We start from the raw sequence: 288,358 nt of genomic DNA, 5'->3' as shown, positions 1-288,358 counted from the left end.
CCAACCACTCTATGCAATGATTACAAAGGCCTCAAAAAAACCTATTACAAGTACTCTTAGAGGAGAAAATTTGAAGGATTATCTGTTCAATTCAGTCACAAGCATCAAGAAAGAGTTGATGGATGTGATTACAAAACAGTTGCAGACGCTGAAGGTGAGTACCACCATTATATCTACTCATGCAAGAGGTGGAAAAAGTGTGATGAAATCTAATACATAGTGTGGAAAGTGCCATCAAGTGGGACATTTAGCCACTAAATGTACTCAAAAACTAACCATTCCTGGAGCCTTCTGTTCGTAATGTTTAAGGAAGAACCATACAAAAGATATCTACTCTCTAAAGGAGATGTACGAAAGAAGGAAGAAAGATGAATAGGCAAGATTCAACTTATTGGAATTCAAGATGACAACTCAGGATATTGGATCAAAGCCTAGAGAGTTCAGTCCTAATTTTGGCCCAAGGAGGTTTCTCTCTCAGAGTTACAGAGAAGGATAGTCTAGCGTGTTGAGATGGCAAGCTCAAAATGTGCAAACATTGATGATGGACCGCCTGGCTAGATGGGTCCGCACATCTATAATTAGCACATTGGTGGTCATTATGATACTCACATGGCCACTGACTTATTAATTATTATATTTAGTTTGTTACACCTACCTCAACTGGCAAAGATATAGTGCCAGTCAATTAGTGTAGTCTGTTATGCATTGTTTGACTTAGTAAGCCACTTTCCTTTATGTTGTATCTTATCTATACTTTGTGTACATTGTATAATGTATGGAAGAAGAAGAAGAAATCAACAAGAAAACGTTTTTTACCTCCATATCTCTTTTGGTGTTCTTGAGTGAGTTTCCTCTTGTGTATACAGTGTGTGTTTGGCGTAGCAGCTCAAGCCAACCCCCCACCATGCGATTCTTGATATGGTATTAGAACCGCATCACTAAGAGAGGCTAATTTTGAAGGCTGAAGTGAAGGAAAAGAAGTAAGGTTTGAGCAAGCAAGCAATGGGTAAGAAGCTCTCCCATTCTTCCACTCTTTCTCTCGGATAGTGCCTATGGAGGCACCAGAAGCAGGGTAGAGTGAAAATCTCATATTGCTCTGAGATTTGGTGTGCAAGAAAAGCATTGTATACCCATAGCTTTTTTGGGCATTTGAGGCCATTTCAGGCCCCATTTTAGAGCCGCAAGATTACAGACAGCAATTTCATGGTACACTATGATTTCAATTGTATTGACTGAACGTGGGTGCATAGGTTACAGATTTTGAATCTATAATTTTTGAGGTGTTTGCCAAGAAGCAAACATAAGGTTTATATGCAAACAGGTTGCAGATTACATGTATTATTGAGCAATCAGTGAAAAAGGTTGCTTGGTGTATTGCTGTGTACTTATTATGAAAGGCTGTAGAAGACTAGCTTGCTGTGTTGTATCTTTTTTTTTAATAATGGAAGAGAACACTGGAAATCCCATTATTGAGAAGCTTAACAAGAACAACTACACTTCATCGAAGTTCCGTGTAACAAACTTCCTCATTGAAAAGAGCCTTTATGAGTTTGTTTCAGGTGAAGAAAATGAGCCAGAGCTGGGTATCGACTGCAGATGAATTAAAGGCATGGAAAGAATGGAATGCAAAAGACAAAAAGGTGATGTACTGGCTATCTGCACTCATTGATAATACTATGCTAGGACATATTAGGAATGCAAAAACTTCACATACATCTTGGACAAATTTTGAGAATATTTTTTTAGTAAATACAAAGGCACGAAAGATTCAACTCAAGCATGAGTTGAATACCTTGAAGAATGGAAAAATGTCTGTCAATGAGTATGTTTTGAAGGTGAGGAGCATTACATATGCTTTACCAGCGATTGATGCAATGCCTAATGAGATTGATTTGGTTTCATCCACTTTGAGTGGCCTTAATAATGAGAAGGCATGAAAATCATTTGTTACTTTAGTATACATACGAAAGCCATTTTCAAAATTTGATGAGCTGGTCTCTCTTATGATTACAGAAGAGATCAATATGCAGGGTGACTCATCTAAAAGAAATGGTGAATAGGTCCAAGCATTTTACTCAAGTTTAGGAAGGGGACGTGGTAGATCCTCTTCGAGAGGTCGTGGTATGGGACGTGTTAGTGATAACCAACAAAATAGGTTCAATCAACAATTTGGTGAAATGTAGGTTTCAAGAGGTTGAGGAAACTTTAGAGGCAGGGGAAGCTCTAAAGGAAGAGGTGGATCGCAGAACATAGATTCTAGAAATTCTGCTATTATTTGCCATTATTGTGGCAAAACAGGTCATATTGTAGCCCATTGTTACGCTAAGAAGGATGATATTCACAGCAGTAAATTGCAGCAAGGAAACTATACATCATCTTCACGACAAAATGAAGACAAAAATGAGTGTTTGTTTGTTATGTAGCATATGATGAATGTAGTTACAAGAAAGAGGACACATGATGATGTATGGTATGTCGATTCAGATGCATCTAATCATATGACCAATCATGTTTAATGGTTTAGAGAGATACAAAACTTACAAAATCTATGTTATGTGCAGACGGGTGATGATTTATGCCACCCAATTCACATTGGAAAGGTTCCCTTCTCCTTGCATGATGGCCAGACAAAGAGCCTGACAGGTGTATTACATGTGTCTTTAATCACAAAGAATCTAGTGTCTATTAGCCAAATGGTAGAGCAAGGGTTGCAGGCCCGATTCAATGCAAAAGGTTGTTTTGTAGAAGACTTTAATGATAAGTGTAGGTTGGTCGCAAAAGGATGTAAAGTTGGCCGCATGTTCACTTTAGATGTTGGAATTCCTATAATGGATCCTACTATGTATGCTAAAGGAAAAGGAGTGGTCGTTGCAGACATTGAAATATGGCATAAACGTATTGGACATGAAAATGTGCAAAGGTTGAAATTAATGTAGTCTAGAGGATTGGTTATAGGGTTTCCTTCCTTTAGAGTTGCAAAATTTCATAAAGTTTGTGAAGCATGCCAGTTTGGTAAGCATGCAAGACAACCCTTCTCACATGATAGAGAAGTAAGCATAAATATACTTGATGTAGTGCATATAGATGTTTGGGGGCTGATCCGGGTTTTTTACAACCTGGATTATTACCACAAAATTTGGCCAAAGCCCCTATCAAGAGCTTACCATATCACTTTGGGTTTACTCTTCAAGCACTAGGTATGCTACATTGCTTCTCGATTATGATAACTCTAGCAAATGGGGGGTACAAGTTCTTAGAAGGCATGTCAATGTAAAGGGTAAAAGGGATGGTTATCTTAGTGAAGATGAAAATGGATTACACCTAGGAGTTGAGTGAATGCATAGATTTTTCAAAGGACTAGCCTCCAACTACACATGGGCTCCGTCTGCATCACTAAGATTTAGAATCTATCACCATCATTAGAGGACACCTCACCATAGTACACAAGTCAATATCCACATCATGGTGTCATTTGGATCTTGCACAAAAGCTTACAAGCATGGACCCCTTTTGTCACATGCTTATATGTATTTATATACATATGGGGGACTAAAGTCAAAGAAACTTTTAGAAGCCATTTTTTATAATCTCAATAACTCCCAAGAAAAAGCGAATTTCAAGAAAATTCTCGCGAAAGCCCAATCGGTTTTGACCTGGTCTACAAAGTTGCAGAATAAACTTTTTTCAAATTCCTCACGGATTTGAAGTTACGAAGGCGCAGACTGCTGGCTACATTCAATTTTCTTCTCTCTTTCACCACACCAACTTTCCACTCTATCCTTCTTGTAAATATATTATAATAATGTGCTTTGGGCATCCACCTCTTGTAATCTAGCTCCATTTCTCTATGTTGTCTACCACCACCCTTGGCTTCTTGCATGATGACCAAGGTGCGGACTTGTCCCATTCACTATGCTCCGTATTTTCAAAGATGCCATACATAATCTAGGATTATGTTAATCAAGAAGATTAGCTTAATCTAATCCCTCATGGAGACTATATAAAGAGCCCATGGAGAATGAATAAGGGGGAGGAAGGACACTGACAAGTCCATGAGAGCACTCTAGAATATCCTCTTCTCTTTGAGGTAAGCTATGAGTGAGTTCTTTTATTATGTAGCATAATGGCAAGCTTCCTCTACCTCTTCTCCTATTATCTCCCTCACTTCTCATCTTCTCATTCCATGTAGCATAATGGCAAGCTTCTTCTACCTCTTCTCCTCTTGTCTCCCTCTCCTCTCATCTCTCTCTTATATTCCAATATGGTGTCTAGCACATATATTCTCTCTTGTAAATTTGTGTCTTGGTTCTCTTGATTCTCTTTGAGAAAAGGGATGTCCTAGCCCATCCTCCCTTTGGCTAGGTGGTGCCCCTCTTTAGTTCTCTTAGTGAGGATTGGAGGTTGGATGGCAACCCGTTCATCATTTCAGCCCTCATTTTTGGTGCCCCCGCTGAGGACATTCTCAACCACAATTCTCTACCTCCTTATGTGGAATGATACAACACATGGTGGTGCATCCTCTACAACAAATTCCCCAAGTGGCTCTTCCTCAACGCCTTCACCAACTATTTTTGAAGCTAGTCAAAGTCCACCACTCCCAGAATTGTCTCCTAAAGAAGCTCAAGAAAGAAAGTATGCCTATCGGATGACGGCACGCATGCGGGTAAAAGGTGTTCACTTTAGAAATTCCATTATCTCACAAGGGAAAAAATATGTTGCCATCAATTGCTAGGTTTTTATAATTGTGGTGAGTGTTTTGCAAACAAAGTGAAAGCCCTTCCGAGAGGTCCTCATCTCCAAATCATCAAATCCCTCTCTCTCTCTAGCCTAATCCACATCAAAGGAGGACAACTATGCATGAACGGTGTGGAGTTTTGTAGAAGTGCAAAGTATGGAGACTACCTTCAACTGTTGTTAGCTCGAAGGTTGGGTGTGGTTGAAAAGGTGGCCATCACACCTTATGAAATATATGTCGCCGAGGATGGACACATCAAGGCAAGAACAATCACTGGTGAGCAAATTCTCCATATAGCAAAGTTGGTGGGTTCCAAAAAGAAACACTCTGGAAAAATCCTTCATAATTCAAAAAAGTGCATTCCCTCTACTCCCTTAAGTAGTCTCCACTCATCATGAATAATAATAATGGCCCGAATTTCTACACCTTTCACTCTGTACAAAACATCCGAGTTAATGTGTGCATCAGTAGGAAGATTTTCTTCCAGCAGCGTCTTGTCATGTACTTTGGGGCTGAAAGATTAAGGGAGATTCTTGTATCACCAGAACCTATAATCTTCCCAATACTAGACTACAATGCATCCTTCAATGTACATGTATTTATTCTATTATAATAGTTTCTCATGAATCAGAACGAGTTGTATGGACCTATCCGTCCACTTGTTATGCAAACTATGCATATTGTAGCTAGCACAAAACTTAGATTCCAAGGCATTATTAGAAGCATACTGGGGCCTAGATGTCTTGCTGAAATCAATGCATCTGTGAACCCATTCATCCTTCCCCTTATAAAATACAACTTAAGTCTAGACGTTTTCATCTTCATACTCTACTAAGGCAACATGGCATTTCCAAGTTTTTTTGGGCACAAAGGGGAGAAAGCTCTAGACTTTTTGGATGACTTGGAAATGGCCTTCCTAGTCACAGGCTGGGATGATGAAGCAACCAAAGTACGGGCCTTCTCTTTAGTTCTAAAGGGTGATGCTTGAGTGTGGTATCAAGCTCTCCCGGAGGCTACAAGGGGTAATTGGGAGAATCTCAAGACCGCATTCATGCACAAGTACCAAGATACAGAGCCACTTGAAGATATTTGGAGATGACTCTTAGATCTTCGCCACACCGTAGCAGGGGAATACCAAACCTATGAAGGCATGTTTATAAAATTGTGGGATAAATGGACAGCCTCTTTAGCCAAGGGAGAAAGAGTACCTGATTGCCTTAAAAAAGATTGTTTTCTAGCCGGACTCCATCCTCTACTAAGGGAGAAGGTCAAAGGAAAGTTTCCCACATCCTATGAAGAATCAGTCACTTATGCCAGGGAGAAAGATAGAAAATTGAAGTATCAAGCCCAGTTGAAGGGGGGAGTTGAGCCCATGCAGGTTTTACCAACCATGCCAAGGCCTAGAGGAATAGCAGAGGCCCCACCTGAACCGGAGCTACCACAGCAAGAGCTCCTACAACACATTACTAATCAACTTGAAAGCCTTTCGTTAAATTTGGTGCAAGGAGTACGACCCCCTCCCCTCATAAATGAAGGCAATCGAGGTCCAAGAAAACAAGAAAGAGAGTATGTTTGCTATAATTGTGGGGAGACTGGCCATGGTATGTACTTTTTCCCTCATCCCAGGCATTTTCCAGGAAATGGGTTCCAACCAAGGAGGGGACAACAAGTGACACCACCTAGGGAAAGGTTTGTTCCACCGAATCCAAGGCCTCCACCACCAGTTCAAGTTCTCCAACATCCTTGACCACTTGCAGAGGTGCCACCCTTGCCTATCCAACCGCCAGAGAATCATGATGTTAGGATAATTAGTTTAGATGAGAGTGATGTCAAAGGCAAGGCCAAAGTAGTAGAGGTTGAAGCAATGCCGGTGAAGAAAGCCCGGAGAATTGAGAGAATGGAACCTACACCACCAAAGGAGGTTGAAAATATGGAAGAGGAGGCAGAGTCATCAATGACTGCAAAGACACGCAACAGTAAAAAGAGGAGGGCTCGCTCACGCCGACACATTGAGCCAGATGATTTTTCCATGGGTAAAGGTACTAAAGCTTATGATTTGCTTGCTGATGTGAAGAATCAAGGGCCAAAAATTTCATGGCCACAATTACTACATCTATCTCCAATAGTGCGACAACAATGGTCCAAGATGGTAAGCATTAGATCCATGAAGAATAGACATGTGAATGCAATCTAGGCTAGAAAGATGAAAGATATTGTGCCTCTAGTGGAAGCCAAAATCAACGGACAGAGAGAGTCAAAGATATATGTGGATGGAGGCGCAGAGATTTGTGTCAAGACGGAAAAGTTGATGCATCGTTTGGGATTAGAGGTAAATGAAACTACTAAATTTGGGGCCAAAATGGCTAACAATGTAGTAGTAAATTTTTTGGGAGTTATAAACAAAGTCAAGGTAAAGGTGTGTGGAGTGCAATTGGAGCTTGATATGTATGTGATGCCAGTGAAGGGGGACGGCTATCCGCTCATACTTGGGCAACCATGGCTAATGGGAATGAAAGCCAGGCAAGATTGGGAGACAGGGGCTTTAGAGCTAAGGCCACAAAAGGGGCTGCATAAAAAATGGAAGAGCACTATCTACAACATGGAGGGCCGACAGGAGGATCTTGTGTTAGAAACCACCGTTGATGAATGGAGTTCCAGCGAGGGTTGGTCATCTATGACAGAGGGAGAGTCTTCTAATGAGGAGGAAGAAAACTCTCTAGAAGTGATGGGGATTACATTAAAAGAGCCGTCTAGTAGTGAAATTCCGCAGCAGCTTCCAAAGGTTGAGAAGGAGGGGTTAGAAAAAATGTTGGCTAAGGATCTATCAGTTGAGGAGAAGGCAGCCTACATGGAAGTGGTGATAAAACACTCTGCACTTTTTATTTCTGATTATGAACACATCACAGGTGTGACAGCAGTACAACATCACATTAATCTAAAAGAGGGAGCACGGCCAGTAGTGCAGCGACTATGACGATTGGGAGTAGTTCAACAAAACGCTCTACTCACTGAGGTGCAACGACTTTTAAAGACAAGCTTCATCTATCCAATAGGGGACTCAGAGTGGGTTTCACCTGTGGTGGTGATACCCAAGAAGAATGCCCATGCCCTCTACTTCGATGGGGCCTACAAGCGTATTAAAGACAGAGCGGCAGCAGGAATAGTGGTATTCAGTCCCGAAGGTGACAAACTTTATGGAGAAGGTATCAGCTTGGAGGATGTCCATTCTAATAATGAGGCAGAATATCAAGCCTTGCTTTTAGGTTTGAGGTGGTGTCTTTCACATGGTGTCACTCGACTTAATGTTTTTGGTGATTCTATGCTAATTGTTAAGTAAATGAAAGGAATCTGGGCTTGTAAAAATGATAACTTGGTAGTGAAAATGAGGGAAGCTAAAACTCTCATGAGAAAGCTACAGAAAGCCCAAATCTATTTTGTGCCAAGGCGCACAAATGGCGACGCAGATGCTCTAGCAGCTGAAAAATTGAAAGAGGTAATGGTGGGCATCGTTACAGTAAAGCTTCCCTTGTTTCAAGGTAAGTTTCAACTACAAGATGTGCTTTATTTTCTCGAGCAAGGTGAGGCACCTACACATATGAGTAAAAGTGAGAAAAGGTGGCTAGCTACTAAGGCCACTAAATACCGCTTGATAAATGATGTGTTGTATTGCAAAGGAAAGGATGCAGTGCTTAGAAGGGTGCCAACAGCAAAGGAGATTATAGATGTGATTAAGAGCTGCTATGAAGGGGTTTGTGGCGGACATTTTGCTCAAGAAATAACCAGCAGGAAGATTCTCCAAGCCGGTTTTGTGTGGCCTAGTCTACATCGAGATGTGCAACATTGGTGCCGCACTTGTGACGATTGCCAAAAGGCCAGACCAAGGAAGCTAGTGTATGAGGAACAAAATCCCATAACTACATATGGCCCATTTGAGAAATGGGGGATTGATGCAATAGGGCCACTCCCACGAACTCAATCTGGCAAGGAATACATCATAATGGGTGTAGACTACACGACGAGGTGGGCAGAGGCTTCAACAACTAGTAGGATCACAGCCCAAGAAGTGGAAAAATTTGTGTTTGAACATATTTATTGCAGGTTTGGCACACCTTTGGAAATTATATCTGATCGGGGTCCTGGTTTTAGGGCGAACCTAGTAGGGGAGCTAATGGAAAGGCTAAAAATCAAGCACATGCATTCTACTCCCTACTATCCACAGTGTAATGGTTTGGTCGAAAAAGTGAATGGGCTGATTTGTAAGATAATTACCAAGCAAGTACACATGCACCCCAAGCACTGGGATAAAAAATTGAATGCAGCTCTTTGGGCCTACAAGACTTCATTCAGAACCTCACTTGGCTATACTCCATTTCACCTCGTCTATGGCCAAGAAGCTTTGCTTCCTATAGAGGTGGAACTGGCCAGTTTGCGTGTTTTAGTAGCGAGTCAAGAGAAGAATCAAGATAAGAAGTTAGAGGAAAGGATCTTGGATCTAGAGAGGCTGGAGTTAGATAGAGAAGCAGCAGTCCAACACTATTCCATGCAGGCTGAAGAGAGAAGGAAGATCTTTAATAAGAAGTTGGCTAGCAAACACATAAGGGAAGGATCACTTGTGCTACGTTATTATAATCGCTTTGATAACAGAAAGGATGCTAAACTTGTGTTCAAGTGGGAAGGGCCATTCATGGTCATAAGAAGATATTCAAATGGCAGCTATAAGCTAGGTGACATGGATGGGAAGGTTCACAAGACAAGGGTAAATGGATGGCGATTGAAGCCTTATTTTCAAAGAAATATGAACACTTTGGAGCAGTCATTCAATGAAGAGCCACCAATGAGGGGGTGCAGTACTCCTTGCTCTATTGGACCATCATTATCAAGCTAGAGGCATGAATACCTCTAGCCTAAGGGGAGGGCTAATGATCCAGGTTTTTTACAACCCGGATTATTACCACAAAATTTGGCCAAAGCCCCTATCAAGAGCTTACCATATCACTTTGGGTTTACTCTTCAAGCACTAGGTATGCTACATTGCTTCTCGATTATGATAACTCTAGCAAATGGGGGGAACAAGTTCTTAGAAGGCATGTCAATGTAAAGGGTAAAAGGGATGGTTATCTTAGTGAAGATGAAAATGGATTACACCTAGGAGTTGAGTGAATGCATAGATTTTTCAAAGGACTAGCCTCCAACTACACATGGGCTCCATCTGCATCACTAAGATTTGGAATCTATCACCATCATTAGAGGACACCTCACCATAGTACACAAGTCAATATCCACATCATGGTGTCATTTGGATCTTGCACAAAAGCTTACAAGCATGGACCCTTTTGTCACATGCTTATATGTATTTATATACATATGGGGGACTAAAGTCAAAGCAACTTTTAGAAGCCGTTTTTTATAATCTCAATAACTCCCAAGAAAAAGCGAATTTCAGGAAAATTCCCGCGAAAGCCCGATCGGTTTCGACCTGGTCTACAAAGTTGCAGAATAAACTTTTTTCAAATTCCTCACGGATTTGAAGTTACGAAGGCGCAGACTGCTGGCTACATTCAATTTTCTTCTCTCTTTCACCACACCAACTTTCCACTCTATCCTTCTTGTAAATATATTATAATAATGTGCTTTGGGCACCCACCTCTTGTAATCTAGCTCCATTTCTCTATGTTGTCTACCACCACCCTTGGCTTCTTGCATGATGACCAAGGTGGGGACTTGTCCCATTCACTATGCTCCATATTTTCAAAGATGCCATACATCATCTATGATTATGTTAATCAAGAAGATTAGCTTAATCTAATCCCTCATGGAGGCTATATAAAGAGCCCATGGAGAATGAAGAAGGGGGAGGAAGGACAATGACAAGTCCATGAGAGCACTCTAGAATATCCTCATCTCTTTGAGGTAAGCTATGAGTGAGTTCTTTTATTATGTAGCATAATGGCAAGCTTCCTCTACCTCTTCTCCTATTATCTCCCTCTCTTCTCATCTTCTCATTCCATGTAGCATAATGGCAAGCTTCTTCTACCTCTTCTCCTCTTTTCTCCCTCTCCTCTCATCTCTCTCTTATATTCCAATATGGTGTCTAGCACATATATTCTCTCTCGTAAATTTGTGTCTTGGTTCTCTTGATTCTCTTTGAGAAAAGGGATGTCCTAGCCCATCCTCCCTTTGGCTAGGTGGTGCCCCTCTTTAGTTCTCTTAGTGAGGATTGAAGGTTGGATGGGTAAGAGGCAACCCGTTTATCATTTCAGCCCTCAGGGCCTACACAGAATGTATCTCTCTTGGTGGCAACAAATACTTTGTCACATTTATTGATGGATATTCAAGGAAGCTATGGATATATTTCATGAAGAAAAAGAGTGATGCACTTGAGCACTTAAAATCGTTCAAGGCAGCTGTTGAAACATAAACATGCTTGAAAGTAAAGTGTTTGAGATCAAATGGAGGGGGAGAGTACCCCTCTAATGAGTTTAGTGGCTTCTTGAGAACTCATGGGATAAAGAGGCAATTTACTTGTAGGTATACCCCACAAAAAAATAGAGTTACAGAAAGAAAAAATAGGCATATTGCAGAAGTTGCACAGGCATTAATGGCTGAAAAGAATATGCTAAAACATTTTTGGTCTGAAGTTGACCATACTGATGTCTATATTATCAACAAAACTCCCATAGCTACAGTTCATGGGATGACTCCCAAAGAATTCCTTACTAGCAAGAAGCCCGATGTATCACACTTGAAGATATTTGGTTGTGTTGCATATATTCATGTGCCAGATGAACTAGGGAAGAAGCTTGAACCAAAGGATGAAAAATGTATTTTTATTGGATACTCCTTAGAGCAGAAAGGGTATCATTGTTATAACACTGTCACAGGTGATTTCAGAGTGAGCAGGGATGTTATTTTTTATAAAATAAACAGCTGGTATGCATCTACTGGTGATATATTAGATGATGATAACAATCATGATAGCTATGTGCAGAAAGAAAAGTAAGAATCACGGAGTCTTAGTGGACCAAAAAAATCATTTGGTACTACATCTATAGAGAATCCTTGGTCTGGGACACTAAGGAGTAGCCCCACATCTTTAGGTGGATCTATAAGTGTTGCAAGCAAAGACAAAGGAAAGAAGAAAGTGCTAGATGGTAATGATGCATCTACTAGTCATTTGGGATTTGATGGAGATTCCAGTGGTTTAGAGATTTTGGATGATGAGCTTAGTATTCCTTCAGTTAGGACACTAGGTGTACATAGAGCTCATAGTAATGTAAAGGCTCCATTGAGTGATTCAGTGATACGCAGGTTTAGCAGGGTTAGATACCCTGTAAAAGATTTGGTTTTGAAGGTTATGTAGCTCACCATTATGCTTATATGGTGAAACTAGTTGAGGATGTTGAGCCCACTTGTTTTGAGAATGATGTTGGTCATGCTCATTGGGATGCAGTAATGGATGAGGAGATGGCTGCATTAGAAGCCAATAAGACTTGGGATTTGGTACCTTGCCTAATGGTAAGAAAGCTATTGGATGTAAGTGGGTTTATAAAGTTAAGAATAATGTAGATGGTTCTGTTATCAGGTATAAGGCTAGGTTGGTTGCAAAAGACTATGCTCAAACATATGGCATAGATTATGAAGAGACATTCAATCCAATTGCTAGGATGGCAACTGTTAGATGCATGATTGCCTTGGCAGCATCAAAGGTTGCAATTTGCAACAAATGGATGTTAAGAATGCCTTCTTGCATGGTGAATTGCAAGAAGAAGTGTATATGGATCAGCCAATAGGTTATGAGGATTTAGAGTATCCCACATATGTGTGCAGGTTAAAGAAGGCACTCTATGGGCTGAAGCAAGCACCTAGAGCATGGTCTGGCAAGATTGAAGAGTATCTTTGCTGATCACTCACTTTATGTGAGAAAGGGAGATGCAGATTTGGTCATCATAGTCATCTATGTAGATGACTTGATTATTACAGGTGACAGTGACAATGGGATTGCTAAAGTTAAGGACTTCTCGAAGAAGAAGTTTGAGATGAAGGATTTGAGTGAGTTGAGATACTTTCTTGGTATTGAGGTGATTAGATGTGATGATGGTATATGGCTATCACAAAGGAAGTATGGCTTGGATATGTTATTCAAGTATGGTATGATAGCATGTAAGCCTTTTTCAATACCATTGGAGAAAAATGTGAAGTTGAATGCTGACATTGGGGATGAGATAGAAGACCCTACTATGTTCAAGAGGATAGTAGGGAGTTTGATTTACATGACTATCACAAGTCCAGGCTTGAGCTATGTTGTTTGGCCTTGTTAGTCACTTCATGCAGATGCCTAGAAAGCCTCATTTGAATGCAGTTAGATGTATATTGAGATATGTAAAGTCCACTTTACATTATGGAATTTTTTATGAGGCAGGTAAGGATGTACAGGTCTTTGAATACACAGATGTAGATTGGATTGATAGCATGTTAGATAGAATATCTACTAGTGGATTCATGTTTTCCCTTGGTAGTGCAACAGTTACATCGAGCAGCAAAAAGCAACCTACAGTTGCTTTATCGAGTACATAGGCTTAGTATAGAGGTGCTGCTATGGCATCATGTGAGGTGGTGTTACGCGAGCGGTGATCGAGAGCAAGCCTCACTCACAACTCAATAATGAGACATTAAGGAGTGTCGGTTGGGGTAATTGACTTTGTTGAATGCACAACACAACTTAAAAAATTCAATTATTCGATCATATACCACAAGCCACACAAAAACAAACCAAAACACAATGCCTCTTATAGCTTAAAAATTTTTAAAACCCATATGAGGATAGAGCATCACACAACCACACAATGAAAAACACCAATAATTCAAAAAAAAAACCAAGAGAAATATATTCTCGTACCTTAACAACCTTGAGCCGATGCTCAATGCTTTGACACCCAAAAGCTCCAACTTCCAAATTTGCATGACAAGAGCTCACTCTAGCATGCGACCCTCCACTCTCCTCTCTCAGAAAATGCAATTATAATCAAGGGGGAAGGACCTTAACCCATTTTCATTCCTTATATAGTTTTCTGTCCACACTCACACACATTAGGCTTTTTGCTTTCAGCTTTTGGCTTTTGCTTTTCACTTTTTTTTTTTTACTCTATGCTTGTTTGCAACTTGTTTGGATCGTAATTTTGTCATTTAAACTCCAAATATAGTCTTTTGGGTATTCAAAACGATTGGAATGCATTTGGTCGACAAGTTAGCGCGAGCAGAATTACGAAAATCCATTAAAAATGGGCAAAAATACTAATATTTGTAAATTGCATCATTTTTCTCCATCTTTTATCTTGGACGACTTATTCCCTTCCTTGGCCTATTGTTCTTGTAATTGCACACACTTTCAGCACACATGTCCTCTTTTTCTTCAAGAAACACTCGTTGATGATGTAAAATGTACAACCTTTTTCCTTTGATCCTTGAGTCTTCAAAATGAATATTCTCTGGATATGAACCTGTTTTTTTTAATGTAGTGTGTTCTAGCAAGAATATGGTTTTTTGAAATGAAATCCATGTCCAATCATTCATGATTTGAAAAAATATGCAATGTTGGATCCATGATATGCAACCAATCAATCGATGCTACACACAAAAATAATGTATGCATTGAAAAAATTGTGCCTAGTCTATCTACATGTGATCATGTGTCATGAAAAATACAAAGAAAATTCCTTGTTAATTTAAAATTCCTTATCCTCACCTCTCAACTCTCTTAAAAAAGATATAATATACTCCGCTCCACCCATCCATAATCTCATAATCTCTCAAGAAAATGATGGTCCTCAAGATGTTGACCAGATAAGAACAACCCATCTCTCAATTGATGGCGTCCTTCATGACCCTTGAACTCTCCCAACCACCTTATACTCTCAACCAGAGGTTCCTAGCTTTGTGATGAATATCCCAAATGTTGTGCGTACAAGAAATGTGCGTGCTCAATGACAGGTGCTCTCTCATGTGTGTGTGTATCTAAAATTTACTGCATATAGCTGTAGCGGACCTCATGCCGTGCTAGTGCTCAATGATGGTGCAAAACGTGCATAATCCCAACCCATGGCATGGAAATATTTGATAGAAACAGGAGACGACCCCCGAGTGCAGTGCATCAACAAGTGCAACTTAAAGTACTCATGAATCCATTATCCCTGTGATGTGCAAGAGTCTTGACAAAAAAACATACCTAGCTCCTCAATGTTCAGTAGCTATTAACAAACACAAGCTTCATCCTGTCCCAAAAAATACCAAGCTCGACCAAGGCTATCAAATTTCACACTCAACAAATCAAACAAAATGACTGGAACATATCCTAAGCTAGACAAACACAAGAAATCCAACTATGAAATACAAAACAAACTGTCGTGCAAATAATTAAGCTAGCAAAAATCAAACCTAACTACAATTTGACTAGGGCTTTTCAATTTTCAAAAAAACACTTGACAGTGGTATGGCTGCAAAAGTTATTAGGTGATTTGGATGTGCAGGGAGATGGTCAAGTTGCCATTCATGGTGATAACATGAGTAGCATACAGCTAGCTAGGAATCCAGTGTTCTATGCTAGAACAAAACACATTGAGGTGCACTACCACTTTGTGAGAGAGAAGGTACTTGCAAGAGAGATTGACTTGGTATATGTCAACACATAGGATCAGATAGCTGACATTTTCACAAAGGCATTGGGTGCAGAGAAGCTTTGAAAGTTCTGAAGCTTACTTGGAGTTGCAGAGATAGAGTTGAGCTTAAAGGGGAGTGTTGAGATGGCAAGCTCAACATGTGTGGACATTGATGATGGACCACCCGGCTAGATGGGTCTGCATATCTATACTTAGCATGTTGGTGGTTATTATGATACTCACATGGCCACTAACTTATCACTTATTATGTTTAGTTTGTTACACCTACCTACAGCTGGAAAAGATATAGTGCTAGTCAATTAGTGTAGTTTGTTATGCATATTTAACATTAGTAGGCCACTTTCCTTTATGTTGTATCTTATCTATACTTAATGTACATTGTATAGTGTGTGTAAGAAGAGGAAGAAATCAATAAGAAAAAGTTTTTCACCTCCATCTCTCTTCTTGTGTACTTGAGTGAGCTTTCTTTTGTGTATACAATGTGTGTTTGGCACAGCAACTCAAGCCAGCCCCCCACCACGTGATGCATGACATGGCGTTGGCCAGAGATCAAAGAGATAGAGTGTTCTAGATGTGGAGAAAAGGGACATATCTCACCAAAATTTCCAAACCCTATAAGGTCCATAGACTACAAGCCCTTATATAGTCAATGCAAAGGAGAAGGCCACACTGCAAAAGACTGTCCTAGTCTAGCTCCTAGAGAAGCTACCACTGACACCCAACATAAGCACCAAGAACCTACTTCCAATTTGGTGAAATTGAAAGTTGCCGCAGTAATGCATGCCAAAAAAAAGAGAGTCCATTGTTCCAAAAGAGAATATTCCATCTGCCCCATCAAAACGGTTAAGTTCAATCTTCCAAGGAGAAATAGAATAGTGCAGAGTAGAATAATGTAGTACGGAGCACTGCAGTGCCACAAAGAGCTATAGAGACAAGACCAGAGGTCCAAGAGATGGAGGAGGCAGAAGTACCTCCTATAGTAGAAAAAGTGCATATGTTGCCACCTCTAGGGGAAAAAGGAAAGATAAAAGTGGGTGTTTTCCCATTTCCTAGCCCATTGGAAAAGCCCCTAGATCCTATTAAAGAATATGACTTGGTCAAAGACCTAGACAACTTTAAACCAAACCTAACATTTCGAAAATTGTTGATGTTGTCTCCTAGCTCTTGAAAGAAATTCAAAAGTATACTGACCAAAAGAAGAGGCCTAAGAATTGCTCCCTCAACAGCAACTAAGTCCAACAAAGCCCTAGAGCTTGTGAAAGAAGTGGATGTGGTTAACACTTTCTTGGATCCTGGTACCCCAGAAATCGGCATGTGGATTGAAGGATTCTTTATAGTAGATGCATTGATTGATGGAAGTTCATCAGTGAATATAATGACAGATGTGATAATGAAGGATTTAGGCTAGCAAGATATGCAGCCTATGTAGTAGTGGCTTATCAAACTAGCATACCAAAGTAGAATTAAGCCTTTGGGCATTCTACATTATGTGAAGACAACCCTTGTAGGAAGAGATTATTGGTTGACCTATCTGGTGGTAAAACCAAATTCCTATGAGACCTCATACCCTCTACTATTGGGAAGACCATGGCTTTTTGAAGCAAGGGCATGGATGGGTTGGTTCAAAGGAACCCTAACCCTAGGCAGAGGACCCAACAAGGTGGTACTAAAGTTGTATGGATCGCAAAAAGGTAATGGATCCACTCCATTGAAGTCGTCACATAGATATTTCAATGAGATAACAGATGGCACATCAGGAGATGAAGAAGCTGTCAACAAATAGATCTTTCCTAAGAAAATAGAGGCACAGTCCGTGATAGTGGGCACTATAAGGCAACTCCCGAAAGAAGCAAAGTCTTTGTCAATGAGTGAATACCTACTGCTTGAACTTGAATTGACTTCTAAAATCACCTCTCAGAGTGAGATAGAAGCATGGATGTATTGTTCTCCCTATTACATGATTGTAGCAGAGACAGAGTGAGAGCCAGAGACATAGACAAAGACAGAGACAGACATAAACGTAGAGGTAGAGGACATAATAGAGAGTCTGTTCTTCTATTACTTACAGAGCCCCCATAGAGGTAGAAATAGAGTCTAAAGAGGATAAATAGGACATTGCAAAAGAAAACTATGAAAGTGATTTGGAAGAATCTATCCTAACCGGCAGAAGGCATAGATGAGAAAGAAGTTCCAGAGGCTACAGAAGCAGAAGCCCCCATTTTATTAGATAGAATGACTATGTACCCTTTTGACTAACTAATGAGTCACATCATATATGCAAAATTTCCATAAGAAATGGAATAAGCAGAATAAGCCTTCCTTCAGTAGTGGCTCTTGTCACCCAAAGTTACCCTTCTCAAGAGAGGATGATGATGATGCACCTTGCCAATAACCACTAGCCTTGCAACTCAACCTGAACTCTGAAGGTTCCTACTATGTGATATTCTTGGATGCATCCTCGAAAGATAAATCCTCGAGTCAAGAGATAAATAATCCTCTAACCAGAGCTAAAATAGCCCTGATACCCTTTCAGTATACCAAGGAGCAAATTTAGTCCCAATGAAAGAGGAAGTCAGTTCCAGTGGAGCATCATGTCAAGATTGTGGGAGAGAAGGAAGGAGTCTCACTTGTAGCTTTCTTGCTTGCACAATGGGGGAATACACACAAAGGTGGAGGCTGAAAACAGTTTCCCTCTTCTTAGTTGTGTAAGCCAAAAAGAACTCACATACAAAGGAATAGAAGAACCCTATATACGGGTCTCAAACCAAACTCAACTAACTAAGGTGGCATACTAACTAAGCCACGAACTAGAGTAGATAAGGATAGCTATCATGTAGCTATTATTCATGGGCGGTGTACCAACTGCATCACTGACAAGTCGGTGACATAAATGCACAACGATCACCCTGGCATATCACGAGTGGAGCTCGATATCTCAACACTCCCCCTCGAGCTCAATCCCAACTCCTGCACACCAAGCAGGTCTCTGAACTTGTGCAGCTTCTCTGTGCCCAATGCCTTCGTGAATATGTCAGCTACCTGATCCTCTGTGCTGACATAAACTAGATCAATAAGACCTAGTAAAACCCTCTCTCGCACATAGTGATAATGCACCTCAATGTGCTTTGTTCTAGCATGATAGACTAGGTTATTTGCCAAGTGTATACTACTCATGTTGTCACAATAAATGACAACTGGCCCATCTGTAGACTGATGCATATCATAAAGTAGCTTATGCAACCAAGCTACCTCACATGCAGCCATTGCTGCACCCCTGTACTCAGCCTCTGTGCTAGACAAGGCAACTGTAGGCTGTTTCTTGCTGCTCCAAGTGACTACAGCACTCCCAAAAGAGAACACATATCCATTGGTAGATCGTCTATCAGAAATACTACTAGCCCAATCAGCATCAGTGTATCCATGCAACTGTATCTGAACCCCAGTCTCATAAAATAGTCCATACTGCAATGTGGACTTCACATACCTGAGTATGCGTCTAGCCGCATCCAAATGTGGTTTCCTTGGAGCCTGCATAAACTGACTTACCAATCCAACAGCATAGCTCAAATCTGGCCTAGTAATAGTCATATAAATCAAACTTCCTACTATGCGTCTGTACATACTAGGGTCTTTTAGAAGCCCACCTGCATCTGTGCTCAGCTTCACATTCTGCTCCAAAGGAACTGAAATAGGCTTACAGCCTGTCATCCCATATTTGGACAGCATGTCCAATCCATAATGCCTCTGCAAGAGTTGTATCCCACTTGGTGATCTAATCACCTTAATGCCCAAGAAATAACGCAGCTCTCCCAAATCCTTCATCTCAAACTTCTGCTTCAATAGCATTTTCACATGAAGGATATCTTCATCACTGTCACCTGTCATAATTGAATCATCAACATAAATGACAAGTAGCATAATATCTTTCTCTGTTTTTCTCACATAAAGTGAGAAATTGCCTTGGAAATCTGAAAGCCAATAGTGACAAGATACTACCCTATCTTGTCAGACCATGCTCTAGGTGCTTGCTTCAAGCCATACAAGGCTTTCTTCAACTTGCAAACAAACTCAGGATGAACATCATGCACATAACCTGGTGGCTGCTCCATATAGACCTCTTCTTGCAAATCACCATGCAAGAATGCATTCTTTACATCCATCTGATGTAAAGACCGTCCCTTTGATGCACCCATAGCAATGACTGCTCTTACGGTTGCCATCCTTGTAACCGGACTGAATGTTTCTTCATAGTCAATGCCATATGTTTGTGCATACCCCTTAACTACTAATCTTGCCTTGTATCTGTTCACAGAACCATCTGCATTGTGCTTCACCTTATAAACCCACTTACATCCAATTGCATTTTTACCTTTAGGCAAAGGTACCAATTCCCATGTAGCATTTGCTTCCAAGGCATCCATTTCTTCATCCATGGCTTTCTCCCATTTTTATTTTCCCATGGCTTGCTCAAAAGAAGTGGGTTTTGGTTCTTGTATCACTTTGACCATATATGCATAGTGAATGGCTGTAAATCCATCATATTTCAGCCTATCCACAGGATACTTAGCTCTCGTAGACCTGCGCAAAGTAGGTTCACTCCCAGGTGCTCTCAAAACATCCCTGGTCTTCCTTACTCCAGGTGTAACAATAGAAGGAATACCCAACTCATTATCAATGCTCTGTTCTGAGCCACTGGATTCACCATCCACATAAGAGTGACGTGCATTCACATCAAACATGGGCTGATCAACCTTCTCTTTTCCTTTTCGTGATACCTGCAAACCACTATCTGCATTACTTTGAGAAGATTCTCCTGATCTCAATCTGCCTGTCCATGGCGAAGAATGTGAACCACTGCTAGAGGACGCTCCAGGTCCACTAATATTTTGTGACTGCTGCTGTGAATTCTGTGCAGCATTACCATTTTGTGCATCTACATCATCAATCACATTTACTGGTTTATACTAGCTATTCATCTCATCAAAAACAACATCTCTGCTCATTGTAAACTTACGAGTAGAAGGATTATAGCATCTATACCCTTTTTGCTGCAGAGAGTAACCAATAAAGATACACTTCTCAGCTTTTGGATCCAACTTGGATCTCAACTCATCTGGCACATGTACATAGGTAATACAACCAAAAATTTTCAAATGAGAAATATCTGGTTTCCTACCAGTATACCTCTCCTCTGGAGTCATTCCATGTATTGCTGCAGTGGGAGTCCTGTTCATTATGTAGACTGCTGTAGCAACTGCTTCAGCCCAATAAAAATCTGGCAAGTCTTTTTCATTGAGCATGGCACGAGATACCTCTCCAATATGCCTGTTTTTCCTTTCTGCAATTCCATTTTGTTGTGGGGTATGACTGCATGAATATTGTTGCTTTATGCCATGCTCCTACAAGAACTTTGCAAACTCATTTGAGAGGTACTCTCCCCCTCCATCTGACCTTAGGCATTTTATTTGCAGGCCTGTTTCTTTTTCAACCATAGCTTTAAGGGTTTTGAAATGCCCAAAAACTTCACTTTTTTTTCATAAAATACACCCAAACTTTTATGCTATAGTCATCAATAAAAGTGACAAAATAATGACAGCCTCTAAGAGATGCAGCTTTAGTAGTCCACACATAAGAGTGGATTAATTCCAATGGCTTCTTACTCTCTTGAACATGTCTAGGAAATGGTTTCCTTGCATGTTTTCCAAACTAACAGGCTTCACATACCTTATGCATTTCTGCAACCTTGAATTTTGGCAATCCTGCAACAATATTTTGGGCTTGCATTGATTTAAGTCGCTGTACATTAACATGACCAATGCGTTCATGCCAGATATCAATATCTGCAAATACATCGGTCCCATGTGCAAACATTGTTGCACTCAATTCAGGCATGTCTACATCCAACGTAAACATTCTGCCCTTCTTCTTTCCTTTTGCTATCAAGCGACCTTTATTTTTCATATCCTCAACAAAGCATCCATGAGGATTAAATTTGACCTGCAAGCCCTGCTCAACCATTTGACCAATAGAAACCAGATTCTTGGTGATATTCGGGACATGAAATACATCTGACAGGTATTTCTTTTTCCCATCCTACATAGACAAAGGGATTTTTCCAATCTGCACAATAGGATGTGCAGTATCATCACCAGTCTCCACAAATCCTGATTTTTCCATTTTCCTTGCATCTTCCATCCATTCTGCATGTCATGTGGTTTGATGCACCTGAGTCAACATACCACACTTCGTTGCTTTCTTCTCCACTTGTCACAGAATTGTTCATGTGTTGCACCATAAACAAATGTTCATTTCTGTCATCACCGTGTCTACTAGAAGATGCATAATTCCCTTGTTGCACTTTTCCATTCATGATGTCATTCTGCTTTTTATAGCAGTCTTTAGCCATATGACCCATTTTACCACAGTAGTAGCATTCAACATTACTGTTTGCATTTTGGCCTCTTTGCCATCCACCACGACCTCTTTGGCTCCCCCTGCCTCTAGAGTTACCACGTCCTCCTCCATAGGACTGGTTTTCTTGAGTTTGCTGCATATTCTGATTTCTACCACGGCCTCCAAATCGGCCTCCTCTACCTCTGCCTCAACCTCTTCCAGCATTTGAGTAGAAGAAAGCTTCTTTTGAAGTTCCTCCTGAAGAAGATGCACCACCATTTCTCTGCTCCTCAGAAATTAGAAGAGCAATCAAATCCTCAAAATCAAGAAATCTTTCACGGACGGAAATGGATGTTCGGAATTGTGCATAATCCTTTCCTAGACCATTCAAGGTAACTGAGACTAAATCATCATCTTCCACTGGCGACCCAATGGAAGCAAGTGCATCTGCAATCTTCTTCACCTTCATGTGGTAGTCATTGATGCTCATACTTTCTATTTGCACATTGTGCAACTCTTGCTTGAGCTGCATTTTCCTGGCTTGCGTATTTGTGCTATACATTTTTGACAAAGTATCCCATGCCTCCTTTGGCGTACTTGCGTCCTGAATATGCACAATCATAGAGTCTGAAATACTGATAGACAGCCAGTACATAACTTTCCTGGCTCTTTCATGCCATGCTTTAAATGCCTGCATTTGTTGTTGATTGGGAACATCAGGAAGAACTAGTTCTTCTTCATTTCCTGCAACAAATTCCCAATATCCTTTTCCCAAAAGGAAATTTGTCATTCTGAACTTCCATGCTTGGAAGTTGTTCTTGTCAAGATTTTCAGTGACAATCTGTGAAAGAGAATCAGATGCCATTACAGAACACTGCAAAAAATTCTGTCATTGCAAAAAACTCAGCTTCACCCTCACAAGGGCAAATCTGCAAAACTAGCGAAAGTCGTATTTGACCACACAATCACTTCCTAGTGACGATTTTGCATCAACAGGCAACAAGGATGATTCTATAACTCCCAATGTCTCTGCGCACAAGCATACGATGCAATTTCTACAGTAACTTTTCACCGACCTGTAGAACAGTGGCTGCACAGCATAAAACTGGGCCTTTTCCTGAGTGCGTGCAGAAAAATTTCGCCTCCAAAACAGGCCCCGAAATGGCCTCAAATCAAAAAAACAGGGTCGCCGATGGCTAAAGCTCATTCCCGCAGCATATACTGCCCTCTTGCTTCACCGCGAAGGGCGTCTCAACTTGAGACAATGCACTCTTGCAATTTCTGGTTGTGCTACCTGCAGAGATCTGCTCCCAAAACAGAAAATGAAAGCAACACTGCTCCTCTTACCAGAACACCACGAGCTTGGCTTGCTTTCTTGAGCTTCTTACCACGAACAAGGCTCTGATACCATGTCAAGATTGTGGGAGAGAAGGAAGGAGTCTCACTTGTAGCTTTCTTGCTTGCACAATGGGGGAATACACACAAAGGTGGAGACTGAAAACAGTTTTCCTCTTCTTAGTTGTGTAAGCCAAAAAGAACTCACATACAAAGAAATAGAAGAACCCTATATATGGGTCTCAAACCAAACTCAACTAACTAAGGTGGCATACTAACTGAGCCACGAACTAGAGTAGATAAGGATAGCTATCATGTAGCTATTATTCATGGGCGGTGTACCAACCGCATCTGCAACTAACAAGTCGATGACATAAATGCACAACGGTCACCCTGGCATATCACGAGTGGAGCTCGATATCTCAACACATCATACGAGGAAACCACTCCCTTGAAGTAGTCGGCAGATCTGTACCCAAGAGAAGCATTCCATGAGACCTTCATCCGTGAAGTGGAAGGTGAAAAACAATTAGCATTTATGGATGCTTATGGTACTGAATGTCACTTGAAGGTGGGGTGTCAGTCTTCCATAAGAAGAGATGTTGCTCCTACATGACCTTTTGAAAGAGAACTTGGATGTGTTTGCATGGTCCAACAAAGATCTAAAGTGGATTGATCCTACCGTATGTCAACACCACATTGACCTAGAGTCTGATGCTAAGCCTGTGAGGCAAAGGTAGAGGCACATGAATTCAAATTACTCCGCCTTAGTGAAAGTTAAATTATTGAAGCTCCTTGAAGCTTAGTTTATCTATCCAGTTGCCAATAGTGAGTGGGTTTCACCCATTGTGGTAGTATCCGAGACGAATGGAAAGCTGCAAATATGTGTGGACTTTTAAAAGTTGAACTCCAAGACAAAAAATAACACAATATTAGTGAGTTTGGAAATCTCCCAATTCCCATTTTTTAAATACTAAAAAGGTGGCACCCTGATAACATTCCCATAAGTTTCTCAAACCCATATGATGTGACCTATAATTGGAAAGCACTTGAAAAATGGAATCTATTGAGCTATAGAGCACTCAATTTGGACTTATAGTGTTCAAGTTATGACAAATCCAAATATTTGACCATGTGTCCCAAACTTATGGGAAATTTCCATATTCCCCAATATGGTGTTAAAGGATCATTTTCCTATCCCTTTCACAGACCAATTGTTAGATATAGTGGCAGGCCACAAGCTTTATTCCCTCTTGGATGGATTCAGTGTGATGTCAATCCAAAACAACCTTCACAACAAAATGGGGAACTTATACTTACAGAGTGATGCCATTCAGGCTCTATAATGCTTTTACTACCTTTCAACAAGTGATGATGGCCACATCCCAAAACCATCTATATGATTTCATTGAGGTGTACCTATATGACTTTTGTGTCTATATAGCCTAATCCGTGAGCATTGGGGACACCTAGAGTAGTGCTTTGACAGATGTTGAGAGTATGGGATATCTCTCAACCAAGACAAATGTGTCTTCGAAGTCTCGTTTAGGAGTTCTTTTAGGCCACATTGTCTCTACATAGGGGATAGTAGTAGATCTTTCCAAGATAGAGAAGATTGCAGCTTTAACAGCGCCAACTAACCTCAAACAGTTGAGGGGATTCCTTGGCCATGTGGGCTATTACAAAAGGTTCATTGCAAACTTTGTGACAAAAAAGGTATCCCCCTTGCACAAGCTCCTGAGGAAAGATGTAGAGTTTACATAAACCCCTGATTGTGATGAAGCGTTCAACACCCTGAAAAGTAGTGTCTGATTCAATCACCCATCCTACAACCTCCTGATTGGATGAAGAAATTCCATATGTATACACTGATGCATTAGTTTTGAAGGCCTAGGAGTATGCCAAAAGGGCTCCTCGAAGCTGGATCAACCTATCTATTATACAAGCCAAAAAGTAACTGATCAAGAAAGGAACTACATAGTGACAAAGCTTGAGTGCTTGGCAATTGTGTTTGCCTTGGAGAAATTACAATATTATTTATTGTTGATGCACTTCAAATTCTATGTGGACCATGAGGCCCTATCCTTCTTGATGAAAAAAGCAGATGTGAAGGGAAGAATGTTGAGATGGCTCCTTCTATTCCAAGAGTTTGACTTTGAAGTGGTTACCAAACCACGTTACTCCCATGTCCTAGCTAATCATTTGTCGTGGATCCCTCAGAGCGACGAAAGGGAGTAGGATGATCCCTAGGCCTCCTTGATGCTTCCTGTTTTCTAGTTGAAACTGTTACCCCATAGTACACAGACATAACCAATCTCTTGGCAACACAACAATATTCCCCTAGTATCTCTATCTGCGTGAGAAGAAGAAGCTTATGTTAGAATAAGTCACCTACACCTTGTTAGGTGGCGCTTTGTACAAGAAATGCAAAGATGAAGTACTGAGAAGATGTGTTTCAGGAGACCAAATTGGAATAGTGCTGAAAGCATGTTAGGATGAGCCTTGTGGAGGACATTTCGCAAGAGAAGTGATAGCTAGAAAGGTCTTACTCGTAGGTTATTGGTGGCCAATCCTCCACAAGGATACCTATGACTATTGCAAACATTATGATGCTTGTTAACAAATGGGAAAGCCTACCAAATCTAGTGCTATGCCACTATAACTCATCCTTCCCCTAAAGCAAAATCGGCGAGTCTCCTTTCTATTGTTCCATATAGTTTTATGAGTTTTCATCATCAGTCTTGTACTTATTTGAATATTGAATCAATAATACTTTTTTTCTAGCATCTCATGATGCACCTGTCTCTCAATGATAATTATGTATTCAATATATAATTGCTTTATGGAACATTAGTTAGCACATGAATATAGAAGGTTAGCAATCAGAAAGCAATGAAGACATTGAAGCAACTCTTAAAATTTTCTCCTACATTGAGAAAGACTGACTATTCACATGGAAAGCCCATCATTATTACTATTGATATAAGGCCAATCGGGATTGGCTGGGCAATTGGGCAAGATGATGAGGAAGGACAAAGATATGCAATTCGCTTTGGTGCTAAAGTATTGTGATTGAATGACAGAGAAGATATCCACAGGTTAAAAGAGAATTATGGGAATTGTGACAGCCCTTAAATGTTAAGATAGTTTCTCCCTCTCCCTTTCAGGGGCATGACACTCTCACATTGAGATGTCTCTGCGATTAAGCTTGAGAATGTGCTCAAGCTTATATCAACCCTATATTTCACCAGGGTGTGAAGAGCTTTGCAAGAAAGTGAGACAATAGAGCTGGCACATACTCAAGCTAGTATTAGCCAAACATCCTCAAGTAATCATAGGAGGGTCTCATGCCACTCCATGCCTCGTGTGGTGCAACACCATCAATCCCTCCCATTCAGCTCTTTGGGCCGGATTTAGAGTTTGGAACCACATTTTAGCTTCTTCCTTGAGCACCAAAGGAAAAGCCCTCAACTTTAATGCTTCATCATCCCTTCCAGAGACAAGGAATGCCATCTCAAGGTTGTCCAAAAAATCAATTGCATTTTTTCCATTGCACCCAAAGAAGCTTGGAAATGCCATGTTGCCTTAGTAAAGTAGACAACTCAACAACATCAATGGCCACTCGCCCTCTATTCCTTCCATCTTTCACCCTTTTTGTAGTAACACTCTACCATTAAGCCATCACCTACACCCTCCAAGATGACCAAGAGAGCTCCAACTCCTATGTGTACCACCCCTCCAATAGGACTTCACATCAATACCATCCCTAACATTATACATCCCATCACAACACAAAGTGTTAAGGGACTGGCATCGTCTAGGAGGGGGGATAATGTTAACCCTACCCTTAGTGGCTACAAGGAAGAATAATAAAGAGGAAGCCCCATGCTGCAAAATCAAAGGATGAAATTTTTAGGATCTCCACACTCTCTAAGAACTAATAATTAGTTGGTCATGTTGTAATCTATTTTTGTTTCTTGAACTTGGTTTAAGGTTTTCTATTATAATATTTATTCATTTGTCTTGTAGATGTCTATCCCTCTAATCTTGAGGAATGGCAACCGGTCGAGTCTATTGTTGATGTGATTAATGTGATGCATGGCTTGATTGGAGAAGAGATGTACAAAGGTAGAAAGAAGACAAAGCTTGCAGAGAATGGAATATTCTTCTATGACCATTCTTATATTGTCCCCATGCAGCGTAGCCAATGGGGATCAATATCCCCCCCTTTCTTTGCCAAAATTTTCAAGCTTTGAGTGGCCTTTGCTAAGTCCAGCTACTAGTGAGGGCTATAGATGTAAAATATTTTCTGAGATACTATTTCCATAGATGCTTGGATAGGTTCAAAGAGCCCTAATACACTTTGTATGAAGAGTACTATTCATAAAAAGGATATGTTTATCCTAATAGATAGTGGCAGTACATAGTTTTGTGAATAAGTCAGTTGTGGGCAGGTTACATTGTTTTCCCACTAATTTATGGCAACCCATAGCTAATGGTGGATCCTCCTTCACAGCTAGTCAACAAGCCACCCTACAAATTGTCCAAATGTGAGTGTGAAAAAGTAGCCAAGAAAATCAAAGAGCTTTTACATATGGGACTCATTGAGCCTAGTTCTTCACCTTATGCATCTTTGATCTTGTTAGTGAATAAGAAAGTTGGATCCTTCAAGATCTATATTGACTACCATGATCTAAACAAGATCACAGTGAAGAATATATATGCGATTTCCAAAGTTGATGATTTGCTTGATGACCTCAAGGGGCTAGATTTTTTACTCTTACATTTTTGTGGAAATATCGTTCTTTGTTGCTTGCCATCATGTAAGCTTCACATGGTTTCTTTATTTCAGTTACTGCAGGTAGGTGAGCAACCATACGTTACTTATGCATCTCCTTTAACACTATAAAACCAGTGTGACTAAATCTTCCATACTAAAGTATACTTGTGCCCAAACCACTAGTGGTCGTAAGAGCACTTAGCTCATACAACTTATTCCTTCTTTCTCCTTTGCCAACAACTTTGCCAATACTAGCGATAATTTCTACACTTGTCTTAATGAATCTCACCTCATGGTCAAGATCAATTATAGAGGCAACTAATAGTAGATTTCTCTTAATCTATCGAACATACAACACATTTGAAATATTTTTTAGCTCACCATTTGTAGCAACAAAGAAAATAGTACATGTGCCCTCAGCAAGGCATCTTGTATCATTTCCAACCATCACTATGATGGATTCTTGTAAAGAAATCATAGAACTATATACACCTTTCTTTTTGGTCATGTGACATGAGATGTCACTATCCAATACCCATAAGTCAGTACTAGATATTTCTTGCACCATTGAGAAACACACTTCCTCAATGGTTGCCATGAATAGCTTGGTCAAATTAGTTGTCTCCTTTCCTTTAATCTTTAAGATACCATTTTTTTCATCTACCTTCTTAATATGACAATATGCAATTGCATGCCCTTTCTTTCTGCAGTAGAAGCACTCTCCTTGAAACTTTTTCTTACCACCCTTCTTCTTTTTGTCACCATTGGTAGAGGGACCACACCTTTTCCTTTTGCATTAGTAGAGAATGTAGCATCTCCACTGCTATTACCTTCTTGGATTTTAAGCCACAACCTTGGGAGATACACCAATAGAAAATCATCTATATAGCATGCATTCAAAGGTATTAAGAAATACCCTATCTTTACATGCTAGAAGGCCATAAGATGACTCCTTTTACTTTACTAAACTTATAGATTTTTTTCAAATTATAATTAAAATATATCTTTTGTAAACATAATCCTATAAAATTTACTAAATAAAATACCATTTTCTCTGAACTCACATGGTATCTTACATGTTCTATATGGTGGACTCCCTAGGACCACAACTCCTCCATTAGTAGTGCATAAAATTCCTCAAACATCAAAACTTCAGGTCTCATATGAGTGTTTAGGGAAGTTACCAATCCATCAAACTTTGGTAGACAAATCCAAAGAAACCTTCAAGTTAACTTGTCACTAGTCTTTTATATCCTAGCACCAACCATTTGGTCACATAAATTCTTGATCTGAGTGATGAATGCTTCAATTGTCACCCCTTTAACAAACTTCTATATTGCTAGTTGATTCTCCAAGTTCTAAATCCTTATTTGATTTTGCATTTTGTAACATACTAACTCCTCAATATATTCCAAGCCTTTAACACCTTGGTTGGATGTTGAATCAAGGTCCAAAATAGCTTGTAACTAAGGCACGTAATCCATCTATGTTCCTTCATTTCCAAGCTTACAAAAGATTTGAATTTGGAGGAATTATAACACTTAAATTTGATGCGTCAAGGGTGGATTGTGGTTTTTGTTCAGTCTCGAGCACTATCTCCAAAAGCTTATAAGAATCAAGGATAGTTGTAATTTAGACTTTCACAAAGTATAACTTGTACTATCTAACTTGCCTTTGCTCAAAAGATTGGTAAATGAATCCTTGTTTGGAGCCCCAAGAGGAACGCCAAGACAATGGGGAATCTACTACAGGAAAATCTATTTGTATCATCAACAAACATTTTATTCATACTTTATATGACCACAACTAGGAAAAGAACACCATGAACAAGAAATCTTCATGCAGCTTCATAGAAATAATTCTCCCACGGCTTCAACTTTCACAAAATTGATTATGCTCTTTATATTCTTCATAGAATTCATCAAGAGACCACAAAGACACAAGAGAATACACTACTTTGAATGGAAATCATCACATAATATTCTTCTTGAAACGTTCCATATCTTTCTCTCACAATCTCTCACTCATAGATACATTGTTTTGCATAGATTTGGCTCTCACACACACACTCTCTCTCTCTCTCCCCCCCTCTCTCTCTCTCTCTCTCTCTCTCTCTCTCTCTCTCTCTCTCTCTCTCTCTCTCTCTCTCTCTCTCTCTCTCTCTCTCTCTCTCTCTCTCTCTCTCTCTCTCTCAAACATGATCTCTCTCAATAGTACAATGTAATAATCAATAATAATCATTTATCACTCCTCTTTGGTCGTGGATACCCGTTCCAAGAGGTATGTCTGATATGAAAGGTCATCAAAGCCACTATAGTTCCCCTTCATAGCTCAATAGTATCACTTTCACTTCAATCTTTACTTGAGTCTTCATCAGCTACTTCTTCCACTTATTTGAGCTATTTTGAACTCATATTCATCTCTTCTCAAGGTTTGAAAACTTCCCCAAGATACACATTCATCCATCATCACACTTACAGAGCCATACATAACAGAAACAAAGTCTCTACAAAAGCTCAATAGAGGGTCTACATTACCATACAGAAGGTTATTGGAAAGCCTTTAGCTCAACTTAAATTATTCAAAACCATCAATAATCAATCAATAAGCTTCTAGACACTCAAACTTCATCAATCATTATTTCAACCCCTCATACAAAAGAAAACATAGCAAAACAAAAACTCCATAGACTCAATCAAACACTATCAGAATATCAACAAAACATGTCATAACATCATATCTCCACTATAAAATATCATGAGATTCTCAAACCTAATCAATCTCATCCAAATCACTCTAATCATCATACAAAATCTATAAAAAATAAACCATTCACTCCTAAAAAATAACAAATATTAACAAAAAAATCAAATCATTTCACCCCTCAACATATCCCCACACTTAATTAGGGAGCATCCTTGCAACCTTGGAAAAAGAGAATAGAAGTTTAAAATAATAGGCCATCTTGATCTTCCACAATATCTTCAATAAATATCATCCAAACACGACCCCAACTTATAACTTGGATCTAAGAAAGAACTGCGATGAAAGGAAAACACCTTTATCCATTATCAAAGGTTAGAAATAGAAAAGAATGACAAAATTTTCAAGGATATAAGAGGTTTTTCATCTTTTTCTTCTTGAGCTATCCATTCATCATCTTCACCACCATGAATCTTCAAAAAGATATGTTCTTGAACAATGTTAAATCTCCAACCACCATGAACCCATCATAGAACAAAATAACCATCACACACACTCTTAACACAAAACAACCATCAAAATGGTACCTCAAAAAGAGAGATATCATTATGAATCATAAAAAATTACACTCACGGGTATCAATGAAAATGATCCCTCTTAAAGGCTTGGTAGTTATGGAAGCAATCCATAGATAAAGATTCATCTACAAAATTCTTGGGAGGATTTTGGAAAAAATACAAGCAACACATCCCCTCCACCAATACAAGATATCTACTAGGAAAACAAAGACATAAAAGTACAAGATATCCAGTTGTTGGGGATCAATATTCCCATTCACATTCATGTAGAGCTTTGGGATGGACTTCTGATCATTATGCAAATGCTAGTGCATATATGCCAAATACCAAGCAAAGTGAGTAGTCAATCTCACTAAAGGATATGAAGATTGTGAATACTATTGAGCAAAATACAAATAGTTCTGAAAAGCTTGGCTAGCAATCGTCCATTCTCCTGGAATGAGCGGCCAATTGATTTTACGTCCTATAAGTGAATCTCTTAAACTCCATCTCCATTGTCTATGAATCTTCTGATCAAAGCTTGTATAACCACTAACCAACTAAGGGGGATGTGGGATAGAAGTGGTAGGAGAGGGAAGAGGAACAAGTGAAAGAGGACGAAGGGATGGATAAGAAAAATCATAAAATGAAGAATGACCTAAAGAGGGATTAGCTGAGAATTTAGGGGAATGAGTTAAAAAGGATGTTAATAAACATGCTAGAAAAGTGGAAGAAATAGTTATGGATGGGAAAGGACAAGAAGGAGGAGGGGAAAATACATGATCCTCAATAAAAGAACACTGAGTGAAACTTGTGAGTTAGATTTATAAAGGGAAATATGAGATTCATATTGATAGGCCATCTGTTGATACTAAGATAAACAAGGTATTGATGGACCTAAGCCTGATCGGTAATTATAGGCATCAAAGAAAGATGAATCAAAAGGGGGTTATTTTGAAAGATGGGCTAAGAGATCCTTGGTTAGTATTCTGCACATGAATAGAAGCAAGGCAATCAACCACTTTGGAGGAACATGTATGGAACATTTGATCTATCTATAACTCCAAATATTTGACATACAAAACATCTTGTAATACCACATCCCCCACATACCAAGCCAAGTATTCATCATCTGGGATCAACAAATCACCTTGCAAGTACATATAAGTCATAAGCATGGTATCTATAGTCACAAAATCTTCAAAAACCATTCTAGCCACTTCAATCAACAAATCAATAGACCAAGCTCCACTCCAACCATCCTCTGGAAGAGGCAAATCCATTGTTGAAAGCTTGATATAAAATGCCAGCTTGTGTTACTGATAATGAGCAAAGAAAGAGTGGTCTGGAAGAACAAACTCCTAAAACTACTTAAATGAAGACCACAATCAATTCATTTTAGACTGAAGTCTTTCCACCTTGGCTTAGAATAAAGAGCATAATGTGGCATTCCTTTGAAGGACCACTAAATCCACACAAGATAAGGAAGGAATTGGCTGCATAGAATGACTGTGCGAAGTAGAATGGGAATGAGCCAATTGTTCCTTGAGCTGTTGAATCTAAGTAGTGCTATGTTCTAGGATAGTATAAGCTAACATAAGCTCTTTTGATTGGACAACTATCAAAGATTTTAGCTCTTGAGACTTCTGCAGCAACCTATCCCTCTTCTCAATCATAGTAACCACTTGGGATTTAGTTTCTACCAAGTGAGTTTGCAAATTAGAAATCTCCTCTTTTTGGGCATCAACGATCTTAGTTTGCTACTCCATCTATGTGCAAAGGTAAGAAAATCTCTCTTGAGCAAAGGATAGCTCATTATTCGCTTTATTCAACTCCTCCTTGGATTGCTAAACTTCTTCATAATAAGAAGAATAAACCTACTGGATATAGATAGTAACTAAGAGTTCAATAGAGCTCTGGATATATTTACATAAGAAAGGACTTGTGTCTCCTATCACCAGGCGTTGCACATAGGGAATGGAAATCTCCAGAGAGCAAGTAGCTAACGACTAGATTGAACAGGAATGAAAACTAGAGGAGGAGGAACTAGGATTGATTCAACCACTCATTTAAGTCACTTTCTTTGAAGAACCACAGGAGGGAGGGGATCAACATCCTCAATGATAACATCAGTATCTTCAATGGGAGGATGACGGAGGATCAACTAGTAATGTAGGAACTTCCTTTGCAGGGGCAGCATATGCCAAGAAAATGAAAAGATAAGAACCAAATGTGACATTAGTCACATTACTCCTTGTGGCTCTAATAAAATGTTGATCCATCTTTGCCAGGAGATAGGAACTCCAATCAATGGTAATTCCTTTCAGCACCATTCAGGAAGCTGTGAATAATTCCTTCAAAAGTGCTTAGAAGGGGTTTTGGTAGGCATAAACTTGTCCTACAGGAATTGGTACAATTGCTTCTAGACATGATTGGAGATCATGGATACACTAATGCTAGAAGTAGTAATAACCATCTTAGGATCCAAGACATCCTGGGTCTGCTTCTGCAACAACTTCAACATATCTTCACTTGGAGAACAATTGACGAGTAGTAGGAAAAGGTTCTCCACAATATGGTAAGGATAACCAAGGCTCTTGGGCATCATATGGATAACTGTTCCACTAATAGGACTAGACCTCTTATTGTAAGAGGCTAAAAACTGATCACACACATCAGAATCCTCTGGAATGAGAGACAATGAAAGTGTCACAAATTTGGATAATCCCGCCTTAACAATAAGATCTGAATCTAGCAACATTGAGTAATCATGAGATACCAAGGGAACATATTGGATCGGGGGAGGAGTACGAGGTGCCATTCAGATGGTTTACACATACCACACTCACATACAGACAATCACAAAGAATGTCTGAAAAATAACCAAAATAACATGAGATAAGATATCGACCACAAAAACTCACATAGACTTGACCAACAATTGACTAACCACCCCAAGAAATCCACATCCTAGAAAAAAATTTGCATGACCTCTGCACTTATGTGACCAAAAGCTTCATGCGATGCATATAAACAAGCACCCAAAAACCCTCTATCAAGTGAAAAAGAAAAAAAAATACACACCGTATCCCTAACTTCAATCAAATGACCAATAAAAATACTAGACTAAACCAAACCAAAACCAAAATCGATTGTTGAACAAATATCAACTAACTAAGACGACCAATAGGGACTTCAACTGGTTGCAACTACATCACCCACCCCATGTAACACTTCATTGAAAAATGGGAATGTGCAATGTGAGGGAAAAATGGGAAATTTAGTTGTATGTTCATTTTACAAATTAATTATCAAAGGATGAACTTTTATTAGGTGATAAACCTGAATAAGAAAATGATAATTTATTTTATCCATTAAAAACTTATTAAGTTTTACAGTGCTTATTAACGTTCTATGTCCCAACTCAGGGTCTTTGAATGCAAGTTCTTCTTTACAAATTAATGTGTGTATAACACTTTTTTTATTTATTGCATGCACTTGTGATGGTGGGTTTATTTTATTATAAATTAAGCTGGTGTGTTTGGCGCATGAAGCGCATGCTAGGTGAATGGCAGGTTCTTTTTAATTAGTTAAAATGTGTGTTTGCACGAATGTGCATGCAAAATGTAATCAACTGGTTCTTTATTAAAAATATATTTAATTGTGATATTTAGTGCAAAAAAGGAAAATAAGGAAAGGAACGAAATACCTAGAGGAGGATCTGTATGCAAATGAATACTGAAGGTATAATCAATAATTGATGTGATGGGAAAATTGCAATCATAATAAATCCAATGAGCAATCCAGTTAGCTAGAAAATGTATATTATTTTATTAAAAATAAAACACCATGTTTAAATTTTTTAATATATTTAATTATTTTTATTGTAGGGTGTTAGTTGTTAGTCATTAGAAGGTTTGTATTCTTGTTTTAATATAATGTTATTTAGAATTATTTATTTATTTACTTTTTTAATTTCGTTTTATTTAGTAAAATATTGGTTGAGAATTAAACAAGGGGATCCACTTTATTTTTTGGCATTTTCCAGAATTTGTTCAGCTATTTTATGAATTTTGAAAAGAATATTTCAAGAATTTATTCATTTTAGATCTTAATTTTTTTCAAATAAATATTTTTCAATTGGTATTGGAAATTTTGGCTCATTTCAATGATCCATAATTATGAAATTAATTTTTTGTATGGTGGTAAAGGAGCACAAAGTGGCTTAGACATAGAAAATGATCAAGTACTTTGCTAATGTACTAAATTTTTTCTAAATATTTTTATGATTTTATAAGAACTTTATGGAATTTTAATGAAAATTTGAATTTTTTTGTTGAACTTATTGTATATTTTTCTATTTTTTATGGGATGTTTTCAATCAATAAAACATTCTCAAAATTTTCAAAAAAAGTTGTTATCTTTTTGCAATGTTTTTCAGTTTATTAGGATTTTTAATTATTTGTAGACATTTTTTATTTTTGAATGGTTTTTTAGAATTAAAAAATATGTGGGAAATATGATATTCAGTCACAGGAGTGTGTGGACTACGTGTGAACAACTATAAGCTCTCCATTGCATGAAAAAAACCACACACGCATCCTTGCATGTGAACGATGGCTAGCACAAACACGCTCACGAGGTCCAAAACCCCACACACGAACAAGACCTTATGGAAGCAACACGCCAATGGCACGGTGGAAAAGGGTGGTCATACGCGAAAGGAAAGTAGACGGGGAAGGGTTAAAAGAAAACTAAGGGAAGTAAGGTGTGTGTTTTTTAAAAAATAAAGGTTTTTTAAAAGGTTTTTTGTTTGGTATTTTTTCTTTTTTTATAAGGGGGGTTACATTAAGCGAAGGTAGGAAGGGGTGGTGGGGCAAGGGGAGGAGGGGTGTGGGCAAGGGTCACTTTTCTTTTTTTTTGGGGGGGGGGGGGGGGGGGGGGGGGGGTTGGGGGGGGGGGAGGGGGCCAAGTACTATGGTGGGTAGGGTTTTGGGGACTGGGGTGGGCGGGCCACATGTGAGAGGGGAGGCCACATGGAGGAGGAGGCCGTGTGGAGGAGGGGAGGCGCGTGGAGGATAGTGGAGGTGGACATGGTGTTTGGTGGCGGCAAACCAACAACCAAAGCATGGGAGCGGCATCCAGGGTAGGTGAAGGCGAGGTAACTGGCAATGTCGGTGGCAGCTTGGGGTGCGGGCGGGGTGGGACCGCACCATGGTCGTGGCCTAGGGCGCGGGCAGGGCCAGAGGTGTTTCGGCGGCAGCTTGGGGTGCGGGGCAAGGCCATGAAAAGGGAGGGAGGTGAAGAGAGAGTAGGGAGGGAGGAGAGGGAGAAGAGGGCAACAAGGGCAGGGGGCGGGGGAGGAGAGGGGAGGAAGTAGAGAGGAAAGGAGGGAAGCCGGAGGAGATGGAGGAGATGGAGGAGGAAAGGAGGGACGCAGGGATGGTGGGAGAGAGAAAGAGGGGAGAGGGAAAGAAAGAGAGAGAGAAAAGAAGAAGAAAGAGGAGAGATAAGAGGGAAGAGAGGGTGTTCGTTGGGGTGGAAAAGGGTTTTTTTTTTGTTTTTTTGTTATTATTATTTTGTTTTGTTAAAAAAAAGGAGGATCCTGCCTCGTCTCGCGTACAAATGTGGGCGAGGAATAAAAAAATTTGCGATGATGGGGTCGACACAATGAGCGAGGCATACGTGTGGGGGAAGAACGACGCCATGAAAGCGTCGACGCGCAGGAAATCACAAAAACGCAAATGTTCACGGCAAAACATGCGAAATGTCAAAACATAAATTAACTGAAAAATTACTAACAAATAAATCGAGCACTAGATGAACAGTATAGAAAAAGGAAAAATAATTTGAAGGAGGGAACTGGAAGAGTGAAACGAGATGTCCAAGGACAAGTAAGGATGTTCACATGGAAAAAAGGAGAAAACTGGGCCTGCAAACACACACGGGAAATAATACTGGAAAATTCGTCAGCCAAAACAAAGGGTAGCCAAAAGAAAAAATATGCAGGATGATATGGCAGAGAGGGTTGTCACATCAAAACATAGTTTCGATAAGAATATGACCCGTTCGCATGGGACAAACAGTAAATACAAACCCAAAATGGAAATAAAAATTAATACAAAAAAATGCAACAATCAAAACAAAGAAGAATGAAAACAAAAAATGTTCACAGGGAAGTGCAGACATTATACGTAAAGTAGAACGCGATTTTGGGTTCGGGAGAGCACGTTCGTATAGGAAAAATAGCAAAAATACAAACGAAAACAGAATCAAAAATTAATACCAGAAAATCCACGCATAAGAACAAAGTGCAATGAAAGGAAAAAATGTTAGGAGAAACCTTTGGGATAGGGCGGTCAGGTCAGAAAGCATTTTGGGTGTTGCTAAGGGGCATTCACATGGGAAAAATAGGAAAAACGAACACGAAAACACGTGAAAATTTTAATAATATAAAATTGGTGGACCGAAACATGATGAAGAAAAAAGAAAATTATGTGGGGAAGCAAGCCAAACAAGACTATCTAATCAAAATTGAATTTTGAGGCAAATATGGCAGGTTCACATGGAAAAGGAGCCCAAATCACACATGAGGATACCTGAAAATACGGAAAATTTAATAACAGAAAAACCATACATTGAAATGATGAGCAATAAAAAGAAAAAATGTCAAGAGGAAGGTGTAGGTGAGGGATGTCACATCAAATCGATGTTTTGAAGTGAAAAATGCATATTCGCATGGAAACACATCAAATTAGTTAAAAATTCTTTAAAATTAAATAACTCATGAACCATGACTTGGAATAGTGGGTTATAAAAATAAAAACTAGCAAGTTCAAAGGGATAAATAGGGCTATTAGATTAGATTTGAATTTCGATAAACATATGATGCATTCTCATGACAAAACAACAAAACAAATGATAAAGCCAAATGGACAAGGAATGGCCATGGGGACGCAGTGAAAATAGGATGGGTGGGTGGGGAAGGGACCCCATCAAGGAAAATCATGACATGCTATGTATGAATGATAAGATAGAGTTGTTTCCATGAATATATGCAGAACAAACCTGTAGAGACGTGTCCCCGCACTTAAGACCTTAATAGATCGGGTTGACAAATCAACAGAGACCTAACACTTGACCACAACGCATACATGTATGTCTCCACACTTAAAACATGAACGAAAATTGTAAACAAAAAGGGGTTAGGATTAGAAAAACTTGCGTCGATTTTGCTTCAGGGAAAGGATGAGTTATAGTGGCATAGCACTAGATTTGGTAGGCTTCCCCATTTGTTAACAAGCATCACAATGTTTGCAGTAGTCATAGGCATCCTTGTGGAGGGTCGGCCACCAACAATAACCTACAAGTAAGACCTTTCTGGCTATCGCTTCTCTTGTGAAATGTCCTTCACAGGGCTCATCCTAACATGCTTTCAGCACTATTCCAATTTGGTCTCCTGAAACACATCTTCTCAGCACTTCATCTTTGCATTTCTTGTACAAAGCGCCACCTAACAAGGTGTAGGTGACTTATTCTAACATAAGCTTATTCTTCTCACACGGCTAGAGATACTAGGGGAATATTGTTGTGTTGCCAAGAGATTGGCTATGTCTGTGTACCATGGGGTAACAGTTTCAACTAGAAAACGGGAAGCATCAACGAGGCCTAGGGATCATCCTACTCCCCTTCGTCCCTCTGAGGGATCCACGACAAATGATTAGCTAGGACATGGGAGTGACATGGTTTGGTAACCACTTCAAAGTCAAACTCTTGGAATAGAAGGAGCCATCTCAACATTCTTCCCGTCACATCTGCTTTGTTCATCAAGAAGGACAGGGCCTCATGGTCTACATAGAATTTGAAGTGCATCGACAATACATAATATTGGAATTTCTCCAAGGCAAACACCATTGCCAAGCACTCAAGCTTTGTCACTGTGTAGTTCCTTTCTCGATCAGTTCCTTTTTGGCTTGTATAATAGATAGGTTGATCCAGCTTCGAGGAGCCCTTTTGGCATAGGACTACTCCTAGGCCTTCAAAACTAATGCATCAGTGTATGCATATGGAATTTCTTCATCCAATCAGGAGGTTGTAGGATGGGTGCTTCAATCAGACACTACTTTTCAGGGTGTTGAATGGTTCATCACAATTAGGGGTTTATGTAAACTCTACATCTTTCCTCAGGAGCTTATGCAAGGGGGATACCTTTTGTTGTCACAAAGTTTGCAATGAACCTTTTGTAATAGCCCACATGGCCAAGGAATCCCTCGATTGTTTGAGGTTAGTTGGCGTTGTTAAAGCTGCAATCTTCTCTATCTTGGCAAGATCTACTACTATCCCCTATGTAGAGACAATGTGGCCTAAAAGAACTCCTAAACGAGACTCCGAAGACACATTTGTCTTGGTTGAGAGATATCCCATACTCTCGATATCTATCAAAGCACTACTCTAGGTGTCCCCAATGCTCACGAATTAGGCTATATAGACACAAAAGTCATATAGGTACACCTCAATGAAATCATATAGATGGTTTTGGAATGTGGCCATCATCACTTGTTGGAAGGTAGTAAAAGCATTATAGAGCCTGAATGGCATCACTCTATAAGTATAAGTTCCCCATTCTATTGTGAAGGTTGTTTTGGATTGATATTCTTCTACGATCTGGACTTTGTTGTATCCCACTGAATCTATCCAAGAGGGAATAAAGCTTGTGGCCTACCACTATATCCAACAGTTGGTCTGTGAAAGGGATAGGAAAATTATCCTTTAACACCATATTGGGGAATATGGGAATTTCCCATAAGTTTGGGACACGTGGTCAAATATTTTGATTTGTCATAACTTAAACACTATAACTCTAAATTGAGCGCTCTATAGCTCAATAGATTCCATTTTTCAAGCACTTTCCAATTATAGGTCACATCATATGGTTTTGAGAAACTTATGGGAATATTATCAGGGTGCCACCTTTTTAGTATTAAAAAAATGGAAATTGGGGGATTCCCAAACTCACTAATATTGTGTTCTTTTGTCTTGGAGTTCAACTTTTAAAAGTCCACACATATTTGTAGCTTTCCATTTGTCTTGGATACTACCACAATGGGTGAAACCCACTCACTATTGGCCACTGGATAGATAAACTTAGCTTCAAGGAGCTTCAATAATTTGACTTTTACTAAGGTGGAGTAATTTGAATTCATGTGCCTCTATCTTTGCCTCACAGGCTTGGCATCAGACTCTAGGTCAATGTGGTGTTGACATATGGTAGGATCAATCCACTTTAGATCTTTGTTGGACCATGCAAACACATCTAAGTTCTCTTTCAAAAGGTCATGCAAGAGTGACAGCTCTTCTTCTGGAAGACTGACACCCTACCTTCAAGTGACATTCAGTACCATAAGCATCCATAAATGTTAATTGTTTTTCACCTTCCACTTCGCGGATGAAGGTCTCATGGACTACTTCTCTTGGGTACAGATCCGCCGACTCCTTCAAGGGAGTGGTTTCCTCGTCTGATGCTCCACTGGAACTGACTTCCTCTTTAATTGGGACTGAATTTGCTCCTTGGTATACTGAAAGGATATCAGGGCTATTTTAGGTTTGGTTAGAGGATTATTTATCTCTTGACTCGAGGATTTATCTTTCGAGGATGCATCCAAGAATATCACATAGTAGGAACCTTCAAAGTTCTGGTTGAGCTGCAAGGCTAGTGGTTGTTGGCAAGGTGCGCCATCATCATCCTCTCTTGAGAAGGGTAACTTTGGGCGACAAGAGCCACTGTTGAAGGAAGGCTTATTCTGCTTATTCCATTTCTTATGGAAATTTTGCATATATGATGCGACTCATTAGTCAGTCAAAAGGGTACATAGTCATTCTATCTAATAAAATGGAGGCTTCTGCTTCTGTAGCCTCTAGAACTTCTTTCTCATCTATGCCTTTTGCCGGTTAGGATAGATTCTTCCAGATCACTTTCATAGTTTTCTTTTGCAATGTCCTCTTTATCCTCTTTAGACTCTATTTCTACCTCTGTGGGGGCTCTGTAAGTAACAGAAGAACAGACTCTTTATTATGTCCTCTACCTCTACGTTTGTGTCTATCTCTGTCTTTGTCTCTTTCTCTGTTTCTATCTCTAGCTCTTGCTCTGTCTCTTCTACAATCATGTAATAGGGAGAAAAATACATCCATGCTTCTATCTCACTCTCAGAGGTGATTTTAGAAGCCAATTCAGGTTCAAGTAGTAGATATTCACCCATTGACAAAGACTTTGCTTCTTTCGGGAGTTGCCTTACATTGCCCACTATCAGGGATTGTGCCTCTATTTTCTTGGGAAATATCTATTTGATGGCTTCTTCATCTCCTGATGTGCCATCTGTTATCTCATTGAAATATCTATGTGACGACTTCAATGGAGTGGATCCATTACCTTTTTGAGATCCATACAACTTTAGTACCACCTTATTGGGTCCTCTACCTAGGGTTAGGGTTCCTTTGAACCAATCCATCTGTGCCCTTGCTTCAAAAAGCCATGGTATTCCCAATAGTACAGGGTATGAGGTCTCATAGGAATTTGGTTTTACCACCAGATAGGTCAACCAATAATCTCTTCCTACAAGGGTTGTCTTGACATATTATAGAATGCCCAAAGGCTTAATTCTACTTTGGTATGCTAATTTGATAAGCTACTACTACATAGGCAGCATATCTTGCAAGCCTAAATCCTTCATTGTCACATCTGTCATTATATTCACTGATGAACTTCCATCAATCAATGCATCTGTTATAAAGCATCCTTCAATCCACATGCCAATTTTTGGGGTACCAAGATCCAAGAAAGTGTTAACCACATCCACTTCTTTCACAGGCTCTAGGGCTTTGTTGGACTTAGTTGCTGTTGAGAGAGAAATTATTAGGCCTCTTCTTTTGGTCAATATACTTTTGAATTTCTTTTCAAGAGCTAGGAGGCAACATCAACAATTGTCAGAATGTTAGGTTTGGTTTGAAGTTGTCTAGGTCTTTGACCAAGTCATATTCTTTAATAAGATCCATGGACTTTTCCAATGGGCTAGGAAATGGGAAAACATCCACTTTTATCTTTCCTTTTCTCCTAGAGATGGCAACATATGCGCTTTTTCTACTATAGGAGGCACTTCTGCCTCCTCCATCTCTTGGACCTCTGGTCTTGTCTCTGTAGCTCTTTGTGACACTGTAGTGCTCCGTACTACATTATTCTACTCTATACTGTTCTATTTCTCCTTGGAAGATTGAACTTCACCATTTTGATGGCATAGGGAATATTCTCTTTTGGAACAGTGGACTCTCTTTTCTTGGCACGCATTATTGCGGCAACTTCCAATTTCACCAAATTGGAAGTAGGTTCTTGGTGCTTATGTTGGGTATCAATGGTAGCTTCTCTAGGAGCTAAACTAGGACAGTCTTTTGCAGTGTGGCCTTCTTCTTTGCATTGACTACATAAGGGCTTATAGTCCATGGACCTTATAGGGTTTGGAAAGTTTGGTGAGATATGTCCCTTTTCTCCACATCTATAACACTCTACCTCTCTGATCTCTGGCCAATGCCATGTCAAGAATCGCGTGGTGGGGGGCTGGCTTGAGTTGTTGCGCCAAACACACATTATATACACAAGAGAAAGCTCACTCAAGAACACAAGAAGAGAGATGGAGGTGAAAATTTTTTTCTTGTTGATTTCTTCCTCTTCTTGCACACACTATACAATGTACATTAAGTATAGATAAGATACAACATAAAGGAAAGTGGCCTACTAATGTTAAATAATGCATAACGGACTGCACTAATTGACTGGCGCTATATCTTTTCCAGCTGTAGGTAGGTGTAACAAACTAAATATAATAAGTGATAAGTCAGTGGCCATGTGAGTATCATAATGACCGCCAACATGCTAAGTATAGATATGCAGACCCATCTAGTTGGGTGGTCCATCATCAATGTCCACACATGTTGAGCTTGCCATCCTAACACTCCCCTTTAAGCTCAACTCTATCTTTGCAACTCCAAGTAAGCTTCAGAACTTTCAAAGCTTCTCTACACCCAATGCCTTTGTGAAAATGTCAGCTATCTGATCCTATGTGCTGACATATACCAAGTCAATATCTCCTGAAAGTACCTTCTCTCTTACAAAGTGGTAGTGCATCTCAATGTGTTTTGTTCTAGCATAGAACACTGGATTCCTAGCTAGCTGTATGCTGCTCATGTTGTTACCATGAATGGCAACTGGACCATCTCCCTGCACATCCAAATCACCTAATAACTTTTGTAGCCATACCACCTCACATGATGCCATAGCAGCACCTCTATACTAAGCATATGTACTCGATAAAGCAACTGTAGGTTGCTTTTTGCTGCTCGATGTAACTATTGCACTACCAAGGGAAAACATGAATCCACTAGTAGATCTTCTGTCTAACATGCTATTAGCCTAATCATCTGTGTATCCAAAGACCTGTACATCCTTACCTGCCTCATAAAAATTTCCATAATGTAAAGTGGACTTCACATATCTCAATATACCTCTAACATCTAACTGCATCCAAATGAGGCTTTCTAGGCATCTACATGAACTGGCTAACAAGGCCAAAAAACATAGCTCAAGCCTAGCCTTGTGATAGTCATGTAAATCAAACTCCCTACTATCCTCTTGAACATAGTAGGTTCTTCTATCTCATCCCCAATGTCAGCACTCAACTTCACATTTTTCTCCAATGGTATTGAAAGAGGCTTACATGCTATCATACCATACTTGGATAACATATCCAAGCCATACTTCCTTTGTGATAGCCATGTACCATCATCACATCTAATCACCTCAATACCAAGAAAGTATCTCAGCTCACCCAAATCCTTCATCTCAAACTTCTTCATCGAGAAGTCCTTAACTTTAGCAATCCCATTGTCACTGTCACCTGTAATAATCAAGTCATCCACATAGATGACTATAATGACCAAATCTGCATCTCCCTTTCTCACATAAAGTGAGTGATTAGCATTGGAAATACAAAATCCAATATTGACAAGATACTCTCCAATCTTGTCAGACCATGCTCTAGGTGCTTGCTTTAGCCCATAGAGTGCCTTCTTTAACCTGCACACATATGTGGGATGCTCTAAATCCTCATAACCTATTGGTTGATCCATATACACTTCTTCTTGCAATTCACCATGCAAGATGGCATTCTTAACATCCATTTGTTGCAAACTGCAACCTTTGGATGCCACCAAGGCAATCATGCATCTAACAGTTGCCATCCTAGCAATTGGATTGAATGTCTCTTCATAATCTATGCCATATGTTTGAGCATAGCCTTTTGCAACCAGCCTAGCCTTATACCTGATAACGGAACCATCTGCATTATGCTTAACTTTGTAAGCCCACTTGCATCCAATAGCTTTCTTACCATTAGGCAAGGATACCAAATCCCAAGTCTTATTGGCTTCTAATGCAGCCATCTCCTCATCCATTACTGCATCCCAATGAGCATGACCAACAACATCCTCAAAACACGGGCTCGACATCCTCAACTAGTTTCACCATATAAGCATAATGGTGAGCTACATAACCTTCAAAACCAAATCTTTTACAGGGTATCTAACTCTGCTAGACCTGCATACCACTGGATCACTCAATGGAGCCTTTACATTACTATGAGCTCTATGTACACCTAGTGTCCTAACTGAAGGAATACTAAGCTCATCATCCACAATCTCTGAACCACTACAATCTCCATCAAGTCCCAAATGACTAGTAGATGCATCATTACCATCCAGCACTTTCTTCTTTCCTTTGTCTTTGGCTGCAACACTTATAGATCCACCTAAAGATGTGGGGCTACTCCTTAGTCTGGGAGACTAAGGGTTCACTATAGATGTAGTACCAAATGATGTTTTTGGTCCACTAAGACTCCGTGATTCTTGCTTTTCTTTCTGCACATAGCTATCATGATCGTTATCATCATCTAATACATCACCAGTAGGTGCATACCATCTGCTTATTTTATAAAAAATAACATCCCTGCTCACTCTGGAATCACCTGTGACAGTGTTATAACAATGATACCCTTTTTGCTTTAAAGAGTATTCAATAAAAGTACATTTTTCATCCTTTGGTTCAAGCTTCTTCCGTAGCTCATCTGGCACATGAATATATGCAACACAACCAAATACCTTCAAGTGTGATACATCGGGCTTCTTGCTAGTAAGGAATTCTTCGGGAGTCATCCCATGAACTGCAGCTGTGGGAGTTTTGTTGATAATATAGACATCAATATGGTCAGCTTCAAACAAAAAATATTCTAGCATATTTTTTTCAACCATTAATGCCCGTGCAACTTCTGCAATATGCCTATTTTTTCTTTCTGCAACTCCATTTTTTTGTGGGATATACCTGCAAGTAAATTGCCTCTTTATCCCATGAGTTCTCAAGAAGCCACTAAACTCATTAGAGATGTACTCTCCCCCTCCATTTGATCTCAAGCACTTTACTTTCAAGCATGTTTCTGTTTCAACAGCTGCCTTGAAATATTTTAAGTGCTCAAGTGCATCACTCTTTTTCTTCATGAAATATATCCATAGCTTCCTTGAATATTCATCAATAAATGTGACAACGTATTTGCTGCCACCAAGAGATACATTCTGTGTAGGCCCCCAAATATCTATATGCACTACATCAAGTATATTTATGCTCACTTCTCTATCATGTGAGAAGGGTTGTCTTGCATGCTTACCAAATTGGCATGCTTTACAAAATTTATGAAATTCTGCAACTCTAAAGGAAGGAAACCCTATAAACAATCCTCTAGACTGCATTAATTTCAACCTTTGCACATTTGCATGTCCAATACGTTTATGCCATATTTCAATGTCTGCAAAATCACTCCTTTTTCTTTAGCATATATAGTAGGATCCATTGTAGGAATTCCAAAATCTAAAGTGAACATGCGGCCAACTTTACTTCCTTTTGCGACCAACCTACACTTATCATTAAAGTCTTCTACAAAACAACCTTTTGTATTGAATCGGGCCTGCAACCCTTGCTCTACCATTTGGCCAGTAGACACTAGATTCTTTGTGATTGAAGGCACATGTAATACACCTGTCAACAGACTCTTTGTCTGGCCATCATGTAAGGACAAGGGAACCTTTCCAATGTGAATTGGGTGGCATGAATCATCACCCATCTGCACATAACCTAGATTTTGTAAGTTTTGTATCTCTCCAAACCATTCAACATGACTGATCATATGATAAGATGCATCTGAATCGACATACCATACATGATGCATGTGTCCTCTTTCCTGTAACTGCATTCATCATATGCTGCATAACAAACAAACACTCATTTTTGTCTTCATTTTGTCGTGAAAACACCATATTGGGGAATATGGAAATTTCCCATAAGTTTGGGACACATGGTCAAATCTTTAGAAATGTCATAACTTGAACACTATAACTCCAAATCGAGCACTTTATAACTCAATAGATTCCATTTTTAAAGTGCTTTCTAATGATAGGTCATATCATATGGTTTTGAGAAACTTATTGGCATGTTATCCGGGTGCCACCTTTTTAGTATTCAAAAAATGAGAATTGGGAGATTCCCAAACTCACTAATATTTTGTTTGAAGATTATGCATAGTTTCCTTGCTGCAATTTACTACTGTGAATATCATCCTTCTTAGTGTAACAATGGGATGCAATATGACTTGTTTTGCCACAATAATGGAAAATAATAGCAGAATTTCTAGAACCTATGTTTCACCATCCACCTCTTCCTCTAGAGCTTCCCCAGCCTCTAAGGTTTCCTCGACCTCCTGAAAACTGAATTTTACCAAATTGTTGATTGAACCTATTTTGCTGGTTATCACCAACACGTCCCATACCACGACCTCTCAAAGAGGATCTACCACGTCCCCTTCCTGAACTTGAGTAAAATGCTTGGACCTATTCACCATTTCTTTTAGATGAGTCACCCTGCATATTGATCTCTTCGGTAATCATAAGAGAGACCAACTCATCAAATTTTGGAAATGGTTTCCATATGTATACTAAAGTAACAAATGATTTTCATGCCTTCTCATTGTTAAGGCCACTCAAAGTGGATGAAACCAAATCATCATCATCAGGCATTGCATCAATCGCCGTTGGTAAAGCATATGCAATGCTCCTCACCTTCAAAACGTACTCATTGATAGACATTTTTCCATTCTTCAAGGTATTCAACTCATGCTTAAGTTGAATCTTTCGTGCCTTTGTATTTACTAAAAAAATATTCTCAAAATTTGTCCAAGATGTATGTGAAGTTTCTGTATTCCTAATATGTCCTAGCATAGTATTATCAATGAGTGTAGATAACCAATACATCACCTTTTTGTCTTTTGCATTCCATTCTTTCCATGCCTTTAATTCATCTGCAGTTGATACCCAGCTCTAGCTCATTTTCTTCACCTAATACAAACTCATAAAGGCTCTTTCCAATGAGGAAGTTTGTCACATGGAACTTCCATGAAGGGTAGTTGTTCTTGTCAAGCTTCTCAATAATGGGATTTCAAGTGTTCTCTACCATTATTAAAAAAAAGATACAGCACAACAAGCTAGTCTTCTGCAGCCTTTCATAACAAGTACAGAACAATACACCAAGCAACCTTTTTCATTGATTGCTCAATAATACATGTAATCTACAACCTATTTGCATATAAACCTTATGTTTGCTTCTTGCCAAACACCTCAAAAATTATAGACTCAAAATCTGTAACCTATGCACCCACATTCAGTCAATACAATTGAAATCATAGTGTACCATGAAATTCCTGTCCGCAACCTTGAGGCTCTAAAACGGGGCCTGAAATAGCCTCAAATGCCCAAAAAAGCTATGGGTATACAGTGCTTTGCTATGGGTATACAGTGCTTCTTACCCATTGCTTGCTTGCTCGAACCTTACTTCTTTTCCTTCACTTCAGCCTCCAAAATTAGCCTCTCTTAGTGACGCGGTTCTAATACCATATCAAGAATCACATGGTGGGGGGTTGGCTTGAGCTGTTGTGCCAAACATACACCATATACACAAGAGGAAGCTCACTCAAGAACACCAGAAGAGAGATGGAGGTAAAAAATGTTTTCTTGTTGATTTCTTCTTCTTCTTCCATACATTATACAATGTACACAAAGTATAGATAAGATACAACATAAAGGAAAGTGGCCTACTAAGTCAAACAATGCATAACAGACTACACTAATTGACTGGCACTATATCTTTGCCAGTTGAGGTAGGTGTAACAAACTAAATATAATAATTAATAAGTCAGTGGCCATGTGAGTATCATAATGACCACCAACGTGCTAAGTATAGATGTGCAGACCCATCTAGCCAAGCGGTCCATCATCAATGTTTGCACGTATTGAGCTTGTCATCTCAACACGCCAGACTATCGTTCTCTATAACTCTAAGAGAGAAAAATATCCTTGGGCCAAAATTAGGATTGAACTCTCTAGGCTTTGATCCAATATCCTGAGTTATCATCTTGGATTCCAATAAGTTGAATCTTGCCTCTTCATCTTTCTTCCTTCTTTCGTGCATCTCCTTTAGAGAGTAGATATCTTTTGTATGGTTCTTCCTTAAACATTGTGAACAAAAGGCTTCAGGAATGGTTAGTTTTTTAGTACATTTAGTGGCTAAATGTCCCACTTGATGGCACTTTCCACACCATGTATTAGATCACATCACACCTTTTCCACCTCTTGCATGAGTAGATATATTGGCGGTACTCACCTTCAGCGTTTGCAACTGTTTTGTAATCACATCCATCAACTCTTTCTTGATTCTTGTGACTAAATTGAACAGATAATCCTTCAAATTTTCTCCTCCAAGATTACTTGTAATAGGGTTTTGGAAGGCCTCTATAATCATTGCATAGAGTGGTTGGGTTGATCCAGAGGTCCTCTATTCTGAATCTGATTCAAAGCTCCTATTGAGAAGACTGGGGGTTGTTGGTTTCATGTGGTAGGGTTCCACTGTTGTTGTTAAGTCACCATTGGGGAAACTTTTTGAGGCCACTATTATTGTGGTTGAGCCATCATTTGAGGTATTGCTATCTGCCACCACTGTGGATTTGGTACACTGTACTGCAACACTATTTACATCTGAGGATAGGGGTAGAGAACTGTCCCTAGGACTGCATTTGGTGGGTGTGCCATTCTTGGCATGGGAGGAGGTAGGACTCCTCTTCTAGAGATCATCAATATCCTTGCTTCAAATTTATCATACAATCTTGCACCTTCCACTGTAGATTGCAGGAGATTAACTGATCTTCTCAATTCCACAAACTTATGAACTTCTGGTTGTAGGCCCTGCCATTGTGGGATGAATTTCTTAAAGAAAGTGGCTTTGGAAATGAGAATTTTCAATTCTTTAGTGGTAGAAGGAACTTTGCAAGCATCCATCGAATTCTTCTCCTCTCAGCAATGCCATTTCCTTCATTTTGAGCCCCTCTTGATGTTTGTTTGATGGCAGTCTTCCACGGGGCTACGCACCAAAAACATGGAGCCCCAAGAGGAACACTGGGAAAAAGGAAAATCTATCTTGTATCATAAAAAAACATTTTTTTCATATTTTATATGACCATAATAAGGAAAAGAACACCATAAACATGAAATCTTCACGCAGCTTCATAGAAACAATTCTCCCCACGGCTTTAACTTTTAGAAAATTGATTATGCTCTTCATATTCTTCATAGAATTTATCAAGAGACCACAAAGACACAAGCAAGGACACCATTTTGAATGGAAATCATCACATAATATTCTTCTTCAAAGGTTCCATAGCTTTCTCTTACAATCTCTCACTCATACGGGTTGACTTTGATATCCCTTTACAAGGGCCACTTCACCAGTTTGTGACCACTACTAATATATCGAAGCTAGGGGCTCTCATCACCTGCATGTTACGCTTTCGAAAGAACCACACTACATAGATCATTCTTTCACCATAGCTACCCTTTCCTACCACGGGGGAGGAGAATCATTGTATATGTGAAAAGGTCCCATGGGTCATAATTTGGCCTTCCGTGGATGATAATAAACTACTCTACTCTACTCTACTCATAGATACATTGTTTTGCATAGATTTAGCTATCACACACACACACACACACACACTCTCTCTCTCTCTCTCTCTCTCTCTCTCTCTCTCTCTCTCTCTCTCTCTCTCTCTCTCTCTCTCTCTCTCTCTCTCTCTCTCTCTCTCTCTCTCTCTCTCTCTCACTCAAACATGTTCTCTCTCAATAGTAAAATGTAATAATCAATAATAATCATTAATAACCCCTCTTTGGTTGTGGATACCCCTCCTAAGAGGTATGTCTGATATGAAAGGCCAGTAGAGCCACTACAGTGTCCCTTTGCAGCTCAACAATGTCACTTTCACTTCAGTCTTTACTTGAGTCTTCATTAGCTACTTCTTCCACTTTTTTGAGGTATTTTGAACTTGTATTCATCTCTTCCCAAGGTTGGAAAACTTCCCCAAGCTACACATTCATCCATAATCACACTTACAAAGGCATACATAACATAACAAAATAGAAACAAAGGCTCTACAAAAGCTCAACAGAGGGTCTACAGTATCATACATAAGGTTATTAGAAATCTTTTAGCTCAACTTAAATTATTCAAAACCATCAAGAATAAATTGGTAAGCTTCTAGACACTCTCAAACTTCATCAGCCTTTATTCTAATCCCTAATACAGAAGAAAATAGAGCAAAATAGAAACTCCACAAACTCAATCAAGCACTATTAGAACATCAAGAAAACATATCAAAACATCATATCTCCACTGTAAAACATCATGAGCTTCTCAAATATAATCAAACTAATCCAAAACACTCTCAAAAACTTCCAAAACAACTAATAATCATACCAAATCAATAAAAAATCAACCATGCAGTCCTCAAAAACAACAAAAATCTACCAAAAAATCAAGTCATTTCAATCCTCAACATCGGTGTTTGAATTATTGGTACAACAATAGTACCATTTGATGTGCTAGCACCACTACCTGATGCAACATGTGATATTTTTTCTCTTCTTCACTATTGAATTCCTTACCTCTTGTGTACTCTTCACTCCTCAGAGCCTCCTAGGCTTTGATACCATGTAGAAATTACATGGCATAGTGGACAGAATCTAAGCAAGGAGTAAAGAACAGATATCAAATATAAAAAGAATAAAAACTTCCTTAATATCAAGAAAACTAATACAAAGATGGCTCTATCCATCTGTGTGATTCCACTATGAATCTTAGATGCCAATCCAGACAAGGCAAAGAGCTTAAGGGTAGCTAGAAAAACTTTAAATGGGTGAAAGATAGATTGACAATGGCTTTGAAGAGGTCTTCCTTTTATAGCTTGAAAATTTGGTTGAGTCAGTCTATCCACTGACCATATTATGAAGCTTCCCTAGTTATCTAGGAAATATTCCATTTACCATCAGCGGGGCCAAGGATGTTGCCCCCAGGCACCCAACATCACGAGGGTTTTTGGTCCCCTTGAGATCCCCCAGCTGGGGGACATGGCCCCGGAACTTGAAAATAGTGGTCGTTGATAACTTCCACACCCCACAACTCAATGCATTGTGCCTTGAGTTGCTACTAGCATAAATACTCTATCCAACCAAAAGGCCAGATCCACAAAGGTTACCTTTTTGCCATTTGATCACATAGACCTCATTTGACATACAAGTGGGGATCCAACCAATGTCTATTCTCGCACATGGCTTCTCCTCATAATGGGGGCCTTGCAACTTAGAGCACCATGGATCATTGGTGGAACCTTACGAGGGTGGGACATTGATCATATCTAAGAATGTGGGGTTCAATGTTGAATGGGTTTTTACTCCAACATGAAAATAATTATATCTTCAACATTCCCTCCTTATGGGTACCATCAATCCACATCATGCCATCTAGACATGATCAAATGATATCATTTAAGGCCTTTTTGTTGTACAAATCTTGAAAGAAAACTTGAAAATTTTAGAAATTTTGGTCTCAACTTTACCTCTTATCACATTACCTTGCACTATATTTCCCATGATGTTCCTTAGTAAGATTCTTATTATATACCCTATATTTGTGGTTGCTAGATTATTTTTTGTAAATGAGTTGAAGCATTTTTTCATATAAAAAATGGGATAATCCAAGGTCTTAGTGAGATGTACTTGCCCCTACCTAGGCTAGAGAAGTTAAGGTTTGGTAATCACTTTAACACCTTTATATGAGCACTAAATTCCAAACACTATAGGATGCATGTATTGAGCTTGTTGAGTGGTCTTCAAGTCTAGTGCATTTGAGGATTCCTATACTTCTATGGTCTTCCTCATAGTAATGTAATTCCCATCTAAGAAAGGCTACTTTGCAACCAGTCAAAGATGAGAGTTACTAGCATTCCACTTGCTACAAAGAGAGTATGAAATTAGGAGGAGAAAAGCATTGACTATCTATTATAGCGTAGTCACATATCTTCCCCCCAAAATAGTGTTAGAACATGTGCAATTCTTTTAACTAGGTGACTATAATCATTTGGCTCTAATCTAGTAATACTATAGAAAGTCATGCACCAATTAATAGGATCCATCCAATCCTAGAAAAATGTTAGAGTTGACTTTATTATGCCTTTCGCCCATGCAACCTAGGCATTATTTAGCTATCTAAGTAAGATCATGCCACATTGTGTAAAACTCGTTCCCTAATTTATTGATTTAACTAATTCCTTCATGTAATGCTAGGCACTCGCATAAAGATTACAATGGTAATCAGTTCTTTTAAAAAACATTTTATGATAGCAAATTTTCATAGATTTTGTAAATTTGTCCCCTCTCTGCAAATATACTCAACCACCAAATACCCATGGGCTTGAAATCTAGTCCTCTTTAGACTCATATCCTTATATAGAATTGGGTCTTCCAATGTCCTTGAATGTTGGGCCCATGGAGATTTCTTCTCCATCATAGAACAAGGGTAAGAATATCAAAAACCTCTTCACTTCTCAAGATACCAAGGAGAAAACCTTACTCCATAGTGGCCTCTCCTCATTAGCCATTTCATCAAGTAGTTGTCACAAATTGCATGGTAGGGGGGGACTTGCTTGAGCTATTGTGTGAAACACACACCATATACATAAGAGAAAAATCACTCAAGAACACAAGAAGAGAGATGGAGACCAAAATGTTTTCTTTCTAGTTTGTTCATCTTCTTTCACCCATAATATAATGTACACAAAATACACCCAATATAAAATATAAAGGAAAGTGGCCTACTAAGTCAAACAGTGTATAACTAGCTATACTAATTGATTGTTGCTATAACTATACCAGCTATAGTAGGTGTAACAACCAAATACAATACATGATAAGTCAATGGTGGCCATGTGAGAATCATAATGACCACTAGCATGCTAAGTGTAGATGTGCAAATCCACCTAACTAGGCAATCCATCATCAATGTCCACACATGTTGAGCTTGCCATCTCAACACTCCCTCTCAAGCTCCATTGTTTCTCTACAACTCCAAGTAAGCTTCAAAATTTTTGAACATTCTCTACACCCAATGCCTTTGTGAAAATGTCAGCTATCTGATCCGGTATGCTGACATATACCGAGTCAATCTCTCTTATAATACATTCTCTCTCACAAAGTGGTAATACACATTAATATGCTTATTCCTAGCATATAATATTGGGTTATTAGCTAAATTTCTGTATTTCTAATGTTGTTGCAACAATGAATGACAACTAGACCATCTCCTTGCACATCCAAATCACCCAATAACTTTTGTAGGCATACCACCTCACATGCTACCATAATAGCACCTTCGTATTACCCCCAACAACCTCCCACTTAAAGGCAAATCAGCCCTAGTGAGGAGTGAAAAGAAAAAGAAAAAGGACAGTACAACATGTACACATATACAATAGGATGAGGAAAGACATCATCTTATCCCACACCCATCAACCTCTTGAGGAAGGAAAAGCACTCTATAGAGAGGCTTTTCGTGAGCAAATCTGCAAGATTCTGGTGAGATCTTGACAAGATCAACAGATTTGTCCTCAACGACCCCATGTATGAAGTGATACCTCACCTCAACGTGTTTTGTCTTTGCATGGAAGACCGGACTCTTGGCTAATTGAATAGCACTCATAGAATCCGAATGCAGTGTAGGGATAGCATCAATACCAAGGTCAGCAACCAAACGACCCAATTAAATGGCCTCCTTGCAAGCCTCAGTGGGGTTGCAACATACTCGGCCTCTGTAATAGAAAGGGCCATGCATTTCTACACCTTGGACCTCCAAGAAACAACACCTCCAGCATAGGTGAATACATAGCCGGAAGTGGACTTCCTACTATCTGCATTTCCTACATAATCAGAGTCAGTGTACCCCATGACTCCTATATCCTAGCTGGCATAGCATATGCACAGATCTGCAGTGCCCTTCAGGTACCTCATGATACCCTTCATGGCATCCCAATGCTTCTTGCCAGGTGTAGCCATATAGCGTGCCACAACACCAACTGCAAAGGCAATATCTGGACGAGTGGCTATCATGGCATACATAAGATTTCCCACTGTGGATGCATAGGGGATCTTGGCCATCTTGGCCTTGTGCTCATCTGTCTGCAAACAATCAACCTGTGATACCTTCACATATAAAGGCAATGGACAGCCAATAGGCTTTACGTCATGCATGCGGAAGCGCTCAAGGACTCTATGGATGTACTCCCTCTGACAAGTAGAGAAGTCCTGCAGCATCTAATGCGCATACCAAGTATGTGAGAGGCCTGTCCCAGATCTTTCATCTCAAAGCTCTTCTTGAGCTGAGCCTTAAGAGCATTTAGCTCATCATGAGCTTTCCCTGCTATCAGCATATCATCCACATAGAGTATCAAAATCAATAAAGAATCATCACGGGCTTTCTTCGTTTAAAGAAATGGATCAATAGCACCCTACTGTAGCCCTCTGACTACATAAAGGCATCAAACTTATGATACCACTCCCTAGGTACCTGCTTCAAGCCATAAAGACTTTTCTTCAATTTTCACACTAGGTGCTCCCTGCCAGGTTCTGCAAAGCCCTTAGGTTGCTCCATATAAATCTCATCATGCAAGTCCCCATGTAAGAAAGCCGTCTTGACATCCATCTGGTATAAATCCAAGTCAAGCTGAGAAATCAAAGCCAAGACTAAGCACAGGGTGGTCATATTAACCATAGGAGAAAACACCTCATCAAAGTCCACACCATGCTCCTGCTTAAAACCCTTTGCTACCAATCTAGTCTTGTATGCCAGCTTGGGGTATCCAAGGGGACATTTTAGCTTGTATACCCACTTGCATGGCAAAGCCTTCTTGCCCTCAGGCAAGGAAACTAAATCCCAAGTCTCATTCTTATGCAAGGAGTCTATCTCAAACTCCATAGCCCTCTCCCAGGAGTGACTGTCACCCCTGCACATAGCCTCATCATAGGTGAAAGGTTCTCATGCATTTGTAACCAAGACATAATGCATCGAGGGCTGAAATCTATCACGTGGACGTCTGTCTCTAATAGACCGGTAGGCTCTGTTGCCTGCCCAGCTGCCTGTCCAACACCTTGACCATGAGCATGTGTTGTAGCTGTAGGCTAACCAACTGGCTGTGCGGGAGCTCTCGGCTCCTCTTGAAATATGACCCTGCGGATCTCAACAACTCTCTCAGGCTGCCGATGCATCTTGTCTTCATGGAAGACTACATCATGACTGCAGATGACTTTTTGCGCCTGTGGATCCCAAAGACGGTAACCCATCTCGCCTGCATCCCCATAACCAAGGAAAATGCATTTGACACTCTTAGGATTCAACTTACTTCTCTTGTCCCTGGGCACATGGAAAAATGCCTCACATCCAAAGACACGAAGATGCACATAAGAGGGAGGTTTTCCAGTCCATACCTCCTATGCAACCTGCAAATCCAAACCACTAGAAGGTGATTTGTTTATGACATGCACAGTTGTACTAACTGCCTCAGCCCAAAAGCTCTGTGGTAGGCATGCATGGCTAAGCATACTGCGTACACACTCCTGTATGGTTCTATTGCCACTCAGCCAAACCATTCTGGGGGTTGTAGGGGGTGGTCAATTGACGCTTAATACCCCTCTCATCACATAACTGCTCAAAATCACGTGAGACATACTCACCCCCATTATCTCTTCTTAGGCATTTTAGCCAAGACATCACAATTGGCTATTGGGGAAGGGACCAAAGAGCATGTTGACTCTAATTAAAAATATGGACATAAGGGCAACTTGATCTATTTGCGATTAGAACCCTAGTTGAGTCGAATTAAGTCTTAGCTTCACTTATCATGTAAGGTTTCATTTACTAGACTGGCCCTTGCAGTTACGTTTAGCACTTGACATGTGCATCTTAAACCTACCTTTTTAGGTGCATTCCCTATTATGTGGTGCAATTGAGGCTATTTATGATGTCATGAAAATCTAGAATGTAGGCCTTTCCCGAGTTGTCGATGTGATGCGAGATCCCCATTCATAAAAATCTCTTCTAGTGCATTTATGCAACTCAAAAGGCATGACTTAATTATTCAAATGCGAGTATACATGCATTCACTGTAAATGCGAGTTAATTTACTATGATGGTCTTCGGGATGCAATTGACCTATATGGAATATTTATGTACCCCAACAATCTATGATGCATTTGCGAAATATCAAACCTAATACTTGACTTAATTTCTGCAATAACCTGTACATGCTTAATCTATTCTCGACAACTCATGGTTATTAAACCCTTCTCAGCTACTAATCCAAGAAAATCACAAAAAAATATTAGTCTAACGCTTTGTTGATTTTTTGTACATTTGGAAGTTTGAAATAAAGAAGAGGGTAGGAACAACCTCTTGGGAAATCCAAGAAATCACTGGATGGAAATATTTCATGAACCAGTTTACCAAGGGGAGGTGAAGAGTATAGATCAATGGAGGAAGGTGAAGGGAAAATGTGTAATGTGAAAAGAAAAGACATGAAATGGATTTGGAGCCATCCAAAGGGCATGTGAGGCTCATAATGTCATGGCTTTGGAGTCTTATGATAATTCAAACAAATGGGACCCTTCTTCGAAGCATTAATGGAAGAAAAAACAAGCACATGATTTTGTAAGATTTTTTTAAAATACTTCCACTCCAATCCAAAAAAACTTTTCAACATGAAAGTTGTAGCGCGTGAGCTGAAGTTTGGGCTGGTATTTTTTTAATAAGTTTTTGAAGCTACAAGTCGGGAGATATGGCCAAAATGGTGGACGCCAACTTTTTCCAACTATGGTGGAGACCACCTCCCAATTTTATACACACCCACACTTTCTTCCCTGCACTTAACACTTCCATAAAACATCGTTCATTAGATTCCCAACCCTTTCCCCTCTCTTCTCCTCTCTCTCAAGCTAAATTCCTTGGAATGAGATTTGAAGATTCTTGCGCAAGTTTATCTTGCAAGAGGATGAGTAGTCATCCTATTATATCACCTTTCTTGGAAAAAATTGCCAAGTTAAGATAAGGAAATTAGGTATTTGCTTGGAAGCAAAGGACCAATCAATAATTTGGAGCGACACAGTCACCATGATTTACTTTTAATAAAACCTAAGGTATTAGTTGAATTGGGATAATAGGGTATGGCCCTAACCCAAGGACAAAAGGGAGAACAAACAAACCCTTGGGGGTCTTGCCAAGTCGCAATTGATCCCGGATCGAATGCTGGATGCATTCGGAGAGAAGGATTCGCTCCTTAGCAGTTGGCCAAATAAATGACCACTGGATTGATTGTGCTTGTAACAGTTTAGAAAGCACTGTTTGTATTGTTTGCTTAAGGAACTAAAGGATGGAAAGATATTTAATGCTTGAGGTTGAAGGCCTAAAGGGAAAGGCAGCTTCAGTTACCCCGGACTGTCTGCCTGACCCTAACCAAGGGGGTTGTTAGCCGTACCGGGAATGTGGACCGAACCCGCCGCGTGAGGTCTCTCCGTTGAGCGCTACTTGGAGCAAGAGGACGCTTGGGTGCCAGGGGGCTCTGGCCGTAAATCCCTCGCCTTTCGGACCCTGCACAAGAGGCCAACGTGACTCGGGATTGGATCTCAAGGCCCGCATACTAGTCTACGAGCGGAATCTTGGATTAGTAATCCCTGTGGATTGCTGGATAGCCTTCGGGCGGATTATGGATAAGCCTGCAGGCTGAATTTTATGAATGTATTCCAAAGATAAATATGATAACCTGTTGAAAATGAACTTATTTGACACTGCTTTTCTATGTCAAGTGCTAAGATTACGTGAAGGAACCGGGCTAATTAAGGAAGATGCTTGATGCATGTCCAACTAAATGTGGTAGGTAATTAGACAACTAAAGCAACCTTGGGAAAAGTGCGGTGGATGTGACCATGGGTCCGTCCTACGGATGGGTGGTCCCGGTTGGCTAGGAACTTTTCTCAATCGAAATGGACAGCAAGGAAATCTTCTCAAAGAAAATGAATAGCAAGGACGCTGACCTAGACTCTAGGTTATAAAAATCCTAGTTTATGTTGTTTTAGGGGAATGGAATGGGACTATGCCTTATGGCAGAGAGGTCGAGCCTTACATCTCTCTCGTTTTCCATTCTCCTTGAACCAAGTGCAGCATGAATCCGCTTCGGCCCTGGCATTTCTGCGTAAAGTAGTTCGCTTGGGGTTCGACGCTAGTTGCCGTTTAGGAAGTGACCATTAGGGGAAACCTTGATTCAGGTCGGTCCTAAGTGGGAACGGCCAGAATACTTCCACTATGTGGCAAACACGGAAAGTCCTAGATCACAAACCCCGTAACATTCCATGGGAGTGCCGGGCGAAGCTTTCTAGACTTCCTTTCTGATGGACTACTAAGACGTGTCCTGAAGGGAACATGTGGACACGTTACAGTTGGTATCAGAGCGAACCAACGAAGGATTTTTTTTTATAAGAAATATTAATAATAAGAAGTAAAGCAAATGTTGATGTTAAGAACATTTCCATACTTTCGATCCTGTCTTGCAGAATTATGAAGCATGGAACAGGTTCTTAGTGTTCCGAGTCATGTTTATGACTGCGATACACTCCTCAGATTATCAACAAAGGATCAATATGATGAACATCCTAGACCATATTTATAATCCATTGCCTTTGTACGTGGAACGGAGGTGGACGGGTGACTCAAGAATCTACTACATAGCTACCCACCGGTTTGCGTACCTTCGAACCAACCTAAACAGGATCAAGTGGTTGGAGGACCTGAAGATTGTGAAGCCATTCATTTTTGTTGAAGCTCACGTAAACACAACTTTACATGTCAAAGGTCGGAGGGTCAAGCTGAACTCATACATATACGAGGAAGTGACCCGCATAATCCCCGCCGACAGGATCAAGGTGTTGGGACGCTACGAGAAGAATGGGTACCAAAGGAAAGGATACCCTAATCTTCCGATGACTTATCAATTTGTGAAGATCCATGACCCGAAACCATACTATTATCCAGTTCCCATGGCTAAATGTAACACAACATTATTCTCCCCGAACTGATGTAACAATTGCTCTATCATCCCACGAAATATTGTACTCCGAAAGGGCTATGCCCATATAAATGAAATAAGACTTCTTTTTATCAATATCTGTCTTTATTCACAAGAGAGTCAGAATATATAAACCAGAGATTGACATCATTGATGACTCCATGAAACTGGAATCCATATCCTATAATCACTCCTCTAATTTCTCCATGATTCTCTCCACACCACACATGGTATTCTCCTAGATTCTAGCCTACACACATATGGGCATATTGCCTTACATCATAGATTAGGTCACTCACATTAGCACACTCTTAAGCACACATCTAGTACTATGTTCACCATGTGAACGGATGCTATCCCCCTTTACATTTAGTCCTCTTGAGTTTGATTTGCCAACACGATCGAATGAAGAAATCGAGGCCATATGGTGGCTACAATGGCACACTGAAGAAATTGTGGCACGCTAGGAATATCTGCAAGCTGAAATGGAGAAAAACACTAAAGCCACAGAAGAACTGAAGGAGTTGAGGGAGGAAAGAGCTCACAGATATGAAAGAGAGGTGGAGAAACTAACCCAAGTGGCTATCTCAAGCACAAGAAGAGCGACAAAAGGTAAGGACAGAAATGGAAGATCAAGAACAAAAGCTAACAATGCTAGCTCAAAGAGGCGGGGGGAAAGCCTCGAAGTTATGAACAAGAGGGAAGAGGAATGGGCTAACCACAACGAAAAAAGAGTCAAAGCCTTCGCAGGCCATCTTGCTCAAGTCGAAAAAGGAAAAATACTTGCTGAAAGTAGAGCAAAAGCCACCCAAGTGAGATTCCAAACCCAACAATGTGCCTTCCTGGATACCCTATTGGACATCACCCAGGTAGAGGAGGGAGAGTCCATACAGGCAATGAAAAAGAAACTGGGAATAGCTCGTAAAACACTAAAAGTAAGATTGCATATGCTACCACAATTGAGTGGAGTTGGCCCAAGCTTGGAAGAGAAACGCATTATCTCCTATTGGTAGGCCTACCCTCACAGGAAATGGACGCACTTGGGTTTATCGAAGAAGAGAAATAGGAGCCAAGCCAAGAAAGGGAGGTGGATGTGAACTTTGGAATGGGATCACACGAAGAAGAGCTTGTCCCACTGCCTCCTTCCCTGCAGCTTGAAGAGCAACAACACGCAAACACCTCCACAAAAAGGAAGGCGGCACTAAAGAAAAGAAGAAAACAAATGGTGGAGGACACAAGGAGAAAATGGAATGCCAAAGGAGTAAGGGCGGTCCATGCACCTATCCCACCATGCGAGGATGATGCCCCAGTGAGCTTCCACATTGACCTTGTAATCTGGGAGAGGCAAGAAATGTCCAAGAGCCCCTTTGACTTTAACTTCCGATTTCCCACCACCTTGCATAGGGTTTTTCCCATCAAGGTGGTGGAGGAGATAATTAACATCAGAAGCAAGATGGACAAAAATGGGAGGAGATAGAGCACAATCCCACCTTATGGGCCATCAAAGATGCTAAATTTTGGCAGAATAAGGTTTTTGAAGTACCAAGGTCAATGTCTGGCTATGAATGTCAACCTAAATGGAGAAAATGGGTCTGCGACTCCAACCTAGACACTTGGATGGCCTTTTGCAATGCTCAACCCTTCGAGTGGAATGACCCAACCTTTATGGCTTACCCTCGAAGGGTGGGAGTGGATTTTGAGTCCAGTGTCCACGGCCACTAGGACTTCCCTATAATCTATAATCCTCATTGTACTTCATATGAAGAGGCTCTCATCTTCACATCAGAGAACTTGTATGATACCCTAATACAATTCACTAATGAACTCTCTTCATGCCCTGACCCCACCTTTATTACTACTTGTAATTACCCTAGAGTGCTTAGGATACTCCTTAGGCAAGACCCCGCCCCACAAGAATGCAACCTTCCAGTACTCCATTTTGATCCTAACACTATAGATAGTTGCATGATGGCTTGACTAATGATACGGGTTGCTCTATTACCTTTGTTTTACATAGTCCTTCTAGAGGACATGAATGATAGCCGCTTCACCTACTGCAATCATCTATTCCTCTCCATCACCACCCTTCAGGTCTGCCTAAACCTCAAGGGGTATCTCCAAAGCCACCTGTTTCTTAATAAATCTATATTAAGCCCCCTTCTCCACCTCACTTTGATGACAAAGACTAACTTTTGTCATGACTATGTAACTTGGACAAAAAAAAAGATATCACACATAGACACCACAAGCTGCACATCAATCATAATCACTGCACCTAGGGGTCCTCAAGTTGGGTGTGTCCGATGGCTTCGGTCGGCCGGCTTCGTGCTTAACCCCCTAACCTTTGGATTCCCCACGACACTTGCTTAGGGCACATCAAGGGCAGGACATACCTAGGAAGGTAATTCTTGCCTAGGGTTAGACCTGTCATCCTAAGCCCCCTGCACCGCACCTCCCTTATGCACAAATTGGGTCCTCAAGTGTGGAACACCACTAAGGGATTGACCCATCTCCCAGTTCCACAAGCGTAGGCACCACGCACTCCATGGTAAGGTAGAAACACCCCTAGGTAGTGCACCTTTCTTTTCTTTCCAGGTACAAACAAAGGCCCCAACCACCAGCTCTAGAGGCCCCATCATCCATGCAATACACTCCCCATCTTATACGGCATGTCACCATGTAGGCACAACGAAACATGGGGCAGACGCAACAACCCCAATCAAAAAGTGAATGAAGCAACTCATTTGGAACAACACATGAGAAGGCAGCCAGCCAGAGAGGGCCAAACGACAGATCTGTCCAACTATATCTTCAATTTCAAATATGGATCCGCAAATCCATCTCTCTCCACATAGGGATTTGCCCAACTTTATCTTCAATTTCAAAGGCATAAATCCCTCCAACACACATTCCACCAGGGCTTGTATAAGGGTCTTTCAGAACCATAAATCCCTCCAACACCAAGGATCATGTCCAACTCAAGGGCCTTTTAGAACCATAAATCCCTCCAACACCAAGGCTGCTCATATCCAACTCAAGGGCCTTCCAAAACTATAAATCCCTCCAACACACCTTCCAACAGGTCTTATATACAAACTCAAAAAGCCACCTGGCTAACCCAGCGGTGCCATGGGACTGGCACTCAACTAGGAGGGGGGTAATGTTTAGTGAAGGAAGCAAAAAACGAGGCATCAAGAGGAAAAGTACAAGGCAGAAAAAAGAAAAAGGTGCCCTATAAGATAGTGGGCCCAGAAGAAATCTAAAAGCATGGGAACAACCACCAAGAGTACAAGACGCAACCATGGAAGCCACAAGAAGCCAAAAGCAAGAAGCTGCACCTTTAAATATAAAGGCGAAGCCAAAACCTCTATAAAAGAGCGCCATACTTCCTCTTATGCAATTTGTAACCATGAACATGCGGTAAAATTAAGCTAGTAAGAGAGGAGAACAATGGGAAAAAGGGCCTAGGCCAAAGTCTGCCATGTAAGAAAAGGGGGATAAGGGGATGACCGCCCAAAAGGACAATGGAAAAAAGGGCCTAGGCCAAGGCCATGTAAGAAAAGGGGGATAAGGGGATGCTTATCCCGAAGCTACCAAGCACTATGTGCTTCCTCAACCGCATTGTAATGCACCTGTTTAGTGACAAGATGAGGGTGGACTTGCATAACTCATCAAGCTCTATCCATTCGTCATTAGTCATAGTTTCAATTTGTTGCCCACTCAACCTTAGTGGCTTTATCTGCGATTTTTGCACCAATACCTTCCAAAATTGGCTCTTCCAATAGGCATAATTCATACTATCAAGCTTAGTGATGTTGAAGATAGCACTGTCAATGGAAGAAGATGCCATACTGCAAGCTGAAACAGTGCAGAGACAGTTCAAAACTGCTTGTTGTAAACTGTAGAAAATGACCAAAAAATCACCAAAACCAAGGCAAAATGGTGAGAAATGAGTATTTAATGATGCTTTCCACCAAGTACCATCAAAAGTACATCAAACCAGGATGATTCAGCATGAAAAATACATGACAGTTTAGAGTTATATATGACAGAAGTGTACAATGAGAGCTGACAGGAGGTAGAACCCAATATTCAAAGTCAATCACTGATTGTCAATGCAAAACCAGCATCAAGTGGACATAAACAAGCATGTAATAGTCAAACTAACATGAGCCAACACCTAAGCACGTCAGACAAGGTCTGTTAATAAAGTCGATACACCCCCTAATCAACAGGGCAAAATGTTCATACCACTACCAAGACCTGACACAAGTTGGTTTCTGCTTAGTGAATACAAAGCCAAGTTAACCCAAGTACATCTACACAGACCAAGGTATCTCAACCATACATCATATAACATGAGGAGATCCCAGTGTCAAAGATCCAAAAGCTCAATATGCATAACCTGCACTGCTCAATGTCTGATAAGCGTACAAAGACACACCCATTGGCACAAAAGCCATAAGTGCCAAGAAAATAAGCTCAAAAAAATCATGTAAGAGCACCAGCGATGGATTATTCAAGATCATACATCAATAAGACATCCATAGCATATGAGTGGTCAAGTATCCAATGATAGCATCCAATCTCATGAAGACAATCCCAATCAATCTCTGACAAGCCAAAGCAAGACCAAAATAAGCTCCATAATATCCAAAGTCAAGCCCAAATGAATTTCAAGTAGCATTCAAGTCCAAACAATGTAACTAGCATGTGTAGGTAACATAAGCATCAAACATGTACCAAACGGGTCATACATAGACCATAGGTACAACCTCTGTACAAAGCATGCCAGTGTAGATCAATGTCAAGTAAATGCCAACAATAAGGAGCTCAAACAAGGCTCAAAAAGCATTCTAGAACCATCCAAAGCATTTCCCAACCTTCATTTGCATCGCAATAGTCATATGAAACACCCGAGAAGCACCCGTGATGACCAATGGGCAAAGCATAAAGTGACTAAATAAGCTTGAGTTCCTGGAGTGTATAGCAGTGATTTACTGTGTAAAACTTAGTATTTCAGGCCACTAAATCAGCTCCAAATGATGACCAATTAATAGGCATACATTCCCCTAACATTCGGGGACTATTTAGGTCCCTTCCTTGTTTCAAGGTTATGAGGACGCTCCTTGATTAAGTGTGGAGATATGTTGAGGGCTAAATTGACTTTTTCTAAAGCTAATTTTTGTTATTTTTGCGAGCTTAACGGTTGATTTTGAGAGTTTATTGATTGATTTTGGATGTGTTGGAGTGTTTCGGGATGGGTTGAGCTTTTTTTGGAAGCTCATGATAGTTTTTAGTTGAGATATGATATTTTGATAGGTTTTGTAATGTGTTTGTTTGGTTCTAATAGCGTCTCTTTTGCCTTTGTTTTGGTTACATTCCTTTCTGTTTGTGAGGTTAGGATTGTGAATGAGCCTTTTAAGGAATGATTGAGAGTGTGTTGGATGGTTTCTAATGGTTTGAAGTGGTTCTGCTTTGTAGTGTTTTGTAGAGCTTTTGTATATGTTCTATAAGCCTTTGTTTGCTTCTGTATGTGTTTTAATGTGTTAACCCCATTGCAAGACCAGAGAAATAGGAAGAAGCAAAAGAAAATTCAAGAAAATTCAAAAATACGAAAAAGGTGGCATGACAAAAGGAATAATAGGAGAAAAGGCCAAAAGCACAAGGGCAATCTTAAAATTTCAAGGCAAATGTAAAAGGAAAAAGGCACATTTTAAAATGCAAGGCAAGGTTGGGGGGTAGCCAAGGACCCCCAAGAGCTCCGTCTTAAAGGGCAAAGTCACTAGTAGAGTGTAGGCGTCACAAGAAGTAAGTGGACATGGCTGCCCTACTTCACAAAACCTATTTGGTCACGGAATCATGATTAGACAAGAAGCAGGGTTTAGGGTATCTTCTTATCCAACTCATTCCCAATTGCACTAGGCCGACAATGTTCGGTCCTAGGGGTTCCATCTCAATCCGAGTTTCAACATTTGATTGAGTGATCCTTAGGGTAGAAACCCTAGATCGTTTCTTGCAAGCGCATCCACACGGGCGGCTAGGCGGAGGTGCCTTTACCCCCAACAATCACCTTGCTCTCAGCTTCAATGGCTTCTTTCTCTTTCTTGTCTTTCTCTCTCTTATTTTAGTCTTTGTCTCTCCTTGTCACTTTCTTTCTCTCACTTTTGCACTTCTTCTTCTCTCTCTTTTGCAGTATTCTCTCTCCTCTTTCTCTCTCTCTAGTTCACTTCTTGACAAGTGGTATCCGAGCATTGGTCTTTGATCCATTTTCCTTCCATTTCGGTCCAATTTTTTACCATAAAAAACAATTTCAAACAAGTACTATAGGTAGCACTTGGTATATAGACAGTGACTAGCAGAGGTTTGTAGGTCATCTACAATTAGAAGCAGACTATATCTGGAGGTCTTCAAGGGCAAAAATGATGGTGGAAGGCTAAAATAGCATGTCTTCATCAAATTTTCATGCAATTTTGAGATAACTTAGTCAAATGGGAGTGGTTACTTTTCAAGCGGAGCTTCTCTTTCTCTCTCTTCCAAGCTTTTGGCTAAAGCTTCAATGGTGGCTTTTGCCAAGAAATTCTTCAAGCTTATTCTCTCGTGACCATTTCTTTTAGCCAAACCATGAGGCAAAGATTCCTCATCTCTTGCACATCAGATTGAGCACCATTGTCAAGTAGTTGATGTAGTGAATGGCCTAGCATTTAGCTCAAATTTTGCACCTAATTTTTCCTTGATTTCCCTACTCATTTCTCATCCTTCTTTTGATGCACATCTCTTTCAGATTGGTTGCACATCATTGGCACACTCACTAGGGAATACCTTTAGCAAGATTGGAGTCCTAATCTTCATTCCCTTTACTGGAAACCCTAAAACACAGGGCAACCATAGCCACAGACCTAGAGGCTCAAATTTCTTCAATCTTTGGGTCTTCCCGACCTCCAAGGCTTCTCTACCATCATTTTAAAGCTCAATGGACCCTAAGATTGAAGACATTGCAAGTATTTCAACTTATTGAGGATCTTGGAGCTCATATTGAAGGTCTATTTTGGGGCTTTTCTTCAAGAGGCTTGAATCTTTAACATTCAAGTGTTCAAGTAAGCCCAAGGGATTGATTCTTCATAGATTTGATCATATTGGAGCCTATATGGGATGATCTTATGGATCTTTCAAGCTTTATGATGGATTCATGATGGATTCATGATGGATTCATGGTGGATTATGGAGGATTTTTCCATTATTTGGATTGGAGCTGACATTAATCATCTTCTTCAAGCTTGATCAAGGTATTCTACTGCTTAATCTCTGAAATCTCTCAATAAACCACTTAAGCTTTTACACTTGTTGATGAGAGATTATTGGTCATTTAATCCTGTGAATTGATCAATAGATTACATATTAGTGCTCTTTCTACTAATCAGAGCTTATTACATTGAATTTTAGCATTCATTCAATCTTATTCCATCATAGATATCATTTACAAAGTTTTGATGCATAACCTTGACTTGATTGGTTGATTTCTTTTACCCAAGCTTGAAATATTGTAAAGGGTAAGTATTAGCAATCAATGAGTCACTAAATTGCATTGGTAAGACCCTCTTCCCATCCAATTTTCCAAAATTTCCATCCTATTGCATTCCATGAAAAGGGCTAAATGGATATTTTTCAAAATGCATCTCATGCTAATTGATTAGAGTAGTATGCTACTGCCATGTTGATATTCCCACTAAGGAACAAGGTGGATGCCAAGGGAGATAGTGGAACAAAAGAGAGGTGACCCTCCCTCACTATTGAAGATCGCGAAGGGGTGCAACCAACCGACCCAAGGGGAAACTTTGCCCATCTCCCAGTGATTCGAAGCCCATGTAGGGAGTCTATCTTGTCATTTTATCCCTCACACAGGTACAGTGAGTAGAGAATTGAAGATTAAAGCTCTTTCAAAGACTCAAGTATCTTCAAGAGAAAAACAGGGTAAAACAGGGACTTTACAAGACACTGCAGGGTATTTACAAATCCTTACAGGTACCAACTTCATTACTGAAATATAAATGTAGGTACTACAGGGTGCCCATAGGTCCTATTCAATATCCTATAGGTTTTGGTAGCCATTTGGAACCACTATTTTATCCTTATAGATGGAAATAGCATATTTACAGGTTGAAACAGGGTGCAAGCCTAGACAGTTCAGACTCAGAGATTGAATTGCACAATTTTATGTCTAAAACTTGTTATGATTTGCTATAGCTCATATTAAAGAGGGAATTTTTGGCTTCAATTTGAATCAAAAATTTGGGAATTTGAGCTTCCTAGCTCAAGTTATAGCCAATTTTTTGACATGGAGTACTGTAGGACTGCACTACTATGGCAGGGCATAAAGGTAAAAATAAGGCCCGGGATGAGTATGCACAGCAAATCAAAGATTCTATGCTAGATACTATATCCCAAGAGAACCTCAAAGAGCATCAAGTGCATGGAAAAATCAGTGCACTTAACAATACCATGTGTGAACATGAGAATAAGCATGCCCAACGTCATATGGAGCTATTATCAAGGGTGGAGTAGATGGTATTGTCTACTAGTCAAACAAAGTCTTCCATTGAGAAGTTAGTGTATTTAACTACCCAAGCAAAGGCTTCCATTGACAAGTTATTAGAACCTAAAACTCAAATAATGGCTTAATTCACCCAATGGATACAAATGTAAATAGGATCCAAAGAAGCAAAGGAGAAAGCTTATTCAAACAGTGAACCCTCAATCCCACTTCAACCACCTAACCAAAATGGTCAAGGTCATGGAATCATTGGATGAAGGGGTATCCCAAATAGCCAATATGAAGTAGCTAAGACTTCACAAGGACATGATGACTATTTAAGCAATTTGAATGGTGCCAATTCTCAAGATTTTGGGCTAAATATCCAACTTCCTAGAGGTCCTCTACCAATGGGAAGGTTTCATACTGGTTCTCAGCCACCTATTGAAAGAGCGCCATCTTATTTTAGGGGTTCAATTCCTAATACTCATTATCAATCTATTTTGGAATAACAACCTTTCCATGAAAGAGAGTTAAAAGATAATATCATATTGGCCAAGTTCAATGGTCTATCAACTTCACCATCCAATCTAAAGGAATGGATTTCCAAATTGGAATCTTACTTTGATATATTCTATAGAACTGATTATATGAAGATTCATTTTTCTTCATTGCATTTGGAGAGATTTGTGCATACTTGGTAGGGGTACATTTAGAATGAGAACATACTTGTAGAGGATTGGGAAGCATTCAAGACACTTATGGCTAAGGTATTTGTCTCTCCTCTTGAAAAAGAGAAATTAGCATGGAAATGGTATGGTTTAGAGCAAAGAGGCCTAAGTGTAAGGGAGCATACCAACTAATTTCTCAATCTTACCATGTACGTAGAGAGCATTCGTGATGAAGCTAAACTCCACAAGTACATGTATGGTTTTCAGCTATCCTTATCAGCTGATATCATGGTGCAAAACCATATCGCTCTTTTCAAAGCTATTGAGCTTGTGGAGCACTATGCACCAAGTAGGAGCTTAAGAGTATCGACTTATCCACCATTCAATGCTTCAAGATCTCAAAGCAATTTCAGGACAATAAACAATCATAGAGTTGATTTCAAACAAGGAGATAGCAAGCCTAAATCTATTTCAGCCAATATGAACCCCAAGTTTATTCCTATGGACCTCTACAAAGAAAGAAAGGAAAAAGGCTTATGCTTCAAATGTGGGGAAAATTATACACGTGATCATGCCACAAAGTGTGTATAAAAAAATGCAAAAGCCAAGGTTCATAGTATGTTAGTCTTTGAGGATTCGACCTACTGTTGAAAATGATGATCTTGAGAAAGAAGTTGGGCAAGAGTACTTTTATGATCCGTCCGAAGGCTTTTCCTTTTGATCCAGGTGGGAGTGTTCCTTTCGACCCAGGTGGGACTTATGATGAGCCACTTGATGCCACTAGTTGTTCCATTTCCATGGATGCTTGGACAAGTTCTAAGAGCCCTAATACACTTCATATGAAGGGTAACATTCATGGAAAGGTTGTATTCATTTTGATATATAGTGGCACTATACACAGTTTTGTGAATAAGTCCATTATGGACAAGTTGAATTGTCTTCCATTGACTTACAACAGTCCATAAGAGTTTAGGTGGCCAATGGTAAAGAAGAAATCAGCACCCAAATATGCCCATAGGTTTCTATACAGTTGGCTGAAAATTATGAAGCAAAAGTAAACTTGATTACCTTGGAAATGGGGCCTATAGATATTGTACTCAAGTTGCGATTGGTTGATGAAACTAGGCAAAATCACTATGGATTTCTCACAGCTGTATATATAGTTTATCTATGATGGATAGTTCATCCATTTACAGGGAACTCCTAGTAGACCAAATTTTCAGTTTATCACCATTCAACGACTCAAAAAGGAGTACAAGAGAGGCGCTCACAGATTTTTTTTTTGCACTTGAATAAAGAGATTGAAAATCGGTCCACAAATTCAACAAGTTACCCAGCCTTAAAAGCTCTTCTTGAGGAGTATAGGGATTTGTTTGAGGTGCCTACTTCATTGCCTCCCAAGAGAGAAGTAGATCACCCCATTGATTTGGAGTTTGACTCAAAGCAATCCATAAGCCATCCTATAGATTGTCCAAGTGTGAGTGGGAAGAAGTAGACAAGCAAACCAAGGAGCTTCTTGAAATGGGATTCATTGAACCTAGTTCTTCAGCCTATGCATCCCTGGTCTTATCAGTTAAAAAGAAAGATGGATCTTTCAGGATGTGTATTGATTACATGGATCTTAACATGATCACAGTGAAGAACATGTACCCAATATCTAGGATTGATGATTTGTTTGATGACCTCAAGGGGGCTAGATTCTTTACAAAGATTGACTTGAGGTCAATGTATGCGAGAGGGTGATGAAATCAAGATTGCTTTTAGGACTAATTGAGGGCTATATCATTTCCTAGTGATGCCATTTAGGCTTGCAAATGCTCCAGCTACCTTTTAGAGTCTGATGAACAAGATTTTGTAGCCTTTCCTCTTTCAGTTTGTCTTGGTCTTCTTTGATGACATTATGATTTACTGTAAGACCCTTCAGGACCATCTATCACACACATGAGAAAGGTTTTTGATGTATTGAGACATCACAGACTCTTTACTAAGGAGAAGAAATGCTCTTTCATACAAACTGAAGTGGAATACTTGGGACATATTGTCAGTGAAAAAGGGATCCAAGCTGACCTCAAGAAGGTATAGTGTATTAAAGATTGGCCAACACCTACTACCACTACTTCACCTACAGGATTTATTGGTCTATCTTCATTTTATCGCCGATTCGAGGCATTGGGGCTATTTTGTTACAGGAGCATGGAGTGATTGCCTTTAAAAGCTATATGCTTACAGATAAGGAAATGGCTATAAATGTTTATGACCAAGAGATGTTGGCTATCTTACATGCAATAAAAAAATGGCACCATTATTTGTATGGAAGCCACTTCTGAGTTCAAAGTGATCACAGTGTCCTTAAGTATTTTCTCACTCAATCTAATCTTACTCCTAAGTAGCATAGATGGATAGCTACACTGCAAAATTATAATTTTGACATCACTCATACGAGGGGCAAAGACAATGTAGTGGCTAATTCTCTTTCTCGTATGTGGGCTTGCAAAGTTTCAGCAATGAGCTAGATAGTGACTGGATTGAAGAACTACATGAGGCTTATCTTTTGGATGAAGAGCTCAGTCATATTTTTTAGAAATTATAGCAAGGTCTCATGGAAGATAACTCGCATTATCAACTTCAAAATGGCCTCATCTGGTTAAATGGCAAGATTGTCATTTTGTCTACTTCTTTTACATGAAAAATTATGGAGGAGTTGCATTGTTTGCCTTTAGTTGGACACCTTGGCATTTTCAAAACTTATGACATGATCAACAAAAGCTTCTATTGGAAAGGGCTATGGAAATATGTGAAAGACTTCATGATGAAGTGCATGCCTTATCATTAGAATAAGAATAGCACCCATAAGCCAAGTGGTTTGTTGCAGCCATTACCCATTTCTACAGGCAAATGGATGCACATTACCATGGACTTCATTACTGGCTTGCCTACCAGTTTACTACTTCTCAAGTGGCCAATCAGTTCATGGAGCAAATTTTTAGACTACATGGATTACTGCACGTGATTGTTCATGACAGAGATGCATGGGCTCTAAATTGGCTCCCTCTATAGCCTATTATCCACATACTGATGGATAGATAGAAAGAGTAAATAAGTGGTTGGAGACTTATCTTCGCCATTTTTGTTATGATGTCCAAAATTCATGGGACTCTTAGTTACACTTGGCTAAGTTTGCCTACAATAACTCCACTCATGCTAGCATTGGAGTTTCTCCCTTTGAGGCTATGTATGGCTATAAGGTACCCTTACCCACCACACTCATCTTTAACAAAAGAGTCCATCCTCATGGGAAAGAAGAATTGGAAAGAATGCAGACCCTTCTTCTTCAGCAATGTAAGATGAATCTTAGAAAAGCTCAAGACCAAATAAAGATGTATGCAGATAAGAAGAGGCAACCTTTAGAGTTCCAAGAAGGAGAATTGGTTTTGTTGAAGGTGCACAAGTCTTGGTATTCTACTTTGAAAGATGGATCTAGTAACAAGCTTGCTCATAGATTTTATGGCCCCTACCAGATCCTGAAGCGCATTGGAGACTTAGCATATAAATTGGAGCTACTCTCTTCTACTAAGATTCATAATGTATTCCATATTAGTTAGCTCAAGCCTTTCTATGGTGATCATATTGATACAGTTGATGAGCTGCCACCTATTGATGAAGAATGTCTTATTTAGTACATCCTAGAGGTTATCATAGGTTAGTGTGAGAAGAAGCTTTGATATCATTCAATCATTGAATATTTGATCAAATGGCCTGAGAAAGCTTCTTGGAGCCCTGATTCCATATTAGATGAGTTTCCTTTGCTAAGGGACACATTAGTGGCCTGAAGTCTATTGACTATGGAGCCAGTTATGGTGTAGATAGACAAGCATGCTGTTTTAGAATAAATTTTCTTCTGTCTAATTTTCAGAATTATGGCATCTATATAAGGTCAAAGTACTCTTCTAGAGCTACATTTTGACATGTGGCATGCCTCATTCGGACACTTCTGCCAGAAGTTATGGCAAATTTAGTTCAGCAGGGTATATTTATACAACAAGCTATCTACTTCATTTTGAGCTCATTCGTTGAAGACTTTAAGGCCAAGTACCTTTGAAGCATTCTTGATCATGTATATGATTGAGGCCTACTTCCATTCCTCCTTTTTAGTCTATATGTCTCTTATCTTTCATTCATTCTCCCATTTGTAAAGTGGAAAACAGAATAGTACTTTGTTCTATCCATCCTTCTTCCAAATCTTTGAAAGTTTGTTTTTTAGGGAAAAAACCATTGGGATGATATGGATTGTAATAAGCTAGAAAGAACAAGGATTTAATAGAGACGACATGTCACACAAACATAGGTATAAAAGGAGGGGACATGTAATTTTTCTCATCTTTTGACACAATAATACATTATTGTCCTTCTTCTCATTACCTTGCTCTCAACTTCAATGACTTCTTTCTCTTTCCTATCTTTCTCTCTCCTATTCTAGTATTTCTCTCTCCTTGTCACTCTCTTTCTCTCACTTCTGCACTTCTCTTTCTTCTGTAGTCTTTTCTCTCCTCTTTCTCTTTTCTCTCCTCTTTCTCTTGATAGAAAACAATTTTGGTTGAACAAGTTTCATGGTGGAGCCAAATCAATCAATGCCATACGTGAAAGGGATGATTTATCAAAGGTTTAAGACCTTAATATTGAAGTTTAAGGCTTAAAAATCCTTTTATCCAAGAAAAAAATGGATATGCCCTATGCTAGGTGGTGTCAAATTTTGAAGTACAAGAACATGTACCACAGCCATCAATCTAATCAACAACAAACTAAATTGCTTTTTTGAAGAAATTTAGATGCATTAAGACTAATAAACAAGCAACAATCAACAAAGAATTTCTATATATTTCTTATGTCTATTTTTCTAAGAAAAACAATAAAGCCTTCATCTTTCGGATAAGCTAATCCCTTGCTTCTGAGAACAATATGCCCCTATGCTTAAGTAGTCCCCTCACTTGCATACATCAATACATGAACCAAATCCCTTGTCAAGCAATTCAAAAACTTGACTAATTTGTCTTATTTCCAACCATTATTGGCTATCCTCTTGAACTCTTTTGATTATTGGTTTTTCATTATTGATCAAAAGAGTTTCAACTCTAAACCAATCAAACAATGAAAAACCATTGTCTAATTCATAAGCATGATTAAATGTAATTACTTTTTCTCATTTCGAGGTATATCGTGCCTATCTCTTATCTTTTGGCAAGACCAAAAAGCTAAATAGAATCTAAACGTAGCCGCAATAGAACCTAAGAAGGGGGACCTTAAATGCTCTTAGACTCAATTTTGAAATTTAAACCAACCGTATAATGTCACATAATTTTTTAAGCTCTAATTATAATTTATTTTAATGGATTTCCTCAATTAGAGGCATGTGTTGCCTATGACCTACCTTTTTTTGCAAGACTAATAAAGCTAAGATAAGAGTACATTATTTGCCAAAGAAGTCTAAGTTGTGTCTGAATGTTCATCATCCTCTTAGGCCAACTATAGATCATCTCATAAATTTTTTTACTTCTCACATGGCATTAGAAATCCACACATTTTTCTCATCTCATCATACTTCCAAGTCCTTTACACAAGTTCATGTGCAAACTAGTAGTCTTATGTAACAACACAAAATCTATGTGCATGATGGATCTAGCATAAACAAAAGTTGAAGGAGCCATGAGCCAAAAAGATGTGCTTTGTTAAATTTCAAAGCCAACACATTGTCTCCATGCTTCTACTTCAACATCCAAAAAGTAGCACCAAACCAAGTAACCCAATCCCAAAGACACATATCTTAAAGCGAAGGGGCCTATTTAGTGACATTTAAGGGTTCCCCTTGGGATTGTTTTTATTTAGGGGAATTGTTTGTATTTTCTTGTATAGTTGAGTCCATTAAGAAGTTTTGAGCATTTACTAAGTACACATTGTTTAGATGAAGGATTCGCAAACAAAAGACAATGAGCGGTAGAATACAATGAGGTTTTACAAAAGCCAAAATTGAGACATAAGATGCCTCAATAGAACTCATGTTCAATATCTAAGAAATTGTGGCATTGCTTCAAGAAGCTAAAAATGATGCATCTTTTGTACAAAATTGTTACTAAATTAGGGTAGGCTAGAGGGGCCAATCGAGGAACAACCCAATAATGGCACATAGTCTCAACACTAGCAGAGCCGAAACAATAAACAATTGCACACTAGTGTACATTGGAACATTGCCCTCCTCATAGCACTACTTTAATTCCAAAAAGCAATGGCTCTCTCAAGACTTTGATCTCTTTTTAAAATAGGGAATTTATACAAAAAATTGAACTTAAGTCAAACTAAATTAGTTGTTGACAAGTTTATGAATGGACCACTTGACACAAGCTAATCAGCAATAACTTTCAAAGAAGTTAGCTTTTCGCCATACCATTGTAATAGCATACGCCCTAATGGGCAATGCTAACAATGTCAAAATGGTCATTGAACAATTTGCTTGCTATGGTGGTTGTAGAAACTAACATCTTGGCTTGTTTTGAAGCTTTTTCTCCTTTGTGCACACGAGTTGGATAACCATTAAATGAGCATTTTGTATTCAGGGAAGAATACACCCCATGAAAGCCTAGATTTTCATCTATTGGCCCCCGTACCTAGGGGTTATTTTGCTTTTTTGGGGAGAGCCACTTGCCCCCTTATCCTACTGTAGTAGTATACTAATCAAGAGGGTAAGCCTTGTTGATGCATGATAATGACTAATGCCCTCCGCTGTTAATGCATTTATTTCATGTACAAGCCACAGCACAAGTCATAGCTGCACCCTAACTGACCCAATGGGTAAGATGTGGAGAGGTTGTAGCTTTACAACTTGCGACAACATGAAAACTTTTACTGAGATATATTGGGCTTCCTTTCTAAGGTACGATATTTTCAAATACTGCAACCTTGATGGCACCTAAGTACAGCTTCTTGAGACGCTCACTGCGGCACTTCCCTTGCTGCATCAGTCCATACATAATGGTTGCTATGTCAGTTTCACTACCCAGTCCTCAAACTCGTAGATAAGGACCTCGAGTACTCATAGCAGTTGCTAGCCACCTCCTAGCCAGGGGTTGTATTGAGGTTTTGAAGGACCTCAAGTACTCATAGCAGTTGCTAGCCACCTCCTAACCTCCACCACAACAGGCCGGGTGGTTCTGTCAAACACATAGCCAGCATATTAAAGGCTAATCTCAGCATTTACCTTGTACCTACTTGACTGTACAGCCAACTCCAAATCCTTAAAAGGGACGACCAATGATAATTTGAAAGGTGTACTCAATATCTTCACCTATGATTCTACTTGGAAGATGAAGCATCATTCCTAACAATTTTGCAGTGAAAATTGATGCAAATGCAATATTCAGAAGTCTTTTGGTGTCGATCCTCTATAGATTGAGCTTAACAGATTTATAAAACTAGCTTCAATACTGAAAGTTATTGTACAAGACGAATGCAGCAATGAAATTCTGCTATAACCAAGACCCCTAGCGAAGCTGTGAAGGCAAACACCCTGAGCTTTCTATCGTCAACCTTACGGCTTAATCTTTTTCGTCAGCTATATGCTGAATCGATTTAAGAAACCTCAGATCCCCTAGCCGTCCATGTGCCATAAGTCGCAAGAGAAACCTCTTCAATGTAGCATCAGAGAGGCACAAATTTGGGTTAAGTGCATCAACTCTACTGGAAGCATTATGAGAGAGCCCATGCTGACGAATGTTGTTGTACAAGAGTTACAAGTTACTGTGGTGTTAATGGACCAAACTGAAAATGATGCAACCTTCTTAATCTGCTAGTCCTCACAGCAAAATAGGCTTCTTTCTCATGCATCAAGAAGCCAATTGTCGGCAAGCTGAGCGATTTGTTTTGAACTCCCAGCAATCAGGGTTTTGCCTGGCTACCCTCTTGAATGAAGCAGTATTGCATTTTCCCCTGTTACTTTTAGCCCTTGACCTTTGAATTGAGCAAGATTTCAATTTCTTTTCATCTTTATCCATGGTGAGTGGTGAGTTTTCAGCCCATTTGAGTTTCCGAGCAATGTATATAGCATTACAAAACAGAAAGTTGTACATATGCGAGAGAGAGAGAGAGAGAGAGAGAGAGAGAGAGGTGTTCGTTACTCTTGTACAATAACTTTCAGTATTGAAGCTAGTTTTATAAATCTGTTAAGCTCAATCTATAGAGGATCGACACCAAAAGACTTCTGAATATTGCATTTGCATCAATTTTCACTGCAAAATTGTTAGGGATGATGCTTCATCTTCCAAGTAGAATCATAGGTGAAGATATTGAGTACACCTTTCAAATTATCATTGGTCGTCCCTTTTAAAGATTTGGAGTTGGCTGTACAGTCAAGTAGGTACAAGGTAAATGCTGAGATTAGCCTTTAATATGCTGGCCATGTGTTTGATAGAACCACCCGGCCTGTTGTGGTGGAGGTTAGGAGGTGGCTAGCAACTGCTATGAGTACTTGAGGTCCTTCAAAACCTCAATACAACCCCTGGCTAGGAGGTGGCTAGCAACTGCTATGAGTACTCGAGGTCCTTATCCTTGCCTTTGGGGTTTGTGTGCATATGTCTGATTGCACAGTAGTGAAAAGATTCTCATTGTACTGACCTCTGTATTTTGATGATTTTATCATGAAACCAATGAACTGGCTGAATACCAACTGATTCCAAGTGCTGAAAAACCTTCTGTGATTGCAAGGGAGTAGAAAGCTTCTCATTATAATGACCTCAGTGTTTTGATGATTCTCTGTGAGACTATTGAATCTGGCCGAAGACCAACTGATTCCAAGAGCTGAAGAACCTTCTGTGCCTCTGCAAACCTTTTATCCTCAAACAGTCTCTTAATCAAAATCTTAGAAAACTTCAAGTCAGGATATAACCTTTTAGAAGCCATCTTGATACATACATCATAGGCACTAGACATTTCACCTGCCCTGATAAAGCCAGCAAGCACTGTTTCGAAACACTGTGAGTCAAGAGGACAACCTGCTCCAACCATCTGTTCCAAGAGTTTGTTGGCTATCCTTACTTCACCAGTTTCACACAAAGACTTGAGAATTGGATTGAAGACAATTCTGTCCAGGATGATACCTTTAGATTTCATCTCGTTTAAGAACTGCAACGCTTCAGCCACTCTTGTTGACAGGCATAAGCCATGGATGATGACACTGTATGAGATCAGATCTGGAGGAATTCCATCTACAGCCATACGTTCAAAAAATGCAATGGCTTGATCCACATCTCGTGCCTCACACAAGCCCTTCAGCAATGCATTGTAAGTTGCAACACCAGGAGTACAACCCTTTGTTTCCATTTCATGTAGAAGTGCAAATGCTTCAGGAAGCTTACCATCCTTGCAATATCCATCAATGACTGCTGTATAGTTAAAGACATCAGGAGCACAGCCTTTATAGGGCATCTTTTCTAGAACCTCCTTTGCTTCTTCTACTCTACCTGCCTTGCACAAAGTCTTGATGAGTAAGTTGTAAGTCTTGACATCAGGCGGACAGCCACATTTAGACATCTCCTCTAGGAGAACAAAAGCCTTATCAAAATTGTAAGCCTTACATAGACTTTGTAGCACAATGCTGTAGAGGGCCTTGTCATGAGTGGGATCTATATCTAAATTATGATCCAAAACAAGCCACGCTTGATCTATATGACCAACCATACAGAGTTGCTGGACCAAATCCTTGCATATTCTAGAAGGTATACTATAGGTTTTGAGTCTCATCAACTCAAAAACCTTAAAAGCCTTCTCAGCATTTCGCACATTCAAAAAGCCATCAAGGACTTCACTATATGAAATGGAATCAGGAGCAAGGCCCTCTCTCAACATATCATCAAGAGACTGTTCTGCCTTGTCAGGGTTGCTGGATTCACACAGATATTTAATCAGCACGTTATAAGTTGCAGTAGTGGGAATGCAGCCATTACTTCTCATCTCCTCCAAAACAGAAAAAGCTTTACCAATATCATGATTCTTAAAACACCCATTCATCAGAGTAGTGTAAACGTGAGCATCAAAAGCATGACCTTTGTCTCTCATCACTTGCACAATCTGAAAAGCTTTGTCTAGATTCCCTGCCTTACAGAAGCCACCAATAATAATGCTGAGAGTTTTGTTAGATGGTACAAGGCCCACAGAAGACATCTTCTGATAAATCTGCTCAGCCTGCTCAATATCACCAACCTTACAAAAGCCTGTAAGTAATACATGAAAACAAAAGTGGCCTGGTGAAATTCCTTCACGCATCATATCATCTAGCAAATTTGCGGCCATATCTAGCTTGCTTGCATCAGATAATTGGCTTATCAACAATTTGTAGATGCTCGCACCTGGTCCATATCCAGCATTCTTCATTTCATCCAGTACTTGGAGAGCCATGCTTGTGTTGTTTCCCTTGCAAAACCCCTCAATAACCGACTTATAAGCCAGAGAGTTAGAAGTGCCACCAGTCTCCATATCCTGCAACAATATGTATGCTTTGTCTAGTTGATCTGTATCACAGAGTGACTTGAGCATTGCAGTGTAGATCTTGACATCAAATAATACGCCTTCACCCTTCCTACTGTAAAAAAATCTCAATGCTCTATCAACATTGCCCTGCAAGCACATGCTCTTTACAAGGATTGAATAGGTCGTAGCATCAGGGGAGCAGTCACTATTAGAAGTCATTTTCTCATAGTAGTGTGATATCAGTTCATGTTCTTTCGACTTGATTAAGACCGAGAGCAGACAGTTATAAGCAAAAGTAGAGGGTACACCATCAGAAGAAACAAGAGTATTGAAAGTTTCAATTGCAGGCTCAACCATCTGTTTCAAGCCATAGCTCCACATAAGGATCTCATAAATTTCCAGGGTTAAACTGAAACCTTGGAGAATCATGTCATCTCGAAGATGCCAGATTGTTCCAAGCCGCTTTCCTGTTTTCAGAATCTGCATCATTGTGGTGTACAAGGTGATGTCTTGCCTACACTGGCCCTGCCGTCTAGCAAGCCTGAAGAATGAAAGAGCCTTGTCTGGATCGTGTCCAAGTTTTGAAATAACAGCTTGGACAAAGAGAGGAGGCAAGCTACACGTGAGAAGCTGTTCTTTCAATCCAGGGATCCAGTTGTCTGGAGTGATGATGGATGCACAAACATAGTCAACAAAAGATTCAAACTTGCGCTGATTTACATCAAGTTGAATGATGTCGATTTTATGATGTTCAGTACTAGGATAAAGTTCCACTGAATCAGGTGAATCAGGGACCAAACCAGCTCTTCCATGCCTGTGTGCCAAAGGGATTGTTTCCTGGCTTTCATCTGTACACCTGTCGTCTCCCTGATAAGGATAAGGGTCCCGCAACTGCGTAGATGTATCTGAATTGGTTCGACGCACTGACTGGTCTTGTGCATCTGTTGCATGTGGTCCTGTATCTAGCACTTTCCCTGTTTGTCCATAGCCTGAAACTTGTACACGTTTTGGTACTTCTAGAGTTCCATAGTTGCCGGAGGATTGCCTTGTCGGTTTAATGCCGTGAAGTTCCAATGTTCCTCCATTGCCTGGAGCTTCTGCTGCTCTGTAATCGGCTGCGTCTCCATTACAAAATGTACTGCCTCTTACCTGCGAATAGATGATTTTTCCGCAGCCACCCCGCAATGGATGCAAAGCAAGGTCTTCCTTCTTGAAGCCGCGCTTCTGGACAGGCGATGGTGCGAGCACGCGCATGGCGACGCTGCAGGTGACCTGAGAGACTCTGCAGGGATGGAGCTTGTAGGCGAGAGAGAAGGCGTGACAGCAGGGAGGATAACGGTCTATGGAGGCAGCCAGACACCCACAGTGCATTGTTTCCGGTGTGTCGATAGAGCACGCATTGCTTCTGCACGCATTCTCTCAACAACCCCCAAACTTTTTGTGAGAGCACCAAAAAATCTCATCTTGCTGGAATATCTATATCCGGATGTATCTATATCTATACAACTGTTAAAAAGGGTCAAAAAACAAATGGAACCTAATACCAAAGCATGCAAATTCTCGAATGGGTGCAATATATATCTCAAAGCATATATCTACATTAATCTACACTATGAAACAAGGAAAATGAAAACATATAGGGACACAATAGGAAATCCCTGTATTTAGTAAGGAGCCCTCATCACGACCACTGCACGTGCCATGTTGATTTCCTCTATCAACACCCTTTTGCTCATGCACCCCCTTTTGGGGGAGGCCCTTGACATAGCCTCCTTTGTCTCTACAATTACATCCTCACAACATATGGAGATCTTTGGCAATCTTGGTGGTACACCCCCCTTCCTATCCACTCGGGTTCCATTTCAGCTTCCATCATGGCCTCATGTGACCTAACCTTGTACACTTCATGCACATAATTGAGGGCAGAGTTGATACTAACGCACTGGCTATTCTATGATTATCAGCAACCTCACCTTTCAAAGCAACAATACATGTGTAGATTATCTATGGAAGTATGGAGGTGGATAATCTACATAGAAGTATGGAAGTGGGGCCTCTTTTGTGGAGGGATGCTTCCTCAAGATCCTAATCAACAATAATAGGATCATGTGGCACAACAACTCTAAGATGCCAACTATCAGAGAGGAGGTGCTCCACACGATACCATCTTGTATGCTGGAGGAGATAAGGAGAGCCTTGCAAAAGGAGGTTATGGCACACCAAGGTTGTCCAACAAGGAGATGGAAAAGGAGCATCCATCCAACACTAACAAAAACTACAACCCATGGACATCCTCCATGCTTGTAAAGCCTCAAGAAGAACACGGAAAGGTTAGATCGATATTTCTATTCCAACATAGGGAATTAATCATTGGGCCTATGCTTACTTCCATAGGGCCCTAATAGGATTATGCCATGGGGCCAAAAAACTTGTTGATTTTATGAGAAACTAGATGAATGTGCAAGTTTATGCTTACACAATATTTGCCTATTAATTATCTCTTCTTTCTATTTGGGACCCAAGAACTAGGTCTTAAAGTTTTGAGCCATGGATAGTGGATGATAAAATATTGGTTTGCAAGTTTTGGACCTAATGGACCCAAGCCCCCTAACATACAGCTCTAGATGGATTTCTTAAATTTGCCACTATTGATGTAGCAAGTCCACAATTTAATAGATTCCTCTTGGGTAGAATCTTAGGTTAGAGGCCTCTAATCAATTAAATTCAAAGAGGCACCCTTTAGTTTAGTAGCAATTCATATCAACATATGGAGTGTCCTAAAGTCTTAGAAATCACAAATAATATGGGGTGCACATTAATGACCAACCATTAGTTTATAAAAACTACCACAACTCTTGCTTTAAATGTTTCAAATAGGGTTATTTTCTAAGGGGGTGTCCAAAATCAATGCAACTAGGAAGCTCAAAAATCAACCAATGGATTTCAAAATTGTAAAGAATAGATCAAATAGGAGTAATAAGTCTCCAACTAACAAAAGTACTAAATCAAAGTCTTAGAATAAATTTCCCCCCTTCTTATTGATTTGGTTGACCCTAAAGAATCAATAATGCAAACATAAACATCTAGGAAGGGCAAATAAAGGTGATAATAACGAAGATAATGTTAGTAATTAATAGTAGGTCCTTCCTCTAATGATGAGGGAGAAGAATTTGTAGACATGTCACAATATTTTGATAAAGGCATCATGTTAGAAATGGAAAAGAGAATACATCAACATGTCTTAAACAACATTGCTAAGGAGATAGATATGTTTTAGACTAAAAAGCAGACTCTTCCTCCATATCCACAAGAAGGGAAATGACCCCTCCAAATACTGATACGAATTCCACTCTAAAAGTAGGTTCTCCAAGGTTTGAGATATTCTCCAATTCCATAAAGTCAAGCTTTAGCCTCCAAAGGGGAAGTTAACAAAATTAATTGAGTATGAATCCTCTAAAACTTATTGCACATGATACTAAGGGTTTGTTTGGCCTAAATAGAGCTAAGACCATAAGGGATTGGTAGGGTCAAAATAATATTTCCCCTTACCATTTTTGTTTACACAAGGGGTCAAGGTTGGAGGTAAAACTTGGAGAAAAATTTAAGTAGCATCCCAACTAACTACTATTGGCATATGACTAACCACTCAAGCAGAAGCGGTGGCACATTTAGTGGTGTTCACTCAAAAAATTCAAGCATGGTATCACGTGTTTCTAACTATCAATGGGTTGTTGTTTACCTTAAACCTAATAGAAATATATGAAAAATCATAGTGCATATGTGCTATGAATCAACACACACACACCACTATATTTGATTAGTTATTTTACAAATCTAGATATATATCTATCTATATTATGAAACAAGAAAAATGAGAATGCATGGCCATGCAATGGCACACTAACAAAATGAGATAAAGGTCTTGTGCTTCCTCCACATGTCTAAGTAATCCCTCTATTTAAGGATGTCTTGTCACCACCACTACACTTTCCATTCTTATTTCCTCTATTAACGGTCTTCCCCTCATGTTTCCCCTTGGGAAGGCCCTAGACATGGCCTCCTCCATATCTAGAATGGCATCCTCACAACATATGGAGATCTTTGTTGGCCTTGAAGGGATGGTCCCCCTTCCCATCCATTTTAGTTATATTCTAGCTTCCATCTTGGCCCCATATGGCCCTATACATTTCATGCACATTGTTGAAGACAACCTTGGTACTATGTGCACTAATTATTCTCTGATTCTCAACAATCTCACCTTTTAGAGAGATCGAATGCAAGTAGAATGTCTGCAAAAGTAAGAAGTTGGAGGTTCTATTGAAGGAGGTGGAGGGATGCTTCCTTAAGATCCTAATCAACATCTACGGGTTTATATGGAATGGAGGCTCTTGAATGCCAACTAACTAGAGAGGAGGCGCTTCACACACACTGTTATCTTAGATGCTGGAGGAGGTAGTAGTAGCCTTTTAGAAGGAGGCTACAATCCTTCAAGGCTTTAGAGGAGGTGGGAAAGAAGGACCATCCAACAGTGACAACTACAAAAACTGCAACATCCTCCACACTTGCTAGCCCTCAATAATAATACAAGAAAGATAAGATTAGTATCGCTATTACAAGAGAGGAAATTATTCATTGGGCCTTGCTTACTGTGATAGGGCCTTGATAGGCTTACCACTTGTGGATTTTCTATAAAACCTTATGAATGCTAGTTAGGAAACATTAGAAAAGCAAGCTTATGGTTGCACAAATTATTTATTCTTTCTATTTGATAATGAAGAATTGGCTCTCATAGTGTTAAGCCATGGATAGTGGATAATAGCAAATCTACCTTTGACTTGCACAATTATTAATTATCACTCAAAGAGTTACAAGCATGGGACCACAAGTTTATATAGATTCTAAAAATTTAATTACTTTAAAGGGGAAGAAGAGACAAGTATTGTTTTGTTTATGTTAATTATTCGTGTTTTTTTAGATATCAAAATATAGGATTCACTGTAGGTTATTGATTGGGGATTTCAACATGGATAAGAATATTAAGGACATATGTCTTACTCAAGGACAAGTCATTGCTGGTAACGAAAGAAGCTCATGGTTTAACCTTAAAGCAACTCATAGCCTAGTTGAAATTAACCTCAAGAAGCTTTCCACATGATCCAATAATGATGCCAGGAGGCATATTCCATGGTGGATTCCGTGCCACGGTGGATTCCGTGAGGTTTTACAGTGGATTCCGTAAACTTAGATGACCGGGGCTCATACACAAAGTGGATTCTTTGTGTGAGAAGTTGATGGGGACGCCTGTCCTTTTCGGGCGTTTCATTAATTTAGTGTGTACATGGGTGATTCCATAGCGGGTGATTCCGCAAAATGCATATTAAATTAATAAACGTCTATGAGTTTAGAGTGCACAGTACTCGTAATAAATTAAGGTTAGGATTTATTTCTAACCAGTTGATTTATTTATGTAGCTGAAGACTGCTAGGTATTCACTTTTGTCGGTTTAATTGTATTATTTTACTAACGATTGTGAATGCTTCAGTTGATGTGTAGAGATAGCAGCAGTGGCGGAGGAAAGCATTGGAGTCTAGCGAGTATTCGACCTATAGATTATATTTTGATAGGCGCCACGCCTATATTTTGTTATGTCTATTGAGGCATCGATTATTTATTATTATTTTGTATGCGCCTATGCGCACGGATATGTTATTTCTATTTGGGACATTGTGTTGGGCGTGCCAGACTCTATGGGCACTGTCCATTAGCTTTATCTCCTATTTTTGTAAAAACAAATTCAAAAGCTAAAAGCTTGTCATATTTTTGTAAATTGGGCTATTATTGAGGATGAAGATGGAAATATACATAAAATACATGCTTTGTGAAGCGCTCACACAAGGCATGGGGGGAGATTGAACCCAATTGGTCTCTTGCTCTTGTCGTTCATGCTTTTTACATTGTTTTTTGTGCAAAAAGATAGAGTTCATTGTTCTTGGGGACCTTCCGGGATTCACTACGTGAGCATACTGTGACCGATCTGCGCTCCAAATAAACAAAGAGGGGATACATTAACAAAGAAAGCTAGATAGGGCTTATATCTAATCAAGATTACTTAACCTCATTGTCAATGTTCCTTTATTTGACATCCTAGGGTCGAGGACTTAGAATTGGTAGAGCATTACTTGAGGGGTTTGGGATGAGACTATGTCTTATGGGTAGAGGGATTGATAAAGTATTTAGAGATATTTTGTTTAAAATAGAATGTGTCTAAAGCACTATTAAGGAAATATGGGGAAAGATGCTCTTCTAATTTCCTCTCTTTAAATTGTGCATGATATCATGATATCAAACAATCCCAAGACTTGCTTAAAGAAGTTAAAACTAAAATCATAAATCTCACAAGGACTAGGAGAGCCCAAAAATACATTGAGTATACTCATTTGAAAATGTAGCAATGATGGGAATCTTAAAGCCCAAGATGAACTCTTGAAAAGTAAAATGGTGCTTTAAAAAGAGGAAGCAATTGCACCTCAACATTTTTTTCTATTTACAAGGATGTGGGGGGTTGGTAAGATTGATAAAAAAAGAAATGTTTAATATAAATAAGAAAAACAAGGAAAGGGAATTACTTTATCATGCATTTGATGAGAAGGGAAGAAAGCCATTGACCAAGCCCAAATTTTGACTATGGTTCATAATTATTTTGCAAACGTTTTAGATCTCCTCCAATGAATAAGGAAGAGAAACAAGAGCTAGAGCTAAAGTGGCATGATGTAGGCCTAATGTAGTCTCTATATCCATAGCTTCTTTTCTAAATCAAGATCTTTCCCTAGTGGAACTCAATGATGTCATTGATGAGCTTACAAAAGGGAATAGTGCTAGACTTCATGGGCTACCCAATGAATTCTACGAAGCCTTCAAAGAAGCAGTGATCCCCCTTCCTCGATAGTGTGTATGTAAAGAAGCTATTAGGTATATGTAACATGTAGACCTAACATAACCCTAATAGCCCATTTTAGTAGTTCATCAAGGGATGTTTTTAAGTAGTGCCATCCAAAACTCCCACAAAATAACCATACTTTACCACCTAGTATCACTAGAGTCTACCACATAGTAGGAAAATATTTGCATCATTCCTACAAGGATTAATGTGGAGTTTTGACTAACCCCAAGTCTCCTATCAAAATTTCTAGCATCAGGAAAGGGTAACTTCTTATGCAAACATCCAAGTCTAAGCAAACTAGTGTCACTCTTGGTTCATTGAGGGTGAGAAATGAAGGGGAGCTAGATGCCTCAATCACTCTACCCATGAGGTAAAGCCTCACCATGGCCCCCTAAAATAGCACAAAGTCAAGGTCCTCCGATGACACCCTAGGATAGTGTTTCGGCCCTTCTTGATTTCATGATCCAATTTTTCTTTGGGAGACCTCTTGGCTAGTTGAGACTACTTTTTCAAAGGATGGACCTATTGCAGATTCACCCATCCACATCCTCAAAGGCATTCTTTAGTTAGTTAATTCAATCCTACCACATTTCATGCTAAACACATAGATACAACTTTCTTAATTAGCATGTTAACACATATTCCTTCACATAATGTTAGGCACATACATAAAAATAAGTAAAACAATCTTTTTAGAAAACATGATCTTTGTACAACCATAGATTAATTCCATAATTATAATTCAAAAAGTTAGAACTGGCCCATAGCCAACCATCAATTCCACCCTCGGCTCAAATCAAGGCCTTCCAAGAGACCTATCCAAAGCTCATAGTAGGGAATCAACCTAATCCTAGCACATCAAAGGAAGTATAGCCAAAGCCCCATGGCTCATCAATGCCTCCTAGTCACCCTTATTCCCTACAGAGAGACCTCTTGCATCTAATGCTAGTCCTAACATCTAGAGTGGACATAGACGTCTAGTGAGAAAGCTAGTTGGCTAAGTTTGGGGAGAGTCAAGCATGTCCCTCAATTCCTACTATGTGGACATAGTATATTTTCTTAGAAAGATACACAACAAAATCAAACATTTTAATGTGTCATACAACCTTTCAAATGCAATTATATTATTGAATCCACTTAGGTGATTAACCCTCTAGCATAGGGTTCCTTATGATCATGAACTTGAGAGAGATCTCCAATTTATCCTTTTGGAAAAGGGATTAGATGGTGTGGTTTATTATAGGTTATTGGGGTTGGTTGTTTTCCTCTTTTTGAGGGGTTTGGTACTTAGGGCCTTTGCCCTAAATCTAGGGTTTTCCATACTTAACTTCTAAACCAATTTTGGTTGGCTAGGATCCATTTAAGGGATCCATCTTAGGGGCCTTTGTTCCCTTTCTAAAGTTCCTACTAAGATAGGATATTTAAAAGGTCCCTTATATTATAAATTATGGCTCTTGTACTCTTAACTAGATTTCTCTTTAGGTATTATAATGAAGATAGGTTCAATTTGAGAAGGTTGAGGTCCTAAGTGAAAGTGAACTATCCATAATATCTCATTGGGGAGGACGTTAGCCCAGCAAGCTAGGATCAAGGTTCCCACCAACAACTGTTTGTAACAAAAAAGAGCCATTTGGAAGATAAGCTAGAATGGATGCACATGGGTTTTACTCAAATGTGCAAGGTGATGTATTCAAATAACTTGAAATACACAACTATGCCTTTGGGTGTGACCTTATGGACATGAGGGCATGAGGCTGTAGGTTGAGAGAGAGAGAGAGAGAGAGAGAGAGAGAGAGAGAGAGAGAGAGAGAGAGAGAGAGAGAGAGAGAGAGAGAGAGAGAGAGAGAGAGAGAGAGAGAGAGAGAGAGAGAGAGAGAGAGAGAGAGAGAGAGAGAGAGAGAGAGAGAGAGAGAGAGAGAGAGAGAGAGAGAGAGAGAGAGAGAGAGAGCTACATTTATTTTATTTTTTTTAAGGGGAAAAAGAAGGAATTCGGTGTTCTAGGAAAAGCAAGGGGGAATATCAAGGTCTTGCCCTTCCTCACCATCATCACCACCTTCTACAAGTGCCATCTCCTATCGCTACCATGGTGGGCTAGAAATCGCCATATAGTTACCACCACCATCATCATCTAGTTGAGCACCATCAATGTTATCATCATCACATTGCTATGGGATCATGAGCCAAACCAAAGTAGCCCTTTGAGAGGCTTCTTCAAAAGCTATAGGCCTGGAGCTAATCATATAGTCATCAAGCCCTCCAAGTTGCATGTGTGAGTAGCATGTGTGTTGTTCTAGGGAAGAAAGTGCTTATTTATTCAACACCATGCAAATCAAGGATAGTAGGCCAACATGAAACATCCTCTAAGGGTAGGTGCTCACATTTCAAATGCTAGACAAATTGTTTGGAACAATAGATGGATTGGTTTAACAATAATTGTCATAATGATGAGCAATATACCATCATCATCATGACTAGTAGATGATTCATGTGAAGTAGGTAGAATCCCCCCATACTACAAGTGATACATCTAGGACAATGAGCTTCCACTGCCTCTTCATTGTCTCTCCTCTTCCAACTATCTCCACCATACCCAGCACCTTTAGCCCACCTCTTCCTCTTGTCTCCATCATCATCTTTCCATGCATTCTCCTAACCTTTGTCCACCCTCTTTGCCCTTCAATGCCCTCATTGCAAGAAGAGGAGACTCGTGACACCGTCACAAGGGGGAAGAGCCTCCAAGGTAGAAGAAGAGCCACCGTTGTAAGGGAAAAGAACCACCAATAAAAGGGAGTGAAGTCACCAAACAAGAGGAGGAGGCACCAAGATTAGATGCTAATGAGGAGTTCCAACTATTATCGCAACCAACAAGGCACTCCTAGCAGTGAAAACTCATTAAATTGGGGGGGGAGTGCTACACTACAAGAAGGGAGAGTGGGGGAAGGAAGTGGAGCATAGAATAGGGAGTTTACAATAATAAGAAGTGGTTATTGCTAGGAATCGGTTGCTTTGCAAATTGTCCTTTTGGGTTGTTTTCTTGGGTCTCATTAGAATGTTGCAAACTTTGTGTAAGTAAAACCTGTAAGTCGTCAACCTTAACTTTTCAAACCAAAACTTGTCGACATGAACTCGTCAAGCTCTGTTAACCCAAAAATTGTCGACATGAACTTGTCAAACTAAAAACTATCAATCGAAAACTCCAAAACTCATCATCGACCTAAACTCAACCTAAACTTAACCAAAACATGTCACTCGCCAACTTGGTTTTTTCAGACTAAAATTTATCAACCCCAATTTTGTTGATCCTAACTCATCAATGTGAACTTGTCAATGGGAAATCATCAACCTAAAACCATCAACCTCAACTTGTCAATCTAATTTATCAACCCGACTCATCAACCTCGATGTGCTATAATCCCAAGTTGTCAATCCTAACTTGTTGATCCCAAACTTGTTGAGTTGAACCTATCAATATCAACTTGTTAACCTAGCCTATCAAACTTAGCTTGATAGACTCACCAAGGAAACCCATTTTATTTCTACCAAGACATAGTTCACTACTTCATAGATGACTAATCCATTTATGGAGCAGTAGATCTTTAGATTGCATGAATTACTGCAAGTGATTGAACATGACAAAGATTTAAAGTTCGTGAGTAACTTTTGGTAGGTAGCACTTATCTTATCAACTCTCCCATGAAAGCCTAGAAACCTTCTAGCCTTCACTCCACCAATAAATGGCTTTTTGGGGACACAATTGGCATCCCAAACTTGTTGAGTTGAACCTATCAATATCAACTTGTTAACCTAGCCTATCAAACTTAGCTTGATAGACTCACCAAGGAAACCCATTTTATTTCTACCAAGACATAGTTCACTACTTCATAGATGACTAATCCATTTATGGAGCAGTAGATCTTTAGATTGCATGAATTACTGCAAGTGATTGAACATGACAAAGATTTAAAGTTCGTGAGTAACTTTTGGTAGGTAGCACTTATCTTATCAACTCTCCCATGAAAGCCTAGAAACCTTCTAGCCTTCACTCCACCAATAAATGGCTTTTTGGGGACACAATTGGCATCCTTAGACTTTTAAAGGTCTAGTTTAATAACAACATTACCACCATGCAAACCAATTGCTAATAAGATTTTTTCAATCTTTGTTATAGCATCTGTTCTAGCTAATAATGGCTTCAGCTTCCATGCAAACCCTATATAAAGATGAACAAGCTTTTCAATTATCTTGCAAAGTGTATGAAGTATATAAATATGGGAATTCACTAAAGGAATATCTAGGATTGGCTTAAATTGTGGATCCTTGTTGTGCCTAGATGGAGCTCTATTCCAATTACTTGAGTTCAACTCTATGGCTGGGGACATGCAATATAGGCAAAGAGATCTAGAGTTGGCTTCCTTTGACACATTGTACATACATTTGAGTATCTCTAAGTCACTAGTTGTGTGCTACTCAATCTTATAGTTCCCAAAACCTTCAACAAATAGCTCTTCTTGTGCCGGTTGTCTCTTAATAACATCATGTATTAGTGTTTGATAAAAAAACCCAATGCAATATATCAAAATCCTTCATATTTACTTCGAATGCTCCTAGCCACCAAATGTTGTGTTTAGATTGAATACTAAATGACATTGAGTGATTGTGATGACCTAATGAAAGTGATCTATTCATCAAGTAATAGAGACCCTCTCTAATTTTGTGCATTTTAGAATCTCACTTTCATAAAGTTTAACCACAAGTCTAACCACTCCTTGTGTCTCTTCTAATGACAAGTCTTAGAATTTGGTCATTAAACATTGTAGGGTAGGCAAGGCAAGGAAAATATTATTAAAGTAATTGAATACTTTCTTTTTTATATGCTTGAAGCTAGCCTTGTTATGGAAAGGCTCACCCATAATCTCCATCACTTTGTTATTCACTCTATTTGATAGTTTTACCAAAGATGCCCTTAGGAGTATGCAATTGCGTACCTATCCTTGCTTCATATTTGATTGTAAAAGTTGGAAAAGTTGCATATAAGCATATTGACTTATACTAATACTATCTAGTGTCTTCTACACTAACTCAGTATCCAAAGAATGGTCATTTATAAATGACTCCAAGCATTGTTTCTTTGCCTTCTTAAATTTCATTCTTCTTCAAAATATCTTTTGAAACTGCTAAAGGAAGAAGATGATAATAGAGCTGAGATGCTTTTAAAGAATCTCTTTCACTCGTATTTGATTGAAGAAGAGACCTAAACAAAATTAACATCACAAATCAATACAATTAATTATAAAAAAATTATGTTTAATATTTTTAAAGTGAAAAAAAATATTGATGCCTGGATTATTTTACTACAACTATCTCCTTGTCATTTGAGACTCTCAATATTTTAAAGAGCCATTTGTCAATTTCGAAGGCCTAAAATAGTTTTCTTTCATTAACAAGATTTGATGCGTTTCTCCAATGAATGAGTCCTCTATTGATAGCCCTCTAGCTTTTGCAATAACTCATTGTTATGTTTTGATAAAAGATGGCTCTCCAATCTAAGTACATCCTTTTCTGCAACCAAATTAAGTGTACAACCTAGAAACCCATTATAACTGTCACCAATGAACCTCATCAATGAAGAGCTATTATAGAAAGATGAAGTGCTATTTTTGCTAAGATATTTGGAATGTAGCTTACCATCTAATCAAAGATCCAGATTCTTCTTTTCTTCAAACTTGAATATATATTTCGTATACTCTGTAATACTAATGGGTTTTGTTCTCTTCCTTATTGGTTCATACTCACAATCCAACTCAATATAAAGGTGATAGAGAGGTTATTTACTAGAGCTATAGAGATCATGGATGATTGATCCATAGCTAAGGATGAGATTAAAATATTGGATTGTAAAACTATGTGAATTAGAAGCAAGAAGGAAAATGAAGAAGAGACTAGTAAGGAGGGGAAAGAAAGAAGAGAGTGAGAATGGAGGGAAGCAATCAAACATCGAAAAAAATTCAAATTAAATATTATTTTTCACTTTAATGAGAATGAATAAGATCTTCATTATGATAACCTTTGTCACTTTTATGGTAGCCTAGATTTCTAGGTTTGATGTGACTACAAGAATATCATGATAATGGCTTATTAACAATTTTTTATATAATTACTTATCAAAATATAATTTTTAAAAATATAAAAATTATTTTATTTTTAAAAATATTTTCACTCTCTAGGATTTCTTACAAGGCATTTTCAAGACCTCAAAACTCTCCTAATGACCTCCTACAAAGCCATAAGATGTAAGACCCCATCTCACTTAGTGTATGGTATGGAATTAAATTTTTTTGTACAATTAAAACTACCCTCTTTGCATGCTATTATATAGAAATGGTTGTGAGAGAAAGAATCGTTTCAATGCTACTTGTTCCATTTGGAATGTCTAACTGAGACTTGAAGGATGGGATTATAGTGCATGGAAGCCACTCAAGCCCAATGTAAAGCATAATATGATGGCTTCATCAACTATAAGGAGTTTAAGGAAGATGACTTAGTCCTAGATTATGAAGGAAGGCACCTTAATCCTAGCTTTTGAAGGAAATTGACTTAATCCTAGCTTATGATTTGTGATTTGGAAAGCTTCTTGACAAGCTCCAAAAGGTTGGTTTGGTCCTTGTGGTAGATTCTAATGCCATAGCAAGCTATGGATGCTTTTGAAGTCCTTCTCATGATCAATAGAACCAATTGAAGAAGTACTACCCTCCCTAAGGTTCTTGACAATCACAAAAATTTGAAACTTTTATTGGTGCCAATCACCGATCCTTAACCTATTGATGATAGTTCTCATAATGATCCCAATAGAGTGATACAATCCTTTCCTACCTTCTTCCCCAACATCTGCCTTTATTCCACTACTTTTTGCATTAGTTATGCAAACATGGTGTGGATGTATTTGACAATTGGTGTTGCTAGCTATCCCTTTGAGGAAAAAAAGATATATAATGTTATGAGAGAAAAAGACTTGGTCCTTTGCCATAACAACCCTTTCTTTGAATGGAAATATCCTCAAAAAAGGGGGTCTTTCTACAAAGAAGAAAAAAAGAAAAGAGAGAAAAGAAAAAATGAGAGAAAAAAATATAACAAGAGTGTTATGGCAGAAAAGGAAGCAATTCCCTATTCATAACAGACATCACCCCCCAAAGAAGTCAAAAGTTGGCTAAGGAGAAGGTAGTGACATCTCTTATTTCAAATTCTCTTTATTAGAGAAACGTCAAATATTCCCAATTTCTAGGTCCACCTGCACAAAAGGAGCACCAATACCAAACTATAGTCTAACATCACCTATGCCGATGATATTCAATGTAGTATCATCTCCTAGTCTAACAGAACTTGCAATAGTATGATGGGTATAAAAACCAATCACGATGCAATGTAATGTGAAATGGAGCCTTCAATTAAGAGCCGACATTGAGAGTAAGAAGACATAGTAGATAGAAATCACATCAACTACCACATGTAGTTGATCAGTAGAAAACCATGTTTTGAAGAGGTACTTGAGTCCATCTTTTGTCAATTCTACTTTCAAGTTTTCCCATGATCTTCTTCAACAACTTTTTTCTCCTTTAGTACTACAACAATTCTTCCCATCTTTATTAATTCAAGGTTCTTGATTCATCGGTTTGTGCAAGCTATTGTGTCTCCCATGGTGCTACCTCACTATGTATGTCTCTTCGTTGACATTAATTTCTTTATCAATGGCTAATTGTCATTGGTAAACAATTGAGTGTTGTGAGATTTTTAGCATTTGTCGAATCTAGGAAAGTGTGAATGAAACATAGCTTGGGTGTGGGAAGAAGGCTCGCACTCCATTGGATGGTTGGGCCAAGCATGAAGGACCAGTTGGTCCTTGACAAGTTCAACATGGGACATACACTAGAGAAGCCATGCCACCAAATTGGTGCATTGAGGTGCAAGCATCAACGTGGCAAGTAGAATGTGCACTTTCCCAAAGATAGACATGCCTCAAACATGCTTACCATCACCATTGCTACACATGTACCCTTGTGATAGACCCGATGGTGACTTTCACATGTCACATCTACCACACCCTACTTCCACTCAGGGGAAAGGATGCCCCACAAGCTTTTTACAAGAATCTGATGAACAAGATATTTGCAATTGATGTCCATGAGTATTGCCATGTCATCCATGGAACAATTGTGGCCTACCACCACCAAGATAGCGGCAGGAGTGAAGCTTCGATGTGTCCCTTTCAAACAAAGATGCCACAAATGCAAAGGCCTTGGCACAACGATTATGATGATCGATCCCTAGGGCTATGCCACCATGACTATGATGAGGATGATCTTCAGGGTGCTACCCCCATGTTTATATCCTCGAGAGCTATTGCACAACTTGTATTCCCCTTCATGTTGAATACATTGAGACATTTGCTATGCTTGCAAAGTTGTATTTTGTGACTTCAAATGTTATGCAATGTTGCATTTAATGTCAAAAAGTGGTTGTAATTACTTAACATGTGTTTGGTGAATTCATGTGGCAAAAGACACGATCGTGCGTAACAAAAACAAGGGATGTAATTGTCGGTATGCAAGGGTCCTGAAGTATTTGATTATTGATCTGCAAGGGTCATGAATTTTACATAGCACACCAGTACTTTGATGAATTTTCCATTGGTCACACAATTCAAACCTGCAAAATGCTCAAATATGATATATGCATAGCAACATCCTTGACAACTAGACAACTTCATCCATGTACTATGTGCTTATCCCCAAACCTTGTTAAGAACTCATTATCATAGACATACTACAAAATATAAGTGCACAAACTAGATCCCTTAACATCATGAGTCATGTGTACCCTAAACAAGTGCAGGTGCTAGCAACATGCATTTCAATTCCTCCATGCAACACTTGTCCTTCTCCTTGGTTCTACTACGATGTGGGTTTGTGTGCAATGGTGACCCATGAACTTTGCAGTTGCCCACTAGAGGGCACCTAGGGCCCCCTTTGATAACCTGCACACACTATGTTCACCCACCAAAGACTACAAATTTCCATCTTGGTAGCCCCTACTATATAAACTGCATTGATATGTCAAGATTGTGGGAGAGAAGGAAGGAGTTTCGCTTGAAGCTTTCTTGCTTGCACAATGGGGGAAGACACACAAGGGTGGAGGCTGAAAACAGTTTTCCTCTTCTTAGTTGTGTAAGCCAAAAAAGAACTCTAGTACAAAGAAATAGAAGAACCCTATATATGGGTCTCAAACCAAACTCAACTAACTAAGGTGGCATACTAACTGAGCCACGAACTAGAGTAGATAAGGATAGCTATCATGTAGCTATTATTCATGGGCGGTGTACCAACCGCGTCTGCAACTGACAAGTCGGTGACATAAATACACAACGGTCACCCTGGTGTATCACGAGTGGAGCTCGATATCTCAACACTCCCCCTCGAGCTCAATCCCAATTCCTGCACACCAAGCAAGTCTCTGAACTTGCGCAGCTTCTCTGCGCCCAATGCCTTCATGAATATGTCAGCTACCTGATCCTCTGTGCTGACATAAACTAGATCAATAAGACCTAGTAAAACCCTCTCTCGCACATAGTGATAATGCACCTCAATGTGCTTTGTTCTAGCATGATAGACTGGGTTATTTGCCAAGTGTATACTACTCATGTTGTCACAATAAATGACAACTGGTCCATCTGTAGACTGATGCATATCATAAAGTAGCTTATGCAACCAAGCTACCTCACATGTAGCCATTGCTGCACCCCTGTACTCAGCCTCTGTGCTCGACAAGGCAACTGTAGGCTGTTTCTTGCTGCTCCAAGTGACTGCAGCACTCCCAAAAGAGAACACATATCCACTGGTAGATCGTTTATCAGAAATACTACCAACCCAATCAGCATTAGTGTATCCATGCAACTGTATCTGAACCCCAGTCTCATAAAATAGTCCATACTACAATGTGGACTTCACATACCTGAGTATGCGTCTAGCTGCATCCAAATGTGGTTTCCTTGGAGCCTGCATAAACTGACTTACCAATCCAACAGCATAGCTCAAATCTGGCCTGGTAATAGTCATATAAATCAAACTTCCTACTATGCGTCTGTACATAGTAGGGTCTTCTAGAAGCTCACCTGCATCTGTGCTCAGCTTCACATTTTGCTCCAAAGGAACTGAAATAGGCTTACAGCCTGTCATCCCATATTTGGACAGCATGTCCAATCCATACTGCCTCTGCAAGAGCTGAATCCCACTTGGTGATCTAATCACCTCAATGCCCAAGAAATAACGCAGCTCTCCCAAATCCTTCATCTCAAACTTCTGCTTCAATAGCATTTTCACATGAAGGATATCTTCATCACTGTCACCTGTCATAATCAAATCATCAACATAAATGACAAGTAGCATAATACCTTTCTCTATTTTTCTCACATAAAGTGAGAAATCTGCCTTGGAAATCTGAAAGCCAATAGTGACAAGATACTGTCCTATCTTGTCAGACCATGCTCTAGGTGCTTGCTTCAAGCCATACAAGGCTTTCTTCAACTTGCAAACAAACTCAGGATGAACATCATGCACATAACCTGGTGGCTGCTCCATATAGACCTCTTCTTGCAAATCACCATGCAAGAAGGCATTCTTTACATCCATCTGATGTAAAGACCATCCCTTTGATGCAGCCATAGCAATGACTGCTCTTACAATTGCCATCCTTGCAACTGGACTGAATGTTTCTTCATAGTCAATGCCATATGTTTGTGCATACCCCTTGACTACTAATCTTGCCTTGTATCTGTTCACAGAACCATCTGCATTGTGCTTCACCTTATAAACCCACTTACAGCCAATTGCATTCTTACCTTTAGGCAAAGGTACTAACTCCCATGTAGCATTTGCTTCCAAGGCATCCATTTCTTCATCCATGGCTTTCTCCCATTTTTCTTTTCCCATGGCTTGCTCAAAAGATGTGGGTTCTGGTTCCTGTATCACTTTGACCATATATGCATAGTGAATGGCTGTAAATCCATCATATTTCAGCCTATCCACAGGATACCTAGCTCTCGTAGACCTGCGCAAAGTAGGTTCACTCCCAGGTGCTCTTAAAACATCCCTGGTCTTCCTTACTCCAGGTGTAACAATAGAAGGAATACCCAACTCATCATCAATGCTCTGTTCTGAGCCACTGGATTCACCATCCACATAAGAGTGACCTGCATTCACATCAAACATGGGCTAATCAACCTTCTCTTTTCCTTTTCGTGATACCTGCATACCATTATCTGCATTACTTTGAGAAGATTCTCCTGATCTCAATCTGCCTGTCCATTGCGAAGAATGTGAACCACTACTAGAGGATGCTCCAGGTCCACTAATATTTTGTGACTGCTGCTGTGAATTTTGTGCAGCATTACCATTTTGTGCATCTACATCATCAATCACATTTACTGGTTTATACCAGCTACTCATCTCATCAAAAACAACATCTCTGCTCACTGTAAACTTACGAGTAGAAGGGTTATATTATCTATACCCTTTTTGCTGCAAAGAGTAACCAATAAAGATGCACTTCTCAGCTTTTGGATCCAACTTGGATCTCAACTCATCTGGCACATGTACATAGGCAATGCAACCAAAAATTTTCAAATGAGAAATATCTGGTTTTCTACTAGTATACCTCTCCTCTGGAGTCATTACATGTATTGCTGCAGTGGGAGTCCTGTTCATTATGTAGACTGTTGTAGCAACTGCTTCAGCCCAATAAAAATCTGGCAAGTCTTTTTCATTGAGCATGGCACGAGATACCTCTCCAATATGCCTGTTTTTCCTTTCTGCAATTCCATTTTGTTGTGGGGTATGACTGCATGAATATTGCTGCTTTATGCCATGCTTCTGCACGAACTTTGCAAACTCATTTGAGAGGTACTCTCCCCCTCCATCTGACCTTAGGCATTTTATTTGCAAACCTGTTTCTTTTTCAGCCATAGCTTTAAGGGTTTTGAAATGCCCAAAAACTTCACTTTTCTTTTTCATAAATACACCCAAACTTTTCTGCTATAGTCATCAATAAAAGTGACAAAATAATGACAGCCTCCAAGAGATGCAGCTTTAGTAGTCCACACATCAGAGTGGATTAATTCCAATGGCTTCTCACTCTCTTGAACATGTCTAGGAAATGGTTTCCTTGCTTGTTTTCCAAACTAACAGGCTTCACATACCTTATGCATTTCTGCAACCTTGAATTTTGGCAAACCTGCAATAATATTTTGGGCCTGCATTGATTTAAGTCGCTGTACATTAACATGACCAATGCGTTTATGCCAGATATCAGTATCAGCAACTACACCGATCCCATGTGCAAACATTGCTGCACTCAATTCAGACATGTCTGCATCCAACGTAAACATTCTGCCCTTCTTCTTTCCTTTTGCTATCAAGCGACCTTTATTTTTCATATCCTCAACAAAGCATCCATGAGGATTAAATCTGACCTGCAAGCCCTGCTCAACCATTTGACCGACAAAAACCAGATTCTTGGTGATATTCGGGACATGAAATACATCGGACAGGTATTTCTTTTTCCCATCCTGCATAGACAAGGGAATTTTTCCAATCTGCACAATAGGATGTGCAGTATCATCACCAGTCTCCACAAATCCTGGTTTTTCCATTTTTCTTGCATCCTCCATCCATTCTGCATGACCTGTCATGTGGTTTGATGCACCTGAGTCAACATACCATACATCATTGCTTTCTTCTGCACTTGTCACATAACTATTCATGTGCTGCACCATAAACAAGTGCTCATTTCTGTCATCACCCTGTCTACTAGAAGATGCATAATTCCCTTGTTGCAGCTTTCCATTCATGATGTCATTCTGCTTTTTATAGCAGTCTTTAGCCATATGACCCATTTTACCACAGTAGTAGCATTCAACATTACTGTTTGCATTTTGGCCTCTTTGCCATCCACCACGACCTCTTTGGCTCCCCCTGCCTCTAGAGTTACCACGTCCTCCTCCATAGGACTAGTTTTCTTGAGTTTACTGCATATTTTGATTTCTACCACGGCCTCCAAATCGGCCTCCTCTACCTCTGCCTCTACCTCTTCCAGCATTCGAGTAGAAGACAGTTTCTTTTGAAGTTCCTCCTGAAGAAGATGCACCACCATTTCTCTGCTCCTCAGAAATTAGAAGAGCAATCAACTCCTCAAAATCAGGAAATCTTTCACGAACTGAAATGGATGTCCGAAACTGTGCATAATCCTTTCCTAGACCATTCAAGGTCACAGAAACTAAATCATCATCTTCCACTGGCGACCCAATGGAAGCAAGTGCATCTGCAATCTTCTTCACCTTCATGTGGTAGTCATTGATGCTCATATTTTCTCTTTGCACATTGTGCAACTCTTGCTTGAGCTGCATTTTCCTGGCTTGCGTATTTGTGCTATACATCTTTGACAGAGTATCCCATGCCTCCTTTGGCGTACTTGCATCCTGAATATGCACAATCATAGAGTCTGAAATGCTGATAGACAGCCAATACATAACTTTCCTGGCTCTCTCATGCCATGCTTTAAATGCCTGCATTTGCTGTTGATTGGGAACATCAGGAAGAACTGGTTCTTCTTCATTTCTTGCAACAAATTCCCAATATCCTTTTCCCATAAGGAAATTCGTCATTCTAAACTTCCATGCTTGGAAGTTGTTCTTGTCAAGCTTTTCAGTGACAATCTGTGAAAGAGAATCAGATGCCATTACAGAAGACTGCAAAAAATTCTGTCACTGCAAAAACCACAGCTTCACCCTCACAAGGGAAAATCTGCAAAACTGGCGAAAGTGGAATTTGACCACACAGTCACTTCCTAGTGACGATTTTGCATCAACAGGCAACATGGATGATTCTGTAAGTCCCAATGTCTCTGTGCACAAGCATACAATGCAATTTTTACAGTAACTATTCACCGACCTGTAGAACAGTGGCTGCATAGCATAAAACTGGGCCTTTTCCTGAGTGCGTGCAGAAAACTTCCGCCTCCAAAACAGGCCCCGAAATGGCCTCAAATTAAAAAAACAGGATGGCCCAGAGCTAAAGCTCTCTCCCGCAGCATATACTGCCCGCTTGCTTCACCGCGAAGGGCGTCTCAACCTGAGACAATGCACTCTTGCACTTTCCGGCTGTGCTACCTGCAGAGATCTGCTCCCAAAACAGAAAATGAAAGCAACACTGCTCCTCTTACCAGAACACCGCAAGCTTGGCTTGCTTTCTTGAGCTCCTTACCACGAATAAGGCTCTGATACCATGTCAAGATTGTGGGAGAGAAGGAAGGAGTCTCGCTTGAAGCTTTCTTGCTTGCACAATGGGGGAAGACACACAAGGGTGGAGGCTGAAAACAGTTTTCCTCTTCTTAGTTGTGTAAGCCAAAAAAGAACTCTAGTACAAAGAAATAGAAGAACCCTATATATGGGTCTCAAACCAAACTCAACTAACTAAGGTGGCATACTAACTGAGCCACGAACTAGAGTAGATAAGGATAGCTATCATGTAGCTATTATTCATGGGCGGTGTACCAACTGCGTCTGCAACTGACAAGTCGGTGACATAAATACACAACGGTCACCCTGGTGTATCACGAGTGGAGCTCGATATCTCAACATGATAGAGAGCACTTAGGGCACAACCCAACAACCCTTGTTCTCTGAACAAACCTTATGTAAGTTCCAAATAAGTAACTTGTGCTCCCTCCACTAACTCAATAGAGAGATCTTGTGGAAATGGAAAGAAATCCGCACACTCTAAACTAACTTGGAGTGCAACACAAGCAAGTCCAAACCCTTACAAACCTCTCTAGACCACTATTGAACCTTTGCAGACCACTGCACACCACTTATACCTTTGTAGACTATAGATCATACACCAATTTCAAAGCATTTTGTGGAAGCACATAACTACATTTCAAAAGCACAACATTTCAAAGTTGATCGAATGGCACAAAGGAACCCATGTCAAAGTAGAGAACTACAATTCACAAGTGCAACATTACAAAGTTGATCAAATGGCACAAATGGACTCATGTATCGAAGCATAGAACCACATTTCACAAGCATAGCATTACAAAGTTAATCAAATGGCTCAAAGAAGCATTGACACCATGAGTTTACATAAGTGTAGCATGGCAAAAGAAGTTGACACTACAAGTTCACATTTTGAAGTATGTATTTGCAAGAGTTATATACTAGTGCTATAGGAGTTACATATTAGTTATCTACCAAAATTCAAGAGCCACATGTCAAGTTACTATTTACCATTTATGCCAGACAAAAACAATTTCCAATGTGCTCAAGAAACAACATTTTGCAAAGTGACGGCTTATATTATGCATTTGGAGAGCATTTACATACATTGCTCCCTATTTGCATAATAACTCATTCCATGGAAATGTAATTTTGTGATATGTGGCAAGCCAAAATACTCATAACCATAAGATTCATGATAGTAACTTTGTTTGAGGATAGAGGTACAAAGTCCAAACTCTGCCCTGCTTTATCAAGAACAATAGAAGTGCAAAGCCCAAAATCTACCCTACTTATAAAGAACAATAGAAGTACCAAGCCCAAAATCCACCTTATACTACAAGAGACTAGCACATAACCATACCACAATAGTGAGAGATGCATACATAGCCAAAAAACCCATTGACCACATCAGTCACAACATGCTTAGTAGAATCCAATAGAACAAGAGCCAAGCCAAGCCAAGCCAAGACAAACCAACCATCTAGGCCTCACATGTTAGGAGCAAGGAGTTGTACCATGCATGCAAGCATGCCTTCAAGTCTAGCATGTCCTCGTATTATGGGAATCATGATTGTGTAAGCTACACATGGGAAAACAAAAACCATTAGACATCAACCATCAAATAAGAGCAAGAAAAAATATGACAAAAATCCTTAAAGAAAACTAGACAGCTGATGCATGCAAGGAAACAAACAAACTCACCAAGTCCACATGATGCCTTCCTAGTATTGCACCCTCAACTAGCCCATCAATAGAGAACATGATGTAGTATCCACAATCATTCATGTTTGGCTACACTAGCACCCGCATGCCAACAATGTTTAACTTCTGCACATCACAAACTTCTTGTGGAGACATAAGCACCGAAAAGCAATGCACACACCCTAAAACCATGAAGTATTATTGCATGAAGGAGAGACCATCAACAAAACACCATGGAACATCCCAAAGAAATGAAATGTTTTTTGCCCTTCCAAGCAACATTTGGAGTTTCCTAGATAGGGTGGGTGGGCCTCATAGAGTCTAGGTACAATATGCAATGCATCAAGGGGATCTTAGACAATCTAGGATCCTCATAGTTCACTACCATGAACAAGGTCCAATGGTCCTTGCACACATCACACAAGGCAAGAGGGTGAGAAATGTCCCTTTTATGCAATGCACTACCCACCCAATTGGGAGGCATGAGTAGTGGAAGATAGAAATACAAAGTCCACCCCAACCTCAACACCAGCAAAGAAACTTTTCATTGCCCTCATGGGTGAGTGAGTCTACAATGTGCTCCCTCTTGGCCAGTAGCCCCCACATCGAGTCCACTAAATGATGGTGCAACACATCCCTAGGGACTCTAAACTATAGCCACATGGCAAACAATGCCATTGAATGTGTACTAGCCTTAGCAAATGACAGTAAGGACTCCATGAACACCACATCTCACATGCACCTTGGCCACCTTGCAGATAAAAGGTCATTCTATGGTGAGTAAAGAACCAATTAAATTGCAAAAAATGAGAGAAAATAGAAAACAAAGGGTTGCCTCTACTCTAAGACTCATGCCATGCTACAAGTCCTCCGTGTGCATGCATGGATAGAGGGTGGATGAATGACATTGGCATGCCTAGATGAGACCTCAATAGTCACACCTGGGTTGCTAATATCGGACTTAGATGAGGAGGTGACATGAATGGAACTCAATGCCCAAAGGCTATGCATCCCCAACTTTTGAGCTAGTAGGATGGCATCAACCTCGTAGTTGGAGCCCCCAACATCCTCATTCATGTTGGAATTCCCCCCTCAATCCTCCTCCCTTGCCTCCATATCACTCCCTTGCTCCTCCTTGGCTTGCCTCCCCAACACCCACACTTACTCTCATACGGGCCATCACCCACACATGCCTCTATAGCTAGCTTCTTTTGAGCCTACACAAGACATCAAAAGTCATTGACTTAGCCCTTTACAAAATGTACAACATGCACAACATGTATGATAGAGTTTGCACTCACATGGCACTCATATCCACCAATAGTCTAATCCTCTTCATGATCCACCCCACATTGACATCCTCATTGGCCATGTACTTCTCCATGGCCAACCATGTGAATGTAGCAATAAACTCATCTCTACTCATGGTCCTCAATCCTTCTTGCGCAACATATCCCACAAGAAAGCATCCTTTTTTTGTTGCCCATGCTCGTACTTCTGACTATTGATTTGAAACTTGTGATGACTATCATGGAACTATGCTATGATGTGGTCCCTCTCATACACATCTGACTTAATTGGCTCTCCCTTTGGAAGAGGTTCCCTCTTCACACCATGCTACCTATAGGGGATGAAAATGTCAAGCCTGTGCTCATTCTTTCTATGCTTTACAATGGCCTTCCACCTAACCAATGGGAGGTTCCTCCTTGGACAATAGATGTCCACGGTGCACATCCATGAAAATCTTTTGGCTTCATCATAGTATTCTTTGTAAAAATTTTGATCTACAAGTCCTAGTTCAATGTTAGGGACAATGAAAGCATGCATGAAACAACTTGTTAATGCCTTGTTTGCATAAATAATGGAAAACTATACAATTTATTTGCTAATGGGGCATGGGCACCACTTGTGCCACCCTCATCAATCGGGCCATGATTGTCTATGTGAGGTGTCTGCTAGGTTCATTCCAAGGCACACCTTTTTGTAGTCCATTAGTAGGTTTTCCAAATGACGCTGCCCAATGCTCCCTTGGAATATCATAGAGTTTGTCACTTAGACCCCACTGAGTCTACATCACAACGTAAGTGTTCCAGTCGAGCCCATTAAGATACACCTGAATTTTCGGGTTCCTAAAATTAGATGGGTCTCCTAACAACCAGCTAGTGTTAGTAATTTTGAGTTCCCACTTCTACAAGATTACTTGATTTGAAGCGGACTTGCCATTGCACTTGGTTCAAAGAGAATGGGAGATGGAGGGAGTGCGGTATGTCAACCCTTCTGCCCATAAGGAAAAATACCATTACGACCTCCTAAAACAATGCAAGTTGGTTCTACCTAATGACTAGTTGGCCTCTTTCTATTTCTATCGCAGATTTAGAAAAGCTCCCAGCTAACTGGGACCACCCTATCGTTGGACGGACCCGTCGGGGGTTATGCCCACCCGCTTTCCTTTGATGACAGAATCATCTTTAGTTTTTTAATTACCTACAACACATTTATTGAAACATATACAATGAGATTCCTTAATTAGTCTGTTACATCACATGTTCCTTCACGTAATTTATCTCACGGACACATACAAATCAAACAATCCTTGAATAAAACAAACTTCTTTATTATATTGGAAGTTATTACAATTTCCATCTTTCCGACACCTTGGATGATACACATAATTCCACGAGGGTATTTTTCCCACCAAGATTCCACCCTTGTAACTTTTATTTAGGGTTCCAGGATCCCATCCTGGCTCACGAAGGGACTTGTTAGATTCTAGGAACAATGCATGATTTACATCTAGAGCCCCCCTAGCACTCACATTTTCTATTGCCCGAGACTATCCCTACGAACTGACCTTTCGCTACTACAAAGTCGGCCTAAGTATCTCGAAGCGATAACCATGACCCCCTTGGAGTAGGATCTCACATCTAGCTTGGGGTTAGCCTAGCACAATCCTTCCTTTTATCCTGTTTGTCAATATTTTCAATCAAAGATCTAGATTCTAGAAAACACAAACAATCCTTTCAAATGTATATCAAATGATGCAATGATAATCACACCATTGTGCAGCTCACAGCTTCACGTACCAAGGTAGATCTTACTCTAAGGTAACCTTACATTCTAATGAGGATTCTCCTCCACATAAAGAAGTATTGAGTACATATAAGAAAGGCATGAATTTCCTGTTTGGGCTATCTTACCCAACATAATTGAAATTCCTTAAAGAAATATATTGTGCCAATAACTTAACGAGATGACTTATAGATCCCTTTAAATAGAGTTTCACTTTTTAAGCATTAGTCAACACTTAACCTTGTCTCATTTGACAATAATTATATTGAATTATTTTACTAATCTTGAGTGCGCATAAAGTCATATGTGCAATAACCTCTTGCAACTATTTCCATCATGATTCCATGATTTAGAATCTCAATCAATCTAACTACAAATCATATCGATTAATTGTTTATACGTGTACTAGTATGCTTTCTAGATGAAACTATCATTTCGTGTAAGTGTAAAATATAGAAACTAATATTTTACGTAATTATTTTATGTGAAAAAATAATAACCTAGTAATGAATAACTTGGTTTGGCCTGATAACATTGGGAATTTAATCTTTGCTCGTGCTTGCGTTCGCCACACCCGATGTTCCTTTTGGTAGTGGCAACTTTGGCAACCTTGTGCACTCCTGTATCTCTAGCAATACCCGTTCCTTGATTGGTTGTGGTGGTTCCCATGGTCCTTCCACCCCATCACTTTGGAGCCATTGTCCGCGAGCGTGTTTGAGAGATAGGGAAGGCGAAATAAATTTGAGATGGGAGAGCATAAGAGAAGATGGCTTAGTCGAAGAACGAGATAGGGGGATTAAGCTAACTCTCTCCCTCTTAGCCTCTCGTGGTATCTATCTCTCTCTCTCTCAATCTCCTTCTAGTAGCCTCTTGGAGGGGTATCCTTCTACCTCCCTCTCTCTACCTATCTCTTGCAGCCTCTCGAGGTCTCCTTGTGCTTCTCGAAACTACTCCCTATATCTCATATTTATAGTTGAATTAGAGAAGAAGGGTTGTGGTTGAGAAGAAGAGCTTTTTATGGAGGGGATTTTGGCAAAATCAGTAATCTAAAACTTCTAAGATGCAATCTGATGCTCAAATCACAAATGTGATGGTTCCCTTGGCTCTGAAAGGGGAGTAAAACCCTAAGATGCTTGATTAGAAATCTTCCAAATCACTCCTTCTTCTTTCCCCTATTCAAAGTGATGTTTGCTACTTGTAAACTATGATCGCGACGCACATGATTTCGCCAATCATTCTTTTTTGCATTAAATCTCCAAAACTAGCTGAAAAAACCACTTGTTTTTTTTTACATGACACCCTATTCTAGAAATTTCCATATCTTTTTAGGATATTTACAATAAATAATATCTAGAATATGCTAGTTTTGTCCAAAAATCTATTTTTTTTTACCATTCATACTATACACACTGACACTAATGACTAATATGATTCATAACTCTCGTTTACGTGGTAACTTCTGTGATGGGTGGTTACAATCCTTGTCAATCCGAAAAAAATATCGAGTTACGATCCTCTTTTGTTAAAAAATTAAATTAAAATTGTTGGTTATTAATGTTAGTTAGTTTTTACTTTAGTTAGTATTTAGTTAGTAACCTTACTAACTTATTAATTGACTAACTAACTTTCAAACTAACCAGCTAACTTTTAATTGTGTGGAAGTATTACATCCTCCTCCCCTTAGAGAAATCGAGATGTCCTCATCTCGAGAGAAACCATGGGTATTGTTGATAAATAATATTCTCATCTATCCATGTTATATGTTCTTCAGGATAATCCTTTCACTAGACAAGGTATTCTCTAAGGGTTCTACTCCTCAATTTTCTCTCCCTTACATCAATTACTCTATCAGGTTGTAGCTCAAGGACTCCTTGGCTAGGTATTACAACTTGTTGATCATCAAGGATATGGTTCGAGTTAGCTATGTATGCTTTCAATAAGCTAACATGAAATACATTGTGGATTTTTATATTCTCAGGGAGTTGTATCTTGTAAGCGCTTGGCCCTAAGCACTTGAGAACCTAAGCACTTGAGAACCTTATAGGGTCCACAATATCTTGGACTTAGCTTCTTAAATTTTCCTAAAGACAAAGAACTCTTCTTTAGATGGACACGAAGGAAGACCATGTCTACCTCTTTGAAGATTTGTTCTTGCCCTTTTAGATCAGCACATGCCTTTTGTTGGTCCTTGGCAGCTTGAATATCCTATCTGATAATCTTGATTTGATTATCCATTTCTTCTAATATTTTTCTCGAAGCTTCTACTCTTAGAGTAGGATTGAAAGAATTAAGTGGCATACGGAAATCTTAACCATATAATGCATGAAATGGAGTCATTTGAATACTTCGATGATAGGAGGCATTATGAGCAAATTCCACTAAGGATAGATACTGAATCCACATTTTAGGTTCCTTGCTGCAATATGCACATAGAATATCCTCAATTACTTGATTAACTTGTTCTGTCTAGCCATCAATTTGTGGATGATAAGTAGTGTTGAAACAAAGTTGGGTTCGAATGGCTTCAAATAAACTCTTCCAAAAATGTGATGTAAAAAGAGAATCACAATCACTAATGATCCTTTTAGGTAACCCATGTAACCTATTTTTTTTTTACAAGAATTCTTGTAATATCTGAAGCTTTGTAATTGGTTTTTGTTGGAATAAGGTGAGTGACTTTGTTAGCATGTCTAGTATTACCATGATTGAGTTATATCCTCCTTGCAAAGAAGGTAATCCAACTACAAAGTCCATGCTAATAAATTCTCATTTCATCTGAGGAATGTCAAGTGGCTAAAGTTTTCTTGGTAACTTGACATGTTTAGATTTTACCCTTTGGCAATTTAGACATTCAGTGACATACTTAAGTACATCACCCTTGAGTCTTTGCTAGTAATAGCTTTTTCTAACAGCATTAAGAGTTTTTCCATACCCCGGGTGTCTTAAAAAAGGAGAGTCATGTGCTTCCCAAAGTATCCTTCTCTTGAGAGTTTGACTTGAAGGAATGCATAGTCTCATTCTGAAATAAACAAGTCCTTCTTCATCTGTAGAGAATTCTTGATACTTAGTCTTGAGTTTGGGATCTTGTTCCTTATTCTCAACTTCCCAAAACAATTGTTGATAGTATGGGTCCTTATTTACTTCTTAGTCAATTTGATGATAGGATTAGTTTGCATTGATACCATTGTAGCTAGAGTTTGGGATCTTGTTCCTTATTCTCAACTTCCCAAAACAATTGTTGATAGTATGGGTCCTTATTTACTTCATCCTTAGTCAATTTGATGATAGGATTAGTTTGCATTAATACCATTGTAGCCAGAGTTTCTGCCCTAGATGGTTCTTCAATGATAAGAGCATTAAGGAAGGCTTTATGACTAAGGACATCTACTACTACATTTTCTTTACCATGTCTGAACTTAATTTCAAAGTCATACTCCTGCAGAATTTCGATCCACCATCGTTGCCTCATATCAAGATTAGGCTGAGTAAAAATCCACTTAAGACTTTTACGATCTGTGACTAAGGAAAACTTATTTCCAAGTAGGTAATGTCTTCATAATTTGAGAGTGTGAATCATAGCTAACAACTCTAGGTCATGAGAAGCATATATCTCTTCTCATGGGCTTTCAACTTTCTCGAGGAGTAAGCTACAGGATGACCTTCCTGCATTAGTACACATCCCAATGTAAGAGAAGTGGCATCTGTGACAACTTCAAATTCCTTGCTTAAGTCAGTTAGCCTTAAGATAGGAGCATTTACCAAACTATGCTTTAGTTGCTCAAAGCTAGGCTCTTCAATTGGGGTCCAGATAATGGCAACTTGCTTTTTGAGTAGATCTATAAGAGGTGCTACAATTTGAGCATAGTTTCTTATGAATATCCTATACCATTCTATCAGACCTAGAAAACTTCTTACTTCCTTGATAGTGGTTGGGGGTGGCCAATCTTGAACATCTTTGACGTGGCAAGATCTAGTAATATACCTTTAGCAGAAACTATGAATCCCAAGTATTCAATATTTCTTTTGAAGAAGGCACACTTCTTCTTCTTGGCATACAACTTGTGTGTTCTCATTGTCTCTAGGACAATGCAAAGATGTGGTTCATGATCTTCTTCCTCCTTAGAATAAGTTAGGATGTCATCAAAGAATACAAGAAAAAGTCATCGAGATGAGGTATGAAAATGTCTTGCATTAACCTATTGAAGGTAGCTGGGGCATTTGTCAACCCAAATGACATCATGATGAATCCAAAATGACCATATCTTGTGTTGAAGGCGGTCTTTGGAATATCTTCATTCTTGACTCTGATCTAGTAATATCCTGACAAAAGATCGCTGTTAGAAAAGATCCTTGCTCCTTGTAGATGATCAAGAAGTTCATCTATCCTTAGGATCAAGTACTTATTCTTTACTGTTACCTGGTTTAGCCCTCGGGTTAGTCGATATAGAGACAGAGAGTTTCATCTTTCTTCTTTTGAAATAATATTGGAGCTCCCCATGGTGAACTACTTGGCCAAATGTACCCTTGTTCTAGCACTTGCTTGAGTTGCTCTTTTTGTTCGATAGCTTCAAGAATAGACATTTTGTAAGGTCTTTTCGCAACAACTGGAGTGGCTCTTGCAACAAGTTTGATCTCATGATCGACTTCTCTTTCCAAAGTAACTCAGTTAGCTCTTCAGGAAATATGTCGACGTATTCTTTTAGCCTGGATGGTTCTTCTTCTCTATGACCATCTTGATTACCTTGTTAAGCTTGATCAAATAAACATGTAATCCTTTCTTCAAGCCTTTCACAATTCAAGAAGCTTTTGCTAATTGAACTTTAGGTTTCCATGTTTCACCTTGTGTAGTTGCTATTTTACCATTCAAATCTTGAAATGTGACTTGACCTTTTCCACAATGGATATGAGCATCATTGGGAATCAGCGAATCCATTCCCAATAAACATTCATAAGCTTATAAGTTCATTACTCTGAACCTCATACTTGAAAGGTTTTCTCCTAAGTTAAACTCTAGCTTGGCAGTTTGCCGTGTAGAAAATATTTCCTTTCCATTTGCTAATTCCACAAGCAGTTTTGATGCATTTACTGTATCTATTCCTAACTTCTTAGCACACTTGGGTGAAATAATTGAGTGTGTACTTCCAAAATCAAGCAAAACTTTAAATGATTTACCTCAATGGCCAGCTGGTGTCTGTATTACCGAATATTGATGATTTGGACCTTTCTTGTGGAATGCAGCATGAACAATTGCTCTTTCAATATCTTCTTCCATAGTAGGGTCTTCCTCCCTATTAGTAATATTTGATGTTCTTCCTCTTGCCATAGATACTTGACCATGGCCTTGGGTAGTTCTACCTTGACCTAGAAATTGGCCTTGGTGATGGTTTCCACCAAGCTTTTGACAATCTCTCCTGAAATGTCCTGGCTCATTACAGTGAAAGCACCTAAGACCATTCTTGTTTCCTTGGGTAGAAACAAAATTTTCAACTGCATTGGATTTTGCATTTTTCTTCTGACCTTGGTAAAATTAGCCTTGGGTTCTTTCGCTTGACCTTTGAATCCTCCTTTGCTCTAGTTATTGTAGCTCCAAAAATTATTATGTTTAGGCTTTGATTGTACTTCCTGCACAATAGGAGTAGCTCGAATCAAAGCATCTTGGAGGTCTATTGGGCGCATTGATTCCAAACGAGTTTTCAGAGGAGAATTCAGCCCATTGCAGAACTTGGACACTTGTTGAACAATATCCATGGGGGGTGCATATTTAAGAAGTGAAACAAACTTGGAGGAATATGCCTCTAGGCTCAATCCCATTTGCTACAAATTAAAGAACTCATTCATCTTCTGGGTGTGATAAGCTGGAGGTAAATATCTTCCTCTTACAATTTCTTTCAGCAAATCCCAAGTAATGATATTTCACGAACTCCTTGATCTCGACACCACTACTTCAACATGGTCGAGCTTCACCAATTAATTTTAGCTTAGCTACTATCATGGCTTGGTTGGCTGGGACAATTCCAACAATAGTAAAATAATCTTTCATGGATTCAATCCAAATTTCTGCATCGACTTCCACATTCTTGCCTTTCCCATCAAATTCTAGAGGTTTGATTTGCTTCAAAAGATTCCTTTTCTCTTGGGCTTCATTGGGAATTATTGTGGGTGCAAAATTCACGGAAATTTTCAACAATTCCCAAGTTAAACTTTACAAAATTTATATAGCATTAATATTAGAGTTTGATACTCAAATTATTTCTCATTTAATTTATTGAAACAATTTTCAAATAAAACTCTATTCCCATTGCTAAGGTTAAATTGTAATTCTAGAGGTTTCAAGGGAAAATAAGGTTCCATTATTTCTTTGATTGATAAAGTATCAATCAATCTTTATTACAATAGATGTACCTCAGATGTACAATGTAATTAGATGGAAAAAAACACATTATTCCGATAGCTCACAGGCTCATCTTATTTTTTTCTAGAAAAGGATTCCCTACTACAATCTAAGCATGACACTTTGATACATCCTTTATGAAGTAACTTGGATTCTGAGAGTAGATATATAGGAATCTATATTTTTGAGGGAGTTCAAGAAATCCATCCTCTTTTTTAAGTTGTGGCAGTTAGAGCGACCTACAACTTTTATTCTGTCAGCTGGAAGGATCTTCGTAACTTCCTCATAAATATACTGGTTTAGTTTGATTTTCATGCCTCTAGTATACAGGGTCGAGTTTACACTAGCTTTATAAAATAGATAGATCTCGATAACTCTTCCATCCATTTTACCCTTTTCATATTATTCTAAAGATAAGCTAGACGACTTGCATCGATATAGTAGTACCCTCCACTGATCATCCACCATCTCTCACGATATAGAGACGAGGGGTTGTACAACTGATCTAATCTACATCATCTGAATTCTGCAAGCAAAACTAGATGAATGCATAGCTGACATAAACATTACTTGGAAGATGAGAAATCATTTCCAAGATTCGTTATTCTGCCATAATTCAAAAACATACATTAACAAGAGAAGAAAACACGTCCTAGGCTATGTTTACCATTTTTAAAAAAAATCTCTTAAGCTTAAAACATATTTAATACTAACGTGTGCTCTAACACCAACTATGAGGTATCTACTAGGCTCATTCCAAGGCACACCTTTTTGTAGTCTATTAGTAGGTTTTCCAAATGACACCGCTCAGCGCTCCCTTAGAACATCACGGGTTTTTCACTTAGACTCCACTGAGTCTACATTGCAACAGAAGTGTTCCGACCGAACCCATTAGGATCAACCTGAATTTTTGGGTTCCTAAAATTAGATGAGTCTCCTAACAGCCAGCTAGTATTAAGTAATTTCGAGATCCCACTTCTACAGGATTACTCGATTTGAAGCGGACTTGCCATTGCACTTGGTTCAAAGGGAATGGGAGATGGAGGGGAGTGCGATATGTCAACCCTCCTACCCATAAGGCAAAATCCCATTCCGACCCCCTAAAACAATGCAAGTCAGTTCTACCTAGTGACTAGTTGGTAAATTTATCGTCTTTCTATTTCTATCATGGATTTAGAAAAGCTCCCAGCTACTAGTCGGGACCACCCTACCATTGGACACATCCATCGGGGGTTATGCCCACCTGCTTTCCATTGATGAGACAGAATCACCTTTAGTTTTTTAATTACCTACAACACATTTATTGGAATATATACAACCAGCTTCCTTAATTAGTTCGTTAAATCACATGTTCCTTCATGTAATTTATCTCATGAACACGTATACAAATCAAAAAATCCTTGAATAAAACAAAATTCTTTATTATATTGGAAGTTATTACTATTTCCATCTTTCCAACCCTGCGGAAGATACACAGAATTCCAAAAGGGTATTCTGCTCACGAAGATTCCACCCTTGTAACTAGGATTCAGGGTTCTAAGATCCCATCCTAGGTCATGAAGGGGCTTGTCAGATTCTAGGAACAATGCAAGATTTACGGCCACCAGAGCACCCTTGGCACCCACATTTCCTATTGTCCAAGACTATCCCTATAGATAGACCTTTCACTACTACGGAGCTAGTTTAAGTGTTATAATATCCAAGATATACGCTCGACCTTCTTATATACTTAAAAGATATATGGTGAATATTATGCTGGCGTAGAGAGAGAAAAATGAGAGTAAAGAAAGATGTAGACAGAAAGAGAGAGAGATAGAGAGATTGACAAAAAACTAGGGACTAGAAGATGGGCCAGTCCCCCCCCTTGTGGAGTTATATTATTGACAAGGAGCAAGCTGCTCCATTACACATAAACCAATTCTTAACTTGTAAATCTTGGGAACAAGATCATGGTTCCTTGCATGGTATACAACCGGCTAACACTTACATAACTTGGAAGTTGGCACCTTTTGTTCCTTCTTGAGTCTCTCCTCCTCTCCTACACAATATGTGTAGGGATCTCCTCTTGGAGCTTAATTTCAACAGAGCTTATGCAACTCTCGCACCTTCTCTCCTACACAATATGTGTAGGGGTCTCCTCTTGGAACTTAATTTCAGTAGGGCTTCCGCAGCACTTGCACCTTCTCTCCTCCTCTTGCATGCATGCAAAGTGATGCTTCCTTCACCTCTTGCACACCCAAGGAGAGCCTCCTTTTTATAGCCTCCAAGAGCTTCTCTTCTTGGAAAGAGACTTGAGTGCCAAGATTGGAAAGGATGATCTTCATGCAAGATGTGGCTGTTCCAAGATCTACTCTGCAGCACCAATTTTGGAATATCTCTCTGTGCGTTGCTTGGATTGAAAAATGTCAAGCATAAAAGTTGTAGATCTCGCAATTTCTGATAACCAACACCGTTTCTAATGACCAACACGAGCCATTTTTAGAGATTGGCTTTCTATCGTGAGATATTTTAAAAATGGATTCACCATGTCTATTTTAAGAAAAACATATTTTTAAACTCTACTCTTAACTTATGGTACATGCAACCACCTTGAGCCATAGATAAGAAGAGTTCATTAGATTTTCTTGGTCCTCAACCTTAAGATCGACTTCCACAATTGATTTCCACACAAAAGCTTGTGTCATCTTAGACCTTAGAAAGGGAAAATCACTTCTCTGATCACATCTCTCGTTTTTCTTAGTGAGAGAATTACTTCTCTCCTTAATTTATTAAGAGAGAAAAGACCTTAAACCTTGACTTGTAAGGGAGAGGATGATCCCAAATGAATGCAATGTTCATTACACACAAGTAGTCGTTCCTAGGCATCCCCGGATGCACACATAAATATATATACACAATGCCAATGCACTTCCTCTTCTTAGAACTCAATCCATCTTCATTTATGTATATCCCCTTGGTTCTTATGTACACTCTTACACTTGGCAGACACTTCCTTCCCCCTTCATAACTTGTACTACCTGTACTAGATATCCCCATCACAGTGCTCTGAGCATCCCATTAAATGATGCACTAGGAATACTAGTCTCTAAATGGTCTCATGGCCATGCTAGATCATCATCAATACTTAAAGAAAAGTGGGTCATTATTTTATTGACATAAATTTATTAATTAGAGAATGCGTAAGAAGAAATAAATTTAATAGCATCCCTCTGGCTTCTAAACAGTTGATCTCAACTTTAGAGGGGATACATAGTCTTTAAGAAGCATTGGAAAGTCTTGTAGTTCTCTCTCAGTCATAAACTAAGCATCATGGTGGATAATTCTTAAACTTAACCAGATACTTTCGTAATACATTACTTGACCTTAGAGTATTGTCGTGATGGTGTAAAATTCTTTTAGGCACAAGGAACTCTTTTGTTTCTTCTATGTTAGGTAAATCTTCCTTGATTGGTTCCATTGGAGGTTCTCCAATATAGGGACGTACCAAACTTATATGGAAAGCATTATGAATGTTCCAATGACTTGGTAGATACAAATAAAAATTCACATCATTTATCTTATTTGTGATGATGATTCTTATTAGCTTCTCGTTTATGCTTCTCATATGTCCTTTGGCTAGCAACTTTTACTTGAGTGAAAGCAAAGATGATCTTAAAGGGTGTCTTACCAGTACTAGAGTGCACTGTGTTATTGTATGCAAACTCTACTAAAGGCAAATAATTTTCCCATTCTCTTTGATTATCAAAGACATAGAATTTCAAAGGTCCAAAACAGTAGAATTAACACTTTCACTCTGCCCATCCGTTTGAGGATGATAAGAGGATGAAAACTTTAATCGAGTCCTGAGGTTCTCGAAGAGAGCTTGCCAAAAGAGATTGGTCATGCAGGGATCTCGATCACTTATAATGGACTTAGGCATGCCATGATGCTTGAAAATATGAGCAATGAATAGCTTAGCCATATGATCGGCTTTGATTGTCTTTCGCGCAGGTATAAAGTGTGCTTGCTTACTGAATCTATCAATGATAGTCCAGATTGCATAGTTACCTGCTTGTGTGCGAGGAAGCTCCATGATAAAGTCCATGGCTATACTTTCCCAAGGCTCATTGGGAATAGGTAATGGCTTCAGTAGACCAGGTGGTTTATGCCTATCATACTTTACTTTTTTGGCATATCTTGCACTCGTAGACATATCTTTCAATGTCATCTCTAAGAGTGGGCCAAAAGAAATATCTTTCCAATGCTTGAGTAGTGGGTAGAATACCCCTGTGTCCAGCATATGGAGATGCATGTGCTTCATCCATTACCTTGTGTTGCAATGGTAATGCTACACAAATTGCATGATGATGATACAAATAACCATCTCGAATCGAGTAAGGTGTAATTGAAAGGTGATGCCATATGGTTGAGAAGTCGAAATCACTTGCATACATTTTGGGTAAATCCATGAACTCATTATGGTAAACAATTGTGATTGTATTCACTCAAGGTCGCCGTGATAGAGCATCTGCTACCACATTCTTAGTTCCAGATGTGTAAAGGATTTGAAAGTGAAACATAGATAAGAAATTTACCCAATGCATTAGTTTCTCTGAGAGCTTCTTTTGAGTGAGGAAGTATCTTAGACTTTGGTGATTTATTTTGATAACAAAATCTGCACTAAGTAAATAATGTTTCCATACTTGAAGAGCATGTATCACCGCCATGAGCTCTTTCTCATATATTGGAGCATGTAGCTCATGATCCTTGAACACCATATTGGGGAATATGGAAATTTCCCATAAGTTTGGGACACATGGTCAAATCTTTGGATCTGTCATAACTTGAACACTATAACTCCAAATCGAGCGCTCTATAGCTCAAAAGATTCCATTTTCAAGTGCTTTCCAATGATAGGTCACATCATATGGTTTTGAGAAACTTATGGGCATGCTAATTGGGTGCCACCTTTTTAGTATTCAAAAAATGGCAACTAGGAGACTCCCAAACTCACTAATATTGTGTTCTTGAGGCGTCCGCTCTCAAACGCTACTGCATGATGCTCTTGGTTAAGCACAATGCAATCCCCAGAAGCATCACAGTGAACTTCAAAAGGTTTTTGAAGATTTGAAACTATGAGAACTGGTTTTTGAGTCACAAGAAACTTAATTCTTTCAAAGGCTTGCCTTGATCCCCAACGAAAAGGCATTCCCTTCTTAGTAAGGTCATGTAGAGGAGATGTAACATATGCAAAACCTCGTATGAATCTACTGTAGTATGAACATAGGCCCAAGAAACTTCTAACTTCATGTATAGAAGTAGGTGTAGGCTAGTCAACAATGGCTTGAATCTTCTCAGGATCCATTCTCACTAGATTGTGAGAAACAATATGGCCCAAGTAATGAATTTCCAAAATGAAAAATTCACTCTTCTTAGCATTGACATGTAGTCTATACTTGCAAATCTCTTAAAAAACAATAGACAAATGTTTTCTATGCTCTTCTTCAGACCGTGAAAATATTAGAATGTCATCAAAGAAGACACATGTGAACTTTGAGTGAGGTCTAAAAATTCTCTCCATCACTTGAGATCAATGCGACTAAAGATTCTAGCCCCTTACAACTTATCCAAGATATCATCTATCCTTGGGATAGGAAAATGATTCTTGATTGCGATCTTGTTCAAAGATGTGTAGTCTATGTAGATATCGAAAGAACCGTCAAGTAAGATTGGAGAGCAGTATGGAGAAGAGATAGGTTGAACTAACCCTTTTGCTAGCAATTCGCTTACTTGTTTTAGGATCTCCTCTTGCTGACTTGCACTTACTTGGTGAGGCAGTTGTTTAGGTGGTGAACTGCCTGGGATAAGATCAATTGTGTGATCTTTCGAGCGCTTAGGTGGTAACTCTTCTAGGAGTGAATCACCAAAACAATCTTCATATTGTTTAACAAAATCATGTCTAACTTGATCAATTAAAGAGAGGGGTTCTTTTAAAGTCTGAGACTTAGAAGCACTAGTTGGTATTGTGTGTTCATTAGAGGCATCAAGTGCCCTTAAATCATTAGCTTCTTTTGACTCTCTCACAAAAATCATGTATGCAGAAATAACTTTCTTCATTTCTTTTGTAATATCTCTCCCGTGTCTCCCCCATGAGAACCCCCCTTTTAAAATTTTTTAAAATTAAATTAAATTTTTTTTACCTCTCTCTCTCTCCCTACTGACAGCATGTCGGGGGGAGAGAGAGAGAGAGGGAGTAAGAGTGGGAGAGGGGGACATGCACCCCCCAGGTGTGGGGTGGCGGCCCCCGTCTCCCCTCCCCACTATATAATGGGAGCCCCTCTCCCCCCTGGACATCGTCTTCAATGCCGCCCCCTGCTCCGTCTTCAGTGCCACATCACCCCCTTGCTCAGCCTGAAACGCTGCCAGGCTACCAAGACCGCCGCCACCCTCATCATCATCATTTTTGTCTTCCCAGCTTGATTGAGGAGGAGGAGACACTGTCAGGCCAAATGACAGAAAGGAAGAAGCTGAAGAAGCTTCTTAAGAAGCTTCCACAAAAGCTCCTTAAGGGTGCTTCACCTGCGGATCGCGTAAAGGACATAGTTTGTCTATGAAGGGAGTTTCCTTGCGGGAAGGAACGACTGCAAGCTTGCAAAGAATACCCTCCACCTGCTCGACTTATTCCCAAGCCCCAATTGCGATGGCCCCAAAGTGCCACACAAGAGAAGCACGCGTGGGAGAAAGAGGAGCACGTGTAGGAGTCCCCATCCGAAGCGCAGGAATCGATAATACCCCTCCTGCAGATGTTCAGGTTCCATCAAATTCACCTTCTTCATTTCTGCATGATATGGGTGCATTAAGTATAAATTCGCATAGGGAAGACTTAATCGCATTGGAAATTTACTATAATTGAGCGCTTTGTTTAAAAAAAAAAGATCATAGGAATGTTCGAAAAAATTGCATGACAAGGTACTTATATTTCTCGCACCATCATGATGAAAGGGTGTTGCATTTTTGAATATATGGTTCAGGTGTTAAAAGATGCACTTATGCAATAATGTCCTAGTTGCATCTCGCATATAGGTTAAATATAAATTGCGATGTTCTTGTGTATTGGAAGGTTTGCATTAGGTAATTTATGTTGGAAAGAATGAATTATACATTTGTGCAATAAAAATCCCTTGTGGCGACCATAAATAAGTTAATTCATAGAAGGATGTTTAATTAAAGAATAGATAGTTGCTATGGAGAGGAGTAAAAGAGTTATATTTTACTTAGAATTTGCATAAGCAACTGCATTCTTATTCGCGTGACTTGCATGGGAAAAGAAAAGATAATGCTTTTATAGCATTATAAATTTACGTAGCATAACTTGCATGCATAAGTAGATGTATGAAGGAAAAAAGGGTTATATTTCATGAAAAACATATAGGATGCAATACTGATGAAATGATAGTTACATTCAATATGAAAGATAGGTTAAGTTAAGTTTAAATGTTGCTTATTATTGCTCTTGCAGAGTTAATCCAATGTTCTCGTACTTAGATCGTTCTATGTTGCGAGTAAGAGAGGGTACCAGGCCTTAGGACACGAATACTAGTAATATCGACAAACAAAGGGATGTAATTCCTTAAGATAGGCACTGCTACATATCTCCTGCAACTAGTCTGCAAGGTCATATGCTATTACAACTAAATCATAAGATGCTACTATTACATCCTAGGCCAAGGGAGGTGAGATCTAATTACAAGATAGATTCGTTAAGAAGTCGAGTAGTCGCCCTACTACAACTCTCTTACTTGGGGACCAATTTGTCAAACTTAGGGAAATTGTGAATTGCCAAGAAGCAAATTGACCAACTGAGGACAACGGGGTTGTCCAAGATCTATTTGACTATAGTACAAGGAGACCTAAGGTAATGAAAATTGGGGTCGATAGGGTATAAACCCTAACCCAAAGAAAAAGGGGAAACAAGCAACCTAGCTTACCAAGCCCTTGGAATCTCGCCAAGTCGCGAACGATCCAAGATCGAATGCTGGGAGTATTCGGGAAGATGAAATCACACCTTAGTAGTTGGTCGTACGAACGACCACAGAAATGATCGTGATTGGAGGGAGAGGCAGGTTTTGTTACCTTCGACCTGCTTGCCTCGCCCTATCCAAAGGGGTTGTTAGCTGCACCGGGAACATGGACCGAACTCGCCGTGAGAGGTCTCTCCATGGTGTTACTTGGAGCGGGAGGACAATTGGGTGCGAGGGATGGCTCTGCCTGTAAGTTTCTTGCCTTCGGATCCTGCACAAGAGGCCGATGTGACTCGAGATGGGATCTTGAGGCTCGTGTACTAGTCTACGAGCGAACTTGGAGCAGCAATCCTGATGATTGTTGGGATAGACTTCGGGCAAGATACTTGATGTATTCCAAGACTATGATAAATAAAAATAAGATAATTGAAAAAGGAACTTGCTTGACATTGTTTTTTTATGTCAGTGCCTAAGTTGCGTAAAGGAACCTATATTTAAATTGATTAATTAAGGAAGCTGCTTTTGCATGTCAAACATAATGTGGTAGGTAATTAGATAACTAAGCAACCCGAGGAAAGTGCGGTGGACGTGACTTGGGTCCATCCTATGGAAGGGTGGTTCCGGTTAGTTGGAAACTTTTCTCAAAAGACGTGATAACGAAACTGTGAAGACCTAGAGTCAGTAGAGTTAGGATCCTGATTTATGCTATTTTAGGGGAGAGGAATGGGACTATGCCTTATGGGCAGAGAGGCTGAGCTTCGCATCCCTCTCATTTTCCATTCTCCATGAACGAAGTGTAGCATAAATCCGCTTCGACTCTGTTGTTCCTACGCAAAGCCACTTCTTAGAGACTTGGCTCATAGTAAAAAAAAACATTGACTTCAGGTTGGTCCTAAGTGGGAATGGCCGGATACTTTCGCTTCGGGGTAGACTAGGAAAGACCTAGATCGCAAACTCTGTGACATTCCTTGCGAGTGCTAGGTGGCACTTTCTAGACTCTCTTCTCGATGGGCCACTAAGACGTGTCCTAGAAGTAGACAAGCGGACATGTTACAGTTGGTATCGGAGCAAACCAACGAGATCTAAAGATTATAAGGGAACTTAATGGAGGAAAATAAAGGGAATAAGGGGGTAAACAGGGGAGGGTGAGTAGAACAGAGTAGTGTTTCTATTGAAAACATTTCTTTACTCACTTATGGATGCTGGGTTGCAGAGTCACGAAGCATGGAGCAAGTTCTTGGTGTTCCAGGTCATGTTCATGACTGTAATGCATGCTTTGAATTATTGTCAGAGGCTTGGCATGATGAATATTCTGGACTGTATCTATAATCCTTCGCCCCTGTATGAGGAGCGGAGATGGACGAGAGACTCAGGAATATACTACATAGCAGCCCACCGACTCGCGTACCTTCAAACCAACTTGAAGAGAATCAAGTGGGTGGAGGATTTAAAGATCGTGAAGCTGTTCATCTTTGTCGAAGCTCGCGTAAACGTAACTTTGCATGTTAGCGATCGGCAAGTCAAGCAGAACAAGTATGCCTATGAAGAAGTGACCTAGGTGATCTTTGCTGACAAAATCAAAGTGTTAGGGCTCTATGAGAAGAACGGGTATCAAAGGAAGGGATACTCCAAGCTTCCTATGACTTACCGTTTCCTAAAAATCCATGACCCCACTCCATATTATTATTCCGTCCCTGTAGTCGATTGTAACACAATCCTATTTTCCCCAAACTGACGTATCAATCAGCCTATCCTACTTATCCAAAATAAATGTACTCAAGGGGTTATGCTTTCGTGAATAAATAATACTTTTTACAATTGTCTATCTTGATCATAAATGTTAACTAAGGTGTTAAGTGATTAAATCACTTAGCTAAAAAGCTGTGCTAGTCATATTAACGTATGATAAGATGTTAACATAAAGAATCTTATTGTTCAGATGCAATCCCAAGTGCAGGTTCCAAATCCGACTCCTGCACTAAGTCCATCTGTGGCTCAAGAGAAGAAATTCCTTCTCAAACAAATAAAGCCACCCGAGTTTGATGGCAAGGGAATGACTGTTCAAGCTGATGTGGAGATCTGGATTGAGTCCATGGAGAACTATTTTGAGGCACCAGGAACTTCACATGCTAACCAAGCCATGCTCGCCAAACTTAAACTAACAGGCGAAGAGAGACTTTGGTGGAAACAATGGTGCAAAGACCAAGCGATCTCGGAGGGGACAGTCACTTGGGATAGGCTTAAGGAAGCTGTGCGAGGGAGGTATCTGCCATCTGCCTACCACACACAAAAGATGAATAAATTCAATGACTTGAAGCAGGTAAGATTATCCCTTGAAGCATATTATTCGAAGTTCATCTCACTCCTAAAGTATGCACCCCCAATGGATATGACATAGTGTCAAAATTCTGTATTGGGTTGAATCCACCCATAAAAACTCGATTGGAATCAATGCGCCCAACGGACCTACAAGATGCACTCATTCAAGCTGCTCCAATAATACCGGAGGTGCAGACCAAACCAAGGAACAACAGGATTTGGCCTTACAAGGATCAAAATAAGGACATGTCTAAGGCTTAGACTAAGAGAGCACATGGTCAGAATCAGGGCCAAAGAAAGAAAGCTAGAGTCAATGCTGTCAACAAATTTGTTCCAACACAAAGCAATGATCGCAACCCACGTTGCTTCCATTGCAACGAGCCTGGACACTTCAAGAGGGAGTGTCCCAAGCTTGGCAGAGGGCATTGCCAGGGGCAATTCCAAGGTCAAAATAGAGCCGCTCATGGCCAAGGAACCACCGTTATGGCCAGAGGGAGAACCTCCAATGTTTCCACCAAGGAGCTGGACAATGAAGAAGATCCATCCATGGATGCTAACATTGAGAGGGCAACGGTTCACGTCACTATTCACAAGAAGGGTCCGAATCGCCAATTCTCAGTGATTCAAACTCCATCAGAATATCAAGGTAAAAGCTTCAAAACCTTGATTGACTGTGGCAGTACACATTCCTTCATTTCACCAATCTGTGCAAAAAGATTAGGGATAGCCACAATAGATGCACATACTTTACTTGTGGAATTAGCAAATGGTCATGAGGTCACTTGTACTAGGCAAAGTGCTAAGGTGAAATTCCTACTAGGTGAGAAGCCAACTTCTGTGAGATTCAGGGTAATGAACCTAGGTGTCCACGAATGTTTACTTGGAATGGATTGGCTAATACCCAATGATGCCCACATCCATTGTGGGAAGGGCCAAGTTTCCTTCCACAACTCTAAAGGGGAACAAGTCACGACTCAAGGTGAGGCTGGTAAGCCAAAAATACAATTGGGAAAAGCAACACGGATAATAAAAGGTGTTCAAAAGGGTCTACCTACCTATCCGATTAAGCTGAATAAGCTAGATCAGAATTAGGAATCTCGAGAAGAACCTTTATGGTTAAAGGAATACACAGACGTATTCCCTGTAACGTGCTCGCTTGTCCACTTGTGGGACACGTCTTAGCAGCCCATCGGGAGGAGGGTATAGAAGGCTTTGCTTGGCACTCGTAGGGAATGACACAGGGTTTGTGATCTAGGTCTTCCCGAGTCTTCCCCGAGCGGAAGTGTCCAACCGTTCCCACTTGGGATCGACTTGAGGTCAGGGTTTCTTTCCTATCAGCAAAGTTTCTAGGAAGAAGCTAGCGTTGAGCTCTAGATGTACCACTTTGCGTAGGAACAACAGAGTCGAAGCAAATTCATGCTGCACTTGGTTCATGGAGAATGGGAAACGAGAGGGATGCGAAGGTCAACCTCTCTGCCATACGGCATAGTCCCATTCCTTTCCCCTAAAATAGAATAAACTGGAAATTCTACATCTACTAACACTAGGTCTTCATTGTCTTATTATCTCATCATTTGAGAAAAGTTCCCAGCTAACCGGGACCACCCTTCCGTAGGACAGACCTAAGTCACGTCCATCGCACTTTCCTCAGTTTGCTTTAGTTATCTAATTATCTAACACATTACGTTTTGACATGCAAAATCAGCTTCCTTAATTAAACAAATTAATTACAAGTTCCTTTACGTAACTTAAGCACTGACACAAAAACAATGCCAAGCAAGTTTCTTTTTCTCCAATAACTGCTCTTTATTTATAAAAATCCTAGAGTATATCCAATATCACGCCTTAAGGCTATCCTAGCAATCTACAGGATTGCTGCTCCAATTTCTGCCGGTTGACTAGTACACGGGCCTTGAGATTCTCGAGTCATGTCGGCCTCTTGTGCGGGATCCGGAGGTAAGGGATTTACAGCCAGAGCCTCCCCTGGCACCCAAGCGTCCTCCTGCTCCAAGTAGCACCCATGGAGAGACCTCTCGCAGTGGGTTAGGTCCATATACCCGGTGCAGCTAACAACCCCCTTGGATAGGGCCAGACAGACAGTCGGAGGTAACTATTCCTGCCTCTCCCTCCAGGTTTTCAACCTGAAGCATTAAGTGTTTTCCTTGAATTAGTTCCTTGAGCAAAGAGACTAAATAATGTACCCAAGTACAAGCACGAACATTTCGGAGGTCGTTTGTATGACCGACTGCTAAGGTGTGACTCCTTTTTTCTCGGATGCTCCCAACATCCGATCATGGGTCTTTTCGCGACTTGGCGAGATCCCATTAATTTCAAACAAGATACGCAAGTAAATAGTCTTGGTAAGTTGACTTATACTTGCCCTTTTTCCTTGGGTTTTACCTTAGGGTATCTTAGTCCCTAACTCAAGCATTAGCTGGTCAGTCAAGGCAACAAATATGCCTTATTCGCAACCCAAGCAAGGGTCTTTTAATCTCTAATTCCAACCAAGCTCAGTTAACACACATGGCAACACATGATTCTTCATTTAGACCTTCAAGATGTAGTCTAGATGCATGCGATCTTTCCAATTCTCATAGTGCAGTTCTATGCAGGATTTTCCAATCAACCTTAACCATCATGCACATTGCGCGTTTAGTACAGTTGTACCTCCTAGACGACTTTTATCTCTCTTTATTCTTGGCAACGAGTACTTATTTCTAATGCACGGATCACATGTGACATGTATATGGAAGTCTAGGGTTTTGTCTAACAATGTAAGTGTATCTCATGAACAGAAATTAACATTTCATGTGTTTCTTTTAACCATGATTGCGAAACATGAATTCTAAATGACTATTCATGCACTAAACTGGTTTAAAAACTATCATTTTATGTGAAGTAAGGCGATAACCCTATCATTTTATGTGAGTAAAAGCTATCATTTCATGCATAAAATCTTATTCAAATTCCAACTCTACCGTTTTGCACATGCAACTTAGTACTTAGAGTAAACAAAACCCTAAGACTCGTTCTTGTTCCACGCAATCACAAACCATTTCATCTCTTCCATGAGAAATAATACCTAATTAATTTTTTTAAAGCTTAGAACCTGGGTTTGATTCCTTTTTATTGCGTTGGTCACTCCACTTGCCTCTCCAGCATTACTGGTCGCTTGGGCGCCTACGCTTCCATGACTTTCTTCTTGGGAGCCATTCGCCTTGTGGAGATTGGGCAGTCCGGACCTTAACGGGTTTCGGGTTGACAGGTTCGGTAGAAAAGACCGTTGGATGGGGTCCTTCGCCGAGGGAGTGGTTTGGGTGACTTGTTGCGGTTACTTACCAACTCCCACTCCCACTCCCTCTCCTTCTTTCTTTCTCTCTCTCTCTCTTCTTCTTCTTTTTCTCCTCTTCTCCTACTTTTCCTCTCTCCTCCTTCTCTCCCTCTTCTTCTCTTCACTCTCCCATTCCTTCTTTTTCTCTCATCACTCCTTCTCTCCCATTTCTTCCCTTCTCTCTCCCACTCCTTCTTCTTCTCTCCTTCTCCTTCTCTCTCCCTCTTCCTCCTCTTCTCTCTCTCCCTCCTTCTTTCTCTTCCTTCCTTCTCCTTATCTCCCTCTTCCTCCTCTTCTCTCTCTCACTCCTACTTTCACTTCTCTCCTCGCTCCTTCTCTCCCACTTCTTCCCAATCAGAAGGTCTAGGGGAGGAAAGAGCCCCAATCAGAAGGTCCAGGGGAGGAGTGTGCAACACTAGATGTACCAGGTGGTGGGGGTGGCATAAGGAAGGGGGGCCGTAGCCTCTGTCAGCCGCCAAGCGAGGAGGGGGGAAAGCCTTCAGTCGGAGGCCCAAGGCCCTGCGCAACAAACTGACGGGGGGAGGGTGGTGATGTATGGAAGGGCATAGCCTCCTCTCTCTGCATGGGGAGGGGAGAAGCCTCCCCTTATATGGGATGTTACAAGGGGGAAATTTACAGGGGGTCCTATGGAATGTTACATCCTCTCCCCCTTAGAGGAATCGAGATATCCTCATCTCAAGAGGACCTGGGGGTATTGTTGGTTGAGAGTATCTTCATCCATCCAGGTGGCATCCTCTTCGAGATAATCTTTCCATTGGACGAGGTATTCTCTCAAGGTCCTTGACCTCAACTGCCTCTCCCTGACATCCAGGACTCTATCAGGCCATAGCGCAAGGACTCCTTGGCTAGGCATTACAATTTGCTGATCATCAAGTACATTATGAACGTGGAATATATTATGAACCTTTAGGGTTGCAGGCAGCTGTAGTCTATAAGCCTTAGGTCCTAGGCACTTAGTGATCTTATAAGGTCCACAATACCTTGGACTTAGCTTCTTGTACTCTCCCAAGGACAGTGAACTCTTTTTAGGGCGTACACAGATGAAGACCATATCACCTTCAATGAAGGATCTGTCTTGCCGTTTCAAGTCCGCGTAAGCCTTTTGTCTATCCTTGGTGGCTTGGATGTCTTGTCTTATTGATGTGATCATCCATGTCTTCCAGCATCTGCCTTGAAGCTTCTATCCTCAAGGTTGGATCCAAGAAGCTCAAAGGAGTACGACAATTGTGCCCATACAATGCTTGAAAGGGTTCATTTGAATACTTTGTTGGTAAGAAGCATTGTAGGCAAACTCAACCAGTGGCAAATATTGAATCTACTTTTTGGGTTTGCGATAGTAGTATGCCCTAAGCATATCTTCAATGACTTGGTTGACTCGTTCCATTCGACCATCAGCTTGGGGATGGTAAGCTGTACTGAAACAGAGTTGAGTCCCAATGGCCTCGAAGATAGCCCTCCAGAAGTGTGATGTGAAGAGAGAGTCACGATCACTAATGATTCTTATGGGTAATCCATGCAGTTTGAATATTTCCTTGATGAATAATCTTGCGATGTCTGAGGCTTTATAGTTTGTCTTGACAGGGATGAGATGTGCAACCTTGGTGAGCATATCTACTACAACCATAATAGAGTTGTATCCTCCCTGAACTTGGGGTAGGCCAATAACAAAGTCCATACTAATGAATTCCCATTTCATTTGGGGAATGTCAAGTGGTTGCAATTTCCCCAACATTTTGACATGTTCTGCCTTAATGCGTTGACAAGACAAACATTCCATGACATATTTGAGAACATCACCCTTGAGCCTATCCCAATAATAGCTCTTCCTGACCGCATTAAGGGACTTGGCATAGCCAGGATGTCCTGAGAAAGGGGAGTCATGGGCTTTCCAGAGTATCTTCTGCTTGAGAGATTGGCTTGCGGGGATACATAATCTTGTCCTAAAGTAGATAAGTCCACTACTGAGACAGAGAATTCTTGATACTTCGTTTTTAGCTTTGGGTCTTGATCCTTGACGGGGATCTCCCTTGGCAATTTCTGATAGATTGGGTCATGACATGCCTCTTCTCTAGCTAGCTCAAGAATTGGGTTGTTTGGCATTGATACCTTTGTGGCTAGTGACCTTGCTGTTGATGGAACTTGCAAAATAAGAGAGTTTAGAAATGCCTTGTGACTGACTGTATCGGCAACTACATTCTCTTTTCTAGGCTTGTATTTGATTTCAAAGTCATATTCTTCCAGCACTTTGATCCATCGACGTTGCCTCATGTTGAGCTCATTTTGGGTGAAGATCCATTTAAGACTCTTGTGGTCCGTCACTAAGGAAAAATTGTTACCTAGCAAGTAATGTCTCCAAATTTTGAGAGTATGGATGACAACCAACAGCTCCAGATCGTGGGTAGCATAATTCCTTTCATGGCTCTTCAATTTCGTTGAAGAATATGCTACGGGATGACCTTCTTACATAAGCACACATCCTAAGGCAAGTGTGCTAGCATCAGTTACCACTTCAAACTCCTTACTAAGATCAGGAAGTTTCAGGATGGGTGCTGATACTAAGCTTTGCTTTAGCTTGTCAAAGCTAGTCTGTTTGGCAGGTGACCATACAATTGCTACTTGCTTCTTTAGTAGATCAGTCAGAGGCACTGCAATCAAAGCATAATCTTTGATGAAGATCATGTACCATCTTGTCAATCCAAGAAAGCTACGTATTTCTTTGACAGAAGTTGGTATTGGCCTGATCTTTTCCCTGTTTAGAGTAGACTAGGGTATCGTCAAAGAAGACGAGTATGAAGTCATCAAGATAGGGCCTAAAGATATCATGCATTAACCTGTTGAAGGTAGCAGAGCATTCTTCAGCCTGAATGACATCACTAGGAATTCAAAGTATCCATACCTTGTGCTGAATGCAGCCTTCGGAATATATTTTTCCTTGATCCTTATCTGATAATATCTAGATCTGAGATCTTAGAGAAGATCTTCGCACCTTGAAGACGGTCAAGTAATTCATCTATTCTTGGAACGGGGTATTTATTTTTGAAGGTTAATTGATTCAACCCTCTGTAGTCAATGCATAGCCGAAGCGTTCCATCTTTCTTCTTTTGGAATAGCACTGGAGCTTCCCATGGCGAACTGCTAGGACTGATGTAGCCTTGTTCTAACAGTTGCTTGAGTTGCTCTTTCAGTTCAATAGCTTCAGGGATGGACATCCTATACGGCCTCTTTGTGACTGGTGCAGCTCCTGGCGCCAGCCAGCTTGATTTCATGGTCGACTTCCCTTTGAGGAGGAAGTTCTGTCAGCTCTTAAGGAAATATGTTTGCGTATTCCTTTAACCATGAAGGTTCTTCCCCAGATTTTTGATTCTAATCTAGCTTATTTAGTTTAATTAGATAGACAGGTAGGCCCTTTCTAACTCCTTTTATTATCAATGTTGCTTTTGCTAGCTGAATTTTTGGCTTACCAGCCTCTCCTTGAGTTGTAACTAGTTTCCCTTTAGAATTTTGGAAAGAGACTTGGCCCTTTCCACAGTGGATGTGGGCATCACTGGGTATTAGCCAATCCATTCCAAGTAAATGTTTGTGGACACCTAGGTTCATTACCCTAGATCTCACCGAAGTTGGCTTCCCACCTAGTAGGAATTTCACCTTAGCAATTTGCCTAGTACAAGAGACCTCACGACCATTTGCCAATTCCACAAGTAAAGTAGGTGGGTATCCCTAGTCTTTTTGCATAGATCGGTGAAATGAAGGAATGTGTATTGCCACAATCAATTAGGGTTTTGAAGCTTTTATCTTCATAATTCGATGGAGTTTGGATCACCGAGAATTGGCCATTTGGACCCTTCTTGTGAAGAGCGGCGTGAATCGTTGCCCTCTCAATGTCAGCATCTATGGATGGATCTTCTTCGTCACCTAGCTCCTTATTGGAAACACTGGAGGTTCTCCCTTTGGCCAAGACTGTGGCTCCTTGGCCATGGGCGACTCCTTGGAATCGCCCTTGGCGATGTCCTCTGCTAAGCTTGGGACACTGCCTCTTGAAGTGTCTAGGCTCATTGCAATGGAAGCAACGTAGGTTGCGATCATTACCTTGTATAGGAACAAAGTTGTTGACATCATTGTTTCTATCTTTCTTCCTTTGTCCCTGATTCTGACCTTGCGCTCTCTTAATCTGAGCCCTATACATTCCCTTGTTTTGATCCCTATAAGGCCAAGTCCTGTTATTCCTTGGCTTGGATTGTACCTCCTGTATTATTGGTGCAGCTCAAATGAGTGCATCTTGTAGGTCCGTTGGGCGCATTGATTCCAAGAGGGTATTTATGGGGGGATTTAACCCAGCACAAAACTTTGACACCTATTGTGTCACATCCATTGGAGGCGTGTACTTTAGGAGAGAAACGAACTTTGAATAATATACATCAAGGGATAGTTCAAGCTGCTTCAATTCATAGAATTTGTTCATCTTCTGTGTGCGGTAGGCAGGTGGCAGATACCTCCCTCGCACAGCTTCCTTAAGCTTCTCCCAAGTGGCTGTTTCTTCTGAGATCGCTTGGTCTCTGCACCATTGTTTCCACCAAAGTCTTGCTTTGCTTGTAAGCTTATGTTTGGCGAGCATAGCTTGGTTAGCAGCTGCAATCCTGCTGCCTCAAAATAGTCCTCCATGGACTCGGTCCAGATCTCAGCATCAACTTGAATAGTCCTTCCCTTGCCATCGAACTCATGTGGCTTAATTTGTTTGAGAAGGAACTTCTTCTCTTGAATCACAGCTGTACTTAGTGCAAGGGTCGGACTTGGAACCTACAATTGGGGTTGTGCTTGGGCAATAAGATTCTTTATGTTAAAAACTTATCAAACGTTTCCCATATTATGTTAATATGACCAGCACAAATTTTAGCCAAGTGACCTAATTACTTAACTCCTTTGTCAACATTTACAATCAGGATAGACAATAGTAAAAAGTCTTATTCATTCATGAGGGCATAGCCCTTTGAGTACATTTATTTTGGGAAAGTAGAACAAGCTGATTGGTACATCAATTTAGGGAAAATAGGATTGTGTTACAATCGGCTACAAGGATTGAGTAATAATATGGAGTGGGGTCATGGATTTTCAGAAAACAATAAGCCATAGGAAGCTTGGGGTATCCCATCCTTTGATACTCATTCTTCTCATAGCGCCCTAGCACTTTGATTATGTCGGCAGGGATCACCCGAGTCACTTCTTCATACACATACTTGTTCTGCTTGACTTGCCGACCGCCAACATGCAAGGTTGTGTTTGCGTGAGCTTCGACAAAGATGAACAGCTTCACGATCTTTAAATCATCCATCCACTTGATTCTCTTCAAGTTGGTTTGAAGGTACACAAGTCGGTGGGCTGCTATGTAGTATATTCCTGATTCGCCCGTCCATCTCCGTTCCGCATACAGGGGTGAAGGATTGTAGATGTGGTCTAGAATATTCATCATGCTTAGCCTCTGATGATAATCCGAAGCACGCATTGCAATCATGAACATGACCTGGAACACTAAGAACTTGCTCCATGCTTCGTGAATCTACAACCCAACATCCACAAGTGAGTAAGGAAATGTTTTCAACAGAAAATACTGCTCTATTCCACTCACCTTTCCCTGACTGTCCCCTTATTCCCTTTATTTTCCTCCATTAAGTTCCCTTGTAAATCTTAGATCCCGTTGGTTTGCTCTGATACCAACTGTAATGTGCCTGTTTGTCCGCTTGCGGGACACATCTTAGTAGCCCATTAGGAGGAGGGTCTAGAAGGCTCCACCTGGCACTCGCAGGGAATGACACAGGGTTTGTGATCTAGGTCTTCCCGAGTCTTCCCCAAGCGGAAGTGTCCAACCGTTCCCACTTGGGATCGACTTGAGGTCAGGGTTTCTTTCCTATCAGCAAAGTTTCTAGGAAGAAGCTAGCGTTGAGCTCTAGATGTACCACTTTGCGTAGGAACAACAGAGTCGAAGCAGATTCATGCTGCACTTGGTTCATGGAGAATGGGAAACGAGAGGGATGCGAAGGTCAACCTCTCTGCCATACGGCATAGTCCCATTCCTTTCCCCTAAAATAGAATAAACTGGAAATTCTACATCTACTAACACTAGGTCTTCATTGTCTTATTATCTCATCATTTGAGAAAAGTTCCCAGCTAACCGGGACCACCCTTCCGTAGGACAGACCTAAGTCACGTCCATCGCACTTTCCTCAGTTTGCTTTAGTTATCTAATTATCTAACACATTACGTTTTGACATGCAAAATCAGCTTCCTTAATTAAGCAAATTAATCACGAGTTTCTTCATGCAACTTAGGCACTGATACAAAAACAATGCCAAGCAAGTTTCTTTTTCTCCAATAACTGCTCTTTATTTATAAAAATCCTAGAGTATATCCAATATCACGCCTTAAGGCTATCCTAGCAATCTACAGGATTGCTGCTCCAATTTCTGCCGGTTGACTAGTACACGGGCCTTGAGATTCTCGAGTCATGTCGGCCTCTTGTGCGGGATCCGGAGGTAAGGGATTTACAGCCAGAGCCTCCCCTGGCACCCAAGCGTCCTCCTGCTCCAAGTAGCACCCATCGAGAGACCTCTCGTAGTGGGTTAGGTCCATATACCTGGCGCGGCTAACAACCCCCTTGAATAGGGCTAGGCAGACAGTCAGAGGTAATTGTTCTTGCTTCTCCCTCTAGGCTTTCAACCTAAATCATTAAGTGTTTTCCTTGAATTAGTTCCTTGACTAAAGAGACTAAATAATATACCCAAGTACAAGCACGAACATTTCGGAGGTCGTTTGTACGATCGACTCTTAAGGTGTGACTCCTTCTTTCCCGGATGCTCCCAGCATCTGATCCTGGGTCTTTCCATGACTTGGCGAGATCCCAATAATTTCAAACAAGATACACAAGCAAATGGTCTTGGTAAGTTGAATTATACTTGCCCTTTTTCCCTTGGGTTTTACCTTAGGGTATCTTAGTCCCAAACTCAAGCATTAGTTGGTTAGTCAAGGCAACATACATGCCTTATTTGCAACCCAACCAAGGGTCTTTTAATATCTAATTCCAACCAAGCTTAGTTAACACACATGGCAACACATGATTCTTCATTTAGACCTTCAAGATGCAGTCTAGATGCATGCGATCTTTCCAATTCTCATAGTGCCGTTCTATGCAGGATTTTCCAATCAACCTTAACCATCATGCGCATTGCGCGTTTAGTATAGTTGTACCTCCTAGACGACTTTTATCTCTCTTTATTTCGGGCAACGAGTACTTATTTCTAATGCACTGGATCACATGTGACGTGTATATGGAAGTCTAGGGTTTTGTCTAATGATGCAAGTGTATCCCATGAACAAAAATTAACATTTCATGTGTTTCTTTTAACCATGATTGCGAAACGTGAATTCTAAATGACTATTCATGCACTAAACTGGTTAAAAAACTATCATTTTATGTGAAATAAGGCGATAACCCTATCATTTTATGTGAGTAAAAGCTATCATTTCATGGATAAAATCTTATGCAAACTCCAACTCTACCGTTTTGCACATGCAACTTAGTACTTAGAGTAAACAAAACCCTAAGACTCGTTCTTGTTCCATGCACGTCACAAACCATTTCATCTCTTCCACGAGAAATAATACCTAATTAAAATTTTTAAAGCTTAGAACCTAGGTTTGATTCCTTTTTGTTGTGTTGGTCGCTCCACTTGCCTCTCCAGCATTATTGGTAGCTTGGATGCCTACGCTTCCCGCGACTTTCTTCTTGGGAGCCATTTGCCTTGCGGAGACTGGGCAGTCTAGACCTTAATGGGTTTCGGGTTGATAGGTTTGGTAGGAAAGATCGCTGGATGGGGTCCTTTGCCGAGGGAGTCTTTTGGTTGACTTGTTGCGGTTACTTACCAACTCCCACTCCCTCTCCTTCTTTCTTTCTCTCTGTCTCTCTTCTTCTTCTTTTTCTCCTCTTCTCCTTCTTTTCCTCTCTCCTTCTCCTTCTCTCCCTCTTCTTCTCTTCACTCTCCCACTCCTTTTTCTCTCCTCACTCCTTCTCTCCCACTTCTTCCCTTCTCTCTCCCCACTCCTTCTTCTTCTCTCCTTCTCCTTCCCTCTCCCTCTTCCTCCTCTTCTCTCTCTCACTCCTTCTTTCTCTTCTTTCCTTCTCCTTCTCTCCCTCTTCCTCCTCTTCTCTCTCTCACTCCTACTTTCACTTCTCTCCTTGCTCCTTCTCTCCTCGCTCCTTCTCTCCCACTTCTTTCCTTCTCTCTCCCGCTCCTTCTTCTTCTCTCATTCTCCTTCTCTCTCCCTCTTCCTCCTCTTCATTCTCTCTCTCCTTCTTTCTCTTCTTTCCTTCTCCTTCTCTCCCTCTTCCTCCTCTTCTCTCTCACTCATACTTTCACTTCTCTCCTCACGGCCGAACTGGATAGCAATCAGGGGGGAGACGGCTTGTTTGGAGGGCCCAGGGAGGGTCTCGCAGCTTTTAGTAAATAGGGGGGGGGGGGACTATGGTGGAGGCCTAGGGCCCATTTCAGTAGGACTGTGGGGGAAATAGCCCCAGTCGGAAGGTCCAGGGGAGTAGTGTGTAGCACCGGACGTACCAGGTAGTGGGGGTGGCGTAAGGAAGGGGGGCCATAGCCTCTGTCAGCCGCCAAGTGAAGAGGGGGGAAAGCCTTTAGTTGGAGGCCCCAAGGCCCTGCACAGCAGCTGACGGGGGGAGGGTCGACATATGGAAGGGCGTAGCCTCCTCTCTCTGCCTGGGGAAGGGAGAAGGGAGGAGGTAGGTGGCATGGACACCCCTTCCATCTAGAGGTTGCATGCCTCCCCCCCCATCATCACCACTCCCACTTTCTCCCCCCTCGACGTGCTATCGGCAGGGAGAGAGGGGGGAGTAAAAAAATTATACTAAGGGTAATAGATTTTTTTCTCTTTTTGAATTTACAGGGGGGTCCTATGGGATGTTACATTCGCCGAAGATCTGACGGAACTTCCTTCCCAAAGGGAAGTCAACCAAGAAATCAAACTTGTGCCAGGAACTACACCGGTCGCAAAGAGGCCAAATAAAATGTCCATCTCGGAAGCTATCGAACTGAAAGAGCAACTCAAGCAATTGTTAGATCAAGGCTACATCCGTCCTAGCAGTTCACCATGGGGAGCTTCATTGTTGTTCCAAAAGAAGAAAGATGGAACACTTCGCCTATGCATTGACTATAGAGGGTTGAATCAAGCAACTATAAAAAATAAATACCCCATTCCAAGAATAGATGAATTACTTGACCGTCTTCAAGGGGCGAAAATCTTCTCAAAGATAGATCTCAGATTTGGATATTATTAGATAATGATCAAAGAAGAAGATATCCCGAAGATTGCATTCAGTACAAGGTATGGACACTTCGGATTCCTAGTGATGTCATTCAGGCTGATGAATGCTTTTGCTACCTTCAACACGTTAATGCAGGATATCTTTAGGCCCTATCTTGATGACTTTGTACTCGTCTTTTTTGACGATATCCTAGTCTACTCAAAATAGGGAAAGGATCATGAACCCTAGCTTCGCATTGTTCTTGAAACAACGAGAGCACACAAGCTTTATGCCAAGAAGAAGAAGTGCACATTTTTCAAGTGACAGATTGAATATCTGGGATTCCTTGTATCGGCTGAAGGAATTTCAGTAGATCTAGCTAAGGCCAGAGATGTTTTGGAATGGCCAACACCAACTTCTGTCAAAGAAATACGTAGTTTTCTTGGGTTGACAGGGTGGTACAGAATTTTCATCAAAGATTATGCTTTGATTGCAGCACCTCTGACTGATCTACTAAAGAAGCAAGTAGCAATTATATGGTCACTTGTTGAATAGACCAGCTTTGACAAACTAAGGCAAAGCTTAGTATCAGCACCCATCCTGAAACTTCCTGATCTTAGTAAGGAGTTTGAAGTGGTAACTGATGCTAGTGCACTTGCTTTAGGATGTATACTTATGCAAGAAGGTCATCACGTAGCATATTCTTCAAGAAAATTGAAGAGCCATGAAAGGAATTATGCTACTCGTGACTTGGAGCTGTTGGCTATCATCCATGCTCTCAAACTTTGGAAACGTTACTTGCTAGGTAACAAATTTTCTGTAGTAACGGACCACACAAGTCTTAAATGGATTTTCACTCAGAATGAGCTCAATATGAGGCAACGACGATGGATCGAAGTGCTGGAAGAATATGATTTTGAAATTAAATATAGGCCTGGAAAAGAGAATGTAGTTGCTAATGCACTCAGTCGCAAGGCATTTCTAAATTCTCTCATTTTGCAAGATCCATCAACAGCAAGGTCTCTAGCCACAAAGGTATCAATGCCAAACAACCCGATTCTTGAGCTAGCAAAAGAAGGGGCATATCATGACCCAGTCTATCAGAAAATGCTAAGGGAGATCCCCGTCAAGGATCAAGACCCGAAGCTAAAGACAAAGTATCAAGAATTCTCCATCAGTAGTGGACTGGTCTACTTTAGGACAAGATTATGTATCCTTGAAAGCCAAACTCTCAAGCAGAAGATACTTTGGGAAGCCCATGACTCCCCTTTCTCAGGGCATCCTGGTTATGCCAAGACCCTTAATACGGTCAGAAAGAGCTATTATTGGGAAAGGCTCAAGGAAGACGTACTCAAATATGTCATGGAATGTTTGTCATGTCAACGCATTAAGGCAGAACATGTTAAAATGCCTGGGAAATTGCAACCACTTGGCATTCCACAAATGAAATGGGAGTTCATTAGTATGGACTTTATTGTTGGCTTACCCCAAGTTCAGGGAGGATATAACTCTATTTTGGTTGTAGTAGATATGCTCACCAAGGTTGCACATCTCATCCCTGTCAAGACGAACTATAAAGATTCAGATATCGCAAGATTATTCATCAAGGAAATATTCAAACTTCATAGGTTACCTAGAAGAATCATTAGTAATCCTGACCCTCTTTTCACATAACACTTCTGGAGGGCTATCTTTGAGGCTATTGGAACTCAACTCTCTTTCAGCACAGCTTACCATCCCCAAACTGATGGTCAAACAGAACGAGTCAATCAATTCATTGAAGATATGCTTAGGGCATACTGTTGTCGCGAACCCAAAAAGTGGATTCAATACTTACCACAGGTTGAGTTTGCTTACAATGCTTCTTACCAACAGAGTATTCAGATGACCCCTTTTCAAGCATTGTATGGGCATGATTGTCGTACCCCTTTGAACTTCTCGGATCCAACTTTGAGGGTAGAAGCTTCAAGACAGATGCTGGAAGACATGGATGATCAAATCAAATCAATAAGACAAGACATCCAAGCTGCCAAGGATAAACAGAAGGCCTACACTGACTCGAAACAACAAGACAGATCCTTCGTCAAAGGTGATATGGTCTTCATCCGTGTACGCCCTAAAAAGAGTTCACTGTCCTTGGGAGAGTACAAGAAGCTAAGTTTGAGGTATTGTGGACCTTATAAGATCATCAAGTGCCTAGGGCCTAATGCTTACAGACTACAGCTACCCGCAACTCTAAAGATTCATAATGTATTCCACGTTAGCCTATTGAAAAAGTATCTACCTAATTTGAATCATGTACTTGATGATCAACAAATTGTAATGCCTAGTCAAGGAGTCCTTGAGCTACGGCCCAATAGAATCCTAGATGTTAGGGAGAGGAAATTGAGATCAAGGACCTTGAGAGAATACCTCATCTAGTGGAAAGATTATCCCAAAGAGGATGCCACCTAGATGGATAAAAATACTCTGAACAAACAATACCCCCAGATCTTCTCGAGATGAGGACATATTGATTTCTCTAAGGGGGAGAGGATGTAACATCTCTCCTGTGTCTCCCCCATGAGAAGCCCCCTTTTAAATTTTTTTAAAATTAACTCAAAATTTTTTACCTCTCTCTCTCTCCCTGTTGACAGCATGTCGGGGGAGAGAGAGAGAGAGAGAGAGAGAGAGAGAGAGAGAGAGAGAGAGAGAGAGAGAGAGAGAGAGAGAGAGAGAGAGAGAGAGAGAGGGAGTGGGAGAGGGGGGCATGCACCCCCTAGGTGTGGGGTGGTAGCCCGTCGTCTCCCCCCCCCATGAACCACCCCTTCCCCACTATATAAGGGGAACCCCCCTCCCCCTAGATGTCGTCTTTAGCGCCGCCCCCGTGCTCCATCTTCAGTGCCATGTCACCCCTTGCTTAGCTTGAAATGCTGCTAGGCTGCCAAGATCATCGCCACCCTCATCATCATCATTTTCATCTTCCTAGCACGATTGAGGAGGAGGAGTCACTGTCAGACCAACTGACAGAAAGGAAGAAGTTGAAGAAGCTTCCTAGAAGCTTTCACAAAAGCTCCTTAAGGGTGCTTCACCCACGGATTGCGTAAAGGACACAGCTCGTCTGTGAAGGGAGTTTCCTTGCGGGAAGGAAGGATTGCCAGCTTGCAGAGAATTTCAGCACACCCTCCATGTGCCCGACTTATTCCCAAGTCCCAATTGCGATGGCCCCAAAGCACCACACAAGAGGAGCACATGCGGGAGCAATAGGAGCACGTGTAGGAGTCCCCACCCGAAGCAGAGGAATCGATAATACCCCTCCTGCGGATGTTTAGGTTCCATCAAATTCACCTTCTTCATTTCCGCATGATATGTGTGCATTAAGTATAAATTCGGATAGGGAAGACTTAATCACATTGGAAATTTTACTATAATTGAGCGCTTTGTTTTTTTTTAAAAAGAGCATAGGAATGTTTGAAAAAATTACATGACAAGGTACTTATATTTCTCACACCATCATGATGAAAGGGTGTTGCATTTTTGAATATATGGTTCAAGTGTTAAAAGATGCACTTATGCAATAATGTCCTAGTTGCATCTTGCATACAGGTTAAATATAAATTGCGATGTTCTTGTGCATTGGAAGGTTTGCATTAGGTAATTTACATTGGAAAGAATGAATTATGCATTTGTGCAATAAAAATCCCTTGTGGCGACCGTAAATAAGTTAATTTATAAAAGGATGTTTAATTAAAGAATAGATAGTTGCTATGGAGAGGAGTAAAAGAGTTATATTTTATTTAGAATTCGCATAAGCATCTGCATTCTTATTCATGTGACTTGCCTGGGAAAAGAAAAGATTATGATTTTATAGCATTATAAATTTACGTAGCATAACTTGCATGCATAAGTAGATGTATGAAGGAAAAAAGGGTTATATTTCATGAAAAGCTAATAGGATGCAATACGCATGAAATGATAGTTACATTCAATATGAAAGATAGGTTAAGTTAAGTTAAAATGTTTCTTAGTATTACGGTTGCAGAGTTAATCCAGTGTTCTCGTACTTAGATCGTTCTATGTTGTGAGTGAGAGAGGGTACCAGGCCTTAGGACACGAATACTAGTAATATCGACAAACAAAGGGATGTAATTCCTCAAGATAGGCACTGCTACCTATCTCGTGCAATTAGTCTGCAAGGTCATATGCTATTGCAACTAAATCATAAGATGCTACTATTACATCCTAGGCCAAGGGAGGCGAGATCCAATTACAAGATAGATTCGTTAAGAAGTCGAGTAGTCGCCCTACTACAACTCTCTCTCTTGGGGACCGATTTGTCAAACTTAGGGAAATTGTGAATTGCCAAGAAGCAAATTGACCAACCGATGACGACGGGGTTGTCCAAGATCTATTTGACTATAGTATAAGGAGACCTAAGGTAATGAAAATTGGGGTCGGTAGGGTATAAACCCTAACCCAAAGAAAAAGGGGAAACAAGCAACCTAGCTTGCCAAGCCCTTAGAATCTCGCCAAGTCGTGAACGATCCAAGATCGAATGCTGGGAGTATTTGGGAAGAAGGAATCACACCTTAGCAGTTGGTCATACAAACAACCATAGAAATGATCATGATTGTACACTTAGGTACGTTGTTTGAAATTCTTTGCTCAAGGAACTAATTCAAGGCCAAACAGTTAATGCTTCAGGTTAATAGCTTGGAGGGAGAGGCAGGTGCAGTTAGCTCCGATTGCTTGCCTTGCCCTGTCCAAGGGGGCTGTTAGCCGCGCCGAGTACATGGACCGAACCCACCGTGAGAGGTCTCTCCGTGGTGCTGCTTGGAGCGGGAGGACACTTGGGTGCCAGGGGAGGCTCTGGCTATAAATTCTTTGCCTCTGGATCCCACACAAGAGGCCGACGTGACTCGAGATGGGATCTTGAGGCTCGTGTACTAGTCTACGGGCAAACTTGGAGTAGCAATCCTGATGATTGCTAGGATAGCCTTCGGGCAAGATACTTGATGTATTCCAAGACTATGATAAATAAAGATTAGATATTTGAAAAAGAAACTTGCTTGACATTTTTTTTAAATGTCAGTGCCTAAGTTGCGTGAAGGAACCTGTGTTTAAATTGATTAATTAAGGAAGTTGCTTTTATATGTCAAACATAATGTGGTAGGTAATTAGATAACTAAGCAACCCGAGGAAAGTGTGGTGGACGTGACTTGGGTGCATCCTACGGAAGGGTGGTCCCAGTTCGCTGGGAACTTTTTCCAAAAGACGTGATAATGAAATTGTGAAGACCTAGAGTTAGTAGAGTTAGAGTCCCGATTTGTGCTATTTTAGGGGAGCGGAATGGGACTATGCCTTATGGGCAGAGAGCTTGAGCTTCGCATCCCTCTCGTTTCCCATTCTCCATGAACCAAGTATATCATAAATCCACTTACGACTCTGTTGTTCCTATGCAAAGTGATTCATTTGGAGCTTGACGCTAGCCACTTCCTAGAGACTTGGCTGATAGGAAAAAAAACCCTAACTTCAGGTCTGTCCTAAGTGGGAATGGTCGGATACTTCCGCTTCAGGGCAGACTCAGGAAGACCTAGATTGCAAACCCTATGACATTCCTTGCGAGGTGGCGCTTTCTAGACTCTCTTCCCGATGGGCCACTAAGATGTGTCCCACAAGTGGACAAGTGGACATGTTATATCTTTAGAAATGCTCACATGACTAACCATTGGCACGAGCCAATTGCTAGCATTAGCAATGCATACTATGTTTCGACCTATGAATTGAAATGCAAGGGTATTCTTAACAAAATCGGGAAGAGGTCTAATCTCGTAATGCCAAGACATACCTAAGATAACATCATAGTTACCAATGGGTGCAAGTAGAAAAGATTCTTGGTCACGGTAATCCCCAATTCTAAGATTCAACTTCCCCTGGATAGGAGTAGAATTGGTTGTAAGTCCAAATGCCAAACTTGATCCAATTCGTGTTTCCAATCGATCATGTGGAATTTGTAGCCTTTCAGTTAGTATCTGCTAGCACAAAATTATCTATTGACCCTGGATCAAAGAGTGTCAAAACTCATTTATTGTTGGGTGTCCCCCAACCCTTTAAGAGCTGTCTCTTCTTCTCATTTGAATGAGTGTTAGCTTGCACATTAGGAATAGAATTTGAGGATGGTGGAGGAAGATCTTTAATCATATTTTCTTCCTTCCTTTTGTGAGGACAATCAGGCTTCATATGCCATAACTCAACACAAAGAAAGCACCTTCCTTCCTCTTTGTACTTTTGTATCTTAGAGGATGAGAGATACTTGCACTTCTTCTTGTTACCCTCTAGCTTTGAATATTGGTCATAGATAGAGGTAGGTCTTCTTTCATTAGTTCTGTCTCTTGGTTTATCATAAAGCTGCTCTTGTCTAGCTCTATAAGAACTCATCCCCAACTTTCGAGATGTACCAAGTGTATGTAAACTTTTAGCTATGATAGTTGACTCCATCATGTAAGATAAGGTTTCATGTGGATACACCTTCATGGTTCTATGTAAATGAGGGAGTAGGCCAGCTTCAAACTTCCTTTTCTTCTCTTCATTGTTGATCTCCATGAAAGGAGTAACCTTGAGAAGAGTAGACCAAAACTTGTCCACATAGCTAGTGACCTTCTCATGCTCTTTTTTCACTAGTCAATCCTAGTCCTTCTTGACATCATTCTCAAAATCAGGAGGCAAGAACTGAGCATAAAAATTCTTTTAAAATTTTTTCCAAGTTGTAGGTTTCCTTCCCTCTAGAATGAGAGTCAACCACCAATTGTTAGCAGTGTCTTTCAAGTGCATGCCTACATACTTGAGCTTGGAATTTTTTGAAAAATTACCATCAGAAAAAGCAACTTCAAATTTCCTGAAAAAGGCTAACACCTTAGCAGGATCTCTCTTACCAGAATAAGAGTCAAAGTTTATGTCCTTATCCCCAGACTTGAAAGTATTAGTCTTCTTATGATTGCTCCTCTTATGGTCCCTCTTTGTTTGTTTGCGGATTACACGAGACTTAGAACCAAGTAGAAGATGAGGAGGAGAAGGAGGAACTTGAGTAATTAGGGGAGTAGCTAGTTGCTAAGGGAGATGACTTCCTCATTATCCGCCTCGCTTGAGGTGAGGTCTTTTTAGTCTTCTTGACCAGAAAGTCCTTCTTCCTTTTAGGAAGCTTCTCAGCAAAATTGGATGCTTTGCACCTTCACCATCAATTGGTGCAAGGGTGTTTCCTCTAGTATCACCATTTTTTTGGAGGATCCAGCCCTTCATAGGTAGCTTCTTCCCTTGCCCTTAAGATGTCAATCAATTGATGTACTTTAGGAATCTCCAACAAGCTATGATACTCTGTCAATTGAGCTTGTAATTACTCACTTGTAGGTGCTTTATCAGTTGCCATCTTTACCTTCTTCTTGCAAGGATCGCCTTTACTTTGAGAAAAGCAAAGAGACCTGCTCTAATACCACTATTATAAGATCTAAGATATATGCTTGACCTTCTTATATACTTAAAAGATATATGGTGGCTATTATGCTGGCATAGAGAGAGAACAAGTGAGAGAAAAGAAAGATGTAGCGAGAAAGAGAGAGAGATAGAGACATTGACAACACACTAGGGACTGGAAGATGGGCTAGTCCCCCTCCTTGTGGAGTTATATTATTGACAAGGAGCAAGCTCCTCCGTTACACATAAACCAATTCTTAACTTGTAGATCTTGGGAACAAGATCACGGTTCCTTGCACGGTATACAATTGGCTAACACTTGCATAACTTGGAAGTTGGCACCTTTTGATCCTTCTTGAGTCTCTTCTATACAACTTGCATAACTTGGAAGTTGGCACCTTTTGATCCTTCTTGAGTCTCTCCTATACAATATTTATAGGGATCTCCTCTTGGAACTTAGTTTCAGTTGAGCTTTTGCAACACTTGCATCTTCTCTCCTACACAATATGTGTAGGGATCTCCTCTTGGAACTTGATTTTAATAGAGCTTCTGTAGCACTTGCACCTTCACTCCTCCTCTTGCATGCATGCAAAGTGATGCGTCCTTCACCTCTTCCACATCCAAGGAGAGCCTCCCTTTTATAGGCTCCAAGAGCTTCTCTTCTTAGAGAGAGACTTGAGTGCTAAGATTGGAAAGGTTGATATTCATGCAAGATGTGGCTATTCAAGGACCTACTCTGCAACACCAATTTAGGAACATCTCGCTGTGCGTTGCTTGGATGGAAAAACATCCAACACAAAAGTTGTAGATCTCGCCGTTTCTGATAACCCTCATGAGTTGTTTTTAGAGATTGGCTTTCTATTGGGAGATATTTTAAAAATGAATTCACCATGTCTATTTTAAGAAAAGTAGATTTTTAAACTCTACTCTTAGCTTATGGTCCATGCAATCACCTTGAGCTATAGATAAGGAGTGTTCATTAGATTGCATTGGGCCTCAACCTTAAGATTGATTTCCACACAAAAGCTTGTGTCATCTTAGACCCTAGAAAGGGAAAATCACTTCTCTCCTCACTTCTAGAGGATCACGTCTCTCATCTTTCTTAGTGAGAAAATTACTTCTCTCCTTAATTCATTAAGAGAGAAAAGACCTTAAATCTTGACTTGTAAGGGAGAGGATGATCCCAAATGAATGCAATGTTCATTACACACAAGTAAACGTTCCCAGGCATCTCCGGATGCACACATAAATACATATACACAATGCTAATACACTTCCTCTTCTTAGAACTCAATCCATCTTCATTTATGTGTAACTCCTTGGTTCTTGTGTACACTCTTACACTTGACAGACACTTCCTTTCCCCTTCATAACTTGTAATGTTTGTATCAGATATCCTTGTCACAATGCTCTAATCACCCCATTAAGTGATGCACTAGGAATATTGGTCTCTAAATGGTCTCATGGCCATGCTAGATCATCATCAATACTTAAAGAAAAGTGGGTCATTAATTTATTGACATAAATTTACTAAATAGAGAATGCGTGATAAGCAATCAATTTAGTAACACTAAGCCTCTCGAAGCGATAACCATGAACCCCTTGGAGTAGGGTCTCACAGCTAGTAGCTCGGGAATAGCCTAGCGTAATCCTTCCTTTTATCCTGCTTGTCAATATTTTCAATAAGAGATCTAGATTTTAGTAAACACAAATACTCCTTTCAAATGTGTATCAAATGATGCAATGATAATCACATCATCGTGCAGCTCACAGCTTCACATAGCCAAGATAGATCTTATCCTAAGGTAACCTTACATTCTAATGAGGATCCTCCTCTCCATAAATAAGTGTTGAGTACATCTCTTACAACATGTTAAGCAAGGCATGAATTTCCCGTTTGGGCTATCTTACCCAACATAAGTGAAATTCCTTAAAGAAATATATTGTGCCAATAACTTAATGAGATGACTTAAAGATCCCTTTAAATAGAGTTTCACTTTTTAAGCATTAGTCAACACTTAAGCTTGTCCCGTTTGACAATAATTATATCGAGTTATTTTACTAATCTCGAGTGCGCATAAAGTCATATGTGCAATAACCTCTTGCAACTATTTCCATCATGATTCCATGATTTATAATATCAATTAATCTAACTAGAAATCATAGTGATTAATTGCTTATGCATGTACTAGTATGCTTTTTAGATGAAATTGTCAATTCGTGTAAGTGTAAAATATAGAAGCTAATATGTTATGTAATTATTTTATGTGGCGAATTAATGAATAACCTGGTTTGGCATGACGACATTGGGTATTTCATCTTTGCTCATGCTCGCATTCGCCACACTCGATGTTCCGTTGGTAGTGGCAACTCCGGCAACCTCGAGCACTCCCATATCTTTGGTAATACCCGTTCCTTGATTGGTTGCGGTGGTTCCCATGGTACTTCCACCTCGTTGCTTTGGAGCCATCATCCGCGAGTGTGTTCGAGAGATAGGGAAGGCGGAATAAATTTGAGATGGGAGAGCGTAAGAGAAGATGGCTTAGACAAAGACCGAGACAGGGGGGATTGAGCCAATTTTCTCCCTTGTAGCCTCTCGAGGTAATTCCTGTATATATATATATATCTCACTCACTCACACACACACACACTCTCAAGCTCCTTCTTGCAGCCTCTTGGAGGGGTATCCTTCTACCTCTCTCTCTCTCTCTACCTCTCCCTTGCAGCCTTCTTGTGCTTCTCTAAACTGCTCCCTAGACCTCATATTTATATTTGAATTAGAGAAGAAGGGTTATGTTTGAGAAGAAGAGCTTTTTATGGAGGGGATCTTGGCAAAATCAGTGATATGAAACTTCTAAGATGCAGTTTGATGCTCAAATCACAAATTTGATGGTTTTGTTGGCTCTAAAAGGGGGTAAAACTTCTAGACACTTGCTTAGAAAACTTTCAGAACATCCCTTCTTCTTCTCCATGTTCAAGTGTTGTTTGCTACTTGTAAACTACAATTGCGACGCGGATGATTTTGTCAATCATTCTTTTTTTGTATTAAATCTCCAAAACTAGTTGAAAAAATCACTTACTTTTTTTTACATGACACCTTGTTTTTGGAAATTTCCATATCTTTTTAGGATATTTATAATAAATAATATTTAAAATATCTAAAATATGCTAGTTTTATCCAAAAATGTAACATCCCCCGGTGTTTTCCCCCTGGGTGCCTTCCCCCATAAGACCCCCTTGAAAGGTTTTTTTTAATTTAAGGAATTTTTTTTTACTCTCCCTCTCTCTCCCCCTGCCATGTGCATGGTGGAGAGAGAGAGAGAGAGAGAGAGAGAGTAGAAATAAGGGGGGACATGTAGCCCCGCAGGTGGGGGGTGGGGCCGTTAGACGGCTTTCTCTCCCCCCCATACCACCACCTCCCTCTATAAAGCCCCCCCGGCTATGACTGTAGCGGCCCCCTCCATCAGTCCGTAGAAGCTTCCCCCCCTCCGTTTGGAACAGGGCCCCTGGCCGTGACGTTAGCACCCCCCTCGTAATTTCAATGCCCCTGGCCATGAAGAAGGAGTAGGGAGAGATAGAAGGAGAGGAGAGGAAGAAGGAGAAGAAGGAGAGAGAGGAGAAGAATAAGGAGAAGAAGAGGGTGAGAGAGGAGGAGAAGAAGAGGGAGAGAGGGAAGGAGAAGAAGAAGGAGAAGAAGAGGGAGAGAGAGGAGGAGAAGAAGAAGGAGAAGAAGAGGGAGAGAGAGGAGAAGAAGAAGGAGAGGAAGAGGGACAGAGGGAAGGAGAAGAAGAAGGAGAAGAAGAGGGAGAGAGAGAAGAAGAAGAAGAACAACGTGAGAAAGAAGAGAACTTGAAGAGAAATCAGAAGGCCAAACACAAAGACTCGTTTGCGGCCATCAAGAAATCAAGGACACTTAGGGTTACACAGACGTATGAGACCGGAAGTGCGTGGATGGCTTGTGACACCTAGCAAGACGACATTGACCACCCCTCGAAAATGGTGTCCTCTAACCCTCCCGCTATTCTTATTACTTATTGTTCATCGTTTTCTTCCACACTTAAAGTGCATGATTATGAAAAGTCAAGTGCATGAGTTGCATGAAATATTGACTAGCCTAGTACATAAAATATTATTGCACGAAATATTGCAAATACGGAATGATTGCATGGGACTCAAGTGGACAAATAAAATGGATTCTACATGGATTGATGCACATGAAATGATAAGGTTTTCAAATTTTTTTACATAAAATGATAGACCTTCACGTAGAGCAATGCTTAAATTAACCAATAAAAATTACGATTTGCATCTGCATAAAAATTAAACACATGAAAAGTTAGTTTCCGTCCATAGGATGCAATTGTACCGATGGATAGAAACTTAAACTTTCATATAAGCAAGTCACATGAGATTCGGTGCATTAGGAATAAGTATTCGTTGCCAAGAATGAAGAGAGTTAAAGGTAGTTTAGGATGTACTAATATTCTAAATGCACCATGTGCATAATGGGTAAGTTTGATTGGAGAATTCTGTATAGTACTGCACTAAGAGAGATGGAAGGGAACGCATGCATCTAGGCTGTATCCTGAAGGCCTAGGTGAAAAGTCTTGCATTGCCAAGTGTGTTAACAGAACTTGGTTAGAGAGAAAAGAACTGGGAGAATAAACGGCTCTTGGATGGGTTGCGAATAAGGCTTGTCCCTTGCCTTGGTTGACTAGTCAATGCTTTGAGTTAGGACTAAGTTACCACAAGGAAACGCCCAAGGGGAAGAGAGCTTCAAAAGAAGTTAAGAGGTCAAGTATAATTGCCTCCCAATTGTTTTATCGATCTTGCTGTAGACTATCGCAAATGGATATGTTCCTAGCTTAATAGAAGCTAGTGACCTAACTCTAAATGGATTGTTGACCCAAGTTATGCTTGGTTATTTGAAAAGGGTATCTCCAAGTGAATATCGACTGGTTGTGTTGGTAAGAGGAGAGAATCTTACTAAGGATAGGTGGATCATAAGCAAGGTGATTGCTTGATGTGGTTTTGGATGCTAATCCAAGTTGTTTGTGATTGATGATGTCATGGCCAAGTTTGTGATGGCTGATTGCCATGGGAACAAAAAGGATGTTTTCCTAACTAAAGGATGTTAGGCTAGTTGTTTTAGCTTGCTTGTTCCCAAAAGGATACTTAAGGATTGGCTGTGGTTTTGGATGAATATCCAAGTGATTATATTTTCATGGTGGGAACTGTAAGGATAAATTGCCATGGGAACAAAAGGGATGTTTCCCTAGAAAATGTTATTGGGATGGTTGCTTCAGCTGTGGATGATTTCCTAAAGGGATAATTAAGGAAGGATGGTGCTAGCTACCCCTCGCGGACTGCCAAACCCTAACCAAGGGGGCTATGAGTCCGTGCCGGGAATGTGGACCGAACCTGCCGTGAGAGGTCTCTCCATGGAAATTACTTGGCGTAGGAGGATGCTTGGGTGCCAGGGGTGCTCTGGCCGTAAATACCAATGCCTTCAGACCCTATACAAGTGTTCTACGTGACTCAGGATGGAATCCAGAGGCTCTGGATACTAGTTACATGGCAGAATCTTGGTAGGATAAACCTTTGGGTTTTTATTTTCGGAATACGAAAGGATTATTTCTGCAGAGGCAGAAAGGGACACTTAATTCTCCTGTATGGGCAAGAGACAAACATTAATATGAAGATAAGTTAAGGAAGTGTTTTATCACCCGGACTTCAGGTCGATCCTAGTGGGAATGGTCGGATAAGTTCCGTTGCGAGGTAGACTCGAGAGACCCTAGTTGGCAAACCCCGTGTCATTCCTTGTGAGTGCCGGGCAGCCTCTTCTAAATTGATCTCTTGACAGGCTGCTAAGATGTGCCCTGCTATTTGAGGGGCGGGCATGTTACAAAAAATCTAATATTTTTGGACCATCCATACTATACACACTGACACTAATGACTAATATGGTTCATAACTCTTGTTCACGTGGTAACTTCCATGATGGGTGGCTACAATCCTAGTTTTTTTAAAATTAAATTAAATTGTTAGTTAGTTTTTACTTTAGTTAGTAACCTTACTAACTTATTAATGAACTAATTAACTTTTGAACTAACCAACTAACTTTTACTTGTGTGGAAGTATTACAGTCTATCACCAGGGTCTCAACATCCCCCATGGGCTATGGCACACCCTTGTCATGTGGTGTACCAATCTCAACATCCCCCATATAGGCTATGGTGCACCCTCATCAAGTGGGGCATCACTCTCTCTCCCATGTTTACATGGTAGAGCCTTGATCCCATCACCCGCCTAATGGACATGATTAATATCAAAGACTCACGTAGTCTCTGCTCAATGGTCCCCCCTAGCAACACAACACCATAGTGAATATAGCACCATACTGTCAATTACGTCACATTAGTAGATGACAAGCACATGTTGTATCAACCTTTTCAATTGTGCAACCTCTTGAGGGGCACCATCGAAAACCTATCTCTTGGATTAGTGCACCTGCAACATACGGCCCAAGAAAGTAAGAAAAACCATTAAGAGTTAAAATTCACTTCAACCCTTGAGTCTTAGAATAAAATTCAATCCAAGTCTTAGAATGTCTCAGAATAAAATTCAATTTGATCCTTAGAATAAAACTCATTCTGAACACTGTATCCTAATTTTTATATTCCAAAATTTTGTTATTTTAAGATTCCAAAAGAAAATTTTAAAAAAACAAAGGGATGACTAAGAACCCCTCTAACTCCCATGCTCACCCATTGCCACAGTGGCCCCTGCAACTCCAAGTAACCCATGTAATTCCTAATGAGCAAGGAATTTATGCAATAGTGTAATGCCTTTGTCAAACTAAGAACACCTATGGGTAGTGTCACCCCTATAAGACCCATGCTCCCCATTGTCACGGTATCCCTTGCAATTGCTAATTAGTAACCCTTGCAATTGCTAATTAGTAAGGAATTTATGCAACACTGTGGTGCCCTTGGCAAATCAAGAACTCTTGTGGGTAATGTCACCCTTGCAACATAGCAAATCAGAACCCCTACACTTGCTACAATCCATGCAACCCCTAGAATTGCCAATCAGTAAGGAATTTATGCAACACTGTAATCCCCCTAGAAAACCAAGAACCCTTGTGGGTAATGTCACCCTTCTAACATAGCAAATCAGAACCCTTGAACATGCCCATGCAACATAGCAAATCAAAATCCTAGCACCTACCACAATCTATGATTTTGTGCAATCTACGAGATCCCAACAAGACAATTCAAACCATGGATTTAATAAACAAAGCCTAATCCATCCATTCTGTATGAACCCCTTAGCGTGCTGCCAAAATGTAGGATAACCTACAACCTACAAGGCCCCAAGAGGATGACTCAAACCATGGATTTAACATCAAAGCCCCTCTTCCTTGTTGCCATGCTACACCCTTCTCGATAGAGGACCATGGATTGATGCATTAATCATAGAAAAAAACTCAAACTGACACACTAGGAAATGGGAGGTAGAGAGAGAGAGAGATGAGAATACTGAATGGTGATGAGACCATAGTGCACTCCTCCCCATAATCTGAATCCTTGAGGTGATGAATCCCCTCCTCTTTGACTCCTCGATAGAAATTACTCACCCTCGTGAGCTTTTCAGCATCGATAGCAATAGTGGAAAGCCATGGTAACAGGGAAGATGCATGGTGAGAAAGAGGGCCAATAAGCACCACAAAGGTGGGCAAGTAGTAGCACTATAGGGAGGCAAGGGTGAGGGAAACAACAATGAGCAAGAGTATTGCAACACAAGAGCAAGGATGGAACAAGAGAGGATCGACACATTAATAGACACAAAATGTAGCCCAACATCCATCTCTACCTCCTCCATTCACTTCTCCCACCATGTGTGTGAGCTATGTTTGGCCATCATGCATAGGAATGATTGTGCCTTTCCTGATGCCCCTCATCACATCATGCTTAATGTAACATGTGTTTTAGAGCATAGCTAGTCTCGAAAAATGATAGTGTGCCTCTAGCACACCTGAGTTCCTCCAAATGATAGGGTTATTAGATCCACCTAGAGATTCATGTGTTGATCCTAGTCCATTGATCCCATATGCCCCAATGTGACAAATCTATTTGGCATATAGTGATGAGGTGAGTATGCTATATAGTATGCATTTTATGACCGATTAATGTTTGATTTATTGCAATCAAACTGATGGTACTATGTAAGATACCATCCAACATGCCATCGATCGACTAATATGTAGCATATTATACTACTCACATTAGTTGTTCTAATGAACTACATGTGATTGTAACTTATATTGTATGGTAATGAGATTATTACTATTTTGTTGATTTAAGACATCATTGTTTTTTAGTTAATGTTGTGAGATTACTCTTTTTTAGCCTTGGTAGCACTTGTTTATATTGTTTTTGGTAATGATGTGCATTCTAAGCACAGATTATTGAACAAGTTTTTATATTAAGCTTCTCCAAAACTTGAGGTTGGGCAAAGTGGTTTATGTACTAAACCAATTACAACACTTTACACTACTAATGCCTTTGAATGTGGGCTTTAAACATGGCATAAAGAATACATTGGATCCTTTGGTGCTACAATCTAGATTTAGATCTTTAAATGCTACCATCTTTCTTAAGGCTTGCAACTAGAAGCAACTAAGTTTCATACATCCACCGTGATATTGGGTTTTTTTTTGGAGAGAACTTTTCATTTTCTTTTACAAGTAGACATAGCTCCTATCTTCTTGTAGTAATAGTATTGTTGCCTGATACGGTACTGGTGGCTATAAAATACACCTTCTTCCCATCTTATAACCACACCTTCCTTTCACTTACACCCCTTATTCATAAACTTGCTATTACTTTGTTTCCCGATTTTTTATCTTCCACATGCTTTCCAACTAGTTGATGCTTGTGTTGATCAAATGGAATAAAATAAGGTAAACATATTCTTGCAAGGGTGACATGGATAACAACTAGGGATTCTTGTTGGCACATGTGATGAATGTCTAGATCTTTTATCTCTCCCTAACGATCTACCTATTTGGTTTGTAGTAGGTAATAGATGGTCCCTCTAGTCCAAGAAAATTTTTTATCTTCTTTTATTGTACCTTAATCTAATACTACATTCCTCTACTATGAGGCTTTTTGCTATTCCAATTTGTGTAGACACTCATATGAGCTTTTAGAAATATATAATTTTTGAAGATCACTTATGTGCTCTTTTGCTTCTATAAGTTCCATGGGACTTAATGTTTTTCTTTGAAGCAACATAAAACACAAAAAAAAAAACACAATGATTACACATACCATTCTAGACATCCCATAGATTAATCCTAATGCATACAAGCATATCCTCTTTGAAAAACAACAAAAAAGAATAATATGACCAAACACACCAACCACCCACATGCACTTCAATGTTGTCTTTTGGCTTTGTCTTTGGTTGTGTCAAGGTTTAGTTTATTTGCTTGATAAAAGCTCTCGTATTTTGTAGTTTACTAGTTTTTTATTTCTTTTATGGAGTCATGAGCTCTTGTCATGTGTTTTTTCTATCACCATTCACCTTATTACCATCGACCTTGTGTGCACCTACATGCATCCAGGTTTTTCTTTAGTTCCCTTCTGCATGAATTAATTGATAAAATGAACCAATGTGATACCTTTGTGTGTGCATCCATGCTATACACACTTATTTAACAATTTAAAATGAACCCTCATTATTGTTTTCATGCACATCCATACTCCACATACATTTAACAATTCAAAATGAACCTATGATATAATTTCACATACCATTGTACTAAACACACCTTTAGATATTAATTAGTAAATATGCATTTAGAGATTGGTCCATCACATAGTCAATAGCACACTTAGCATACTGATAATGGTAATTAATAATTGCATAAGGGATATTAGAAAGAAACCATTATCTTTTTTTAGGTTTATCACCTGATAAAATAGTAGTATAAAAACTTCAGGCCAAAAACATTTTTGAAAAATTCTTTTTAGCCAACAATGCCCGTGCAAATTCTAGATATGCTTATTTTTCATTTCTATAATGCCATTTTTATGTGTGGTATACCTACAAGTTAATTGTCTCTTTATCCCATGAGACCTCAAGAAGTCAGTAAACTCGTTAGAGAGTACTCTCCCCCTCCATCTGACCTTAAGCACTTAACCTTAAGCTTGTTTCTATTTCAATAATAGCCTTGAAACTTTTACAGTGCTCAAACACATCACTCTTTTCTTTCATGAAATATATCCACTACTTTCTTAAATAATCATCGATAAATGTAACAAAATATTTACTATCACTAAGAGATATATTATGTATAGGCTCCCAAATATCTATATATATAACATCAAGTATATTTTTGCTCACATCTCTATCATGTGAAAAAGGTTGTCTTGCTTGCTTACCAAACTGACATGCGTCACACACTTTAATGAAATTTTGCAACTCTAAAAGTAAGCAACCTTGTAACCAACTCTTTGGACTACATTAATTTCAACCTTTGCAAATTTGCATGTCAAATATGTTTGTGTTGTATTTCAGTGTCTATAACCACTCCTTTGCCTTTAGCATTCATATCAGAAATTCTAGCATCTAAAGTAAACATGCAACCAACTCTACTTTCTTTTGCAACCAATCTATACTTATCATAAAAATCATTCACAAAATAGCATTTTGCATTGAATCAAACTTTCAATCCTTGCTCTACCGTTTGACCAACATGTAGTAAATTCTCTGTGATGGATGGCACATGTAATACATCGAACATACTCTTTGTTTAACCAACATACAAAGACGAGGGAACGTTTCCAATGTGTGAAATTGGGTGGCATGAATTATCACCCATCTACATATAACCTCGATTTTGTAAATCCTGCATCTCTCCAAACCATTCAACATGGTTGGTCATATGATTAGATTCACCTCAATCAATATACCATACATTATCATGCGTCCGCTTTCTTGTAATAGTATTCATTATATGTGGCATTACAAAAAATATGCTTATTTTTATTTTTATTTTATCATAAAGATAATGCATACTTTCCTTGCTACAATTTATTACTACAGATATCATCATTCTTAGCATAACAATGGATTGCAATATAACTTTATTTTTATAGTAATGACAAATAATACCAATATAACTTTAGCATTTATAGCAGAAATTCTAGCATCTAAAGTAAACATGCAACCAACTCTACTTTCTTTTGCAACCAATCTATACTTATCATAAAAATCATTCACAAAATAGCATTTTGCATTGAATCAAACTTGCAATCCTTGCTCTACCATCTGACCAACATGTAGTAAATTCTATGTGATGGATGGCACATGTAATACATCGAACATACTCTTTGTTTAACCAACATACAAAGACGAGGGAACGTTTCCAATGTGTGAAATTGGGTGGTATGAATTATCACCCATCTACATATAACCTCGATTTTGTAAATCATGCATCTCTCCAAACCATTCAACATGATTGGTCATATGATTAGATTCACCTCAATCAATATACCATACATTATCATGCGTCCGCTTTCTTATAAAAGTATTCATTATATGTGGCATTACAAAAAATATGCTTATTTTTATTTTTATTCTATCATAAAGATAATGCATACTTTCCTTGCTACAATTTATTACTACAGATATCATCATTCTTAGCATAACAATAGATTGCAATATAACTTTATTTTCATAGTAATGACAAATAATACCAATATAACTTTAGCATTCATAGCAGAAATTCCAGCATCTAAAGTAAACATGCAACCAACTCTACTTTCTTTTGCAACCAATCTATACTTATCATAAAAATCATTCACAAAATAGCATTTTGCATTGAATCAAACTTGCAATCCTTGCTCTACCATTTGACCAACATGTAGTAAATTCTATGTGATGGATGGCACATGTAATACATCGAACATACTCTTTGTTTAATCAACATACAAAGATGAGGGAACGTTTCCAATGTGTGAAATTGGGTGGCATAAATTATCACCCATCTACACATAACCTCGATTTTGTAAATCCTGCATCTCTCCAAACCATTCAACATGGTTGGTCATATGATTAGATTCACCTCAATCAATATACCATACATTATCATGAGTCCCCTTTCTTGTAATAGTATTCATTATATGTGGCATTACAAAAAATATGCTTATTTTTATTTTTATTCTATCATAAAGATAATGCATACTTTCCTTGCTACAATTTATTACTACAGATATCATCCTTCTTAGCATAACAATGGATTGCAATATAACTTTATTTTCATAGTAATGATAAATAATACCAATATTTCTAGAACCTCTGTTTTACCATCTACATCTTTCTCTAGAGCTCCCTCTATCTCTAAAGTTTCCATAGCCTCTTGAAACCTGCATATCACTAAACTACTGATTTAACCTAATTTACTGGTTATCACCAACATGCCCCATAACATGATCTCTTGAAGAGGACCTATCATGTCCCCTTCTTGAATTGCAATAAAATACTTGGACTTGTTCACTACTTTTTAATGATGATTCACCTCACATCTTGATCTCTTTAGTGATTATGAGAGAGACCAACTGATTAAAATCTAGAAATGGCTTCTATACACCACCCAAAGTAGATGATATCAAATCATTATCATTAGGTATTACATCAATCACCACTACCAAAGTATCTACAATGCTCCTCACCTTCAAAACATACTCATTGCTATACATTTTCTCTTTCTTCAAAGTATTCATCTCTTGCTTGAGCTGAATCTTTCATGTCTTTATATTCATAAAAAACATATTCTCAAATGTGGTTAATGTTGCATGTGAACTTTCTCCATTTTTTATGTGTCCCAGCATAATGTTATGAATGACTATCAATAGCGAATCACCTTTTTTGTCTTTTGTATTCCATTGTTTCTACACCTTTAATTCATTTGTAATGACAAGGTCACTTAGCTCTGGCTCCTTTTCTTCACATGAAACAGACTTGCAAAGGCATTTTTCAATAAGGAAGTTTGTCAAATGAAACTTCCATGATGGATATTTATTCTTGTCCAACTTCTCAATGATGGGGTTTCCATTGTTCTTGCCCTTATCACAAAATTGATATAAAAGAGCAAGCAAGTCTTCTGCAACATTTCACAATAAGTGCACAACCATACACAAAGCACCCTCTTTCACTGACTACTCAATAGTACATGTAATCTACAATCTATTTGCAGATAAAGATTTTGTTTTCTTTTTGGAAAATACCTTAGAACTTAGAGATTCAAAATCTATAACCTATGTATCTAATTTCATCGATACAATCAAAATCATAGTAATAATACCCTAAAACTGTTATTCTCAATCATATAGGTCTAAAACAAGGCCCGTCGATTGGACCTCAAATGGCCAAAAAAGTAATGTGCAATCCCTAAAGAACTTATCTACAGGCTATAGAATCCTCTACTTTTACACCAAATCTCACAGCAATCTGAGATTTTCAATATTCCTTCTTTTGGTGTCTCCATATAGGCACTATCAAAGAGAAAGAGTGGGAGAATGGGGGAGATTCTAACATGTGTGGGAAAATTATTGCTTCTTCTCCTTCAGTTTAGCCTCCAAAACTAGCCTCAATTAATGGTGCAGCTTTGATCCATATCATGAATTGTATGGTGGGGGGATTTGCTTGAGCTTTTGTGCCAAATATACACCATACACATAAGAGGAAGCTCACTCAAGAACATGAGATAAGAGATTGAGGCCAAAATATTTTCTTGTTAGTTTTTTCTTCTTTCACATACTTTTCAACATACACAAAGTATAGATAAGATATAACACAAAAGAAAGTGGTCTACTAAGTCAAATAGTGCATAATAGATTATACTAATCAATTGGTGCTATAACTATGCCAATGTAGATATGTGTAACAAACCAAATATAATAAGTAATAAGTTAGTGGCCATGTAAGAGTCATAATGACTATCGATGTGCTAAGTATAGATGTGTAGACCCATCTAACTAGGTGGTCCATCATCAATGTCCGCATGTGTTGAGCTTGCCATCTCAACATGGGCTACGATATGCATGATTCTTATTTTTCCATTGTCTTCTTTTTTGCATTGTTATGGACATCTAATTGCATGTACATAATGAAGCTATTGGTTGCATATGTGCATAGGTCGTGTCAAAATTTTTGTAGGATGTGGTTTGTTTGACGTTTTCCTTGTTGGGTTTCAATGTTTTATGCTTATTCTAGAGTACTTATCTATGTCATGATGTCTATTTATATGAATTTTCCTTTTTCATGGTGTGTATGTGTGTTTTTCTTTTTTTTACTAATCTAAATGGCACCCTTCCTATTCAATATATTTTACTACTTTCCATGACTATTCTCTCCTCTTTCATATAAAAATTCTATATAGTAGCCAAGATTGGTTGCTTTTCAGTAGCTTAGACTAGTCTGATACTTATCTTCTACTACTTATAGCAAGCATATTGGAGCCCTCCATGATAGTACTTCAATGATGACTCCTAAAGATCTTGGGAGGACTTTTTTTTACCATTCTATTGTGTAGACTTTCCTACAACTCATTAGTGTTACCATCAGATGTTATTATGAAGTTGTTGTAGAAGTAGACTTCCTAGACCCTAGTCATGAGCCATATGATTACTACTTTAGGAGTTTCAATTCTATGATTACGGACCTCTTTTAGAAGAAACTATGCCAATTAATCTAGGACAAATTCATGCCTCCTAAAACCCCTAGTCATTATTTGTCCAAGAATCTATTTACAGTACCTCACATAGTATTGAATGTCCTTGTATTTACTTAGAGTGCATACCTCCATAACATGGATTCACACTTTATGAAAGTCACTTGAGTCAATGTTACCAATGTGACATATGGCTCTTATCTCTATGCCCTTATTACCTTCTCTGTGCCTATAGGAGGTCTACTTGTTTTTGTTCATGCTTCTTCAACACATTACTAAGTCATGTATTCCTACCCCAATAGATACTGATTTTGATTCCCAGGCCTCCCTTGGTAATCCATTGTATTAAATTGTCAAAGCATGTATCTTTGCTTTAGTTCTTGCCACTCTTATCGTTTTCTTACATGCCACTTTAGGGAGCTTCCTTCACACATTTTTTACATATCCTAACTTTTTCATTGTGTCTCATAATGGTACAGTTGAGGTGACACCTTTGTCTCTCTATTTCTTTTTTGAGTTAACAATTACAATGTGTTTCTTATAGTTATACTCTTTAGTTCATGTTGAAATGCAATAGTTTATGGATACTCTTACTACTAATCTTAATAATGCCATCACTTTTAGTTGAGTTCTACTAAAGAAGCCCTCACTAATGTAACTAGAAAGATGTAAGATTCCACAAGCTATTGTAAGATCCAAAGGAAGAGATAGTTTCTTTATAGTAGGCATAGATTACTCAGACAGTCTCTTTGATAATAGAGCTAAACGAGATACTATTACTTAAGAGTTTAAAACTTTATGGTCTTAGTTGACTATTCAAGATGTTGCCTTGGATTCTGTCAGGGCTACCATTGATGTTCAAACTTGGCAAATTCAAGACCTTTTAGACATAGTAAGCCTAGTCTCATCTGGTTTCACTGCCAATTCCAAGTGCTTCTATGATTCTGTCACTATCATTTGTGGACCTTGCTGATCTTTAGGGATGTACTTATTTATATCCATTATTTCAAGATAAGATTGAGCAGCTATAGTCTCATATGGATCTATTTTTTTGCTACTTTTGACTAGTTCTTGGACTTGATACCTCTAAATCATTTTTTTGGGGTCCATTATCATCAATAGAGGCTTACTTTTTATATTTATTTGTTTACTATGGATCCTTCTTCCCTAGAGGATTGTTGGTCTAGCCCATGGACATCTTCTTTGCTTTATGAGGTGGTCAAAAGGGTGGAATTTGGCATTTTCATGCTTATTCTTATGTCTCCCAAATACATGGTATTATTGGAAAGGATGTGTTGTTTGCAAATTTTGCAAAATCATCATGCATTCTTTATGGATTTCTATGGAGAGATAAGGAAAACTTTAGGCCTTTAAACAAGAACACTTGTATTGAGCTTCCTTAATTATATATTTTTGTCATATTGAATACATGATTTTTTTCTCTCTATTTCTAGAATGCCATTTAGTTTCTTGTGTCTATGTCTTTGTAGTGTTTGTTTTGTGTTGTGTGGTGTGAGTTTATCCTCTTCAAAATGTAGACATTCTAGAGGATTGGTGGTTGAAGATAGTTTGTTGAAAGATCAAGTTGACTATTTTTTTGATTTGAGATGAATATGTTTTTGTCTTTGAAGTTTTGGGGATAGACATGATGGAGCAACAACCTCTTGCATCCTTTAATAGTCTATTAATTTGATTCTATTGTTGGATTTGCAATTAAAGGTTCACTCTTTGTTTTTCTTTCATTAATGTTTTAGAGTCGGGTTATTCTTGCACATTTGGTAGGGGGTCATCTATTCGGATATTATTCAAGTTCAAGTAGTTTGTGTTGATCAAGTGACAATGAATTGCTAGTTGGCTAGAAAAGCTTCTTTATTCCACCTTTTTCAATGGCCGTGAGGATGCTCCAAACCTAAGTGTGGGGATATCTTGAGTGCATGAAATGATTAAGTTTTTGATTATTTTAAAAGCTGAATTATTATTTTGATTGAAAATTTTGAGGTTTTTAATCCTTTTACTAATGGGTTTGAGTGTTTTTGTATGAATCTAGGGTGGGTTAAAGATCTTTTCATAATTCATTATGGTTTTTGATTAGTTTATCATGGTGTTTTGATGGGTTTTATTTGAGTTTTGTTTGGTTCTATTAGCATTTGTATGGCCCTATATAGAGCTCTATTTCTTCTCTATATGAGGCTTCATGGTTATGGTTCTATGATTTTGGATATGTACCATGGTCCTTTTAGTTGTTTTTGGTTGCTTGATGTGGACTTTCTCTTGACTGCATAGTTCTGTTAGTTTCCATTTCACCTTTGTTAACTTCTGTGAGCTATTGTATGTCTTTGTACCCTTCTATATGCTTATGTCTAGGCTCTTTGTGAAGGATTAGTAGCTTGGGAATGTCTTGATTCCTTGGAAAGAGGGGAATAAATGCTATTCTTAGCTAGTTTCATTAGGAAAATTTGTAGCTAGAAGACTCAACTAAACATTTAAGACTCAAGTGACAATATCAATCAAGGGACACTATAGCATCTTTAGTGTCATTTCATATCGAACATACATTTGGGAGAGTGTCTTCTTTCATATCATATATACCTTTGGGAGATTATCTCCACTACCAAGAAGGGGATATTTCATCATTATTGTATTTTATCATTGTGTGTGTGAGAGCCATATCACATCAATTCTATGTACTATGTTTGCGGGATTATGGAAACTCTATTCATTGACGATTATTAGTATGTGATCTATTTCCATTAATTCACTTCTCCTTGGCTATGTTCTTTTGGTTGAAATTTTTGGATAACGATGAAAGGTAAGTGCTTCATTGATAACAAAGACATGGGAGAATCATTCTACGTTGATGCATGAGTCAACTTTCCTTATTATATTTTCATGTTTTTAGGACATAAGAGAGTATTATCTTCTTTGTTGATGATTGCAATGTAAACTTTTGTGCACTATTTACCTTGTTTCCTTGGTGTTCTCTTGACCATTTTATGGGGGAAAGTGCTACTTTGCTCTTGGTTAGGGATGATCTTAGCCCTCCCCTCCTATGGCATGATGAAGAAGGAAACCTATCGATGGCATGATGAAGAAGATGGCATGACAAAGAAGGTCACCCAAGAAAGTTGGTGTGTGGATTCAACCAATTGACTCAATGTAGTGGGAGATATAGTTGCTTCTAATAATCTTTCTATGGTACTCTCCATTAAATTGTTGACTGATGGATGGCTTAAAGGGGGGCAACACCTTTAAGATGCCACATGAACTTCTTAAAAGAGAGGGATTACATCAAAAGTTTTGAAGAAACATGCTCAAAGGCTTCTTGATAATGCAATGATCTTGACACAAGGCTGTAGCATGCTATCCATGTAGAATGAAATTTTAAGAAAATATTTAATAATTGGGCTACTATCAACAAAAAGGAGTGTCAACCCCAACATCGGGGTTTTTTGAGTTACCCTTATTATTAATCTTAGCATTGATCATAATAATATCTATCTTTGGCATCTCCTCTAGAAAGTGAACGATTACCTTTAGATTCAAAATATGTATAAGTATGAAGGACTCAAGGGACAACTAAGAAGCCCATGGGACCTAGTGGGTGATGATCACACTAGGTTGTATCTTAGTTCATGGAATGCTAAAAGATAGAGAAACAATTGTATTTTGTGGAGAATGCCCAAGGCTATATAAGGCTAGATAATGACAAGATTCAGATGAAGTATGCAAGATGCACTTCTCTATAGTGGGGAAGGATGACCACTACAAAATTGGATATAAGAGTAGATTGGCTAACTTTTTGGAATCAATAGAGCTCATTTTGCCTTTTGAGTGGAGGATTTCTTTCAATAGGCCGTTTTTTAATGAGGAGATTGAATTTTATGTGTATAGCATGAAGTGAAAAAAAGTCATCTAGTTCCATGGTATGCCTATTGATATTTTAAGGGAATTTTGGAAGCTATGTAAAGAAAATATGTGCTAATTCATCAACACCTACTTTAGATGTGGTAAAATCCTTGTGGTAGTAATTCAAGGGCTAGTGAAGCTAATGTATCTAAGAGTGTTTGGAGGCATCTTCTATGCCCACTAGAGACCCTTAACTATATTAACTATGGTCTATAAAATTACAACCAAAGCCCTTTCCCTTCAAATTTAATTTATATTTCCCAACTTTATGTTGCATAGTAGGAAGTTTCATGACACCATTTGTGAATTTGAGCCTAGCAATAGTCCATAGTGTGGATTTGTTGTTGAATTAGCCTTATTCAACATACATTTGGCAAAGCATATGCTTGCAAGTGTTGGATGTTAAATAAGCATGTCATAGATGGCTACAATTCAATGTCAAACTCTATTCAATGATCTTTAGCTTGTTTAAGAATGCTCTTTTAGCTTAAATGATTGAATAGAGAAGGATTGAAGAGTACCAGCCATGGGCTATAGTATTGAGACGCATGATGGACTATGTCAATCTCTTGGGGGGAGCCTAGAAAGACCTACACTCATTAGATGTGGTCTTCTTTGACATCACTACTATCAAGGTTGGTGTTCTAGAATTGGTTGTCTGCCTTTCGAAATCTTGAAAATATGTCATCTTAGAATGCACATGAAAGGAGGAATGGATGGCTAAGGAGATGCCTCCCTAAATCAATCCATATGGCTATGCCCATTTGTTTCACTAATGGCTAGGTCCTTATCAAAGAAGATCATGGTCTCTCTAAGAAGATGCACAAAAAGGGGGCTACCAAATGCTAACATTTTTTCATCGTGGGGAGGTCCCAACCAAGTTTGGGCTAAATAAAAAGGAGGAGGATTAGCTAGAGGTGACCTATGCTAGTCATAATGATAAGTAGTCTAGTGCATACTCAAGTTGGCTTTAGATGCATTAGCAACTAATCCCTTGAAGCTTTTCTAGATGAGAAAAATGACTTTGAAGGGATAAGGAGCAATGCTTTTATAAAAAACATGGAAGGATGGAAAACTAAATTCTATGCAGTAAACCAAAGCTAGATAAGTGTTGGTGTAAGAAATTCTACTTCACCATGCCCTTCCCCATTCACTGTAATATTTCCCCCCTTGCATAGAAACCCCCCTATAATTTTTAAAATTAGTTGAAAACTTTTAAATCTCCCTCTCCCTCTCCCCTTGCCATCACCAAATAGGTGGCGGGGGGAAGAAGAAGATGTTGAGGGGGGAAACCACGTTGCCTACCACTCCCTTTGGGCATAACATCTAGCCCTGCGGTCACCTAGAAGGACCTAGAAGCCCCACCGCCATGTGGATGGCAACAAGTGGTGGACACCACCACCACCACTCCACCTCTTCCCCACTTCCCCTCCATTATAACCCCCCCCCCCCCCCCCCCCCACATGGAAGGAGGAAGCCTTGAGATGGTGGACTACAGAGAGAGAGAGAGAGAGAGAGAGAGAGAGAGAGAGAGAGAGAGAGAGAGAGAGAGAGAGAGAGAGAGAGAACCTTTTAGAAGGTTCCCCCCTTTCCCCTCTTTAGAGGGTGACCACACGCACTTATTCTTCTCCCCTTTCCCATGAGGTTATTCACTACCTCGCAAGCCTAATTTCCCCCCAATTGGCCCCGCTATTTAGGTAAGAGACTGCTAAAGCCTTGTGCAAATCGTGCCTAAAAGAGAGAAAGATTGAGAATGGTCCCCCAAATGGAGAATGTCTTGCACATATGGCAATCCCACAACAGCGAGCAACAAAGCTTCGGGTGAGGGCATCATTGTCAATCCAACTATTGTAGGTGTGACAAGAGTTGATGGAACTACGAGCAACACCCCATCTCTGGCCACCTAGGTCCAAGTTCTTTGATCTCTCTAATAAAGTATTAAGCATCAACGAGTCTTTGATTAGTATTTACTTAGGACAATATTGTTGTAAGGTTGGCAAGGTTACTTTGAGGGTTATGCACATAGATGGTACATGCATGGGAAAGATTATATGAAACATACGTCAATGGCACATGAAATGATCTTGCATTAAAGTCTTGCATCCATCCTATGAAGGTTTTGCATTAAATAATAGTTAAAGAGTTTACCTTGTGCTACCAAACCATGAATTGATTACAACTTGTACAATAATTCGGGAATTATTTTACATTGACAGATAGTCTTGCATCGTATAAGAGTTTATAATTGTTACAAATTTGTATCGCATTCTTTGCCTTAGAGAAAGGAAGATAATGTCAAGTTAAATTTTTGCATAGTATTGGGCTAAGGAAAGGCTAATAGACAAATGTCACTTAGAGAGGAGGCATAAATGCTCTTGCCAGATCGATTATCTCGCATTGAAATTATAGGACTTACATCTTGTACAGTTGTAGCAGACCTCATCATACACCTTAGTCAAAGGAAGTATCACTCTTAGATCCTGAGAGGGAGAGTGAATATGTGGATGGAAACGTTATCGCGTCTATTCTTGCATTGTTTGGAAAAATACAATTGGTTTTGTTAGTTGATCAAAGAACTTCCTAAATACTTTTTATTTAACTAAATTGTTGGATTGTCGTTTAGATGATTATTCCAAGTGATTGTGATTTATGGTGAATTCATGGCAGGGGTTTGTGATGACAAGTTTCGATGGAAATGAAGGAATGTTTTTTGAAAGATGATATTAGGGCTAAATGCCTTGTTTGTGCTTGATTCTTAAAGGATTTAATTAAGGAAAGGTTCTTTACACAGTTGGATCACCTCCATGATCACAACCGGATCAACTTGAAAAGGGTATTTATCGATTCATGGGCCGAAGGTAGAGTGGTGAAAAGGCCAACCACATGAATAATTTTTTCAATCCTAGGTAGCTTGCAAGTTAGGTGGAGCTGTGGACACCCCTTGCTAAGTCTAGAATGGAGTTGAAGTCCTCCGTGGCCCCAATGTCTGTGGCATTAGAAGATCCTATTCTAGATAAAGGATGGAAATTGTGGTGCCATGTGATTTGGACCAGCTACTTCTATAGGGAAAAAGGGACATATAATTTCTCCTATATGGGCAGGAGGAAAAAATTAACTTGAAGATAAGTCAAGGAACTTGTTTGTCAAAAGGATTGCTTGCTTTGTTTTTGTGTCAATGCTATAAAGTACGCGAACGAACCCTGTTTCCTAAAGGGCTTAATTAAGGAAGCTGATTTTAAATGTCATACATAATCGTGGTAGGACCTAATTAAATAACTAAAGAACACCTATTGAGGGAAGCAAGTGGACAGAACCCCCAATGGGTCTGCTCTATGGCAAGGTGGTCCTAGAAAACTAGGAGGCTTCTTACAAGGTTTTACTGACATCCGACCCTCAGAAATTGTTAGGTTAGAACCCCGATTCATACCATTTGAAGGGACCACTATGCCCTATGAGTAGAGAGGTTGAGCGGTGCATCCCTCTTGTTTTCCATTCTCTTTGAACCAAGTGCAGCATGGATTTGCTTTGGTTTGGGTATCTCTACGTAAAGTAGGATGCCCAAGACCCAACGCTAGAATGCTGTCAGGAGACCTTGACCACTAGGAACCCAATTTTAGGTTGATCCCAGTGGGTTCCGACCACAAACGTTCCGGTGTTAGGCGGACTCAAGAAACCTTAGGTGACAAACCCTGTAACATTCCATGGGAGTGCCGGGCAACATCGTCTAGATTTGTCTCTCGATGGCTCACTAAAAACGTGTCTAGACAACTGATAGGCGGGCACGTTACATTGATCCAATATTTTACTATTGAGGGTCATTGCCATGAGTATTTTAGCTCAAGAAAAACTCTCTAAGGTTATTAACATATCTTCCTAGGGTCCTATATGTAGAAGGACTGAGGAAGCACTTCCTTGCTTATTATGGGAGTGTATTAAGATAAAAAAGTTGTAGTATAAAACTAGCAAGTGGCTAGATAGCTCAAGCATTGATGGCAACATTAGTACAAGGTTGCTCTTTTTGGTGATTGTATTCAAAGTAGCCACGTTGAGGCTATCCAAGTATCTTTACTATTTTACTTGGCAAGTTAATCAACCCTTACAAGTTGTAACTTCATGTAAATACTTAAATTTATTGATAGAATTGTGTATTATAAAGAACAAATATTTAGCCATATTTTCATACATATGTGTAGCTTTATAAATTGGTTTTGATTAGTCAAACCACCCTTTTAAAGAGAATTTCAGACATCCCTTTATTATTTAAAGCAAGATTCTCCTTAAATAAATCATTGCATCCTCTATCTTGGAGGCATTTCTTCTCCCTTCAAAATTTTACATCATCATGGTTGCTTCTTTCTGGGAGTAACTTATTTGCCATGATACCCTTTTGCATTATTAACAAACCTCATGTTTTTGTCTCCTAAACTTTTTTTGAAGATGTAATAGCTTTTAATAAAATTTTAAATAATTAGATGGATTCACCATGAGAGTTGGAATGTCAATGAGATGCCTCTAAGGTCACTCATCTAAGAATCAAACTCATGGACCACATGAACCCCACCAAATTGAGCTACTACACCAATAACTTTATCTCCTAACTTATTGGATATGTTATTATGTTCCCTTCTCGTTTCTCAAGTCCATGAGATCTTCCTAGCAAGAAGGTAGAAATCTAAAAGAAATATCGACAAGGACAATGCTCACGTTGTCACACATTTTTCCTTAGTGACGCTATCTATCTAAATAAACTAGAAAACCCCCCCTAAATGAGATGAAGGAAGCACAGGTAGGTATGTGAACTCGTGTATATAGATCTCAATGCCACTATGACTAGTGGATGAGTCAACAAACATTGACATGACTCCAAGGCATCTCAAGATTGATGCACAATTTTTTTTAATGGTTGATGGTCCCCTCCCCCTAAGTACATCCTCTGAGGTTTTTATGATCAAAGAGGATGTGGACACATCATTGGGCCTTTTGGGCTAAGGAGAGAGAATCCTTCCTTAATAGTTGTTGGTTTATTTACTTAAAAAAGAGAGACATTCCTTATTCTAATGAAAAAAGAAAAAGAAAAAAATATTGAGTGATAAGAAGATTTAAAGTAAGTTTTTCCATCATGAAGAAGGCCAAGGTTTCAGAGTTTCACACCATGCATGCAAGAAGATGACAATCACACTCCATGAATAGTGACTATCCATTCAAAATCAATAAGTAAGAAGATAATATCAAGAAAGAATAGGGATCATGATCATTAATATCATGAATAGTGACAATCACACTCCATGAATAGTGACTATCATTCAAAATCAATCAGTAAGAAGATAATATCAAGAAAGAATAGGGATCATGATAATTAATATCCATGATTAGAGGGGATAACAATTAAGGGTGATGATAGTAGAGGTTTTGCAACATTTCATGAAATACATCATCATTATCCTCTTAAAAAAAAGCCATGCTTGGTGTTTCTTCAACCAAGATAGTCATCAATAGTAGAACATGTTGCAATTTAGAATTGCAGTATTGGTGATCTCTATATCCTAGATTACCACCTTTATTCCTTTGAAAATTTTGAGCATTCTCTCCTCTTACCTTAGCTCTTTCTTATTTTGAAGACTATGGGATATTATGGTTCTAGTAAGTTTTGTGTTGGAAACACTAGTGATCTTGCCTAGTGATCACATGTTTACATTACACTAATACTCTTGTTTGGCTTGATGAGTTAATGTGGTGATTCTCTTACATCTTATGTCAAAAATAATACTATGAGTTGTGATGCTTACAATCACCTTTCAATGCTCAAGATGCATTCGATTGTGATTTGGTGGATTTGTGTTGCTATATAGGTTAAGCTCTATGGTGTGGATCTTAATTGAATTGTGAGCTTTCTCACATCTCTACGTTTACCATGGAATTCTTATGTCATGTTGGTGATGGTTTGATGGAGCCATGTGTTTTCCTTTCATATAAGAATGTGAACATGTTCATGATGATATGTAACTTTGATGCTTTATGTTTTTCCTCAGAGCTCGGTGCTTTGAGTGATTATGATGGGTGAGAATGATTATTGGTAACTTTGAGTTATCTCTTAATGAAAGGTCAAGATGAAATGCCTAAAATCTTTTATGCACTAACTCTAAGATTATGCAATGCTACTTGCCTTGGTAACATGATACTTCAATACTGTGGTGGTTCATGAGATTGATCTACACTGAGTATGGTGTACTTCCCTTTGTTTGACACAAATAAAGTATGGTTGATGATAAGTAGTGAAAGAGATCTTGAAGAAGTAAACTTATAGTGGTGCTCTTTGAATCTTGGATTGTTGTGCTTTGTAGTAGGGAGGCTAGGTGGTCATTTAGGGAGGATCTTTTGGGTTGGACCTTGTTTTGCATCGTTAGAGGTTATTAGAAAAATTATGGTGGCTGGAGTTTGAGCTACTTCCATAACTTGTATGACATAAATTTTGGTGCCTCTATAGAGGAGTTCTACAAGTGGCTTGGTTCTTGGGTTTGGCAATTCTTAAATGCAAAGATGGGCTATTTTTATGGGAATGTGGATGAGGATGTACATGCATGGATTTCTTATATTGAATGATGCATGCAAGGGTCTAGTAGAGTGGATGATAAGGCAAATGAAAATTTTGCGTAACGTAAGTGCTTGTATTTGGATGTGACATTGTCATCGCTCTTGCAAGCATGGCGCCACCAAGACCCACAAACCACTTATTGCTTCAAGCGTTTCAAGCTAAGAGCTATGGCCACCTCTCACATAGTCGTGCGCACTCTCCAATAGACAAGTGTAGTGAGCTTACCTTTGAATCCAATTGAGTTACCTCCTCCCACAAATCCAGCAATAGCTCCACGATCCAAGATGTGTTCTCAAACAAGCTCCATCTCAAGCTCCAAGTTTCAAGCTCCATTGCTACACACTTAAGAAAGAAGAAGAGAAGAAGATGAAGATGAAGAGAGGAGAGGAAGAGCTTCTCCATGGTTCCTCACTCACACACACACACACTCTCCCTCTCTCACACTCCCTCTCTTATACACAAAAATGAAGCAAGAAGCAAGAAATGAGAAGAGAGCAAGTTTAGCCACACATCAAGAATGAGCTTCTTCGTTCACTTTTTAACTTTTATACATGCCCTATCTCCTCCTTGGATGGACATCCCCTTTTTGGTCTAGTCTTTATCCATTTCTCCACACTTTTTTCTCCTCCTTTCCTATTAGCTTGGCTTTAACCCGTGTCTCTCATTCTTTACAACTTGCATAGGAGAGAGCTTGTTGCTCTTTTACAAGATAAATTATAATGTGCATGGTGCTCTTCTTGCAAAAATATTAAGGTACACTTATTCTTGTGAGCCTTCCTCTTACATTTAGAAATTTTCTTGTGTTTTGTGTACAATGTGCCTTTGTTCTCTATCTTCCTCTTGCCTTGGAACTATCTTCCGCTTTTGATTTTCCAAAAATTTTCCATCTTGGTCTTCCAACGGTTAATATTTACCCCCTTCTAGCTAAGTGTCAATCCCATGGAACTTGATGGTATGGGCTAAAGATGTTGAGGGTTGGTGTGGAATGATTCTTGGAGCCTTTAGGGAGGTGTGTCATGTTGGAGACACTCTGTAAAACAGGTTTTAAGATTGCCAATATTGAAGATAGATTGGTGGTTGAAGAAGGCCTCTACGATTGTTGGCTTGCTACACCACTGCACAATGTACCTAAAAAGAAGAAGAGTGCACTTCCTAGGGGGATGTGTCTACCTTATCGTGCAATGCACTATGCAAGTGATGGTGGAAGTAGAAGATAGGTTGACAAGCCTGAGATGTTGTCCCACACTTGAGAAACTAGTTCATATAAAGGGAGGTGCCATGTGTAACTTAGGGAGATAGATCTATCAAAATGTCTTGCCCTTGATGTGTCTTAAGTTGTGAAGTGGGGGAGGGACTAGGGTGGCCCTAGGTGCAGTGGTTATGATACTCATGGAGTACAAATAGAGGGATTTCATTTTTATTTTCTTTCCTTTTTTAAATTTTTCTCTCCTTTTTTTGATTTTCTTTTCTTTTTTTGTCTTTTTAATTACAAGAGAGCATGTTAAGTGGCATCCCATTCATGGGTAGGGGCCACAAACTGTGGGGAGGCTTGAGGGATTTGCTTGGGAATCTCTACTTTGCATATAGCCCTTAAAGTTGATTCTTACATTGAGAGATGTGGTGGAAAAAATTGGGTGGTTGCACCCAATAGACCTACTACCTCTCATATCTTTAATAAGTTAATACAAAATGCTAGCAAGAGGGTGGTTCTCATTATGAGGCGGTTCATTGCATAGCTATCTATCCCTATATTAATGTCAAAAAAGAGGGGCAATAACCACTCTTCCTCTGCTAGTAAGCTTTTTCTTTTGTAATATTTGCAAGAGCTAGAGATAATGAAGGCAATATCTAAGTAAGAAGAGAATTCCCTGAGGAAGCTTGCTATGGATGTCCTTCTCTATGAAAGTTAAGCATCCCTCTACAGATGCGGCATTCACATTGTAAATCTTAAGGAAATCATACCTACAATACACCTCCTAAATAACATCAACTCCAATTCTCAGTGGGGGTAGGGCATGCAGGTAGGACCATTCCTCTTGTATGATAGTGTACTAGAGAATGCCATCCAAGCATCTAAGCTAGAGTCCCATATGTTTCTATGCCACTTAGCTTGTGCTTCATATCCCTCCACTTTCCTCGACACCTCCACTGCCTTGTTCTTCCAATAATCTACAATCTCTTGTTGCCACCTTGCAAGGTGTCTAATCCTCTCCTCTAACCCCATCTCTTTCCTAGCCTCGTGGAGAGATTTATCACCTCCTCCACTACCCTTGGAGATAATACTTTGTCCAATGTTTGAGAGCTTTATCACCTCCTCCACTACCCTTGGAGATAATACTTTGTCCAATGTTTGAGAGCTTTATCACCTCCTCCACTACCCTTGGAGATAATACTTTGTCCAATGTTTGAGAGCTTTATCATCTCCTCCACTACCCTTGGAGATAATACTCTGTCCATTGTTTGAGGGAAGGTAAAGACAAATTCAAAGGGTCTGCCAGGTTTCTCCCACTACTCCCATACTTACTACAAGTTCTTGGTTCCAATTTTTAGAGGAACACAGTCCTCTGCTTGAGGAATGGCCACATGAGAAAATTGTGGCAACTTGTCTTGGAGTTTTCTTTGTGCTAACTCTACCTACTCTCTCCACTTTTGTCTCATTTCCACCATTCTCTGAAGGGTTATGGCTTCCTCACCTTCCTCTTTTTTTTGTGATTGTGTTTACAATGGGGGCTTGGTTCATGCATTTTCTCTTCCTCAGTGTGGTCATGCTCAAAGTCCCACCCCTCTTCATGTATTGGCTCTCTTGGCTCATTAGGGGGAGGCTATGCTCGTTGCTCTGACTCCCCAAACCCTAGCAATTCAAGTTCTTGCATGGTTAATCTAGACGTTATCAAATGTGGTATTTGTTCCTTTACTCCTAAGCTAGTGCTAGGTTTGGGTGCCTTGGTATGGAGTCCACGTTGTTTAAGTGCTCTCCTTGCCAGCTCTAATTTCCTTTTGAATTTCTCAATTGTCTCTTCCTCTTTTATTTGAGTGACATTTAGTACTGTGTTCAAGAAGGTTTTTGTCTGCTCAAGTATCCCTATCTCCACAGAACTGCAACTTTGCTTTTCACCATAATGTGTTTGCTCTCTAAATGCACCAGGTGGTAAGCTAAGTCTTTAATAGTGTCCTCATTCTTAGCTGCCCATCCTTCTGCCTTCCCTTTCATCTACTCCAATCCTTGGTTCTGGTATTGGGCTAGGGTAGTGATTACCTACTCTTGCTCTCTCTTGCCATAATGTATTCATTTGTTCCTTTTCTCAAACCCATCACTCCACTTGTTCCCTTAGGATGGCTTGCTCGTGGAGTACTGCATGAAGTTGGTTATGCAATTCCACCATATTTCTCCTTGCTTCTTTCTCACCTTGCGCCTTTGCCTCTTGTATCCCTTTGGATAGTTGTTCTCTCAGTTGCTTTATGCTATTGAGCTCTTTCTCAAGGCATTGCATGTCCTAAGATGTGAGAGCACATTGTGCCTCTAGAGCAATGTGGATCTCGCTTTGTTCATCATACAAGTCTTTTAGACTTTCTTCGCCCCTTGCCTTACCTTTATGGCCTCTTTTAATGCCATCACCTCCTTGGTTATTATGGTCATCTATCTTATTTTTTCTATGTAACGTACTTGCCTATCGGTCGTCCAAGCACATTTTTAGCAATCCATCGAGAAACGAATGTAAGCGTCACCGCTTGGTACTCCCATGGAATGTTTTGAGATTTCTCGCCTAGGGTTTTCCGAGTTCGCCTTGCAATGGAATGTTTACGGCCAAACCCACTAGGATCGACTTGAAATCTGGGCTCCTAGGGTCAAGGTCTCCTGACAGTATTCTGGCATTGGATTCTAGACATCCCACTTTACGTAGAGATACCCAAATCAAAGAAAATCCATATTGCACTTGGTTCAAAGAGAATGGAAAATGAGAGGGATGCATCGCTTAACCTCTCTGCTCATAGGGCATATTCCCATTCTGGTCCCCTAAAATGGCATGAATTGGGTTCTAACTTAACAATATCTAAAGGTCGTACAACTATAGAACATTGTGAGAAGCTTCCTAGTTTTATGGGACCACCCTGTTGTAGGATAGACCCACTTCCCTTGATAGCTTTGGTTTTCTAATTAGGTCGTATCACATTTATGTGCGACACTTAAAACTAGCTTCCTTAATTAAGCCTTTTAGGGGACATGGTTCGTTCGTGTAATTTAGGTCACAAATACGAATACATAGCTAGTAGATCTTTGAAAAACAAGTTCAAACAAGTTTCTTAACTTATCTTCAAGTTAATCTTTGTCTCCTGCCCATATAGGAGGATTATATATCCTCTTCTGTCCAACAGAAGTACCCCTTCTGCCCTGCAGAAGTAACTGGTCCAAATCACATGGCACCACAAGTTCTATCCTTTATCTAGAATAGGATGTTCCAATGCCCAGACATTGAGCTCATGGCAATAGTCTCCAGCTCCGAACTCGACAAGGGGTGTCCAGAGCTCCACTGACCCCAAGCAATCTAGGAGTGAGACATAATTTCCGTGGATGGCCTTTTCACCACTCAACCTTCGACCCATGAATTGAGCAGTGCCCTCAGGTTGAAACGTAGCCTGACCTTGGAGATGATCCACCCACGCAAAATATCCTTCCTTAATTAATCCAATTAAGAATCAAGCACAATCAAGGCAATCAACCCTAATATCATCTTCCAAGAAAAAATTTCCTTTACTTTTCCCATGGCAATTTGTCATCACAGACCCTTACCATGCATTTATCATCAAACACAAGCACTTGGAATAATCATCCAAATCACATTCCACAATCAATTTAATGCAAAAGCATTTAAGATGTTATTTGATCAATCAACGAAAACAATGGTATCATTTTTCAACATTGCAAGAATAGTTGCGACAATCTTTCCATTGTGCATTTTCTCTCCCCCTCGGAATCAAGAGCAGTTCCATGTAAAATTTACTTAACACACCCTTCTTTCGACTAAGGCATATGTTAAGGTTTCAAATTCTGTACAAGACATAAGTCCTAGTAGTCACTTACATTGATCAATAGGCCAATCTTCTTCCCAACAAGTACAAAAGCATCAATCTTTTCTTCGACTTAGGGTTTCCTAATCCCTAGAGCTCTCCACTTGCCTTTAAAGCTTGAAATTGTAGTTTGTATCTAGCCCAATCCATGAGTTGGCTTGATGAAGGTAGTAGTTGCCCGACAAACCCCAAGGCATCTTAGTTTTTGCCCTTATCACTATTATTTGCACTAACTATGCATAACATCAAGATCCCCAATCTATTAAACAATTCCATATTAGCGAGAGCTTGGGCAAAGACCTTAGAGACTTGAAATTGAATTTCCCCTAGCCTAGATTACTTACCATACAATCCATCAAGCATAAAAGCTATGACATACGCTCGGTGTGGGGAGATACATATCTATTATTTTCTCGAAAAGGAGAGTCAACAATACTTTGGAATGTTACTATGCTATGTATGAATTTGTCGCATACCATCTAGATGCAATTTGCTTCTCTTGATGCAAGCACTTCGTAACTCCACCTTTCGAATGTTGCGATGAATTTATCATTTTCAATAAACCATTCTCATGTGGGTCTAATGTTTCTTATGCGTGATTCAAAGAAAGTATCTAAAATTTGAAAATATATACTTACGACTAGTACCGTAGTTGGATGGGTAGTGATGTCCTCACCCGAGGCTTTGCTGCTTGTTTTGGGATTTCTATCCGCTCACATCATTTTCCGCTTGGGGGCCATCCTCGATCTTTGTCTCCCTCAGACGCGAGTCGCACAAGACTTCTACACCTTATGCTCGATTAGTGGGGCCAATTGGGGAGAGAATTGAGTTTGCAAGCAGTGGATAATCTCGTGAGACAGATATAGGTTTGCGGCAACGGGAAAAAAGATGCGTGTGGCCACCCTCTTCGGGGAAGAGAAAGATTCTCTCTCCCTCCCTCTCTCTCTCTCTCTCTCTCTCTCCCTCTTCTTTTTTTCTCTTCTTCTTCTCTCTTCTCACCTCTCTTCTTTCTCTCTCTCTCTCTTTCCCTCTGCCAGCAAAAGGGGGGAGAATAAGGTGGCCTCTCCCTCTCTTTCTCTCTCTCTCTTTCTCTCACCCTGTCTATCACCGTCTCCCTATCTTCCTTCAGTGTGACGTGGCCTCCTCTAAGGCTTCATATTTATCATTACAATTGGGGGATGTTTTAGGAAAGAGGGTGTTGTATTGTGTCTCTACCTACACAGCATTGAGCCCTTCAAGGTATTTTTTTCTCCCTTGATGATGGGGGGCGGGGGGGGGGGGGGGGGGGGGGGGGGTTTATAGGAGGGAGAGTGGTATCGTTTTTTTTGGGAGGGGGGGCGAAGTGAAGTGGTGGTGGTGGTGGTGGTGTCTTCCCCCTACCCACCACTTGTCCGTATGCATGGCAGACTGGTCATGAGTTAGGGGGGGGAGGAATGTAGGCCACGTGGCCTTCTTCTGCAGCTCTACTGTTTGTGTCACCTCTTCCTCATTCGTTGTCGTCTATGTCTTCTCCTTCCTTGGTATCATCACGGCGTCTCCTTCCTTCCTCATACTTGTTGCCACCCTCCTTCATCTCGCCATCATCTTCTCTCCCCGCCACGCCCACTTCTTCCCCCTCGCCACGTCAACTGTCAGTGACGGTAGGGGGGAGATATTAAAAAAATTTACATTTTTATTCAAAATTGAGGGGGGGTTTTACTGCGAAACATTACATCCTCTCCCCCTTAGAGAACTCAAGATCTCCTCATCTCGGAAGAATTGTGGAAGTCAAGCATTAATGGGGCTTAGGGTTCTGTGGGTTAGAACCCACCATGTGTCCACTGTGCTACTTGTAATGAATGAAGTTAAAGTAACTCATATTATTACAATTAATCATTGGTACAAGAGTAGGATTTATTCCCAATATAAGTTGTATTACATGTCGGTGGAACTTCTAGGATTGCTAATCATCCTAAAGAGGTGTAGTAGGTTTTAGATCTTCGTCTTCATCTGTTTAGGATATGTCTACAAACTATACATTAATCAATTACGCACCATTATGAAGTTTCACTCTGATACCAACTGTAATGTGCCTGTCTATCGGCCATCCAAGCACGTTTTTAGCAGTTCATCAAGAAACTAATCTAAGCGTTGTTGCCCGGTACTCCCATGGAATGTTCCGACATTCGGGGCCGAACCCAATCAGATCGACTTGAAATCTGGGCTCCTAGGGTCAAGGCCTTCTGACAGTATTCTATCATTGGATTCTCGACATCCTACTTTATGTAGAGATACCCAATCCGAAGCAAACCCATACCACACTTGGTTCAAGAAGAATGGAAAATGAGAGGGATGCATCGCTCAACCTCTTTTCCTTTAGGGCATAGTCCTATTCTGGTCCCCTAAAATGGCATGAATTGGGTTCTAACTTAACAATACCTAAAGGTTGTACGACTGTAGAACGTTGTGATAAGCTTTCTAGTTTTCTGGGTGTCACTAAATTGATTGCTTATTACACATTCTCTATTTAATAAATTCATGTCAATAAATTAATTACTCACTTTTCTTTAAGTATTGATGATGATCTAGCATGGCCACGAGACCATTTAGAGACTAGAATTCCTAGTGCATCACTTAATGTGGTAATCAGAGCACCGTGATGGGGATATCTAGTACAGATAGTACAAGTTATGAAGGGGAAAGAAGTGTCTACTAAGTGTAAGAGTGTACACAAGAACTAAGGAGTTACACATAAATGAAGATGGATTGAGTTCTAAGAGGAGAAAGTGCATTAGCATTGTCTATATGTATTTATATGTGCATCCAAGGATGCTTGGGAATGTTTACTTGTGTGTAATGAGCATTGCATTCATTTAGAATCATCCTCTCCTCTACAACTCAAGGTTTAAGGTCTTTTCTTTCATTAAAAAAGACGAGAGAGGGAATTCTCTCACTAAGAAAGACGAAAGACGTGATCCTCTAGAAGTGAGGAGAGAAGTGATTTTCTCTTTGGCACAATATTTTGTGTGGAATTCAATCTTAAGGTTGAGGCTCAAGGCAATCTAATGAACTCTCCTTATTTATGACTCAAGGTGGTTGCATGGACCACAAGTTAAGAGTATAGTTTAAAAATTAGTTTTTTGAAAAATCTATTTTTAAAATATCTCGCAATAAAAAAGCGATCTCTAAAAATAAGCCGCGAAGGTTATCGGAAACAATAAGATCTACAACTTTCGTGTTGGACATTTTTTCATCCAAACAACACACAAATAGATATCTTGAAATTAGTGATGGAGAGTGGAACAACCACATCTTGCATGAAGATCAACTCAACTCTCTCTCCAAGAAGAGAAGCTCTTGAAAGCCTATAAAAGAGGAGGCTCTCCTTGGGTGTAAGGGAGAGGTAAAGGAAGCATCACTTTGCATGTATCCAAGAGGAGAAGAGAAGGTGCAAGTGCTACGGCTAAAATCAAGCGCCCAGAGGAGAGCCCTACACATATTGTGTAGGAGAGAATGAGACTCAAGAAGGTTCAAAAGGTACCAACTTCCAAGTTGTGGAAGTATTAGCCAATTGTATACCATGCAAGAAACCGTGATCTTGTTTCCAAGATCTACAAGTAAGAATTGGCTTATATGTAATGGAGGAGCTTGCTCCTTGTCAATAATATAACTCCACAAGGGGGGGGGGGGGGGGGGGGACTGCCCCATCTTCCAGTCTCTAGTGTGTTGCCAATTTCTCTACCTCTCTCTCAACATCTTTCTTTTCTCTCATCTATTCTCTCTCTCTACCAACATAATATTCGCCATATATATTTTAAGTATATAAGAAAGTCGAGCATGTATCTCAGATTCTATAACAGTGGTATTAGAGAAGGTCTCTTTGCTTTTCTCAAAGTAAAAGCGATCCTTGCAAGAAGAAGGTAAAGATGGCAACTGATGAAGCACCCACAAGTGAGCAATTACAGGCTCAATTGACAGAGTATCGTAGCTTATTGGAGATTCCCAAAGTACATCAATTGATTGACAGCTTAAGGGCAAGGGAAGAAGCTACTTATGAAGAACCAAATTCTCCAAAAGATGGTGATATTGGAGGAAACACCATTGCACCAATTGATGGTGAAGATGCAAAGCATCCAATTGTTGAGAAGCTTCCTAGAAGGAAGAAGGATTCTCAAGTCAAGAAGAGTAAAAAGACCTCACCTCGAGTGAGGCAGATAAGGAGGGAGTCATCTCCCTCAGCAAACCAGCTACTCCCTTGATTACTCAAGTTCCTCCTCCTCCTCATCATCTTCTAGTTTCTACTCTCTTGGTTCTAAGTCTCGTACAATCCGCAAATGGACAAAGATGGACCATAAGAGGAGCAAGCTTAAGAAGACTAAGACTTTCAAGTCTAGGGATAATGACATAAAGTTTGACTCTTACTCCGGTAAGAGAGACCTTGCTAAGGCATTAGCCTTTGTCAACGAATTTGAAGTTGGTTTTTTTAATGGTAATTTCTCAGAAAAGTCCAAGCTAAGGCATGTAGGTATGCACTTGAAAGACATTGCTAGCAATTGGTGGTTGACTCTCATTTTGGAGGTAAGGAAACCTACGACTTGGGAAAAGTTCAAGAAGAATTTTTATAATCAGTTCTTGCCTCCTGATTTTGAGAATGATGTCAAGAAGAAGTGGATTGGCTAGGCCAGAAAGAGCATGAAAAGGTCACTAGTTATGTGGACAAGTTTTGGTCTACTCTTCTCAAGGTTACTCCTTTCATGGAGATTAGCAATGAAGAGAAGAAAATGAAGTTTGAAGCTAGCCTACTTGCTCATTTACATAGAACCATGAAGGTGTATCCACATGAAACCTTATCTCGCATGATGGAGTCTGCCATCATAGTTGAAAGTTTGCATACACCTGGTACATCTCAAAAGTTGGAGATGAGTTCTTATAGAGCTAGACAAGAGCAGTTCTATGATCAACCAAGAGACAGGACTAATTGAAGAAGACCTACCTATACCCATGACCAATATTCAAAGCCAGAGGGTAACAAGAAGAAGCACAAGTATCTCTCACCCTCTGAGATATAAAAGTACAAAGAGGAAGGAAGGTGCTTTCTTTGTGGTGAGTTAGGGCATATGAAGTCTGATTATCCTCACAAAAGAAAGGAAGAAAATGTGGTTAAAGATCCTCCTCCACCATCCTCAAATTCTGTTCCGGATGTGCAAGCTAATACTCATTCAAATGAGAAGAAAAGACAACTCTTAAAGGGTTGGGGGACACTCAACAATCAACAAGTTTTGATACTCTTTCATCCAGGGTCTACAGATAATTTTGTGTCAACAGATACTGTTGAAAGGCTACAAATTCCACCAGATTGATTGGGAACACCAATTGGATTAGGATCGGCATTTGAAGGACTTACAACCAATTCTACTCCTATTCAAGGGAAGTTGAATCTTGGAATTGGGGATTACCGTGACCAAGAATCTTTTCTACTTGCACCCATAGGTAATTGTGATGTTATCTTAGGCATGCCTTGGCATTAAAAATTAGACCTCCTCCTGATTTTGTTAAGAAGACCCTTGCATTTCAATTCAAGGGTCGGAACATAGTATGCATTGCTGATGCTAGAGATTGGCCTGTGCCAATGGCTAGTCATGTTAGTATTTCTAAATAAATGAAGAAAGCTATTTCTGTGCGTGCATGATTTTTGTGAGAGATTCAAAAGAAACTAATGATTCAAGGGCACTTGGTGCCTCTAATGAACACATAATATCAACTAATGCTTCTAAGTCTCAAACATTAAAAGAACCCCTCTCTTTAATTGATCAAGCTAGACATGATTTTATTAAACAATATGAAGATTGTTTTAGTGATTCACTCCTAGGAGAGTTACCTCCTAAGTGCCTAGAAGATCACACAATTGATCTTATACGAGGCAATTCACCACCTAACCAACCGCCTTACCGAGTAAGTGCAAGTCAACAAGAAGAGATCCTAACACAAGTAAATGAATTGTTGGAAAAAGGGTTAGTTCAACCTAGCTCTTATCCATACTGCTCTCCAGTCTTACTTATTCAAAAGAAAGACGGTTCTTTCCATATGTGCATAGACTACAGATCTTTGAACAAGATCACAATCAAGAATCATTTTCCTATCCCAAGGATAGATGATATCTTGGATAAGTTGCAAGGGGCTAGTATCTTTAGTCACATTGATCTCAAGAGCGGCTATCACCAGATATGAATAGCACCTGAAAATGTTTATAAGACAACTTTTCGTATGAGATTTGGACTATACGAGTTCTTAGTCATGCCATTTGGTTTGACTAATGCACCCACCACATTCAATCGAATGATGGAGAGAATTTTCAGACCTCACTCAAAGTTCACAGGTGTCTTCTTTGATGACATTCTAATATTTTCACGGTCTAAAGAAGAGCATAAAAACATATATATATTGTTTTCCAAGAGCTTCGCAAGTATAAACTACAAGTCAATGCTAATAAGAGTGAATTTTTCCTTTCAGAAATTTATTACTCAGGCCATATTGTTTCTCACAATTTGGTAAAAATGGATCCTGAGAAGATTCGAGCCATTGTTGAATGGCCTACATCTACTTCTATATATGAAGTTAGAAGTTTCTTGAGCCTATGTTCATACTATAGGAGGTTCATATGAGGTTTTGCATATGTTGCATCTCCTCTCCATGACTTTACTAAGAAGCGAATGCCTTTTTGTTGGGGATCAAGGCAACTACAAGCCTTTGAAAGAATTAAGTTTCTTGTGACTCAAGAACTAGTTCTCATAGTTCCCGATCTTCAAAAACCTTTTGAAGTTCACTACGATGCTTGTGGGGATTGGATTAGATATGTGCTTAACCAAGAGCATCATGCAGTAGCATTTGAGAGCCGACGCCTCAACAACCATGAGCTACATGCTCCAATATATGAGAAAGAGCTTATGGCGGTGGTACATGCTCCTCAAGTATGGAAACACTATTTACTTGGTGCAGATTTTGTTATTAAAACAGATCAACAAAGTCTAAGATACTTCCTCACTCGGAAGAAGCTCTTAGAGAAATAGATGCGTTGGGAAAATTTCTTATTCATGTTTCATTTTCAAATCCTTCACACACATGGAACTAAGAATGTGGTAGCATATGCTCTATCACGACGACCTCGAGTGAATGCAATCACAATTATTTACCATAACGAGTTCATGGATTTACCCAAAATATATGCAATTGATTCTGACTTCTCAACCATATGGGATTAGCTTAACTTAGGTCAGTTGATTATACCTTACTCGATTCGAGATGGTTATTTATATCATCATCAAGCAATTTGTGTAGCATTACCATTGTGACACAAGGTAATGGATGAAGCACATGCATCTCCATATGTTGGACATAGGGGTATTCTACCCACTACTCAAGCATTGGAAAGATATTTCTTTTGGCCCACTCTTAGAGCTGACATTGAAAGATATGTCCGCGAGTGCAAGATATGCCAAAAAGTAAAGTATGACAGGCATAAACCACCTGGTCTACTCAAGCCATTACCTATTTCCAATGAGCCTTGGGAAAGTATAGCCATGGAATTTATCATGGAGTTTCCTCGCACACAAGCAGGCAATGATGCAATCTGGACTATCATTGATAGATTCAGTAAGCAAGCTCACTTTATACTTGTGCGAAAGACAATCAAAGCCAATCATATGGCTAAGCTATTCATTCCTCATATTTTCAAGCATCATGGCATGCATAAGTCCATTATAAGTGATTGAGATCCCTGCATGACCAGCCTCTTTTGGCAAGGTCTCTTCGAGAACCTTAGGAAAAAGTTAAAGTTTTCATCCTCTTATCATCCTCAAACGGATGGGCAGAGTGAATGTGCTAATTCTACTGTTTTGGAACTGTTGAAATCCTATGTCTCTGATAATCAAAGAGAATGGAAAAAATATTTGCCTTTAGTAGAGTTTTCATACAATAATACGGTGCACTCTAGTACTGGTAAGGCACCCTTTGAGATCATCTATGGTAAGCCTCATTTACCACCCATTCTTCTTACGAAGGATAATATCTTTGTAGCAGATGAGTTCATTAGAGACATTGATACAACTTTTACTTAAGTAAAAGCTGTTATCCAAAGAACATAAGAGAAGTATAAACGCAAAGTAGATGAGCATCGTCGTAAGTTAGATCTCAAGTTGGGACAGTATGTTCTTCTTAAGTTTGAGAAGGCTTGCTAGAAGAAGCAGAAAGGTCAAAAGGGTAAAGTAGTTAAGCTTTCTAATCGCTATTATGGCCCTTTCAAGATCACAAATAAGATAAAATGATGTGACTCTTTGTTTGGATCTACCAAGTCATTGGAACATTCATAATGCTTTCCATATAAGTTTGCTACGTCCCTATATTAGAGAACCTCCAATGGAACCAATCAAGGAAGATTTACATGACATAGAAGAAACATAAAAATTCCTTCTGCCTGAAAGAATTTTACACCATCAAGACAATACTCTAAGGCCAAGTACGGCATTACGGAAGTATCTAGTTAAGTTTAAAACTTATCCCCCATTGGACGCTTAGTTTATGACTGAGAGAGAACTACAAGACTTTCCTGATCTTCTTAAGGACTATATATCCCCCCTACAATTGAGTTCAACTGTTTAGAATCCAGAGGAATATCAGTATATTGATTGCTTATTACACATTCTCTATTTAATAAATTCATGTCAATAAATTAATGACTTACTTTTTTTTAAATGTTGATGATGATCTAGCATGGCCATGAGACCATTTAGAGACTAATATTCCTAATGCATCACTTAATGGGGTGATCAGAGCACCGTGATGGGGATATCTGGTACATACAATACAAGTTATGAAGGGGGAAAGAAGTATCTGGTGCCAAGTGTAAGAGTGTACACAAGAATCAAGGAGTTACATATAAATGAAGATGGATTGAGTTCTAAGAGGAGGAAGTGCATTAGCATTGTACATATGTATTTATGTGTGCATCTAGGGACACTTGGGAATGTTTATTTGTGTGTAATGAGTATTGCATTCATTTGGGGTCATCATCTCCCCTACAAGTCAAGGTTTAAGGTCTTTTCTTTCATTAAGAAAGATGAGAGAGGGAATTCTCTCACTAAGAAAGATGAGAGACATAATCCTCTGGAAGTGAGGAGAGAAGTGATTTCCTCTTTCTAAGGTCTAAAATGACAAAAGCTTTTGTGTGGAATTCAATCTTAAGGTTGAGGCCCAAGGCAATCTAATGAACTCTCCTTATCTATGACTCAAGGTGGTTGTATGGACTACAAGTTAAGAGTACAGTTTAAAAAGTAATTTTTTTTGGAAAATCCATTTTTAAAATATCTCGCAATAGAAAAACGATCTCTAAGAATGGGCTGCGTGGGTTATCGAAAACAACAAGATCTACAACTTTCGTGTTGGACGTTTTTTCATCCAAACAATACACAAAGAGAGATCTCAAAATTAGTGCTGCAAAGTGGAATAACCACATCTTGCATGAAGAACAACTCAACTCTCTCTCCAAGAAGAGAAGCTCTTGAAAGCCTATGAAAGAGGAGGCTCTCGTTGGGTGTAGGGGAGAGATGAAGGAAGCATTACTTTGCATGTATCCAAGAGGAGAAGAGAAGGTGCAAGTGCTGCGGAAGTCCTATTGAAATCAAGTGCTACGGAAGCTTTGCTTAAATCAAGTTCCAAGAGGAGAAGAGCAGGTGCATGTTCTGCGGAAGCTCTGCCAAAATCAAGTTCCAAGAGGAGAAGAGAAGGTGCAAGTACTTGAAATCAAATGCTAAGAGGAGAGCCCTACACATATTATGTAGGAGAGGAGATTCAAGAAGGATCAAAATGTGCCAACTTCCAAGTTGTGCAAGTGTTAGCTGGTTGTATACCGTGCAAGGAACCATGATCTTGTTTCCAAGATCTACAAGTAAGAAGTAGCTTATGTGTATTGGAGGAGCTTGCTCCTTGTCAATAATATAACTCCACAAGGGGGGGACTGGTCCATCTTCTAGTCCCTAGTGTGTTGCCAATTTCTCTACCTCTCTCTCTATATCTTTCTTTTCTCTCATCTATTCTCCCTCTACGCCAACATAATATTCACCATGTATATTTTTAAGTATATAAGAAAGTCGAGCATGTATCTCCTTCCAAATGAAGGAGGGGAAGAGAAGGAGAACCTTCTCAAGGGTTCTCTATCTCTCTCTCTCTCCCTCTGTCGGCAACATCGAGGCCCTTCCTCTTCTTCTTCTTCTCTCTCTTCTCACCTCTCTATCTTCTTCTTCTTCTTCTTCTTCTCTTTCTCTCTCTCTCTCCCTCCCTCTTTGTCACACCCTCTCTCTCTCTCCCTCTCTCTCTCTCTCTCTACATGTGCAATAGTAGGTTGAGGCCCTTTCCTTATTGCGATTGAGGGGGTTTATATAATGGGGAAGGGGGTTATTATGGGGGGGTGGGGGGGGGGGGGACGTAGATTAGTGGTGGTCTCCCCCACCCACCACTTGGCATAGCATGGTGGTGGAGAGCCCATCGTTTTGGGCCAGGGCTGGTTGAGGGAGTCAGGGGGTGGTAGGCACGTGGCCTCACCCCTCTCCATCATTGCCCACTTCATCACCTTCTTCTTTCTTTTCATCACCACCTCCTTCCTCCCCTCGCAATCATTATCAAGATCTTCTCCTTGTCCATGTCGTCTGTCATCCTCCACTTCCTCTTGCCATCATCCTCTCTCCCCACCACATCAACTTTTTCCCCCTCGCTACCTGTCGGTGGAGATGGAAGGGGGGAAAATAATCCAAAAAAAAAAAATCCTTAATTAAAAAGGGGGGGTTTTATGGGCTGCGCGAGGATGTTACATCCTCTTCCCCTTAAAGAACTCGAGATGTTCTCATCTCGGAAGAAACTTGGTAAGATAAGCATTAATGGGGCTTAAGGCCTGAGGGTTAAAACCCACCATGTGTTGCGCTACTTTTAATGGCACAAGTAGTGCTTCTCATATTATTGCAATTAGCCATAGGTACAAGAGTAGGATTTATTTCCAATATAAGTTGTATTACATGTCGATAGAACTTCTAGGATTGCTAATCATTCTGAAAAGTTATAGTGGGTTCTAGGTCTTCGTCTTCATCTTGTTCCTCCATATATCTGAAGATTGCACTTGTGTAGCCTTGTTTCCTTGGAGGTTCAATGTCTTCTGGTCTTAGTTCAGGGCAGTTTGCTTGGACGTCATGTCCCAGCTCATTGCAGTGGAAGCATTGACAATAGGGACATCTCCTACGGATGTGCCCTATCTCTTTGCACATATGGCAACTCTTGCCCTGATCTCGGGAATCCTTTTTTTTCACAATTTCTTGAATTAAGTTCTTGGACGATTAGATTTTCTTGAAGTAATGCATCTTGCAAGTTTGTTGGATGCATTGCTTCAAGACAGTGGTTCAGAGGAGTATTCAAGCCATGGAAAAATTTGGATACTTGCTACACGATATCCATAGGTGGTGCGTATTTTAGTAGGGTTACAAACTTTGAGTAGTAGGCTTCCAAGGTTAATTCCATTTTCTTGAGCTTAAAGAGTTCATTCATCCTCAAAGTTTGGTAGGTTGGCGGAAGGTATTGTTCGCATATAACCGCTCTTCTTAGAAAATTTATCAACTTCTTTATGCAATGTTGCTTTAGTTGTAGGGCCTTGATGGTTGGACACCAACTTAACAAAAGAATGCCAAATTTTGCAAAGGTATTATTTAATTTTGGTTATTTGTCAAGATTTGCAATGGATTTGCACAAAACTTTTCCAAGCTCCCATTTATACTTTCATTGCTTTCCTCAGTTAATTACTCAGGAATTTGTTGACCTCGATCTTAGATTTTTGGGACCTTGGAGGTATTGCACAATAACAAAGTTAAGTGATACGATGTCGAAAGCTTATGAAAAATACACATGAGAAAATACAATGTATAAAAGCAAACATTACAAATGTAACATACAAACATGGACATCTTCAATATCGATCAAAAGCATTGGTTCTTCACGGATCTATTTAATGGTGACTTCTATTTCTCTAGTGACATAAATGGTAAGTTGTTGGCTTTGTTCTTTTATAACTTGACCCATTGAAATTATATTCATGACTACCTAATGCATAAAATGAGGAAGAAAGATAATGATGGGTTTCATCTTGCATGACCTTGGCCATTGTAGTTACCTTCATTTGTAGTTAAAGTAGAAAAAGAAAAAAAGAAAAAAATATGACACATCTATAAATTCTCCACAAAGTCTAACTTGATATGATATGGACCCCTTGTGTTTCTCCTTCTGTCCTTGTCTTCCCTTTCTTATTGACTTGCTTGAATGTATCATTCTTCTTATCATGAGAGATCAAATAAGAAATATTAATATATACCAAAAATGTATTATTTATTTCTCGAGTTGTTAACAATATTTTATGAAGGCTAAAGTCAAAGAGGGTCAAAGAAAAGTCAAAGCATAAGTGCCAGATTTATTTGATGGTGGATTATTATTTTTGAAGCGCTTCAATGATTATTTCTGGGCACTTATATTATTTCCTATACCTCATGGACATCAGATTATCATGGATGTATTATTTTGTGAGAACCGGGGACTTACTCCCATGCACATTGTACTTGTTACCTACATTATATTTGTCGCACCCACAATTGCTATATGGGTTGTGCACATGTAATTGTCATGGTATTAGTCTAGGCATAGTCTAATTGGGCTAAGGATCAAGCATGCTTCAAGGAAATATCTTCCTAAATCCCAAAAAATGGGTCGGATTTCAAAAAAGGGATACAAACCATAAAATACAAAGTGGGGCACAAATGCAAAAGGGGCACAAACCCTATTCTAAAAATGGTGTGCCACCCTAGAGAAATGACCTAACCCTAACCCTAATTTGTGTCTATATAAGGGTGGGAGATCTCAGTTATATTTACCCTTTTGATGCATCCATGTAGCTCTATCGGTGCAACTATTGAAGCTTTCTATTCTCATCTATCATCTTGCCTCCATTGTTGAGAGTGAATGAGAGAGTGAGTGAGAGGTATGTTGAGCGAGGGACTGAGGGGAGATGAAGCTTTTTGTCGTCTTTCTTCTTTTCTTCTTCTCCTCTACTGGCTTCTCAACTCGTTGGTGTGCTTGGTGGTAGATTCAAAGGAGCGACAACATCGGACCATGTTGTTTGGGTCATGGAACCATCTTTGAGCCTTCAAGATTTTGAACTACAACCCGAGAAGGTAAGTAGGTGAGTTCAGTACACCTCAAAGCTAGTCTTGTGTTTTAGAAGAGAGGGATGCATGGTCAGTTAGAGCAGAGTATCGAGAGACAAGGTGAAACAACACAAAAATGCAAAAATTAACATTGTGAGCATTAAAGGAACAAGAGTAAGTAAAACTCAAAACTCAAAACACAATAGTGTGAGCATTGAAGGAAGAATAATAAATAAAACTCAAAAAACTCAAAAACTCAAAACACAAAAGGCAAGGCAAAAACTCAAAACTCAAACTTGTCTTATGTGAACAATTTGTGTCACACTATTGTGGATTGAAACTACATCATGCTATCTCCAAGATGAGTGCCATAGGATTGGTACTCATCTCAAAGGGGGATGATGCTAACAATATTTTGTAAATGCTAAAGTTAAAGAAGATTAAAGCAAAGTCAAAGTACAAGTGTCAGATTTATTTGATAGTGGATTATTATTTCTGGAGCGCTTCAATGATTATTTTTGGGCGCTTATATTATTTTATGTACCTCATGAAAATCAAATTATCATAGATGTATTATTTTGTGAGTTTGGGGCTCACTTCCATGTATATTGTACTTGTCATCTGCATTGTATTTGTTACACCCATAAGTGTTACATGGATTGTACACATGTATTTACCATTATATTAGTATAGAAATAGTCTAATTAGGCTAAGAATCAAGCATGCTTTAAGGAAGGACCGGCCTAGATCCCACAAAAAGTGTGCAATATGTCTAGAAAAGGAATGCAAACCCTAAAATGCAAAGTGAGATGCAAATCCTAACCCTAAAATGGTGGACCACCCTAGAGAAATGACCTAATCCTAACCCTACTTTATATCTACATAAGGGTGGGAGGTCTCATTTATATTCACCCTTTTAGTGCATCTATGATGTAGAAGCTCTATCAATATAACTATTGAAGCTTTCTATTCTTCTTCTACTCTATCATCTTGCCTTCATTATTCAAAGTGAATGAGAGAGAGTAAGTGAGAGGCATGTTGAGTAAGGGACCAAGGGAAGGTGAAGCTCTTTGTCATCATCATCATCTTCTTCTTCTCTTCTACCAACTTCTTCACTAGGTGGTGTACTCGATGGTGGATGCAAAGGAGCAACGACATTAGATTGTGTTGTTTGGGTCATGGAACCATCTTCAAGTGTTATACATTTAGTCCAGCACAAGTAAATAACCCATAAGGACCAATGAGAACTTTAAAACTCTCATAATGAGTGTAAAGACTACGTTGTAGACAATATCGTCATGCTTAAGATTCTCTAAACAAGCTAGTTTCTCCTTCACCCTAAGAAGGGAAAGAAAAAATTCACTCATTTAATTCCTTTGGTACAATCATTGCTCATAAAGTTCTTAACATATTCAAATTATGTATTATCATATAAAGATATGGCACATCAATGCTCATAAAGGCCCTATTTCCTAATGCATATAGAAATTTTTTCCCATTTAGGAAACACATTAGAGCATTTCTAAGAAGAGGTGAACATTACCTACCTTTCTTTTTCCTACCAAAAGTACATATAGAATAGATATTCTTGAATTTGACCAATCCGTGATTAGTTGGTGAAGAGTAAGGGAATCACTACCAAACTTGTGTTTCCAATCACCCAATGCTTTGCCATCCATTTAAGGTCATTCCAGTTGAAATCCATGTTTTTCTTGAGTCTAATTACATATTTGATTAAAATAGTAGACTTTCCACAAGGTATCATACTAACAATAAATAAACTTAGCCATGCTTCTTCAACTTTGTCAATACTAGTTTGGATCCAGTTAACCTTCTAAGATGTGAGACCATACATACTCTTATACTCTCTTCTTTCTTAAACTTGAATTTATTATAATCATTACTTCAAAGATACTCTTTGAATGGCTCCTCAACCAAATTGGCAAGAGGCTTTAAAGAGGAATGCCACATCTACAAATTCCAAAGAATGCCACACACAACAGAGAGAGAGAGAGAGAGAGAGAGAGAGAGAGAGAGAGAGAGAGAGAGAGAGAGAGAGAGAGAGAGAGAGAGAGAGAGAGAGAGAGAGATGATAGCAAAAGGTAACAAAAGATAAACCTTCTAATAAGAAGAATTTGGAGACATGAAAGTTCTAAGTAGTAGAGATTCTTATCAAAGCAATAGGACAGAAAATTATAAAAAGCCAAGAGAAGAGTTCAATACTTTTGATCATGTAGAGATGATCTAAGCCTAGATTCATTGAATTTTCTATAAGGGAAATATTTTAAAGTTCTTATAGAATACAAAATTATTGTACTTAGATACAAAGGACTCACTCAACTAATATGATAAGGTCTACAGTAGATGATGATGTTGATATATTATTAGACACGTTGTACTTATGACATGATTGCTAAACTCCCCATTTTATCACAAGAATGCTAAATTGAATATAGCTACACTCTAATCTTACCTCTACTCTTTGCTTTCCTAAACTCAAATTTGCACATACAAACCTTAAAATAACAATCATAATGATTTACTCTAGCTAGTCCTCACTCTTACCAAGGAAGTTCCATTAATGCTATATGCTATGATGAGGTCTACAATCAATGATCATGTTTTGTTGCAAGTATGGTAACATGATTGTTAAAATCCCCCTTTTATCACAACTTCCATTAATGTTATATGCTACGATGAGGTCTACAGTCGATGATCATGTTTTGTTATACTTATCTTAACATGATTGTTAAATCACCCTACTTTAGCACTTCAATGTTAAATTGAATAGATCTCCATTGTAACCTCCCCTAGACACTTTGTTTCATTGAAGTCAAATTTGCATATACAAACCTTATAAATAAAAACCATAGTGACTTATTCTAGCTAGTTCTCATTCTTAGTAGAAGAATTCCATTAATCCTATTTGCTTATGAAAGATGTTGCAAGGTACTATACTAGCTTAGAGTGCAATAGTTATGCTCCAAATTTTGATTGACAAATAAGTCATTCTATGTCAAAAAATCACTCAATTGTAATGAATGAATTATTGGCATTATCAATGCTTTGAAATCTTTGGCTATAAGAGTAGGAACGGGTATAACCAACATATAGGCACAAGGTGATACCCAAGAAACCAGCTAAGAACCAATAGAAGTAGTCAAGGTGGCCATTGTCGAGGTTACTAGGGATCCAAGCTTGATTGGAGCCTCTTGAAGAGAAGTAATTGACCAAGAGGACAAGTATGGTGCTGAGGTAGTTACCTGCACCAAGGAAGAGCAAGCTGATGGAACTACTAATGGTGCGTATCCCATCTGAGACCTCATTGTAGAAGAAGTCCATGCTACCTAAAGTACAATACAATAAAGTTTAGAGTTAATGAGAATAGCCATCTTAGCATTTCAAAACTCTTAACCTTTAACTATCAACTTTTTGGATGGGCTTAAACTTGATGGCCAAATTACCAAACTAAGCACCCAAATTTTGCATTTTTCTTGATCACAATACTTTGATTTAAACACCCTCAATACAAACTTAGTTTTAAGCACCTTATAAGTTTATTCCATTCACTTAATTAGAAAATATTAAGGTAAGTGAAAGAGCTTTAAAATTAACATTTTAGTCTTCTTCTCTTGATGAGCCATTATTTTTCAATGGAGACATCCTTTATGAAAATTGATTGAATTGGATTTGAGTAAATATAAAGAAGGTTCCATAATAGGTCAAAGCCATGAGTAACAACGTGTTTGTCTTAAGTCCTATTGAAGGTGTGTCATTGGCAATTGTCATACCTTTTTTTTGCCATTAGGCCTATTAAAATGAGTAAAATAATTTGCACCTTCCACATGACATGTCTTGTTAAAGATGTCTATCATTTTTCATTGACATTATGTATCACATACATAGGTTTCAAGATAGTTTAATGCTTATCTTGATAAATGAAAGATACATGAAATATGGGATGTATAGTCAAGTTTAGGCCTTGGTCTTACTCCTTTTTTAATTCATAGTGCAGCTAGGCTTTTTGGTTTGGCAGGGGACACGTAAGTAGACTTCTAATGATGATAGGGCCCAAAGCTATGAAGCATAGGGGACGATGTGGTAATGGATCTTAAATCATGTGTCACACTACACACATGCTAATGGGAAAGGACTCTAGCTCGAAGTCAACACATAAGCCTAAGGCAAATTAATAATGCTCTAACTCCTTATTGTGTTGTGGACATACATAACATTATTTGTCCACATAGCACTCTCCTCCCGAGGACAATGCACAAAGTTGTGCTAGCCTCCCCAATCAATTGATAAAAACTATTATCATTTCACAACCTCGGGAATTTTCTTTTATTTATGGGGTAAAAGATCTTCTGCTAGCCTTGAGAACTTTCTTTAGCTTTATGCATCCTATGTGACCACATATTTGAGCTCACAAAGGTTCTCAAAATCTAGGACCAAAGAGGGTTTGAGTTGGTTTGTGCGATTAAGTTTTCCTTCCATGGCACCTCTCAAGTATGCAAAGAGAACATGCATTTTGAAAAATATACCCCAAAAGCTAAAAAAGGATTGGAAAAAGCATAGAGAAAAAGAAGCATAAAAGGAATCCAAAAACAAAAAGAAAATAGTCATCCAGCTACCTCTTCTAATACAAGAGGCAACAATGCCTAGGGAGAAGCAATAAAAAGGACATGCATATGGAGAAATAAGCCAAACAATACCTCGAGCTAATGGAAATAAGGACAAATTGAAAACCTTGAACAAGATAAGGTCCCTCCCAAGGCCCAACAACAAACGAGGGACAACACAAAGTGTGAGAAGGACAAAAGGAAATCAAGTGCATACATGTGCAAGAGTTCACCAACCTCTATACACTGCTCGAAGGTTTGGTCTATGATGTTGAATTTAATGTTTATGCTTTTGAATTCCATTTAAAAACTCAATCAAAATGTGAAAATAATGTGTTCGTGGAACAAAGGGAAGTTGTATATCATGTAATTAGGATGCACAATAGTGAGTGATTTCCTTGGAAGAGATCTAGTGTGGCAATAATCATGCCCCTTTTGGATAAGTATAAAATTATGTGCGGATGCTCCAAATAATGGGTCTAGAGATACACTAGTTTATTATGCAAAAGAGCCTTACAACTAAAGCTTTTTACAATTAGATGTGCACCAATGCATTGTATGAAAGAGCCTTATAATTGAAGCTTCTTACAATTAGATGTAATGAAAACTACATTTTTGTTTCAATTCGTAAGTCAATCAACTTAGACACCACATGCATATACACCTAATTGAAGGGTGCAAGAGGAAGTACTCAAGTAGTGTACGTGTCAAACGAGGTGTATTCAACAGTAAAGAGTGTGCAAAGAGCATGGAGATTCGAGAGACCCAAGCAAACCTTTAACCAACTCCCACTAGTTAAATGCAATGTTCATGTTGAGCCTTTACAAGACTCTTAGTAAGAAGATCTGCAGGGTTATCATGTGTTTTGATCTTAGTAAGTGTGACTAGACCATTATCCAGAACTTATCTAAAAAAGTGATATTGCACATCAATATGTTTGATTCGTGCATGAAACATGGCATTCTTAGGCAAGCATATAGCACTTGAGCTATCCATCTAAGTACATGTGTTTTGGTGGGTAGCCCAAAATCCTTGACCAAACAACCAAGCCAAATAACTTCTTTCGAAGCTTCGGTGGCTGAAATATATTTAGCCTTAGTGGTAGAAACTACTACTATCTTTTGCAATCTAGAGCATCAAGAAATGGCCCCACCAGTCAAAGTAAATATGTACCCGCTAGTAGACTTGCCATTACAATTGAGAGAGAGAGAGATGGACATAAGGCACAGGCTCAAAGGGTAACAGTCATGCTCCTGGTCATTACATCTCTTCAACACAGTCAGAAGTCAACTTTATACCACACACATACACAAAGCAATTAACCTAGTACTAACCATGGTTAAGTCAGTATGACTTAACTTTATTCAACTAAGGTAGGTCTATGAGCTTGAATCTAAACACTCCCCCCTCAAGCTCAAGTGGAGTACTTCACTCCAAGTAGTTCTCTCAAAAAAAAAAAAACTTATCTTTACCCAATGACTTGGTAAAGATATCTGCAACTTGGTCTTCTGTCCTCACATGGACCAAATCAATGTTTCCTGCAATCACTTTTTCTCTAATAAAGTGATAGTATATCTCAATGTGCTTAGTCCTAGCATGATAGACAAGATTACTAGCTAGGAGCATACTACTCATGTTGTCACAATAGAGTGTGACAGGCCTGACTTCTTGCATGCCCAAATCATCAAGAAGCTTCATGAGCCATGCTACCTCACATGCAGCTAATGCAACACCTCTATACTCTGCCTCAGTACTAGAGAGTGCAACTGTAGGTTGCTCCTTACTGCTCCATCTAACCATACTACTACCAAGGGAAAATGCATTCCCACTAGTAGATCTCCTGTCATAGATACTTCCTACCCAGTCAACATCTGTATATCTTGTAAGCTCCAAAGGCTTACCATGCTCATGAGTAGACCATAATCTAATATAGCCTTCACATATCTCAAGATCCTCCTCACTGCATCCAAGTGCTGCTTCATAGGCTTCTGCATGAATTGGCTAATTAGTCCAACTGAATAGCTAAGATCCAGTCTAGTAATGGTAAGGTAGATCATGCTACCCACCATTTGTCTATACATAGTGACATTCTCAATCTCATGTCCAACATCTACAAGTAACTCAAGTAACTTAATATTTTGCTCCAATGGAGTGCTCAAAGCCTTGCAATCCAACATACCATACTTGGTTAACATGTCTTGTGCATATTGCTTCTGCAACAACCAAGTACCATGAGGTGTAGAGACAACCTTAATCCCAAGAAAATATTTCAATTTACCCAAATCTTTGACCTGAAATTCAGCATGTAACATTTCCTTGATCTCTCCAATTCCTGTAACATCATCACTTGTAATGATCAAGTCATTCACATAGATGACTAATATCACATAACCAACCCTTGTCTTCTTTGTAAATAGGCTATGATCAACCTTGCCCGTAGTGAAACCAAGTTTCTGTAAGCATGCACTTAACTTAGCATTCCAAGCTCTAAGTGTTTGCTTCAGCCCATATAATGCTTTCTTCAATCTACACACATATGTAGGAAAATCTAGACGTACATAGCCCTCAAGTTGATCCATGTATACTTCCTCAACCAAATCACCATTGAGAAAAGCATTCTTCACATCCATCTGATACATACTCCAACCTTTAGATGCTGCCAAAGCAGTCACTGTCCCCACGGTTGCCATTTTAGCAACAGGACTGAATGTCTCCTCATAATCAAAGCCATATTGTTGTGCATACCCTCTTGCCACAAGTCTTGCCTTGTATCTTTCCAATGTGCCATCTGATTTGCACTTCACTTTGTATACCCATTTCCAACCAAAAGACATTTTTCCTTCAGGCAAATCAACCAAATCCCAAGTGTCATTTTCAGCCAATGCTGAATATTCCTCATCCATTGCCTTACACCAATGATAATCTAAAATAGCTTCAAAAAATTTTATGGGTTTCTTGAAGCTAGTGACTTTTGCCATATATGCATAGTGCCTCATTATATAACCACTGTATGTAAGCCTATCCACAAGCTTCCTGACTCTTTCTGATCTCCTCAACTGAGGTGCAATATGAGACTCTCCTCTCTCATGAGGTGGTATGTATCTATGTCTCACACCAGGAGTTACAACTGACGAAATACTCAACTCACTACCCAAGTTGTCAATGCCAAGTGAATCATAACCACAAGTGAGTGGCCCTGTAACATCATTAAGTTTGCCTTTGCCTTTATCCACATTTCTCCCCCTCACTGATATACCCGTGTCAGTGGACAAAGATGCTGAAGTCCTCAATCTACTTGTCCAAGGACTAACTGATGTAGTAGCATCTTTAGAAGGCCCAAAATTTCTGCACTTTCATTTGTACCTGCATATACATAAGTCTCCTGACAACCATCATCATCATTCATCAAAGTGATTTTCTTTTCATGCCATGATTTCAGCTCATCAAATACATCTCTTGATATTAATGTCTCATGAATAGAAGAGTTGTAGCATTTATACGGTTTCCTATCTTGTGTATACCCAATAAAGATGGCATTTTTTTCCTTTGGATCAAGCTTCTTCCTCTTTTCATATGGAACATGTACATATACCAAGCATCCAAAGACCTTGAGATGGCTAATGTCTGGCTTTATCCCATAAAGCCTCTCATGAGGAGTCACCTCATGTATACATGTTGTTTGTGTACGATTCATGACATACACTACTACAGTCATTACAACCTCTGCCCAATATGCATTTGGTAGGATTTTCTCATTCAACATGGCTCTTGCCGATTCCATGATCACCCTATTTTTCCTTTTTGCCGCACCATTTTGTTGTGGTGTGTACTTGCATGTCAATTGCCTTTTAATCCCATGAGCTGCCAAGAAGTGATCAAAGTCTTTAAAAACATATTCTCCACCACTATCAAATCTCAAGCATAAGATGTAGCAAGCCAATTCTTTCTCTACATGTCTCTTGAAGTCCTGAAATGCATCCTTGACATCACTCTTGTGCTTCAGCACATACAACCATGTGTACCTATTATAGTCATCTATAAATGACACATATTATAGTCATCTATGAATGACACATAGTAACGTGATCCCCCAAGACATGCATATTGTGAAGGTCCCCATACATTAGAATGTACAAGTTGTAATGGTCTAGTAATAGTGCTTACATGCCTCATAAATGGAAGCCTTGATTGCTTTCCAAATTAATAAGACTGACATACATGTCCCAATTCCACATGCTTGAACTTAGGAAGTCCAAGTACAACTTATTTATGCTACATATTCTTCAGCTTTTGAACATTTACATGACCAATCCTTTTATGCCATATCTCAATGTCCCTTATTGCAGCATTGTCATGTGAGTACATAATAGCATTCAATGCTAGAATTTTTATATTCAATGTAAACATCCTGCCATTTCTTTTGCCTTTAGCAATGAGTTTATATCCTTGACCATATTCTTCAATGTAGCATCCATCTCTATTGAATCTAACTTATAGATTTTATTCAACCATTTGTACCACAGAAAGCAAGTTTTTAGTTATGGAGGGTGCATGTAACATATCATAGAGACTCTTTTTCTTGTCACTATACATCATCAAGGAAACAGTATATGTATGCATAATGTCATGCTGTGTATCATTCCTTGTGCAGACATATCCATGAGCACCTTCTACCAATGTGTCAAACTACTCTCCATGAGAAGTCATGTAGTTAGATATCCCTGAGTCTATATACCATACGTCATATACTTTGCCTTATGTAGGCAACCCTTTCTTCACATGTTGCATTGCAAACAACCTGTCATCCTCCTGCATACCACTAGAAGAAGTATAATTACCATGTTGTTTCCCCCTTACTCTCTGATCATTCTGCTTCTTGTAGCAATCCTTAGCTATATGCCCGTATTTGCCACAATAATGGCAATCCTTATTTGCATTTGATTGTTGTCCATGACTCATTTGAGGCTGCTGCCTAGTGCCTCTTCCTCTAGCTGAATAACCTCCTCTTCCACGAGCATTTGAGGCACCTCTATTTGCTTGAGACTGCCTATTTTGCCATCCAATAGCTTGTTGTCCATGGGCTGCATATGCATTTCCAACATCTCTTCCTCTAAAGTTTAATCTTTCTCTTCCACCTCTACCCCTCTGATTCGAGTAGAAGACACTGTCCCTGTTGTTTTTAGACCTACTGGAACTTGTATTTAGTCCAAGTTTCACTTCTTCATGCAATAGAAGTGCCACAAATTCATCAAAGTCAGGCTGCTCTTGACGCACCAAAATGGAAGTATCAAACTGCTTATACTCCTGTCCAAGTCCATGAAGGGTAGTAGCCACCAAATCACCATCCTCAACTTCAGCTCCAATTAAGCCTAGTTATTCTGCAATGGATCTGATCTCACTAGCATAGTCTTTAATAGACCTTCCATTCCTTATATGGCTGAATTTTTGCTTTAGTTATGTCTTTCTCGCACGAGTGACATGCCCATAATTATTCATCAATAAGTCCCAAGTAGCTTTTGGGGAAGTACAATTTGCAATTTGCATAGCCTTTGTGTCTGACACATATAACGACAGCCAATGTAAGACCTTGCTGGCCTTTTCCAACCAAGTCCTGTGTGCCTTTAACTTATCCTATGTTGGAGGTCTATCCTCTGGTAGTTTGGGTTCATCTTCAAGACCTGTAACTAGGTCCCAATAGCCTCTTCCAAATAAGAAATTAGACATTCCGAATTTCCATAGAACAAAATTGTTGTAGTCCAGCTTCTCACCAACCATCTGAGTAATAGTATCCTTCTCTCCTGTGTTTGCCATTTCACAATCAGCAGTCTGTCAAATCAGCCTCATAAAAGTCAAGCTTGAGCATACAATGCTCTTGAATATGCATATGTCTATCACTGACCATTTAGCGCCATACTACCGACATCTGTGATTAGCACCCTTGAACTCCACAAAGACATTCAATTCCAAAACTGCACAGATTTTAGCTTATATGACTGAATAAGATCCAATACATGCAGGAAATAAACCCTCAAAAAAATCCTTCAACTGCTCACTGAGACACAATGATATTCTATCACAGAATTATCGACATGACCATGAGTGCTTTACTCCAAATTGCTGATTTCACCATGCATACACCTGCTGATAAAAAACTGTTGCAGAAACAGTTTTTGCAACAGTTTTTGATCAGCAGTGATAGTATCACAGAATTATCGACATGACCATGAGTGCTTTACTCCAAATTGCTGATTTCACCATGCATACACATGCTGATCAAAAACTGTTGCAGAGACAGTTTTTTTTTTTTTTTTTTTAACAATCAACAAACACCAGACTCAAATTCAGAGTGCAAGTGCCACCCAAAATACTACATCCAAGCTTCAATGAGATCAATAAGTTCTTAAACTACTCCAGGTTCAGCCAAAGTGATGATATCACCAAGCTCATCAAGTTGTTTTGAGGCATTCTTGCGGAGTATTCTTCGCATAATTTTCCCACTTCTTGTCTTCAGAAGAGATGGTGCCCAGTGAATTTTGTCAGATGCTGCAAATCCTCATATCTGAGTGCACACTGCATGCTTGAAACTTAAACGGAGTTGCTCACTGTAACGAATGCCCTCTCTTAAAGTCACGAAGGCATAGATGGCCTGTTCTTTGACTTCATTCAGGGCTCGATCAGGGACGATCCTTTTACACCACTGAGAAAATGGAACCAAAAAGTCATCGGGCTTATCCTTTTTTGCTGCCTTCCAGTACTGGCTTTGCAAACTCTACTTGTTATTCTGTGCTCCATGGCTCCCCCAGAAGGCAAAGTTTTTGGATTACCTTTATATTTCTCTCGTTCTCACATCATGGGATTAGATAAGTAGGATGAAGTCGTCTGTACCTATCCTCTGCTGAACACCTGCACAGGAAGTAAGATCACCATCGGCAAAACTAATCCACAGATGCCGATCAATAACCTCTTATTGATCACTAAGGCAACCATTCTGTAGCCCTGCCATAAGAAGCAGCAGTTGTAAATGCAGCCGAATAAGCCTAGCGCCAGCAGGTAGCCTGAACAACATGGGTCTTCAGCTATGCTTTGTCCCCTCTTACAGCTGATCCAATTGAGCTCACAGCTGGTATGTCTGAACCTGTTCTTGAAATGAAAGTCGGCCTTTCAGAAACAGTCTCAGTGTCTGATTGTCTACAGAAGATTATTACTCAATTTCCAAGCTTGCAGCAAATCCAAATGATTCTAGATGCTTGAAGCAGCTGTCTCATCAAGCAAATGCAGTCGTTGCATACTCTGCTAAGGTCCTTTCAACCACTGTAGATGAACTGCTCCTTTGATATTCTGCAGCACACCAGGTGCACCTTCTGTGTTGGCATTGGCAGCACGACCTTTGAATGATAAGTTACGGTCTCTTTTCCTTAGAGGAAGAAAGCGAAGTGATCTTGATACTAAGCCTTCCGATGAATGCATTCTGCGGAACCTTTCATAGTCCCGTTAAAGGCCAAGGAGCGTGCACTCCTATAGAATAGTGGAGAGGAAGATGAATTGAGCTTCTTTATCATACTAGATTTGCAGAATCGGCTGTTTGCAGCAAGCAGGAAGATCATAAGGAAGGACGCCGTGGAGTGAGAAGCACGCTGTATGCCTGCCATGTCTCTTGTTTGGCGCTCTTGCCTCGTGCCCTTGGGTCAGGAAGGCTGCAGCTGTTGCTTATCAGCTCTGATACCATATTAGAGTTCAGAGAGAGAGATGGACATAAGGCACAAGCTCAAAGGGTAGCAGTCATGCTCCCTATCATTCCATCTATTCAACAAAGTCAGAAGTCAACTGTATATCACACACATACACAAAGCAAGTAACCTAGTACTAACCATGGTTAAGTCAGTATGACTTAACTTTATTCAACTAAGGTAGCCCTATGAGCTTGAATCTCAACACTTGCGAGTGTCCAAGTCACCTACCATGTCTGCATCACAATATCCCTGCAAATCTAACGTACCCTTTCCATAGCAAACACATTTTCTTTGTGTGCCCTTAAGGTACCAGAAGATACATTTCACTGCTTCTCAATGTGTTTTGCCAAGATTTGACATAAACCTGCTCACAACCCCCACTGCATGAGCAATGTTAGGTTTAGTGGCAACCATAACATACATGAGTGATCCACAAGCTAAAGCATAAGGAACACCCTTCATAGATTTGGCTGCCCTATCATCTTTTGGGCAATCTGATTTGCTAGGCTTAAGATATGGTGGTAAAGGAATACCAAGTAGCTTAGCATCTACCATAGAAAAACGATCTAGTACTTTACTTATATATTTTTCTTGTGAGAGAAATAAGAGATGTTGCTCTCTATCTCTCATTACACGCATGCCCAAAATGTGTTCAACTCCACCCAGTCCTTCATGGAAGGTTTCCTATCTTTGGGCAATGGAACCAAATCCCATGTATCATTCTGATACAATGATTTCATTTCCTCCTACATAGCTAGCTCCCATTTTTTCTTTAACTCACAAGATAATGCCTCTTTATATATGAGAGGCTCACATGCATAGCTTCCACTTTTTCATTAACTCACATAATAATGCCTCTTTATATGTGAGAGGCTCACCCTCATCTATGAGTAAAATGCAGTCCAAAGAGGGATCAAACCTTTGTATAGATCTCCCGATACATGTAGACCTTCTCACCTAATAATCTGGGTTATCAAGTAATGGATCCACATCCAAAGGACTAGCAATGACCTAATTATTTGGATGTTGAACTGCATGTTCAGGTTGCTGTATACATTTTCAGGCTATTGTTATTTATTTTCAACATGTTGATTTTCTTGCCCAAGCTAATTTTCAGCATCCCTTTGCTGCACATTGTCATCTAGCTCAATGATGGTACACTGATTATCATAGCCAGCATCAAATGGAGCTAAAATTTCAGTGGACTGATGGTTGTTTAAGTGGCTAATCATGCTAAAATTTCACTTTCTTTTTGTTCAAATCACTAGATATGGCACTTTTTTAGCAGCTTTGTCTCGTTAAATATCACATCTCTACGTAGCATCTTTTTCATGCTTGAAACCCAAACTCTATAGCCCATTTCACCTTCATCTCCATAATCCATGAAGATGCCTCTGAGGAATTTCATGTCAAGCTTGGTTCTACTATCAACAAGTACATGTACATAGCATTCGCAACCAAAGACCCTTAAGTGGTCATATGAAGCAGGTTGCCAAACCAAACCTCTTCAGGGATACCACTTTCAAATACACAATATGGAGATCGGTTGCAAATATGCACTATGGTTTTAAGTGCCTCTCCCCAAAACAATTGTGAGAGATTAGCTGTGGACAACATACACGAAGCTATAAGCTCCCGTTTAATCTCATTGACATCACAAAACTTATTGAATTCTTTAGATACATACTCTTCCCCATTGTCTATTCTTATGCATTTTAATTTTAACCCCTTTTGAGTACTAACAAATGCATAAAACCTTTTAAAAGCGTTCAATGCCTCGCTTTTCTACTTAAGCAAGTAAACCCATAGCTTTCTAGAATGGTCATCAATAAAGGACACAAAATAACAAAAACCACTATGAATTTTTATTGGCATGGTGCATACATCAAAATGGACTAAATCCAAAATACGTGTCTTTCTAGAGGCTCCATGAGAGTTAAACTCTTTACATGTTTTCCCATAACACAGCTATCATAAAAGTCAAGTTTTGAGTTTCTCACATCAACTCTTCCAAGTAAAGAAAGTACTTGTAAACCCTTTTGACTCTTATATCCAAGACACTTGTGCCATAACTCCATGTGCGACTACACTTCTACTATTGCAGCAAACTTTCTAGGAAGTACCTTGCAATAATGAAGATAATATAGAGTTTTCTTTTTACCGCCTCTAGTGACTAGCATAGATCCTTTTTGTATCTTCCACATTCCACCACCAAAGGTAGTGAAGTAACCCCAATTTCTTCTTAATACCAAGTACATACCTAACATCATGAAGAATCATTTCTTGATCATTTTCAAAACCCAAGTGTATAGTACCCATTCCTTCAATATCACATGCATGATTATTTCCTAGGTAAACTTTCCCAAGTTTACCTACTGCATAAGAAGAAAAACACTTCCAAGATGGAGTTACATGAAAGAAAGCACCACTATCAACAATCCACGATTGTGACAAACCATCATGAGCAAACAACAAGGCATCTATCACATCCCTTTTAGTGATATACATGTCTTCCAATATCATAGCATGTGGATCTGAACATACAACCAACAAGTCAATTTCTTTATCTTCTTCTGTCTCCTCAATAACAACATTAGATACCACATTTGCCTTTTATGTTTCTTTAAGGATAGAGCAGTCATCCTTCTCATTCTTTTTGCCTTTTACATTAGCTTGCTTCTTGCGTTCTTGCTCATTTTTATAGTACCTGCAATTGGGCTTTTTATGCCCTTTGCATCCACACTGATAGCAAATGACATCTTGTTATTTTTTCTTACTTTTGCTGCAATTTTTTTTCTTATTTGCAACATTTAACCTCTTTTCACTTCGTCCTCTTATATTGTAGGCTTATCTATTGTTTTTCCCACTTGCCTTGCGTCTAATCTCCTCATTGAAAATAGAAGCATGCACACCATCAAATGTCAAGTTAGGTGTTGCTCATATGACACAACCAATGCTTTCCATGAATCTGGCAAAGTCATGAGCAAGAAGATAGCCCTTAGCTTAGGATCAAAATCCGGTAAGTCTACTTCTTGTAACTGACTCAAAATACCAATAAAAGCATTTAAATGCTCTGAGACAGGCTTAGACTCATCAAGCTTCAAGTTGACTAACATTCGCATGAGATGGACCTGATTGACATGAATTGTATTCTCATACGTAGCCTTAAGTTTCTCCCAAACTGCATAAGCAGATGTAAGTGCCTTGATATCAAACAATACAAGTACCAAGAGAAGCTACCCTTTTACAACATTTAATACATCCCAAGTCCAAATTTCTCCCGCTCAACAAAGTGAATCTGCTGTAATTTCATTGTCAAAGCACAAATCAGCTCAAAATGCATCGCCATTGCGAAAAGCCCAAAGTTTTTGCAATAAATCTGCCCCAATTGCATTAACGCATCATCCCGAGTGTCAAATATGGAAAATGTTGCAAAATTTTCACAAATTCTGCAAAACCCCCAAATTTCAAGGTCCAAATGTGCACAAATCACAGTGACATTGGCTCAGCTAAGTAAAATTTCACTTGCATAAAAAAAGCCCCAAAATTTCTGAAGTGTGAACAATGTCTGCAATTTCTCGGTTAAATGTCACTAATCTACATGACCAGCATCAAATCTCGAAAAAGCCCCAAATTTTCAGGCATAAATTTGCACAGATCGCAACATTGTGCTTACGCGCCCGAACACCCACCAGTGAGCGGGAGCAGACTACAGGAAAATAATTAAAAACTGTCAAAAAATGGCTCAATGTGTCGAACGATGTCATAGGATTTTATGTTTACATTGTGAAAAATGGAGATGTGGATCATGGACTGCATACTTGGTCTACAGGAGCTTCAGGACAAGTCACGGGATAGAATACAATGACTTCTAAATTTCATTTTTGCTTGGAAGTCACTAAGTTCAGCAAGTCAACTAGGTTTGAGAACGAGACATGGAATAAGACCTATTAGTGACTTAGGTAATTGAAGTGTGTCTGTTTGATAACTTTGAGCTGTGTGGGAGTGAATAGGGCCTTCAGCATGATTTGCGCCGAAATTTGCGGGCGTGGGCTGCAGGGAGAGTGCTGGACCACAGGAGGAGCCTCCAAGGCATGCAACTGAAAGTTCCACTAAAAAACGGGCAAGAGGAAGGAGGGGAAAAAAATATGTATCTGTTGTATGCATTTTGGGAGAGAGGAGAAGAGCTATGGTGCTGTCCTGAACAGGAAAGAACAGGGAATCCATGACCAGCAAGGTTTCTTCTTGTTTCATCTTCATTCATTGGGCTTTTCTTGATGCCCAAAGCTTGAATCTTGCACCCAGGATCTAGTGTACCATTTGGGGTAGCCAAAGGAGTGATTTTTCTTAGTCTATGGGCTGTTTTGGACTGATCAAAACTGTCATAAACAGGGCAGCCCACAGTCCACTCAATTTGGAAGAGCTTGCAAGTGATCTAAATGTATGTATGTATTGGATACGGTCCCTAAACAGCAGGGCAACCTTGGACATTCATTAGAGGAGCTTATGATTGAATTTTTATGCATTTTAAAGCCTTGATTGAGGAGTGGAATACTCTGTTATTGACAGGTTATTGACAGGGCTAAAGTACTTCATTGGCTTTGATAGGGATTTGTCAAAAGTAATTGATTTATGTCCTAATTGCAAAGGCTTCTACCTCTATTAGATTAAAGCTACATGTACTTTTGAGGTGGTTACCTATAACAGTCAAAGAATGACAGCAGCATGGATCATGGATAATGTCTATGGGTTATGTTATATATTTGTGTATGAGCTGGGCTATTGTCTCAGTGTGTCTTGGGCTTCAATTCTCCCTTGTTTAGATGTATTTAGTTATGAGCTATGATTATGAGCTGTTGTCTTTCATGAATGACAGGATGCTGAAATAAATTGACTAGATTCACCTCTATCAATTTTCTTCTACATCACCTATTTCTTTAAACCCCTTTTCTTTTGTCTACTCTCCCTGAATCTCCCTTCACCCTACTGTCTCTTACCCCGTGGTAGACTTTCGACCCCAAATGCTCTCGCAAAGGTGAGCCCGATGTTAAAGTCAACAACAGGTGTGGAAAGATGGAATTCTGCAAGTTCAAGTGGTGGTGATGCTTTAAAACAAATGATTACTTTGTTGCAGCAGCAACAACAATAAGATCAAATGTTACAACAGTAGATGCAAGTATCCAAAAGATGTTGTTTCATGGGGTACCACAATATGCATGGAGTCGGTATTTCTTCCGTTTGGCCATGCATGCATTACATGATCGGATTAATGAGCTACATAGAAGAGATGCTAACTGGATACCTTTCAAGAAAGCTTTGAGAGAAGAGTTTTTTTTTAAGATGTAGGCTTGGTAACTAAAAAAACATTTATAGATTGGATTGAAAAGCCCAATAAAGGCTTGACTGCTACAGCTTTGCTTCATTCGGTATGTGCAGTTGGATGTGGATGAGCAGCAATCATTGGAGAGTCAAAAAATTGATTTGTTTCTGAAGGCTGCAGATCTTGTTTTGCAAGAAAAACTGACTGAACATTTAGAAGATGCCTCTTTTGAAACGGGGCTGAAATCTGATTGGGTTAATGTAACTGAGACAATGCATATATTGGAAAAGAGAGATTGGATGAAATTAAGATGGGGTACAGGTACTACATATGTCAGTGCTCAGAAGGGGGCTGAAATTACAACCAAGGGGCCTATGTCTATGGCTGAACAACCGGCTATACTTGTTGGACCGGCTCTTAAAGTTAATGCTGTGGATGAATTAATCAAAGACATGCGTGATTTGAGGCTGAATTTGACAAGAATCAATGCAAAGGTCGAAAAGTTGGATGTTAAAGTAGAAGAGAAGAATCGGCCAACAGCCCAAAGGCCGTATAAAAAAGGATACAAGAGGAGATGCATTTGGTGCAATAGTTTACAACATGAAAAGTGAGACTGTACAGCTTACCGTGAAGCGGAAGCAAAAAGGTTAGTCTTTTGGAAAGATAGCAAAATACATGCAACAGAAACTAGACTTCCAATAGAGTCAAATTTTGGAATGGTAGTATGCAGAGAAGGTTGGAAGAGATGGCAGCAAGAACAACATTTGTGACCATAGATGCAACCACATATGGATTGAGAATTGAAAGGGCTGATGAAGCTCGTAAAGGAGGCATGGCTAAAGCAAAATCTCGCATTCGGATGCAAGCATTAGATTGCATGGAAAAGAGCAAAATGGCAAAGTCTGAATTGGCTGATGCAAGTCAAAGTATATAAGGAAGAACAGGATGGAGTATACCAGTGGATTCATTTTCAACCTATGCTTATTTGGCTGAGATTCATAATCAAGAAGCTCATATGGAAGAAAAGAGAAGAAGAGATGAGGACACTATTGGTCCTTCCTCTTTAGGCCTATCTAAACGCATAACACGAAGTAAAATAGAGCAGCAAAAAGAGGTTGAAAAAGTCATACCTGAGCATGTTATGAATAATGCATCTCAAGAGAAGAAACAAGAAGGGGAAAAAAGGGGCAAGCAACCCGGTTACAAGTTACAATCGGATCTTGAGACTGCTACAAACCTGAAAAAAGTCTTGGAGAATGCATACTTCGCAGTAGAGTGGAATTCACACTTGGCGAAGTTCTTGGAATCGCGAAGCGTGAATTTCATAATGCAATCATTGATATGGTGAAACAAAAAAGAGAGTTTGATGGTGAAGTTTTGCAAGCATTGATGTAGATTAACAAAAACATAGAGAAACAACTTCAGAGAGAGTATGATGATGCATGTAATGTTGTTTTGGAGCACATTGATGTTGAAAACCGGCTAAATGGAAATGTAGACAGTAAGCTTGTGGTTAAAATTGGTCTTATGGGCAGCAGTAAGCATAGAGAGAAGGCTATGTATAATGGGGATATCCATCAACAAGTACATGAAGAAGAAGATGCTCATTTTATTCCAAGCAGTCATTATTCACGAACGCATTGGGCTCGTGCTACAACAGAGACGGTTGTTAAAGTGGGAAAAAGAGAGACGCCTTGTATAGCTCTCTTGAATCATGGTTCTGAAATCAATGTTATGGCCTGCATTTTGTATGAGAATGGAGGTTGGCCGATTGATGTAGATCTGGGATGATGCATGCGGGCAGCCAACAATTCATCAAGGGATCTTTATACAGCTTGTCCGAATGTACCCGTGACTATTGGAGATGTTAAGGATGAATATCATTTTTTTTGTGCAGGATTCATGTAGTTATCTGGTGATTTTGGGACAGCTCTATATTTCAGAATCAAGATTGGAAACAAAAGCCTTAGATAATGGTTCATATGCTCGGATACGAAGTAAAGACAATACAAAGGCGGCACAATTTCTCACTGTGTGTGAATCATCCCCATAATCGGGATAGGCTGCGAGATAATCCTATGCCACCTAATGCATAAGAGTTTAAGGATTTTTAGATAACACTGCTATGAGCCCTTTCTTGATGATGTGCCGATAAAAGGATATGATCTCCATGAGAAGAGTGAAGAGCTAAATAAGCAGGGATGTAGAAGATTTGTGGCTGATCATATTGCTGCTTGTGATAGGATTTTGAGCCGTCTTGAAAAAGTGCATTTGACTCTGTTAAGAGAAAAGTCGGTTTTTGGAGTGGAGGAAATATTGGTTGTTGGGCACATGTGTGGACCATATGGAAAAAAACCCTCACCAATGAAAATTGATGCCATAAGCGGGATGCAGGAGACATGTTCGAATGTATCCGAGGTGAGAAGATTTTTGGGTGCATATGTCTTTTACTTGATATGGATTCTGCATTTTGCTCATATGGCTGAGAGTTTATATCAACTCTTGAGAAAATGACAAAATTTTTGGTGTGGTAAACAGCATACGAAGGCAGTTTAAAAGTTAAAGAGCTGATTGATTTCAGCTCCAACACTAAAGAGAGCAAATTATGAGAATGGGCAACCTATCATTCTCACCGTGGATACAAGTCCAATTGGCATTGGTTGAGCAGTGGGTCAAGATGATGTTGATGGAAATAGGTATGCCATTCAATTTGGAGCAAAGGTCCTCAATGATCCAGCAACAACGGCATTCTCAAGTCAAAAGAGAGCTTTGGAGTGTAGTAACAACCCTTAGGTATAATAGGCAATATTTTATGGGAGCTCATGTAGTGGTAGAGACTGATTGTCTATCTCTATTGGGCATGATAGTAAATTGCTCAACTCCTAATATTGCCATGTTACGGTGGATTGCATATATAAAGTCCCTTAACCCTGATTTTCAGCATATTGCAGGTAGAGATTGCATGTAGAAAAAACCCTGTGGCTAACATGCTTTCATATGCATAGTTGGAAGATGAAGAGGAGTTGATGGAAAATGAAAAGGACGACATGATAGGTGCTGAAAATGACTTTATGACAACAGGGAATGAGTATGTAGTTATTGTTACTTTAGATACAGATCTGAAAATAACAAGTACAGCTATCATAAATGCAGGTACAACTGTCATAACAAAAAATACAGCAAGTGCAATTGTTGAAACAAGGGTTTCAGCAGTAAGAAATGAGCTTTCAGCCATGAAGAAGAGATGGGCAACAGAGAAAAAGCATCAACAGTATTATCCTTCAATGAGACCACAATTTTTAAAGAGTTGTATGAGGATGATTGGCTGAAAATAGGCCAATATCTCGGCCTCATGACAAAGAAGGCTGAGTGGTTTAAAACTGAATTCAAACGGATTAAAAGAAAAGCTTATGGGTTTTTCTTGAAAGATGGATATTTATGGAAGCATGCAAAGAAAAAGAGAGGAACTTCAATGAGTGTGTTGGGAGATAGGGCTTCTCAACGATAGGTAATGCAAGAGTTTCATAAAAGCTTATGGGCTGGATATAGAGGAGTTTGGGGCACATTTGCCAAGATCAAAGAGAAGTATTGGTGGCAGAACATGTATAAAGATGTGGAGCATTATGTGGAATCATGCAGTGTTTGTTAGATGTATTCCATGGTAAAGCATAGGGATGGGTTGCAACCGACTTATCCATTGTCTATACATTACAAATGGGTAGTTGATTTGGTTACCATGCATACAAGATTATGGAATATGAGATATCTTGTGCTTGCACGAGAAGACTTGACAAATCAAGTGGAAGGTCGAGCTATTAATACAAAGACTACTCAAACAATTTGCAGGTTTTTATTGGAAGAAATCTTTTGCAAGTATGGTTGTGTTGGTAAAGTGGTTGTTGATAGAGGAGAATTGGATGCAGATGAGACTCGTGACTTCTTTTCACCATTGGGTATCAAGCTGGCTTTAACTTCAACCTATAATTCTGAAGAAAATGGCAAAAGTGAAAGGGGTCATCAACCTATCATTAAGGCATTAGCAAAGTCATACAAGGATGGGATGAAAGAGTGGCCAAGAATGTTACTCTTTGCTTTATGGGCTGATAGGACCACTCATAGTGCACTTACAGGATATATGCCTGTTGAATTAATGTATAGACAATCATGCCTATTGAGGAAACTATTGCTACTTGGAGTGTGCTACAATGGGAAGAGGGTTTGCATAGAGAAGAGTTGCTGGTCCTACGCGTAAGACAGTTAAAAAGAAGGCCTAAAGACATTGAGACAGCCATGAAAAAGCTGAAGACTGCAAGGATCAAGAACAAGAAGAGGTTTGACAAGCGACGTAGACTTCGACCACTAGCTATACAAGAAGGAGACTGGGTGTTGGTTTATGACAGCAGTTTGGAAAATCATCATAGTGCCAATCAAAAGAGGGCAAAGCAGTGGTTTGGTCCACATGTGGTAAGGTTTGTTTTTTACAATGCTACCTATGCATTCAATGAGATGGATGAGACAGCTCTAAGGATTCCAATGGCTGGAAAACGTATCAAGCTCTTTAAACGTAGGGAGTCTTCAGCATATGAGTTGTATGAGTTGGATACTAAGCATAAACATAAGAATATGGATGAAGAAGAGGTAGAAGAAGAAGACATTGACATGGCAGAGGAACCTTCTTCTGACACTGCAGATCCATAAGACTTTGGCACATGCCAGAGGATGTGCACGTTAGGAGGGGGTGGATGTCATGGGATTTTATGTTCACATTGTGAAAAATGGAGATGTTGTGGATCATGAACGACTGCATACTTGGTCTACAGGAGCTTCAAGACAAGTCACAGGATAGAATGCAATGTCTCCTTAAGTTCATTTTTGCTTGGAAGTCACTAAGTTCAGCAAGTCAACTAGGTTTGAGAACGGGATATGGAATAAGACCTCTTAGTGACTTAGGTAATTGAAGTGTGTTTGTTTGATAACTTTGAGCTGTGTGGGAGTGAACAGGGCCTTCAGCATGATTTGTGCCGAAATTTGCGGGCGTGGGCTGCAGGGAGAGTACTGGACCACAGGAGGAGACTCCAAGGCATGCAACTGAAAGTTCCACTAAAAAACGGGCAAGAGGAAGGAGGGAAAAAAATATGTATCTGTTGTATGCATTTTGGGAGAGAGGAGAAGAGCTATGGTGCTGTCCTGAACAGGAAAGAACAGGGAATCCATGACCAACAAGGTTTCTTCTTGTTTCATTTTCATTCGCTGAGCTTTTCTTGATACCCAAAGCTTGAATCTTGCACCCAGAATCTAATGTACCATTTGGGGTAGCCAAAGGAGTGATTTTTCTTGGTCTATGGGCTGTTTTGGACTGATCAAAACTGTCATAAACAGGGCAGCCCACAGTCCACTCAATTTGGAAGAGCTTGCAAGTGATCTAAATGCATGTATGTATTGGATACGGTCCCTAAACAGCAGGGAAACCTTGAACATTTATTAGAGGAGCTTATGATTGGATTTGTATGCATTTTAAAGCCTTAATTGAGGGCTGGAATACTTTGTTATTGACAGGGCTAAAGTACTTCATTGGCTTTGATAGGGATTTGTCAGAAATAATTGATTTATGTCCTAATTGCAAAGGCTTTTACCTCTATTAGATTGAAGCTACATGTACTTTTGAGGTGGATACTTATAATAGTCAATGAATGATAGCAGCATGGATCATGGATTATGTTTATGGGTTATGTTATGTATTTGTATATGAGCTGGGCTATTGTCTCAACGTGTCTTGGGCTTCGATTCTCCCTTGCTTGGATGTATTCAGTTATGAGCTATGATTATGAGCTATTGTCTTCCATAAATGACAGGATGCTGAAATAAATTGACTGGATTCGCCTCTACCAATTTTCTTCTACATCTCCTATTTCTTTAAGCCCCTTCTCTTTCGTCTACTCCTCTCCCTGAACCTCCCTTCACCCTACTGTCTCTTATCCGCGTGGTAGACTCTTGACCCCAAACGCTCCAACAATGGTCATCCGTTGACCTGTCGACTACCTTCGTGTCGCCGTTATCGCTCGTTGACTGCTAGCACTATGCCACTAGTCGCCACCTATTGAAATGTGATATCCGTTGATTTTCATCGCCTACGTCTACTACCGACAGCCTATCAGACCTGCCACGCCTACCTGTTGCCTACAAAAACACGGCCTGCACTTCACGCTAGCTGCTGTCTAGTCAAACTGACCACCGGCTGATCTGGACTACCTGTTGGCTCACTCTCACACATAGAGACTGACCGCATGGTTCTCGGGAAGCGCATATGCTCTTGCCAAAGCTCTAATACCAATTTGAAGGGTGTTAGAGGAAGTATTCAAGTAGTGTGTGCATCAAACGAGGTGTATTTAGAAGTAGAGAGTATGCAAAGAGAGTGGAGATTCAAGAGATGGGTGTGTACCAATGCGGTACACACAAAGAATAGAAGAATGTATTTATACTTAGGGTACAGTACACTTACAATCGCAAGGGTGTGTTCACATGTATAAGTAAATATATACACGGGAGTAGCAAAAGGACTTTTACGTCCAACACCAATATGGTATTGTCAATATGTGTGTGTGTGTGTGTGTGTGTGGCTTAGACTTATAGATTTGGATGGTGTTAGGAAAGTTGCCTCCATATGACATTAGAACATGGTGGCAAGCAATGGTGATAGATCACATAGGAAAGAGGATATTTATGTATCTAAAAGTCAAGCATTGAAAAGTCTCATTTCTAACCATGACTTTGGTTGATGTTGTGGCAATGTGGAGAAGCTACATGCTATCACTTGGTGCAATAAGCACCTCGCTTATGTTTCATGATGGGTAAGCCCTTCTATGAGAGCTAAAGTTTTAACAAAAGTCTCTTATTCAAAATTGTCACCTATTCAATTGAAGTTTTCTAGCTTATCTCCTACCTTTAGAAAGTCAAGTGATTTCCCCTCTCAAAGTAAATGAGTCACATTTAACTTATGTGACACTGAAAGAAAATGTTGAAAGGAATGTTGCATGACTCTTAATGCCATTATTAATTAGGATCCTCAAATAATAGTATTGTCAAATTTTGTAAGTCATATGAAAAAGAAAATGTTTAAAAAACTATTATTCTTGTTTTCCCATGCTACTAAATGTCCAAATACTTTGCCTACTACTTTGGATGATGTTCCCCATGATGATACTATTCTTTGTTATCATAAGAGATTCAAATTTATCTAGAGCAGGAGGATGAGTAACCCAAGTTCACATCTCCCAAGGTCTTTTCAAATTCTATCATTGAATTAATATCAATGATTGCCTCTCCTTTGTATTATTAACTATAATCCCTGGCTGGAAAATACGAGATAGCATCGACCATGTCATTGATCACAAACGACATAGATACGGCAGGTCTATTGCTAAGGTGTTTTGCAAGTTTCTGTCTTATATTGTTGATTCATCTACTCTAGTTAATGAAGGATAAAAAGACTGTATACCTAAATATTTAGAGCATCTTCCTTAACTAGTTAGCCTTGAGAGAGATGCAATCTCAGATATATCTATCAAAAACTAGAGCTGCAGCAAGTTATTACAGCAATGAAGAAAAAAAGGCTCATGTATTGATGGTTTCCTTTGTTGAGTTCTTTCAAAGGTTTGGGATGAAATAAGATGTGGTTCAATTAGCAATTGTCATTCTAAAGTCATAAAATTTATGCCTAAGAATTCAAAGAGACAGACTTGCAAGAGTGGAGGCATAGTACAATATTGTTAGGATCATGTATGGAGTTGGAAAACCTTAACTTTGAGGATAAAGTGTAACTTCTCATGCTAAATTAACAATTGTTTTATATCCATGTTCAAAAAACGCATGTGTGAATCCTGAACATGCTTATGTCAAATTATTTTATGTCCCTGGTTGAAAAACACACGTGAGACTCTTGAGCATGTGAATGTTAATTTATTGTGCTCTTCAATAAAGCAGGAATCATGTTTTGACAAACATGGACTTTGATAAGGCACATGACCTAATGAGGTAGGCCTTCATTCTACTGGTGCTTATCAAGATGGGATTTATGTTTCTTTATATAACCTAGATACTACCATGTTCAACACTTTGGCTAGAATTTGTAAGGGATTCCTTTCTTTTGAGATGCTCTTTGGCCCCTCTTTTACTTATAGTAGTATTTAGTCCCCTTTTGAACAAGATAGGGTATAGAGAGGGTATATTGCTATATGGAAATCTTAAAGGGGGAAGGTCCCTCTTCCTAATGGGATGTTCTTTATCATCTCTATGTTCATTGACAATAATGCTAATATTGAGGATTACGATGGGAAGCATCAACTTTCTCCTCCTACATCTTTGCAAGGAGTTTGGCAACATTTCAAATTTGAAGGTTGATGATCTAGAGCAAACAAGTGCTCAAACTTATCAATGAGGACAATGCATGCCTAGGTTTAACCTCAAAGACATTGGACCATGGAAATTGCTAGGATCTCTTGGATACTCCCTTGGTTTTCGTTTGACAATGCAACAAAGTCTCATGTGTCTTACAAATAAAATAAAGAGTTCATGGAAATGTTGGAAAGGCATGTTCCTCAATAATATAAATAAACTAGTAATGCTCAAGTAAGTTTTGCAATTTGACATGGTGTTTATTGCTTGTATTTGCATGACAACAAGTTATTAGCTTTATGAAAGTTGGAAAGCTTGGGGTTCCAAATGTACATAGCATGACCCTAAAATTCAACTCGAAGTGCCATGTAACTTAAGCCTCGACTTAACTAAGGTGGTTGCCCTAGATAAAAGTAGGTATAGTGTCTTCAATGCTAAAGCATACAACCACAAGCAAAAGGAAGAAAGTTGGAGAGAAAGAGGTGTAGGGGCTAGTGCTTCAAAAGCCTCTAAGTAAAGAGGCCCTTGTGGATTGAGGCAGCTGCCCTCAAGAGTAAGCTAGAGAGGAGACCACATTCTCTCCATGGCCAACACTACCACATTGAATGGAGAGACCCAATAAAGAGGTTTCTAGAATATGAACGTAGCAAGACACAACTATTCAGACGAGGTGGCCATTGAGGGTTGTAGGTAGGCTTAGTGTGGAATGCGTGCTTTGAGAGAAAGAAGACAGGGCGAAGCAAGATACTTGCTAGCATGAGGTAAGAGGAGGCATACATGTTATGTGCCTACTTTGATCAAGTTTCCCCTACTTGGCAAGCACCCGCAACTTTCTCGAAGGATGCATGATAAAGGTCTTAGGAAGTGGCATGATATGTGGGATGTTGGAATACTTGATTAGCTAGAACTTAGTCTTGTGGGTTGGATTTGTAAAAACTTTAAAACTTGAAAGTCTATTCGCTGAGATAAGGTCTTGTATTTAAGCTTTGTATGAACTGTCTACTCTTGTAGTACTTCGTAGTAAGAACCACATTATTTAAACAATAAGGAAGTTGATCATGGCTTTCCAAACAAAAAATTTGGCCTTTACCTCATGAATTATCATGAGATAGAAAAACTACTTACCCTTGAATAGGTTTTTTATGACGAACCCTTGAATGCACATGTTGTCTACTTTCTTTTAGGCAAGTACAAGTACAAGGCAAGTGTTTAGCTTGACGAACATTAATTGTTGTCAAAGAAGGAAAGGCTAACACATGCCATCTTTCCCAAGTTCCAACCTGCATGCATACAGGGGAAGCAGCTCAGAGGAGAGAGGACGATGGCATGACCGCGATGCTAGGACATGGTGGACCGAAAGAACGGATAGACTACAAACAAGCACTAAAAAACACAAAGGTTGATATGAGAGTAGTCAAGAAATAGCTCGTCATCGATAAATCTACTATAATGAAGCAGGAAAGGCAGCTATTCTACAAACTGGCAAGGAGGTACATAGAGCCATGGTTGCTTTGTCGCTTAACAAGGTCGAACAAAGGTATGCTGACATGGTGTCTACTAGAATGTTTTTCTATTTTATGGGCTGCCCTCTAACTGATGAGGAATTCTTCCACTAGTTCGACAATACCTATCACAGCAAAGCATCCCCGATAAAATACTGGTTTGTGGGAAAGGCTTCTTTATGGTGCTGATTGGTTCTCGCACAGAGCATGACTGGATATTGGCTTTTGTTGTTGGCCATAGAGGCAATCTTGTGCACACTCTACCTTGGTGCTCCTCTTTCTCGCTAGGAGTTTTACAACAAGAGTGCCCTATATGGGTCACATTTGTTGACCTCCCAATGTGGTTGGACGAAGAAGTTGACAAGTTGGCACAGGCACTCAACAAGGTCCTATATAAAGCAACAGCCACCACCCTCTCTAACAAGCTTAAGCCAAAATACAAAGCTTGTGTCTTGTGGGATCACAAAAGTGAGTCCCCCAGAGTTTTTGGAAATCCAAGATTTGAAAGGCTTCAAAGTTGTGATGGAGGTCCGATTCATCCCTTTCCTTGATGCCTACTATCAATGTTAAGAAAATGGCCACTTCACAAGAGATTTCCCTAGGAAGATGCAAGCACAAATCACTGAGGGGAGTGCTGACCCTCAGAGACAAAAGGAAGTTCCTTCTGACTCAACTCCAAAGGGTTTACAAGCATTAACTAAAACAAAGGAAAAGGATGATAAAAGGCAGACAGACACAAGAGTCGGCAATGCAACCAGTCACTACCAAAGCCAACCAAACAAATAAAAGGGAGAACAACCTGACCAACAAGGCTGAGACAGCTGCAAAGAAGACAATCCCACAAAAAGAGAATCTCCCCCCCAAAGGAGGATGAACTAATAGTAAGAGTTAGAAGAAGCAACAGAAGGTGTCGACTAAAAAACTTCCTCACCCTCCTCTTGTTGATCGCAACATGTATGTGGGTATTGAAGGGGTTGGAGGTCTCAACATTGATGTGGATGAATAGTGTATCAGTACGCATGTAAATTGGCAAGGCAACATTTCTCTCATGAAATGTCATGGGGTTAGCCTCTGACACTAGGCAAAGAGCTTGCTACAGATAAATTAGAATACACAAGCCATCAGCCTTAGTGTTACAAGAATTAAGATGGATGAAAGTGACTTGAGAACTTTCTCACCACCTAATTATCAAATCACTATACATTGGGGAGAAAAGCATCTCTATCTACGCTACCCTATATTTACTTCACACACCTAACCACACACCTGTACACTATAAGTAGTGGGTGCCCATTACTATCACTTTATTCTTTATTCTTTCAGTGACTATTGAATAAGGAAAGACTCATCACACATTGTAACTATAGGAATTCCCATATCTTGTGTCTCTCTCTCTTACTCTCTTGCTCCATCTTCCATAGCTCACATCTCTCTTGCTTTCGCTTGCTCATGCTTCTACTTAGGCTTTTCTCTTCAACTAATATCAAAGAGCGGCTTGGAAAGGCCAACCAAGATTGGGGTGGGCATTTGAGAACCTTATTCATCCTTTGCTTCAGTCCGGATTCAAAGCTTCAACTCAAGGTTTCATGGTAGTCTTTGTTTCTTTCTCCCAAGGTATGCATCAAGTCTTTCCTTCTCTCGACTTGTTTCAACTTGCTTCCCACTTGTTGAAAAGCTTCCCAAGGCTTAGCTGAGTGTTTATTGAGTCGAGGAGCAGTCATTCTATCCATTTTGAGTGGATACAAAGCATGTTGTAGAAGTCGTAGATAGCTATGATAGCTTGACAGCACTTTCGTATTTTGGCCATAACTTTTGCATACAATATCAGATTTAGGTGTTATGTAGCTAGAAATGAAGAGCGCAACGAGAGCTACGAATTTGGGTCTATGTAGTTTTCAGTTCTCTATTTCACACAAAACAAAATAGTTCTCGTTTAGACAAAAAAAAAAGTGAGCTCTATTATGCATATTTAATGTCTTAGTGAGGCTATTTTGATGCCCAGATATTATGATTATGCTTTGGGATGCTACTTGGATTATTTAGAGCTTGATTAGCTCAATTTTACAAAGATTCATTGGTGTAATAATAGTTTGCCTAGCAAGCTATGAGTAGTAGCTTTATGCACTTGAAGTCTACATGCTCTATGGATATACCACTTGGATGTCTTGATGCTTAGCAATAATGCTATGCCTATGGAATGCTTTAGGCTTCAATTTTGAGCCACATTTGATGACTTGGAGCTTTGACTACATGCTTCAATTGCTATAGTGAATCACTTATATACAAACTTGAAGATTTATTGAGATTTTATGCTCCCAGCTATACGCTTGATATATCTTGGATTCCAAATGGTCATGTACTTGATGTCTTGAACTTGCATTGCTCATTTGGCATGCAGATTTTCTTCAACGGGAGCTACTTGCTATTGGCATTAGAGCTTTGGATTATTTACGCAATTGAGCTTGATCTCTTGAGACAATGAGACTCTGGACTTATGTACATACTCATTGGATGCAGTTACTCTACTAGTGGGCTAATTTGATTCCATATGCTTTGGACGTCGACCCTTACCTTTGTTAGCAGTTTGTCAATGATATATATGCTTATGGGATGTATGATTTACTGATACTTTGAGTTCGTGTCAATGCCAGTGGTCTATGCTTAGTCACTGCTAGTTGCATTCTTTGTATCCCAATTGCTACTTGGATATCCTTGGTAATGGGAGCTTTCTTTCTTGGCTTTTTCCCATAGTTGGATTAACATAAATTGCTGTCTTTATTTCAGCATTGCCGTAATTACAATTTTCAACATTGTCTTGGAGAGCATACATTGTAATTTGGCAATCTATTACTTGCAGTTAGTAGACAGCTCTATACTTTGGTATTTTCTTCTATTTTTCCATTGTTTTGGCTGAATTTTGGGGGCTGATTTACAGTCATTTACACCAATCCATTCTCTTGGGTTTTGCATTCACATACTGCCATTATGGGTATGCTATTTCTTCAAATGATAGTGCTATTTGCAATATTGAAAAGTTTAATGGCACAAATTTCACCTATTGGAAGACACAAATATAGCAGATACTGATTCAAAAGTAGGTTAGGCCTTTGAAAATTAAGAGTGTAAAGTCCGAAGGCATTGCCCAAGATACTTGGGATGAGTTGAATGAGCTAGGTAAATCCACTCTTATATTATCATTGTCTAAACAACTTATTTTTAATGTTGTGGCACCTTAAGATAATACATAGCAATTATGGGAAAAGATATGCAATCTTTATGGCAAGCAAAGTCCTGCTTCATAGATATATTGGCTGAAACAGCTCATGGACCTTTGCATGAAGGAAAGAACTAGAGTGTCCACACATTTGAATGAGTTTCACTCAATTTTCAGTGAGTTGACTTCGCAAGGCATTGCATTCAAAGATAATATTCCTCCCTTGTTCTTGCTTGTGACACTTTCTGAGTCATGGGATTCTTTTTGTATTGATATGTGTACTAATATACCTAGGGCTGGTTTGAAACTCCAAGATGTTGAGTATACTTTACTCATAGAGGAGATAAACGAAAAGAATGTGGATACAGCCCATATTTCTCGTGCATTGACTATGAGAGGCAAACATGATGGTAGTAGCAATAACGACTGCCATGGTAGAGACTCACATAGATCTCAATCTCGAATGCAGACTCGTCGTAAGTCTCGTAGTCGTAAGGCCTCTCTTACACGTCATTACTATGGAAATCAAGGTCATATTCGACCACGATGCCATAAGATACGTGATGATAAGTGCAAAGAGAAAGGCAAGAGCAAAGTGTAGGAGAAGTCTAATGATCGCAGCATTGTCCCTAGTAAGTCAACATTGAAGAAATAAATTAGTGTACCCTGACTCAAATGATAATTACATATTGGTAGTTTTTTCTCTTGCTGCTAGTCAATTGGCTAATGTCTCATCCACTTTTAATCAATGTTGGCTACTTGATTCGGAAAACTTCTTTCCATGTTACCTTGCATAGAAATTGATTTCATTTCTATCACAACATGACAAAGTTTGTAAGACTAGAAAATGACTTAGCATTGGATATTGTTGGCATTGGTGATGTTAGACTGCAGTTTGCTTCAAGTAACACTTTTGTTTTGCATAATGTATGACATGCTCTAGCTTTGACCAAAAGCCTACTCTCTGTTGAATAGCTGGATGATGTAGGCTATCATGTATCTTTTGGTGATTCCACATGGAAGATTACTCGTAGGAATCTTATCATTGCTCGAGGTGGCAAGGCTGGCAACCTCTCTCCCTTTGCTTGTATCTGGGTCTATAGACCATGTTTTAGATATGGCTGTTTAATCAGTATTGGCTACTTAATTCGGAAAACTTATTTCCATGTTACCTTGCATAGGAATTGGTTTCATTTCTATCACAACATGACAGATTTCGTAAGACTAGGAAATGACTTAGCATTGGATATTATTGGCAGTGGTGATGTTAGATTGCAATTTGCTTCAAGCAACACTTTTGTTTTGCATGATGTATGACATGCTCTAGATTTGACCAAAAGTATACTCTCTGTTGGACACCTGGATGATGTAGGCTATTATGTATCTTTTGGTGATTCCACATAGAAGATTACCCGTATGAATCTTATCGTTGCTCGAGGTGCCAAGGTTGCCAACCTCTCTCTCTTGCTTGTATTTGGGTCTATAGACCATGTTTTGGCTATGGCTAACATACCATATATATCTTTATGGCTCTGTCACCTTGGGCACATGTCCTTAAAAGGAATAAAAATACTTTCTTGTTGCAGTATCTTCCGCCCTTTGACTACAAATGTTTAGATTCATGTGATCATTGTCTTTATAACAAGTAGACACGTAGTTCTCATAAGAAGTCTTGCATTATACGCATGGGTAAGCCTCTGGCTCTTGTTTATTCTAATTTCTGATGTATGTGGTCCCATACCTTGTTACTCGCTAGGTGGCGCAAAGTATTTTGTAACTTTCATTGATGATTATTCGCATAAGACTTGGGTATATCCCATCAAGCAGAAATTTGATGTATTGGCTATCTTTCAGCATTGGCTTGCTCTTGTTAAGAACTACTCTAGATATAATCTAAAATACCTAAGGTCAGATAATTGGGATGAATATATCTCTTAAGCATTTGAGAAATTTTGCGGTAAGTAGGATATTAAGCATTAGTTGACCCCTCCTTACATCCCATCCCAAAATGGTGTTGCAAAGCGCATGAATAGAACGATTTAGAAGAGAGTCCGTAGTATGCTTAGCCAAGTAGACTTACCGTAGCATTTTTGGGCTTAGGCAATTACAACTACTGTACATTTGTTTAACAGATCCTTGTGCACTGCTATTGTTTATCATATTGCAGAGGACGTATGGTTTGGAAAACCTCCCTCATATATACATCTCAAAGTCTTTGGATGTGACGCTTTCTGCCACATACCCAATGACAAGCACAATAAGCTGGATCCTAAGTCAATGAAATGCATCTTTCTTGGTTATAGGAATGCAGGTGAGATGACATATCGCCTAAGGGATCCACAAGCTCGAAAAGGTTATCCACTATCATGATGTTATTTTCCATGAGGAGAAGTTACATAAGCAGCCTGAGTAGGTAGTTGAGGTACGTAGGGTGATCTTTCAGGAGGAGCCTCTCATTACTATACAATGTGCAAATGATATTCCAATGGCCTGTGATCATAATATTGGATAGGATATATAGGCCCCAACAATCTGCCAGAGATAGACATCAACCTAATTGATTTGCACCCTCCATGGACTATGTTATGGTGACAAATTTTGGTGAGCCTTTTACTTATAAGGATGCTATACATAGAGATGATAGTCACTCTTGGGAAAGGGCCGTGCACTCAAAGTTTAATTTACTATAGAAAAACCATACATGGGATTTGGTTCCTTTGTCCAATGGGAAACATACATTGCCGTGCAAGTGGATGTACAAGTTGAAGAGTACCCTTGGATGGCCCACGCCAACATATAAGGTCACATTGGATGCAAAGGGTTTTAAGCAAGAGTATGGTGTTGACTTTGATGAGGTTTTTTCTCCTATAGTCAAGATGACTACCTACACTTGGTGTTAGTCTTTACTTAGTTAGATTTGGATCTCTATCAAATGATTGTTAAAACAGCTTTCTCTTGTAGTCAAAATGACTGCCCTATGCTTGGTGTTGGTCTTGGTTGCTCAGTTAGATTTGGATCTCTATCAAATGGATGTTAAGATGGATTTCTTACACATGGACTTGCATGATGAAATTTATATGCAGCAGCTAAGGGCTTTTAGAAAAAGGACAGGGAACACCTAGTGTGCAAGTTGAGAAAGAATCTTTAAAGCCTTAAGCAGGCACCTAGAAAATAATATCATATTTTTTATGCTTTCATGCATTCGCACGGATACACTGATAGTGATGTAGATCTGTGTTTATACACAAAGAAGACCTGTGATGGTAGCCTTATTCTCTTGGTACTTTATGTCAATGATATGGTAATTGCTTGAAGAGCTTGTGATGGATATAGTTCCAGTTCATGAAAAATTATTGTGACGACATTAGCTCCTACCGACGCGCCGCTGCTCTCGCCCCCGCCATTGAACAACGCCCCCACTGACTGGCCATCGCACCCCCCCCTTCCTCTAGCCTATCTCCTCGCTATCGCGCTGCCCCCGCCTTCTTGCCATCACACTACGCCTCCCTCTCCTCACCATGACGCTACGCCTCCCCCTCCTCACCATCGTGCTGCCCCCAATATGGTGATTGCTTGAAGAGCTTGTGATGGATATAGCTCCATTTCATGAAAAATTATTGTGACGACATCAGCTCCTACCGACGCGCCACTGAACTCGCCCCCTCCATCGAACAATGCCCCCGTTGACTGGCCATCACGCCCCCCTCGTTCCTCTCGCCTATCTCCTCGCTATCGTGCTGCCCCTCCCTTCTCGCCATCACGCTACGCCTCCCTCTCCTCACCATGACGTTGCACCTCCCCCTCCTCACCATTGCGCTGCCCCCCCCCCCCCCCCCCCCCCCGTGCATGCCCCCCCTGCCCTATGGCTCCCACCGCCTGCATCCCCATTCGCGCCACCTCCTCTGGCCCCTCCCGCCCGCACCCCATTCGCTCTGTGGCTCCGCCCGCCTGCACCCCATTCGCATTGCCCCCCTCCTCTTTTAGGCAGCAGGTTATTGTAACTAAGCAACCAGGGCAGTGCCTACGTTGCCATGACTTTGGGCATCAAGCAGCAGATTGTACGCGCTTCGGAGCCAAGGCGGCATCACCAACAGGCCCACAAGTGGACAACAACAGCTTTACATAGGTCCAAAGACGACACAAAGGGAGACGGCAGAGGGGCCACAACCAATCCCTCAAACACAGCCACGGCAGCAAGAAGCAGGAGACCGAGTGTCCCCTCCTCGAAAGAACACCACGCAGCCCCCCCTTCTCATCCCACCCGGCATGACCACATGCCTCCACACCCACCCCCCGCAAGAGCGTCACAAGCCACCTCACCCGAGAGCCCACATCCCCCCACACCCTAACCCCTCAACTCTAGCCCACAACGTCCCCCCCCCCCCCATCCAGAGCCACTGGGCCCCCCCACACCCGCCTTATGCCACCGAACCCCCCACCATCCCTCGATCCTCCCCCCCCCCCCCCCCCTGCCCCCACCATCCCCCTCGCCGATCAACCCCCCTGATCCCCACCCAGTACAAGTGAAACCCCCCCCCCCCCCCCCACAGGAGGTGAGGAGTCCCATACGCTGACATCCTCCACTCACCAGCAACCTAGCCCCCCACAGCCACCAGCTCATCAGTCCACGCCGCCCATCACACTTTCCCGAGATAGGCACAACTGCTACCACATGAGTTTTTTCACAATGGTCCATGGTCTTATCTGAGAGTTGCGGTGCATGGAGAGTTCCCACTACCTCTGGAGGTGGGAATCTTCGTAGTACGCAAGTCAAGGAGTGGCAAGATCCATCTACTAGCACCACACCGGATGGACCAAACTATGTGTCTTCCTTCAAAACTCTCATACAAGAGACTGGACGATGACACAGATAGAGGAGGAGGTGCAGAATCAGGTAGCAGACCACATCTCCCAGCGGATGGGAGAAGGAGGATTAGCACTCTTCTCCCAGCAAAGGCGAGGTTGTATGATGGACATAAACTGGTGGGCCGAGGCTGAGGTCCCACATCTGAGCATTATCTTTCGAGCCCCTCCGTAGTGGAGAGCTTCGATGGATGTGATCGAGTGGCGCTTGGCACAAGCGACCCGTTTCTACCAATGTACAAAGTCACGCCTCTTAGCTCGGCTGATAGATGCCCTGGTGGTACCACCAAGTGCATCTATCACCCACATGGTCCAAGGCTACCATGGGGGAATGGAGTTCACAGTCCAAGCCTACAGCAAAGCGTATCCGCATGCCTCATAGCTCTTCCTCCTCATCACCAACTTCCATACCGAATAGATGCCTGTTTGATCAGCCGCAGGTTTTCCTATGAGTTTACACCTTGCATCTTGGAATGTGAATAGTCTCCACTACAACGGGGCACGTGGTTCTAAGAAGTAGATTGTTTGGCAGCAGTTGCAGCCTGCCCTCGCTGGACGGATTGACGTCCTACTTCTGCAAGAGCACAAGCTCACTCCCGCCTAGGCCCAGCGGGTTGGGAAGGTACCCCCAGGCAATTCACACACGTATTGGAAGCATGCCATCAGTGCCCCAACAAGAGTGGAGGCGTATGCACCTCTATTGGCCCGAGCCTCACCGCCTGTGTAGTACGGGATCACGGGACAAATGTGGCAAGGAGAGTTTTATGGATTAGATTGGACATGGGGGACTCGTGCCTTGGAGTCCTCAATGTCTATGCCCCTACTGAGGTTAGGACGTACAGGAGGTTTTGGGTGGAGATCACACTAGGACTCCCAAAGGTGGACTCTCTGATCGTTGGAGGAGACTTCAACAACCTGGAGGCCTTCAAGGACCAACAAGGCAGAGGCAGAAACTACCAGGGCATGGCTAGGGAGGAGCAGGAGGCATGGGAGGTCTTCCTACTCGCAGTAGGAGCACGCGATGCTTGGAGAGACCCTGCCTTCCACAAGAGGGAGAGGTCGCTAGATTTCTCTTGGGGATATAGGCGGCGAGGCGAAGGTTTGCTGGAGAGGATGGACAGGTTTTATGTGGGAGAGTGGGGAAGCTCTCGTGGAGGCCAGGTGGGGCAATTGGCAGACACCACTTTGTCTAATCACTACCCGATTCTCCTCACACTTAATTCCCCAGCCTCTGCCCTAGACACACGATCCTGTCAGATCGCTGACTCGATCTACAACAGGAGGGAGGAGGTGAAGAGACAGATTGAGCAGATTTGGACTAGGGAGTGGGACAAGTGAGACCGGATTGCAGAGGGAGGAGGTGAAGAGACAGATTGAGCAGATTTGGACTAGGGAATGGGACAAGAGAGACCGGATTGCAGAGGAGGTTGCAGAGGCCCTAGCCGAGTCGAGCGGCACCTACCAGGAGGCAGCCCTGTAAGCCACACAGCAGAGCTAGAAGAAGAGAGCACTCCGCCGAGACCTAGCAGCCACACAGACTCCTACAAGAGGCACCAGGGGATTCCATTCTCCACGCACAGGAGGTGTGCGCACAAGCGGCCCTAACTGGCCCAGAGGACAAGCGCTCGAAGTTTTCTTTCTGCACCTCAGCAGCGTTTTGGGTGCGGAAGGGGGACACGATGTGCAGGGAGTTCTTCCAAGTGCATCAGCCCCGCACCTCTGGAGAGTAGATTCGAAGCCTCCAGGACTAGTATGGGAGGACTCGCTCTAGTCCAAATGAGATGATGGAGATTACCACTGACTACTATAGATGCCTTTTTCAGCAGAAGACACCCTCAGCCAAAGGACAGCAATGCAAACAGCAAGTCTGGAATCACATCCCGTCCCTCCTCACAGAGGAAATGGGACGCTCCCTTCTAGCCCCATTCACAGAGAAGGAACTAGAGGAGGCTTTCCATGCACATGTCGAACAAAAATGCTCGAGAGACGATGGCCTTTCCAAGGCCTTCTTCACTACCTTTTGGGAGGTGGTGAAGGGCTCCCTACTGCTGGCCTTCCACGAGACCTTCAGCTCACGCCGGACGCTAGGGAGTGTATCGGCAAATCTTATCAATCTCCTACCTAAAGGGGAAGACTAGTTGAAACTTTCCCAATGGAAACCGATCAACCTGTTATCAATGGCCTATAAGGCACTGGCCAAGATGATTGGTAAGCGACTCCGCCCTGTGCTTCTAGACATCATTCATGACACATAGACAAGCTTTGCCCAGGATAGGAGCATCCTTGACAACGTCTTCACCTTCTTTGAGGCAACAAAGTGGGCCCAACACAATGGTCAAGGATTGCGGTACTACTACTAGATTTTGAGAAAGCCTATGACAGAGTTGACAGGGACTTCTTAGAGAGCACCATGGTGAGGTTGGGCTTCCCCCAGGCATGGATCCGCAGGGTCTCAGCACTTTACAGATTGGCTACCAACAGGGTTCTCATAGGTGGCAAGCGAGGGGAGGAGTTTCTACTAGAGAGATTAGTCTGGCAGGGCTGCCCTCTGGCCCCATATATCTGTTCCTACTCTTTGCAAAGACAATGTCTTACTTCCGTAGGTCACATGTGAGCGGGTTAGGTGGCCTTCGACTTTCAGTGAGAGAGGAGAGGGAGCTACTAGACTCAGAGTCTACAGATGATACAGCACTATACATAGAGGACAATGAGCTGATGTTAGAGAGACTGAGACTAGCTCTCGAGGTGTTTTGCATTGCAGTGGAAGCGAAAATCAACTGGCGAAAGTCCGTTGGTTTCCTTACAGACCCAAACTCTAGCATGGAGTGGGGTGTCCACTTGGGATTCAAGTGGGTGTGCACAAGGTAGACTGTCCGTTACTTAGGGTTCCAGGTGGGACTTGACATCACTCCTACCCAACAGTTTCTTCCAATCCTCCTCAACTCTATTCCAAGGAAGCTAACTTACTGGAGTATTGCTCGCCTTTCCCTAGTGAGCTGAGCCCTGGTGGTTAACCATGTCCTCCTAGCAACAGCCTGGTACATTGCCTCGTTGATGCTTCTCCGCGTCCTATGTAGTGTAGCTTCGCCGCCTTGTGCGGAATTTTCTCTGGGCCGGGTCCGATAGTTCCAGGGACTCCTAAGCCAAGGTGGCATGGGCGACCATCATACGGCATCGGCCAGAGGGAGGGCTTGGGATCATAGACCTAAAGTATTGGAGTCTAGCCCTTTTGGGCAAGCTAGTAGTCTGCGGCCTCACACCACGTGGGCACACATGGAAGGTCCTATTGCAAGAGGGCCTCCAAGAGTGCAGACCGAGGCTTGGTGGGGATTGGAGGCCGTCCTTGAGGTGCATCTTCATGACGGCACAGATCACGCCCCCTAGATCCTCCTTCCTCCGCAACCTACTTCAAGTATGGCAAGGCCTCCATAAGACCCTCATTCAAAGCCCCCCAGGTTGCCAAGAGGAGATAGACCGCCAGCCGGCGATTTGGAACCCCAGGTCGGAGATTGGGAGGGGCTACAGATTGACGAGCACCCCCACATCCAGTGGGCTGGTTGGGAGGCCAGACTGGCTTGTACCATCAGGACCTGGTGAGAGGTGTACAGGATGGCAGACCGAGAGGTGTTGCAGCAGGCATCAGGTTGCCAAAGAGGAGTTGAGTGGAGGAGAAGGGAGATCGACGTAGCCATACCTCAAGAGTGGCTTGACCCCCCAATACGAGAGCCGGTAGAGCCCAGTGAGGTATGGGCCGCTAGGTTTCCACCAACCGGCATCCCCCTACAGGTGGCACGTAGAGTCGGCAGCACCCCACACTTCACCATACAAGGGGGGGATATTTGGTCCTTGACACAGGGCAGTAGGATAAGGGCTTATGTGTCCTTTTGTGGAGGATTCAAGTGGTTGCCCTTCAGAGGAAACTATGGCGTCTGGACCCTTATGTGCTTTGGGAGAAGCTCTAAGAGTGGCGCCTCTGGATTTGGGAGGACACGCCACTTGATTAGCTGGAGTGGGACCCTGGAGAGTGGTTATGGCCGGCCACTACGGTCACCAAGAAGCCACCGAGGTTTCTAGAGTACACGGCCACGATTGGCAAACACGTATTGATGCAGGAGGACATGGACTGGGCACCTTCGCGCAACAAGTACTAGGTGGAGTACAACATCACAGATACTTTCCGACCAACTTTTTGGTGCCGCCTATGGGACATTTGGAGGCCAAGGAGGGTGTCATATTTCTTGTGGCTATTGGCATATGAAGGCCTAGTGGTGGGGAGTTGATTAGCCCAGATGCAGAAGGATGGAAGTTGTAAACGATATACACAACACATTCTGGAAACTCCAAAACACCGCCTTTGGTCGTGCGAGGTAGCACAGCTCGTGTGGATAGGAGCATGCCGCATTCTCCGCCGTATAGCACCCAGCCTAGGATGTATCTCATGGGAAGCTTTTTGTTGGCAGGCAGTCAGCCAGGGCCGTTACCTTTTGTATAAGACCGGGATGCAAGGCACGATCTTCATCATTGAGGATGGGTCTTGCACAGTGATTGGTTTGGAGGCTCTACCCATTCGCCAAGTATTGGAGCCCACAACAAACCATTCTGAGGTATGGGAGATTGTAGGGAGTCTTACTGGATGGCACATCTGGAAGGTGCAGTGTCAGGAGGTTTTTGGTAAGGAGAGACTTTCAGTACAAGCAATTTTGGCAGAGCTCTAGACCTCCATCATCCACTCCCTCCATGGCCGATGAAACCAGACGCAGGGCGAGTCTTGGGCTTATCAGGAGCTCCGTTTTCATTTCATGCGCACTTGGAGCGGCCAGGACATGTTTTTCATGATGCAAGCAGGCAGCCGCAGTTGGCAATACATCCCCCCTCCATGGCTTCTTGCCCCCATCCCCCCTAGACTGCCGTGAGAGGCTTATATACTTGATATATTTGTGACCCTGCATTAGCTCCAGCTAGTCTGTTGAGGATGAGCACTTATTTATATTCAGTTTTTTTCTGAAGTAATATAATTAGCCACACATTATTTGCAAAAAAAAAAGAACTTGTGATGAGTTAGATACTTTGAAGACTCTACTCAAGAAGAGCTTTGAGATGAAGAACACGAGATAGGCCTCACATATCCTTGGTATGTACATTACGCATGATCGCTCTAAGGGGCTCATTTACCTGTCACGGCAAGCGTACATACAGAAGGTGCTTGAGTGATTTCATATGCAGGATGTTAAGCCTATTGGCTATCCTTTACCTTCCCATGTGAATGTCAATCAAGCAGATTGTCCCTAGTCAAATGAGTAGAAGACCAACATGGTTAAGATCCCTTATGCATCCACAGTGGGTAGTTTGATGTATACCATGATCACCACTCGCCCTCGCATAGCATTTGTAGTGGGAGTTGTGGCACCCTATATGGCTACACTTGGCCGGCAACATTGGGACACTGTGAAGGGTATCATGAGGTATGTGAAAGCCACTACATATATGAGCATTTGCTATGGTGGTCAAGATACTACAATCATGGGTTACTCGGGCTTCTCCCTTCACTATAGTTGGGGAATGATTTGACCTTAGTATCAATCTACACTCCAAATATCGTTGCCAAAAGATAACAGTTGTAGAATTTCATAAAAAATCAGATGGACAACTCACCCGCCTTATTGGAAGGTGACTAGAATATGACCGATAGATCACATGGAGAATGTTACTGTTGCAGAAAAAGACACCTGGAGAGACCTTGAAAGCTCCCATGCTCTGAGCGATCTAGCGCTGGCCTGCTGGTGGGGAGCTCCCATTCATAAAGGCCGTACCTCAGCGCCCGGGTAGTCAATTCCATTTTCCTTCTCACCCTTTCCACTGAATCATCGCCCTGTGCTTGGGTGGCATGTAGCACGATGCTGAGAAAGGCTTGCCTTTGTGCATGGGTGCATACATCGGCTGCTTCTCTCTAGATTCGGCAAGCACTCTCTCGCACTCTGCCACCGCCAAGCGCTCCGTTAATTGCCTGATTCTTTCAAAGTTGTTTGCTTCCCAAGTGTTGGCCCTTTCATCCATCTTTCTTCTTTCTTCTTGCAGCGCACTTGCTAGTGTGGTTACCACCTGTTGTTGTTCGTTCGTTAAGGCCCAAAGTTGGTGCCACTCCGTGGACTTCCGAGCCACGGCGATTTCCTTCGCTTGAGTTGCAATACTGAATTTGTGTTCTGCCTCATCGATTCGTTCTGATCTTTCCTGTGCTAGCTGCTCGTGGCTCTGAATCTCTGCAAGGTGCAGTCTTCGTTGCAAGAAGGCCATGGCCATGAGGGCCTCTGTGTCGTCTTTGGCAACTTCCAACGCACCTTGCAGCCGTTGTACCTCCTGTTGTTGTTCTTGCGCTTCTGTTGCGAGGGTTGCCGGCCGGTCCCGTACTAGGAACTCTATCTCTCTCTCTAGCCGATTTTGTTCCTTGAGCTCATACTGAAGCTTTGCCATGGCATCCCCCTACCACTCGCTCGGATCACCTTCTTGAGTTGCCAATAGTCCATACCCCTCCAGTCTGGTCATTCTCTGCTCTAGGTCAGTATATTGCTACACTAGCAACTTTAAGCTCCGTCGCTCAGCCACCAGGTTTTGTTCTTCGTCCTCTTGCTTCTATCTTAGGCGGTTTTCATTGTCCTGGGCCTTCTTCTTTTTTGCCTCCAGCTGATCTTGTAACGCCTTGACCTCCCTTCGCCGGTTAGCCTCTTGCTTTGAAACTTCGAGCTTCAGGGCCGCCGAGGCTTCCCTTTCCTTTTCTAGCTCTAGCAAGGCCACCTTCTTTTCCTCCTTTGCCGCCTCCAGCTGCGCTAGGAGCTCGGCCACATAGGCGTGGTAGTCTGCACCCGGTGACAGGGGGATAGGAGTTGTGGTGGTTGATGCTTTGAGTTTTTGCCGTTTAGGGTCTTTCCTGGATTCAGCATCAGCAGTGGTAAGTCTTTTCACTCCAGGTTTTGACAATCTCTGCCACCTTATTGACGAGCATCTGCATCATGCTCATCAGTTGGGCCGTGTCCAGAGAAGGCGTGGGTTGTGGGGCATTTGGGGTGTCTGTTGGCACCGGCACGAAGGAGGGAGGTAGGGGGTGTAACACTGACTTTCCCTTGCCTGCGATCATCGGGACTGCCCTCGCGCTGCCACTCGCTTCGGCCTCATGGTGAGGACCATAGGGGTTGATTTCTCCTTTTCCCTGAGTTTCTTCAACAGACTTGCGAGTGGCCTCAGCCAACTCGGCCAGTTCCTTCATGCTCAGCTCGTGGGCTTCCTCTTCCGCCCTTCTTTGCCGTTCCTCTTCCGCCTTTTTTTATCCTCTTTAACTCTTGCGAGTTCTTCCTCCTCCTTTTGCAGTTGTTCTTCCAACCTACATGACTCTTTTCGAGTCCTCTTCACCTCGGCCCGCTCCCCTTTGCTCAGTGTATTCCCCTTCTTTTGGCTCTTGCCGTCCTTCATTTGCTTCCTTCATCGCTAGCCGTCCTTTCGCTCGAGCCTTCCCCCTCTCGACGTGGTGAGCCTTTATGCTCAATCTGCTCTCCCTCCATGCCGGCACCCTTGATAGCCTCGTCAATGATTGTTGTAAGGATACCTCCATACCTGATCGTAGAGGCCTTGATGGCAGGTTTCTTCCTCGTGGATCGTGCAGTGGAGGCCAGGGATTCCCCACCGGCTGGTGTTGCGGCTGGAGCTAGAAGGGCGGTTAAACTCTTTATAGTCTTCTGGACAAAACCGTTCCAATCCACCTCCTCTGGGACTCCTGCCGCAATGCTTTCCAGCAGTGGCGCGCTTATTCTATTCATGAGTGCGTTGTATCTGTGGCTGGAGAAGAGAGAATGGATCATCTTAGCCTACATCCTTGTCGTCGGGTCTGGAATGTCAGCTAGTCTAATTCCATCGACCGTGTGCACATCTTCTTTTTTGACTCCCAGCATAGCGTGCACATCCCTTTTTGGGCGTCTTTCTTTTTTGGGCACAAGTCCCAGGGCTCTTTCGACAGTGACTGCGTTAAGGGGCACCTATACCCGTCTTTCTTGATTACCTGCCCTTACCGTGACCGTGCCACAGCTTCGTCCTTCATTGAAATTTCTTAAGAAATCTGCGCACATGCTATAGTCTACAGCCTGCCCGACTTTCTCTATGTACTTTTGGAGGCTGCATTTGTCCACCAGCTCTCTTACAGCCGGCTCCTGCGAGATGGCCTCATCCAGGTTCATGGCATGCTTGAAAGTGAATTGGCTGAATCCTCGTGTCTCGATGTTGATTCCATATTTCGTCATCTCTGCTTCCGTAAATGGAAGTCTACCCTGTCCTGCCATGGTAGGTACCTGTCATTACCCAAGTCAACGTTAGAGTTACGATTTAATTCATTCCTAGCATATCCCAAGAAAAAATATTTGTGTCAGTTTACCGGGCAGATTTAAGGGGATGAGACTTTTTAGAAATAATTAACAACCAACATCTACTTCCTCCTTGCTTTCTTTCCTATTTGGATTTAGTTGAGCTCTGTTAGCCTTTACACTTCTTGCGACATCACTTGGTTAATCCCTTGGTTGTCACTGGCTCTTCCCCCCCTCTTTTCTAAGTGGTACGGGGAGGGGGGAAGGCTCGCATGGGCTGTGGGGTGAGCTACTTGGCCATAAGCCAGGTATAAAGGTTAGGGTTGTATTCAAACTGGGCATGGCGATCAAGTTCGCATGGCTGCAGGGAAGCTGAATAATGTAGGTTAAGACGTCATGAAAGATGTCCCCCGAGTTGAGGCGACTGGCAATGTGCAACTCCTCCTCTGTGAGGAACTGGTCAATGTACGGATGGGCCAATACCTGATCATCTAAGTGTAGGTTGCGTGTAATGGCCAAAACTCTGAATGAAAGAGGGGCCATGTACGTAGGGTCGCGTTCAATTGTTTTGATTGCCCTCCTTTGCTCAGCATTCGTCATGATCCGGCGGCCTTTTTTCTCCCATTGGAGTCGTAAGGCGTACCACAACCGCAGGAATGGAGAAGCAGAGCTGGCAAGCTGCACGAGCTCCTCCAGTTCACGTTCAAGAGTAGAGCGAGCGGGTTTGCGGTACGAGGTGACTAGTCATCTGAGAACAGCTTGTTCCTTCGAGATTTCTCCGTTAGCGATTAGCTCAGCCGCAACTTTGGGAAATTTGATGGTCATGAACTCATAGTCTTCCCAAGTGCATGGCAGCGAGCGAACATCGAAAGCGAGGGGTTCGTCAAGAAGTCCTAGGTCAAGCCTCTCGTAGCTTCTAGCAAATGTAGTGAAGGTGTCATCCAACTCCTTGATGCATGTCACTATGTCATTCCTTGAGGTCTCAGCAAGATCCTTAGCCGCTGATAGGAAGGATCCACTTTCGTACAAAGGCTTAAGACCTGCTGGTGGCGATGGACCAGTTGGGCTGGACAGTAGTGACTCCCTTGCAGGCATCGTTAATGGGACTTTGCACTCTGGATCATTTGGAAACGTTGCGGCGGGCTCTCGTGCCATATGAGGCGTGCTGCAATCCATTCGAGCGGGTATGGGGGTGTGCACCTCCTTTGACCTGGATGGTGTTGGATCATCCGGTTTGGGACACTGAAGGTGTTGGGTGGCCTTAATCATCACTGTTGCTGGTTTGACGTTCTTTGCGACTTGTGCTTTGCCTGTGCCGGTCTGTCCAGCTGGAGTGGGGTTGCTCAAAGTTGATCATTTTGGGTGTCTGCCCTTAGGCACCCATATCCAGGGGTTGCCCTCATAGTATCCTTGTGCTCGTAGGAGATCTTTCGATATCCATCGTTGCGTGGCGGTGCGCCCATGTCGATGGCGCCTGGGTTACCTCTTAGGCTGTGACTGATAGTTTTTGCGTTTAGGAGTGTGCTTCTATGGTCTACCAGGAGGTGGCGCTCGCCGTTTTGGGACCCATATGTGCGTGGGCTCCCTGGCTATGTGGATGGCTTGGGTGGGTTTGCTTATGGCGGTTGGGGCACGGGTTAAGATATCCATGCCCTTCTCCTTGGGCTTGGCAGTGGCTCTATCGATGGCTCTGCAGTTGTAGAAGGCGCAAGATGGCCCTTGCTGAAAGTAGTTACTATGCGCACATTGCCCACAGTCAGGTGAATGCGGTCTAGGTTGTAGTCCACATTGCAGTTTGTCTGCTTTTTGAAAGTGCACCCTAGTAGTGATTTATCACCGGCCCCTTTAGCATTTGGTAACACATAAAAGACGACTGGGATACTTCCAGACTCGACGGAGACAGCCGCTTGGTATTTCCCTAAGAGAGGGTAAGTGTTGCCCCCAAATGGGCTAAGTTTCGCGTTTGTGGGCTGTAATTTAGGCTCACCAATGCGTGTCCAATGGTCGTGTGTCAAGACATTACGATCGGCCCCTTCGTCGATCAGGGCATCAAAAGAATTATGTCCATTCTGCAGTGACCGTGATTCGAAGGTAGACAGGTGCTACTGCTTCTTCATCTTGATCGGTTAGTTCGGTAATTGTGGCCACGCAGACGGTAACGGGGGCTTCGCGCATCGGTGCTCATGCAACAAATGGGAAGGAGGATAGTACTTTTTCATGCAACTGCCATTGAAGAAGCCTATTTCTTCCGCTTCGAGCGTCTCCAACTCGACATTGCCCGTTCTGCTAATTGCACTCACCCGGAAAGGTCCCAGCCCTCGAAATTTCATTTTATGTTTGTGCCCTTTCACCGAGTAGAGTAGTACGAGGTCCCCTTGATCAAAGTTGCACTGGTTGACATGCTTGTCATACCACAGCTTTCGTCATGCCTTTTCACAGATTAGAGCGTGGGTGGCTAAAAGCCGAGTCTCTATGAGACGCTCTAGCTCCTCTAAGCAGTTAGTCCAAGCCTCTCTTCCCTCCCAACGCTCCTGCGCTACTATTCTTAAGCTAGGGACAAAGAATTCTAAAGGTAGAATGGCCTCCGTCCCGTAGGTCAGCCTAAAGGGCGTTTGCCCGACAACCGTCTGATAAGCCCACAAGGCAACCATCAGTTCATCATCCCAATCTCTTCGTGATGTGGATACTACCTTAGTAAGCACGTTGACCAAGATTTTATTTGTGGACTCCGCTTGGCCATTTGCTTGAGGGTAGTAGGGAGAGGACCTTCTATGAATGATTAGGAAGGTTGAGAGCAGGTGGGATATTACTTCATTAACGAAGTGTGCGCCTTGATCACTTACTAGTTCGATTGGACAACCAAACCGTGAAAAGACATGTTCCCACAGGAACTTCACAGTGGTCCTAGCGTTGTTCCTCTAGTGGCTCGTGCCTCCGCCCACTTCATCAAGTAGTGCGTTGCCACAATGATGTAGCGTGCCTGGGAGTATTGAGCTGTTGGACTAATAGGTCCGATGAAGTCAATGCTCTATTTTTCGAAGGGTTGTCGCGCTATTACGAGGGTTAACTCCATCTTATCTTTGCGCATGGGCACCTTAGTCCTCTGGCACTCGTCACAGTGTTTGACGAACTTAGCGGCGTCGCGGAATAGGGTGGGCCACCAGAGTTGGGATTGTAATACCTTACAGGCGGTCGTGTCCCCACTAAATTACCCGTCAGCTATCCCGCCATACACCTCTCTCAATACATCGTGCATCTCGTGCTCGCACACATATCTATGTAACAGCCGGTCCTACCCCAATCTATATAGTTGGCCAGCAATTAGTTGGTATGGCTAGATTTTTAAGATAAGTCTCCTTAGCTTGGCTTTCTCAATGGGTCTCTCTGGCAGGCCGTTTTCTAACACTTGGACAACATCGTCTGCCCAGTAAGGCGTCAAATCAGCTCTAAACAAGTCCCCTTTGCTAGACAGGCCAAAGAGGTGCGCGTCCGGTAAATCGTCAGGGATGCTTTGGCCAACAGCTTCCCCTGTGGGTATGCGGGACATGTGATCCACCATGTAGTACTGGTTTCCTTTACGCATAATCACTGAGAAATCAAACTCCAACAGGAGAAGTAACCACCTTGCTATACGACCTGTGGCGCATGGCTTGTTCACAAGATATAGCAAGGCTTGATGGTCCACAAAAAAGACGAAGGGTATGACCAACAGGTAATGCCTAAATTTCTTTACGGCGAACACCGTGGCTAGCCCTTCCCTTTCTGTAATGGAGTAGTTCATTTCTGTTTCGGTAAGCTGCCTCCTAGCAAAGCTCATAGGGTAATCAAGACTATGTTCACCAAGCTGGCATAGAACGGCTCCGATAGCAAACTTGGAGGCATCTATGTATACATGGAATGCTACACTCCAGTCTGGGGCTCACAAGATTGGTGTAGTGGTGAGAGCCTTCTTTAACTGTTCATACGCGCATTGGCATTCCTCAGTCCACTCGAATATAATCAGCAGCTTGTACAATGGTCTAGTAATCAGCGCGTAGTTCAGTACAAAGCGTCAGTAGTATCCTGTGTGGCCTAAGAAACACTGGACGCCCTTGTAGTTGGTGGGCGGTGGAAGATCGGCAATGGCCCTAACTTTTGAGAAGTCAGTGGCAATGCCATTCCATGACACTACATGCCCTAGGATGCATCCGTGCTTCACCCAGAACTGGCACTTCAAGGGGTTCAGCGAGAGTTTGTATAACCGATATCGTTCAAAGATGGCTCCCTGCCTCTCTAAGTGTTCGGTCCAACTAGAGTGTATGCATAAGTCGTCTACGAACACCTCCAGCTCGCGTCGCAGCATATCCTTGAAGATCACGCACATTAGTCATTGGAAGGTTGCAGGAGCATTCATTAGCCCAAAGGGCATAACGATGTAAGCGAATACACCCCACTCTATGGCAAAGGCAATCTTGTGCATGTCCTTAAGATGCACTTGCACTTGATTATAGCCAGAGAAACCATCCAGAAAGCTGTAAGCTTCTTTGCCTGCTTGTAAACGCCCCGAACAACGTAGTATGCTTAACAATTATGATATTCGCTTGTTTTCGAGATTTAATATAAAAGAGAATGAATACTTAAAGCTGAAAATGAAAATTACTCACAAAATTACAGTCATGAAAATGTAAAAGTAATGGAGATAAGATTGAGGGTTGAAGATGGGCAACCCCCCCCGAAGGAATGTATTCTTGCTCAACCCAAGTCCCTTAGGAAAGAGCTCAGTTACAATCAACCTGAGAGTGAGAAGAAGTAATTCTCACTCTCACAAGATCATGCAAAGATGTACAAACACACATGCATTATCTATTATGAAATGATAAGAACTGATTTCTTTACAGTATGAGAGAAGAAAAAGGGAAATTCAGCCTTTCTCCATCGTTGATCAGCAGTACATGGATAGGGTTTTCTTCTTGTAGCTAAAATGGAAGAAAGAGCTCGAGAAGGAGGTGCTGTAATGAATTTACAGGCTTGCTGTCCTGTAAAACAGCAGTGATAGAAGAGGGAATATGGAGGAATTTGATAATGGAGAAGTGGGGGATGATGGGGATGGATGGGGCCAGTTTCTGGCTATCTGTGGGTGCTGTACATGAGTTTACAGCAAAGAAAAATGATGTTGAATGAAGAAAAACGAGCTCTTATTTATAGGAGAGGGGAGAGCTAGTACAAAAGGGGAAAGTGGAGTAGCACAAGACAAGTGTCCAGCCACATGTCATGAGATGTGACAAGTGGTGGGACACTTGGAAACTTGTGTGACAAGTGTCTTGACACTTGTCTCTTCTCTATGGCCTTCCTTTTTGGATTGAATACTGTCAAGAATAGAAACAACCAAATTTAGTAAGCACAGTCAGAGTACAGAACTTACTATTTTTAGAATGACATCCCTATTTTTTAGGACTAGCATTTTTAGGCTAATTCGAGGCTCCTAAATTTTAAGGACCTCCTAAAATTTAGGGATCTCCTAAAATTTAGGGACCCCCCCCCAATATGGGTGTCATATGAAAGCTTTTTCCGTGTACATCGCAAAAATGGTATCCGAATCTTCATGTGACTTTCCTATGCAAAGAAATGTGCATTTCAAGCTTTCAGCCCACATATACACATTATACAAGCATTTCATGATCATGCCATCTTGTTGATTGTAACTGTTTGTTCTGGTGGATCTAGCCCACACTTCAAGGAATCAATCCTTTCTGTGTGCGAGTCTAACCCTGATATGCGTGCGTTCTAGTCACAGGCGCTCAATCGGGTCATATAGGTGGAAGTGTGAACTATCTTTTCTCTAACCCACCGCGTGGGTCCACCATAACCTGTGACCACTCATCAGTGGCCAGCTCCAATGCACTTTTTTTTATATCTAATTAGTGCAAAAAAAAATAAATTTAATAAATCATTATATAGATAAATTAATGAAAAAGGATACAAATTCTGTTTCCATAGAGTTGTGACACTGCTACTCTCTCCAGCATGTGCTCGGTATATGGCAAAGGGTAGTTATCCCTCTTCGTAGCGGCATTCACCTTCTTGTAATTCACGCACACTCGAATCTTGCCGTTCTTTTTCATAACGATCACTATGGGCGATACCCAATCTGTGTGCTCGATCTCATATATAAATCCCGCCTTCATGAGCTTATCGATCTCTTCCTTCACCGCATGGGCGTGTTTGGGATTCATAGGGTAAGGTCGTTGCTTCGTTGGCACTGCTTCTGGGACCATTAAAATATTATGAGTCACAACCCTAGGATCGACTCCTCTCAGTTTCTCCAAGGACCAGGCGAACACATCGACATACTCTCGCAGGAGAGCAACCAGTCTAGCCTCCTCCTCCTTGGTCAAGTCGTCAACAATGAACACAGGTCGAGGTTTCTTGCCTTCCCCTGCCAGGTCGACTTTCTTGACCCTGGTGGGTCCCTCAATTGGTTCACTAGCTTACCCTTGTCTCTTTGCTTCTAGCAAAACCACCACTCTATCACCCTTCTTAAACTTCGTGAAGCGTTTGGGGAGGTCCTGTGGTTTCTTTTGCCTCTCTACTTCTGAGTCTCTAGTTTGCTTCCTAGCTCCCTCCTTGATCCGTCTGCGCCTTAAGTGGACTCGCAAGTCCCCTTTGGTGCGTCTGACCTTAGAGGGTTGGGGTATTTTGGGGTCACTCTCTGTACTGACTTTAGACTCCAAGTTAAACTCACATCCCTCGCTTGAGAAAGGGGTTTCGCCTGGGGGTCGTAGTTCAGTAGGTGAATCCGTCTTCAGTATTGGAACTTCCAGCGATTGTGACACTCCTGCCTGCTCATAATCCATAGCTCCCACCTGCTCCAGCCAGGTCCTATCGCATTCCATCCACATGACTCCTTTTCCATTCCTGCCTGCCCTTTCCCTTTTTGGCCTAGAGTCTGCCTCAATCTGTTCGATTGCTCTCCCTTCAGTGTCATAATCTATCGTGTTAAACTCTTCTTTGCTCTCGTCCGTCTCAGAGCAACAGTGCTCGTACTCCTCATCACCAGAATCTTGCCCCTCCCACTGCTCGTCATCCCCTAGGTTTTCCTCTCCGATCTTCTCTTCGTCGTTGATTAAAGCCCAGTTGTACAATAGGTTAAGCTCGTGAACTTTGGTCCATTCCCATCCATGCTGAGCCAAGAGATCGCTTAGGGGTTTTAGAGTAGCCGCCTTGTTGCCTTTCAGTTTAGTGGTCAGGTACTCTACGATTCCCTGAAGCTCGAGCTTGTTAGTGGGGGTGTGGAATGAGACCGGTCTCCCTGGATCCCGTGAGCTTCCCGCCATCATGCAGAGTGGCACAGTGGGCTCCTCTACTGGCATGCTTGGTGACTTAGCAACTTGCTTATACAACTCTTCCTCATCTGAATTGACCTATTTTCGTAAGAAGAGGGCTTAAGGGGCTCAACTAGGATAATATGATGTCAACTGTTGCCAAGACATGCATCCAATCCCTCTCGTCCTCAGGGCAAGGGATGTACTTGGTCAATATCCCATAGGGCTTGCGTGCCTGGGCATCACCTTTTAGCATGGTCAAGATAGCATCGAGGTTGGCTGGGGTAGTCTTCCATGTGTCCATCTCAACCCTTACCGCTTCCGTCCTATTCCCCAAGAATATGAGGTTGTTTCCCCAGTCTTCAACCACTCGTGTGTTCCTTTTCCATGGCCGGCCTAGCAGTATGTCGTAGTCCACACCCTTCATGACAATGAAATTTACAGAAAATTGCACTCCTGCGACCTTCACTAGCCAGTTTTTTAAGACCCCGAATGGTCTGACCTTCATTCCATTGGCCAATGTAACATTAAACCTAGCCGCTTCCACAAGTGGGTTTCCCCAGGCCTGTAGAACTGCGTGGCTCAAGACACTGACCCCGGCGCTGGTGTCTACAATTCCTTTCCGTGTTGCGTCCCCCAAGGCTAAAACAGGTAGGACTGTATGCATCTCTGGCCTTCCCAGAAAGTGTTGATGTGCAGTGACCTTGGAGCTGAGTATAGCGTTAGGCTTGGAATTTGCATGACTACGTTCTGCTCATGCAAGTTAGTGGCACCATGCTCTCCATTCCCCTCCACCCAGTGTCTCAATTCTTGCCACAATGGAGGGTGCTGCCGAAGCAAGTCTCCCAAGCTCACGGTCACTGGGGTAGTTACTAAGGTGGTGAGGAGGTTGCTGGGTAGTTGGCTTCCTCCTTGGTCACCACTCTTCGACCACATGTCGTGGCTAGCTTGTTGACAAGCTTCTCCCTGGTCTTGCCTTTGTGGAATCTCTCGTGGTGTTAGCGCATTCCCCGATTGAGGTCGCGATGGCGAATCGAGTGTGCTTGCACTAGAAAGGTCCTCCATCGGATCCTCCAATATGGGTTCTACATCTTTAAGGTGTTCTTGGGCATCCTTGACCCACTCCTTAACCTTGGCTATAGCCTCGAGTTGCCGTCTGGGATGAGAGTATTTCCCCCACCTTGGCACTACCTAGTTCCGCCGTCTTGGGGCTGAGGTCTCTGCCTCGGCATCTGTGACCCCCTTTCCTGCCACTAAGGTTGTAGCTTCCTCAGTCTTAAGAGTGATCCTTGCATCTGTTCTCTTTCTCCTTTTTCTCTGGCTTTTCTTTCCCAGCGAGGCTGCATCCAGGTTACTTGGCCCAGGCAGTGAGATGCCTGTTTATCTTGTTTGCGCTCGCGTCATGACATGCAGTGGGATGGGTGTGTCCTCCCCGCCAAAGGTCTCCACCCCAAATAGCCCCAAGGGCACGGAGGGCACGTTTGCCGGACTGGCTAATGGTTTCCGCCTAGGGAAGTCAGGAAACAGGTGTGTGATCCCACATTCGGCACATCGAAGATCAGCCTTGTCCTGGTTTACCTGTTCCCTTTCTAGGCAGCGTCATGAGATATGGCCTGGATGACCGCAGGTCCAACATGAGATTGGGTCCTAGCTTGGTCCTCCAAAGCCTCTACCTCTTCCTCTGCCCAGCGCCTTCACCGGCACCGGTCGATAATCCATCATGACTGGATTGCCTTCCTCGTCATAGGAGATGTATGGGTTTACGTAGCTCTCTTCTTTGCTAGGTTCCTCCACATAGTGAATAGGAGCGTCACTCGGTGGTTGGGTTACGTAGGGTCCTGGTGGTCCAGATATGCCTGTTGGGTTCATCTCTAGCCTAGGGATGGCTGGTCTCGTATCGTTTGATACTGGAAGTGCCAACTGGGCTCCCTTGCCAAGGAAGTTAGATGGCCTGTTGCCTAGATAAGGAGGGTTGTATTGCTGCGCATATGGAAACCTCCTGGGCAATCTGCAGTGCAACACATCATGACCGAACCTACCACAGTTTGAACACGGCCTAGATCTAGGATCTTGACACTCGGCTGGAAGGTGGTTTCCACCACAGTGTATACACTGCACGTGAGTTCGCGTAGGCTTCCTTATTTGTTCTTGCAAACGTGCAAGCTCCATCCTCACCTCAGCCAGGTCCTGGCCTTGGTCAACTCCCTTTCCCTTATCCCGTGCGCTAGAGCTCTCTCTCTCACCCGACGTTGTTGACCGCTCTAAAGCCCTCTGGCCTGTACCATCCCCACTGGTGTTCCTCATGCTTCGCTCCCTAAGCTGGTCGTCCACCCTTATTGCTTCATCAAAAACCCTAGCTAGCACATCTCTGTGTAGGGTGGAGTTACTAGCCAAGGCCTTGTAGAGTTCCTCGCTATGGATTCCATTTATGAACACTATAGACACAGCCTTCTCGTTAGATCGCTCATTGGCCGGAATCCTCTTGAAGAGGCTACGTATATATGTGACATAGTCTCTCACATCCTCCTTTTCCCTCTGACTGGCGTTCATCGAGCGGACGATGAGGTTGTCGGAGTATCCTGCCTTAGAGAACCTCTTGACAAATTGGTCTTTAAGATGGGCAAAGTTCCCGCGCTCGGCTGCATCTAGACTAGTGTACCACACCCTCCCCTTATCACCTAAGCACAACCCAAAATCTTGCGAGCGTTGTGCAGGGTCTGTGAGGCCGTTTGCTTCACAAACTTGTTCGAACTGCTCCACAAAGCTATATGGGTCGTTGCTAGGTTCATACTTGTCCAGTTGTTTCGCCACTATAGGGATCCTAGATTGCCCCTTGTGTGACCCCTAATCCTAAGAGTAAGACTGTGGCTAAGGCTGTTGCGCCCTGCTCAGCAGCCATGTTGTCCATGAGCCACCTGGCTACAAGTTCACTTAATGATAAGTCAATCTCCACTGCCCGCTCTCTCTCTACATTTGGTCCTGCTTTTGCTACTCCAGCCAAGGCTAGCACGCGCCGGGCCTCGTACATATCCACGTCTTGTTGGAGTTTCCTAGCCTTTTGCTCATGGTTATAGGCGACTTCTAATCGCCTTTCTTTCCTCTTCTAGGGTTGCTACCACTTCCTCTACTAGCCTACCCTGAACTACCGTCGTGGCCAGCAAGTCATACTCGTTGACTAACTCCTGCACCATGACTGGGAATTCTCCCAAGTCCACTCTCCTTGTCCGCCTTGAGATCCTGACATTGCTTCCACTTCCAGTTTCACCAGGTCGTCGATCAACTTAACTCTGGCAGCATCCGATTCTCTATGTTGTTGTCTTCCAGATCTTTGTGTCCTCTTAGGGCCCTACAGATGGGGTTCTCTAGTAGCCAACTATGCTTTGGGATCCTCTCCTAGTAGTGGGTTCCTTGATGTTATTATGTTTCCTGTTGAGCTCCTTCTTACTGGAAACCGTCGTTAATCTTATCCACAACTTGTGCTTCGTGCTTTCTAGTGCTCAGTATGGAAGCAGGCTTTTCCTTTCCTTGTAGTGCACCCTAGGTGATGAAATCAGAAGATGAGGTGAGAATGCACTAAATACCTGATGCAGACTCCACCCTACTACCTACGTTCGTAGCCTGATGTGGCTCTAGGCGCACGTCCTGGCCAATCTAAAGTCTTACAGAAAGACCCTGTTGCATTCCCTATTCTGCTTCAGGGTTTGGTTAGTTGGTTGGCTGGTCGCCAAACATCACGTCCAATTCCAAATTATGTCCGCCTGGTGTCTAGCTATTCGGGGCGAATCTTCGATCACCTTGTTTGGTCTCCAACTTCCAAGATTAAACTGGGTTCCCTGGGGGATCAGAGACGTGACCAAGGTACCCAGGACTATGGCCTAGGTGAACAACCTTCTATTCAAGCTCTGGCGGACTGGTCCGATTCCGGGAATCGGACGGATTGGTCCAGTCTTACTTAGGTCCGACTTCCCTTAGTCGGACGGGGATGGTCCGACCACTACAATGAGTCGAGCAGCTCAAGTCCGGGACTAGGACACATGGCCTGACTTGATGGGCTGGTCCGATTATAAGAGTCGGATCGGACCAACGGTCCGATTCTCTTTCGGCTGGTTTGATTATGGAAGTCAGACTGTCCAACTCTCGAAATCGGACGGTCCGATTCTGGGAATCGGATGGATTGGTCCGACGGCGCAGCCGACGGCCCGCAAGTTGCGCACGGCGCCCTTAGGTCAACGCCTACTCTATCAAATCGTGCCGCGCTTTCCAAATAAATGCGAGCAACAGAGGTAAACGTCTGGCATACCTCGAAGCGATGGGGCGCTCGATCGATCATCACTTCACGATCTCCCGCAGCTCTCTCGCTCTCTCCCGAGCTCTCAAGCTCACAGTCTTCTCAGAAGGCAGGGTGTCAAATGTGGCCTCCCCTGGTCTCCTGGGCCCCTTATTACCTCCCTCAGTCTTCTGTAGACTCAGAGATTAAACTCATACACTCCTCCAGCCAAATATCTGAATCTGCGTCCCAACTTCCCTATCTCCAGTAGTAGCAGAACCCTTCTGTTCCCTTCTTTTTCCTATCCTACCCTTAACCTATTGCAACAGAAATCAGAAATAGAAATAAAGACAGATGGTCCTACTCTAACATTCAGCAGCAAATCAAAATACTTACTTACTCCAAGGATTAAAACCTCCTAATCCTCCTAACTATCTCGAGCACCGGTTCATGCTACAAACCCTACTGCCATGCTCGATTTGATGCGCGTGGTGCTCAAGGCTCGATTCCGTCGGTCCCGACAATGGAACCAAAATATAGGGGATCTACAAAGCTCTACCCCGAGACCTACAGACCGCTTATTGATCAAGCGTTTCAAGCCAAGCGGCCATGGCTACCTCTCACATAGCCGATGCGCAATACCTACCTTGCGGATGTAGTGAGCTTACCTTGATGTTCGATCGGGTCCCCTCCTCTCTCTCACACTTTGGTAGCTCCACGATCCTTGTGGCAAGTTCAAGCCCCCTCCGTCAAGCTCCATCCCCCATAGCCGTGCGAGACAAGAAAATAGGAGAAGGGAAGGAACAATGAAGGAAGAAGATGGGAAGCTTCTTCTCCATGATCCCTCACTCTCTCACACTCACTCCCTCACACTCCCTCAATCCCTCAATCCCTCACTCAAGCACAAGCATGAAGGTAAGAAGCAAGAGAGGAAAAGGAAGAAGCTTTAGCCATACCCAAGAATGAACTTCTCATTCACTTTTGAACTTTATATACATGCCCTACTTTTTGGGCGGTTATCCATACTTTTTTACATGGCCGGCCATTAGCCTAGGCCCTCTTTTCCTATTTCCCACCGTTCCAACTCATCCTGTTTCCACTAATGCATATAATTTACACAGGAGTGAGCCCGGCGCTCTTTTTACAAAGATTCAAGAGCGCCTTCGTATTTAATGGCGCGCTTTTACTCTTTTCTTTTTTCGAGGCGACACCGTCGTTTAATTCATTCAAATTTCCAAGCTTCCATTTTTTCCACACTTCTACTCCATTTTCCGTTCCTTTGTGCTGTGGTAAACAAGAGGAGAGGGAGCTACTAGACTCAGAGTATACAGATGATACAGCACTATACATAGAGGACAATGAGCTGATGTTAGAGAACTCGACATCACTCCTACCCAACAGTTTCTTCCAATCCTCCTCGACTCTATTCGGAGGAAGCTAACTTACAGGAGTACGGCTCATCTTTCCCTAGTGGACTGAGCCCTGGTGGTTAACCATGTCCTCCTAGCAACAGCCTGGTACATTGCCTCATGTTGATGCTTCTCCGCGTCCTATGTAGTGTAGCTTCGCCGCCTTGTGCGGAATTTTCTCTAGGCCAAGTCCAACAGTTCCAGGGACTCCTAAGCCAAGGTAGCATGGGCGACCATCATACAGCATCGGCCAGAGGGAGGGCTTGGGATCATAGACCTAGAGTATCAGAGTCTAGCCCTTTTGGGTAAGCTAGTAGTCTGCGGTCTCACACCACGTGGACACACATGGAAGGTCCTATTGCAAGAGGGCCTCCAGGAGTGCAGACCGAGGCTTGGTGGGGATTGGAGATCATCCTTGAGGTGCATCTTCATGACGGCACAGATCACGCCCCCTAGATCCTCCTTTCCTCCGCAACCTACTTCAAGTATGGCAAGGCCTTCATAAGACCCTCATTCAAAGCCCCCCAGGTTGCCAGGAGGAGATAGACTGCCAGCCGGTAATTTGGAAACCCCAGGTCGAAGATTGGGAGGGGGTACAGATTGGCGAGCACCCCCACATTCAGTGCATTGGTTGGGAGGCCGGACTGGCTTGTACCATCAGGACGTGGCAAGAGGTGTACAGGATGGCGGACCGAGAGGTGTTGCAGCGGGCATCAGGTTGCCAGAGAGGAGTTGAGTGGAGAAGGGAGATCGACGTAGCCATACCTCAAGAGTGGCTTGACCCCCCTGATACGAGAGCCGGTAGAGCTCGGTAAGGTATGGGCCGCTAGGTTTTCACCAACCGGCATCTCCCTACAAGTGGCACATAAAGTGGGCGGCGCCCCACATGGGACTTTCTTCACGATACAGGGAGGGGATATCTAGTTCTTGACAGAGGGCAGTAGGATGAGGGCTTATGTGTCCTTTCGTGGAGGAGGATTCGAGTGGTTGGCCTTCAAAGGAAATCATGGCATCTGGACCCTTATGTATTTTGGAAGAAGATCTAAGAGTGGTACCTCTGGATTTATGAGGGCAGGCCACTTGATGAGCTAGAGTGAGACCCTGGAGAGTGGTTATGGCCGGCCACTACGGTCACCAAGAAGCCACCGAGGTTTTTGGAGTACACGGCCACAATTGGCAAACACGTATTGATGCAGAAGGACATGGACTGGGCATCTTCGCGCAACAAGTACTAGGTGGAGCACAACATCACAGATACTTTCCGACAAACTTTTTAGTGCCGCCTATGGGACAGCTGGAGGCTGAGGAGGGTGTCATATTTCTTGTGGCTATTGGCATATGGAGGCCTGGCGGTGGGGAGTTGATTAGCCCAGATGCAGAAGGATGGAATTTGTAAACGCTATACACAACACATTCTAGAAACTCCAAAACACCGCCTTTGGTCGTGCGAGGCAACACAGCTCATGTGAAGAGGAGCATACCGCATTCTCCGTCGTATAGCACCCATCCTGGGATGTATCTCATGGGGAGCTCTTTATTGGCAGGTACTCAGCCAGGGCCGTTACCTTTTGTATAAGACCGGGATGCAAGACACGATCTTCATCATTGAGGATGAGTCTTGCACAGTGATTGGTTTGGAGGCTCTACCCATTCGCCAAGTACTGGAGCCCACAACAAACCATTCTGAGGTATGGGAGATTGTAGGGAGTCTTACTGGATGGCACATCTGGAAGGTGCGGTGTCAGGAGGTTTTTGGTAAGGAGAGACTTTCAATACATGCAATTTTAGCACAGCTCTAGACCTCCATCATCCACTCCCTCCACGGCCGATGGAACCAGACGCAGGGTGAGTCTTGGGCTTATCAGGAGCTCCGTTTTCATTTCATGCACACTTGGAGCGGCCAAGGCATGTTTTTCATGATGCAAGCAAGCAGCCCCAGTTGGCGATACATCCCTTCTCCATGGCTTCTTGCCCCCATCTCCCCTAGACTACCGTGAGAGACTTATATACTTGATATATTTGTGACCCTGCATTAGCTCCAGCTAGTCTCTTGAGCATGAGCACTTATTTATATTCAGTTTTTTTCTGAAGTAATATAATTAGCCACACATTATTTGCAAAAAAAAAAAGAACTTGTGATGAGTTAGATACTTTGAAGACTCTACTCAAGAAGAGCTTTGAGATGAAGAACATGGGGTAGGCCTCACATATTCTTGGTATGTGCATTACACATGATCGCTCTAAGGGGCTCATTTACCTGTCACGGCAAGCGTACATAAAGAAGGTGCTTGAGTGATTTCATATGCAAGATGTTAAGCCTATTGGCTATCCTTTACCTTCCCATGTGAAGGTCAATCAAGCAGATTGTCCCTAGTCAAATGAGTAGAAGATCAACATGGTTAAGATCCCTTATGCATCCACAGTGGGTAGTTTGATGTATACCATGATCACCACTCGCCCTCACATAGCATTTGTAGTGGGAGTTGTGGCACCCTATATGGCTACACTTGGCCGGCAACATTGCGACACTGTGAAGGGTATCATGAGGTATGTGAAAGCCACTGCATATATGAGCATTTGCTATGTGAAAGCCACTGCATATATGAGCATTTGCTATGGTGGTCAAGATACTACAATCATGGGTTACTCGGGCTTCTCCCTTCACTATAGTTGGGGAAGATTTGACCTTAGTATCAATCTACACTCCAAATATCTTTGCCAAAAGATAACAGTTGTAGGATTTCATAAAAAATCAGATGGACAACTTACCCGCCTTATTGGTAGGTGACTAGAATATGACCGATAGATCACATGGAGAATGTACAACGACTGTTGCAGAAAAAGACACCTGGAGAGACCTTGAAAGCTCCCATGCTCTGAGGGATCTAGCACTGGCCTTTCAACAAGCTGATGCAGCCCCCTTTGCCTGGCATAACAAACATGCTGGACCAATGTGGAGGGCAAGCAGACTTGACTGAATTTATGCTAATCTCGATGCTTGGTGGCTAGGTAGTAGCACTAGAGTGAGAACACTTGCCCAGGAAACTGCCTCAAATCACCCTCCAGTCATACTTGCCTATGATTGTCGCAGGAAGAACCAGTAATGGCCCTCCCCCCAGTATGTCTGAAAGGGAGCAGTTGACGAATCAGCCTCCCTAGATTTTAAGTGGATAAAGTGCTTACAAGCGGTTACTCAACTTGGTAAAAGGCACGAAAAGGCAAAAGCTGCCTAGAGAAAACAATAGAACTATCGTGTGGCCAAGACTAGAACTTCACTCCTGCTTACCCTGCAAAGAAACCCTGATGACCAGCACATGCAGACGATGCTAATGGTGGCAAAGCAGCACATCAAGGATCTGGAAGAGAATAGAGCTGGTGCTGCCAAGATACAGCTTTAAGGGCTCATGGGAACTCTTGGGGGACAGTCCATCTTCCATGATCTTTCAGGCCCTGAAAGCCAAACAAAGAAAGGAATTGATCACTAAAATTGAGAATCAATTGCAGATGATTGGGGAATCATGCAAGTCTTCAAGGAACATATCTCCTCAATTGTGGAGAGCAAGCCCGATGAAGGGGAATATTATGAGGAGAGAGTTGCCCAATTTCTGCATGATGTTGTGACCAAAATCCAAGCTGAAGAGGCCCTTTTGCTTGAGAGACCCTTTACTAAAGATGAAGTTAAGTTTTCCCTAGATGCTATAAAGAGAGGCAAAACTCCAAGGATTGATGGTCTTTCACCGGAACTTTTCGAGGACAATTGGGACACCTACTCTAGCAAGATTTTGGACTTGCCTAACTGGGTTAGAAAAACTAGAATCCTCCCTAATGAATGTAATACAGGGCTAATCAAGCTGGTGCCAAAATCCCTCGAGAAAGCTAAACCCTCACATTGAAGGCTGCTCATTATGCTACCCTTCACATATAAGATTCTCTCTAAAATTCTTGCATTGAGGATCAAATTTCTCTTAGCTAAAATTGTCTACCCCATCAATTTGGTTTTGTTTTCAGCAGGAAGATCCAGGACACTGTCCTCAATCTTGTCATGCCTATTGATCATGCCCTTACCCTAGATGCAAACTTTGTACTAGCGAATATGGATCTCGACAAGGCCTATGACAGGATCAGCTGGCATTCCATCACCTCAACACTCACAGCATTTTGGATTTGGTCCTATATTCATCAACATGGTAAGAGCCCTCTTCAACAATGATGCAACTTCTGTAATAGTAAATGGATTAGTCTCTTCCCCTTTCCCGCTTTGAAGATCTATAAGATAGGGTTGCCCTTTGGCACCCCTTCTCTTTGCCTTAATCACGGATCCACTGCTCAGGCATGTGGACAAGAGAGTAGCTGCAGGCACTATCAGAGGATTGCCACTACTCCTCGATGGCAGCTATATGATAGCACAATTCTTTGCAGACAACAATCCCAGCATTGTCCCAGCAAAGAAAGATTCAGTTGATAGCCTAATGCAACTATATGAGGATCTTGCTTCCCTTTCGAGGTCTAAGGTCAACACGACCAAGACACAATTAATTCCCCTTTCTTATGAAGAACCTAAGCCCTGGCTATTGGATCATAGACTCAGACTGGTCAAGTGTGGGGAGGTGATCAGATACCTGGGCCCTGGGGTGCCCAATTGGAGTAGGACTGACTTCTAAGCAATGCTTCCTCTGGTTCAAACCCAAAATTGAGGCGAAAATAAAGAAGTGGCAAAAGGTGCAGCTTACATTGACGGGAAGGTTAGTCATAGTCAAATTGGTACTTATCTCCCTGACAGTCTATATGGCTTCTATGATCCCCTTCAGCAAGTCCTCATGGGAGTAGATTGACAGGCTATTTAGAAACTTCATTTGGAGAAAAGAAGATAAGAAAGCAATCACCCAAATCCCCTAGAACACCATAACAGCAACCAGGAGTCATGGAGGCTATGGACAAGAGTCTATGCTCACCTAGTCTCTAAGACTGTGCTTGGGAATGTTCAAAAGAATCCTGGTTGACTAGCCATGGGCTGTGCTACTGCGAGAGTGACTCGGCGATGCTAAGATTTGTGACGCCACATGGACAGGAGCAAGATGGCACAATACCATTGGAGGTGACCACAAGGTGAAAGTACCCCAACCCCAGATAGCATAAGAGTTAATTAGAGCTTGGAATGCTCTAAGCAAGGACCTACAGTGGACAGAGTAACCCCAAATGAAGGGCACCATGTCTCTTCTACTGAGTATATGGCTCTCTTCATTTCCCTATGACCCCCCAATGCTCCGGTGTTGGAGAAGCCCAGAATGTCTAGAAGGGTCCATGCAAAAGGAATCAGGACTTGGATCGATATTAGGGACCCTATCTAAATGATTGGAGAGACCCAACCTAGATTAAGGAGCATTGCAGGTTGACAGATTAGGAGTTGGAGTGGCTCTTTAGACTAACCAACAAACTCGGAGGGATTTTCCTACTTCAATGGTACCCCATGATGACCATATAGCTAAGTTTCTTGTGACTGAAACTAGAACCAATGTCTGGCAATGTAGGAAGAATCAACAAATCAGGAGTTCGTCAGCCCAGACCTCCATGAAGACTTGGGCAGCATTGAGAGAGAAATTTTCTATGACCCGTGTGAAGACATGGAGGAGGCTAAAGCATGTTTGAAAGACCACCAAGTCTAACAAGCTCAGAAGCTTGCTCTGGAGAATAACTCTGAGTAAGCTCCCAGTTGAAGAGAAGATGGCCAAGATACTCCCCCATTTTGTGTATGGTATAGAGTAAAGAAGAGACAAAAAGCCATCTCTTTTGGGAATCCCCTGAAGTCAGGCCAGTTTGGAATTGTGTAAAGAAATGAATAAAGGATGCCAATCTCAACGAGTCCATCACCATGAGGATGGTTCTCTTTGGGGACCATGCAGGAAAAGATGAACCTAAAATGGTTTTAGTGAACTCTTTGAGGGCAATTCAAGTATATCTGGCTATGTAGAAACAGCATTATTTTCAGCCTTGGTAGACAAACCTCCCAAATGGAGGATATCCCTGGTCTTAGATGTCAACTCTTGGCCTTCCTAAGAAAAGTAGACAAGAGCCATTGGATCCTTAACCTGCTTTGTAGAAAGCTTGGCTTGTTGGCCTAGAGCCATGATGTATACGGAACTGCTGTATATTTTCTTTTACCGATGGAATATCTCCACACATTATTTTAAAAAAACTTACCGTTACATAACATCCCTATTAAATGAAAAGGAATACGAAGATCGTCTCTCTTTTTATAATAGGAGACCTTTATTAAGCTTCAAGAGGACTACTCTATCCAGGCCACGAAGATTCAGCTAACGCGAGATTGGGCAATCCAAGACACACTAAGACAATAGCCCAACTCATACACAAATAAATAACATAACCCATAAACATAATCCATGATCCATGCTGTTGTCATCCATTGATTGTTATAGGTATCCACCTCAAAAGTACATGTAGCTTCAATCTAATAGAGGTAGAAGCCTTTGCAATTAAGACATAAATCAATTACTTCTGACAAATCCCTATCAAAGTCAATGAAGTACTTTAGCCCTATCAATAACCTGTCAATAACAGAGTATTCCAGCCCTCAATTAAGACTTTAAAATGCATACAAATCCAATCATAAGCTCCTCTAATGAATGTCCAAGATTGCCCTGCTGTTTAGGGACCATATCCAATACATACATGCATTTAGATCACTTGCAAGCTCTTCCAAATTGAGTGAACTGTGGGCTGCCCTGTTTATGACCGTTTTGATCAGTCCAAAACAGCCCATAGACCGAGAAAAATCACTCCTCTTACTGCCCCAAATGGTACACTAGATCCCCGGTGCAAGATTCAAGCTTTGGGCATCAAGAAAAGCCCCGTGAATGAAGATGAGACAAGAAGAAACCTTGCTTGTCATGGATTCCCTATTCTTTCCTGTTCAAGATAGCACCATAGCTCTTCTCCTCTCTCCCAAAATGCATACAACAGATACATCTTTCTTTCCCCTCCTTCCTCTTGCCCGTTTTTTAGTGGAACTTTCAGTTGCATGCCTTGGAGGCTCCTCCTGTGGTCCAGCACTCCCCCTACAGCACATGCCCGCAAATTTCGACACAAATCACGCTGAAGGCCCTATTCACTCCCACACAGCTCAAAGTTATCAAATAGACACACTTCAATTACCTAAGTCACTAATAGGGTCTTATTCCATGTCCTGTGCTCAAACCTAGTTGACTTGCTGAACTTAGTGACTTCCAAGAAAAAATGAACTTAAGGAGTCATTGCATTCTATCCTGTGACCTGTCCTGAAGCTCCTGTAGACCAAGTATGCAGTCCTTCATGATCCACAACATCTCCATTTTTCACACTGTAAACATAAAATCCCATGACATCCACCCCCTCCTAACTTGCACATCCTCCGGTATGTGCCAAAGTCTTACGGATCTATAGTGATAGAAGAAGTATCCTCTACCATGTCAATATCTTCTTCTTCTATCTCTTCTTCATCCATATTCTCATGTTCATGCTTAGTATCCAACTCCTGTAACTCATATGCTAAAGACTCCCTACGTTTAAAGAGCTTGATACGTTTTCCAACCACTAGAATCCTTAGAGCTATCCTATCCATCTCATTTAATGCATAGGTAGCATTGTCAAAAACAAACCTTACCACATATGGACCAAACCACCGCTTTGCCATCTTCCAACTGGCACTATGCTGATTTTCCAAACTGCTGTCATAAACCATCACCCAATCCCCTTCCTGTATAGCTCGTGGTCGAAGTCTCGGTCACTTGTCAAACCTCTTCTTATTCTTGATCCTTGCAGTCTTCAGCTTTTTCATGGTTATCTCAATGTCTTCAAGCCTTCTTTCTAACTGTTTAATACGTGGGACTAGCAACTCTTCTCTATTCAAACCCTATTCCCATGGTAGCACACCCCAAGTAGCAATAGTCTCCTCAATAGGCATGATTGGCTGCTGTCCGTACATTAATTCAGCAGGCATATATCCTATAACTGCACTATAAGTGGTCCTATCAACCCATAAAGCAAAGGGTAACATTCTTAGCTACTCTTTCATCATGTCCTTGTATGACTTTGCTAATGCCTTAATGATAGGCTGATGGCCCCTTTCACTTTTGCCATTTGCTTCAAGATTATAGGCTGAAGTTAAAACTATCTTAATACCCAATCGTGAAAAGAAGTCATGAGCCTCATCCACATCCAATTCTCCTCTATCAACAACCACTTTACCGACATAACCATGTTGAGAAACCCTTCACCCACAGTTTGCATTTTGTGTTTTTGCAATTTGCGTTAAAGGTTTGTAGCCTCAAAAAGGGGCACCATCCTGGATTGACTTTGCCTATTTATAGACCACTCTCTCATTCATTCCTTATGACTGATTCCTTCAATTCGTCACCTCTTCTCTCCGGTTTTTCCACTGCCCTTACATCCCTTCAGGAGGACATTGTGGTTCGTGGTTCATGGCTATCTTCATAATCTTCCCTATGCTATGGCACCCTTGTTCCCTTGTATCACATTCAGTCCATGATTCAGATCTTCATCATTCCATTCATCAGAGTTTCTTCTCTCTTCTCCTCTTCTCCATGTTTATCGAGTTCACTCTGTGTTCCTCTCCATAAACCCTACTATCTTCTTGGTATGTCATCTTTTCACATGGTATTAGAGCTAGATCTGCTCAAACAACGGCAAAGATCCTCCACTCCAGTGACGGCAAAGACCAGTGGCGGATTCGATATCCACTTCTCTTCTTCTTCCGCTGCATCAAAATCTCGTTTTTGCAGGTAACAAGTGTTCTCAACTTGTTGCCTACACCCCTTTCACGGAGGACATCGCAATCTCAGTTGTCCCTTGCTCTCATCTACAGTCTGACGCTTGTTTCCAGCCTTCCTGTTAGCAATATCAGGTCCTGGCCTGGCCGTACAGACAGACTAGTCGGACTGACCAGTCGGACTGCCACGTGGCAGTCCGACCTGCACTGATCAGTCAGCTGCATTTAATGCAGCCAACCTGCTTTTCTGGGCGCATTCTGGCTGGCTATTTATAGCCGATATTCTGCACAGTCTTCCACACTTTTCTGTTTGCAGATTACAGGCTGGAGATCGTGCAGACTACAGCGGACTTCGAGGTGAACAGCAGGTTACATCGTCGAGGTGGAGACACGCAGTCCCGCGCACTGCGCCCATGTACATATCTGCATATCTTTGTATACAGCACACTTTATACAACAAATCTTCATCTTCCATTGTCTCTTTCTCTCTCTCTCTCTTCTCTCTGCGTTCTCTCTCTCTCTCAGTCTTGGTTCCACGCTTCTGCATCGCTGCACTCTGACATGGTATCAGAGCTGAAGAAGGGCTGACTGAGTGAAGAACCTACCTGAAGAGGAGATTTCATCGCGACACAAGGCTGCGTTTCCAACGTTCGAGGGCGAGCGGGAGAGCTGCACATCGGAGCAAGGCTGAAGCGAGTGTGGGCGCACGGAAAAGGAGTCCAATTGGTGAATTTGCTGCTGTTTGCTGCTGTCTGAAGAGGAAGAAGGCTGAGTTTTCAGCTTTCAAGTGCAGGTTTTACTTTTTCATCGCCTCCGGCGGGTGAAGAAGGTTCGGGACGCGGAAGAAAGAGCCCTAGCAGGCTGCGTTTTCACAGTCAGAGGGGGCTGCTTTTGCGTTTGTGAAGGCATTACAGGTGAAGATGTCTACAGAGATTGACTTGGAGTTCCAGACGATCATGGATCGGAAGGTGCCTGTCTTACCGGCTCTTCCCGCAGATCAAAAGCTCGATGGCGACAATTACCGCATCTGGCGTGTGATGATGTTGGCCATCCTTGAGTCTTACGATTTGGCGGAGCTTGTACAGAAGGAGGTCGACCGACCCTCGGTGAGAGATGAGTCCAAACTCTCTTCCGATGCTCGTGGAGAGTTGGCCAAGGCACAGTCTCACTAGAACAAACTGAATGTCCAAATTCGTTCTTTTCTTTTTCTGTCTTGTACTACAGCCGTGATAACCCACATCGAGCACTTGACGGTGGCTCGGGAGATATGGCTAGAGCTTGATCAGATGTATAACCGGATGACTCTTATAAAGCAGATTTCTTTGGAGGTGCAGATGCGGACCTTGTCCATGAACAAGTCTTCTTCGTTGCAGGAGCACATCAACAAGCTTAGATAGCTTCAGATACAGGTTCAGAATGCGGGGAAGCCGATTTCCTCCGAAGACATGGCGATCACACACTTGTCCCAGTTGCCGCCACGATTTGGTGATTTCTACTCCGCCCTTATTGCCTCGGGGTGTGAGTCTACTCTTCTACCACTCTCCCTACTCTTCTTCTTACCTCTCAGACACAGTCAGAGCTATGGCATGCTCGGTTTGGTCACCTCACCTATGATTATCTTCGGAGGGCGTCACGTGGACAGCTTGTTCAAGGGTTGCCGGACATAGTGGTGAGCCACCAGCCATGCGTCTCTTGCATTCGTGGAAAGCAGCATAGGGATGCGATTCCCAACAAAGCTTCGCAGCGGTCTACTTCCCCGATGGAGCTTGTATCTACGGATCTTTGTGGCCCTATGAGGAACGAGTCCTTGAAAGAAAGCTCGTACTTCATGTTGATCATATGACTACAGCAAGATGACTTGGGTCTATTTCTTGGCGTTGAAGTCGAAGGCTTTCTCCCACTTCAAGAATTGGCTTCTCTTTGAGGAGAACCGATCAGGCCAGCACTTGAAGACCTTGCGATCCGACAAGGATGGTGAATTTGTTTCTAATGAGTTTGCTCGTTTTTGTGCAAATAAAGGTATTCACCAGGAGTTTGCTAACACCAACACTCCTAAGAAAATGGCATTCTTGAATGGAAGAACCGAAGTGTGATTGAGATGGCGCGCACCATGATGGAGCACCGGCAGACACCTCAATTTCTGTGGGCCGAGGCTGTGGCTACTGTAGTCCACATCCTTAACCGTTCCCCCACTTCGGCCGTTGATGGGATGACACCTTTTGAGGCTTACTTTGGGACTAAGCCTGATGTTTCTTATTTTAGGGTTTTTGGATGTGATGCCTATGTTCACATTCCCAAGACTCATCGTGATAAATTTGAAGCGGCTTCCCGAAGACATGTGTTTGTTGGCTACAGCTCTCAGTCCCACGGCTATCGTTTGTATGATCCCGTCAAGCGGGATGTGTACACCAGTCGAGATGTGCGGTTCGTGGAGGTTCCGGCCATAGCAGCGGGTGAGGAGCATCCCGTTCTTGGAGATCCAAGGGAGAGTTGGGTTCCCAAGACAATTCCTTTGGAGCCAGCGCCTTTTGATTCCGATTCTGTTTCCGATACAGAGTCTATTGTTCCACCGGTCACCCCCGAGGAGTTACCACCGGTGGATCTCCCAGAGTCTTCAGCTGATGGAGAGCGACGCGGAGAGGTCCGGCCTTCTCCTCGTTGGGCCCGTGACACACTCCGTGATTCAGGGATCGAGGGGGTCCCTGAGGAGTGGGGACCGCAAGATGGTCCGTGGCGGTCACGGAGGCACCAGGCACATTCTATGGAGCTTGTTTGCTCTAACTATTGTTTGATGACCCGTGTTATCCAGGATCGAGAGCCCACCTCCGTGAAGGATGCTTTACAGTCCGCACCATGGAAGAAAGCTATGGAAGCCAAGTTGGAGGCTATTGAGAGGAATGGCACTTGGTATCTCGTGCCTCGCCCCTCGAATAAGAAGGTGATTGGCGTCAAATGGGTCTTCAAGACCAAGTACCTTAGCGATGGTTCTTTGCACAAGCACAAGGCTCGCCTTATTGCTAAAGGTTTTGCACAACGCCCAAGGATTGATTGTCGTGATACTTTTGCCCCCACTGCTCGTATGGCGACTATTCGAGCCATTCTTGCCTTGGCTGGCCATAGGAGATGGCCTGTCTACCAGTTGGATGTGAAGTCAACCTTCCTCAATGGTGATTTGAAGGAGGAGATCTATGTAGACCAGCCTCCTGGCTTTGGATCTTCAGATGGGCAAGTCTACAGGTTAAAGAAGGCCTTGTATGGCCTCAAGCAGGCTCCGCATGCATGGAATAAGAAGATTGATTCGTTCCTTCAGTCACAGTTGGGATATCGGCGCTCCAAGGCCGATCGGCAGCTTTATGTATACACTTCCGAGGCTGGTTGTGTGCTTTTTGTGTTGTATGTTGACGATTTGATTGTCACAGGTGATCATGCACAAAAGGTCAAAGAGACGAAGGTAGCTTTATATCAGGCATTCGAGATTACGGACTTAGGTCTACTCCATTTCTTCTTGGGCCATGAGATTTATCAGTCTCAGAGGGGGATTTTCATCTCTCATCAGAGATATGTACAGGAGCTCTTGGTTTCTTTTGCGATGGAGAATTGTCGGACCATTTCTACTTCTATGGATCCGAACTGGAAGGCCACTTCACATTCAGATTCTCCCTTGGCGGATGCTTCCCGCTATCGTCAGTTGATTGGATCATTGATTTGGCTCCTCAACACTCGTGTTGATCTTTGTTTTGCTGTTGGTCTCTTGGCGGGGTTCATGAGTGAACCTCAAACGGTGCATTGGCAAGCTGCCCAGAGGATACTTCGGTATTTGAGGGGAACACCTAACTTAGGGCTTCATTATCCAGCAGGCACAAGTGGTTCAGATCTTGTACTTGCAGGTTGGGCGACTCGGATTGGGCTAGCGATGTGGACCACAGGCGGTCTACTACAGGCTACTGTTTTACCTTGGATCCAGGTGTTATCTCTTGAAGTAGCAAGAAGCAGCCCACAGTAGCCCTTTCGTCTACTGGGGTGGAGTATCAGGCCGCGTCTTCCACCACATGTGAGGCTATGTGGCTTCGGAGAGTGTTGGAGGAGCTTGGCTACCTCCAGACTCGTCCTACTTTGCTGCAATGCGACAATGAGAGTTGCATTGCCTTGGCACGAAATCCTGTTTTCCATGCCCGGACGAAGCACATCGAGATCCAGTACCACTTCATCCGAGAGAAGCTTCTGGATGAGACCATAGCTGTGGAGTACTGCAAGACAGAGCACAATCTTGCAGATTTGTTTACGAAGGCGCTTCCCCATGCTCTACATCGGAGATATGCCAGATCCCTCATGCTTCTGCCCCGTCCAAGCTCTGAGAGGGGGTGTTAGCGATATCAGGTCCTGGCTTGGCCGTACAGGCAGACTGGTCCGACTGACCAGTCGGACTGCCACGTGGCAGTCTAACCTGTACCGATCAGTCGGCTGCATTTAATGCAACCGACCTGCTTTTCTGGGCGCATTCTGGCTGGCTATTTATAGCCAATATTCTGCACAGTCTTCCACACTTTTCTGTTTGCAGATCACAAGCTGGAGATCATGTAAACTGCAGCGGACTTCGAGGTGAACAGCAGGTTGCATCCTCGAGGTGGAGACACGCAGTCCCGCGCACTGCGCTCGTGTACATATCTGCATATCTTTGTATACAGCACACTTTATACAGCAGATCTTCATCTTCCACTGTCTCTCTATCTCTCTCTCTCAGTCTTGGTCCCACGCTTCCGCATCGCTGCACTCTGACACTTCCACCCACAATTTGCAGCTATTTACAGCAGAGCAACTATTGCTGATCACTCTCCATTCAAAAAACAATCTCGTTTTTGCACATTTCAGGCATTTCAACTTGCTGCCCACACCCCGTACGCGGAGAACATCATGGTCCAAGCTACCCATTGCTGTCTATAACAGTATGGTACATGTTTCCAACCTACCACACACTATTCGGAGCTGATTTCAGCATACTGATTGCTACTGCTCATTTTTCCTACGTTTTTAGTCTTTCTCTCTCCTCACCTACGTTTTTAGTCTTTCTCTCTCTTGCACTATTGTTTAGATCAAATCCAACCTTACTTGGCTGTGTTTTCCCACAAAGATCCTCCTTATCAGAGAAGAGAAAGACCGGTGGTGGGTTCAACATCAACATTTGATTTCTCTATCATTTCTGTTGTGCATTGGGAGATATCCTTTTTCTCCCTCCCACCCTTCCTTCTTGAGTTTGCCACACCAGTACCATGGCATCTTCACCGACAGATTACCCTTCTACTGGGTGCTACTACTGCGGCACGTACGATCATCCCACCGAAGAGTGCTGACTTCAACCTTTGCTCCCCATTCCTTCGAAGTATATACATCTTCCACCAAGCACTCCTTGTGCCACCTCTCATTTCTAGGCCACAGAGATCGTTTTGCATCAGCTATTAGAGTATTATGCTCGAGGCAATAAGCCGCATCCGACGCGCACTAAGTCCTTTTGAGCACACAGAGGCTCTAAGGCCTTCCAAGACAATAAGCCCTCCTAGAGACCACCCCACTGCGTGGAGGTTTCTCCCACCCACTTCCAGGTACAGTGGCTTCCACGGCCCACATCTCCTCCACAACCCACTCTCCTAAGAGCCCGTGATAGTTCCCCACCCTTGGCTCATCCTGAGCCTCCTTCTTTCCCACCCTCTTCCACTCAGGTTCGAGAGACCACTTCCGGATGCTTTTCAGCTTTCTCTTTCAAGCCCGACATACCTTCTTCGGCACAACCAACGGCACTTCCTTTGTCATCAAATGCTTCACACTCCGTGAGCCATGAGTGGTTGGATTCCCTTTCTCTCTCAGACTGGGATTCAGAGGGGGATTTTCTTACTTCACTCTCAGAGGGGGCTTCCAATTCTCCTTTGTCTTCAAAGAGGGATACTACTTCTACTCCTTCGAATTCAGAGAGGGACCCTATGTGCCATGAAGTTATTCCCACAACACCGCCTTTCACTTTCGAGAAGTGGCTCTCCTTTGAGCAATCATTTCCTCTACTCATACCTAGGATCTAGAGCATCTACCTTGATCAGAGCCCTTGGGTCTTCAACAGTGACTTGGTGGCTAGGCCTTCGTATCCCTTCCAGCACGGAGTCACGAAGCTAGTGGCTTCTCTCTTGAGATTGAGTTTCGGGTTCTATAACTCATCCAGTCTCCTGACTATCTTCAAAGGTCTCCTTTCGAGTGGTATTCTCAAATTACAGGGTGGATCTTCTTCGTCCCTTGGTAAGCATGAAGCCACCTCCTAAGATCGAGTACGGGCATATCCTTATGGTTATTGGCACCACACAAAGTCCAACATTCCTCCTATGCATTGCATAATTTCATCATCTTTATACTAGGGCGCTTGGGCAAGTGAACAATTTTCCCACGAGAGACACTAACCAAGTGGCACCTGCTGCATGAGTATTCTTCAGCATATAGCATTCCATCTTCACATCACTCTTCTCTTATTCCCCTTTTTGGGCCTGAGAGGGGGTGTTGAGAAACCCTTCACCTATAGTTTGCATTTTTGTGTTTAGGGTTTGCAGTCCAAAAAAGGAACGCCATCCTAGATTGACTCTGCCTATTTATAGGCCACTCTCTCATTCATTCCTTATGGCTGATTCATTCAGTCCGTCACCTCTTCTCTCCAACCTCTCCACTGCCCTCACACCCCTTCAAGAGGACATTGCCATTCGTGCTTTGTGGTTGTCTTCATCTTCTTCCTTGTGCTATGGCACCCTTGTTCGCTTGTATCACATTCACTCCATGATTCAGATCTTTATCATTCCATTCATCAGAGTTTCTTCTCTCTTCTCTTCTCTTCTCCATGTTTGTTGAGTTCACTCCGTGTTCCTCCCCGCAAACCCTACTGTCTTGCTGGTACGTCATCTTTTGACAAACCATACCTACAAAAGATTTCTTCCAATAAAAACTTGCAAACTACTTGGGTAGTCTTTGTATTAAGAGCTCGACCTTCCACTTGATTTGTCAAGTCTTCTCGTGCATGGTAGCCAAATCAACTACCCATTTGTAATGCATAGACAATGGATAAGTCGGTTGCAACCCATCCCTATGCTTTACCATGGAATACATCTAACAAACACTGCATGATTCCATATAATGCTCCACATCTTTATACATGTTCTACCACCAATACTTCTCTTTGATCTTGGCAAATGTGCCCCAAACTCCTCTATATCCAGCCCATAAGCTTTCATGAAACTCCTTCATCACCTGTTGTTGAGAAGCCCTATCTTCCAACACACGCACTGGAGCTCCTCTCTTTTTCTTTGCATGCTTCCATAAACATCCATCTTTCAAGAAAAACCCATAAGCTTTTCTTTTAATCCTTTTGAATTCAATTTCAGACCACTCAATCTTCTTTGTCATGAGGCCGAGATATTGGCCTATTTTCAGCCAATCATCCTCATACAACTCTTCCAAAAATTGTGTTCTCACTAAAGCATAACACTGTTGATTCTTTCTCTCTGTTGCCCATCTCTTCTTCATGGCTGAAAGCTCATTTCTTATTGCTGAAATCCTTGTTTCAACAGTTGTACCTATTGTATTTGTTGTTATGCCAATTGTACCTGCATTTATGATAGTTGTACTTGCTGTTTTCAAATCTGTATCTGAAGTAACAATAGCTGCATACTCATTCCCTGCTGTCATAAAGTCATTTTCAGCACCTATCATGTCGTCCTCTTCATCTTCCATCAACTCCTCTTCATCTTCAAACCTTGCACGTAAAAGCATATCAGCCACAGGGTTTTCTCTACCTGCAATATGCTGAAAATCAAAGTTAAGGGACTTTATATATGCAATCCACCGTAACATGACAATATCAGGAGTTGAGCAATTTACTATCATGCCCAATAGAGGTAGACAATCAGTCTCTACCACTACATAAGCTCCCATAAAATATTCCCTATCATACTTGAGGGCTGTCACTACACACCAAAGTTGTCTTTTGACTTGAGAATACCGCAGTTGCTGATCATTGAGGACCTTTGCTCCAAATCGAATGACATACCTATTCCCATCAACATCATCTTGACCCACTGCCCAACCAATGCCAATTAGACTTGTATCCACAGTGAGAATGATAGGTTACCCATTCTCATAATTTGCTCTCTTTAGTTTTGGAGCTAAAATCAATAAGCTATTTAACTTCTAAACTACATTTGTATGTTGTTTACCCCACCAAAATTTTTGCCCTTTTCTCAAGAGTTGATATAAACTCTCAGCCACATAAGCCAAATGCGGAATCCATATTAAGTAAAAGACACATGCACCCAAAAATCTTCTCACCTCGAATACATTCGAACATGTCTCCCGCATCCTACTTATGGCATCAATCTTCACTAGTGAGGGTTTTCTTCCATATGGTCCATACATATGCCCAACAACCAATACTTCCTCCACTCCAAAAACTGGCTTTTCTCTTGACAAAGTTAAATGCACTTCTTCAAGACGGCTCAAAATCCTGTCACAATCAGCAATATGATCAGCCACAAATCTTCTACATCCCTGCCCATTCAGCTCTTCATTCTTCTCATGGAGATCACTCCCTTTTATCGGCACATCAACAAGAAAGGGTAAGTTCAACTGAGGAATATACTCCCTCAAAACTTTATGCATAGCATTCATCGTATGCGCCACTAAATTGGTTGCTCCCTGTGGAAGCGCAAACATCCTAACCAACCCAAGTGGTGTCTTCCTGGTAGTGATATCCCGGCTTTCCAATGCAAGCTGGATCTGATCATATCCTGAATATAAATCACCCATAAAGTAAATTACCTTACCTGCAAATGCTTCTGCAAATTCATCCACTATCGGGCCTAATCCAACATTCCTTATGGTGACTTTACTAACTGGTTGTAAATCCTATATAAACCTCAAAGCATCATTCTTCTTTGGAACAGTAAACCACGGATTCGAATATGGAGCTAAAGAAGGCTTCAAAATCCACATCCTCACCTTCTCGTTCAAAAGCTCTAACAGCTAAGGCAAATATGCCCGAGGTACTGGAATAGATTTTAAATTCCATAGCACATGAGATACTGTAAAGATTACCATAGGTGCAAGCATGGTTGAATCAACCATAGCAGCTAGAAACGTCAAAAATGTTTAGAAACGAAACGTCAAAAACGTGTTTCGTAAATTTCTTTCAAGGGGGGTAAAATAAGAAACGCGGGTCTTTTTATATAGGGATTTTTATTAGTCTTGACTAGGGAAAAAAGTTCTAAACCTCTATGGAACTCTCTTATAAACAAAGAATGGCTAATTGAGCTTGAGTGATAATAGAGTCAATTGAGAATAATGCATTATACGTTGCATATCCATGATCCATTATTGACTTGTCGCTTATATCAAAGTTAGTCTTTGGACAAGCTATACTATAGTTTAGAACTCAAAAATTATGATTCATACATATCATACAAATAAAATTGAAATTAACATGTAAATAGCCTATCTATAATATGGACTGAGTCAAGTTGCAATATCATGATTCTCATTTCAAAACAAACCGACCAAATGTCAAAATCAAAAATGAATCGTAATATATCATAAATAACTCATAAATGAGACTAAAGTCGTATAATATTCAAATCTCAAGACAAGAATAGATACTAGATTGACAAAGTCCAATAACTAAACAAAATCACAAAAAAATAAGTCTCTCATCCAAAATCTTCAGCCCTTACAAGTCATTACACATCATCATCATCATGTTTAACATTGCCCATTAGTATTTGTCAAAAAAACCATGTTTTGGTTTCCAACTCACCAAAAAAATAAAAAGGTTAAAAGCGCCCACGTTTTTTACTCTCAGAAACGTTTCGTACTTTTAAGAAACGTTTCATAAGTTTCAAATTCAAAGAAATGTGTTTCTTAGCTGCTATGGGATCAACACATCCAATTTCATCCGGCTGAAACGCTAAGGCTTTCCTATGTCTTGCCAACATCTACTAGAAACAAGCTCTTTCTGCAGGCAAAAGAAAGCTTATATCACCAATTTTCAGCTTTTGTAAAGTTTCAACTGTAAATTTATGTCCTACTCCATATAAATCCTGCAAACTAGGCTGTTGAGACACTTTTTCAGCCAACCCATCACTTTCATGTGGCAAAAGTAAAGCCACTGGCTTAATCTTCTTTGCAATTGTTTTGTACTTCGTATCCACCCCTGCTTCAGCCCTATTTTGCAACCCATGTTGTAGCCCATACATTCGTGCTCAGCAAACTTGTAAATGACTTCATATATGTCTACAGTACCAACATAAATAACCTCTTTTTCAGCCCTGTTTTCAGTATTAATTATTGCAGAAATTTCAGCTATAGTATCCAGATCAACCAGCCTTGAAATACCTTCATTTGCAGCCATCAAACCATATGTCTTCAGCTCTTTTTCAGCCCAACCTACATATTTCTTTTCAACCCTGCACATGGCTGAAATATTCTTAAAACTGCCAAGATTACATGCTGTCCATTCCTACAATCCAGACACAAACACAATTTCCCCCTTTCTTGGAGGCATCATGATTTTCCTAGAGGCACAGCTATAGCCTCCACTTACACCAGTACTGTCTAAAAACCCTTAAACTCTCGTGCATTAGGTGGCATAGGATTATCCCGTAGCCTATCCCGATTACGGGGATGATTCACACACACAGTGAGAAACTGTACCGCCTTTGTATTGTCTTTACTTCGTACCTAAGCATATGATGAGCCATCATCCAAGGCTTTTGTTTCCAGCCTTGATTCCAAAATATAGGGTTGTCCCAAAATCACCGGATAACTGCATGAATCCTGTACAAAACAATGATATTCATCCCTAACATCTCCAATAGTCACGGGTACATTCGGACAAGCTGCATAAATATCCCATGATGAATTGTTGGCTGCCCACATGCACCATCCCAGATCTACATCAATTGGCCAACCTCCATTCTCATACAAACTGCGTGCCATAGCATTGATTTCAAAACCATGATCCAAGAGAGCTATGCAAGGCGTCTCTCTTTCTCCCACTTTAACAATTGTCTATGTTGTAGCACGAGCCCAATGCATTCGTGAATAATGACTGCTTGGAATAAAATGAGTATATTCTTCTTCATGTACTTGTTGATGGACATCCCCATTATACATAGCATTCTCTCTATGCTTACTGCTATCCATAAGACCAATTTCAGTCACAAGCTTATTGTTTACACTCCCATTTGGCCCATTTTCAACATCAGCCTGCTCGAAAACAGCATTACATGAATCATCATACTCTCTCTGAAGTTGTTTCTCTATGTCTTTGTCAACCTGCATCAATGCTTGCAAAACTTCACCATCAAACTATCTTTTTCGTTTCGGCATATTAATGATTGCATCATGAAATTCATGCTTCGTGATTCCAAGAACTTTGCCAATTGTGAATTCCACTCTACTGCCAAGCATGCCTTCCTCCAAGACTTTTTTAAGGTTTGTGGCAATCTCAAGATCCGATTGTAACCTGTAATCGAACTACTTGCCCCTTTTATTCCCTTCTTATTTCTTCTCTTAAGATGTATCCTCCATAGTATGCTCAAGTATAGCTTTTTCAGCCTCTTTCTGCTACTTCATTTTACTTCATATTATGCATTTAGATGGGCCTTAAGAGAAAGGACCAACAGTGTCCTCATCTCTTCTTCTCTTTTCTTCCATATGAGCTTCTTGATTATGAACCTTGGCCAAATAAGCATAGGCTGAAAATGAATCCACTAATGCACTCCATCCTGATCTTCCTCTATACTCTGACTTGCATCAGCCAATTCAGATTTTGTCGTTTTTCCCTTTTCCATGCAATCTAATGCTTGCATTCAAACCTGAGATTTTGCTTTAGCCATGCCTCCTTTACGAGCTTCATCAGCCCTTTCAATTCTCAATCCATATGTGGCTGCATCTATGGTCACAAATGTTGTCCTTGCTACCATCTCTTCTAATCTCCTCTGCATATCACCATTTCCAAGATTTGGCTCTATTGGAAGTCTAGTTTCTGTTGCATGTATTTTGCCATCTTTCCAAAAGACTAACCTTTTCGCTTCCGCTTCATGGTAGGCCGTATAGTCTCGTTTTTCATGCTGTAAATTGTCGTACCAGATGCATCTCCTCTTATCCCTTCTCTATACGGCCTTTGGGCTGTTGCGCGACCCTTCTCTTCTACCTTAATATCCATCTTTTCGACCTTTGCATTGATTTCTGTCAAATTCAACCTCAAATCACGCATACCTTTGATTAATTCATCCACAGCATCACCTTTAAGAGCCCGTCCAACAAGTATAACCAATTGTTCAGCCATAGACACAGGCCCCTTAGCTGTAATTTCAGCCCCCTTCTAAGCACTGGCAGGTGTAGTACCTATACCCCATCTTAATTTCATTCTCTCTCTCTTTACCAACATATGCACTGCCTCGGTTACATTAGCCCAATCTGATTTCAGCCCCGTTTCAGAAGAGGGATCTTCTAAACATTCAGTTAGCTTTCCCTGTAAAACAAGGTCTACAACCTTCAAAAACAAATCAATTTTTTGACTCTCTAATGATTGCTACTCATTGGCATCCAACTGCGTATACCGACTTTCAAATTCACGAAGCAAAGCTGTAGTAGCCAACCCTTTATTGGGCTTTTCAATACAATTTGTAAACGTCTTTTTAGTTACCAAGCCGGCATCTTCCAAAAAAAACTCCTCTCAAAGCTTTCTTAAAAGCTGTCCAATCAGCATCTCTTCTATGTAGCTCATTAATCCGATCATGTAATGCATGCATGGCCAAACAAGAGAAATACCAACTTCATGCATATTGTGGTACCCCATGAAACAATATATTTTCTTCATACATCCAGATGAAGGCCAAAACATTTTGACCCTTCAACTCTATCAATTCCTGTCCTACTACCTGCAATGCATTCACAACTAAGGAATCAATTCTTTCTACTTCCTCCCGAGTTTGCATCTGCTGTTGTAACAACTACTGTTGTTGTTGCTATTGCAACAAAGCAATCATCTGTTGTAAAGCATCACCACCACTTGAACCTGCAGAATCCCCTATCTTTACACACCCGCTGCCAATTTTCACGTTGGGTTCACCACTGTTGACAGCATTTGGGATCGAAAGTCTACCACAAGGGTAAGAGACAATAGGGTGAAGGGAGATTCAGGGAGAGAAGTAGACGAAAGAGAAGGGGTTTAAAGAAATAGAAGATATAGAAGAAAATTGATAGAGGTGAATCCAGTCAATTTATTTCAGCATCCTGTCATTCATGGAAGACAACAGCTCATAATCATAGCTCATAACCAAATACATCCAAACAAGGGGGATTCGAAGCCCAAGACATACTGAGACAATAGCCTAGCTCATACACAAATACATAACATAACCCATAAACATAATCCATGATCCATGCTCCTGTCATCCATTGACTGTTATAGGTATCCACATCAAAAGTACATGTAGCTTCAATCTAATAGAGGTAGAAGCCTTTGCAATTAGGACATAAATCAATTACTTCTGACAAATCCCTATCAAAGCCAATGAAGTACTTTAGCCCTATCAATAACCTGTCAATAACAAAGTATTCCAGCCCTCAATCAAGGCTTTAAAATGCATACAAATCCAATCATAAGCTCCTCTAATGAATGTCCAAGGTTGCCCTGCTGTTAAGGGACTGTATCCAATACATACATGCATTTAGATCACTTGCAAGTTCCTCCAAATTGAGTGGACTGTGGGCTTCCCTATTTATGACAGTTTTGATCAGTCCAAAACAGTCCATAGACCAAGAAAAATCACTCCTTTGGCTGCCCCAATGTGTACACTAGATCCCGAGTGCAAGATTCAAGCTTTGGGCAAAAGCCCTGTGCATGAAGATGAAACAAGAAGAAACCTTGCTCGTCATGGATTCCCTATTCTTTCCTGTTCAAGACAGCACCATAGCTCTCCTCCTCTCTCCCCAAAATGCCTACAACAGATACACCTTTTTTTCCCTTCCTTCCTCTTGCCCGTTTTTTAGTGGAACTTTCAGTTGCATGCCTTGGAGGCTCCTCCTATGGTCTAGCACTCTCCCTGCAGGCCACGCCCGCAAATTTTGGTGCAAATCATGCTAAAGGCCCTGTTCACTCCCACACAACTCAAAGTTATCAAACAAACACACTTCAATTACCTAAGTCACTACCAGGTCTTATTCCATGTCCCGTGCTCAACCCTAGTTGACTTGTTGAACTTAGTAACTTCCAAGCAAAAATGAACTTAAGGAGTCATTGCATTCTATCCTGTGACCTACCCTGTAGCTCTTGTAGACCAAGTATGCAGTCCTTCATGATCCACAGCATCTCCATTTTTCACACTGTAAACATAAAATCCCATGACAACGAAGTATGTGGGAAGGATCCTTCTTGACAAAATCCTCACTGCTCTTGCATTTCCACGGTACCTTACCTATTGGGCTAGCCATAAACTTGGTAATGTTACCCTCTAATGCCACCTTAGAGGTAGGCCAAACAGACCTTAGCCTGCCCATTATGCCTACAAAAAAGCCTCTTTCAGCGCTAGAGAGGACAAACTTCTCTACCACATTAGCAATGCTCATGAATTCCGTTCTACCTGGATCCCATAGATCCTCACATTTGTTCGTACCTCTATTGGCAAGTTGCTGGGAGAGCTGGGGCCCTTGGAGAGGTCTGTGTGGAGGATCAAATGCCTCCTTGAATGTCCAGATTACTTGCTTAAGAGAAGAGTCACCCCTTCGATCTTGTGCCCTTATCCAACTGGCTGTACTGAGCACCTCTTACTAGGCATGTGCTAAACCTTGTGCAACCTATGAGACTGTGAAATGGTTACCTTCTTTCTCGCTAGCAGGGTGTTAGTCCAGGAAAGGTTGGGGAGCCCAAGGTTCTTGCTTCTATTTAGTGCTAGCCAGTGCTTGATGAGGAGCACCCATGGTTGACTCCCTTCCATTCTCTTGGAGAGACTGAACAGAAGGGATCACGCTTTAAGAGCTAAGTTTGGAATGCCGAGCCCACCTTCAGATTCTCTAGCTGTGATCAAAGGCTAAGCAATAGCTCTCCAATCACGTTGACGAGTCTCCTTATCCCACAAGGCTACAGAGAAAAGTCTCTCAATTCTCATCCATGTAGCTTTGCCAAAATGGAGGACCATGGCTAGAAAGATGATTGCGGACGTCAGCATTGTCTTAATCACCAATAGCTTCCCAAGAAAGGAGACTTGCTTTCCTCTCCATGCCTCAACTTTGGCCTTGACCTTTGATTCCATCCATTCCGCCCTGTGTTTCATGGTTAGGCATACCCCTAAAGGGCAGCCTAGATATCTAAAAACTTGCCCATGCTTGATCAGCTTGAAGCCTAGGTTCAGCAGCCAAGGGGGGGATTCATTGTAGCCAACATACACCAGTTCAGTCTTTGTTTGACTAATAAGAGAGCTTGACAGTTCTAAAAACCTGTCATATACCTATAGCAGCGCACTGACTGACTGTTGCTCTGTCTTCACTATATTTGAATTATTGTCAGCGAAAAATTGTGCAACAAAGTGCTTGCCACCAGGGATTAAAAGAGCATTGATTGTGCCCTGCTAGACCTTCAGCTCTAGGTTCCTCAACAGTGGGTCCATATAATGACAACGAATAGCAGCAGGGCAATTGGGCATCCCTGTCTAATAGACCTCTTGATGTCGAAAGGGGGAGACAAAATTCCATTGACATGTACAACAGCAAAGGCGTTGGTGAATAAGGCACCCACCATTTACAGGAACATCTTCCCAAAGCCCATAGCTTTAAGGACCTCCAAGATAAATCACCATCCTATCCAATCATATGCTTTGTCATAATCCATATTAATAAGTACAAAGTCAGACCCCAAGCTTAATGCATGATCGATTGACAGGATCAAGTTTAGAATCGCATCATGGATCCGTCGACCTTGAACAAATCCATGTTGTTGTGGGTGAAGTATCCTACCAAGTATAAACTTAATCTTGTATGCCACTACTTTGGCATAGATCTTATAGCCTATGTAAAATATTACACGACGCAGCGAACAGAATCTGAGAAAGAGATAGAGAGTACACAGCAGATAAGAGGAGAATCAGTAAATTCTTTAACTCCAAACAACTGATACAAAGATGGCTCTGTCCACCCGTGCGCTTTCACTATGTGAAGCTTAGATGGCAATCTAGACAGAAGATAGGTAAAGAGCTTAAGGCTAGCTGGAACAACAACTCTGACTGGGTGAAAGATGAGTGAATGATGGTTGCGAAGGGGTTTAGCTTTTATAGCCCGCGAAGGTCGTTAGGTCGGCGTGCTGACCGACCTACCATATGAGCCTCCACTAGTCGGCCAAGGAATATTCCAGGGAATATTCCCTTTACCATCGGGCCGGGGGCGCTGCCCCCGGACCCCCGCCAGGGGGGCCGCTGGCCCCCCTGGGACCCCCCACCCAGGGGCCGCTTCCGCGGCCCCCGGACCCCACAATAGGGGCCCCTTTTAACTCCCTTACCACGCAACTCAATGCAATGTGCCTCGAGTTGCTACCAGCTTAACCACTCCGTCTAACCCAAAGATTAGACCCACAACAGTCACCTTTTTGCCATCCAGTCACATAGACCTCATCTGATATACAAGTCAGGACTCAACCAATGTCCGGGCTCACATTTGGCTTCTCCTCATAATGGGGGCCTTACAACTTTGAGCACCATGGATCATTGGTAGCACCTAATGAGGGTGGGGCATTGATCATATCTAACAGCCTACTCCCAACATCGTGAGCGGCCTCTAGCTACCAAGTAATCCTGCATCTAAAAGCTTAGTAATCTCAGCTTTCACCAGTTCTGCATACACATGATTTATTATTTGTTGATGTTGACATACAAGTTTTGTGCCTGGTTCCAAATCAATATAATGTTGACAAAGTTTAGCTTTAACACCCTTAAGGTCCTTATATGACCAAGCAAATCCTCCAACCTACCCTCACAATACTTCTTCAAACTTTCACAATCATGGGGTTCCAATTGAGCCCTTAGGTTTAAGTATTTTCCTTCCACTGTCTCTATTTTACGTATTTCCACTTCAAGCTCTTCAACATCGTTTGACCCTGTCAACTGATTTTGGGACCAGCTTAATTAAGACCGGTTCATGGATGCTGGGATCTTCCCCTCCTTTCTAATCTTGTTCATCAAACTGCAGAGATCTGAGGCACATACACTCCACAGTGATTGAATCACTTCCACCGGAATGCCATCGATTCCTGGTGACTTCCCCCTAGCCATTTTGTCAACCACAAAATTCAGCTCTTCTTCAAAGAAAGGGTAACCCAGCATAGCAGCCTCCCCCTGAGAGACCAAGTCCCTACTCGATTGTAGGAATGCTGCCAGCTTAGCATCATAATCGTGAGGCACATCAACCTCCGAGCCTGCAGGCTACAGGCTACAATAGAGGAAAGGTGTAGTGAAAGCTTGGGCAATCTCTGTACTATCCTTTAAGATCTTTCCATTGCCTTTGTCAATCATGGTGATCAGCTCCCTTTGCTTCTTAATTTTAAGTGCTCTAAAGCATGCTATTGGATCTTGGCTGCCTCTATCTTATGCTTCTATAGGGTTTCTAGGAATCCTTCCACCTCCCTTAACATACATTGTAAGATAGGGTCATCTGGCTGCACGCGCAGTGAGCGCAGTATGCATTCTCTTGCATGACTGCCACCTTCCCATCTTTTCCCATCTCACTGCATCCTGTTTTCTGCCATGCTACTTGGCAAGGTCAGTGATGATTCTCATATTCCGTGCCCAGTTTTGTGCAGGACTCTTCGCAGCAATCCTATTCTCAACCCATGCAGCCTTGAGCTGCTCACAAAATGCTTCTTTCTGCAAGAAAGAGGTGTTAAACTTGAATAATGGTGGGCCCTCCCCATCCTATTGCACAGTGGCTAGCCTGAGAGTACAGAGAAGGGGTGTGTGGTCAGAGAGAGCATATTCAGAGAGCATCCTGAGTCAGACATCTAACATTGCCCACCACCCACCATGATTGAGGTAAATCGTGTCAAGCCTTGCGGCCCGCCAGTGACCTCCCATTTGTTTGTTGTGCCACATAAAAGGGGGCGGGGGGAGGGGGGGGCGCTGTCCCTACTGAAGATTGTGGCCACGTCAACTAATTCTTGCTCTACCTCCAGGTCATTCTAGTTTTCTCTTTCTTGCACCATCATCGTGCCCTTGCCATGGGACCGAACCTCTTCCTGCAAGGCCATATTCCAATCACCTAACATTGCATTCTCATCTCCACCAATACCAGCCAAGCACTTCCATAGGGCAGCCCTCTCAGCAGAGGCATTAGGGCCATAAATGGAAACCAGCAAGAGTTTATTCCCCCCTGATCCGACCGTTACAGCAAGCATGCTTCCATCACCTCCTGCAAGGACTACCTTGGGCATTAGAGTCTCCTTGATGATCACTAAGGTACCTCTTCGACCCTGCTTGCAATAATCTCCCAACAAATGATACCCCTTGTAGATAAGTTTTCTTGCCTCATCCACCCCCAACTTGACCTCTTGCAAATCTGTTTTAGCATATGTCTAACAGCATCCTTTTTGGCAGCACTCCCCATGCCTCTGATGTTCCAAGTAATTGATGTGAATCTCTACATTGGGTTATTCATACATGATGATTTCGGTATCCTCATTCTCTTCTTCTTCATCCAGGATGGCGAAGATGTTTCTGTCCACCAGCAGTTTGCGCACAAGCTGCTTGAGAGATGGTTTTTTCCTCTTAGCCTTCCCATCTTTATGCTTTTGAAGTACAGGGTTCTCCTTCCCATCCATAGCTCCCTTACTCGACTTCTTGCATGTCTCATCTTGCTGGTTGCTGCTCAGCTCTTCTCTTTTCTCCTTCCCTTTGCCCTTAATGTCTTCAATCTGACTAGGCTGCTTCTTCTCCCCCACCTCAGCACTAGTACCTTAATCAGTCTTTGACTGCTGTTGCTTCCCATATTCTTGGGTTGCTCACTTGTGGCAGTACTCTCCTTCTTGGGACACTCTTAGGCATTGTGTCCAGCTTCCCTGCAAAAGAAAACAAGTATCAGGAAAGGAGCCAAACCATACATCCACCGCCAGGTCCATGCTGTTCGGGTCAATGAGCTCAAGAAATTCTAGTATTTGCTTCATCCGATCCCACAGAATGCAAGCACGCTTATCGACCTTGATAGCACCACTCGCCACTACCACTGACGGAACGTACAAGGTCTTGCCAAGAGCCTCTGCCGGTACTGCCACCTCTCCATCAAGCCATGCAAGAAGGGAAGCTAACCCACACAGGACATTCAGTCTGCATCACTTTTTCAGGGTTGAAGTTGGTTTGCCAAGGCATAGTGTAGACGATGTTGCCTTTATACCCAACTGAAGAGCCAAGTACAAGATCTCGTTCAGCCTTTGAAGCAACCAAGGCAAAAACCCCTTCCCCACAAACCTGTACTGCACCAGACATGCTTTGGTGCCATAGGTGGCATAGAACCATCTGGCATACTCCTCTTCCATGGGGGGTTTACCCACGAAGAACACGTAGATGCTACAAAGGGCATATTCAGCATACCTCTGCCTGATACAAGGCAAGGAGAAGGCCACAGGTACTCGTAGAATGCGCTTCGACCCATCAAGGGCAGCCTTCTTCTTGGCGTTGAATCCTCTCGAAGTCTCCGTTCAAGCTCAACTGTGTCCTCACCAAGAGAAGCAACCACAACAGCGCAGTCCATCTCCATGGAATCATTAGACTTCTATTGCTTCCGAGATCCCCCCTCCTCAGCGTGTCCATCCGAGGGGTGTTTAGCTCCTTGCATTCATGCAGGCGAGCTGCTTGGACGATTTTGCGCAGTTCAACAAGCTCTTTCTTTCTTTGTCATTTTTCTCTCACCTCAAAGTTAGGATTCTGCTCTTACATTGAGTGAGCTTGCTAAGAATGTTGCCATGCCTATTCTGCAAGAAGAGGCCTTACTTTTTGAAAGGCCCTTCTTATTTGAGGATATCAAGATGGTCATGGCCATGATGAAGCATGGAAAGCCACCCACCCTAATGGCCTCTTGGTAGAGGCTTGTCAGCACCTAATTTATGGCCTTTGAGGATCTTGTGGATATGGTGAATCGGACAAGGGAGTCTAGCTATCTATTGGAGGAATTTGATAAGGGACTAATCAAGTTGACACCAAAGTTTATGATCAGGAATAAGCCTTTCCACCACTGAGGCCTCTAATAATGCTCAACTTCATATTCAAAGTCCTTGCCAAGGCCCTCTCTCAGAGGCAAGCATCTCTTGGCCAAGATTATCCACCCTAGGCACCATGGATTTGCCTACAAAAGGGACATAAATGATATTGTGACCAATTTGATATTTAAAATGGACCATGCCTTGAGCATGCAAGTTGAGGTCAACATGGACCTGGACAAAGCATATGACAATGCTAGTTGGGCCTTATCATGGGGTGTTGGACGCTCTCAAGTTTGAGCCACCTGTCTATTGGGATAGTAGGGGCATTGTTTAGAGTGTTTCAGCTCCTATTAATATCGATAGTTTTACTTATAACTCCTTTGTCTTAAGGAGATCCATCGAGTAGGGATGCCTACTAGCCCCTCTCTCCTATTCACCCTCATCACGGATCCCCTACCAAGGAAGATCGACAAGATGGTGCAAGCTGGCGTAATCAGAGGTCTACCAAAGCCCGAAGGGGGGATTTTACCACCCAATGCCTCATGGATGACAATGCTAGCATTGTGACAAGAGAGAAGCTATCAGTGGATGATTTGTTCGAGGTCTATGAAGCCTTTGCACCCCTCTCAACATCCAAGATGAACCAGTGAAAAACCAAGCTTATCTTGCAAGGTTGGAGGGAGCCCTGACAATGGCTACTAGACTATGGCTTCATGCTTGTCAAGCTGGGAGAAATGATAAGATATCTTGGGTGCCCCATAAGTGTTGGGATCTCCATGTACCTGAGGTTCAAATGGTTCTATGATAAGCTACAAGGCAAGTTGGCAAAGTGATTTTACACTCCACTGATACCTCAATCAACAAAATCTGCACAAATGCTGGCCAAAGTCGTGTGTGAAATATTGAGAGAGACCTCCGGGATTGGTGCCTAAGATAGATAGGAAAACATGCCACTTCTATTCAATATATGGTTGAGCCCTCATGCATATGATCCTCCTTTGGCCCCAATCTTGGGGGACAAGAAGCTAGCTAAGTCATCGCAACTTAGAGAAACCATGAAGTGGCGGACTATGATTGGATAGAACTCTAGTACAACTTAATCGATAAAGAGGAATGGTTGATGAGAGTGATCCAGAGATGAAAGGCGAAGAGGCCTACTTCAAGTTCCATCAGGGATCTAAACCTGCTCAAATCCTTGGCAACATCGGGTGGCAAAATATTGTGGGCATGCAGGAAACAAAGGCAGGCACATTGTTAGATCCTTAAGCAAAATATTCTTGCAGGTGTGTCCGACTATGTGGAAGAAGGAGTTCCCCTCTCAAACCTGTCAACCTGAAAAAGGCACCTAGAAAGTGTTTGGGATACAATCCCTTCCAATTGTCTAAATGTGACTCGAGATGGTTAAAAGACTGCAAACCTGCAGGATGACTTTTGGAATGAAAACGGCTTATTTGATGATAGAGGGAGAGTAGTTGGGGAGAACTGAAAACTCATCAATGCTTTGCATGGTGTGACACTAAAGTTCCTCCGAAGGACGAATGCTATTGTTTTTGGTAAAGAAGGTAGGAGGATGCTCATGGAGGACATAGCTGGAGCCTTTCTAGAATGCCTATGGCAGCTCTTAGGAAACTTAGAGTAAGGACATACCTAGGTCTATTGACCTAGGCGAGTCCATGAAGCCCAAGGAAACTGAGAGGCCCACCGGATCAGCCCTTTTCTCGCGATTTCACCCAATGGATGTAGTCCCTCCACTTTTAGAGGGAAGTGAAGCAGACGTGGTTAGAAATAATTGGAATTTGCAACGTCTCCTCCTCTAGCAAAGCACCGTTTTTTCTCTCTCCTCACTGTCGTCGTGATCAAAGCTTTTTTAGTGTGACCTTGGCACTTAACTGCGGTTGCCAGCCCCATTCAAATCATGGGGCACAGCTCTTAAGCCCTAAAACTTGGATATGCAAGCTTTTTTTCATAAGAAGTTATTTTTGGCTGGGTTGAGAAGGAGGCGGCAGCACTGCAAACCGTGACCAAACTTCCGCCTCCTTTGTGTGATCAGTGAAGCCGAAGGCACAGCCGCAGCCGCCAGGCTGAACCCAGCCTGTATGTCCTTGGAGTCTAGGCCATTGCTTGTTCCATTTCAATAATGTTGTAAATAATTTCCTCACTTATTACTGCAATATCAACCGCATCATTTCTAAGAAAACTACTTTAGTTTTGAAAAAAAGAGAGAATAAGTGATCTTACGGACACCATTGACGCTTGAAAGCAATTCTCGTGCGGCAAAAGGGGAAGCCATGTTACCTGAGTAGATGAGGTTGCTAGCCACACCGAGGAGGAAATTCTGAGGCACAAGCCAAAGGATGGAGATGGCCCAACCGGCATGGGCGGCGTGCAGGCGGTAGGCTTCGACCACGGCGGCGACGGCCATGGTGCCCATGCTCACCACCATGGCCACGCCCTGGACGCGGAGGGAGGTGGGCCCAGGACGCTTGCCTGGCAGACACGTGGCGCGCTGCCAAAGGGTCGTGTGGGCCAACCCCGTGAGGATGGATCCCGCGATGGAGAAGACGTGCATCGACGCAGGCGCTATGCTGAGCCACGTGGCGACCTCCGTGTGGGTGAGCGCGGCCTGCTCCTCGAAGAGCGTGTTGATTTGAGCTGTCATGGATGCCACGCAGGTCGACGCCAGGCCCACCGGGATGACACGTAACAGGCCCTTCACCTCCTCCACTTGCGTCACCGTGCACAGCGCCCAGGGAGCGCTGGCTTGGCTGCTCTCACCTGCTCTTAACGTTGCAGCTTTGTCTAGGCACCTGCCCACGCAAAATTAAAACTAAATTCAATTCAACAACCTCTCGCAAAAATTGGGGAAAACGTAGCCTTAGAGAGACGTAACAACACATTAAATGAAAAATAAAAATGTAAAAAGAGATTATTGAATACCTTTCTTACTAGAGTTTGGGCTGAAACATATCTAGGTTGAGAAATACAAGAGACTTTTGTAATATCACGTTTACTTAGGGGTGAAGCACACATGTTGTCACGAAAAGAAGAGGGCATCTCTCTCTCTCTCTCTCTCTCTCTCTCTCTCTCTCTCTCTCTCCATTGAATATGTGATACATGGAGTTGAACTCCCACTAAACCATCAAAATTTTCTCTCATGCAAGATGAGATGAGACCATATTAATATGCATTCTTACTATTGCATAAAAAGACAAAGGAAGGTCCATAAATATATTTCACGATGATTCTAAGCACCTTAACTATCAAGCATTCCTAGATCCGGTGTGAAGCACCGGCTTGGAGTGCCTAGTAGTTATTTATACAATTGCATGAGAGTTGAAGGGAGAGAAAATGTGATAAGTCTTTATGAGGGTTTTAAGAGAAATACCTTAGGGAGGGAGTGTGGGGAAGTTGAGGGCAACGGGGTGAGCAAGTCTCATAGAGGGAGCTTGGGTGGAGGGGTGGGGTGATGTGGCGCCTACGGATGGCAACCACGAACACTTGGACAACACGTGTCAAGGGGTTACTACACGGCTTGGTGCAAAGGCAAAGGCGGGCAACGCCCAAGTGTAAGGCCAACCCCGCAGTTGCCACAGTGGCACACATCCAAAAGCCCCACCCCCATAGTCCTTGGTTGTCCACGTATGTCACTGCCGTTGTCGCAAAGATTTGCCCCACGCTCACCATCATTGCAACCATTGTAAAATACCTAACCACGTCATCACAAACACACACTTACATTTTATGAAAACCAATGTGCCAATTGTAAAATAAAACAAGGCGATAATGTGAATTTATTATATCTCCAATAATTTATCGATGTTACTTTCACGTTATTGAAAATATTAGCAATGTTATTTTGCAAGGGCCTATCAGGAATGTGCATGACCCCCAATCTACCCATAACTTAAATATCATTGACATGAAAGAGGAAAAAAACAAGAGCACACAAGAGGCACACTTCGGACAATTGCTTTCATTCTAGTGCTTTTATTTTTCTTATGTGCTAATTTTGATGGCTAATAAGGAAAAGATGCAGTTCCTTTCAAAAGAAGACAAAACCCAAAAAGTATTAGTTAACATGAGTCATCTTTCGTCCCTTAGATCCCCTTAACTGTGACCATAGCATGCCCTTACAGTCAATGCTAACAAAAAGGGAGAGGAGTTACAAACACACTTCAAAAAGAATGTTCGTGGAAAATGGAAACTAGAAGAATGCAAAAAATGTTGAGAATAAATCTTATCGGTGTGCATGTTCAAACTCTGCTCTCTACCAATTTAGCAAGCAAAAATAGACTTTATTGCAAGGTGACATCCTTGCTTGTGAAAGGAGCACAAAGAAGTTTTAAGCCAAGGATATTCCTTACCCAAAGTCATAGCACACTAAGAAACCTACTATGCCATGTGGCTACACATATCTTATTGTGGCATGCAATCAATTGTTTTAGTCTATAAGCCCCACAAGGAGGTGGAGCTACTTCAATGAAAGGGTTCCAACAAAAACATATATATATATATATATATTGGTGACTAAATGTAAGACAAGAACAAAATGCTTAGGTATCATTTGATGATTTATTGAAAAGTGTCACATTATTACATCATAAGTATGACAATAGTTTCAAAAGGCCCGAAGAGTCTAAATGCTTGATGCATTGGAAAAAGCATTCAAATTGTTGAAAAGAAGTTTCTACTTATCCTATAGAAATCTTGCTTGTCAATACTCACCTAGCCCTATTTGCATGTGTTGCCAATTGGTCTGCCCCCAAGGAAGTCAAATTGGGAAAGGATGATCCTGAGGCAAGTCCCATTAAGTACAGCGAACATAGTAGAAATGTCTCACTTGTTGTTGATGTCGCCAAGCCACATAAGACAAAGCTCTACACACAAGTTTTTAAAAAATGTTTTGCTAATAAGATGTAAAGAGTCATTTTGCCAAATCTAGTGTATGAGTACAATTTTCCACATTTTTAATATGCTTTTTTAGAAAAGATTCACAATCGCCTACCATTAGACATTCATGTACATTAAGACTAAGACCCTCATTTACATTCTTGCTAAGTTCTCACATTCTTGGTTCAACTAATTTTTATAATAGGGGTATACATTTTGAAACTACAAGTTATCCAAGTCAATAGCTTGTGAGTTGACTACCTAGTACCGATGACCCTTGTCTATATGATGTAGTATTCCATGGTAAAGCTAAGTGGAAAATGAAGGAAGTACAAAAATGAGGAGGAACCATTAACTTCTCCCCACCATAAGACTTAAGAAGCCAATGGCCAAGCAAACCCTTATAACTAGAAAGCCATAATGGTGCAATTATCTCGAATGCCAAGCATGGATGCAAAATCGATGTGGTCTACGAATTTTCACTTTACTATTGATACACTAACCATTTTTGAAGGATGGAGATGGACAAGAAGATTGGTAGAGTGGCTTGTACATAGGTGGGACATTTATAACACCATCAAGTACTCTATCATAGGCAATCTCTAAACAAAACCTTACAAGACCTTCAATTTCCTAAAGCCCATTTTATAGCAAGGACACTACCATACATTTCATTTGTTTTCACATTATGAAAGCCAGAAAAACAAGTGGAATACTGACAATGAAAGAAATGATAGAGAAGAGAATCGATCCCCATAATCGTCCTAGATAGGCGTCACTTGAGAAGGCTCCCACCACAGAGAACAAAAAGGAAGATCCCATGAGAGTTGTCACACTATTGGCGGCAGCTGCATTGGTTCGCCCCCACACACTAACCAAATAAAGCACAAGGTTCGCCAAGATTCCATAGAACGCTGAGTACATGAGCCCAAAGGTCCCTGCATCTACAAAGGAGATGAAATTAGAAGCATCAATATGTGCTAACTTTAGAAGCATTATTAATAAGTGCTTATAAATAAAGAGACACGACTTCCAAGAAGCAACAAGTCCCAATTAGGACCATAATAGACCCATGATCCATCCAAGTGGATGAATTGCTGTATGACAGGCTTGCCTACATGTGATTGGCAATATGTCATATCAATAGTTGGAGAAAGTAGCGATAGTTGTGGAGACACTATACATCTAGACTTTAGAGGAAAAGAGAGTGAGCATACGTGATGGACCCGGGGTGAGGGGTTCCGTTCTCTCAAAGAAGGGATGCGCACTTTTGGAAAAAGTGAATAATATGAAAAGGGTCCAAATTCTATGCACCCAAATTATTATTATTATTATTATTATTATCATTGGCAAGGAAAGGGGTGGGTTGGTGGGCAGAGAGGCTGCCAAACTCCTGAGGGAGACAATGATTCCCAAGAGATACTCTCAAAGCTGAAGCAGGAAACAGAGTGAGACACACACACAGGTAGAGATTATGGAGTAAAAATGTATGAGAGAGAGAGAGAGAGAGAGAGAGGAGTATCATTACCCAGAACGCAGAGAGCGCATCTCCAACCTCCCAAATCCTGTCGATGGTCAGCACGGCGACCCATCCAATCCACCATTGGCATACCCTTCCCTCCACCATCACCGTCGTCGTCATCGATCGTCTTCTGCAGCAAAGCATCCCTCAGATCATCGCTCTCACCACCGTCAAGCAAGCCTGTCTTCTGCAAACAAAGATAGAACAAGGATTCGTTCATAATAAATGCGAGGAACGGTATGCGGTAACTAACATCACAATAAGACAAACATTCTTAAGCAATTGGACCTGCATGGCTATGGTTGGCTATGGTGGGGCTTCAGATCGGGCTTCTATCGTCTATGTGCGAGGGAAAAAGGAATATGAACGGTGTGTGTGGGAGAGAGAAAGAAACAAAACCAGCCCATTTAACTACTACTAGATGAAGTCCCGACTCCCCACAGTGGGACAGGCCGCACCTGCTTGTTTGCTCGTGAGGCACCTCATGTGTCCCGTATTATATCATACTAGCATCCCTTCCGCGCGCTATGTTGTGAAGCGAAGCGGGCGCACAATAGCTAATGCTATCACAAAAACATCATATGAGTCACTATCGCATATTAATGCTATCACATGTCAGCTTCACTTCCATACTGCACAGTTACATTGTCACCTTTGAGCGTAAAAAACATCACATGCTTTACTGTCCTCTTCTTGTAACCCCTCTATCTCTCACCCTTTTCACACCTCCCCCCTCTAGATCCACACTCACTCAATCACACACACACACACACACTCTCTCTCTCTCTCTCTCTCTCTTACACATGTATAAAAGGCCAGATATGCATTTGCATCCAGGAGTACATAGACTCATATATATATATATATATATATATGCAATGACCATGCACCAAACTTGTAAACTTGTATCCATGCTTGCTCTGCACAACAATTAGAAGTAGCTCTACATGATCCTTGGATGTTACAATGAGAAATAACATTGCAATGTTGAAACAAACCACAAATGAAAGATACATAAACCACACCACAAAGTTTAAGTGTCTCCAAGCATTACATACAGACTCTTAGTATTAATAACCCACATAGGTGAAGCAAAGCTCGAAACTAAAGTTTGTTCTAGAGATTGCGCCAATAACCTTGCACCACAAATTCAAGTATCAACAAACCACAAAGTGTCACTCATTGATGGTGCCTATGCATATGCATCCAAATGTTACAAAAAATTTTAAACTTCCCCTGGGGCCTAACCGAAATGAAGTTTTCTTTTCTTTGAGAAATCATTGGGAAAATTTTCATTCTCCAATATAGCACGGCGAGGCGAAGGAAGCCCCATTGCCACTCTTCATCTTGTTAATGGTACAGGAGGAGACATGATAATATTTCCTCTATTTCTTACGTCTAAAATTTTAGAAGCCCACAACATAAATGCAAGCACATTTAACAACCAACAAAGACTACCTAACATTAAAACAACAATACCTGGTCTAACATATGCAAACCACTCAAGGCTTTGTCATACCTTAATGCAGTGTCACAAAACAAATGAGGTCTTTAGATTCATACATCGGCCACCCCCTTGGTATTCTATCAGTGTGAGATCGTCAAAACCTCTTATCCTGTTCAGCTTCACCCATATGCACTTGAAAACACTGAGTATATCCACAATGCCTTCCTCCCTCCCCTACTCTATGCCTCTTCTATGTTTGCGACCCCTCTCCCACACAATTTATACATCTCTCCCTATCTTTTCACACACACACACACACACACACACTCTCTCTCTCTCTCTCTCTCTCTCTCTCTCTCTCTCTCTCTCTCTCTCTCTCTCTCTCTCTCTCTCTCTCTCTTGTGTACACATGCATAAAAGGATAGACATGCATTTGCATAAGTGTATACAAACTCATATATGTATGCAATGCCTTTTATGTACCAAACTTGTAAACTTTACCCATACGTATTTTGCATGATATCTACAAGTAGCTCTATACAATCCTTGGATGTTACAATTGAAAATAACATTGCACTAACCCATAAACAAAAGACATAAGAAATGCATATTTTGTATCCTTGAGTGTAAGAAACCATATGCTTGCTCACTATCTTCTCTCTATCTCGAATCTCTCTCACTATTTTTTGCCTTTTTCTCCCTCTCCCTACCCCTCTTCACCCCCCTCCTCCATTTGCGACTCTTCTATTGTATATTTGTTACCCATCTCTCTTTCTCACATCTATCATCCTCATTTCCTCCCTCCTCCCTTTTTATCTTTCTTCTCCCTCCATAATCTCTATCTCTCCCTCCCTCCCCTCTTTTATCCCTCTCCTCTACTCTATCTCTCACCTCTTTTACACTTCTCCCCTCTCTATTCACACTCACTCACTCTCTCCCTCCCTCTCCCTCTCCCTCTCCCTCTCCCTCTCCCTCTCTCTTACATGCATGTACAAAAGGCCAAACATGCATTTGCATCTAGGAGTACATAGACTCATATATACATGCAATGACCATGTAGCAATATTGTAGTTGCATCCATACTTGCTTTGTGCAATAGTTAGAAGTAGCTCTACATGATCCTTGGATATTACAATAAAAAATAACATTGCTATGCTGAAACGAACCACAAAGTTTAAGCGTATCCAAGCATCACATATAGAATCTTAGTAATATTAATAATCCATACAGGTGAAGCAAAGCCCAAAACCAAAGTTTGTTCTAGAGATTGTGCCAATGACTTTGTACCATAAATCCTAGTATCAACAAACCACAAAGTGTAACTCCTTGATTGTGTCTATGCATCTACATCCAAACACTACAAAATTTTTGAAACTTCCCATGGGACCTGACCAAAATAAAGCTTTCTTTTCTTTGAGGAATCCCTGGAAAAAATCCCATTCTCCAACAGTTATAACTTACTTAGACTTGTAAAAGCACGTTAGTATTATCAAGTGCTTTTTAGGAAGGAACAGAAAATTGATGAAGAGGATAGATTCTATGCATCGCATTGACAACTGTGTTAAAATGTCTTATGGTTATGACTGCTTTTGGATTTGTGAATGATGAATTATGGCTCTTATGATTCCGGGCTTGCACAGCTGAACAAATTGTGGATTATGGTGGTTCAGGACATTGGGGTCCCCAACCCAATTCTCCCTTACACTCTGTGGAGTGTGGAAAAACTCACCTGCGGGTGGGGATCCTACGCTCCCAAGGAAGGTAGGTGTTTTTTATTTTGATTACTCGAGTACCTGAGAGGGCAAAGGGCCGAGTGGTAAATGCCCATGTTATGTAGGACGGCTCCTGAGGCTTAGGGGAGCTTAGAGGGGCTTTGAGCCAGTAAATTTTCCTATTGACCGCGGACGGAGTGCGATCACATACAGCCCAATCCCAAGGGATTGGAAGGTCCTATCCTAGGCTGAATGGTGTCTTTCTGTGGAAAGACGATTTTGTACCACTCTGCAGAGTGACGGCTCTAGGGTGGAAACACCCTTTGGAGTAGGAAAAGAAAAATAAAAACAAAAATCGAGCCCACCCAACCATAGGCATTCAATCGTCAGGATCGAAGTCTCCCTCTTTCCTTGATGGGTTTGCTTAGTTTTCTAATTAGCAAAGCATACTACCACACTGTTTGGACATATAAAATCAGCTTTCTTTTATTAGTCCGTTAGACTAGGTTCATAAACTCAACCTTTAGCACATAACAAACAATTCGAAAAATCATTACTTTATTTCATAATAACATGCCCGAAGGCTATCCAGCAATCCATAGGGATCACTAATCCAAGATTCCGCCCGTAGACTAGTATGCGGGCCTTGAGATCTAATCTCGAGTCATGTTAGCCTCTTGTGTAGGGCCCGGAAGGCGAGGGATTTACGGCCAGAGCCCCCCTGGCACCCAAGCGTCCTCCTACTCCAAGTAGCGCTCAACGGAGAAACCTCTCGCGACGGGTTCGGTCCACTTTCCCAATGTGATTAACAACCCCCTTGGTTAGGGTCAAGCAGGCAGTCGGTGTAACAAACTCCGGAATTGAAAATTCTCATACGAAGGCCTCATAGGGATAATACTTTTCGAATTAAGAAATTTCTTTTTAAATTATTTTCCGTCTCCTCCAGCTGACTATCGAGCTGGAGGAAGAGGGGAATAGCAAGAGAGGCAAGCTCCTTCCTGCAGCAGCTTGCCTAAGCTCTTAGCCATGCCCGACGACACGCAAGGGAGGGAGGATCCCCCTCCCCTTACCTATATAAATGGGGGGGATGCAAGCAGAAGGCAGAGGAGGCGCTGCCTTTAAAGCCTTAGGAGGAGGCTCTATTGGAATAGTGAGGGAGGGAGAGGCTGAAGAGGTCGCCGCCTATGTCACTGCAAAACATGGAGCTGTGAGCTGCCGCGCTAGTCAGCAGCCGCCGTTCAAGCCGCCGTCCACCTGCCAGTCATTTCGGCGCACCGCCTGAAGCCGCAAGCCATGCTGCCTGGGGGTCGTATCACGTCTGGGGGAATCATTTTCCCCCCACGTGCCTTTCCAAGGAGCCTTGGAAACTTCCAAGGTTGGGCTCCCTTAGGCCCCCTTCCTATGGCCTTTGGGACTACCCCCTCCCTCCAAGTTTTCCCCTAAGGGCCCTTAGTCCCCTTTCCTATAGCCTTTAAGGCTACTTTTTTCCTCTTTTAAAATTCCTCTCTAAGGCCCTTTTTCTCCCACCCCCTCAAAATCCCTCCCTGAGGGTTCCCTTAGGCCTTTCATGTCCTTTTTTCTTTTCCCTCCTAGCCGAGGTTCGTGAGGGATTGTCAAAACAACCCCTACCCCCCGGGAATTTCAAAGCCTTCATGTGCCCTTGCATATAACACCCCATCCACGAAATTTCCTCCCTAAGGACCCTTACACTCCCTTTTGTTTTACACCTTTTATTCCCCGTTCATGTGAGTCTTTATAAGGCCATTAAGCCTTTCCCATGGCTTTAATGGGCCTTATTCGCAAAAGATTTTGAAACACCACCTTTTCAAAATCCCTACTTCAAGGAGGAAGCCTTCTAAAACTGCTTTCGACGGACAGTGCAAGTTATCGCAAAAGGGAGCCACAACGGAATTTCAAAAAGGAGTTGTAAAGCTGCACCTACAATGGAAAGACTGCATTCGTGATGCCTCCTAAGAAAGCCCAAGGCGTAGCCGCAAGAGGGTCGTCTCCTATCATCCACGTGGACATCTCACCCCAAGTCCCGGTTTCCCTTCCTCATTTTTATTTGGTATTGTTATAACTCAATCGTGCAAAGATAATTGTTGGAAATAGGATGCATTTTTTGTCTTAAATGCTTTAGAAAAATTAGCTCAAGACAGAGAAATTTAGTCATTAATATTTCAATAAAACAAGCAAAATAAAGGGAGCATAAATGCATTTCTAGTAAATAGCTTTATGCAGTGCAATGAATTAAAATTAGATTAATGTCCATTGTTATAGAACGGAATTAAAATAGTATGCCTCGTTTAAACATGGAAGTATAAACTGCATATCGCATTATTAACCCATATCCTCTTCGCAATGAATCATCATGGAAAGTGCTAGGAATCCTTAGGAAAGTGCAAGGCATGAAATGATTCTTACGATGCATAAACTCTAGGCAATTATCATTTGTCAACTGCATAAAATATTAGTAAAAGGTTGCTTGTTAGCATGAATTTTGTTCGCGAGTTATAGGAAGATTAGTTGGAGTTAACCTAACCTATGCCTGACCTTAAATCGATAAGTTAGGGTTGAAAATCAATTTACGCATAGACAACGAGTCATGTGAAAATGATAATATAATTATCATCAAGAGTTAAACAAATTGGCATAGACCTAAACACCTAAACCGCGGAATAATCGTGTAGAATGAGTTAAATTCCAAGAAATTCACTAGGAATTAATAGTGACCTAATCGTACGTATTGCTAAAACTAAAAATCCTATACCCTAAATACTTGCCCACATTCATCGAATGTAGGGACAGTGAAACATATTTGGGAAGTGATCTAGGGTTTGTCCTTAAGAATCTTACGAGATGGAACTTGGAACTCTAGGACTGACAACGTCAGCCTAATGTAATCAGAAACAGTTTGTTTCATGACTCCATTTGATGAGTAGAATAGTCTTATAGTTCGACGCAACACTTGTGCAACAAGTGCGAAGTCGTATGATCTTGTGATTGGATCACAAGGGAATGGCCAATTCTCACAATGAGGTTGGCAGGTCCTTACGCAAGTTATCTTGCAAGAGGATGAATAATCATCCTATTATAGTATCTTTCTTGAGTAAAGATAATTATTTGGAAGCAAAAGACCAGCCGATAAACTGAAATTGTCTATGAACTTAAGGTTTGAAAAAGTCGGGTTAGTAGGGTATGCCCTAACCCAGGATATAAGGGATCTTGCCAAGTCGTAAGTCATCCCGGATCGAGTGCTGGATGCATTCGAAAGAAAGGATTCATTCCTTAGCAGTTTACCAACAAAAAGGACCAATGGAAATGTTTGTGCTTGTTATAGATTTAAGAGCACTGTTTGGCTTTGTATGATCAATGAATTAAAAGATAAATGGATATCTAATACTTCAGGTTAAAGGCTTGAAGGGAGAGGCAGCTTCAGTTACCCCCGACTGCCTACCTGACCCTAACCAAGGGGGTTGTTAACCGCGTGGGAAAAGTGGACCGAACCCGCTGTGAGAGGTCTCTCCGTTGAGCGCTACTTGGAGCAGGAGGACACTTGGGTGCTAGGGGAGGCTCTCGCCGTAAATCCCTCCCCTTTTGGGCCCTGCACAAGAGGCTAACGTGACTCGGGATTGGATGTCGAGGCCCGCATACTAGTCTACGAGCGGAAACTTAGATTAGTGATCCCTGTGGATTGCTGGATAGCCTTCGGGCGGATTGTGGATAAGCCTACGGGCTGGACTTTTTGTATTTCAAAGATAAATATGATAACCTATTAATAAGGAACTTGTTTGACATTGTTTTTCTATGTCAAGTGATATGATTACGTGAAAGAACCAGTGCCTAACGAGCTAATTAAAGAAGCTGGTTGTTACATGTCCAACTAAATGTGCTAGGTAATTAAATAACTAAAACAAGCCGAGGAAAGTGCGGTAGATGTGGCCATAGGTCCGTCCTACGGATGGGTGGTCCCGGTTGGCCGGGAACTTTTCTCAAATCATGATGGACAGCCAGAAGATCGTCAAAAACACGCACAACAAAAGCGTTGACCTAGAGTTACAATTGATTCCGATTTACGTTGTTTTAGGAGAACGGAATGGGACCATGCCTTATGGCAGAGAGATTGAGCTTCGCATCCCTCTCATTTCCCATTCTCCTTGAACCAAGTGCAGCGTGAATTCGCTTCGGACCTGGCGTTTCTACGTAAAGTAGTTCACTTGGGTCCGACGCTAGTTGTTGTTAGGAAATGACCAATAAGGAAAACCCTAATTCAGGTCGGCCCTAAGTGGGAATGGCCGGAATGCTTCTGCTACGTGGTAGACACAGAAAGCCCTAGATCGCAAACCCCGTAACATTCCATGGGAGTGCCCGGTGGAGTTTTCTAGACATCCTTTCCGATGGACTGCTAAGACGTGTCCTGAAGATACAAGTGGGCACATTATAGTTGGTATCAGAGCCAACTAACAATGGAATTGTTTTTATTAAAATCTTAATAAGATAAAGTAAAGCAAATGTTGCTATCCAAACATTTCCTTACTTTCAATGCTGTCTTGCAGAATTACAAAGCATGGAATAAGTTCTTGGTATTCCGCGTCATGTTTATGACTGCAATGCATTCTCCGCATTATCGACAAAGGGTTGAGATGATGAACATCCTAGAGCAAATCTATAATCCATCTCCTTTGTACATGGAACGAAGATGGACGGGTTTCTCAGGAATCTACTATATAGCTGCCCACCGGTTTGCTTATCTACAAACCAACCTAAAGAGGATCAAGTGGTTGGAAGACCTGAAAGTTGTGAAGCTGTTCATTTTTGTGGAAGCTCACGTAAACTCAACTCTACATATTCGAGGTCGAAGGGCTGAGATGAACTCATATGTATATGAGGAAGTAAATCGTGTGATCCCTACCGACATGATTAAAGTGTTGGGGCACCATGAGAAGAATGGGTTCCAAAGGAAAGGATACCCTGAACTTCCAATGACTTACCGATTCCTGAAGATCCATGACTCGAAACCATACTATTATACAGTTCATGTAGATAAATGTAATACAACGTTGTTCTCCCCAAACTAAATGTAACTGTGGCGTATCATCGCAAGAAATGTTGTATTCTGAAAGGGCTATGTCCATATAAATACAAATAAGACTTCTTCTTATCAATGTCTGATTGTGCACGAGAATTGATAAAAAGTTAAGTAATTACATTGCTTGTGTAATAGCAGAATTAAAGATGTAATATAAATCAATAACGATTATCGTATAATAACGTTAAGAAACCTTTATCCAGGCATAACCCCAGGTACAAGTTCCTAGTTCGCCTTCTACATCAAGTACTGTTGTAATCCAGGAGAAGAAGTTTCTTCTCAAGTAGATTAAGCCGCTCGAATTTGACGGGAGAAGCAAGTCCGTCCAAGTAGATGCTAAAATTTGGATTGAATCCATGGAGGATTACTTTGAAGCAGCCGGTACTGCACCCGCCAATCAGGCTATGCTCGCCAAGCTGAAGCTCACTAGCAAAGCCAGGATTTGGTGGAAGCAATGGTGTAGGGATCAAGGGATCGTGGGGGGATCCGTTACTTAGGAGAAGCTGAAGAAAGCCATGCAGGGAAGATACTTACCACCTGCATATCACACATAGAAAATGAATGAGTTCTACGAGCTAAAACAGCTGGGGCTCACTCTTGACGTATACTACTCTAAATTCGTCTCACTTCTTAAGTATGCACCGCAGATGGACATAACACATCACGTATCCAAATTTTGTGCTGGTTTAAATCCCCCAGTAAATACCCGTCTCGAATCTATGCGTCCATTAGATCTTCAGGACGCACTCATTCAAGCTGTGCCTATAATTCAAAAGGTGCAATCTAGACCAAGGGGTAACAAAACCTGGTCTTATAATGACCCGAACAGAGGAGCATTCAGGCCTCAAATGAAGAGAGTTCAAGGTCATAATCAGGGACAAAGAAAGAAAGCAAGGACTAACAACGTCAACAACTTTGTTCCTACTCAAAGCAATGGCCAAAACCTTCGTTGTTTCCACTACAACGAGCCCGGTCACTTCAAGAGGAAATGTTCTAAACTTGGAGGAGGACATCGCTAAGCACCTTTACCAAGGAATGGGCCGTGGTCAAGGAGCCGCTACCCGAGGTAGAGAAAGAACCGCCTACGTTGCCAATAGGTAAATGCGCGAAGAAGAAGAAGATCTGACCATGGAAGTAGAGTTTGAAAGGGCGACAGTCCATGCTGCTCTACACAAGAAAGGCCCGAATCGCGAGTTCTCGGTGATTCAGACACCGTCGGTCAGACACCGTCGGTCAGACACCGTCAGACTATCAAGGTAAAAGTTTCAAGACCTTGATTGATTGTGGTAGTACACATTCCTTTATCTCACCAGCTTGTGTAAAAAGATTAGGAATAGCCACAGTAGAAGCACCTACCTTGCTTGTGGAATTGGCAAATGATCGTGAGATTACGTGTACCAGGCAAACTGCTAAGGTGGAATTCTTTCTGGGAGGAAAGACGTCTTCGGCCAAATTCAGAGTCATGAATTTAGGTATCCATGAGTATCTACTCGGAATGGATTGGCTCAAGCCTAATGATGCCCACATTCATTGTGGAAAGGGCCAAATTTCCTTTTGAAACTCTAAAAGGGAATTAGTCACAACTCAAGGTGAGGCTGGAGTGCCGAAAATCCAATTGGCCAAGGTATCTCGGATCATTAAAGGAGTCAGAAAAGGATTACCTGTCTACTTGATTAAGCTTAACAAGTTAGATCAAAAGCAAGAGTCTAGTGAAGGACCTCATGGCTAAAGGAATACGCGGATGTATTTCCTGAAGAGTTGACAAAACTCCCGCCTCAAAGAGAAGTGGATCATGAGATTAAGCTAGTACCAAGAGCTGCGTCAATTGC

The 288,358-nt window shown here is 41.2% G+C and overlaps 2 protein-coding genes across 11 annotated transcripts; both read right to left on the bottom strand.

The window, feature by feature from the left end:
* Positions 1-76,284: 76,284 nt before the first annotated feature.
* LOC148019604 (uncharacterized) lies at positions 76,285-80,964 on the bottom strand. The gene has a single exon (XM_087699702.1). The coding sequence runs from the start codon at positions 80,880-80,882 to the stop codon at positions 77,769-77,771; it is 3,114 nt and encodes a 1,037-aa protein (XP_087555828.1). The 5' UTR covers positions 80,883-80,964; the 3' UTR covers positions 76,285-77,768.
* Positions 80,965-154,329: 73,365 nt separating this feature from the next.
* On the bottom strand, positions 154,330-278,724 carry LOC148019603 (protein NRT1/ PTR FAMILY 8.3-like). Of its 10 annotated transcripts, none has more exons than XM_087699700.1 (7): positions 278,570-278,724; positions 278,288-278,468; positions 277,480-277,703; positions 276,595-276,746; positions 275,255-275,575; positions 274,165-274,676; positions 154,330-154,442 (listed from the first exon to the last, which is right to left on the bottom strand). In XM_087699700.1, exons 1-7 carry the CDS (start codon positions 278,573-278,575, stop codon positions 154,408-154,410), a joined length of 1,431 nt encoding a protein of 476 aa, XP_087555826.1. In that variant the 5' UTR covers positions 278,576-278,724; the 3' UTR covers positions 154,330-154,407. The 10 variants fall into 10 exon arrangements, with proteins under 10 accessions (XP_087555826.1, XP_087555817.1, XP_087555818.1 ...); XM_087699691.1 differs by lacking the exon at positions 154,330-154,442 and adding an exon at positions 188,879-189,216 and having other exon boundaries at positions 274,108-274,676; XM_087699692.1 differs by lacking the exon at positions 154,330-154,442 and adding an exon at positions 188,879-189,216 and having other exon boundaries at positions 274,108-274,676; positions 277,480-277,697.
* Between the last annotated feature and the right edge of the window lie 9,634 nt (positions 278,725-288,358).

This window comes from Lygodium microphyllum, chromosome 19 (genome assembly GCF_053477565.2).
Source record: "Lygodium microphyllum isolate KBCC chromosome 19, Lygodium_microphyllum_v1.1.10, whole genome shotgun sequence".
In the NCBI taxonomy this organism is placed as follows: Eukaryota; Viridiplantae; Streptophyta; class Polypodiopsida; order Schizaeales; family Lygodiaceae; genus Lygodium; species Lygodium microphyllum.
This window is presented reverse-complemented; position numbering and strand designations above follow the sequence as displayed.

Excerpts from the sequence above, each read along its gene's own strand:
- LOC148019604 (XM_087699702.1), bottom strand. The coding sequence starts at position 80,882 with ATGCACTGTGGGTGTCTGGCTGCCTCCATAGACCGTTATCCTCCCTGC.
- LOC148019603 (XM_087699691.1), bottom strand. Across the intron at positions 275,576-276,594 it reads ACACATGCAAATAGGGCTAG|GTATTTTACAATGGTTGCAA; the intron begins GTGAGTATTGAC and ends TGACGTGGTTAG. Across the intron at positions 274,677-275,254 it reads CCCCACACTCCCTCCCTAAG|GTGCCTAGACAAAGCTGCAA; the intron begins GTATTTCTCTTA and ends TTGCGTGGGCAG.